The sequence below is a fragment of the Acinonyx jubatus genome, chromosome E4, assembly GCF_027475565.1.
Source record: "Acinonyx jubatus isolate Ajub_Pintada_27869175 chromosome E4, VMU_Ajub_asm_v1.0, whole genome shotgun sequence".
NCBI lineage: Eukaryota > Metazoa > Chordata > Mammalia > Carnivora > Felidae > Acinonyx > Acinonyx jubatus.
In genome coordinates, this window is record NC_069395.1 from 8,952,897 (window position 1) to 9,234,207 (window position 281,311).

Consider the following 281,311-nt stretch of genomic DNA (forward strand, 5'->3'; position numbering starts at 1 on the left):
TCTAGTCATCCCCGAAACCCGGGATGCCAGTTTTGACTACGGTCTCACCCTCCAGAAGGAAATTAATTGAAAGCTTTGCTTTACCCTTCTATGCCAGGTAATGTGATAAAAGCTTCACACGCGTTATCTTACACATGATCCTCACAAAAACCCCAGAGCAAATAGAATTGTCCCATTTTACGGATCAGCTCATTGAGGCTTAGTGAGATTTAAGTCCATCACGAAAGGCACAGACCCCGACCGTGTCTTGTGCCAAATCACGTGCTCTCACGCTGGACTCTGTGCGTCCGTTTATCTTTTTACCCTTATAAGGTGCGTATTATTACTGACGTTTACAAATAAAGGCAACAGGTGCCAGAGAGGTTGAGCAACTTCCCCGCAAACACAGGAGGACCAGCCCGTAGTTCCGGGAGCAGACTCCAGCTGGCTGCGTCCAGCATCCAACCTCTGCCCACCTTGGCCCTGTCTCTACGAAAACCCCGAGCAACACAAGGCTGAGTCCCTCGATTTTGTTACCTGTGTCAGCAGCCTGGGTTGTGGTGCTCAGGAAACACTAGTCAGCACCAATGGGACAACGTGCTGTCTCCACGGCCGACTCCTCCGGTGACCAGGGGAGTGGAAAGAGGAGAGGTTTCTCTCTGGGGAGGCTTCTCATGGCTGCTGCGGAGTTGAGCCTTAAAGAAGATCGAACATCCACTCAGTCGCTCGTCTTGGAGTGCGAGGGGGAAGGGGTCAGGAAGGAGGTGGCCTTTGGGGCCCCGGATGTCACGGAGCCAGCCCAGAAAGAGACACCTGCCCGTCTCTGGCCAAGCTCAGTGTCTGTGGTGGCAGCTCAGGGGACACCGCCTGGCGGGTGCACAGACACCCCCCCCGCTGGGCCCCCATCAGGCTGAACTCTGCTCCAGGCAACAGCCACGGTTCTTTGCGGGAGGGATCAAAGGTGAGGACGGGACTCGGCTTACCACGAATGTTACCATGAATGGCGGGCCATGTTGGGTTCCCCTGGAAGCCACGTGCAGCTGAACGTTTCCAGTGAGCTATGCTGGCCGAAGGGGGAGGTCAATTAAATCTGCAATTAAATCTTAGTCACCCCACAACCCCAGTCGCTTTCATCACGGTTCACAGAAAATGTAGATAAAAAAGAAAAGGAAAAAAAAGAGAGACAGCATAATTAAGATTTTAATTCCATTGCTTAATGTCCAAGGATAAAGGATCCCTACACTTTCCCCAGGAATAAAACAATTTTAATTTCTCAAAATTGTGTGCCCACTGACGGATGTGTTTGGACTGGAGAGTTAGCCCTAGGGTGTTCTGAGAGGACAAGGTGTTGATGGGGAATAAAGCAGCTGTCATCCACAATGCCCTTTAGGAAATTCTTTCCAGTTACATGGACCCCAATTCAACAACACACATTTGCTATGTGTCTGCTGTGTGCAAGACCCTGGGTCAGGTTCTGGTGTACAGAGAAGGTAAGTCGGCCTGACATGTGCAGTTGTTCGTGTTGTACACTACACAGCCCTAGCAGGTGTCATGTAAAGCACAGCACAGATTTGTGTATCCATTAAGTCCTGTTCCTGTAGATGGCAGGAAGGTGACTCAAAGAAGATGGGATATATATATATACGTGTGTGTGTGTGTGTGTGTGTATGTGTGTAGTCTAGCTGTGGTATCAGACATTGCCCTCAAGGAGCTCACTGTCCAGCAGACAGTAGGACTCTAGGACCACAAGGAAATCACTCAGAGGCTAAATGCTGGGAGAGGTTTCCTCTTTCCCTTTTAAGAATAGGCTATGTAGGGCCAGATAATGATGGAAAACAAATTAGATGTTCTCTGGTCTTTTTGCTAATGTTGCCAGTTAACAACAGAAAACTCCTTTCCTTTGTTACTACCCCCTATCAACTCTCCTGATCCCAGAATCTTCCTCCATCCAGATAGCATCTTCTCGTGGCCTTATGCTCTCAAACAGGACAAGGCTGTTCGTACTCGTTATTCTTAGGAGGAAGGAGGAAAGAAAAAACAAAGCGAGCTCATTCTGAAAGACAATGTGTTTTACCACTCTCGCCAGGGGCTAAGCTGGCTGGGGACAGCTTAGACTCAGGCTGCCTAACTGTGGGACTGATTTACCGTTTCAGGGCCACACCCCCATTCCCCAGCCCCCAACAACTTTCTTCCCACAGCTGAGAAAACTTCCCCCCATAACAATAACACACCCCGTGCTCCAGGCAATGTCAACATCATATATATTATTTTATTATTCGCTCGTTTGCTTTCCATGGCAAGTGAAAAAATAATTTAAACCAATTATATGTACAGAGGCTTGGTGAGTTTTTCCAAGAACTTCCAGAAAGATCCCCAGCCCCTCAGATTGCAAAGAAGGGTTTCCTTTAACATCTGTACAAAACCACCTATAAAAGTCGCACGTGTAGAAAGGTTTCTTTATTGTAAGCATCACATTATTGGAACGGGAAAGGGTCAGGGCAGGAGGCGGCGGGACGTGTGCAGGGTGGGGGGTCCACACACACCCGCCCAGGGGTAGTCCCAGGCTGGGGGGGCTGCGGCTGGGGGCGTTCAGGTGATTTGCAGCGGGGTCTCCAACATCTCCATGAGGAAGGTGTCAATCGGCGTGTCCCCGATGAGCTTGAAGAAAAACAGGTGCTCCAGGCACTTCAGGCCAATGGAGCGCAGGGCCGGGAGGCGCAGCAGCAGCTTGGCAAACCTGCAGGGGCGGAGGGTGGGGGGCGAAAGGGCGTCAGGAGCCCGGTGGCCGCTCCAGTTCGTCTGGTCTCCCCGACCAGCCTACGTGGGAGAGAGCCTGGAAGGGGACACTGGGGCAGCTAGACAAGCTCTACTCCTAGGAAGCTTCAGCAATGGACTTTTAATTTTTTTTTAATGTTTATTTATGTTTGAGAGAGAGAGAGAGGGAGGAAGAGAGAGCGCGAGCAGGGGAGGGGCAGAGAGAGAGGGGGACGCAGAATCTGAAGCAGGCTCCAGGCTCCGAGCTGTCAGCACAGAGCCCGACAGGGGGCCCGAACTCACCAACCGCGATATCATATCACGACCTAGAGCCCAGGTCGGAGGCTTACCCGACCGAGCCACCCAGGTGCCCCCGCAATGGAGTTTTTAAAGGGGAAGCCGAACCCTGTGGCCTCTTGAGAGTGTTCTGAAATCTGCGCCCACGTCCCGGGATCCCGGGCAGAAGCAAGAGCCAGGCCCTGGTTCATCTCCCACCAACCAGCTGGGGCTCCTCACGTCCCCACCCCGCCCCGGGGGCTGCCTGCAAAGGTCTGCGGGGATGCCGGAACGGAGCAGAAGACAAGGCTGTGCTGACCTGCGGTGGCCGTTGCCACTCATGTGCACGTGGGGGTACCTGCTGGGGCACCGCCAGGCCTCCCGGAGGTTCTGGAACGCGAGGTGAGCGAGGGCGGGGCCGCTGGCCCTTACCGCCCAGGCTGAGTCCGCCTTTCCTCTCACCACCCCTGCCCCAACAGACCACGGGGGGAGGGGGGGGGAGAGTCACCAAGGTTTGTTACCAGCTTGCAAGCAGTTGTTACCAACGCGAAGGAGGTGCTTCCTTTAAGCACGAGGAGAGTGGGGTGGAATGTACTAGTCTCGCCCCTGAGGGCAGTGTAGGGACACGACACACACATGTGCAAACACACACTCGCGCCTGACACACGTTAGGTAGACCCACTCACACATTCTCACGCACCCTTATACACACTCACTCACATCTGCCTCACACGTGTCACACATATACACGTGTGTGCACACACACTCACCCTCTTACACACCCTCACAGACATAAGCTTGTGCTCATGCCCACCTATGCACATTCACACATTCTCCTACACTCTCACGTGCCCGCACACGTGCACTCTCTCCCACACGCATGCACTCACGTGCGTGTGCTGCACACTCCTGTATAACCAAGGACCTTGGCTGTGAGGTTCACCGCAGGGAGAGAAGCCTGTGTGTGAACTAGCCTCACATCTGCACATCCTCCTGGGTCCCCTCGATTTGCTGTGTTTTCCAACCTGCCTCGGTGGCCCTTTTCCATCTCTCAGAATCCTTTTTTTGCCAATAAAGCTGATTTTTAATGTTATTAATAATAACTGGCAATCCAGTCACTCATAACTTCCAATGAAAGGACAAGGACTGAAATCCTATCGGTCACCCCGGCCTGAAATCAGAGACTCTGGTCAGGCTGGCTCTTCACGGAGCGTCACAACATGAGTTCACGGGGGGAGTTTCAAGTTGGAATTTTAATGCTCCTGGAAAACGTGTATGTTTCTATATTCAGGCCACATGAAGTTTCAAAGAAATGGGGCAATGTAAGAAAAATAAAATGGCACCATCTACAAAAAATCAGGATTACTTCTTTACCTAGAAACATTAAAGGTCTCAATCAGTTAAGCATCTGACTTTGGCTCAGGTCATGACCTTGTGATTCATGAGTTCGAGCCCCAGTTGGGCTCTGTGCTGATGGCTCAGAGCCTGGAGCCTGCTTCGGATTCTGTGTCTCCCTCTCTCTCTCTCTCTCTGCCCCTCCCCTGCCCACGCTCTGTCTCTGTCTTTCAAAAATAAATGTTAAAAAAAAATTTTTAAGAAAAATTAGTCTATCCCAAGGCCACACAACCCTTCAGAAAGTTCTGCAGGGCGTCCCCAAGCAGGAAGAGCCATTTAGGTAAAGGCTGAGCTCCTGGTCCTGACTCTACCACGAAAGACTTTTATGGAATTAGATGAAGGGAATGGCTTCTCTGCAAAGTACAAAGAGAGGCTGAGACAGAACTCTGAAAATGTATCGTTCGCTCTAAAGATGCCCGCGTTTTACAATCCACAAAATGCTAAATACACTAGGGGACTGCTGTCTCAGCTGACTGGCCCTGACTTAGGGGCTGAGATCGGGACTGGAAACCAACACGCCCGTGAAGGGCCATAGCCCTGGGGACAGACGCCGCGTGCCTCCCTCACGTGCTCGGCAGCCACAGCCTTTGAGGTGCCTGCCGCGCGAGAGAGACAATGTGCCTGCGTCCTCCTGAGTTCTGATCTCTGCTTCGCTGGAGCAAAGCGCACTTCCGAAGTGTTTCCAGGGAGTGGCAGCCCAGTACCACGGAGAGCACCCGGCCGTGCCTGGCCCTCCTTCCACCTGTTCCTGCCCAGCCGAGGTGACCAGCCTTCGGCACGCTTACCTACCTGCCTGAGCCAAGTGACATCCCCGATGCACCTGCTCATCCTCAGGGTGGTCCCCCTCTGTCCAGGCTGTGCCGGACACACCCCGGGGACATGAAGGGGCCCCGCCTCTACACCCCCTTCCCTGCCCTTCCAGGTCCCACCCCAGTCCGGCCAACAAGGAGGCAGCCGGGACCCCCTGGCAGGCCCGTTCCTAGGAAAACGGGTAAATTCCAAAGTTTTGAAAGTAACATTCAGCGGAAACAACCTAAATGTTCCACGGGCCAATGGCTAAATACATTAAGATCCGTCCACCCCATGAAACGTTACAGAATCACTGAAAATGATAATTTTGTACCTTTCGGCATCTGATAAAGTAGCTAAAAACGGCTAAGAGAAGGAAAATAATACAACAAACTGTACGATTTCATGTCTGTAAATGCACGTTTCTGTGCACACATGCACTGACACGCAAAAATACTGGAAAAATATATACCCCCAAAATGTAGGATTCGTCTTGTCCCGCGGGGGCAGAGCAGAAAGCCAGGCAGCGGCCCTGGAAAGCACAAGCTCTCTGAAGCCAGACAGACCTGAGTTCACCTCCCAGCCCCACTGCACACCAGCTCCACGATGCCGGGCAAGTGCCTTACCCTTTCCGGGCCCTGGTGCCTCGCTAGAAACTGGAGACACTGAGACCCGCCTTCATTTCTGCATTTGCTCGTCCGGGCAACATTTACAGCCCTATACTATGTGCCCGGCACTGCTTTAGGCTCTAACATTGGAGCAGGGAACGGCGAACAGGACAGGATCTCTGGTGTCATGGAGCCAATGCTTCGGCAGCTTTCAGCTCGTTAGAAAGATTAAAGAACACTTGAAAACCCTAGACGGCACCTGCTGCACGTTACCATGTATGCAGGGCAAGGAAGAGGCCTCACCTCGGCCATTCGATTCTTCCCGCACTCTCTCTCTCACCTGCCAGGTTGTTCCGGATACTTCTGCTTCGTGTACGCCTCGAGGGTGGCATAAACCTTCTCTCGCAGAGTCTCTACCTCCGAGGGGTTGGACAGACCCTTGGCATCTGAAAAAGACGACTGATTTAGCCTGTGGGGACACATCTCAGGTGGACACCCTTCCAGAGAGGCTGTCCCCGTTCACTCTGGCCTCTGCCCCAAGAGTTACTAGATAGAGACGCGCTGGGTGGGGAACAACAGTGAAAGACACCAAGCTGGTCCCCTGGGCCCCCCAGCTCTCCCTCTCTGTGCCCAGTCCACCCAATAGACTCCTGGAGCAAAGGCTGAAAACGCTGTTGATGGCCAAAGGCAGCCACTACCGACTCCAAGGAGGAGTTTTACTCTATCCGCTCATTCTGAACGATTGCATCCCCACATTTACTGAGTGCCTCCCATGTGCTAAGCCCGGACTGAATGACGAGATGGTACAAAAGCCAGATCCACTCACGTGTCGCATCAGCTAACGAGCCGCCTGATTCCTGGGCTGAAGCCTGTGCAGAAGTCACCATGAAATTCTGAACGGTCATCTTTTGACCCCCAGCGGCATGTGAGGGAGCCGATCCCTTCCTCCTCCTTGAATCGCTTCTTTTCCTGGGCCACCAGGACATCACTCCTCCACTTCTCTCCCTGCCCCTCACTGGCCTGTCTCGGGCTCCTTGGCTGGTTCTTCCTTTTCTCCCCAGCCCCTACGTGAGGGTGCACCCCTGGGCCCACCTCTGCCCAGCCCCCTTCTCTGCCCCACTTCACTGACCCCCTACGTGAGCTCACACCTGTCTCAGAGTCTAGTGTGCCCGGTAGAGGCTGACAGCTCTCGAAGGCACATCTCCGGTCCTGACTTCTCCTCTGAGTCCCAGACTCATGAACACTAGCTTCCTGGACAGCTACTCTTGGATGTCTACTATCCATCTGAAAAACTTTTTTTTTAAGTAATGGTTTTTTTTTTTTCAATGTTTATTTATTTTTGAGACAGAGAGAACCAGCATGGGAGGGGCAGAGAGAGAGGGAAATGGAATCTGAAGCAGGCTCCAGGCTCCCAGCTGTCCGCACAGAGCCTGACACGGGGCTGGAACCCACGAACCATGAGATCATGACCTGAGTCGAAGTTTGAAGCTTAACCAACGGAGCCATCCAGGCGCCCCAGAGATTGACTTTTTAATTTAAAAACACCCAGTGCTCATCCCAACAAGTGCCCTCCTTAATGCCCATCACCCATTTAGCCTATCCCCCCCCCCCACCACCCCTCCAGCAACCCTCCATTTGGTCTCTGTGTTTATGAGTCTCTTCTGGTTCACGTCCCTCTCTGTGTTTACTTATTTTTGCTTCCCTTCCTCTGTGTTCATCTGTTTTGTTTCTCAAGTTCCACATATGAGTGAAATCATACGGTATCTGTCTCTCTAACTGACTCATTTTGCTCAGCACAATACACTCTCGTTCCATCCACATTGTTACATATCCACCTGAGGTTTTCATGTCCAGAGACAAAGTCCTAATTCCTACCCCCCCTACCCACAGGATCCCCCACGTCAGCAAACAAAACTCCATTTTCACAATAACTCGGGAAAATAAACCCCAAACCCCTGAGAATTATATTTAACACCTCTCTTTTCACACTCTATCTCTAATCCCTCCGCAAACCCCACCAGCTTTGCCTAAAACTATCCGCCAAATCTGATCCTTCCGACCACCTGCTTCACCGTGACCCCGGGCCACTGTCGCCTTCCCCACTTGTCCCCAAATATGCACACTCCGTGCTCCTTCAAGATGCCCGCAAGACAGGCTCTAGGAGTCGGAACCACAAAGGATCGACTCCCGGCCCTGCCTGCTCCGCCTCAGCTGAGCTGGGGGACGTCAGAACGCGGGAGCGCCGCGGCCGAGCTCGGAGGAGGGCGAACCACTGCCCAGTTACCTGGGTTAAATAGCACGATGGCCCGCAGGCACCCCAGCTCCGCCTTGTCCATCTGCATGTCTTTCATTTTGGAGACCAGCTCAGTCAGGACTCTGTTCACAGGACACAATGACAGGCGATGAGAAAACCGTGAACACCAGGCCAGGGGCGGATGAGACGCACGCACCCCACACTCCTTATGTCCCCATCCCGTGTCCCAGATGATGCGGCAGGTGCTAGGGGCGCAGAGACGAAGAGGGTGCCATCCCCGAGCTCCAGGAGCTCAGAGTCTCACTGAGGAAACAGGGAAACAACGCGCAGCAACACAAAGCCGTGAGCAAAGTCCAAGGGAGCACCGAGGGGGAAGCAGTGAACTCTGGGGGTTGGGGGGGAGGGCGGCGCTGGAAAGGCAGCCTGGAGGACTGGAAATCAGTAGAAAGGTAGCAGGCTAAGCAGGGCGAGGGGTGGCCCGTCTAGAGGGACACAGCAGAGGGCAGCCTCCAGGGAGAGGGTGGAAATCTCCATGACGACGGCGGAGTCCATCAAAGACCGTGTTGGTCCCTGCATGGCCTCTGCGTGTTGTGGGAAAGGGCAGGGAGGGAGTAGAGACGCCTTGGGTGGACATTCACGTGGCCTGGAAATCCATTTACAACGGAGGGTGGGAAGGGGCCACAGGGCCCCGGCCCCTGGCCCAGAGGCTATTTTCAACCCTATCCTCGTCGTTACCGGCTGCCCGTCCCCTTGCCCCACATCATTCATCCCTACTCATTCCGTTCATCTCTCTGAATCTTAAATTTCCTTCAGCACCGCTTAAGGCGCAGAATGCCAGGCTGGGGCTCCTGCTGCCCGACCCAGGTGGGTCCGCTCCTGCTGCGGCCCTTCTCCAGAGACCCTGCGACCGAGTCCAGCAAAAACCTCAGCTCATCTTCCCCAACTCCCGAAGTCAGGTCCTGGCTGCTTACCTCCATCCCGGCCCCCTGGCAGTTCAACCTCCCCCCCCACCCCCCCCCGCCCGCCCCCCGCCCCCGGGTCATGTCAACGATCCAGTCTCTCCCTTGGAAACCCGCAGAGGTAACAGCTTCGCCCTCCTGCCCCAGCACCCGTGCTGGCCCCTGCCTGGCTCTACCTCCATCTCGTCATTTCAACCTTTCTTGTAATCCACGCACGCGCGCGCACACACACACACACACACACACACACACGCACGCCCTGGAAGCAAACGAGAGCCACCTGTCATTCCTTCCTGGGTCTATGTTCCGATGTGTTCCATGGTCTCCGCTTCTTGCCCCGTGCAGATGTGTGGGTGGACCATCCTACGTCCCAGCGCTGCCCACAGGTCCACACACCCACACGCCCACGGCACCTGACGCACGCGCACAGGCACGCGCGTGCACACGCACAGGCGCGCACACACGCACAGGCGCGCATGCGCACACGCACGCACAGGCACGCGCACACACAGGCACGCTCGCGCACACGCACGCACTGGAAGCAGACGAGAGCCACCTGTCAAAGATGGAGCCGACCCCAGCGCTGTGGGCGCTGCTGCGGTGGACATGTAAGCCGGTGGCCAGAAGGATGCCGTCCTGCACGGAGACGGAGCGGTGGGAGAAGGAGGCAATTAGCAGTTCGTTCCACCCTGCAAGGAGAAGGAGGAGGCCTTGAGGGAAAACTGACCGCATTCTCGCTTCACCAATCATCATCCGAGGCACGAATTGTCGCCCCCGTATAACAAAAGCAGAAACAGAAATCCAAGGAGGTTAAAAACCAGCTCCAGACGATACAGCTCATAAGTGAAGAAACAGGATAAGACAGGGGTCCCCTGACTCATGGCTCTGCACTCCCCCCCCGCCCCCAGGCTCCCCCAGGACAGCTCAGAATGGCAGCTTGAGGATCAGGACACTTCTCCTCCCCCATCCCAGTCAATCGACAAATACGGGTTGAACATTTCACAGGTAATCGTCAACATGTTAGCTGCCACGGTGGATAAAGTGAGGATACCTCTGCCCCCAGCACCTGACAACTCAGTTTTATTTCTTTGGTGCTCGCTGTCTGGCAGGACGCAGCACAGCGTGTAGCTTTCAGTCAACACTCAGAGACTCTTCATTATCTAACAGGGATGAAGTGAGGGGACTGGCTTCCAATGCTTAGCCAATCTTTATGAAATTTCCCTGCTGGCGCGGTGACAGAGGAGAGCGGTGGCACATGTCAGCTGCACAATGTTCCAGAAATGGAAGCCGAGAGAGAATATAGCACACAGAATCTGAAAATAGGAAGGGACCCTGGGGGCGCCTGGGTGGCTCAGTTAAGCGTCCCACCTCGGCTCAGGTCAGGATCTCACGGTTCGGAAGTTCGAGCCTTGAGTAGGGCTCTGTGCTGAAAGCTCAGAGCCTGGAGCCTGCTTCGGATTCTGTGTCTCCCTCTCACTCTCTCTGCCCCTCCCCTGCTCACACTCTGTCTCTCTCTCTCAAAATAAATAAATAAACTTAAAAAAAAAAAAAAAAAGGAAGGAACCCTGGATAAATAAGCTTGAGAAAAAAAAAAATCCTTGGCTTCTCTCATCTCACCTGTGAAATGGGAAAACCTCTATTTTCCAATTTTACAACACTGCTTTGGACTGTCGTCAATAAAACTGACTTCACTGTATTTGAAAATTAAATGCCAATTATAAAACCATGGTAAAATTTACACGGAAGAAGAGTCTCAACCTCCATTAACAATGTTTCATTTGGGAATAAAAGGTTTGGGGGAGGGCCACCCAAACTTAAGAGCCTATAATTAATATATAAAGACTAACCCTGGATGGGGTTATCCTGTCCTCAACACGGCACACAGCTTGGATCGTTACAGCCTCATTGGGTGACTTGCTTTAGGATCCCAAGGGTAATTTCAAAATGGCAGCCCAAGCGATTGGCCCAAGGAAACCCAAGCCCCGATGTCCTTTACCTGCCCGGAGCAGGATGACCTGGTCCTCCAAGGTGAGGTCAGAGAAGTGGGGGATGCGCTTGGCCCATTCGACAAGAGTGAAAAGCTGCTTATCAGCAGCATGGCATATGTTCGTGACAGGGTCGTTCGTCTAAAAACAAACCCAAAGCCCTGTGAGGGCCAGATTCCAGGACTCTGGTCCACCCCTCGCCCATCTCCAGCCCAAGAAAGAAGTGGGAGGCGGGTGGAAGTCTAAGACCACTGACCGAGTTCTCCATATTCATGTCACCATAGGATTCCGTCTTTGGTTCAACAGCAAGCTCAGCTTCTAGAATCCTCTCCACAGGCATATCTTCATGGCCACTACTGGCACATTCGGCCTCACTCTCGGCCCGCTCCCGGCTCCTCTGCCTTTCTTCTTGCACAGCTGGCACACGAGAGGACAGGCAGATGTTACCACGTGCCCAGGACAACTGTGGGAAAGCGAGTTACCTACCGGAGCCGAGCCTCAGTTTCCTCATCTGTCATGTGGGTATCCTTGCGGTCCCTGACCAGAGGGGTTGCGATGTTGACAGACAAAACAAAGAAAGGAAAGCGATTGGCTTATGCGTGGGCAGAACTGTGGGTTTTTTAGTTTGCATCCTTTCCCGTTCGTTATGGTGACCAGTCTAAAAAGTCTGCATTTAAAATTTTAATAACCTCTGATTCTGCCCTCTCTTTTAATGAACCACATTCTCCATGATCTCTCTTCAGTCTCCTGGACTTTACCTCTGGCTGCTACCTCTAATAAGCTGCGGGCATGCGATAGTTAAGTGGCAAGGACATTACTTGGAAAATCCCTCTGTCAGGTCCTATGCATCAGCCTTGGCATTCACGTCCCATTAGGTCTGCCCCTAATGCACCAGCCTGAACACAACATCACCTGATCCGACTTGTCAGGGAAGATCTTCAGGGAGCCATGAGGGTATTTAGTAAGTGAGGAGGTGGAGGAATGTCACCTAGATGACATTTCAGAATCAGCAGCTGGTTTGGGGGGTGGGGAAGGGTAGGCAGGCAGAGGTGTGGGCTGGAATCATCTCAGCCTCCCCAAACTTAGGGGTTTTTTTTACCGAAGTTCGTTCTAACCCCCAGAACCCTAAGCGTCCATGCATTAGGATGCCAGGCAGACCCCCTTGCCAATTCTGTCCTCTTCGCTGACAAACACTCTCTGTTGGGTTAGTTTCCATAATCTACAAAGCTGTGGTTTCCATCTTCCTTTCCCCAGCATTAAGGAGCAAAATTCAATATTGGTACGCTTTTTTTTTTAATCCCAAGAATCAATAAAATTATATTCAAAGCCGGTGGCTAATCTGGAATTCAGTGATAGCTACTTCACTGGCAACTTCTACCCTTCAGCTTCTGTCCTTTCCTCCCCCGGGGCCCACCCCCGATGGCACAAAGGCTGTAGAATGAGCTGGAATCAGACGCTGGACATCCAGTTTGTCATGCAAGTGATATCAGTGACCTTCCAAGGTAGGTCAGAGAAGGCTATGCCTACAAAAACACAACTCACACTCCAAAGTCTCCAGTAGAGACACATCAAAATGCCTCAAGATGAGAATGATATTCAGTGGTTGGGATGGAGGGAGGGAGGGAGAAATAGAAGAGAGAATAAAGGAGGGCAGTGACAAAAAGAAGAAACAGAAGAGAGAGAGAATGAAGAGAAATTAGGAAAGAAGAGAGCAAAAGTCATGCACTTTGGAATCCAAGGAGCCTTTAGATGTCTCCTCCAACTCCTAGTTTCTCTTTCTCCCTCATCCTTCCTTCCTGTCCACTCTGTCAGTCTTCATTCTCGGACAGCATACAGACACATATGTATTTATATTATCAGCTGGATTTGCTGGTTAAAGTTGAACACCTCTGGTATTAATTTCTTTAAGATAGGTTAATAGGCTTCTATTTGCCTCGATTTTAAAAGATGGGGAAAAAGCAAACTCAGTGAAGTTCCTTCCGCGGTCCTCAACTGATTTCTTCTGTGGATTTGTAACACGGAAGGAGAATAACCTTCAAGCTTCAAAGGAAATAACCTTGGCTTCTGGGAATTAGATTCTAATTCCAATCTTGCCATTAAGCGAGGGATCCTTTGCTCTTCCCCTCTCCACTCTGTGCCGTAAATCTTACTGTCACAGAAGAGGAGTCATATATCTGTTGCTGGAAGAAACCTTCGATGTGGCCGACATTCTGAGCCTGCCCTACAACATACTTCAGGATATATCCAGGGGACACTGGCTGATCTAACATGGTACCAAATTCCTGCCTTGGGACAGAACTTTATCCATTAGCCGAACATGTATTTATTGCACATGCTCTATAATAACCAAAATTTATTGAATTCTTTTCTCTGTCAGGAATTATGCTCAACACTTTATACAGATGATATTTCATTTAATCCCCATAATCACCCTCTCAAGGACTATGAGCCACAGAGTAGTTATGTAACCTGCCAGAGTTCACAGAGCTAAGAAAAAATGGCGCCAACATGTAGACCCAGGCTGATGGCCTTCTGAGCCCACCTCTCACCCCCCTGTACCACCTCTGAGGCTCTGGGCTAGTGGTACTAATAAAGACCACACAGGGCTCATGGGGATATCGAATACTACCCACTAATTGCCACAAAAGTAGTCCATTATCTATCCAAACTGTATTAAATGACCAGATATCATGGAAACGGACTTCCCCTAAGACCCCTGAGGATTGTGTGGTCGCCTGGAAGTCAGAGGGCCCCAGTCCTGTATCAGTTCTGCTACTAGCTCACCATGGAAGCTTAGGCAGTTCCCCAGACTCTTAGAATCTATGTTTCTTCTTTCAGGAAACAAAGGTGTCACATCCGAGAATATCAATGGCCACTCCGGCTTCCCCATTAGGTACCCTAAAAAGGCAATGGGTCCTGGCCCCTGGCTCCTGGCAGACACATTCCGAGCCCATTCCACTTCCATCTTTTTCTACCTGTTTTTGATAGTTTCTCTCAGCTAACTGTTCCAGAATTTTGTTATTCTTGTCTTCAAGGCAGTATCCAACCTGAGCCCCCAGTTCTGTACATTGAGGTCAGAAATGATAGGGGTGAAGGAAAGGCTGTCAGGCAGCCTTCTGGAAATGGCCCTTCATGCAGCCAGATGAGGAATTGATTCGCTCCTTTGTCTTCTCTTCATCAGGGTAAATAGTACCAATTCCTTTAGAAATTTCTCTAGGAGCCTCTGTCCCCTCCTACATTTTACTACTCAGCTCTTCATTACTCCTCATTTCTCCACATTCTTCTCAAAAATGCAGAAGCCAAAACTAGACACCTGTCCGTGAAAGAATCAGAACAGTGCCAAGTTTACAGGAAGGACTGCCCAGGCCCTTAGAATTCACAAGTCCCTGTCTGCCTTACTTTAACGAAAGAGCCACACTTCCCGCCATGTGACCTGTGCACCAACCACTCTGACTGTAATGGAGCTGAGGGCCGCTGAGGCTGAGTTTTGAGAGACAGATGGTGAAGCAATAGAAATGGCCGCTTCTCTAATGAAGGCTTTCACCTGCCTTTAACTCAGTCTCATCTGCACCAGGAAAACCATTATTTTTCCAAGTCAACCTGAAACTTATCTGTCCTGGGAGGCAAATGTGACCCTGGCAGCAAACAAGCTCTTGCTGATGCGAGACTTTCTTTGGGGTCATTGATCTTATGTTTGACCATCATGGTGGCAGAAGCTTAAGGAGCATCAATTCTATCTTGGTGAAGAGAAGACAGCCTCCACCAGCTGATTTTTTTCCTCATGTGTTCTGCTCTATAAGATCATTGATTCTTTGAAGGCAAGGATGACATGAGCATGAAGCAGGCACTCAGTTAATACTGGATGGATGGATGGATGGATGGATGGATGGATGGATGGAGGGATGGAGGGATGGATGGGTGGATGGAGGCATGGATGGAGGGATGGATGGGTGGAGGGACAGATGGATGGAGGGATGGATGGATGGAGGGATGAGTGGATGGATGGAGGGATGGATGGATGGAGGGATGGATAGAGGGATGGATGGGTGGATGGAGGGATGGATGGAGGGATGGATGGGTGGAGGGAGGGAGGGAGGAAGGGATGGAGGGATGAGTCCTTTTAGAAGCTCCTGCATTACTAAAACTTTTGGTTCCAATATTCAGTTTAAACTACTCATCCACTCATTCAACAATTATTTATGAAGTGCCTCCTTTGTGCTAATCACTGGTGATATAGCAGTGATGGGGGGAACAGAAAAAAAAATCTTGCCTTGGTGGAAACAGATAGTAGACTAAATAAGTAAGCATGTTAGACAGTGATACCACTGCAGGAAACAGACTAGGAAGTGTCCTGGGTGGCTGATGCAATTCTAGACAGTTGACAGTGGAGTAAAGGTCTGAAGGTGGAGAAGAAGGGAGCCATGCAGGTACCTGGGAAGAGGGCACTCTAAGCAGAGAGACTGCAAGTGCCACACTCCTTGAGAAGGAGCTTCCCTGGTGGCCCAGCAGAGACCAGCAAGGCTGGACCAGAGAGACATGGGGCAGTCAGATCATGTACAACCTTGAAGTCATAACCAAGGTTTTGCTTTTTTTTTTTTTTTTTTTCTGAGTAAGAAGGGAAGGCATTGGAGGGTTCTGGTGCAGAAAGGGCTTGACCTGACCCACTTGTTCAAAGCCTCACTGGTTGCTCTGAAGAGTGTAGGAAGACAAAGAGGGACACAGGGGGGAGTTCTTAGGAGTCCGGGTGGATTAATACAGAAGGTAACAATGGCTTGGGTTATGCTGGCTACATTAAAGTCATGAGATGTGGTGACGTTCTGGACATATTCTGGGGGAGAGACAAGGTTTCTTCACCCACATGGAAGAGGAGTCCAACGGTTTTTCATCTGAGCAACTGAAAAACTGGCTATTTCCTAAAATGGAGAGGACTGTGCAACAAACAGGCTAAGAGGGCAGATTATCAGGAGCCCAGGTTTGGGTCTGCCCCCTTGAGATTGCTGTCAGACAACGGAGTGAGGGCCATCTTCGTACCAGAACCCCTCTGCACCCCGGGAGGAGGGGAGACTCCAGATGGGCTCTGATCTGGGAGTACAAAGACCCACTCTGGGCTCGTCACCTACCTCTGGGACCTTGGAAAACTCACCTCCTCGGTCCATACTGGTTTCCTCCGCTGTAGAATGATGAGGGCTATTAATTACTCTAAAGGGCCCCCTCCGTCTACCTCAGACGTGTTAGGCCTGCCATTTCTTTCCTTCTTGGTGGCATTCTCTCCTAGAAGGGGCTCAAAGACCTTCTCTTTGTGGATCCTTTCAGTCAGCCTCCCCTCTCCTCAGAGAAAAGAAGTTCTTCAAGCATGAGGAGTCTCCCGGGACTGACTAAATGCCTTGTTCCTAGTTCCCAGACAGAGACAAGACTTCCTCACTCTGAATCTAGGAAGGCTCACCATGTACACTTGTACTTGCCTGAGTTCGTGCGTTAATTAACTGCCCAATTCGATTTAGTTGTGTTACTTAACAGAAAGCCTTTTCGATTTTCTAAATGAACAGAAAGCACTTTCAGATTTTTTTTTTTTTCATTCCATACAGCCCAGCTAAGCCACACTGTAAACTGGAAAGACATGGAAGTTACACATGCGGGTCTCTCTGCATGAGGAGGCCGAGTCTGATTGCCCGCAACACCACGGAATACACCAGTCTCAGAGGACCTGTGGCGGCCCCGGGTTATAAAAGCCCAGAGAGACGACTCCACCCAGCGGGCTTCCCCGGTGAGGATTAGAGGCGGGAGGCCCGCTCCTCCCAGAGAGGCACTGAGGCTCCGTTTGTGGGGCTGTGCTCCGGGACCCTGAAACCGACTCGACGACTTGCTTCCCGGGGCTCGGAAGAGCCCGGGAGAGGGTCCGGCCGGGGGACCGGGGGACCGTGCCCCGAGCTCCAGGGCAAGGATGCGTGAGTGGGGGAGGGGGAAGGCGACACTGCTCTCTGTGCTCTGGGGCGCTCGCTGCCCGGGCAGGGGGCGCCCGGCCGGGGTCCCGGAGGAATCGCAAAGCGGTCTCCCCCCGGGGAGTGGGGGCCTCACCTTCTCTCTTCATGCCCATCACCAGGCATTTCTGGTAGCGGCAGTACTGACAGCGATTCCGCTGACGCTTGTCAATGAGGCAGTCCTTGTTATCTCGGCACGTGTACATGAGGTCCTTGCGAATGGTTCTCTTGAAGAAGCCTTTGCAGCCTTCACAGCTATACACGCCATAGTGCTTTCCTGCTCCCAGGAAAAGGCAAGAGAAAGGAAAAGAAAGTGAACGCTGCGGAGACCGTCCTTGTGTTTGTCTGGCTCTTTCATTCAAAAGAGCCCCCGGGCTCTCCCCCCAGGGACACTGGCACATCACCTGGACCCGGGGAGGGGACCGAAAAGGGTAACCGGCAGAGAAGGCAGGCTTGATCCCAGGAAGGAGACTAAGCAGGATGAATGTGCCCTTCCTCGTGTCTTCCCTCTGGAAGGCACTCTCTGGAATGGCTAATTCCGGAGAGCATTATTAGAAAAGTCTTAAGAGACTCTTAAAAACTGAGAACAAACTGAGGGTTGATGGGGGGGGGAGGGGGGGCGACGGGCATTGAGGAGGGCACCTTTTGGGATGAGCACTGGGTGCTGTATGGAAACCAATCTGACAATAAATTTCATATTAAAAAAAAAGAAAAAAGAAAAAAAGGAAAAATCTTGACCCGAGGCTTTGTTTACATTTATTTTATTAAGGCAACTCCTGTGTTTAGTTAAGCTAAATGTTCTGTCTCCGTTCAAGACGTTAGTATACATAATAAATAAAAATATTTATGCTTGTGATGTATTATCTAATGGGGGAAAAAACCTCAGCCTTCCTAATATTTCCCCATAATTGAGGCCCAAGGACATGGGAGCCCCACCGAAAAGCAGACGAGGAACCTGAGTTATGGATTTTCTAGATGCTACTGCTTGTTGGAGGAATAAATTAGTGTATGAGCTCTATAGCATAATATGACATGCAGGCTTATGACATAAAGATCTTGGGGGGTGACTGGGTGGCTCAGGTGGTTAAGTGTCTGACTCTTGATGTTGGCTCAGGTCATATCTCATGGTTCGTGAGTTCGAGCCCCAAGTCTGGCTCTGTGTTGATAGGGAGGAGACTGCTGAGGATTTTCTCTCTCATCTCTCTCTGCCCCTACCCCTCCTTTCTCTAAAAATAAATAAATAAACATTTAAAAACAATTAAAGAGGGGCGCCTGGGTGGCTCAGTCAGTTAAGTGTCCGACTTCAGCCGAGGTCAGGATCTCACGGTTCATGAGTTCAAGCCCCGCGTCGGGCTCTGTGCTGACAGCTCGGAGCCTGGAGCCTGCTTCGGATGCTGTGTCTCCCTCTCTCTCTCTGCCCCTCCCCTGCTCGTGCTCTGTTGTTCTCTCTCTCTCAACAATAAACATAAACATTACAAAAATAAAAAATAAAATAAAATAAAAACAATTAAAGAGACACCTACTGATCAGAACAGCTTCTCTCTTCCAGATACACATGCAACACAGTAACTCCACGGAGGGGCTTCCTGCAAAGCCAATCCTTAAAACCGAAACCATACTTTAAATTCATCCGGATTTCCGGCTATGAGCGCAGCAGCAGAAACTTACAACCTGGGCCCCAAGCTGGACCATCCAAAAAGGCCCTTTTCCTTCCACTGGGTACAATATAGCCAGGTGGTTAGTGGACCAGGTGCCATCTCTGAGACCCTCACTGTGTGGGACACCCCAGAGTGACATCCGCTTCTACATGTACCTGAGGATCTGTCCCCGCAGATGGCACAGATGTGTTTAACCAGGGATCCGGGCCTGGTTGATGGGTAGTTCATGTTTCCAATCCCAGGAAGCCCTGGTAAGGGCTTGATGTCCTCTGAAATGCTGACACTGTTGACCACATTTAGCTGCGAGAGAAAACACACAATAAAACACAGAGCCAGGGCAGACCCAACGCCTGAGACCAAAAGTAACAGGGGTATCCTTGCAGGGAGAAAAAAAAAAACAAGTTCTATTTCAAGAAGAGGTTTCCAAGTACAGAGTATCCAAAACTGTCCGTGGGGGATATGAATTTAAGGGAGGGAGGGAGAAAAGGGGACATAGAGGAACCAAATCATTCCTAGACACCAAAACCTAAATCGAAAATCACAACACATCATCGGAGTGCTCTGCCTTCACTCATTTCACTCGTCTGTTTCATCAGAGCTAGAAATCCACCCGGGACACGCTTCAGACACACTTAGGACAAGCCAGCTGTGTGTTTTTAGATTCTGTAAAACTACTGTGTGTCTATTCAGCAGTGCTCCAAGAGGAGCTACGGCTCTTAGGCAAAAGATTTAGACTCCAAGAAAACCAAGCAAAAAATGCAAATCCATTCAGTCAGTCTATAGACACTCACTGAGTACTCACCATGGAGACACCGTGTGAGGCGCTGGGGTACAAAGGGAAGGTCTAAAAACGCACACTTTTAAAAAAATGAAAAATTTTTAAAAAATAAAAATGCACATTCTTAAAGAGTTCACAGTAAAATGGAAGAGAAGATACGTGTAGTCGTCACCTTAACGAACCCACAGAGGATGCCAAACCACATGCCCAAATTATTCCAGTAGCACCCAAAAAGTTGGACAGAAAGCCCCAGCTCGTGGTTTTGAACTTGAATGTAAGAAACAGACCATCTTCCTGTGAAACTGGAAAATCCGTACAGCCAGAGACTGGGTGCTTTGTCCTCCCTGTGTCTGACGTGGTCCCAGCACCCGGGGTGGGGAGTCGGTGTGTTTGGATGGCTGAAGAAATGAATTTTATGCGCCTCCTATCCCTCGTCTTTTACCACACGTTCACATTAGCTCCTCACCACCACCACCACCTCCAAGTCTCCCAGTGTCTGGGGAGATCACCGAGAAGCCGCTAAGTGTTCCATATTCATCAAAGAAATCTTAAGTGATCATGACTAGGTCATCCGATTAGCAGAAATTCTGAGTGCCCATGTGCACAGCTCAACATTCTAAGCACTGTGAAAGGAGATATAAAACCTAGAAGATCTCGGGGCATCTGGGTGGCTCAGTCGGTGAAGCGTCCGACTTCAGCTCAGGTCATGATCTCACGGTTCGTGGGTTCAAGCCCCACGTCAGACTCTGTGCTGACAGCTCAGAGCCTGGAGCCTGCTTTGGTTTCTGTGTGTGTGTCTCTCTCTCTGCCCCTCCTCCGTTCATGCTCTGTTTCTCACTCTCAAATATAAATAAACATTAAAAAAAATTTTTTTAACCTAGAAGATCTCTCCTTCCTCAAAACTGCACACTTGCACTGAAGAGTCACAACATGTGCCAAAAGGAAAAACGCTTAGTTAAGTAAACGCAAACAAAGGTGGTTAGGGAGTATGTTTAAATGTCCAGCAGAGGCACCTGGTAAGGATCTGGAAGTTTCAGAGAGGTTCCACAGACTACAGACTTCTGTATGGTCCATGTGAATTTCGAATCGTACTGCCTCACCAAAGTGACTGTAATTCCTAAACTAAACCAAAGGTAGGATTTGTTTCTCTATTCAAGGCCTTTGGGACAGAAGGAGTGATCAATAAAACATAAAGCACAACACAGCCTGAGTTAGGTTCCTTTTAAATTTACCAGCTTTTCAATTCACTAAGCAAATATTTATTGAGCACGGGAGATGGGCAGAGGCTTGGGTCAAGTGCTCTATGGGATGCAGAAAACACAAGACAGCCTTCAGCTCCTTGCTTCAAAGTCAAAGTCACCGGGAATTTTTAAAAATTAATTTGTGTGAAGGGTGAAAACACACATGGGATGGGAGGATTCTCTCTCTCTTCCTCTCCCCTCCCCCCTCTCTTTACAAGGCTAAGACAGGACATCTAGAACTTGTAGCCAGTATTTGGCTTTGTTTTGGTCTCATACTGTGGTTCTCAACCCTGGATGTACACCTGGGAGCTTAGAACAAAAACTGATGCCACGGATCCACACCTAGAAATTTTGAGTTAATGGGTCAGATGGCCATTGGTACTGACCTTTCTTCAGGTTTCCTGGGTAATGCTATGTGCATCAGAGCTCGGAATCACCGGTATGGTGGGAAAAACATGGCTTGGGAGTCCCAGGGAACTGGGACCAACTCCCAGGCTGCCCTTATTGGCTGCGTGACTTCAAAGAAGTTACTAATCTTGTTCGACCCTCGGTTTCTTTGTCTGGAAAATGAGCCTAGTAAGACCTAGTTTACGTAGTCACTGGGAGGATTCAATGAGATAATGATGTAAAATCCCCATCACAGTGCCTGGCACACATTAGGGGTCCCATAAATTGTGGCCTTTATCATTCCCATAAAATCTGGTTGATCAGGACAAGAATTCTAGTGTTTATTATAAGCCAACAGTCTATTAGGTGCTGGGAATCCTGTAGTAAATGAGGCCACATTCACCAATGGGGTTAAATGATTCCATTCTTGGTGAGCAGGGGGTGGTCAGAAAATTATTTAACGTTGTCATAATACATTATCATCACTTCAGATAAGGGACATATTTAGATGTGTCTATTTTTCAGAAATCAGGTGAGGGGGGTTTCCGTCGATGTAAATTCTAGGCAACAACTTTCCTTGAGTGCCTCAGTGACACAGATACTAACCACTTAGATCCACCCATGAAATGGAAGCATTTCAGGTCAGACGACCCCAGAGAGAGAACCCGCTAGCTGACTGAGGAGGCTCTGTCCCCAAATCCTCAGACGGAGGAGAACGGGCATGGGAATGAGGAGGAGCCCGCCATCCCCTGAGGCTCAAGAGACGCTCACTCGCCTCCTCCTCCTTCCACAGCCAGGACCGGTGGAACCAGCCTCACTGTCTCCAGCCCAAAGCGGTCACACAACAGTAGATACCGTTACTGCTGCTGTTAGCCCCGCCCACCACGAGCCCCGCCCACCGCTAGCCCCACCCACCATAGAAAGCTCCCCACGCTGCTCGCTGCTCTCCTAATCCTTGCAACAGTCCTATGAGGTCGTTCTATTTTCCAGATGAGGGAAGTAGGCCTTAGAGCGGTTTATTCATGTGTTTGTTCAGAAAAACCGTGGGGATACCGAAAGGAGGAGGATGTAGTACCGCCTCAAGGCCATTGACAAGATTAAAAGTCAGTTGGGATGGTTTAGGAAGGAAAGACCCCAAACAACGGAGAGGAGATTTGGGAAGGCTTCCTAAAGGTGGTGGCATTGGAGCTAGTCCTTGGCCGCCTTTAAAAGTGGGTCAGGTTTGGACGGGCCCCTCACGGGCTAAAGGCTCTGAGAGCAAAGGCCTGGGGGAAGCCCAGGGGTTCCTGTGGGCTGCAGGGGTGGGAGGCAAGGCCGGGAGCTGGGCTGTGACAGAGGCCTGAGGCCTGACCGCCTGGCTAAGGAGAGTGGATCTAATCTTGAGAAGCAATTAAGAGCAGCCACGGGAGGTTCTGGGCTGAGGAATCCCGCTCTCAAAACTCCGCCTCGGGGAGATAAATGGGGGGGCAGCTCGAGGAAAGCCTGGAGGAGAGAGACACGGGGGCTGTCAGAGCCGCCCGGGGAGACGCGGAGCCTCCCCAGGCTAACAGGCCAGAGCTCCAGCGCTGGGCTCCCAGACCAGTCCTTTACCACAAGGTCTGTCTTGCTGCGGCAGGAGACTCTGAGTCTCTGAGCCTCCTGGCCCACCTCCTTGGTGGGGAGCCCTCTCTCTCCCAGCTGGGAGCCGGCCACGCCCCCCCCCACCTTTCTCTTCCTGGGTCATGGGGGCGGGGGGGGGGGGGTGGGCAGGTGGCAGAAGGGAGGGGTTGGGACAGAAGCGCTGATACCCACTGGCCTCTTCGCTGGCTCGGGGTTTGTGTGGGCTCCGAGCGAGGGCAGACGGGCTAGAAGGCACCCGCCAGAGCGCAAACCCATTAGCTGCCTGGCCCCCCGAGTCCCCCGCCTGGCTGTCTGGTTCCATTAGAAGCAGCCCCGCAGAAGTGAGCACTTTTCAGAGCGGGGGTTCACCAGGCGGCTGGCTGCTCCCCGAGAACAGGGTGGAAACACACTTGACTGGTCTGGCTTCCATTTGCACACTCGGCCAGGGACCAAATGCTTCCTGGATGCCCCGGAGCCATCACGGAACATCAGCTCCCACATTTCTGAGCTGCTTTCAGCCAAAATTATCCCACTAAACGCAGAGACGTGGCCGGCCTGCCAGGCCACAGGCAGGCACTCTTTTTCCAGGGAGCGGACTGTATATGGGGCGCTGCTTTAATCTAGAAGAGGGCCTTGTCATGAGGAGTAAGGAGCCTGCGCCTTCTACCGGGGGGAGAGGAGCCCTGGGTTTGGTGGGGACCAGCCCCCTCCTCACTGCATGATCTTGACCAGGTCACTGCGTCAGAGTGTGCGTGGCAGGGCAGCGGGGAAGGTGAACAAGAAGGCTTCAGATCTCCTGCTCCTAGTTCACCCACACCTGTTTGTAACATGCACATTAGGGGGCACCTGGGGGGCTCAGTCGGTTCAGTAACGATCGGCTCAGGTCATGATCTCACAGTTTGTGAGTTTGAGCCCCGCATCAGGCTTTGCACTGACAGTGCGGAGCCTGCTTGGGATTCTCTCTTTCTCTCTCCTCTCTCTGCCCCGCCCCCATTCATGCTTTCTCTCTCTCAAAATAAATAAATAAACTTTAAAAAAAATTTTTTTAAAGAAAGAAAACGTACACATTAACCTTCCAAACATGCTTTCTCTTGGAGACAAGACTTCATGGCTTAATTTTTTTTAATCATTAAACAAGACGGCCTTTAAGGTCTGTTTCAACTCCAACATTCATAATTTTTATTATTTGAGTATTCTCTATAAAAATCTGAAAGGAAAGTACTACCTGGGCAGGAATTATCGGGGACAGAACCCAGGTCCAGCAGCAGGGTTCAGGAGGGGAGAAAGAGGTAGGGGCCTTCCAAGAACTTTCAGGGCTTGTTTCCAAGTGCAGGCAACAGATCTCTCTCTCTCTCTCTCTCTCTCTCTCTCTCTCTCTCTCTCTCTCTCACACACACACACACACACACACACACAGAGTCAGGAAAATGTGGCCTTGATCATTTTGTCTGAAAGCTGCATAAGTATGTTCCCAACCACATATTTGGTGTTTCTGGAAATTGCTCCCTCAACTTAAATACTCCCCAGAGCAGAGACTGACTCTTTTTCTTTTTTTAAGTTTTATTTATTTAAGTAATCTTTACACTCCACGTGGGGCTCAAACTCACAACCCAGAGATCAAGAGTCACACGCTCTGCTGACTGAGCCAGCCAGGCGCCCCACAGCAGAGACGGATCCTTATAATTTTTTTTTTTTTTTTTTTACTTCCAGGGCCTGGTTCAATGAATGCTTATTGAAATTAACTTTTCTAGAACCTCTCAGCAAGAGAATACCCTGGGAGCAAAGATCCCATAGGGGTAGAATGTAAATCACTGAGGTGCATATCACCTAGGTATAATAATAATAATTATAATGATAATAATAATAATAATAATGCCACCTTACTGCCACCAGAGAGCACTTAAGAAGTGACTTTATAAATCATAGCTCCTTTAATGTTCATAAAGCATGTTACCCTGAAAGAGAAAAGGAAACTGAGGACAGATATAAGCTTAAGTGGTTTGCAAAAGGTTACACAGTCCCCGTGTCCGGAGTATCTGTTCAGTTCTCTTTACTCCTCACGAATGAAAGTCCCACAAGAGCAGAAAGACTTAGTCAAGCACCGGAACGACAGGGCAGGGAACAGGAGACAGGGCCCTGCTGCTCCCACACCAGAGCACCCCCTCCCCTCCCCCCGCAAACTGCACTTACCCTAGACCCAGGTCACAGGAGGAGCACGCTTCCCGTGCGGGTCCCGCTCAGACCCATTCTGGGCGAGGAAGGCAGGATGCATAGACAGTCTATCCAGGTGGTTCAGAGTCCAACTCACCGCAGCTAACACCGAGGGTCCTAGATGTCCTGTGTCATCTGGTTAATTAGGCGAAACGTGTCTGGAGCCCGAGGCCACAACGCCGTTCAGTGTCCCGGGGCCGCTGAGCTCCCCCAGAGCTTGGCAAGCTTAATATAGCTCCCGGAGTGAAACTTGGCCTCGGCCTCTGCACACAGCCCAGTTGGCCAGGACCGAAGCTTTCAGCTGACCTTTCAACCCCAATCCCTCTGTACAGACATACGGTCCAGGAATAGCGAGCGTCCCTGCCACTCACACGGCTGTGAAGCCGAACGTGTCGGCTAGGTTTGGCTCAATCAGACCGGAGCCTGGTTGCTAAAAGCAGCCTTGAAGGATGGGGCCTTGCCCACTCCCCACCCACAGGCCCTGTCACTGTCTGTCACCTCACCCTGCCTCACTTCTTCGCAGATAGAACGATTGCTATGTGAAACCACCTCGCTCGCTTGTTTCGTCTCCGTCTCACCTGCTGCGGTCTAACTGCCGTGAACGTGAAGACATTAGCCACCTTGCTCCGCGCTTTTCCCCAGAACCTACGAGAGCATCAAGTACCGCCAGACGCAAAGTCGGACCCCATGAGTAGTTACGTGAAGGACCACGAACGCCCCAGCAAGACTTTCCTTGCAGCCCGGAGCCTCAACGTGTCCTTCTGTCTCTTGCCTACTGGCTATGACCTGCCTTCCTGGGGTCCGTTCACAAGGAAGAGCGTGAATAAACCAACCTCATCAGGGTCTCACGTTCTGAAGGCTACGTGTCACCAGTGCTGCTGGCATAAATACCTGCCCTTCCCCCGGCCGTCTGGACCCCGCTCCTCTCGTGGAACACACACCTGGGAAGGTCCAGAGTCCTTGGCTTCTGCTCCTTCGGTTCTGCTCTTAGCCTACCATAGGCCACAAGACACTGCCTTGCAATTTGCCCACATGACGTGCCACGTCCGCAAGAGACACCTTAGGAGCACTGATTAGTCATCTTTCATTTTTTTCAAGTTTGATTTATTTATTTTGAGACAGAGAGTGAGTGAGTGAGCAGAGGAGGGGCAGCCCCCATGTGGGGCTCGCACTCAAGAACCGCGAGACGGTTGGGGCGCCTGGGTGGCTCAGTCGGTGAAGCGTCCGACCTCGGCTCGGGTCATGCTCTCGCGGTTCATGAGTTCGAGCCCCGCATCAAGCTCTGTGCTGACAGCTCAGAGCCTGGAGCCTGCTGCAGATTCTGTGTCTCCCTCTCTCTCTGACCCTCCCCTGCTCATGCTCTATCGCTCTCTTTCTCAAAAATAAATAAAACGTTTTTAAAAATTTAAAAAGAAAAAAAAAAGAACCGCGAGATGGTGACCTGAGCTGAAATCAAGAGTCGGACACTTAACCAACTGGGCCACCCAGGTGCCCGGATTACTCATCTTTTAATCCTTGGTGGCCAACGGAAGATCTTGGGGTCACGGATTGAGTCAGCACAGACCACAGCAGCAGGTGAATGCAGCGTCATGAACACACAGCGGGGGTCAGGACACCTGGGCTTGAACCCATGCTCTGCTGCTGACTGGCTGGGAGATGCTGGATGTGTCGCTTGAGCTCACTGAGTCCTGTTACTTCATTTGTGGGATGAGGGCTTAGACAGAATTCGTGGTTCTCAGCTGGGCTTTTACCAGCTCCACAAGGGCCAAGATCTGGGATAGGGGAGAAATGTACACTCTGAAGAAGATCCTATAGGTGAAACCATCAGATGACAAGTCGGGGTGAAAAGGGCCAGCCAGATGTGACCCACAGGAGTACTTTGCTTGGCCTGTGCAAGCTTCACGTCTTTGAATTGCAACAGCTTCAAGGGAAGGGGGCAGCTCCCTGCAGACCCCACCAGCCCCGCTGATCTATGTGCACCTGGCCCTGGCTCCCGCACTCAAAGACCCCCAAGGTATTCCACAGATTCTCAAATCCCTGAATCGAGAGCCTTCTGGAGCCGTTACTGGCTCTAGAGTTCTGTGACTCCACACAGCTTTGCTTTCAGACCCTGAGCACACGAAGCCTCTTGAAAGGGATGGTCTGGGGATAGTCTCTGAAGCTCTCCCTGCGGTAGAAAGACTGACACAACGGGAGTCCTGCCTCTTCTCCCAAACTATTTATCCCAAGGAAGCTTCAGGACCTACTAATTCTGCCTCTAGATGTGCTGGCGTTTGGGGCAAGATGGCACCAGCCCCAAACTGAGACACCCATAAGTGGAGCACATGGTGGATGGGATTATTGCTCCTAATTCTTCACATCCTTTGCACTGTGTACCTCCCGCTAAAATAGTCACAGCCTATTTCCCTGCCCCACAATGTTGGGAGTCAGCCATGTAGTTTTCTCAGGCCGAGGGGATACCAGAGGGTATGATGCGAGCAGACACTCCACCTTACCTTTCTGGTTTGGTTTTGGCTTTGTGCTCCCGTGAGACACCACGAGAAAAGCATGCCCCAAGTAGCTCCTTCAGCCTGGGACATGAGGAGCAGACTTGTACCCAGCCTGCAGCCTAGCCCAGCTCGCCTACCACCTGAAACAGAGCCATCCCAGCCAACATAAATTTGTGAGTGAGGAACACACACACACACACACACACACACACACACAAAATGTGTGTGTTTGTGCACCATGACAACTTGAGGACTGTTTGTTACACAGCATCACTGCAGCAACAGCTGACCACTACAAGAAGGGAAGGTTGCCGACCTCACTGCGACACTACTAGAAGGAAGGAGAGGCGACTGGCCATGCTACAGCAGCATCTACTATGCACACACCCCCTCTCCTCTGTTGTAGCAGAAGCACTAGGAATTGGGTGAGGCTTCCTTCCTTCCTGAGTTTCCAGTCTTTTCCTCTATCTCAGAGACAACAGGTACATAACACAGTCTGCCATGTTCTGGATTGATCCGTGCGTCATCCCCACCTATTCGTCTCTCAACTATAAGCTCCTAGAGAGCAAAGACCATGTCCTGAGCGTTTCACGTCCACCACGGCATGTAAGAGAGCACCAGGCACTTCAGTGACTTGATAAGTACTCATTAGATTGAGAAGAACAGATGGGGTCCATCCCAAGGATGACAAACATCGCTCAGAAATGGTGAGATCAATGCCAGGGTTGAACCATTAAGCCACAGGGGTGACCTCTGAGCCACCGTCTCCTCCATCACGAGGCGTCATCAGTTCTCGGGGGCTCCCCCGCCTGAGGACACCCTTAAAGAAGGTCCGGCAGGAGACACGTCTGCAGAGATGACCCAGAAAGTACACAGGAGGCACCCACCGAGTGCTGGCCCGGCTCCAGGAGCGGCACGGGTGACACCATACAGGGTGGCTGGAAAGTCCCACGGGAGGACAGGCACCTACCTGAGAGCTGGGCGGGGCAACCAGATTGATTCCCGCAGGCGCAGCCAGTGCTCCTGAGGGTGGGCCCATGGCAGAGGCGATGACTCTATATGGAGAGCCCAGGGCATTGAGGGGCGTCCCCACCGCGCTCAGAGTCCGTGGGGCACTCACGGGGGTGTCCGTGTAGTTGGGGTGGCTGTCCATTGGCTTCCCTGTGGACAAGGCTGTCAGTGGGCTCATAGACGTGGAGCTGGAGTGGCCGGGGGAGCCTGGAAAGAGAAGAGCAAAGGTGATGGGAGACTGGGGGGCACAGAGGTGGCCCCTGTGAGGACAGAGACCACCCCCGGCTTGTTTCCCGTGCCCTTCCCCGCCTTCCAGCCCCACTGCATATCCGTGAACCCCAGGCGCTCACACCCCCACTGAGCGCGTAGAATAAAGGCAAATGAAGAAAAGAGAGGGAGAGGGCCTTCTCTAGGACGGAACACCCATCCACATTTTACTTCTCTGCTGCCCGCCTGGAATCTACCTCGGCCCGTGTCACATCAACAGCCGGAGCCACAAAGGGCGCAGCGCACGAGCCCCCAGGCCTCGGCCAGCCAGCCAGGGAAGGTGAGTCAACTCCAAACCCCCCACGTGGAGGGAAGGTGAGCAGGTGCCCAGGCCGTTTCCGAAGTCTCGGCATCACACGCCTGGTGCTCTGAGAGTCGGCGAGCCTGCCGGTCAGGAGACATCACTCACTCACGTGCGGTGAACGTTGACTGAGGTACAGGTACTAAGCCAGGTGCTGGGGTTTCAGAGCCCGGGAGAACCCCGTCCCTGCCATCAGGGGTCACGTTCCGCCATGACAACGGGGCAGCAGACGCTGTTGTCACGCCCTCAACTGCCCTTATCTTTCGCAGCTTTGTGCCTACAGAGTCCTTGCCCTGCCTGTCTCTACCGCACGGGGCTTTGTCAGCCCTCAGGGAAGAAGACGCAGGATGGCCGTGCGTGGCTTGATGGCCACAGGAGCCCAGGAAGGCAAGGGCGTACAGGCCTGCCCAGACCCTTTCTACCTCGAGGCCCAGGGAGCTGCAGTCCCAGGTGTCCACGGAACAGCCCCTGGGCATGTGGTTGTCTGGTACCATTTTTCCCAGGCTGAGCTGACTCCAAGCTCCCTTAGGGTCAGTCCCAGCTCAAGATGACAGACAAGGAGGGTGCCCCACTGTCATCCGAGGCGCCCAGCACGGAACACGCTCTCCCTAAGAGAGGAGCTCTACACCTCAGGATCTGAGCAGCAAAGAAGAGACTGGAAAAATGATAGGGCAGCCCACCCGTGTCATAGAGCTACTTCCTTGTGTGGTCTCTTGAGTACCTACTACGTGCAGGATGCTCTAAGTCTTGGGAGATATCAGGGACCACTAAGGGAAGTGTTAGGAGCAAGATATGTGGGGCGGGGGGGGGACATGCCCCCTTTGAATGCCGGGGGGCAGCAAAGCACGTCAGAAGTGCACCTGGAGAACTATTCTTTTTTTATTATTGAGATATCATTGACACGCAACATTGTATTCGTTTCAGGGGCAAAACCGAATGATTCGGTATTTGTTTATACTGCAAAATGATCACCCTTAATAAGACTAGTTAACATCCGTCACCACACACAGTTGGAAATGGTTTTTCTTGTTTTGTTTTTTTTTTTAATGTTTTATTTGTTTTTGAGAGACAGAGATGAGCGCGAGCAGAGGGAGACGCAGAAGAGGAAACAGGCTCCGGGCTCCAGGCTCCGCGCCGAGCCCGACGCGGGGCTCGAACCCACGAACCGCGAGATCACAATCTGAGCTGAAGTCAGACACTCAACCGACTGAGCCGCCCTGAATGGTTTTTCTTTTTTTCTTGTGATGAGAACTTTTAAGATCTACTCCCAGCAACTTTCAAATATACGGTACAGTACTATTAACTATAGTCGCCGTGCTGGACGTCACATCCCAAGAACTTACTTATTTTATGACCAGAAGTTTGTACCTTTTCACTCCCTTCACCCATTTCTCCCGCCCCTATCCCTACCTCTGGCGACCACCAATCTGATCTCTGGTGCTATGAGTTCAGTGTGTTTTCATTATTATTATTAGATTCCACATAAGTGAGATCATACAGGATCTGGCTTCCTCTGTCCGACTTACCTCACTTGGGCGTAGTCCCCCAAGGTCCGTCCGTGTTGTCACAGATGACAAGAGTTCACTCTTTCTGATGGCAGAATAATACTCCGTCACATATACAACTTTTATGCGCTCATGGATGACACCTAGGTTACTTCCACCTCTTGGGGATTGTAAATAATGCTGCAGTGAACACGGGGGTCGATACACTTCCTTGAGCTCATGTTTTCTCTGTGCAAAGACTCTTAAACATAAATATTCCACTGGAAAAAATGTCAGCCTAGAGTTTCTCTTGAGCTTCTGCTAACACGCCTAAGGTCCCTCTGGAGGGAGAACAGCCAGTCCCACGTCCAAGGAAGCGCTGACCCTCCTGTCATCCTACCCGGGGGGTCTCCATCGGGGACAAATGTCTCATTAACAGATAAATCCCAATCACCCTGTTCTAAGTAGCACAGCTGATGGGGGCGGGGGGTGCCTGGGCAGCCCAGTCGGTTAAGCATCCAGCTTCCACTCAGGTCATGATCTCACCGTTCGTGAGTTCGAGCCCCGCGTCGGGCTCTGCGCTGACAGCTCGGAGCCTGGAGCCCACTTCGGATTCTGGGTCTCCCTCTCTCTCTGCCCCTCTTCTGCTCCCACTCTGTCTCTCTCTCTCTCTCCTCAAAAATAAATAAACATTAAAAAAAATTAAGTAGCACGGCTGAGGATGAATCACATTCCAGGGGTCCACGGAGGAGTGGCAAAGGGGTTCAAATGAACAGGTCGGACACTTACCACCTATACTGAATAGCATTAGGCAAATTCCATGCGTTAACTCACTTCCTCCTGACGATAAGCCTGTGGGGACCATTTCAGGGGCTCAGCCTCCCCCCGCCCCCAAGCTGCTCTCTGTTCCAGGATGATTTGCTCTCCTCTCCATTTCCATGACGTTCTTATTCCTCCTTCAAGGTCTAAGTCAAGTGTCCCCTCCTCCAGGAAGACTTCACTGGTGTTCCCGGACTCGTCTGATGCCCTTTTCTGTTTTCTAATAATAGCCTGTGTTTACTCCTATCCTAGCACTGATTCCACTGTGTCGCCATATTTGTTTATTGCCCTGGCTTTTCCACTCAACCGAGAGAAGGGGAGAAGTGTCCATTTTTGCGTCCCCACCCCTAGCATGGCACCTGGCGCTACCCGGGGGGATAAGTGACAGAGCCTAGATTCGAACTGTCGGTCTGAAACCCACGCTGCCTCCGGTCTGTGTTGGCAAGGACAGCAAGGATGACTGGGAGAGCCACCATATCGCAAAGTGCAAGATGACTCAATTATGAAGTGATCTCAAGCTGCAAGTTTATCTGAAGGAGAGGGAGAAAAGGGCAGCTTCCAAGAACTCAAGCCGGAAAAACCAAAAATCTTCCCAGATGGCCACTGATTGGAAAGAACAATTTTAGACTCTTCTGAGGCCCAGGAAGGCTGTGACATTCACAGAGGCCAACGTATATCTTGAGCCTGTTACTAAGATAACATGTGACAGGTGAGTTGGAAGCCAGCCTGTCTTGACGGGCCAGGAGCCCTGCCCTCCACTGGGACAGCGGCCGTCCGACCCCCTGGCCGTTCCCTTCCGGCTTCGGCTTCAGACCAAAGGACCCCGCAACTCTCCTTTTTACTCTGCTTGCGTGGGTCCCAGAGAGTCTGTGCCTTGTCACTTCTGCACCCCGACAGCAGGCCCAGAGCCGTGGGACAGACAGGAACACCACTTAGCTTCACACCCGCATCAACCCAAGAGCTCCCGAGGTGTGCGGCCTGTAACGCGGTGGTGAGGGACACCTTCGGGGGTATTTTAAGTGGGTGTGGGTGTCACAAAATATTAAGAGTTTAAGAATTACTTTTACTGTGTCCTTCTATTTATAGCAGGTGACTGGGCTTCTATTTTTGTACAAGATTGCCTTTCTAAAAATAGCTATTTAAGTTTTCAAAAAGAGGGTGAACTGACCTAGGACAAAGGATACTCGGTCCGGAGAAGATCACGGGAAGAGTGTGCAGAGGGAATGACGGGTAAGGGAAACACTGACCTGCACAAAAAATACAGAAAACGTGGACTTTGGGGAACTCACAAGTTGTTCCAGGAATAAAAGGAGATGAGCTGAGAGCGATTGAAATTAAAAGTATATTGCTTTTGGGGCGCCTGGGTGGCTCAGTCGGTTAAGCGGCCAACTTCAGATCAGGTCATGATCTCGCAGTCCGTGAGTTCGAGCCCCGCGTCGGGCTCTATGCAGACAGCTCAGAGCCTGGAACCTGTTTCAGATTCTCTGTCTCCCTCTCTCTGACCCTCCCCTGTTCATGCTCTGTCTCTCCCTGTCTCAAAAATAAATAAAATAAAAAATTAAAAAAAAATTTTTTTTAAGTATATTGCTTTTATTGTTAATAATAATAATATTAGGACAATCGGAATATACCATGATGCTCTGAATGGTGTGTGGCTGGGACGCCTGGGGGGCTCAGTCGGGTAAGCGTCCAGCTTCGGCTCAGGTCACGATCTCATGGTTTGTGGGTTCAAGCCCCGTGTCGGGCTCTGTGCCGACAGCTCGGAACCCGGAGCCTGTTTCGGATTCTGTGTCTCCCTCTCTCTCTGCCCCTCCCCCGCTCATGCTCTGTCTCTGTCTCTCAAAAATAAATAATCATTGAAAAAAATTAAAAAAAAAAAAGAATGGTGCATGGCTGAGACAGAATGAAATAGAGTTAAAGCTTGGTTTGCAACGGCCTTAAATATGGCGTGTTTCTGCTGAGTCAGTGACCCAGAAGAGGTGGGCTATTTTAAAGCTACATTTAACAAAAAAGAAATTCGCCCAGCATCGGGCCCCAGGCTGCCAGCCTGACGGCACAGAGCCTGTTTGGGATTCCCTCTCTCTCTCTCTCTCTCTCTCTCTCAAAATAAAAACAAATAAACTTAAAAAAATTTTTTCAATAAAATTCACAAAGACAGATACATCTTACGCGATCCCATTTTGGCTCTTTGCCTCTCCCATGACTCTTAGACATGAATAGCTTTGTTTTTAGAAGAGGTGGAAAGAGGGGCGCCTGGGTGGCTCAGTCAGTTGAGCATCTGACTTCAGCTCAGGTCATGATCTCGCGGTTCACAGGTTTGAGCCCCGTGTTGGGTTCTGTGGTGACAGCTCCGAGCCTGGAGCCTGCTTGGGATTCTGTGTCTCCCTCTCTCTCTGCCCCTCGCCTGTTGATGCTCTGTCTCTCCCTCTCAAAAATGAACATTAATTTTTTTTTTTGAAAAAGAAAAAGAAGTAGAAAGCCTCTAATGACGAAGTGTTTCCCAATGGAAAATTAACCCGTTCTCACAGACAGACACCAGAGCATAGCTGTTGATGGCACTTTTACCGGCTTCCCTCCCTCTCTTTCCGTTTTCTCATAGCCACAGGGGAGCCACAGCCAAAAGGTACTAGACGGTTTCCAGAAACCTGGTTTCTCGTCCAGGTCCAAAGTCACGGTTTCCTCTAGTGTCTCCCTCTTGCCCCTTCAGCCCCGTCTGCCCTGGCCCCCGCCCCCCCCCCCCCCCACAGCCCTGCTTGCTTCCTGACCCTACACCCTCCTAATCTTCTTTAGCCACAGCCAGATTGTGCCCGCTGCCCGATGCTGGGGAAATGCACAAACCCTCTACTCCGCAGAGTTGATTCTCTTTGCTCCGGCAATGACTTTTTAAAATAAAATCTCACTCATCTGACGGGAAAGGGCTAGTGCGTTTTCCCAGGAAATTCTGTTCTCTGTTGGCCAGACACTTAAGAAAAATCTTTCATATTTCTGGGCCTCATTCTGCCCAGGGGTCTCCAAGACCCCTCCCAGCCCTGCTCCACGCACATGGGCGGTAGGAGACGGCCCACGGGCATCTCAAAGACAAAGTGTGGGTCCCAGCGATCTGACATGGTCTGGGTCTGGACCACTTTCCGAGGGGCCCCTGCTTCGGCAACTGGACAGCGTTAGACCTTCAGTCTGAGATGCTGAGTGTCACCAGCAATCAAAGCTGTTCGGGGCACATACGCTGTGATGATTGCAATGATTGCTGAAGTCGGTGTGTGCCTCGCGGCACGACGGCATCCGGAATGCAGCCCATGCACGATATAAGACTCCGAAGCCAAAAAGTCCTAGGCTGGATTGAAGGCTGCACCTCTGTCCGGTCCCATAAACTTGAGCAAGGAAGCTGACCTCTCTGGACCACAGTTTTCTCACCCGAAACGGAGGCACACAGGCCTACCTCATCGGACTGCGGACAGCACCTGGGAGTACGGCCCCTGGGGTAGCAGGTGCAACAATTCACCATCCAGTAGATGCTGTGAGGGAGGGCTGTGTCTGGCTCGAGGGCCATTATAGAAGATTATGTACATGGAGGGCTTAGCCCAAGCCAGGCCAACAGTTAATGCTCTATTAAGGATGGTCCTTGCCATACGCTGGTAAGGACATACCAGTTGTTTACAATATCGAATTTTCTGGATTGGCTAGTAAATAGCCACTGCTCTGAGCCCAGAGCACTCCTGTCCCCCCGGCCACTCCACCCTTCCCCCAGCATCCCCCAGATCACCCTGTAATCGAGCCTGGCACAAACAGGTCCTCCACATGACCTCCAATCTGACTGTCTGCTGCCCTACTGGATGTTACACACTTTTCATTTCTATCCCTTGCTGCTAACAACTGCCATTGTGGTGCCCAGCACTGTGCCTACACAGCAGACACTCAAAACATACTAGACAACGGGATGGGATTGGCGTTGGGATAATTTTTTGTTAGTGAGTAGAACTATATACAGTCCATCAATAGAAATTCCTTGCATAGGAGCGCCTGGATGGCTCAGTTGGCTAAGCGACTGACTCTTGATTTTGGCTCAGGTTATGCTCTCACAATTCCTGAGATCAAGCCCCGTGTAAGGTTCTGTGCTGACAGCACAGAGCCTGCTTGGGATTCCCTCTCTCCTCCTTCTCTAACTCTCCCCTCCCCCTCAAAATAAATACATAAAATTAAAAAAAGAAATTACTTGCATAAGAAATCTACATCCCTGGTGTTTACCAAACGTAAAATCTCTGAGTAAGGAATCGCACGTGTGTGTTGGGGGGAACAGGGGGGCCTTTGAGAAAGAGAAGTCCCGGGGACCCAGAAGGGCAGAATTCTTAGCAAGGTGAGGAAGTTGCTTAGCAACTCATCCTCAGCCAATGAAAGGAAAATGTCAAGCATGTGTCTTTCTGATTGGCCAGACAAGGGAGCGAATGGCTTGGTGTTTCCACCCCTTTGCTGCCGGCCCACTAACAAGCCTCTGCCGGATGGAATGAAAAGTTGTAATGAATCACTGGCACTGGTTAATACACACCCACAGGGAAGGGGACGGAGGTGAAGATGTGCTATTTCTGAGAGTCAGGACTCTCCATTTGAAATCAAAGGAGCATGGCAGGGCCCAGGCCCGTGTAACTCCCTCCCACTGGGTCGCAAGGGACCACGCACACACAAGCCCGGCGCCTTGTCTCTAGCGGAGGGACACAGTGCACGAGCCCCAGGATCGCAGACCGGTCAGACAGCCGGCTCATTCTTCCCAGCCTAAGGGAAACTTACTCACACATCCTTTCCCCTCTTGGCTCCTAACACACAGGCAGGCTGCTGAACGAGGTGGGCAGAGGCCTGCTACCGAGGCCACTTTAACGGACACTTTAATCACCACCTCCTTCGATGACTAACAGACAAACAACAACAACAGATCATATTCATTGAGCACGTGCCACAAGCCAGACATGATTCTCAACACGTTACTATATGGACACATTGCATACCTACAAACCCTGTTAAGGTTGGGATGATTCTTCCTACCGGACAAAGGCAAAAGCTAGGAGACAGAGAGATTAAATACAACGCCCGAGGGAATGGGACTAGGAAGTTAGACAAGTGGCACCTGAACGGATGAACGGAGAAGGGAAAGCAGAGGATCCGCAGCCCCACCACATGTCCCCTGCTCCGCAAGTCCCCCGACCAGCTGTACAGACAGCTCTCCCCGCCCTCCCCACCCCGACTTGAGGCCTCACTCTAGACTTTGACTTTGATCCTGGCACTTTTTTTTTTTTTAATTAAAGATTTTATTTTTTTTAAGTAACCTCAACACCCAACGTGAGGCTCGAACTCACAACCCCGGGATCAAGAGTCACATGCTCCACCAATCGAGCCAGCCAGGAGCCCCCTGACACTGGCACATTCTAAGATACTCGCCATACTGACTCTGGCCCCTCACGGCTCCAAGCTGGCCAGGGCTCCCTTCAGCAGGGCCCCAGCTCGGCCTGACCTTTTCCCCTCCCTTCTTCGGTAGAAGGGGTGCTCAATGCCACCGAGCTGGTACACATTTCTGACATTTGAGTCATGATCAGCGTGTTCAAAAGCACCTGCACGTAAACCTCATCAGCCCTTCACAGCCACCCTGACACTGGGCAGAAAGGTGTTTTACAGGCACAGAGCTCTACATTTTAGCAGGTGCCAACCCCAAGGTGGGAGACACTGAACTCCTAGGGAATGAAGAGCAGAAGCAGAAGGCACATCTTTCGAGGAGAAGCCTTCTCTGCTACCGAAGCATTTTCTGGGTTTCTCAACGGGGGAAAACAAGGGAACGTGATAGAAGTGGAGAGTGTGTGTGAGAAGGGGCTCAGCGCCCTGGCCGCAATGTGAGGACCCAAAGACCAGGGGCTGATCCCTCGCCTGCCCTCCACCCTCCCATCTTTCAGAGCCTCCTAGGACAGCTCCTCACGCTTCCTGCTGTCCCTGAAGGGGGGCTCCTGGCTGTTGGAGGGGGGAGAGGGGGAAAGGAGTTGCTTCCTCTGGTGCTTGGGGGAGGGGGAGGGCCCTGTGATATCCCTTCCTCCCTCTCCCTCCCCTCCGCTCCTTTCCCGCCGCCCCCCCCCCCCCCCCCCCGCCTTCTGCCCCACCTCCCCTAAAATCCGCAGAGATGGAGGTAGTGAAAAGCAGGCAAAGACCGATCATCAGCCTCATTATTACCAGCATTATATATAATTATAGCAAAACCTTACTCATTTTGATCAATTGAGAGAAAAAAATCAGTCTCAGTTCGTGACAAGTTGGCAGATTACTTTTAAATTACAATTTTCTCACTTCCAAGTAACACACGGGAAGAGTTTGTATTTCGAGTCCCACAAGCTAATGGTTATGAAGTGGAGATTTTATAAAATCTGCTTTAAAAAGGCTTTTGTAATTAACACCCCGTTAATATGCTAATGATGCTTCTTTAGGCTTTTTAAATTGCTTGAAAACAGATGTAACTTAAATGGGGCAACATTGCTACCACCTTATTTGCCCCACAAACCCTTCTTTGTTTTTTATTTATTTACTTTTTTTTTTTTTTTTTTTTTGGTGAATGAGCAAATAGAAACTAGTTCATACCAGGACCAATTTAATCACCTTTCCAAATTAATTGGGTCATAAATTAATAAGGCAATATTGTTTGGGCTCAGAAACCAGACTTTCAGGACTCAAAGAACCACCGCATTTTAGAGAGAAGAGACAATGATCCCTGAGAGGTTGCCCAACTCGCTCAAGGCCGAAACACTGGGTCTTCTGACTGCCAGGTTCAAGGTCATTCCCTGTACCAGGTACCATCTTGCACTCATTAACTGTGTACTACTTATTTCCACGTCAGTTATTGGCTCGGGCAGTCAAAAATATATTCGTTGAGTGCCTACTATGTGCCAGACCCCAGGCGAGGCGCTACGGATAGAGTGGTCCCTCCTGGGGCCCACTGCTTATTTCGTGTAAGCTTCAAATGGACTCAGAGTAGTCGCTAAGGCAGAAATCATCCCCATTCTACAGACTTAGAAAAACACGTTCAGAATGATAAAGTGACCTTTTCAAGCGCGTGTTGTGAATCATTAAAGACCTAGAATGTGAGTTTGGTCTAGCACAATTTCTGCCAACTTTTCTGCATGTAACTAATGGCATTTTGCTTGCATCCCACCTTTCCCACTCAGGACCAAGTTATGAACCTTGATGGTGCAGGTGGAGATCATGCTGTCTCTAACTCCTAAGAGGGACCTGGGGATCCCGGAGCAGGCGCTCCGCTAACAAGGAACATGGCCTGTCCCTTTAAACCAGTCCCACATACTGGTTCACAGCGCACCACTTTGGTCCACCAGGACACTGCCATGAGTGGTTCAGGCATTTGCTGAGGGCGCTCCCTCCTCACTCCTTGTTCCTAAAATCCTTGAACATCAATTTACTCCACCTCCAGCTCTCGAACCCACTCCCTGTTTCTGTCTCTCTGGACTTCTTTTTCAGATATGCTCTCCCTGATCTCTAAATATGGATGGACTTCTGAAGACTGCAGTCTTCTTGGGGCACCTGGGTGGCTCAGTCGGTTAAGATCCGACTTCAGCTCAGGTCATGATCTTACGGTTTGTGGGTTTAAGGCCCGCGTCAGGCTCTGTGCTGACAGCTCAGAGCCTGGAGCCTCCTTCGGATTCTGTGTCTCCCTCTCTCTCTGCCTCTCCCCCACTCATGCTCTCTCCCTCTCTCTCTCGCTCAAAAAGAAATAAACATCTCTCCCTCTCTCAAAAATAAATAAACATTAAAAAAATTCTTTTAAAAGACTGCAGTCATCTTAAAATATAGTGAATAACATCCCTGGTGCAATGTGGTCATTCATATCAATGTTATCATAGCATCATTTGTTCTCAGGTACTAAATACCTAAATTCCTTGGACCCATCCACTGAACCCCAGTCCCAAGAAACATGTCGAGAAATAATTCATCTCCAAACGTATGCAGACTTCAGAGCTTGTAACTAGTTTATCGTTCCTTCAGGACAGGAGATGAATTCTAGCTCTCCTCATCCGGCAAACCCTTGCACAAGCCAGATACTCAGCCAGTGTGCACTGAACAAGGGACTGGCATTCCCAGAACAGTCTAGAATATTCTCTCCCTGATGATGATCTCTAACCTTTGCTCTGCTCCCCTCATCGCTGGGACTGAGCAAACACAGGTACCTTGAGCCCCAAACTCTCCAAGAGACTGCTTCTCCACGACACTAATGACCAGCAAAGGAGGGACAAAGGAGATGCTGAGTCACAGAAATGAAACTCAGGCAAACCAGCCCGGAAGAAACATCCCGACATACGTGTTAAGCACTTTCCTGGACACTCCTCTGACTTGTTCTAAACGCTTTCTGAATTAAAGATCACAAGCTTTTCCATTTTTTTTAAGTTCAGATGCTGAATTCTGAAACGCCATCAAGAATTTGAGCTTGATTTCGAACCTAGAAACTTCCTGTCTCCCTTCCCCTCTCTCAGTCACAGCGTCTGATAAAGGCAGCAGGGCAGGCCAGGTTGTCTGATGACTCATCAGAGTCACTGGCCTGGGGCCAGGGTCTCCTGAAGACTGGAGGGGCTGGAGGTCCCCTGTCAGGGCTCTCTTCCTGCCAGATCTCAGAGCGCTTGCCCTAGAACGATTTGCTAAAACAGAACTTTTGGTAACAGGCACAGAATCCACGTACTTTGCTTTGTCAGCACCTCGTGGTTGTGCCGTCTGATGCTTTCAGAACAGGCACACCTCCCTGAAGAAAAAGCAACGTACTTTAGAACTACAGTGTCCAAATTTTCTGAAATGGAAAAGGGGACCTTTTACCAGGTGTCCACGACTTGTCCAGGCTTTATTTTATTAACCCCTTGCACTGCAGACAGTTAACACTGACCCTACGTGGTGAGTAGTACTGTGTTATTTTACCAAGGGGCGGGAGGGCTCTCTGTGGCTTCCCCGTCCCCCCACTTTCCTGCCACCCCAGGTGGCCCCCAGGGGGCTCAGCGGAACCCAGTCTGAAGACCACAAGAAGCTTCCTGGGGAAGCCACACCTGCTTCCCCAAGCGTCCTCACCTGTGACTAAGGGGCCACCCTCATGACCCACAGGCCTCTCTGTCTAGCTCTGAGGATGGCACTCTGTGGCAGGGAGGCTGGGGGAAGGGCTGTTCAGAGCTGACGATCGCAACCACTGCAAACCGGAGAACATTCAGAAATGGTAATAACACTTCTCCAGAAGGATCCCCTAGGGGTCAGCAAACATCCTGAGACACAGCACATCCCTGTGCCTTAGTTTATGCGACTTTAATTATGGCCGCTCTCCCACACACCCCCCCACAGGAGCAGCAAAGACCCAAAGGTTTAGAATCTGGCTCTTCAGAGAACAAGTTTGCTGAATCGCACCCTAGAATGTAAAACTGGGTTCCACATGTTAGAATAAAGTGGGGTCCACCTGGAACTTTCTTTTTTCTTTTTTTTCTTTCAAGGTTTATTTATTTTTGAAAGACTGAGAGAGAGTGCGCACGAGCGCAAGCAGGGGAGGAGGAGAGAGAGAGAGAGGGAGACACAGAATCCGAAGCAGGCTCCAGGCTCCGAGCTGTCAGCACAGAGCCTGACGCGGGGCTTGAACCCATGAATGGCAAGATCATGACCTGAGCCGAAGTCGGACGCTTCACCGACTGAGCCACCCAGGCGCCCCTCACCTGGAACATTTTTTGGATTTTTGTTTTCTTCGTCTCTTCACGTGCCCGGTCCCCCTGCCCCCACCCCATCATTTATTCATTGCTGCAATTATGCACGGTCCAAGAGATACATTGTGATCCCTAAGAAAGTTGTCAAGGGCAAAGAGTAAGATCTGAATACGGTAGTTGTTGTTCTCATATAGAATTCACCCATTGGTGGCAGATCTGGGACTCCCATCTCCCCACCCCACCCTCCCTCCATTCTACCCCTCCCCCACCCCCAGCAAGCGCAACACAGGGCTTGACTCCAGCAGCCCTGGCACCTGCCTGGATTTGGATCCTGGGTCCGCCCCTTATCAGCCGGCTGATCTTGAGCAGTTTCCTAAACCTCCCCGAGGCTCTACATTCCCATCCGTGAAATGGGGATGGCGATAATAGTGCCCTACCTCCAGGGATGCTTGACAATATTAAATGAGATGGTGCTTGTAATGCCCGGGGTAGGAGGGTCCGGCACATAGTAGGTGCCTAACAAACATGAGCTATTACTCTCACTCGTTTCTGAAGCTCACCGAGCCAGGACCCGGATCAGTCTCCTGAGAGCCACCCAAAGCCAGGCGCCCTAGAAAATAGGCGACTGCCCTCCCTGGGTCTGTGGGTCTTCTCCTTTCAGACAAGAAGGGAAAAGAGCAGCTTCCTCTGGGAGCCTCTGGCAACCCAGCCACCCAGTCGTGGTGGCAAAGTTCTCCGCAGATACAGAAGCTACATAATGAGGGGAAGGAAGAGGTGGAGAATTTAGATAACTCTTTGCACAATTTCTTTCCCCGGTTGCTATTCAGCTCTCTATCTCCTGGTAAGACTGTAAATGTTTCAGAAAATAGTTTACACTAAATATGTTCCTTCCTAAATCTCATAAACAGTTACTCCTTCCTACATAAACCCTAACCACTTACGTCCATGGTAAGGTCCCAATTAACCACCCACGCATTTGTGGAAGGGAAAAATATGTTCTGGCGCACGCATCCGTGCACGCACACTCACTCACACACACACACACACACACACACACACACACATCCTCTTATTGCCCCCCCCAAACATACACATAGGTGTGTGCACACCCGTCCGCCCAACTCACCCCCCTCCTCTATGGCTACTCTTGGGTAAGAAGCCAGTGTTCTACACAAAGGGTCAGGGCCAGCTGGGCGGGACTCTTGCAAATCAGCCGGCCTCCAGGAGAAGCACCAGTTAATACTCCAGAGGTCCCCTGCTCCTGAGTGACTGCTGAGCTATCCCGGGTTCTTATTCCTCAACGGCCAGGGCCTGTGTCTGCAACCACTGGGCAGTGCCGAGGCTGGACTGGGCTCCTCACCCCAGCAAGGGGGTGCTGTGCCCCATAACTTCCCGGAGCGAGTCCGTGGCCCGTGAGGGGCAGCTCAGCAGAGCAAGGATTCTGGAGCCAGACCACCTGGGTTCACATCCCTTGGCAGAGGGGGCGCCTGCGTGGCTCAGTCAGTGAAGCGTCCGACTCCGGCTCAGGTCATGATCTCGCCGTTCCCGAGTTCAAGCCCCGTGTCGGACTCTGTGCTGACAGCTCGGAGCCTGGAGCCTGCTTCGGATTCTGTGTCTCCCTCCCCAGCAGCCCCTCCTCCCTTCCCCCACTCGCTGTCTCTAGCTCTCAAAAATAAATAAACATTAAATCCCTGGCAGGGCTATTTTCTAGCTACAAGACCTTCAGCAATCTTACTGCGCCATGCAATGCCTCAGTTTCCTCGTCTGTAATGGGAGTATGATAATCATGATGGCTGCTCAGAAGGTTGTCGTGAGGACTGAACAAGCAGAGAGTACAAAAGCTTACAAGGGTAGCTGGCCCTCAGTAAGAGCCACAGCCAGCGTGCTTGGTAACTGAAATGCGAGCCTCCCCCCCGCCCCCCATCTCCTTGTCACCCCGAGGACTACTGCACAACTGGATGGGGGAATTACAGGCTTTGTTTTGCCATCTTCTTAGAGGCAGCGACCGTCCCATCCAGGCAAACGGATCTCTTACTGAACAGCTGATGAGGGCAGGGCGGGGAGCAGGGATGCTGGTACCTCTGTGAGGTCACAGCAGCCCAGGTAGTCGCCACCCTTCGGCCGGCTTGACCAGTCCCTTGTTCGCTGAGGGGCTGATGATCTCACATCTGGTGAGCATGGCCCCAGATGTCAACCCTCGTGCTGTTTCTCAAGGGTGACTTTGGGTCCCCAGAGAGCCTCACGCAAATCGCAGCAGCCGCCTGTGGTCCCATTTGCTCACACATGAAAAGGCAGGGGGTGTGCCAAATCACTGCATGTGTACAGGGTGGCTCTCCGTGTTGAGGGTGCAGGTGACAGCCACCGCAGTCCTCAGTTTCCCCCGTTCCTGGGGGGTGGGGGGGGTCTCCCTCACCACAGGCAAGTTCTGAGACAGACCTCCCCTGAGCGGGGGCTGAGCTTCCGCTCAGCGTTTTAGCAGCCTCTCCACGGGCGCGTGCAAACAAAACGGAAAACATCAACAGAACTAAACAAAATAACTCTTCTCCTCCCTCAGGAACGAGGAAAAGTCGCATCAGAGGGAGACAGTTCCGCAACCCGATTGCCCTCTTCCCTCCCACGCCCCCCATTACCGCATCCTATCAACCTCCACGGCTGCACTCTTGTGTTTCCTTTTATCTGAAACCTACTTACGCTCAATGAGCTCCCACCACGGTGAGAATCTGAACCTGCAAAGTGTGTGGGTCCTTGCGGTTTTAATTTTATTTGCCCAGATTCCTAATTCATTATTCGACAGGAAGGTTTGATCTTTAAGTGAGCTTGTATGTGACTACCTTGAGCAAAATGCAGGGGATGAAAATAATAATTTTTATTAAGTACCAAATACATAGACAACACTTTATGACTGCTTTGTCAAGCGTGAGCACATTTAATTCTCCAGACAATACTCGGAGGCTGGGCTGATCAACTCCATTTTAGTGATGAAGGCACTAAGGCTCAGAGAGGTTCAATATCTTGTGTAACATCACACAGCGAGTAAGTGAACCAAGTTCAGCTCGCTCACTCTCTCTCTCTCTCTCGTGCCTTTTTTTTTTTTTTTTTTTTTTACTATATCAGATTGAAGGAGTATTAGTGTAAGTCTGAGTCAGGGCTTTTGTCTCCCATTCAATCCCACATAACCTTAGACTGTTCCCTGCCTTTTGGAGACCTCAGTTTCCACCTTGTAAAATGAGAGGTCTCAGAGGCTTTCTCCAGGTTCCTTAGGAAGGCTACCATTCCAAGATTCCAGCGGGCAGCCCCTGTTGAAGTTGGGGATAGACCCTCTTTCTCCAGCCTTTCTCTTAGCTCACTCCCTAGACCTTTCCACCTTCCACCCTGTCATTCACTCCCACCGTCTCAGTGGCTTTCAGGAAGCCATGACCTCACAGACCTTGGGGCGCCCGAGAATCTCACAGACAAGCACCGAATTCAGAGGGAAAAGGAAAAAGTGTTTCTCAGCCGTGAATGGGACCAAGATGGGAGCTGAGAAGGCTCTTCACACCCAGGACCCAACTATAAACCGGAGATCAGATGTCCCGGCCGCAGCCTTGGCCACCACTCTGACTGGGTCATATCACAAGATTGGCCCCAATAAGTTAAACATCACCTCTTCCAGGAACATCTCCGTGGCCCCCCACCCCGTGCGTCCCAGCAACAGCTTCCTCCTGCCTCCAAAAGAGCACACAGCACGAAATATTATAATGTGCCTGTGTGACAAGCCTACCGTGTCTCCTTCGCATCTGTCTTCCTAGAGCCTAATACCATGCTTGGATCACAGAAACTACCCCCAGACACCCTGAATGAAGGAGCAAGCCCCCTGGCTCGGGCGCCGCCTGGGCAGGGACCCCGTCCACCTTGCAATGCCCCTCCACGCCTCATAGAGGGTTCTGCCCAGCAATGTAGGCAAGCTTTACTCCCTAGCCCTCAGATGATTTGCCCGTCTGTCCACACAGGGGGTCGGGAGAGCAGGGACTCTTCAGTTCTCAAGACCTAACAAGAATTTCTGCTTTGTCCTGTCTGCCAGCATCCGCAGGGCAAACGCTTCTCTTCGGCTCCCGAGAACACAAGCTACATGCCACCAGCTGACAAGTGACAGGCCAGCTGGTCAGCTGGTGGTTCCATTTATTCAAAGCTGGGGCGGCTGGGCAGTTTCTGCCACTGAATCAAGGGAGCCTCGGGACTCCCGTGAAGGCAGCCCCTGTGAAGTGTGACCGAGCTGCCCTGCCTGGCTGGCAACTCGGATCTTTGGCTCCCCCCACCCCCCACACACCCCCAGATCCCACCCTCAGAGTACAAGTCACAGCGGAGACCCTGGAAATGGCATTGGGGGCAGCAGCATGGAGGGGGCGCGAGGCTAGTAGCAAATCAAAAGGGAAGACCACAGAGGAAGGAAAACACAGCGGCAAATTAAAGTGCTACGTTTTCTTTGCAAAAATCCAATTACAGGGAGATCTGCTGTTCAATCACGCCCTTGTTACGAAGTATCCCAGGGACCCTTAATAGATGGGTGAAGCCTTTTGGCTCACGCTTTTCTCACAAGTTGGATAATAGGTCCATCATAGTAATTCCCTTTGACTCTTGCACTTTTCACACTGACACAAACACACCAGCTTCGAACAATGCTCTTATGCCGTCTGGGTCTCAGACAGATTCTCAAGCAGGTGGCTTAGAATATCCGCACACCCTCCCTTCGGCTCACTCATACTGCTCTGCCCAGATCCTCACCTCCGACCATCCCCTCTCCCTCCCTCCCTCCTGCACGCCCAGACACACTCACACGGGAAACACACCACGAATGCACATCAACATACGTGCCCTCCTCCTGATGCGCGACCCTGCGCTCGTCCGCAGGGCCCGATCCCCAGGGGTCTGTCCGGCCAGGTCCCCCCCGGGGGGGCAGCCCAAGTGCAGTACTCACCGCCAAAGCCTGCGGGAAACTTCATGAAGTGAGAATAATTCCCATACATGGTTACTCTTCAGTTCATGTTCCTCGCTCTCTCTCTCGCTCCCTCGCTCACTCTCTCTCTCTCCCGCCTCTTCTGGAGAGCACGGCCTCCGGGGCTCCCGAGCGCAGCCGGGCTGCCTTCAACTTGGGCTAACAGGAGTGGTCATCGCTTCCTCGCAGCCCGGGCAGCTCGGGCTGGGCCAGCCCTCCGGGATTAGTCTGGAATCCGCCTGTCGCTCCGAGCGGCCACATAGCGCGGCAGCTGGTGCCTGTCAGTAACCACGCACAACGCGCCGCCGCGCCCCGCCGCGCACGGGCTCCTGTTGCTGCCTGGATTCACACGGGGCTGGGCCGCGGAGCCTCCTATTATCCCCGGGAAGCAGATCGATGTGCGACCGCCCCCAGGGGGTCAGGGGAGGGAGGCGGCAGGGGCCGGGGCGGGGGGAACTCTTCAGGGGCCTCCTCCTTCACTTGCACCCACAAGAAAAAAAAAATCAATGGGGTTTTATTCAAATGCCTTTTCTCACTCCGGCTTCTGTCCCGTCCGTCTGGCGCACTTGGTATTTGATCCGGGGAGGGGGGGAGGGGTGGGGGCCAAGAGAGAACGGAGCCCCTTCCAAAACCACGAGATCGGAAAAGGGCGAGACTGCATCCCCAGCTGTGGAAAAGTCAGCTAAAGCATCCCTTCGGGGTGGCCAGAAACATTTGTCTGGGCTGCAGCGGGGGCAGCGTGACAGGTGCAGTTGGGAGCCTGAGTTGTTTCCCACGGAAAATGTGTAAGTAGGGAGGGCGCCTTGGCTGGACGTGGCGGTCATTCGCTGAAGCGACGCAATCACCTTATATACCACTGTCATCGAGCCACCTGTTCAAAAAGCACCACGGAGTCCTCACCGAACCAGAGACTCTCTTGGGAGGGACGCAGCCACAAATCAAAGAGCCTAAGTATCCCTTTGCTCTTTGGATCTGTTAGGCCACTTTCCTGACAAGCCACTGCTTGAACACCTCTGGTAACGGGGAGCTCACTACCATACCATTCCATTCCTGGACAGCTCTTACCGTAAGAAAGTTTTTTATTGAGCTGAAATCTGCCTTTTCTCTGCAGTTTCTGCCAACACGCTCAGGGGTGATCCCTGAGCCACAGCAGAGGAGCCCACGGGGTCTTTTGCAGCGGCATCTTCTGCAAATTCACAGCTAAATCTCCCGTGCCCATCATCGACTTCTCTAGACACTCTTGCCTCTTTCAACCCCTCCGTGTATCACCAAGCATTCCAGCCTATTCACAACCTATTCTTTTTCTAGGAACGTACTTCAATTTATGGAGGCCCTCATGGAGGGGAAGGGATTGGCCAGACTTGAATACAATACCTCAGATAGGATCCAGATCTTCTCCTCTGGGGTCTGTCGGCAAGGTAGCGGAGGGGCTATCGGCACACCGCCAGGGGCATGGGCTGGGCTCTGAGGCGCTGAGACACGATGAGAGGTTTGCCCCTGGCACCACGTGGCACACAGAGATGCGAGCCAACTCAAGCCCCCACAGGAAAAAATCAAGATTCAAGTGCTAAGAGAACCCAGAACAAAAACTTAAGAGTAAAGGCCCAGAGATGAGAAGAGCATCCAGATGACGAGGGAGGAGAAAGGCCAAGATGGGGATCAGAGCAAAAGTTGGTGGGGAAGGAAGAAGAGAGGTGAAGGCTATCACCGAAGGCTGGTGCGCCTGGGGCTCCCTCGGGTGGGTGCCGGACTCAGAGCATGGGTTGAGAACCAGCATAGACACGGGCAGTGCAGAATACAGGAGGACTCTGCCTATACCCGTATGAGCTTCTGGGCCGCCCTACATGTTAATTGACGTAGAACTAACTTCACAAGTTACCCATCCACCCAGTTGTATTCTCTCTCGTACACATTCCCCATCCTATTCTTGGGTGACTGGTTTGGGGACCCCCCTGTAATATCATCCCCCATATTCCCCTGAAATGAAAACATTTGGGTTCATTCATCACCCCAGATCTTCCGGCGTCCTGCTTCTTTCGTCCTGTGTATTTGTCATTCCTCCCCCACCCCCGCCCCGTTTCATGACTTCTGCAGATCTGATGAACTGTTCCCGTATTTTGTCTAACTCATGGGCAAGAAATGAAAAGGATATAGCAAGGACGCCTTACAGCATATCACCAGAAAGTCCGTCTGTTAGTACCACGACACTTTGCTCATACGACACTCGTTGTGTGGCCTGAAGAGGCTGTGTCTGCAGAGAAAACAGCAAGTCAGAAGCCAGCCTTGCTGGGTACAAATCTCAGTTCTGTCGTTCCCAGCCTCACAATATTGGCAAGTTACTGGCCCTCCCTGCACCTCGGTGACCACCTAGGTTTGTTATGAGGATTCCTGACTCCACACGTGTTAATCACTTAGAATATGCCAATATGCCGGGCACACAATTAACGCTCATGTATCCGCTTTGAGCGGATGTATCCGCTCGTGTGCCCGCAAGTTAAGCAGATCCCTTTACCCCTTGTTTCTTTTTACATCATTTGTAAAATGATGGAACAGGGCCAGATGAGTTCCAACATCCCCTTCAACTTTCAAATTAAAGGCAAATGAATCCACCACGCATCCCATAATGGTCCATTTTCTCCGCAGAGGCGTCTGAAGCAAACGTCTTACAAAAGTACAAACTACAAATAGGTGCGCCTGCCCGAGAAAGGAATGCGTTTTTCTGGCCCCAATCGGCTTTTTGGTGAAGACGCACTGGCAAGGGCTCTTCCGAGTACTCAAAAACCATCCTTTAAAAAGCTCTCAGAGCCTCGCTCAAGGTCAGCGTCAAGATGATCGGTCAGCAGTTTGAGGTAGACTCTGTTTTCTTCCCCTTTTGCTAAGCCAGGTTCCTGTCCACTTTTCCTCACAGAACAGAGACCAAAAGTCTTACCTTTTAAGCTCCACCAGGAGGAAAGTGGTCACAAGGCCCAGGGCCCGCCAGCCCCACCAGCCTCCAGCGGTGTGACCTTGGGCAAGCTCATTTCCTCTCCAGGGAAACGGCCACACCACTCACCTCGCTGAGGTGTCTGGGGTTTGTGTCTCGTGACCAAATGTGGCAAGAGGAGTACATGTGTTCTGCTTTGGTTTGGTTTGGGATTTTTGTGTGTTTGTTTCACACTCTAGAGATCTGTACAAATACGAGGAGGTAATATTTTGTTTGCTTGCTTGTTTTTTTTTTTTTTCTCGCCTTCCTCCAGGGGTCCCTTCTGGTCTGGCTGGTTTGCTCACCCTGGGAGCAGAGCATGTTCCTCCAACTACGGCCCCATTGCCCAGACCCACTTCCCTTCCCCCCCTCCCCCCCCCCCCCCCCCCCCCGCTTGCCACAACAATGGTTTTCCCACATAACTGCTAGAACACAGGAGGTGCTCAATATGTCCTTTTGCATTAAAAAATGCGAGATCTGCTTATACCAAAATATCCCGGCATGTTTTCCTTGTGACGCCTTCCATGTGATTTAACATTCCGTAACAAGCCATAAACTTTGCCTAAAGTACAAGAAATATGAATGTGGCTTTTCTTTCTAATCCGCATTTTTTGCTGGCACCGCTGTGTCTTGTCCGAGACCATTACTGACATAACAGCATTAGCCTAACCTAAGCCCTTCCCAGACAACGCCACTGACTTCAGCCTCTCCACTGCCTCCAGCTGTTACTGGATTCTCATTAGGATGTCAAATGAAAACGCAAATGCTCGATGTCCATAGTGGGAATTAGCTAATTCATTCATAAGAATTCTGAGCTCACTTCTTGTCAAGGCTAATTATCTATTCCTCTTAAGTGATATGTTCTGCGTTTATTAAAGCCATTAGTGCCTTTGAGTAAATGAAAAGGGCATGTGTTTTCACTAGTATGTTTGACATAGACTCAGCACATCTTATATTCACCCTTGTAATAAAAGGATATAGCTTTACCACTGGTCTCTTTGTGTGTGTGTGTGTGTGTGTGTGTGTGTACCCACATGCGTGCACACATTGTTGACCAATGGCAATGGAAAATAATATTTTGCAGTAAACACACATAAAAAAACCAAAGTCACTGATTAGATATAAAATTTAGATGCAAATAGCTCGACGCTGATGATATGGATTAATATTTTTACATTTATGTAGCACTTCACTTGCATAATAGCATATAAACTTTCAACGTGTTTCCCCAAATATTAGAGTTAAACAGGGCATAGTGTGCTACCCTATTACATAAAGGAGGCGTTGGAGTCCAAGGTTGTGAAGTCAGAGAAGGAAAGGTAGCTACTCCCACAAGTCAGATTTCAGATGTGGTCTCACAACCAGGAAGTGACAGAAATGGGTATAAAAAACCAGGCCCCCAATTCTGACGCCCAGCCAACGTGTCTTTCACTTGACCTTGATCCTTCTCTTATTAACAAGGTGTTTCTAGGGGCGCCTGGGTGGCTCAGGCAGTTGAGCAGCGACTTCGGCTCAGGTCATGATCTCAAAGTTCTTGGATTCGAGCCCCGTGTTGGGCTCTGTGCTGACAGCTCAGAGTCTGTAGCCTGCTTCCAATTCTGTGTCTCCCTCTCTCTCTGCCCCTCCTCCACTCACACTCTGCCTCTCTCTCTCTCTCTCTCTCTCAAAAATAAAATAAAAACATTAAAAAATAATAACAATGTGTTTCTTGTATTGTGTTATGTGTTGTGGGGTGGGAGTTTCTTACTTACATATTGGTTTTTTTCTCTTCACTGTCACTCATTCACTCAATTATCATCTAGTCAATACTTAATGAGAGCTTTGTACCTGTCAATCATCGGGGATACACTCCGAGACAAGATATATCAAGTCCCTGACCTCATGGAGCTTATGTAGGCTGATGGAGAATATGGACATCAAATAAATAGTCACAGACACAAATATATCATTATAAGCCATGATAAGTGCTTTGAAGGAAAATAACCGAATGAGAAGAGGGACTATAGCAGGGAAATCTAATTTAAATTGAAAGGTCAGGGAGACTTCTTTGAGGAAATGACAGTTATACTCAGATCTAAAGAATGAGTAAGGTTCAGTTGGGGGAAAAGGAAAAGGTAGAGGGAGGGTATACCAGTAGACCTAATAGCCTTGAGGAGGGGATGAGCTCAGTGTATTCAAGCAGCCAGGGAGTACAATGTTCAGGCCTCCCCTTTAGAGGATCTGGCCTCCAAGAGTTCCATGGGGGCAAAGTCTCGCCCCTGATTCTGTGTTCAACATGCCATGCCAACCGTGTACTGTGGGAAACCTCCCTTCCTGGCTTTGTCTCTCCTTCACATGCTGTTCGAATTCAGATAACTCGCTGTTTTCCAGTGGTGCCACCCCAGTAATCTATCTTTGTGGATGTGCTCATTCTGTCCCTCTGCTCAGAATAGCCTCCCCTCTTTCCGTTCTCTGTCTGAATACTACCATTCCCCAAGGCCATTCTCACGGGCAATTTTAGGTGGCCCTCCATTTGAACCACGTCTCCTAGAGTCCCACAGCCCTTGGTCGGAACCATTCTTGGGTCACTCAGCATGTTCCTTCTTGTGTGATTATCATGAATGCATCTGAAAACCCCACGTACTAGACAGGAAACCCTATAACTGGCATCAGAGCACGAGTCATTTTTGTAGCTCCAACAGCCTTTACAACACAGTCTCACACATAATAGAAGTCCAGTAACTGCACTATTGATGAATGGATAAATATTTGTTGAATTAGGCTGACCTCTCCCAGGGTACTAGGCATGAGGAGGTAAGTGTTCCTAGGCTCCAACAGTTTTTACAACCCAAATTTCATTTGCATGGGCTCCTTCTCCTAGAGCCATACACCGTGTGTGGACAGGCTTGATAGTGGCATTCGTACATCTGTCTTGGTGACTGAGAGTCCCTGAGGACAGAAATGAAGTGCCTGATTCAGAAGGAGGCCTGATCAGCTTGAAAACTGTCTCAGCTATCCCCCAAAAGTGAGCCATTTCCATAAGGTCTAAAATGTGTCCAAAGGCCCATGCTGGATCTGTAAGGTGTCATCCATACATAGCTTTGCAACCAGTCACGTTTGTATCGTAGCTAATTGTTCCAATCACTAGTGAGACAAGGGGAGTAAAATTTGCCCTAAGGGAGTTGTTCCCAAACTTGGCATTAGAATTACCCAGGAGGCTTAAAAAGATTACAGAAGCTTTTATCCACCTCCAGAGATTACTTCATTGGCTTGGGGCTGTGGTCTAGTTTTCCGAACTGCTTAAAGAAGCCCAAGTGATTCTGATGTGCAGCTAGATGAGTTTGGGAAGTACTTACTTAAAGAAAGAGAACTTTCCTTTAACCGGAAGCTAAGAAGGACCCACCAGCAAAAAAAATGAGAAAGCCCTTCCCAGGATAATTCCGAGAAACCAGGAAGATCCACTTTGCCCATTCGCTGGTACACACAGTTGGAACTTATGAACACAAGCTCTTGCTTAGCAGGATTTGTGGTGGCTGAGGATGTCTGCTGTGTAGACTTAGCATATACTGCCTTGAGGCTTACTGGTATTGTGCTCGCACCCTACCTCCTCTGTCATCAAAATCTTATTCATTAAAGGCACTACCTGGGGCGCCTGGGTGGCTCACTCAGTTGAGCATCTGGCTCTTGGTTTCCGCTCAGGTCATGATCCTGGGGTCATGGGATCGAGCCCCGCGTCCAGCTCCACACTGAGCATGGAGCCTGCTTGGGATTCTCTCTCCTCTCCCACCTCCCATCTCTCTCTCTCTCTCTCTCTCTCTCTCTCTCTCTCTCAAAATAAATAAATAAACTTTAAAAAATAATATAAAATAAAGGCTGCCTCCTCCATCAATCTGCCCATACAAATAGGTAATACTTCGACCATTCTCCAAAACACTTGCTTAAGTATTTATTACAGCACTAGTTTAATTTCCCTTTGTATCATAATTACTTATTGAACTGGAACCTTCTTCTTGAGGATAGCGACAACTCCTTCATCTTTATAATATCAAAGAATCTAGCATTTGGCTTTGTACACAATGAGTGCTTCATAAATGCTTGTTGAACGGATGCTAAGATTACCACTATGACCCGGACAGACTCCGTCCCCGCTCTCGTGGAGCTTTAAGCTACGAAGTTGAGGGCAACTTTTAACTACCCTTAAGTCCAAACTAAATAACATCGTCATAAAATTCTCAAGGTAGAAAGAATGGGTTACATAGATGCTTCCATCCCTTCAATGGTTCCCAGTCAAACTATGGTCATAAAACCCTCCCCTTGTCACATAAACAACTCGGCCACAGCTGCAAAGCACATGGGGGCTCTCAGGATATAGAACAACTGTGATCACACAGAGTGGAGACCAGAGGGAAACATCTGGTCCCTTCTAGAGAGAGGTCAGCAGTTCAAATGTGGGACACTCTAATCCAGACTGGGTCCGGATCCAAGGAGTCACAGCCAAAGAGGTGGATGTCAGCACTAGACCTCAGGAAGGTCTGCTCAAGTCCCGTGAGGGAAGAAGAAATACTGGAACAGAGCCCAGCCCCCAAGACCAGGCCACTGGCACTTGCATTCCGTTGAACAGACATGGATTGACCTGGTTACTGGCTACATACATTCAGGTGTCGATTTAGAGGCTGCAACCCAATCACACACAGGCCAAGCGATCTATTTTCAGATCCCGCTCACTCTTGGGGAAGAGGCTCTAAATATACCCTCCAGTGACTGCAGGAGGCAGATTATCATTGCCGGCAGCTGAGCAGGGCGGGGCAGACAGGGACTTCCAGAACCTCACCATTACCCTCGCACAGCCCAAAGGCCCCACCACTTGTAGAGCTATATTTACATAAGGGCAAGTGTCTGTTATATTTGACGGGGTTTTCATTTATGAGCCCCCAGCTGTGGGCTCTGTATGGCAACAAAACCGCTATTTTGTTCCCTCGTGAGATCCACTGAGTATGGCGATGCCACAAAGGAGGACTTAGGCAAAATGGACCTTGCTCTGTTCTCAGGCATTTATAGCATAGGAAGGTCTTGCAATTATACAGGCAATGGTAATGAAGTCTCCCATATGTGTAACACCCGATAGTCTACGACATGCTTTCATAGCTTATTTATAAGCAGGTATGATGTATCGTGGAGAGCAAATCCACAGGGGGCTGCAGTCAGAAAGGACGTTGGATATCAGGACACGAGAATTTATCTTGCTGTCATGACTTTCTCTGCAGCAGGGAAGGCCTTTTGAGTTAGTGTCCCACCAAGACCTAGTTCTCTTACTGCCAAAAGCCAAACGCTGTATAACCAATGCTATTTCCAGGCAGCTAATCCCAAAAGGCCGGAAAGCATTTAGTTTCCGAAGGAACTGAGTGAGAGCTGCACTAACCAGCAGCATTCAGGTAACCCTGCCTGACAGCAAAAATGAATAGAATTAGCTAAAGGCAGAGAAATAGTCGATTAGGGCAAAAGTGTGGCACAAGGAAGGTCTTAAAGTCAATGTTTAGCAGTAGCAGACAGAGTTGGAGAAAGCTCTGTATTTAGCGTATTATCCTAGTCTCCGGGGACATACCGGACCCAGTTTCGCCAGAATCGACCATGGGACACTGAAGAGAACCAGTAGAGGAAGTCGGCATCTGAGGCGTCTACCCCTGCAGCAGGGGTAGCTCAGAGGGTCGAGACACCATGTGCGTGAGACTCGTCTGGGGGGCTTGTTAAACCCAGAGATCTCTAGGCCCTGCCTGGACCTTCTGGATCAGAATCTCTGGAGCTACAGAGGCCCTGGGCATGAGCATCTCTAACAAGCTCGGCAGGTGATTCCTATAAGCAGTGAAATGTGCAGCCTACAGAATGGCACCTAAAGAAGGCTAAATCTCAACCGGGTGTTTGCACCATGTTGTGGTGTTAGAGATTACTCATCCGCGCCTCCCGGTTACGCTGTAAGGCCAACATTAATCTCTTTTTACAGCCTGAATTCCTAAAGCCACGGTTATTGTAAGTAGTGGGGTCAAGCTTAGGAAATTCTTTTGACTGTAAATATTGTGTTCTCTTGGGGCACCTGGGTGGCTCAGTTGGTTAAGCGTCCAACTCTTGATTTCGGCTCAGGTCATGATCCCACGGTTCATGAGGTCGAGCCCCGCGTTCGGCTCCGTGCTGAGAGCATGAATCCTGCTGGGGATTCTCTCTCCCTCTCTCTCTGCCCCTCCCTCACACACACACACACATACACACACACACACACACACACACACCTCACTCTCTCACTCTCTCTCAAAATAAATAAATACACATTGAAAAAAAAAAAAACGGGCACCTGCGTGGCTCAGTCGGTTAAGCACCCGACTTCGGCTCAGGTCACGATCTCACAGTTCGCGGGTATGAGCCCTGTGCTGGGCTCCTCTGCTGTCAGCGCGGAGCCTACTTTGGATCCTCTGTCCCTCTCTCTCTCTCTCTCTGCCCATCCCCTGCTTGTGTGTGCTCTCTATCTCTCAAAAATAAAACAAACATTTAAAAAATTTTTTAAAAGTTCATCTTCCTGGTAAAATGTGGTAGAGAGAACACAATATTTACTTTTTTTAAGTGTGTATTTGTCTATTTTGAGAGAGAGAGAGCACGATCTGGGGAGGGACAGAGACAGAGGGAGAGAGAGAATCCCAAGCAGGCTCTGAGTTGTCAGCACGGAGCCCGACGCGGGTCTGGATCTCACGCACCGCGAGATCATGACCCGGCCGAAATCAGGACTCTGATGCTTAACTGATCGAGCCACCCAGGGGCCCCCCACCTTTGTTTTTAATGTGCAAGATGCACTTCCCGAACTATCCAAACCTCTGTCCCTGACAAGCAGGTGGCCCAGACTCTGGTCGGACGAAGATTCTGGAAAAAGGGTTGAGTGCGAAGGTGAGGTAGGGGTGAAGTGGTGCTTGCTTGCAGCTACGGGTTTTGGGAAGATTTAGTTGGGAGAAAGTAGGCCCAAGAGACAAGAAATAGTTGAAAGCATTCAGCGCACACAGGACCGGGTGAAGAGGAAAAGCCTGGCGAAAAGCAGTCTCAGAATATGTCCAGTTAGAGATGCCGCTACAGAGTCTGATGGACAGCGGGGGAGAGCAGCTCTAGAAGCAGTTTCCTGGTACAGTGGCATGTGGGAAGAGGAAGGCTGTTCTGGCTGCCTGTGACGTCACCCATGGGCAGCTGTTAAGGGTACAGCGTTATTTCTGGAATTGCCCAAACATCAGTGACTCTTAAGGGGGAATTTCAGACACATCAGCAGGCTGGGCACAGATATTGAAGGATTGGAGCCTTTCTGACGCCTAATCAAAGCCTGCATCTGAGGCTGATGTTGCCCCCTCCTGCCATGACCCTGCACGGGTGCCAAGGCTTGGCCAGCCAAGACTGGAAGGACTCTATAATCAGAGGTGGAGAAGGCAGGGGCAGAGGAGAGGACTTCCCCTCGACATCCTGGCAGATGAAAACAGCTCCCAAGGACTTCAGGCCCCCAAAAGCTAAAGTAAGAAGAGAGGAAATTCAATTAATCCTATATGTAGTTCTCAAACATCCATTGTTTTATCAACTGTTTGAGGGGCAGGGATATACCCTCTCTATACTTCAGTGAAGGATCAGTCATGGCAGGTAATTTAAGAAAGCAATCATGATTAGGGCCAAAAATTAATCAGCCTTTTTCCATTGGAAAGTAGGCGGAGGACTGTGTTCAAACTTCCATTTAGGGGCACCTGGGTGGCTCAGTCAGTCAAACATCCGACTTCGGCTCAGGTCATGATCTCACGGTTCGTGGGTCTGAGCCCCACGTCAGGCTCTGTGCTCACAGCTAGCTCAGGGCCTGGAGCCTGTCTTCAGATTCTGTGTCTCCCTCTCTCTCTGTCCCTCCCCTGCCCGTGCTGTCTGTCTCTCTCTCTCTCTCTCTCTCTCTCTCTTTCTCTTTCTCTCTCTCAAACGTAAAATAAAACATTAAAAAAAATTTTTTAAACCAAAAAACTTCCATTTATCGATCAGTTTGCCAGGGGTCGACCAGGAAGACACTGGGAGTGGCATAGAAGGAGCAGCTACCATCCCTCCTCCCTCCCCGTCCATCCATCTTGTGCACTCCTGGCAGATTAATCCTCCTAATGCATAGGGCTCGGATGTGATTCCTCAGGCCAAATACTCTTAATGGCTCCCCCTCCACCCACAGAGGTATCTGCACTGGGTCCCCTTCCATCTCTCCAAACCTTTGGCCCTCGCCTTGACTCAGCACATTCTAGTCTCCAGAAAAGGGCACCGTGTTCTCTTCCCCAAACCCACCCTGCTCGCTCCTTCACCCTTGCTCCCTGCTTTTGCTCGAGCTGCTCCATCCCTTCTGGAACACCGCCTTCCCCACCGTTCGTCCCCATTGGCTGAATCCTAGCTGGCCCTTCTCTGGGCACCTAAATGCCACCTCCTCCTGGTTCCCCCAGTTAGGTATCTCTCTCTCTCTTTCTCTCTCTCACTCTCCCCCTCTCCCTCCTCTCCGCGTGGCTGTATCTCCTTCTCTCTCCCTGCTCTTGGCACTTCTACACCCACTGCCCAACTTTGAACACCTCTCTGTTGTGACCCACCACTAGCTCAGCCATGTGACCTTTGGGTTTTCTTCACATGAAGCCTCTGCACAGACTAATGTCACTGAACTTGCTGTTATTAAAACCCATCTCGCATGCCCTTTTTAATCCACGCTCTTTCCTCAGCGTCTACTGAGGGCTTGGCCTCATTGTGATGAGGCAGGGACCTCAGTTTCCTTGGGGCGGGGGGTAGAGGGACATTGGGATGTGTCATCCCACTCAGTGGATCAATGTGTTCTTCTTAGGAAGCTTCCCTTGCCACACCCCCATCCCCCCACCCTAGCAAATGTCGGACCTCTGCTTCTTTGCTCTCGCTGCACATCCACTCTTCGCCAGCACATATCCTAATTATAATCAACCAATTGTATAACTCTTTGCTTAATACCTGCCTCCCTCCACGGACAGAAAGCTTCATGAGAGCATATCTCTTCTACCCATCATTGAATCCTGGGACGTGGCTGGTAGGCAATGAGTAGCTGGCGAATGGATGACTATCATTTATCACACTCCATGCTAGATTATAGCATTGTGAGCATAGGGTGTGTCTAAGAATACAGGTGTCTAAGAATACAGGTGATGTAGGACATTCTTTGTATACCCCACCACTTCCCGTGGTGCCTTGTTCATAGCAGACGCTCAAAAGGAAAAAAAGCAGAAAAGAGAAAAGAAAAGAAAAGAAAAGAAAAGAGGAAAGGAGAGGAGAGGAGAGGAGAGGAGAGGAGAGGAGAGGAGAGGAGAGGAGAGGAGAGGAGAGGAGAGGAAAGGAAAGGAAAGGAAAGGAAAGGAAAGGAAAGGAAAGGAAAGGAAAGGAAAGGAAAGGAAAGGAAAGGAAAGGAAAGGAAAGGAAGAAAAAAGTCGTTGAAGCTATTCCTCTACTGGGAAGGCAGTCCAAAGTCAGTAATGGTGAGTCAGTAACATCACATTGGATTCAAAGCGGACACGTTGAGTCTATAAATCAACAAATTATTACTGAGCATGCAATTGGCATAGAATTTTTTGTCTATCTGTGTGCCTATCTGTCTGTCTAGGATAAGAAAAGGGGTTGTAGAGACAGCAGAGGGTCTGGTTTGAGCCCTAGCTTTGCCCCTGAGTGTCTGTATGACCTTGAACAGTCAGATTCTCTGAACGTCAGCTTCCAGTTTCCTCAGCCTTTAAAATGAGCACAATATTCTTAGTCAACAGGGATACTGTGAAGATGGAAAGTAGGGATGTATTTGAAAGCCTTTTGTAAAACGTGAAGTGTGATAACGTGTATAATTATTATGAGTGCATGATGAAAAGAAAAGGCAATGAAGGCAATGAAAGGGAAGGAGGCTGTGAGAGTCCCAGTCACCCTCTAAGCAGTCAGGTGCAGTCCAGGAGTGGGGCATGAGGCCCGAGCTCTCCGAGGCTGTCTGTCCTGACCCCCTGACAGTCCCGAAACCTCCAGAGACTCAGGTTCATCGTCTCGTCAAATGGGCTCCGAGGCGCCTGACTTCCTGGGAGGAGCAGGCTTACTAATAAAGAGATTGTCTTAATAATGTGAAGTACCGGGTGCCATGGTAACGGGCATTACATGATCTGGAGAACAGGAGCAGCTTTTGATAAGAATAGGGAGTCTGCAGCTGGGAGAAGGGGGGTAGGGATGCACATGGGATGGGGGTGGAGGAAAGGCAAACATGGGCAGACACAGAGTAGGCACCAAAGGGAATGGACAAGCAGGATCCGTGGTACCCACCAGTTGAGGCAGCCTCTCCTGTCTGAGCCCTGCTAGCTGGGGTGTGTCTGGAGCCTCTCCAGATTTTTCTGCTGCTAGTGAAGATTAGGATCCCCCTGTGTCCTTGACCTGGAAGCCCCCAGTGCTGTTTCAAGATATGAGCGGGTACAAATACTTGGGTAAAACCAGGTTGTGAATTTACAAAAGAAAAAAACAAAAACAAAAACCAGAAACACGGGTTTTATTTGTACTCACCGAAGAATGACTTCAAGAAGTTCTCTTGTAACTAAGTTTGGTGTGGCCTCTTGGTTGATGGTGTTCTGGGTGAGTCCTACCAAAGGGGAGAGTCAGAGTTCATACACTATGAATAGAAGGTCAAGGCCGATGCTGATTTCCATATCATCAAGCTTCATTACTCTATTAGAATACTGTCTGTCCATCCAGGGACACGCCGTAGAGCACAGGAGGCTGCCAGGCAGAGGGAAAGCACATGAGATGGGGCAAGGAAGGATGATCCACACCTAATGAGTCCTTGTATGTTCCAGATGCTAGACTGGGTGCTTTATCCACATCAACTTCTGCCGGGGAGTCTACCGTCTCGGGTTCAGGGCCCAGCTTCTCACCGGCCAGCTGTGAGATCTTTGGGCTGTTTTTTTTTTTTTAAAGACAAGAACCTCTGGGGGCGCCTGGGTGGCTCAGTCAGTCAAGCGTCCGACTTCGGCTCAGGTCATGATCTCACAGTTTATGAGTTCGAGCCCCGCGTCGGACTCTGTGCTGACAGCTTAGAGCCTGGAGCCTGCTTCAGGTTCTGTGTCTCCCTCTCTCTCTGCCCTTCCCTGCTCACACTCTGTCTCTCTCTCTCTCTCCCTCTCTCAAAAATAAATTATAAACATTTAAACATTTTTTTTTAAATAAAGGAAAGAAAACATCTGTTCTTATCTTAAGAGGGCCATTCGACTCTACAGACAGTACCTGGGGTTTACCAGCAGGCCTACTGGAACTTCAGCAGCTTGACCCCAAGAGGCCAGGCTGACAATGGCAATTTACACAAGTCGTGACTGTCCACAGTCTGTGGTTGTCTGGACCTGTGGGCAGCGTCAGCAACAGCCCTGCAGGCCAGGCTTTGAGCCAGCTCTACCTGCCATGGAACAGTAGAGCCATTCTCTTCCCAAGCCTTCGTATATTTCCGCAGATTCAATAAACACGGTTTGATCATCTCCCATATCCTAGCCACTGTGCTGGCCTAGGGGACAGAAAGAAGTGTCAGAAATGCTTCCTCCCCTTCTCAAGCTCACAATCTGATGAATAATTGTGATGTGGGAACCTATATTATGCTACACTTCCCTTTAGCTGCGGCTGTCTCTTCCCCTTCCCAGCCAATACCTCCAGAAGCTGCTGAGCACCCTCCCCCACCCTGCCCCACCCTTAGTCATTTGCTCACCCTCCACTTGCTTCTGAGTCCGCAAATCTGGCCTCCACGGCCCCCACTCTAATATGACCAGTCTCTCCAAGGTCATCAGAAACCCCTTTGTTTCAGATTTGAATTCATGTTTTAGCTGTTTATCTAACAATGGAACAGCGTTCAACACTACTGACTTCTTCTCTTCCCTTCTTGAAGCATGATCCTTTGGCCTCCTTGGCACAATCCTCACAGATCCAAGTATTCACAGCCCCTCTAGACATCTAGACGTGGATGTCTCACAAGCATCTCACACCTGACATAGCCTAACTAAACTCAGGATGTTGCCTCCAAATCTGCTTTTCTTCCAGAGTCTTCCACTCCTAGATGGCAGCTCCAGCCAATATGAAACCACTTTCCCCCTTGTTTCTTTTACTTCATCCGCCACCCAATGCTGTCAGTTCTTCTCATCTTCAATGCACCCAGCTTGGTCTCCATCTTGTTCTGCCTGGATTGCTGCAAACACCTCCTTTTCCCCTTGCTTCCACTGTTACCCTCTCCATCCCCTTAGTTACACAATAGCCAGATTTTTTTTAATGCAGAATTGATCATAGGACTCCTATGCTTAAGTCCTTTCATGAGTAGGGCACCTGGGTGGCTCAGTAGGTTAAGTATCCAACTCTTGATTTCCACTCAGGTCATGATCTCCTGGTTGTGAGATCAAGCCCCATGTCAGCTTCTGTGCTGGGCTGGTCATGGAGCCCATTTAAGGTTTTCTCTCCCTCTCCCTTTGACCACTGCTCATGTGCGCTCTCTCTCTCTCTGTCTCTCTCTCTCTCTCAAAAAAAAAAAAAAAAAAGTAACCTCCTTTACCGTAACTTGATCTTTAAGGTCCCCATGACCTGCCCCTGGCTACTTCTTTACCTAAACTCCTGGACTCTTGCCCTTGATCACTGTGTCATAGATGCACAGCTCTCCTTTCAGTGCCTACGACATGCCACACCCTTTCCTGCCCCAGGGCCTTTAGACATGCTATCCCTGCTACTTGGAATGCTCTGGTATTCTACCAACTCTACCAGGCAACTCCAACCAATATTTCAGGACCCAGTATAAATGTCACCTCCTCAGAAAAGCCCTTCCTAAAACTCCAATTTAAATTAGATCTTCCCGCTATATTCTCTTATAAAGCCCTGGTATTTGTCACCAAATCTCACCAAAATTTTCTATTTATCCCATTATGTATATGATGTTTGCATCTCTAAGACTTTAACTAGCATGAGTGCAGGCATTTTGTGTATCACCTTTACTTTGTCTTTCATTTAAGAAAGAGACCTGGTAAATAAATAGGTCTCTGCATCCATAAAGGAAATTCATGCTGACCTCAGAAGTTAGTAAACTTTCTCTTTCATTCAAAAAAATATGCGTGGGACTTCCAAGGACACCAAGCATTTGAGAAAATTCAACATCACTAAAGAATCTAGATGAACAAATAAAACACTCACTCCAGAGAAAACAAAACAGAAAAGACTTTTTAAATGATTCTAGGGGTATCTGGTGGCTCACTCAGTTAAGCATCTGACTCTTGGTTTTGGTTCAGGTCATGATCTCACAGTTCATGGGTTCGAGCCCAATGTGGAACCCAAGCAGAGCCTGCTTGGGATTCTCTCTCCCTCTCTCTCTGCCCCTCCCCTGCTTGTGCACTCTCTCTCACACACACAAAATAAATAAACTTAAAAAATAAATTAAAACAATGATTCTGATTCCTCTGCTCATAAAGATTCAGGGAGATAGTACATCCATAAAACAAAAAGAGTTACTGTAAAAAGAAAACATTCAGAGAGCAGGAAAGAGATACTGGAAATTACAAACATAGTGGCTGAATGGAAAAGGTCAATGGAGCAAGTGAAGAGCAAATTCAAAAAGACTTTCAGACCATGGATCATTAAGACAAAGACATAGAAAATTTCAGACAAAAAGTGAAGAGACTTAGAGGGTCAACCCAATAAGTGGACCATCAATTTAATGCATTCCAGAAAATGTGAACAGAGAAGATGGAAGGGAGAAAATGATAAAAGAAAGAAAGAAGGACAAGTGCCTGGAGCTTACAAAAAATACACACTAGGACCACAACCCAAGTATATCCAAGTAAAAGTTTAGAAATGCCAACTATAAATACTTGAAGATTTAGGAAAAAATAAAAGTGGTTATCTGTAAAGCAACATGTATCAGATTGCCATCACTAAAACTGTATGCTAAGTGTCGGAAATTTGACATCCACTGCACCTTTTTTAGTGTTTATTTATTTGAGAGAGAGTTAGATAGTGGGGGAGGGGCAGAGAGAGGGAGAGAGAGAATCCCAAGCAGGCTCCACAATGTCATGGCAGAGCCCAATGTGGGGCTTGAACTCACCAACTGTGAGATCGTGACCTGAGCCAAAACAAAGAGTCAGATACTTAAGCCACCCAGTGCCTCTGCACCTTTTCATAATGATCATTTGAAAGCATACTCCAGCCAAGTGAAACAGATATCTGAGCGACAGGAGAGCACGGGATCCAGAAAGAGTAAAAGTAACCCAGCAATGAAGTGAATTGAACCCCGTCAGTGACAGCTCCCCAGGGGACCTAGAAAATAACCAAGCATATTAGGAAAGGACACAGAGCACTCTGAGAAGGATATCTTTAAGAGTCAAGGGCCCTCCCTCAAAATTCACAGCTCCAAAGGTAGTTGCTATCGATACTTAGCAGAGTAAGTGCTCACAGAATCATTGGCATTTATTCAATGCAGAAAGGGAGCTGAGAAATTCTTTCACAGAAACAATACTGGATTTTGGAGTCAGGCCACCTGGGTTCAAGCCTTGCCTCTGCTACTCACCACCTTGAGAAATTGCTTAGTCTTGCTGAATCTCAGCCCCTTGTGTCTAAAATTGCAATGATGATTGGCCTTCGCTTATGGTTATTTTGGAGCTGGATCACGGTGATGTACATACGGTGCTTAGAATGCTATGCTCAGCACTTAATACATGCTCAATAAAATGGTAGCCACCATTGTTCTATGGAGACCAATCCTGAGGTGCAGAGAAACTAAGTGGTGTGTGGAAACAAGAACATGAACTCAGATCCAGTTCCTTCTCCAGGAGGCCACATTGCATTTCATGGTTCTTTTATGACTCAGGAAACCTAGAACAACGTTGGCTGACTTCCTGGATGTCCTCACCTAGGCTTGGGATGTTCATAACTTTCATGTTCAGTTATGTCTCAGCTCAGGTCCAGTGCTGAAGAAGAATTAAAATTAAATTAAAAATTGTTTAAATCAAGGTAATTTCCCGTAACAAGTAATTAGGATGAGAAGCTGGATGATCTAAAAAGAATAGCACTGTCTGTGAATGAAAAGGAAAGGTAGTTAGAAATACCAGGAAAAATAAAATTAGCAAAAGAGTTGTATTAAAAAGTCACAGTCAAAATACACACAAAAAAAATGTATTATGATTCTGAACATGAGTAGAATGTATGAAAACAGAATCCATCTGACATTGATTCTGGAAGCATTCTCCTTTGAGTGGAAAGTCTTAACAACGTAGTATGAAAAAAGATAAACCGAGGCACATTCAATTTTTGAAGAGTTTATTTGAGCAAACATTGGTTGGAATCCACCAGAACCAAGCCAAAAGTGGTTAGGGGCACCTGGCGGACAGGAGTTTGGGGAGAGACTTTTATAGAACAGACATAAAAGCAAAGCGAGGAAATTATTTCATTGTCTAAATCTCAAGCTGTTGCCTTATTTAGGAAAGCCTAGTTGGCTGTTGTGATTGGTTACTATTAAATTTTGCTTTCTTGGATACAAGTACATTTATAGGAATTGACTCTGGCTTAGGTAAGCTACCAGAACATTAGAGTCACCTCAGCCTAATGGCCTCCGTGTTTAATTACTTCAACAGTAGAATTACATCTTTTCTATGGGTCTAATCACACTGCTTGGTTCTGAGGAAAATAAATAAATAATCACAACATAAATACTCATTGACTTTTAATCTGTAAAAATCAGCATATAAGCCAAACACAGAGGATCTAATGGTAGTTACAGAACAGAGTGTAAATATTTTTTTCAATTTATTTTAGAGAGAGAGCACCCAAGTGGGGGAGGGGGCAGAGGGAGAAAGAGGGAGAATGGTAAGCAGGCTTCATACTTAGCGTGGAGCCCAACTTGGGGCTCAATCCCATGACCCTGGGATCATGACCTGAGCCAAAATCGGGAGTCAAACTCAACTGGCTCAACCAGCTGAGCCACCCAGGCACCCCCAGAGTGTGAATATTTTACACAAGCAATGGAAAAGTAGGAGAGCAGCTGGTAGAAATCAGAACACAGAGGGAGGTAAAGTCCTTATTTTGCAGTGCAAAAATCAGAAAAGTACTGTCTAGAGTTGAGATATCGAGAAACATAATCTTTTAAAAATATAAATTTAAATATATTATCTAAAATTACACAGGTGAAGAAGAAAAACAAGCAAAATTAGAAGGAGGATTACAGCAAATGAGTTATATCTTTCTTCTTTCATGGTAAGAAATCAATCAACACTGTTTAAAAATGAAAAACCAAGAGAAAGGCATAAAAGCATTTAGATGGTGAAAGGTTGGAAATAGGCACCAGAAGAACTAGAAACTGAAATAATTAAACAGAGGCACAGGCGAGGGAAGGGGAAGGAACATTTCTACTCTGCATTTTCTATTGTCCTTGATTGCCTGAGTATTTCTTATTCTGTGCATCCATTACTTTAATTAATTAGGGAGTGAAGAACATGGAAAGCTAAATAAATAGAACCTCTGGGAGAAAGGAGTCAACCACAGAGCTCTGAGGGGTTGAACTGCGTAGTCTTACGTAGTCTTACGAAGAATGAGTGACCTCAGGACTGGTTCCAGAGTTCAGCCAACGTGAGCACCGCTCAGGTGTGCCCTTCTTACGTCTGAAATACAAATGGCCTGCAAATCTGAGCTGATGGCTGGCATTACAGGAGATCAAGGCCTAAAGAGTTTTGTTGGCCACAGCTAAAGAGGGACCCATGCTTCAAGAGGCCATAAGCCAGAGATTCTAACGCAGTGGTGGGCTGGGTGTAGGTCATGACTTGGTGGTCAACACCGTAGGCTCTGGGACAAACAGCTTTATCTGGACTGTCACTAGCTGTGTGACTTCAGACAAATGATGGAAATCATTATACCCATTCCCTCGGGTTTTGTGGGGCTTAAGTGGGCTCATTTGTGTGGAGATGAGTGTTAGCTGTCGTTATTATAAACTCCGGCCTCAAGGAGAACGTAATGTCAGTAACGAATGTTTTGGAGATTCCACTAGGTGATGATCCTCTCTAGCTCTTCCCTTCCCTAGTAGAGACACCTTGATTTTAGCCTGGGGAAAGAGAATGCCGGTTGGGGGAACAAGAAATATCAATACTAATACTACTAATAAAAGTTAACATTTATCGAGCTGTGTGTTTGCCAGATGCCAGGAACTGTGCCTAGTACTTTACACACATCATCTCAGCCCACCTTCACCGTCAGGTGAGACCGACTTTATTACCTCCGGTTTTTTAATAGCGGTAAAGCCCACATAACAAAACTTACCACGTTAATTATTTTTAAGTACGCAGTCCAGTAGTGTTGAGTACTGTGGAAAACAAGATGGCGGGTCCAAAATGGAGTTGCCTGTGCTAAACCCCACCTCATCAAACACCATCAACTCAATTACAGTTTCCACTCTATCAGAGATGGAACTGTAAATGAGCCAATCAGGAACCTCCTAAGCAGCATTCAGTAGGAGATCTGCCTTATAAAATCCCCACCATCCCCTAAATGGAAAGTAACCATCTACTAACCTGGTATAAGTTGCTTGTTCCTGCTCCTTTCTGCCTATAAAAGTCTTTCATTTGTACAGCTCCTTGTAGCCCTTTTCTTTCTTTTTTTTTTTTTTTAAGTTTATTCATTTATTTTGAGAGAGAGAGGGAGAGAAAGAATCCTGAGCAGGTTCATCACTGGCAGCTAGAAGGGCAGGGCTCTATCCCACAAACCGTGAGGTTACGGCCTGAGCAGAAATCAAGAGTCAGGCTCTCAGTGGACTGAGCCACCCAGACGCCCAGGAGCCCCTTTCTATCTGCTGGATTGGGTGCCACCTGATTCACGAATCACTGAAACAATAAGACCTTTAAAATTTTCTCAGTTATATGTCCACATTGTACATTCACACTGTTGTGCAACCACTCTCCAGAACTGTCTTCACCTTGCAAAACTGAAACCCATTAAACAGCACTCCTTTATGATCTCCATTTTGCGGAAAAGGAAACTCAATGTTAAACCATGTGTAAATGCTGTTATTCAATCATTTCTAACTTATGAACAAATGGCAGTTTGGAATAATTCCATTTAAGAACCCAAACCAGTTACTAGAAGGGCCAGGTTTCAAGCCTGACTGCAAAGCCCCGACATAGACCCGGCTGGTGAGACCACCCCTGCAGGAACGCCTGACCACAGACGGCACCCAGGATGAGGGACTAAGCCACGCGGGCAAAGAGAACCTACAGGAAGAAGCACATAGAAAGTGACTTGGACTTTTTCACGTCATTAGAAAGAGGCATTAAAATTGTTCTAAATTATTCTAGGGCAGAGCTGTAGTGTGGATCCAGGTGTGGAGTACCTGACACTGATTCGATTGCCCAGGGGAGGGAGCTTTTTTTTTTTTTTTTTTTTTTAAATAATAAGTGGGGCACCTGAGTGGCTCAGTCAGTTAAGTCTCCAACTCTTGATCTTGGCTCAGGTCATGAACTCATGGTTTGTGAGTTCAAGCCCCACGTCGGGCTCTGGGCTGACAGCATGGAGCCTACTTGGGATTCTCTCTCTCCCTCCCTCCCTCTCTCTCTCTCTCTCTCTCTCTGCCCTTCCCCCACTCGCTCTCTTTCAAAAAAATAATAAAAAAACATTTTTAAAATTCTTTAAAAACATAATAAAATGCACAGAGTATTTTCTATTCCCTCTCTTCTTTGGACTCTTCGTATGACTTTACAGATCCTTAGTCGTCAAGGGCACCCTTCTCAGAAACTGTGAGGCTGCTGTCAGCCTTACAGGTGGATCTTCATGAGCATGAAATGCATCAGGAGGCAGGAGAGTTGGGGAATGAGCTGCACCCCAGAGCAGGGTTGCAGAGGTCATTCGTGCATTGCCCTGAGGCAGAGACAGGGGTGAAGTCACTGCACCCCATGGCCACTGTCCTCCCATGGCTCAGACAGTGGCCTCGGCGGGCACTCTATAGTTTTAATATTCATGCACACCTCCCCTTGAAGGGTCCACACCCTCTGGAAAGTCCCTTTACCCACTGGCATGTTCAATCAGTGGTTTTCCCCTCGACCCCTCATCTCTGTCATCACCTCTCAGCATATCTCTGCTCCCTGAACACTTCAGCACAGACTCAGGCTTCCTCTTCTTATTACTTTCAGAAAATTCTGTAGGTGGAAAGAAATTTAATCGGTAATAATAAGGCTTTCTATTTTTAGAGCTCCTGCCTTCTGAGCAACCCAGAGAATGCCACAGTTATAACAGAATCAGTAAAAGGGTTGAAAGGGTCTTCCAAAGGTCTTCTAGGGAAGTCCCCTGCCGAGAGGCAAGAGTTCCCTGAAAGCCATCTTGGGACAGGTGCTAGCCTCCTTTAGTCTGACCCTGGGCTCAAACTCAGCCGCATGTCTGGGAGTCTCAATCTCCAGAACCTACCCCCACCCCCAGCCAGAACTCTTCTTTCTATCCCCGGCCTTGGTTCCTCTCTCACTGAAAGGGTTGCAAAAGACTCCAAATGTTCTCCCAGCCCTTAGTGTTTCATCCAGTCAATGCCTACACCACCAATACAGTGATCTTTCTAAACCACAGCTCTGATCATACTTGCATTGCTAGGCCAGACATGCAGTGTTATGGGAAGACAGTGGGGATGGGGATTAGGGAGAGTGTCACAAGCTGGGACTCAGAAGATCATAGGAGGTCACCAAAAAGAGCGAGGAGAAGGAGACGTGTCAGCAGAAGGGCACGGCCACTGCAGAGTCTGGGAGTCAGAAGTGCATGGATGTCGGAGGCACAGCAAGTAAGGCAGAGTTGGGCAGGGGGAGTGGAGAGGGGACACCAGACTGGGAGCCAGGACTTTTTCCCCAACAGCAGTGGGTTGCTGGGTGGCAGGAGTCATGGCGGAGGCCTTGGGCAGAGTTAAGTTGAAAGGGCTTGATCCCAAGGAGAGAGGAGGATACAAGTACCAGGGATGATGGCACTAAGGAGATCACAAGACGTGGTGCCATCTCACCCCATTACCAGGGCTCCAAATTCCTCAAACCATCCACCCCGGCCCCCACCGCCCACACATGGATCTGCACAAGTCTTCCCTTCTGGAATGCAAATAATCCTAGTTACCTGTTGTGATTTCTAAGCCCCGGGATAGCCCGGGGCAGGGGGGCAGGGGGGAGTCTTGGATTTGGAGTCAAAGCCTGGTTTCAAATCTACCACCCAAGAGGTTGCCCTCACCACCGAGATTCACCTTCTTCAGCGCAAAATTACAACACAAACAGCTCCTTCCCGGAATGGATGGGAAATAATGTATGTGGCTTAGGACACATGGACAGGGCTCAGTCAGTGCAATTTTACCATAAATCGTGTTGCTTTCTCTGGGATTCCGTCCATATTCCCCCGAGAGCGTCCAGGAGTTCTATGTCCCCAAACTTTAGGCAGGTGTGTGCAAGCTCCAGCTAACAGCACCCCCAGGTTACCAAGGGGTTTTCCTGGGTTCTCTGGCCTGACTTGGATGAGGCTGGCACTCTCAGAGTGGGTTAATGGGGACTCTGTGTGTGTGTGTGTGTGTGTGTGTGTGTGTGTGTGTGTGTGTACAGGTATACATGCGTATCCCATTTCCGCAGGGGGTAAAGCTGGGGAGAGAGAGGCATCAAAAGGGCAAATGAATGTCAGATGTGGAGCCAAGCCCAGCAAGAATGGGGTTAAAGTAGATGAGCAGCAGGAGGTCTAAGGGGAGGGGCCAGGGTCCCCCTTGCTCAGTCCTGACAGCCAGCGGGTGCCATGGAGAGTGGGCATGGCAGATTGCCCACAGCTTCTCGCACGCTCCCACTTGGGCCAGGATCCAGGATGGAGTCCTTGCCCTGGTGCGTTACCTCTGAGCTGAAGAACTTCTGCAGGGCTCAGGGCTGGGGGCTAGATGGAAGGGAGTGGGTAAGTCCACTAGCTTTCAGGGACCCACCAACACTTCCCAGAGCTTCTTCGCAGGACAGGCTCTGTGACCCCATGCTTTTCCGTGACATCACTGTCAGTGACCTTTGGGGGCCAGTAGGGTGGAGTCCAAGGGGACGGGTACAGGCCATGATTCTCTGGTGGTCACAAAGGTTGGGATTGTCAGCCGCCCAGAGCTGGAGGGCAGCCTCAATGGGCACAATGTTTCTTGCTGGACTGGGAATGGCTTCCCTGCCCCGGGATATTGCAGAAATAGTGGACCTGTTGTCTTCACTCCTTCTTTATATTAAAAAGCACATTGTTGAGCACAGAGGCTGTGTGTGTGTGTGTGTGTGTGTGTGCGTGCACGCACACACACACACACACACAAGTGTAAAGAGTCGCGGAAAATGGCATTTTGCTTTTAGAACAAATGATGATGATGTGAAGTGGAAAACTTGCAACCCAGCCAGCAGAGAGAACTGTGTTTGTGCTTTTCAGAAGCCTTGGGAAGAAGAGAAGGAAAGAGGAGGGGGAGGCGGGGGTAAGACTTCCGCTGATGTTTCAAGAACACCAAACAGCGCTGGGAGAGATCAATATGCCCAATGAGTCCAAAGCTGATTAGAGCAAACACAGCCAACTGCCCTGTGTTCACTTAAAGTAATAGCCTTAAACACTCGACGGAAATAACTCAATTACCTTATTGATTTGGGATTTCAGCCACCTCCCCCTCCCCCAACATACAACACACATGAACCCTACTACAGACCCATACATAGCATTTTTTGTTGGCTTTGCCTCTTTTTAAAGAAAACTAATGTCATTGGCATGACCTGCACCACCAGCTTGGGAAATAAAGCCACCCCTGGTTTATGTGTGCGTGACTCACCCAGGTGCCCCCCTGCCCAGATTGAAGGATCGCATAACATCTCTCCCGGGACCTCCTCCCCACAAAACTGAAGAGCCCCAGGTGCTCGCTGAGCCCAAACTGGTTAGTGTAAAGAAATAATTGAGAAACCCGATCAGCTCACCAGCAGCCCCCTCCCCCATTTCCCACTGCTATTGCTTCCACCCAGGCCACAAGGTGCGGCTGCTGAAGTCACGCACGCCCCGCGCTCCCATGTCACCACTGCTGTGCGGCGCCTGGCTGACCCAGACCCCACACAGCCAGCAGAGTCTCCTGAGGGCGGACAAACCCGTACGCACCCACTCATCCCCAAGCCGTGTCCTCCAAAGCAGGACGGGGCAAGAGGCTTCAGGAAAGCCAGGAGCATCGCTACTCGAAGACTTTCCCCTGGAGACCCCTGATGCTGTGTCCTGAGAACAGACCCGGCCAGGGCCATCAAAGCCATCACAGGCAACTTAAACCGTTGACTCGCAACAGCTCAGCTGGAAAGAACCTCAGACATCATCCAACCAGCCCTCTGTCCTGGAGAACGAGGCCTGGCAAGATGAGGTGGCTTTCTAGTGTCCCATCTCCAGCCCGGGGAATGTGCTTTTGTGGGGGGTGGAGGGGAAGTGAGGTTCGATTGCCGGAAGGCCTCGGAAGGCATGTAATTGCACCCTTAGCTACCTGAGTGAGGACAGGACAAAGTCACGCCTGTGCCAATGCCTGGCCAGCTCAGCCACGGAGCTCGGCCACGGAGAAGTCCCTGGTGGGCCTCTTCCCACCTCCTAGGAAGCCCCTTCGTCCCAGGCAAGCCCTAGACTCTGTCTGCTTGTCAGCCTTCCCTCGCCGTGTTCCTGGATTTTCAAGCTCCTCCTGTCAGCTGGCTCCTTCCCACTCATTCAAACCTTTCTAAGATTTAAAAAAAAAAAAAAAAAAAAAAAAGTCCCTTTTCCAACATTTTTCTCTCCGCCCTCCTCACATCTCTGCCAGTCCCTTCTCTCCTGCTCTGTCCTTCATTTCTCTTCCCTCGGAAAAAGTTTACATGGACACCTCCCGTCCCCACGCACACACTCACGTCCATCTTCCTGGCATGTGTGTCGTGGGAGAAAGGTGACAGATTCCAGAGCGTCCTCAGAGGCCCCGTGGCCGCGTGTGGAAACGTCTGGTGCTCGCTAAGCACTGGGAAGGTGGGGGTGGGCACAGGAAGGAGGGCAAAACCAGGCTGCTGTCCCCAGAAATGCCCATGGCCCTGTGGCTCTGCAGGGGGCCGGGTGGGAGGGGTCTCCTGGAGGATACCCCACAGCCACTTCGTTAGGTACAAGGGGGGCATCTGTTCCACTGCTTCAGGCTGAAAGGTCACCAGCACCTGCCCCTCCCTACCCGCACTGGTCAAGCTTCCCGTGGCGGGTAGGAGTTTCTTTTTGACAAGGGCCGCTGGGACCTTTACGCCCTTGCAGGAACTTACTTGGAAGCCCAACGGGAAACTTTCTCTCCCTGACACTGATGTGTTATTTACTAGGGAAGGAAAAGAAAGGGAACCAGAGTGTACCGAACGCCTACTAAGTGCCAGCCGTTGTTCTAGGAGTTCGAGACACAACAGTAAGACCCATGTGTTCCCTGCCCTCGTGGGGCTTCCGTTCTAGTAGCAAAAACATACACAGGTGCACAAACATGATAATTACAGACCGTAAGAAGTGCCAGGAAGGATTGCCAGGGCGCGACACTCAGGACGGCACCAGGGACATCCCTAGGGTGGCGGGAACGTCTCTCTTAGAAGGTGACGTCTAACCTGAGACCTGAACAGTGGGGAGGCGGACAAAATTCGAGACGGAACTTAAAGCCATGCATTGTGGTGGCCATGCGATTGTCATCCGCAGTTTACACATCAGGACACTGGTGCCCCGGAAGATGAGCCAATGTGCCCAGGGGCAGGCTACCGGCCGATGTGAGTGACACCAACGCATGCTTTCTGTTACCTTTCCCCCCTTGGGGTCCTCGTACCTTCTCTCCCGAATCACAGAAGGCACCTGGAAAGCAAGCTTTGGAGTCTCCGTACGCAGGTGTTACGTGACCCTGCTTCGAGATCTGTGTCCAGCCCCGGTAAGGTGGACGTGCGAGGTCCTACCACTACATGCACGAGGAAGGTCGAGGCTGCTCTCTTTTCTCCAGGTTCTTGGAAGACAAGCCAGGGTGTAACACACCACCCGGGCATGACATTTGAGAGAAGTGCAGAGCAGGGAAGGGGGCTGAGGTCAGCGCCTTTGCTCCCAGAGCTCTGCGGTGAGCTGGCCCCGCAAGGACAGGGTGGTCTGGCCAGGCACGCAGGAGGGACCCAGTTCCCTCCAGGCACCGTGTGAGCTCAGGCCGGAAGCTGCCTCTTCCAGAAGAGACCGAGGGGCTGCAGGAGGCTGCCTGCAAAAGCTGCCAGAGCTCTCCGTGACCCCCACCACATGAGAAAGTGGAAGCATTGGTCCAGGACCCTGCGTTAGTCCACCGGTTGACATTTTCTGACCGTTTAAGTCGCGGGTCCCGAGTACTGGACGAGTCGCTGTGGGGGCATTCAAAGAGCACAGGACCATGATCTCAGTGGTACAGGACTGGCAAACCTCCTTGGGGAGAAGTTCTCAAGGTTCTGAGTCAGCTGGAGAGCACTTGTGCCCAGCCACCAGGCAGCACATTGAAAGCCACGTGACACAGGCAGGCGAGGCTGTGAGGGAGGGCTTCCTGGAGGAGGTGGGGCATATGTGTGTCAGGTTGGAAAGGTGGCGAGACAGCCACATTGGCAGAGAGGTGGCGGGAAGGACACTTCCAGTAATGGACATGCCATTTGCCAGACCACAGAGAAAGGCCAGGTGAGGGGCAGACAGGGAGAGCACAGGCACGGAACTAGGGATGCTAGGATCCAGCGGGTCAGGGAAGAGGGACTCACTGAAGGTTCTTGAGCAAGGCAGTCACAGGGTAAAATTCTAATAGCCATTCCTCACTTGCGTGCAACACTTTGCAATATTCGGGTTCCTCCACATACACGGTTTCTCTTGATTCTCACAACCACCCCATGAGGGACGAAGCTACCGCTGCCTCTGTCTCTGAAGAAATGGGTGAGAAACGTTGGAAAGACATGCCCATCATCACAGATCTGAGGGAAGGAGCCAAACCTGGAGCCCCACCCCTCGGCCTGTGTAGAAGGGGGAGCAGGGCAGCCTGGAAAGGGCATGGCTTCTGAAACCAGACAGATCTGAGTTCCAATGCTGACACTGCTGGTCACCACTAAGCTGTGTGGCCTGGGACCGACTATCAACCTCTCTGAGCCTCAGCTTTCTTCATCTTTAAGCTAAGAACAACACTACCTTAGAGAGACGCAGGTGCGTTGGGAGGCAGAAAGTCACGACGGCCTCTGGCACAGCACGGAGGTCCTACGGGTACAAGTCGCCCTCCTCTTTCTCCGCTGCTCCCCACTCAGGTCCTGAACAAGCCAGGTCATTACCCCAGCTTCCCTCTGTCCCTCAGCGGGACCAGCGAGGCTCTGGGGGCAGGTCGTTCTGGCCCCATGACCAAGCAGCACGGTTCTGCATCCCGCCTTCTACAAGGTCACGGCCGGCCCGAGACACACAGGGGCATCACAGCAGCTGGAGGGCACTGAGACCATCAGACAAGTGGGGAGGGGGGCGGGGGAGGAGGGGGAGGGCGCCAGGGCGGGAAACGGCTGGACCACAGGTCTGAGGAACCATATAGCACACTTTTTCCACTGCCCCTTGATACAACAGGCCCAGATTTGGTTTAATTTTTTTTTTTTAACAAAACAAACAGGATCTGAAATAACAGCCCACACAAACGACTTCTTAGAAACCTCACCCTTGACTTATCGTTGGGAATAAAAGCAATTTTTTATCCTGGCCAAGCTCTTTATTCTTTTTGGAACATTTTCATATACATTATTTCATTTGATCCTCAGGACGCTGAAAGGGAGACAGGCAGGCTTTACTGTTCCCTTTGAACAGATGAAAAATCCATGGCTTGGCGTGGGGGGGGGGCGGTGCGGGCAGAGCTCCCCACTCACTGCCCGCAGCGCCCTCTCCTCGCTCGCTCGGTGCGCAGCTCAGACTCCACATCCACCCCTTGATAAGCCCCGCTCTGATGCCTGAAGCCCTCCCCCGTCCCATTCAGCTACTGAGTCATCAGGCATGCTCACGGGAGCCTCGTACAACTGGAGGGCATGACGGAGCAGTTTTGAAAAGAGTCAGCCGCCCTGGACACCGCGGGCAGGTGCACTACACTCCCCAACGTACCGTCGAGGGTCCCTAACCCACCACCCTGCCCAGGAGCCCCTTCCTCACTGCTCCAACCACCCCTTCCTACCCTCTGTCAACCTGGGACCCTCAGAAACGCAGAAGACTGCTTTAGAGTCAGGTCGCCTGAGGGCCAAGCCTCTAGCTTCCGCTTGAGAATTTCGGTAAGTCCGTCCGCCCCTGGAGCCCCCGCTCAGCAAGCCTAAGGAGAGGCGAGGGCTGCCGACCCAGGCTGCCGATTGGCTCATACGTACATACGACCTGCTCCCCAGAGGCAGAGAGCAGCTCGGGATGAGAACAAATGAACACAGCTGAACCACTGTGGGCTCTAGGCACATAGGACGTCTCAGTGAATGCAACTGACAAAGTCCCCGGGCTTCGCTTGGCCTCTGTTCTAGGGAGGGGAGACGGCAAAGCAAAAATGAGTGCAACCAACCCATGAACGAAGAGGCAGGCTAGGTGCTGTGTGCTATTTGAGAAAAGAGTATTATAGGGTAATGGGGATGGAGGTGCCGGGAAAGACAGGGAGGCATGCAGGTTACTATTTTAAATAAGATTGCCATGAGTTTCGTTGAGAAGTTGACGTTTAAGCAAAGATCCGAAGGAAGAGGGGAGTTTGCATACGGATATCTGGAGAAAAGGCTTTCCAAGCAGAGGGGACAGCCAGAGCAAAGGCCCTTGGGAACAGGGAGGAGGCAAATGTAGCTGGAGCAGAGGACGCAGGGGGGGGAATAGTAATAGATGAAGTCAGAGAGGGAACAGGGCCAGGTTCTACAGTCACAGAGGGTTTTACAGGACATTGTAAGGATTCTAACCTTTACTCTGAATTTGGAGGCTTTTAAGCAGAGGAATGAAATGACCTAACTTTTAGCACTATCACTGCAGCCACTCTACTGGGGACAGAAGGTATGGGAGCGGGCCAGGGGGACACCTGGGACACCAGTGAGGGGGCTGCTGCAGAAATCCTGGTGAGAGGTAATGGAGTTTCAACATGGCGGCAGCAATGGAGATGGGAGGAAGAGGCCCATACCAGCCATGTTGGACAGGTAGAGCCGACAGGACTTCCTGATAGGTTAGGTGGAGGGTTAGGGCCGGGAGAAGAGAGGGTGTAAGGTACTCACCAGGGCCTGGGCCTGAGTAGCTGGGAGAGTGGGAATGCCATCACCTGAGGGGGCAGGACTGTGGGGAAGCAGGTGGGCATGAGGGATGCGGGGCTCGGGTCTAGATGTCCACTGGATGTCCAATGGAGGGAGATGTTGAGGTCACATGCCACTGAAGCCAGCTGCTGTGTCCTTGCTGATAACAGCCAGTCAGCATCCACTGCCCCGCCCCCAGAGCAGCTGGCCCTCGAGGACAGCTTACCCGGCAGCCTCATGCTGTGGTCACTGGGCACCCAGCTTTCCAGGCCGTGCCCCATGGACCAGTCTCTGTCACAAGGCAGCGCTGAAGGTTCCGAGGCTCGTGGCACAAAAAGCAGCCTCAGGGAAGCATTTTCAGACCAAAGCTGACGGCGTCCCAGAAGTTAGCACGCTGTCCTTTCTGCTCACAACAGCTTTGTCCAGTAGAACTTTCTGCAGTGATAGAAATGTTCTGTATCTTTCCTGTCCAATGTGAGAGCCACTAGCCAGGTGTGGCTTTTGAGTACTTGAAATGTTGGGACGTCTGGGTGGCTCAGTCGGTTAAGCGTCTGACTCTGGATTTCAGTTCAGGTCACGATCTCATGGCTCATGAGTTCGAAACCGGAGCTGGGCTTTGCACTGACAGTGCAGAGCCTGCTTGGGATTCTCGGTCTTCCTCGTTCTCTGCACCCCTCTCCCTCTCTCTCTCTCTCTCTATCTAAATAAATAAGTAAAGTCAGAACAACTGAGAAATTAACTTCTTTGTTTTAATTTTAAGTAACTTAAATCTAAATAGTCATATGTGGCTACTGGCTACCATGTGGGACACCACAGCCCTAGGTGGTCCTTCCCACTCCACACCATCTAGCAAAACTGGGCTCATCCTTCAAGGCTTCATTCCAAGGTCTCCAACCTTCCTTCTGTTCATACGAAGACACAGACCCCTCTTTGGTTCTCCTATAGTGCTTCGTACGTATTTCTCATGTGTCAGTATACAGGAATGATTTGGTTGCACGCCTACCCCCCAGTAGACTGCGGGCTTCCTGCAGGCAGGGATCTCTTTCTCGTCTCTGTAGTGCCTGGACTGGAAAATGTCTGGCACATAATAGGTGCTAAACAAATGACTGTTGAATGACCAGATGAGTGAACAGGTACATGCTTCACGCTTGTGCCCAATCTTTATTTCTTATTTCCACTAAGCGTAGAGGAGTGTGGGAAAGGTCAGAGATGGGAAACCAAAATCCGTTCGATTTTCTCATGAGCCCCATCTTCCTCCAACAGCAGAGTGAGGGACAGAAAGAGCAAATGAGGTCAAGACCGGGTTCAGAGTCCACGGCCCCCATCTGCTGAAGCAAACTTGAAGGCATTGACTTCAGCAGAACGTCAGGGACTTCAATATTAGACCAAGTACCTACAAGGGAATTTCTAACTTTGAAGCCAAAAGAGGGGAAAAAAGGTTTTGGTCTTTTTTTAAATATAATTTATCATCGAGTTGGCTGACATACAACACCCAGTGCTCATCCCAACAAGTGCCCTCCTCAGTGCCCATCACCCACTTTCCCCTCCCCCCCACCCCCCATCAATCCTCAGATTGTTCTCTGTATTTAAGAGAGAGCAATGGTTTGCCTCCCTCCCTCCCTATTTGTAACTGTTTTTCCCCTTCCCCTCCCCCATGGTCTTCTGCTAAGTTGCTCAAGATCCACATATGAATGAAAACATACGACACCTGTCCTTCTCTGACTGACATATGTCACTCAGCATAATACCTTCCAGTTCCATCCACGTTGCTGCAAATGGCAGGATTGCATTCTTTCTCCCTGCCAAGTAGTATTCCATTGTATAGACATACAAAAAAAGTTTTTTTTTTAAACAGATAATCATGACAAAATCATTTTGAGTTGATAAGGTGCTGCATTTGATGCAGGCGTTTTTGTCCATGAAAACTACATGATTTTCTGCTTTATAGTTTAGTGTCAAAAGCCATATTTGAGGCTTGTTCTTTAAATCAACTCTATCTATTGCTGAGCTCAGTGGCTCAAACTGAATCACCAGAAGTGATGAAGCCGGGCTTTGGCACGCTGGCACCTCCAGGTCTGGGTCCCGGAGGGGCTTACTAAGTGTCTTTAAAGCTAACTGCAGACCTGGGGCACGTGGGTGGCTCAGTTGGTTAAGCATCGGACTTCGGCTCTGGTCACGATCTCACACTTCATGAGTTCGAGCCCCGCGTCAGGCTCTCTGCTGTCAGCACAAAGCCCGCTTTGGATCCTCTGTGCCCCCCTCTGTCTCTCTGCCCCTCCCTGGCTTACTCTCTCTCAAAAATAACATTGGAAAAAAACTAACTGCAGGCCTGAGCTTTTCAGAGAGTATATTATTAAAAGTTTCATCTCTCTCTGCAAATAGTGTTTGTGTATTTCTGTGTGGAAGGCATGAGGGTTGTGGAGAGCACAACATGGCCCCTGTTCGTGAGAAGCTAACACTCTAGGTAAGAATTACAAGAAAAGTGATCTTGCGTCGGGAAGAAACATGGCTTAAGGGCTTTGCTGTAACTATTAGTTTGGTAAATACTAATTTTTCCATAGATCAGACATTGACTGGCAAAGACTCAGCGTCTCCAGATAATCAAATTAAGCCTTGAGAGGATGAGAATGAGAAGAGGGGGAAAAGGGAGAGTTGGAAAACCGAACAATGAGAAGGAGATAGAGATGACGGAGATGATGGAGATGATGCAGATGATGGAGATGGAGATGATGCAGATAATGCAGATGATGCAGATGATGGAGATGACAGAGATGGAGATGATGCAGATGATGCAGATGGAGATGGAGAGTGGGAGATGGAGGGGGGAGGGAGGAGAGGGAGAGTTTGGGCCCAAGATGCCTCTGACCGTGGTTGTTTCTTCTGTTCCAAACAGCTGGCTGGGTGTTTGGAGTTTGCGATGACTCACCATGTAGGCGGGGTGCCGAGGGAAGAAAAGAGAAAGCCACAGAAGATGGGAACCCCCTTCGGGCCCCTTGGGGTGTGGCTCTGGCGTTCTGTCTCATGGCCTCACACAGCCCAGCCTTTGGCGCTCGGGAGCCATTTTATGAGGTGGTTTCAGAGTCCCCCCAAGTTCCCTGGGGGTTTCCCCTAGGACACAGGGACTTCAGTGTCCTTGGTTGTAAACCTAAGTGACCACACATCAAGACTCTCTAAAAAGGGAGCAGTGTTCCCTTGTAAAAATAGGGGTGTTAGCTTGAGTCTTCCTCCCAGAAGAGGAAGGGAGGAGGGAGCAGAGAGGACTGACCTGAGCACAGACACTCATCTGGGAGCTGAACTGCAAAGCCCAACATGGCAGGGACTGTAAGGTCTTAGCTCCACGTGCAGGCTCAGTGGGTGCCTAGGCCTCGTGGACTGAATTCTGTCTCCCTCCCTGCAAACAAAGTCCTATCCCTAGTACCTCAGAACGTGACCATGGAAACAAGGCCTTTAAAGAGACGATGACGTGGGTGCCTGGGTGGCCCCGTCAGTTAAGCGTCTTACTCTCGGTTTGGGCTCAGGTCATGACCTCACTGTCTGTGGGTTCAAGCCCCACATCAGGCTCTGTGCTGACAGCTCAGAACCTGCTTGGGATTCTCTCCCTCCCTCTCTCTCTGCCCTCCCCCCCTTTGTCTCTTTTCAAAATAAATCAATAAACTTAAAAAACATTTAAAGAGACGATGATGTCAAAATTGAAATAAGAGTGTTAGGGTGGCCATAATCCAATCTGCCCCACGTCCTTATAAGAAGAGGAGATTAGGACACGCAGAGAGGCACCGGGGGGGGGTGTGCCCAGAGGGATGGCCATGTGAAGAGACAGCAAGAGAGCAGCCACCTGCAGGCCAGCCAAGTGGAGAGTCCTCTGAGAAACCAACCCTTGTCAGCACCTTGATCTCGGGCTCCAGATTTCAGAACTGGGAGAAAATCGGCTCCTGCTGTCTGAGCCACCCAGTCTGTGGCATTTTGCCACAGAAACTCCACAGACTCATGGAGAGGGGATCGGAGTGCATCATGTGGTCTGAGGGAGGGGCCCTGGGAGCTCCTCCAATGTGGCACATGTCCTCCACTGACCCTGACCCCAGACAGTCACTACAAGAAGCTGACGTTTGAGTTCTTCACATATGCCAGATTCTAGGCTAGGTTACTTTCTATTCTGTTACCTCACATAATTGTTAATACACACCTGAGGCTTAAAGCAGTGAAAGGGCTTGGTTTCCCCAAGGTCACCCGCCTGGGACCTGCTGGACCCAGTATGGAAGCCCAGGCCCTCTGATTCCAGGGGCAGCCACACCCTCAAGCTTTTATTTATGTTTTTGTTTATTTATTTTTGAGAGATAGAGAGACAAAGCGGGAGCAGGGGAGGGGCAGAGAGAGATTGGGGGATGCAGAATCCCAAGCAGGCCCCAGGCTCCATGCTGTCAGCACGGAGCCCGACACGGGGCTTGAACTCACAAACCACGAGATCGTGACCTGAGCCAAAGTCGGATGCTTAACCAACGAAGCCATCAAGGCGCCCCTCTCTGGAGACTTTAAAAGCCAGGAATGTTAGGGACTGCATGCCACTCTGTCTTTCCAAAGTCCCAGGAACACAGTCACCCCTAACCGTCCACTGGAGTTTCTGTGTACGTATTGTGACACAGAGAAATCTTTATTAAGTCCTACTTCTATTTTACTGGACGCTCTAAGCCAAACCCTTCTCTGACCACCTACGCTATTTAGTAGCTAGTTAAGAGCCATATACAACGCCAAAGATATTACTAAGGAATCATTTAAGAAAACGTTACATTGGACTCTTGCACAGTGGGATCTGACCTCCGGCACAGTCAGAAATCCACATAAAAGTTTTGATTCCCCAGAAACTTAACCACCAATAGCCTACTGTTGAGTGGAAGCCTTACCAATCATATAAACAGTCAACTAGTACATTGTTGTATGTTATACATATTATATGCTATATTCTTAGAAGACAGAAAAAAGAAAATATAATTAAGAAAATCATAACAAAAAGTACATTCACAGCACTGTGTTGTATTTATCAAGACAAATCCACATACTACGTGGACCCGCGCAGTTCAAAGCCATGTTGTTCAACAGACAACTGTATTGCTTTCTGGATATTAGCCTCCTTTTTTCTCCTTGGCTAAGTTTGCCAAGCCCAATGCTGTCTGGAGCTGCTTGTTAATATCTATTTTTAATGGGATATATTTATAATTGGATGTATTTATAACCTCTTCCTCATGGACACTTGCCTTCTTTCTGGAATCACAGAGGCATTTTAATGAATTGGCTATGACGGAGAAGAAGTGACTAGAAACAGGTTGTCTGTGGAGCTGGAGAGTCCTGACTACTCCTGTACCAGGCGCCCGATGCACCTTGTGAAGAAAGGTCTTCACCACTGCCATCTGGTTCCTACTTCCACACGAGATAGAGATAGATCACTCCCGGAAGGGACTGAGGACATCGGTTCCAAGGTTTGGCCAGCCAGTGCTGAAAGAAGCCTTCAGTGGAAATCCCTATGATTGAATTCTGCTTGACAAATATTTATTGTGTATCTATTACATGTTAAGCAGATTCGTTGTTTCAATACAGTGCTCTTAGCAAAATCCTACAAGCATCAAAACTGAAAGAAATCTTAGAGATGATGTGATTGGATTCCCTCACCTTAGAGCGGAGGGACACAATGCCTGGACAGGGAAAGCGACTTATCCAAGGTCAAGCAATAGGTTCTAGGCAGGCAGACGACCAGACTCCTCCTGAGTCCTGGGCCAACGGTCCTGACGCGCTGTGCGGCAGTCAGACCTCTGAGGGTATCGTGTCCAAGTTGGTTCACCACACTGTGGAAACCACGTGCACATCTGGAAAGGACCCATACAAAATAATAATAATAAGTAACTGAAATTGACAAGGGATGGAAAATTGATTTTTAAATTAAGTAGCGAAGATTCCAGCTGGACATAAGGAAGTACTTTTCAGCTGCCTGCATGATAAAATATCAAAATGAGCAACTCAAAGGAAAGCACGGGGAGAAATTCTCAGAAGGACAGGAGATAAGCATCTGTCTTTGATGGGTGAGGGGTCACCTGCTCCCAAACAGGGAGCGGCAGCAAATGTCTCCATTCCGGCCAGCTCCTAGGATTCCAAGTGCCTTCTATAGGACTCTGGCCAAGCCAACTACTGTTACTGAGCTCTGCATCATTGGCTCTACAATTTGTTTGAAGTTTCCTCTTAAAACCACTCCTTCACCCTCTTGGTTTTTTTTATTTCAAAAAAGTCTTCATTAAATGTATTTTTAAGGGGCCAGGGCAGAATCTGGAATATCTGAATCTCGGGCTTTTGGGATTTTTTTTTTTTTTTTTTTGCCAGAAGTGACAATGCTGAGGGATTAGAGTCTTGGCAGTAACTACAGGCCCAGGAAAGCAAAAGGTCAAGTGTGGGGCGAAGTTAGTTGACAGACACCATAGATCTCGACAGGCAGGGTCCTGGAGATCAAAGCGGCATTATCAAGCACAGCTGAACTCTGACCTTAGAGCAAAAAGGCCACTTGCTTTCCACCCTTTTTACATAATCTAAATATAGGTCACCTGAAGTTCAGGATACACCAGAAGCAAATGAGGGCAGAACCTTGACAGCAGCAGGGTTAGAGATGCAAGGGGCGGCCACTGCTCCCCCCACCCCGGCCTGTGGGGCCACATGAACACCCCAAAGTCACCCCGGGCACATCCATAAAGAAATTTAGTGCATCCAGGTGGCATCCACCCACAATGAGTTATCCTTGTGTCCTCCGGAACTGAGAAAGCACCAAACCCCTGGGTTATCAGGGGATCTATCCTTGCTCCTTTCCTGTTTCTGCAAAAGGCATCTCTGTGATGTCCCTAAATAAACCCCTCAGTCCTCTCCTGTACAAGTCCTCCTGGGACCCAGTTGGGTCTCGGGCTCTCAGCGAGGTCGAGCAGTGGTAAGTTACTCCATCCTGGTCTCCCTTGGTGCTATTCCTCACTCACAGACACTAGCACTGGACAACTAGCCTAACTGTTGCTCCATTTGGAACAAACCTCCATCGCTGCCAGACATGAGAAGGACAGACCCTCACATCTCAGCTAAAGGTCGCCTACTCAAAGTCAGGACAGAAGCACGTACATGATGACAGAGACACAGAGGAACACATTAACATAATGGGCTTCCTCCTGTTCTCGGACACGTGTCACCTTCTGGGCTTTGATTTCACCTTTGGTGTTCAAAGACGTTGGCAAAAGTCCCAGATATTAGCAAAGGGAGGCCAACCTAATAAGAAACCCTACATGCTAAGTCCATTTGTTTGAAGCACCACCCCCCCCACCCACCCTGCTCCACCTGCCAGCAAAGACATTGCAGAATTCACATGAAAACGGGCCCCTGTTCTAAGGGATCATAAAGTGGAGCCATTTCACTGGACCCTAGGACTGGTCCCGAAACCCCAACATCCTGCTGACATCACCTGGTTCTGAGTCAAAAGAGAGAAGATCGTGTAGACCAGAATTTTCCTACCTTCACAGCCTGTGCTGCATTAGGTTCCTGCTTACTTTCGCACCAGAAAAACATTAAGGAAAAATTTCGTGCTTCTCTGTCCTTCCTCCCCACTTCATCCCAGTAGAGAATTCTTTCTAGATGAAGGACGTATGTGCAGGCCAGCACATGTGTGCACACACAGAGCACACAAGTCACAAATACTCAGGCTAGAATTTGGCAGGTGGCCAAATCCTTTATCAAATGAACCATTTTCAAGAGATTCCTCAAGGATAACCCCACCAAACTCCAGGTAAACAGTGACGTACTCACTTGAATCACCAGGAAACCACCAGCGCCTTGAGGGCAAGGATTCTGTCATTATGTGGGGATCCCTGCCACCCAACCCTGTGTCCTCACATGACGGTCCTCCAACAAATGTGTCTGTGAATGAATGAATGAATGAATGAATGAATGAATGAAACTCTCTCCCTTATTATGGAGACCATCTCCAGCTACAAGGAAAGGCTTATTTTCCCTCCTAAATTTCTTCAGGGCCATTTCCCAGCCCCCACCCCACCCCCAGTGCCCATGTCACATCCCTACATCTAAGCAACTGAAAATAGAAATTTCCAGAACAACGGTAAGATGCTATGTGGCTAGTTCGTGCCAAAGCCAGCTTCTTATTTAGCAGTGCAATTCCACACCAAGTGTCTTCTCTTTATTGTGGTTTTACCATGAATTCAAAGCATAATGCCAAATGTAAGTTCAGAAAGCACCTTTTAAGAAATGAATTTTAGGGGCGCCTGGGTGGCTCAGTCGGTTAAGCATCCGACTCTTGGTTTCGGCTCAGGTCACGATCTCAGGTTTGTGAGTTCAAGCCCCACATCGGACTCTGTGCTGACGGCGTGGAGCCTGCTTGGGATCCTCTCTCTCCCTCTCTCTCTGCCTCTCCCCTGCTCACACACTCTATCTCTTTCAAACTAAATAAAAAAAACTTTAAAAAAAGAAATGGATTTAAGGCAGTGACTGCCGACGCTTTTCTACACGATCCCCTGACAGGTGTGAATGTTTTTGTTCGGAGCCAGCTGCGTCAGACGCGGGCTCCTCTGCTGCTTCTCTATCGACGCTCTAGCTCCTGTTGCGAGAACCGTGCCTGGCACTTGGGAGCCACTCAGGAAGTATTTCTCAATTTCACAGAATGAGTAAAGGTATAAATGAATGAATGGCAGGCTGACGTCTTCTGTGCTGCTGTGAGACTCTCCAGCCCTGGTGAGCCTCAAAGGCAGAGTCCCACGAGACGGGGCAGTGGTTGTTAAACTGCGGGATTACCAGTTTCCCAAGCCAGAATCAGGGGCTACCTACTCCTTCCCTCTCGTTTACCCACCTTCAAAAGATAGACTCTGTCACTTATGCCTGCTCACTTCCAGGACCAGTTGTGAATGACTTAGTTCTCTGGGCTGGGTGAGACAGGAACTCAACTAGAATGATCTTATACAGAAAGGGTCCCTGGGCAATGCTGTGTCCTTCTCAAGAAGCTTGTGGCTTCTGTCAGGTGCCCTCCTAACACAGCTAGTCTGCCTGGCCCCTCAGGCCTGGGGTTGCTCATGGCTCCCCCTGTGACTCGCCATTCCTACAAGCTGCACCCCTCCCTATCGGTTTCCCTAAACCCTGCTTGTATCATGATAAACAGTCCCTTTATTAAATCCTATATACTTATCAAGTACGAGCGTGCCTTGTCTTTCCTGCTGGGACCCAGACCCGTATATCCATGCTGGTCTCCTTCCTGACCCAAAGTAAACAAACCAAAAGTTCCCAGGTGTTTCTAATCACAGTTTCCTTGCATATACTAGTTATTCAATAAATATTTATGAAGGTAAATCATCAAGTCCTATCACCAATAACAAAACTAACCTCCATCTTTTCCAATTACAGGTCAGTAGATAATTTCCCTTAAATGTCAAAACTTCGGGTTCGAATACACAAGATTTTAAGAAATAAGAATCTCATTGTAGGGGCACCTGGGTGGCTCAGTCGGTTGAGCATCTGACTCTTGATTTCGCTCTTCTCTCTCTCCCTCTCTCTCTCTCTCTCCTTCTCCTGCTCTCCCCCACTCACTTTCTCTCTCTCTTCCTCTAAAATAATTTTTTAAACAACAGTGCTGAATAAATACCATTTAAAAAACAGAATTTCATTGTAAGTTGGTAAGCCATCCATTTCTTACTAGAATCATCGGTCTCCACCTTGGACACATAACAAAAAAGTATTATGCCTGGAGTACTTTTATAGTAATCCCTGGACCCATCCCCCACATTCTGATTTAATTAGTCTGGAGTGGATCCCAGGCACTGCCAATTTTTTAAAGCTTCCCAAGTGGCTCTAAAGGGCATCTAAGGTTGCAAATCACCTTTCTTCGCAGTACCTACCTTCTCCTTCCCAGGGGTGATAAATGTCTGCTTTAGCCATAATGAGGTTGCAAAGGTGAAGAAAAGACTGCATGTACGACTGGAGGAAAGGATACCTAGGGAAGTATTTCAAAAAAATTTCCCTCTTAAATGTAAATTCATTGAATAAATAAAATGAATGAAATTGCAAATAGCACCAAGGTCACAGTGAAGAATCCAGAGCTCGGAGCCCTGTTTTAGTGTCAGCCCAGACCGCAAGCTAGACTCAGTGAGGAGATTCAGAAGTGTTCACGCTTTGGTCCCACCCCCATGGCCCCACCCCAGACTGACTGCTTCAGAATCTATGAGGTGGGTCCCAGGTGACAGTAGTGTTTTTTAATGCCCCAGGTGAGTCTAAAGTGGCCAGAGTTAAAGACTATTAGTCTAGACCAAGCAATTCTTTTTAACGCCTTAGAAATTACATCATAGATCATGTCATTCTTTTAACACGAGAAGAAATTCAAATGTTTTCGTATAGAGACCAGCGACACCTTGAAATCTGGTCTAAATGTGATTAAATGGCATTGTTGGTAAGTCTAGCTAAGAATTTTTAGTTGCAATGGGCAAATATGGGGGGGGGGGGTGCTGGACAGGACAAGACCAAAGCAAACCAGTAAGCGTACCTGGCTGCCTGTCATTAGTTGGTAACCAGATGTCCCAGAGGGTAACGCTGGCACGTGGGTCTGGATGTGCCCTTTGCCAAAAACCGGTAACTCTCCTGGACACATGGTCCCCAGATGAGGTGAGTTCTGTGAAAAATGTCTCTCCAGAAGATGTATGGACCACCAGCTACAGGTTTTCCATTAACACCATGAATCAAAGGAGTGTGCAAGGTTTCCGGAGGAGAAACAGAAGGCCAGAAACAGAAGGAGAAACAAAGGCTTCTCCTTTGGAGAAGCCGCAAAGGAGCCCACGTTCAGCTCAGCTGGCCCCAGACACAATAAGCTCATGCCAGCCAGACGCTCCTGTAAAAAAGCATCAGTGTATTACCAGTGATTAAATCCCTGTTTGCCTTCAAAGGAACTCATTTCTTAAAGCTACTTCGTAAACTTACATCTTGAAGTGTGCTTTTAATTTATGGCCAAACTAGAGTAAAGAGAAGCAACGTAACGTGGCACAAGAAGGCTCAGTGAGAATCTTCTCTGGACAGTTCATTTCTTCACATGTCAGATTCGCCTAGCTTGGTGCTTCTCAACCTCGGCCGCACCACGGAATGCCATATCAGAACACGTGGATGTCTGGGCGGGGACCCCAGACATTCTGATTTGATTTGCTTGGAATGCAGCCCAGGCATCAGTATTTCTAGAATATTCACCAAGGGATTCCAGTGTGGGACCAGGTTGAGAAGCCCTGCAGTGGATGTCCCTGACGCTCCCCCTCCGGCCCCAGCCTTCTCCTGAGCAATTAGAAGAGGTGAGTAATCCACGATGGAGACATCCCAGAAGCCCGCTCAAGGCTAGCTACTTTGCCTCCTGCGAAGGCTACCATTTCTTTTTTTCCAAAATGAATAGAGCTCTCAATCGAGCAACAGCAACAACAAAAAATCTAAGACATCTTTGAAAATAGGTTCCCCCACATGCTGTGCCTCTGCCATTTTTCCCTGGCCTGAGATGTTCAGTGGCCCTTCCCATAGCCCGATCTCAGCACACACAAAGACCTGCCAGGTTGGGTAAGGGGTGTTTGCAGCACGTCACTAAAAGTGTTCTTGATTCCACCTCCGCCTTTCCCAGTGCCCCTTGGGCCTTCAGGCTGTGGGCCCACGTACATTTTCACAGTTGGCCTTAAAGGACTGATTCCCATTTTGGTTTGGATTTGTTGCCAGACGGCCCCACCCGAGTCCAATTTCCCATGTGCTGGCTGAACCACCAGCGTGGAAGAATATGCTAACATTCCAGAGCTGGAGCTTTGCCAGCCATGTTACATCAGGAGAACTGAGTCCACATCAGCCTTCCAGGGTCACTGCGCTCCCGCTGCCAGGAAGCCATCCTGGAAGCCCACAGTGGATGGCCCCAGCCCTTCATTTCACACTGTCCAGTCCTTGATTCCAGCCGTGGAGAACAAACCCAAGGAAGGGGGTGGGCTGGGGGGAGGAATCCAAGGAAGCACTCATTCAGGGCCAGATTCCAAAAGCAAGTCGTTAAGCAGAAGTTAACCAAATCAAACTTCTGGACACCGGTAAACTACAAAATTAAAACCAGGACAAATGTAGTTACGTCTAGACACTGGTCCGTCAAATCCAGGTTGTAGACTGAATTGTCCAGTTAACTGCTCTGATCTATACCTTTTTGCCCATGGAGACATAGCTTCCATATATTAAAACTCATCAAGCGTTGCTTTCCCACCTGAAGGCTGAAATGACAATGGAAAAACCACATCTGGCAAAAGTTTGATCTTTGGCTCAAGAAATTAGAGTGGTTTTAGTGGGGTAAATTTTACAGCCTGGAGAACTATTTTCAAGTTGCTACAGCTTTGCAAATTTGCAGTTTCCACCACCAAAATTTTCTCAGCGTGGGAAAGAATGAGGAGGGCCACCCAGGTCTTTATTTGGGAGTCGCCTGATGAGTTTGTACTTGCCCACAGATGCCCCGTTTTCAAGACAAAAATCCTACTTAATAAGAACATTTCTTGGGTTTTGGAATTATTCATCATTACGTTTCACCAGATCCTTCACACCAGAAGTAGAAACAAGATGGAGGCATGACGCCTGGGGAAAGGTCAGGGACAGATTTAAACGCGTCTCACTAAGCAAGTCAGCTCGTGTCCCTGCTATCAAGCTTCTATGCCAGCTGTCATCCACTATATCCTTACCCTGGCCCCACCCCTCCTCTGCCCGGGGAAAATGTCCAAAGGAATCTCCAACCCTACAGAAGAGTGAGCAAGGATTATTTCCAGCGTTGGCCGCTTGGGTGACACAGGATGTGTCGTGCCACCTAGAAATACTGAGGCCAGGAATGGGCACTAGGTCACATTTGGGGAACACAGGCTGGTGATGTCACACTCTAGATTAGAATGTGGGGTGTCTGCGGACACTGTGTTATTGGCATCACCTGACGGTGTAGCTCGCAGGTGAAGAGTGTGCGATCTGACGTAAGACTAACCTTGGCTCAGCTCCCAAATCCTCTGTTCTCTCAAGGGAGACCTTGAACAAGTTATGCAACTTTCTGGTCCTCAGTTTCTTCCTCTGTAAAATGGAAAAAGTCCACTTACTTTGTAGGACACATATGAAGATTAAGGCAGTGTAAAATGTTGAAACACAAAAAGGAGTCAAGAAATTATGGTTGCTTTTAGTATCCTTTATCGGCATCTAGAATGATGCGGCTATAATGAGGTCTCTCCACCTAACAGAAATGTTCTCAGGGCCTTATTCTGTGCATTGACTTAATTTTTTTTTCACCGAACAATTTTTGCCCTTCCAATTATACACCAAAGCGGGTACGTGGCACAAAGTGGAGGCATCCGCTAAAGCGAATGTGGAAATTACCTGGAAAGCAAGTGAGAGACATGGCCTCAAATGGCACATAGGCCTGACTCAGGCCAGCAAGGTCAAGGCCAATGTGGCTCTATTAAACATCCTAACTAAGGATTTTTTTTTTCTGAAATTTTAATTTTTTATACATATATATATATATATTTTATTCAAGTTCGTTGATATACAGTGTAGTATTGGTTTCAGGAGCAGAACCCAATGATTCATCACTTACATATGACACCCAGTGCTCATCCCAACAAGAGCCCTCCTGAATGCCCATCACCCATTTAGCCCGTCCCCCACCCACCTCCCCTCTGGCAACCCCCAGTTTGTTCTCTGTATTTAAGAGTCTCTTATGGTTTGCCTCCCTCTCTGTTTTTCTTTTATTTTTCCTTCCCTTCCCCTATGTTCATCTGTTGGGTTTCTTAAATTTCACATGAGTGAAATCATATGACATTTGTCTTTCTCTAATTTCACTTAGCATAATACACTCTAGTTCCTTCCACGTTGTTGCAAATGGCAAGATTTCATTCTTTTTGATCACCAAGTAATATTCCATTGTGTATATATACCACATCTCCTTTATCCATCCATTGGTTGATAGACATTTGGGCTCTTTCCATAATTTGGCTATTATTGATAGGGCTGCTATAAACAATATAGCACATGCACCTTCAAATCAGCATTTTTGTATCCTCTGGATAAATACCTAATAGTATAATTACTGGGTTGTAAGGTACTTCTATTTTTAATTTTTTGAGGAAACTCCATACTGTTCTCCAGAGTGGCTGCACCAGTTTGCATTCCCACCAACTAGCTAAGGATATTTTAAAAGAAAATCAGTCTTATAAGTTCCAGATACAAACTAAAAGTGACATCACGTCAAGGAAATGTCATATAATCATTTTTTGGAGGTTGCCTTAGGAGCCACATTGAACTTGTGATTAGCACATCAATTCTTAATACATGAGAGCTTTCAATATGTTAGAATGTCTTGAGAAAGGTTATATAGCATTTTAAAGCTTTTAAAAAACATTCTGTTGGGGACGCCTGTGTGTCTTAGTCAGTTAAGAGCCCTGATTAACTGATTTCGGCTCAGGTCATGAGCTTGCGGTTTGTGAGTTCAAGCCCCGCGTCGGGCTCTGCACTGACAGCGAAAAGTCTGCCTGGGATCCCGTCTCCCTCTCTCTCTGCCCCTCCCCCACTTGCTCTCTACCTGTCTCTCAAAATAAATAATAATAATGACAATAAAAAAAAGCATTCTGTTGATGACATATCTGAAGTTCCTTCTGTGTGGATGGAGCAAAGATGGGCTCCAGCTGCTAACCAAATTAGCAACGGCCTTCACGTCAAGTGGGGATAGCAACACCGCTTTCCTTCAAGGACCAAGATGGGACCTGCAAAGCACTGCACAGAGCACCGCAGCACCCAGGAAGTGCTCCCGGTCAAGGTTAACTGCTGCTGTCATGGCTACAGATTGGCTGGCACTCTCATCCAGTCGTTCGGTGACCGAACCACACCTGTGCTAGGCACCAGGTTTTCTGAGAAGAATACTCCAGAAGTGCAGTCCCTCAAGACTCTCTAAGACTCCAAGGAGCGACGGACATGTAAACGTGTTCTCGTACAAAGTGGCAACTTCTCTAAGCACTGGACAAAATGCTACAGGCACCCAGAGGGGAGCCAAGGCAGGCTTCAGAGGGAGTGGAAGCTCTTATGTGGGTTTTAAGAGATGATAGGAATCTGTCTGGCAAAGGGAAAGGGCATGAAAGACAGAGAAAATAGCATGTGCAGAAGCCGGAGTTAATTAAAAGGTGTCAGGGACTGAACTGTCTCCCCCCAAATTCAAACGTTGAAGCCCTACCTTCCATGTGGTAGTATTTGGAGGTGAGACTTTTTGGCGACAATTAGGCTTAGATGAGGTCATGCAGGTGGAGCCCTTGTGATGGGATTAGTGCCCTTCGAAGAAAGGAAGAGACACCAGTTCTCTCTCTCTCTCTCTCTCTCTCTCTGCCCTATGAGAACACAGCTTGAGAAGGCGGCTGTCACAGGCCAGGAAGAGCACCCTCCCCAGAAACCAAACTGGCTGGAATCTCAATCTTAGATTTCCAGGCTCCAGAAGTATGAGAAGTAAATGTTGCTTAAGCCACCCAGTCGATGGTATTTCATTACAGCAGCCTGAGTAGATTAATCCAAAGACATGGTGATCTTTGAGGAACAGTGGTGACCTCTGGATAATGAAAGCAGAAGTCAGCCAAGAAGGATTTGGAGAGATTGTTGGAGGCCAGACCGTGAAGGAGCCAAAGAGCAAGCCAAGGATTTGGCACCAATGCTATGGGCCTCCGGAACCAACAGATTTGGGCTGGGAAATGATGTGAATTGATTTCTTTTCTATGAAGATAAGTCTGGTGCCAATAGGGAAAGAGAGACTCTGCAATTTAGAAACAACAGGAGGAGAGGCCTCGGGAGTGAAGCAGAGGGAAGCTGCTTATTAGCTGGTAGGGAGCAGCAGCCACCTTCTCTGCAATGGCTGGGCTCACAGCTGGTCAGCTGCCACCAGGATCCTGCGGCCCTGCAGCCCGTGTGCAGAGAAGGCCTGGCGGATGAGAAAGGGGATCTCGGTTTGCTCGTCAGCACAGAGACTCAGCTAAAGAGAGCTGCAGTGTTTAAGGACAGAGCCAGAAATGAGAAGTCATTCTTCTCACCAGTAAAAAAAAAACAAAAAAAAAACAAAAAAAAAAACAGCCTTGGTTTGTCCCAGAAATTCCCAGAATGTGACATTTAGGTGGAGAAGAACAGAAGATGGCATGTGAGGGCTCCCGGATTATTTTCCCAATGTGATATGCAAGCCCGTCACCTTGACTTACGCATTTTGGTTTTGCCTCTGAAATATGCTTGGGGAAGCATGTTTAGAAGCTGAGCTTCAGAAGAGCTCAGGGTACTGAAGATAAAGGGCAAGATGACCAGCTGTCCTGGTTTGCCCAGGACTATCTTAGTTTTACACCAAAAGTCCCCCATCCTGGAAAACCTCTCATCCCAGGAAAACCAGGACAGCTGCTCACCCCAAAGAATGATTATAAAATGCGGCAAAAAAGACTGTGATTCAGTATTTATCAAGTCCACAGGAGACAGACATGATACTTGGTGAAAATGAGGTGATGATTTTTCCCCAACGTAATTTTAGGGTGCCACACATGAGAGCTCAGAGAACACACATTTCCTCTAACAGAGCCCAACATGTTGACTATGAAACCCAGGAAGCAGGAGACTAACAAAAATAATGACAGTAAGGACTGACATATTGGGCATTTATCATATGCTAGGCACTATTCTGAAAGCTTTACATAAATTAAATAATGTAATCCCAACAGCTGTATGATCATCATCTCATCTTACAGATGAAAAAAAATGGAGACACGGACATCGTGTATACGAGAAGTGAAAACAGGATGGAACCAGAGTCTGAAACCAGGCAGCCTGGGTCCAAGGTCCACACTTTCAAACAGCTCCTGTATATAACATATAACAACTCATGTTCCCTGAGCATCTACTGTGAGCCAATCATTGTGCTAAGGAGGCTTTTCGTAAAGCATCTCATATAACCCTCACAGCAGTCTGCCGAGGTCTAGAGAGGTTATCCATCCTTTCGACCAGTATTTGTTGAGCTTATGGTTGTTCAAGAATTATAATGTTATATGTTTACAGGGGAAGGAGGGTGAGGGTTTAGACCAAAGCAATAGCAGTAAATATGGAAAACAGAAATGAGAGGCAGGGCTCCAGAAAAATTTCTGAACTACAAACATCAGGACATGTGAGTGTTTGAACATGGGGGATGGGGGCGGGGGGAGTCAAGGAGCACTCATGATTTTTTTACTCGAGGGACTGGATGGATGGAAAACCATCTATCAAAAACAAGACTACAAGAAGTTTTCCTTGAGGGGGAAGAAAATGAGGTCATACTGGAATGTGTAAGTTTCAGCTACTACGGGTCATTGCAAGTCGATGTGGCCAGAAAGTTCTGGAAACACGCCTGGAGCTTAGTCTCCATGGTTGGGAACCAGTAGCCCAGACTTGGTGATTAAAGTCACAGGTGCAAATAAGGTTACTCAGAGAGGAGAAAATGACAAATGGTAGAGCCCTAAGGAATGTCAACGTTTCGGGGTGGGGGGTGGGGGGGAGCAGAGGAGAGCATGCCAAGGAGGCGGTGAACTTTCTGGGAGAAGTAGGAGAAGAACCAGGAAACGAGTGGTTGCCTGGAAACCAAGGGAGGGACAGGTGATGGCCAGAAGGGCCAGTGCCACAGAGGACAAACAGCAGGAAGGCTGGAACAGACCATGAGGACCAGGGCCCAGCTGGGGACTGAAGGCACCGGTCAGACAGCAGAGAGGGAAACTGACTTCCACCTCAGCCCACTCCTGCCCTGGGTCTCCTTACAACCCTCGGCCAGGAATAAAATCAACTTCAAAGCCTAAGGTTAAAGCTAGGTCTCTCCCTGGGAGTTAAGGATTCCAGCTGCTGAGTCTAAGACTCAAAGAAGCAGGGGTGGGGGCCGGGGCAGGGGTGGGTCAGGCAGATAGGCCATCACTGTTTACACAAGTATTTTCAGGTGCTTTGTCAGGCCAGAAGATTAGTTCTAAAGAGCCACCAAAACAGAGAAACAAAAAACAAAAACAAAAACCACAGAGCAAAAGCAAACTGTTTTTTCCAAAATCCTTTCCTTCCATAGCAAAAGAAGAGAGAAAGAAAAAGGAATTCTGCCCGGAAGAAATTCCACGGGCAGGTTTATGGCTGCCTGACCCCTGACCCGGGGCTGGAGAATGACCGAGTCTTACTAACATCAGCGAAGTATGAGTAAAGAGGCACGCTTTCCAAGGGTCTCATTTCATTTCCAAACCCAAATAGCTCGCAAGTGACCTGGAAGCTGTGGGGGACATTTCCCCCTTCAGGATGATAGAGAAAAACCGAGAGGCAAGGTTCCGAATGGGAACCATCACATTCACGTGAAGCAGCTCTGTTTTTAATACACCCTGGGGAGAAAACGAGGCAAGCCAAGAGCTGAGCTAGGGAGAGATGTGGATGCAGATCTGACCCTCATTCAACTCTCGGTAACTCGGCTCAGGAAGAAAAAGCATGTTATTTGAAGTCAGACGTTTGACCTTTTTTATGGGAGTTGCCCATTATTTATGTCCACACCCTTTCACTGGTATAGCCTGGGTATTTCTTATGCTCTGAAGCCAGGCTCTGTATCCAAGTCTGTGTGATCACCCGAGCTTTACGAGGTCTCCCCACTAGCCCACCACACTTCATTTTTCATGTAGTAAAGGGATCATGCAGAACATTCCTGTGGGGAGAGACACCGCCCAGGCCTCCCCACACTGCCTCTCTCTCTGGCTGATAAACCCCCATCATAAATCCTGCCACAACGTGAGGCTTCGACCTGTTGCTATCAGGATGCTTTTCTCTTGGCAAGACACCAGCTCTCTCCCATGAGATAAATCCATTATTTTCAGAGTCCTAGAGGCTTCCTGGGGGGGCAGGCGAAGGAATAAGAGAAGCCTCTCCAGCCCGGGGTAAATCATCCTGCGTTGCCAATGTTTGCAATCCTCGAGCTAACATCTCATTCTGTGCTCCTTCCTGGGTCTCATCAGCAGTTCTGCCACAGAGTGACGTGGAACTTTCCAGTCCTCCACTTCACCATCCCCCCCACCCCCCTTCCCAGCTGTTGTCAAAGCAACAGCCTAATTCACTGGGAAGTTTGATGAGGAGAGATGGTGAGGGGGAGGGGTGGGCTAGGAGAAGAATGTACTGAGATAAGAAAAGCACTTGGCTGTTGTCTACACAACCAGACCGTTGAGCTCTGCTTTCTGGCTCTTGGACCTAGGACTGGACCTCAGAATTCATTCTCTTTGGCCTCAACAGGTTCTCGGGTCTGGAACATGAGAAGGAGAGAATGAGAGAGAGAGAGAGAGAGAGAGAGAGAGAGAGAGAGAGAGAGAGATGGGGGGGCTAGAATCTCCAGGACACTCTAGGACTACCCGTGCACATTCATCCAAAGACCTTGACCCAGCTTGGCCCGTGTCCTCTCCTTCCATTTAGTGACTCCGCCGGGACTAGACAAAGAGGCCGCCGGAGCCCCTGGGCTGCTCAGGCACAGCATGGAACCTCTGAGCTCCTGCGTTTAATCCCAGCCCTTTCCAATTCCAACCATTTTTCCCCAACAAATCACTCTTTCTGGTCATGTCAGCAACTACTATTGCATGATTGAGTGGATCCGCCGTACAGATGAGCCGGCTTGGCTGTGGGGGCTGCCAAAAGAAAACCCCCAATTGATCTGGTGTATTTCATCTTATTGACAAGGATTTAATTCAGTCAAGCTGCACATCATCTTGGAAAAATTTCAAACCTTGGGAGAAGGGAAATCACAATGCCACCCTATCGCAACTGGAAAGTGGGTGTTTGAGGCCGTGTTGATGAGTGTGTCTACAGCAACTTTCGAAAATAATCCATTTAAACATTGCAACGGTGATCCCCAGGCTTTGGAGAGAGGTTACAACGTCCAATAGCCATTTGGTTCTTTCTAGATTCCCCCATTCCCCACCACCCCCTAAGGCACAGTTTTCGAAAATCTGGGCAAACTAGAACTTCTTTTAAGATATTTAAAGTTAATTTTAGGTGATATTACTTTCAGGCTTTTTTGGTGAATTCTGCAACACCTTTGTGATCCCTCAGACACTTGGGGTTTCGCCCAAAATCGAGGAATCAATTCCCTGTCCTACAGGTCAGAAACGGATCTTACCAATGCTGAGAAGGAAACTGAGTTTCTCACAACTCCGGGCTATCTCTAAGGCAACATACATGATATGCGCAGACGGGGCTTTGAGCATCTTGTGTTCTGCACTATCCTAGCAATTCCAGCCTGGAGCTGTTCCTCACAGAAGGCTGCACGAGCTTCGCGGGTTCTTACGGAGAGAGGCTAGAGCGAGAAACCCTCTCCCACTTTTCCATGACAAGAAGTCCGCGGATAATAATGGCTAACATTTACTGAGCTGCTATTATGTGCCAGGTACTACTCTTGAGTATATTCACAAATCTAATCCTTATTATAACTTTCTGAAGGTGGTACTATAACTCTCTCCAGATACTTACAGATGGGAAAACTAAAGCACAGAGAGATCTAGCAATGCTCCCAGAGTCGCACAGCTTAAATAAGGGATGGTGCCAGGATTCTAGCAAAGGAGGTCAGAGTCCAGAGCTCATGCTCTTGTCTTCTAAATGCCCGCAGCTCTCACACCCGAGCATGAAGAATCAGCTGGAGGGCTTGTTACAATACAGATTTCTAGGCCACACACTCAGAATTTCTGATTCAGTAGCTCTGGGTGAGGCCTGAAGACTTACATTTCTAGCACATTCCCCAGTGATGGCGATGATGCTGGACCACACATTGAGAACCACTGGTTATGTTTTTGGCCCCCAGAGAAAACTCTTGCTGGAACCCTTTCTTCTTCCCCATATACTCTTCCAGTACAGAAAAAAAGTTCAATGAAAGCATTATACTAAGTAATCCCATGAGATCAATCAACCAGCCAGTCTTCTGGGTGGCCCTGACAGTTTCTCAGATAGCACTGTGCTGTCCTGAAGGGCTTCCAGAAGCAAAGTCACACAGCCTTCTCGGTGGAGCCTCTCTGGGCCACTGACCGGACAGGCAGCCTGTAGAAAATGACCCGACAGCCTATGCCCTCTTATTTCTTCCGTCTCTACTCCCTCCTTTGCTGATAACACATTGTTTCTAAGCAATGAGTATTACTAAACCAAAATGAATCTCATCTGTTTGTTAAAACTTCCTCCAGGAGCACCTGGGTGGCTCAGGCTGGCTGGCTGGCTCTTGACTTCGGCTTAGGTCATGACCCCAGGGTCGTGGCATCGAGCCCTGGACTGGCTCTGTGCTGAGCGTGGAGCCTGCTTGAGATTTTCTCTCTCTCCCTCGCTGCCTTTCCCCCTCCCCCTCTCACACTCGTGCACGCGTACTTTCTCTCAAAATAAATAAATAAATAAATAAATAAATAAATAACCTTCCTCCACAGATGTTTGTAAAATTATTATATCTGTCCAAGTTAATGTAGACACGCATTCACATTCAGAATCACGTCAGGGCTATGCAGGACCACAGGATACTATGCATAAAAAGGGAGAAAAGTCACAGCGAAGATAAAACTGAGCAACGCTCAAAGATAACGCTGGGGCAAAGTTAGTACACAGAAACGCAAGCTAGAAGACAAACTCAAAGAAGGAAGTGCAGCAGGTTTTGAGACTTAGGGTTTCTGAGCAGCTCTTGCACATGCTGAGATCCAAAAGATCTCTCCATCATTACGAAGGAACACAGCATCATGTGGCCGACCAGGTTCTCCACAACATCCCCACGCAAGACACAAAAATGTCTCACAGAGAACTTATTAGAATAGCCCTCAAAGGATACTTCAAGTACTTCAGGTTATAATATTCCCCAAAATATGGACCCTACAGGGTCCCTCATATCAAGGTAAATGCCTTACCCCCAGTAGCTTTGCAGCAAGTACTTAAAAATTAAGAACATTTTTAGCAGGTGGGCTCTTCACTATCTATACCAAAGTGCAAAGATGAAGAACTACAAAGGCACTTCTTCCCAAACCCCCATCATTCTGACACTTTTGCCACTGCCCTTCTAACTTTTAGTTTGTGCTTTTTTTAAAGTAGGCTCCAGGGGTGCCTGGGTGGCTCGGTCGGTTAAGCATCCGACTTCAGCTCAGGTCATGATCTCACGGTTCATGGGTTTGAGCCCCGTGTCAGGCTCTGTGCTGACAGCTCAGAGCCTGGAGCCTGCTTCGGATTCTGTCTCTCTCTCTCTGCCCCTCCCTTGCTCATGCTCTGTCTCTGTCTCTCAAAAATAAATAAATGTAAAAAAAAAATTTTTGAATAAAAATAATATAGCCTCCATGTCCAACATGGGGCTTGAACTCACAACCCTGAGATCAAGTCTCATGCTCTCCTGACTGAGCCAGCCAGGTGCCCCTTGCCACTACCCTTCTATTCAACTTAACTAAGTTCAAATTAATTCTCTAATGCTGGGAGACAATTATTACATCAAATGGTGAAAATCACTGCACATTTTCTTTTAAAAACAAAGTCCAGGGGCACCTGGGTGGCTCAGTCCGTTAAGCGTCCAACTCTTGATTTCGGCTCAGGTCATAATCTCATGGTTCGTGAGATTGAGCCCCATGTGAGGCCCTGTGCTAACATTGTGGAGCCTGCTTGGTTTTCTCTTTCTCTCTCTCTCTCTCTCTCTCTCCCTCTCCCTCTCTCCCCGTCCCTCCCCCACTCCTGTGTGCTCTCTTTCACTCTCTCTTTCTCTTAAAATAAACAAACTTAAAAAAATCATTTTAGACCAAATATTGGAAGGCTGAGATTCTAATCCTCTCCCCATAACTTAGTGGCTATGTGGCTTACTTTTTCTCAACCTTGGTTTTCTCATGTGTTAACTGGAAGAAAACTCACCACATAAATACTCATTTATTAAGAAAGGAATAGAAAAGCCTTTCTAAGAACAAATGTCTGAATTTGAAGTGAACCGCAATAAATGAAAATTCATTTGATGAATTACAATGGTGGTAATAATCCTATCTGATGGTCATTGACTTGTTTGCCCCAGTGGGTAGTGATGCATTTGTGTAGAATAACAGGTGTGATCCCTACCGGTGGCCACTGGGGCTCAAAGGGAGTAGGGACAGACTCACACCATGGGATGGTGGCAGGGGTGAAGGGCTTCAGCATAGTGCAGCCAAGGTGGCTCAGATCCAGAGCGTGAATTCAACAAACACGTCTACACCCATCATTGGAGCACGGGGACCTGGTGGATATCAGAGCCAAGGTACAAAGAAAATAGGGTTGGAGAAAAAGGGAGATAAAGACAAAACCAGTGAGTTGACATGGGAAGACAGGAGTCAGTCTGAAAAACTTCTGGCCGTTTGAAGCCAATGTCCACGCCTCTCCTTTAAATACTTCTCAGGGCCCATTTGCTGGTGGAAGCGAAGTCTGTTTAAATGGGCAGGGACCAGTCACACAGACACGCTCGCTCAGTTTACCCTATAATTAGTGGCAGATGCTTCCCAGCCTACCAGGAAACATGGAAGAAGTAACAGGCCAGTCCGGGTTTCAGATTTGAACTCACCACGCCAGTGTCCTTACTGAGGCCCTCAATCTCAGGGTGAACACACTAATGTGTTAAGAGAGACTTGTTCCTAGTAATAGTCAATGTGCTAATGTTTGTAAGTGCCTTATGTGTTTATACACATGCTTTTCTGATTCATATAAATCAGAACAGGGTTGAGTTTATCCCTAGCATAACCCCCCCCCCCCCATTCACTGGTATTCTAATACGTTTCTTGAATTTAAAAGAAAACAAAATGGGCTAGCACCTAGTGGTCTGGGAGATGCATATAATCTGAGAGTTGCCCGTGAGAGTGTGCAATGTGAGGGAATGTCCTCAGTAGAGAGAGAAATGGTTGGAAGCCACCACCAGAACCAAGCCAGCTGAGTAGCTTCATGATGAAGATGACACAAGAGGTGGCATGAAATCACCACTGAAGAATCACCAAGGGCTCTGTACTCACAATGGCAAAGAGTAGAATCCAGCTAACTGTAGATGGTCTTCTATGACCCTGAGCTAATGACTTATCTTGATGTTGATCATAAACCTCTCATCCTGAAAGCGCTCAAATTCACAATTTGACTTCACCCACGTGGAATTTTTTTTATAGTAGTTGGATGCTAATTGCCAGAATAGGAAAGTAATTAATCCAATTCTCTTTTGGAGTGACTCATTTCCAATTATGTACTAACAGCTCGTGGTGGTCAGCCTCCAAGATGGCATCCAGTGATGCCTCCTGGTACCTCCAGTACCTCCTGGTATGCACACCCTTGTGCAGTCTTAGCCACACTGTATCAGGGAGTCTTGGTGTGGTCAATAAAATATGGCTCAAGTGATGACGTGTGACTTCCTACACTAGGTCATAAAAGACATTGCTATTTCTGCCTTGCCCCCTCAGATCTTGTTTTGGGAGAAGCTAGCTCTCATGCTGTGATAATACTCAAGCAGGCTTTGAGCAAGTTTCACTAGAAAGGGGACTGAGAAATCAGTTTTCCAACCATGTGGGTGCGCCATCTTGGAAGCAGGTCCTCCAGCCCCAAACCTCCAGATGACTGCAGACTCGGCTAACAGCTTGACTACAGTCTCATGACAATCCCTGAGCCAGAAACACTAGCTAATCCATTTCCAGAAACTACATAAGATAAGAAATGTTTATTGTTACTTTAAGTCATTAAGTTTTGGGATAATGTGCTACGTAGCAATAGATAGCAAATATATAACTGGTGTGCTAATTACAAATTACTTTTTATTATTAATTCAAACCAGATACTCAAGGATCTTTATTTTCCAATTTTTTTTTAATGCTTATTATTTTTGAGAGAGAGAGAGTGAGTGAGACAGAGAGCAAGCAGGGGAGGGGCAGAGAGAGAGGGAGACACAGAATTGGAAGCAGGCTCCAGGCTCTGAGCTGTCAGCACAGAGCCCAACACAGGCTTGAACTCATGAACCCACAAGACCATGAACTTACCCCCTGGCTAAGGTGCCCCTGGTGCCTAGATGGCCCAGTTGGTTAAGTGTCCAACTTCAGCTCAGGTCATGATCTCATGGTTTGTGGGTTCGAATCCACATCAGGCTCTGTGCTGACAGCTCAGAGCCTGGAGCCTGCTTCCAGTTCTGTGTCTCCCTCTCTTTGCCTTTCCCCTGCTCATGCTCTCTCTTTCTCAAAAATAAACTTAAAATTTTTTTTAAATAAAAAAAACTTTTTTAATTAAAAAAATTTTAAGAAAGACTTGTTGCTAATTCTTCATAAGTAGCCCAAATGAGTTTCAGGTTTTATTATACATATGTGAATCTATTTCTTACTTTGACCAATTGGCAATGTTATTTATTTGGGATTAGAGTCTGTTCTCCATTGGCGACCCTTCAGAAACAAGTCATCCAAAATCTGGTCCATTGTATATGTGTGTATATTTTATGGCAATGTCTAGGCCGCTACTTGGGACATGAATAAGTTACTTGTGTTTATTTAAAAAGCCACAGGGTGTCATCAAAAGAATTTGACCATATCAGAAGAATTTCTTTTCCTCCCCTGAATCTGGCAAAAAGGTTTTATTTATGGTACCAAGAAAGAATGGGCAGCACAGGTGATCTCCGAGGATTTTTTGCCACCTCTAAAATAGAGCAAACAATTTTGGAATTATTCCTCCTTTTTAGTATAAATCAGGAGACAGAAAACCTAAAGCCCAAACAATGAATTCTCACCGCAGGAAAGGTGTGCCCCATAAGCACTGTCTGAAGAAAATGTGTCTGCTTAGGCCAACGCATCATCCTGAAGCACTACAGAGCCCACTTCCTAGGGCATCATGCCGTAGTCGGGTCTGTGTGTTCTGAAAACATCCGACACAGCAACATCTGGGAATTTCAGAAAAAAACAAAAAACATATTCCAAAGTCAATATAAACCGTTTACGTTGTTGCCATCCTGAATTATACATTCCCTTTAATTAGTGCAAATAATCAAAAGCTAGCAATATTTACAAAAGTCTTAGTTATGATTTATTTTCCTCAAGAAAGAATTCTACCCACCAATTGCAGATTGGGAAATGAAAGTAATCAGGCTAATCAAGATTTTAGCTGAAAGGCAAAAAAAAAAAAAAAAAAAAAAAATAGGCCATCCGGAAGATAGTTCCCAAATGTTCCAGCATGAGTTCTTTCCCCCTAAAATACTTTCTAGTGTCCCTTATTTTCTGATGAGAATTTCTTTACTTTCCATCCCTCTGCCTCCAAGAAGCCTTCCTGATACCTAGACTGTGTGAAGGGCCCCTCCTCTGAGCACCCGCTCCATACAGTAAACATTCTAAAGGCTCTGTTCCTATTTAAGTTTTAAGCCCCAAGTGCCTAGCACAGAGACTGGCACACGGTAGGAACAAATAATATGTATTGATTGAAGTGTATATTGGACCCATGATTTTCATATAACGTTTTGCTCTTCCTCATATTGTGTTTATAGACCATCCCTTTTGATTCATTTTCTCTGCCAATTCCCCCTTTATACAAATCTCTCATTCTGAAAGTCTATGTTTTGCTAAGTTTCAATTGGCTGAAAGCAAAAAAACAGGACAAAAATGTCTACATTTTTCACCCAGCGTGTGAGACTATTATAATCCAAAAAACGACCATGTAACTTTCCACCCACCATGATGGCTATAAGCAAAAACAGAAAATTACAAATGTTAGTAAAGATGCAGAGAAATTAGAACCCTCATATATTGCTGGTGGGAACATAAAATAGCTAAGCCAGCGTGGGAAATCAATTTGGTGATTCCTTAAAAACTTCAACATAAAAGTACACATGACCCAACAATTCCGCTCCTACTTCCATACCCAAAAGCACCGAAAACAGGTTGTTCAAACAAAAACTTGTACACAAGTGTTCACAGTAGCACTGTTCACAATAGCTAAAAGGTGGGAACCATCCAGATGTCCATTAACTAAAGAACATGTGGTATCTCATGCAATGGAATGTCACTGGACCATGAAAAGGAAAGAAATAGTGATACATGCCACAGCACGGAGAAGCCTTGAAAATGGTATGCTAAGAGGTAGAAGCCAGTAACAAAAGACCACATATTACATAATTCCATTTATAGGAAATGTCCGGAACAGGCAAATCTATAGAGACAGAAAGCAGACTAGTGGTTGCCTGGGACAAGGATGGAAAGATAAGTGGATGGCTAAAGGGTAAGGGGCTTCTCTTGGAGGTGATGAAAATGTTCTAAAATTTGCTGGTGGAGGCTGCACATTATCTGTGAATATATTAAAAGCCATCACACTGCACACTTTAAATGGGTGGACTGTATGGTATGTGATTATAACTCAGGAAAGGTATTTTAAAAAACTACCAGGTAGCACAAGGAAATTCACGAGGTGTTGGGATTGTCCTGTGTTCTGTTAGTGGTGGTATTTGGCAAGACTCGGTGCATGAGTTAAAATCTACAGAACTTGGGGCACCTGGGTGGCTCAGTACTGACTGAGTGTCCAACTTTGGCTCAGGTCATGATCTCATGGTTTGTGAGTTTGAGCCCTGTGTCAGGCTCTGTGCTGACAGCTCAGAGCCCGGAGCCTGCTTCGGATTCTGTGTGTGTGTGTGTGTGTGTGTGTGTGTGTGTGTGTGTGTGTGTGTCTGCCCCTCCCCCACTCATGCTAGGTCTCTGTCTCTGTCTCTCTCTCACTCTCTCAAAAATAAGCATTACAAAAAATTACATATTGGAATTATGAGCTGGGATCCATGGTCAACTTCAGTTGCGATTGGTTTATCTAGTCAAAAATTCCTGAGCACACTCAAAGAGAACACTCAGATACAAGGAGCCAAGCCTGAACCTTGTTCGTCAGGCTGCATTCTGCAGCTGAAATCCAGACCATATGGAATCACTTCAGAGAGATCATCACCCATGTAGTCTCGTCTCCACTTCATGCTTCAAGCAGAGGTGTTGATTCGGTGGTCCAAGATTTCCTTCCAGGTCCCCAAACCCCTGGTGATTGAAATCTCCATCTCACACGTACCAGATAATGAACCTGGGCCCACAATGTAGAAGGGCAGGCGGTGACGTAGGAACTAAACCAGGTCATTGTTAACATCCTGTGACCCTCTCATGGGAGTTAGGGAAGCCTGGTACCCTAATCATGAAAATACCCCTGCCATCCCTTCATCCTTCACTCCAATCCTCGAAGACTCTGACCGAAGAGTGATACATTCCACAGTAGGGACCACAGGCGTGCACCTGAATGTGCCAGACTCCACAGCATCCACAAGCATGAAGTGAGAGCAGGGACCACCGGTATCAGCTGGGATTAGATGCGACCACATATAATGGAAAGCCCAAAATGACTGAGGTCTAAACACAAAAAAGTTACTCTGCCACATAAAAGAGGTCTTTGGGGAGGCAACCCATGATTGATACGAAGTCAACAGGGACTAATCCTTCCGCCTTTCTGCTCTGCCAACCTCAGTGCCTGGCTTCTACACTTACGGCCCAGCATGACCGCTGAGGCTCCAGATGCCATCTTTCAATTCCGGGCAGCAGCGAGGAGAAAGAGTAGAACAATAATAACACAGGCACACCTCCGGGCTGAATCGGCAGTCTTTAGAGAGCCTTCCTGGAGATCCACGTGAAGGCTCCGTTTGGATTTCAAGGAACAGAACACGGTCACAAGGCTACAGGTAAGGAGAAAAGGAAGCTGAAAAAGTGTCGCTTTTCAGTGGACACCTTGCTGCCCTCAATGATGCAGGAGTTCTGCTGGTCAAGAAGAAGCCAGAATGAATGCTGGGCAGAGAACCTGCGAGTAGACCCCGCCAGCCCTGTGTCTTCTGGGATACCCGGAGCTTGCCCTGCGAGGAGCCCATTCAGTGCTGCTGATCTGATCTGATCTGCAGCAGTCAGACAGCCTGATCTAGAAGTGTCTTTGTTTTCTGCTCGTGTAAACAGGCAACTGTCTTGTCTGGCCCACAGCGCCTGGGCTAAGCAGATAGGGCATGGTTTTTCCAGTCTTTGTGGAAGGAATTGGTCAAAAACATTGATATTTTTTCTTAGAAACCACAGCTCTCTGCGAAAATGAAAGGAAATTATTCCAATTTTCTAAACCATCTAGGCTTCTCAGATAGGTTAGAAATGAGAGCACACTGTGTCATTCTGTCTTCAAGGTCACCCCATAATTCTCCCACCCGCAGATCCATACAGACCAATGGAAAATAGTCACATCTGAAGGAATGGGGGTCAACGGTAGGTATCTGCTGTGTCCTAAAGGTGCCACTGAGAATGTGCCATTCTCTCTACGGGGAGGCCCTGCATACGTATCCCCTCAGGAGCAGAAGACAGATTCATGGACTAGCTCTTGTCCAACTCTTTTATTTGTAAAAACCCTTGCCTGTAGGGAAAAGAAATGGGATACAAAATGAGTGTAAGTGACTTTCCCAATTTCTCCAATGCAGAGCTTTTAACTTGGGTCCTAGCTCTCAGTCCCCTGTTCAAATCAACATAACCCAAACTATTATTGAAAAAGGAAAAAATCTACAATGGAGAACCAAATGTTTGAGATTCTTAAACATCTTACATTTCTGTCTACACTGATTTAGTTATCCAGATCAGTGTTTGATTCTTGATTTCATCTTGCCTTGCCTTGGTCTCTATAAAGTCACCCATTTAACTCAATCATTATTTATTGAAAGCTTACTCAGAGGCCAGAAAGAAGTATGTTATGAGAGGGTTACAAAAGGACTGCAAGATATGGCCTTATAGGGGCACCTGGGTGGCTCAGTCAGTTGAGTGCCCAACTCTTGATTTCGGCTCAGGCCATGGCATCACAGTTGTGAGACTGAGCTCTATGTCAGGCTCCATGTTGAGCGTGGAGCCTGCTTGGGATTCTTTCTCTCCCTCTCTCTCTGCCCCTGCCCTGCTCAAGCACTCTCTCATGCTCTTTCTCTCAAAATAAATGAAGAAGTAAGCATTAAAGATGATGGCCTTATAATGTTACTGTGTTAAGATGTATGACCATGAATTAATTAGGTCAATTTTTAAACAAACACACCAAAGACTACACACATCCATGTGAGTGGCACCTCACCTTAGGAAGCACACAACCCAATGATGGTGCCATCGCTTAAAATATTTTTAGAACTCATATTTGTGAATTCTTTTCAATAAATGAACCAAATTATATTGGGCACCTGTAATCGCCACTAGGTCTTTTTGCTTTGAGAATGGAATTTATTTTTCAGGGCAAGCCAAAATCATTCAGAACCAAGTCTGGTAAAACAGGTGGATGGTCAGTTTAGGTTCCCGGTGACATTCTATCAGCCCACGAGGTCATCCGCCAGACCTCTTTCTTCATAATAGAATAATCTTGGTATGTTTAGGCCAGCGGTTCTCAAACTTTAACATACATCAGAATCATGCGGAGGGCTCATTAGACCATAGATGGCTGGGCTCCAATTTCTGATTCTTCAGGTATGACTGAGGTCTAAGAATCTGCATTTCTAATAAGCTCTCAAATGATGCTGATGATGCTGGTTCAGGAACCATACTTTGAGAACCACTGCTTTAAAACAGTTATTTTAGGTTTTCCTTGAGACAGAGCCACACTTAATCTTACCGGATGTAAATCATCCCTGCTGTCAGAGAACTTCTTTATTACTTCTCGTACTGGGTTCTGGACACTTCATGGCCTCGTGCCTTCCAGGTATGAAACTGGACATGTGCCCATGGTCCCTACTGATAATGTGTCACTTTTCACCCAGAGCCACAGAGGATGGAGCTAATGTCTGCAGTGGAAGGGGCTCACAGGTGTTTCTGTGATTAGAACTTGAGCTTTGCCCAGTACCCAGGAAAGTCACAGAATATTTGAACTGGAAGGGATATTAATTATCATCTAGCCTAACTAAGGTCCAACCCCACTCCCCTCATTTGAGAGCTGAGGAAACCAGGTCACCTAGTAACTTCACCCAATGGAACCCAAGTTCAGAGTCACCCAGTAAGTTACAGGACAATTACATAGGATCCATGAGAAAGTATCCGAGTGACCTTCTATTTACAGAGGACAGGATCATGATCTCATCCAACCAGCACCAAATGCAATGTGAGGTAGGCCTAATACAGTGTGTGCCTCCCCCAAAGAAGAAATAGTGCAAATCAGACTACATATTTCTACCCCTTCCATCCCATAATAACTGCAATGGGAAACATCACTATTTACCCCCCTGTGGTGAAGTAGTCTTCATACTTGAGACATAACCCATTGACTCCATCTCCAACGATAAAGCCCTGTTTCTAGAAGATGACAGAGGGAGGTGAAGTGAAGGTCAGCTAGAATGCACATCCTTCCACTTCTTTGGTGTAAACATTCACTATTTGTGGTAAATGTCCACATGTCAGCAGAGAAACGGTCAAGAAACCACAACGAGTTGACTTGGCTGAGCCCCAATAGTGTTCTAAGCTTCAGTGCATGTCAACATCTGGTCTCAACCTCATTTCAATCTGGTACCAATTGATGGGATGGCACGGGTGCTTTGGAAGCCACATGCCAGGAAGAGGCTGCTGGGGAGGGTGAAATGGGGGAAGGGGGAGCATGGCGGGAAGAAAGGCTGGGAAACTCAGGGAGGACACAACCTGGGGAAGCCTGATTGTTTTAGTGTCTGCCCACCCTGGAACTGGCTACTTATGATGATGGATCCAGCCTATAAAACTCAGCCATATGGCCCCCAATGCCTTGTTCCATTTGTTCAGCCTCACAGGACCTGCCCCCCCACCTGTGCCCCTGAAACAATACACAGCCCCTATGGGGGAAATACTAACATCTCCTCCCGTTTTCACAGCCATGTTTTGCCCTTTTCTTCTCCTCCACCAATTCTACTGGAAACCCACCTTCTCTAGAAAACTACCTCCAACTCACCTACATACCTGCTACCCACCCCGCCCCCACCAGGAAACTTCTAAGCGCAATTCCTTACAGTGAGTTGATTGCATTCTCGAATGTGAGCATTTTATCTTCTGTTCTTAGTGATCAAAAGCAGGTGCTTTATTTCCTTGGTGAGATTCTGCTCATGTTGTTCTTCTCGCTTTCCCAATTTTTCTAGCTCCTCCTGTTCCCCATGGAGTGCTGACTGTTCAGGTACCTGGAAAAGGCAGTCAGGTTAATACTCCTGAAGTGCCCTGCACGTTAGGGCTGAGCCCGTCTAAGAATGCCACTAACAGTTTGGGGAAAGCTTGAAAAGATCTGTCTGGGAAAGGTCTGGAGAGGTGTCTTAAAGAACCCACAAGGTCAGGCGTGCATGGTTGCTATGGTTACCAGGTCCTGGAGGTCTAGCCACCTCTTTCTGACAAGGTAATCCTCCGTGAAGCAAAAAGGACATTCAGGTGCCCAAATCCAACTCCCCCCAAGAGCTGGGAGAGCACTGACGGTCACATTAGCCAGCTTGTCACAATGTCACAGCATAGTTAGAGATTACCAGGGCTGTGAGGGGAACACACATGGAAAGCCACTTTGTGAATATTTGTTAACATTAGAATGACATTCAGGGCACCTGGGTGGTTCAGTCGGTGGTTCAGCTGAGACTTTGGCTCGGGTCATGATGTGGGTTCAAGCCCCACTTCACGCTCTGTGCTGACAGCTCAGAGCCTGGAGCCTGCTTCAGATTCTGTGTCTCCCCCTCTCTCTGCCCCTCCTCCATTCACATCTCTCTCCCTCTCAAAAATAAATTAAAAAAAAACATTTTTAAAAATTAAAAAAAAAAGATGAGAATGAAATTAAACAATGAAGTCAAAGCCAAACGTTCCTTGTACTGAGTCTCATTCTGTTTTGCTTTGTTTCTGTTTCCTCTTGAACCACAACTAACATCACATCTGTCTGTATGGTTCTTCTGTGCCTGGCAGCCAAGCCCTTGTACGTGAACAAGGCTGGGGCAGTGGGGAAATGAGTGAGCCAGGACCCCATCAAGACCATTTCCCCTTCCTACCTGAGTCTCAAACGATGGTTTTCCAAGTTCCAGATGGTGATCATGATTGTTAAAAAGCAAGCATTATCCCTGTTAATGAGGATAATAAAACTGCACAATTCATAAGCACCAACAGCATATGGAGCACCCAACAAAACACAGATTTTCCCGGCATTATCAGGAAATGAAGTTTTCCACATCAGTGAATTTTCTAGAAAATTAGGGCTTACCTCTTTAGCGTCCATATTTTTTTCTGAAGATATTAACCATTTGGGATAGAAATATGCGTCAGATCTGTAGTACCCTTTCCTATCTTGCTAAACAGTTTGTCGAACATGACATTCACCATTTTTTTTTTCCTGGATGTCTCACTACGAACATGTGATGCCCATAGAAAGGGTGTGTCTCCCTTTACAACGATTCTGGGTCTTTACTGGGACAGCCCACTTCACGTTGGCCTAGAAGCAGCTGTCCACCGGGCTCCCCGCCCTAGACGGCAAGCACCCTAAGTGAGAGCCAGAGCTTTCTATCCTTAAGCGGGTATCCCCTACAACCTTGCCATTCAAAAGGTGGTCCCCAGATAGTGAATCAGGAGGTCGTCAGAACCAAAGACTCTCCGGCCCCTTCTCCGACCTGCTGAATGAATTAGATTCTGAATTTTAATAAGACCTTCAGATGATTCGCATGCACATTAAACGCGGAAAACTATTACCCTCCAGCTGTGCGTGCCAGCCTGGCCCTGGCCCCTCACTCGTCATCACCTGCAGAGGCCTGTTAGAATCACGGGACACGGGGCCCTGTTTAGACCCCAAAACCAGAATTTCCCCCAGTGAAGCCCAGAAATCTATTTTTATCACACCCCAGGGGCAATTCTGATGTGCATCCATATGGAGTATCCGGCCCCAGATTTTGCTCTCAGGAGGCACCCCAGTTTTCTCTCTCCACTCACATTCTTCATTTCAACTCTTCCTAACAAACCAAACCCACGAACTTTTTGCAAAGCGTTGTAGAGGCCGCCTCAAAACTGTACCATCATTCCTGTAGGTGGGGGGGAGGCGGGACGGTCCAGGGCGTCAGGCCCAAGCCTGAAGTTTGGCCGCGTCCTGTCATCAGTGCTCCAGCCTCATCAGGGAGGCTTGACCAAACCTCCTGACGAACGCATTTCTGCGGCTCCCCCAGCCTCTCTCGCGGCTCGGGGAGCTTGAGTTTGCGTGGGGAGCCGCCTTCGCAGCCCGGCCCAGAGCTGCGCACGGCAGCGGCGGGGCGCGCCAAGGTCACGGACATTGGGACTCCTGCAGAAGCTTCCGCGGGGACGTCGCCTCCTGCGCGCCCGCCGGGTTCCCCTCTGCTCCGGGCATCTGGAGCCCGCGGGGAATGCGGCCACCTGAAGCCGGAACCGCCCCGGACCCCAGACCCCACCACCCAGGTACCCCCCTCCCCGCGCGAAACCGCTCTCGCGCGTAACACACGTGGTCTTTATTAGTCTTCACTAAACTGAATGGAATTCTTGTCTTTGTGTCTCCTGGGTAGCCTGTCTCCTCCTGCACCAGCGAGCTGACAGGTGTTAGTTCTTTTTGTCTAAGCAGATACGATCCCGTTTCTAATTTTCTGACACGGTGGTTAAGATCTCCAGCTTTACTAAGTGAAAGAAGCCAGACACAAAAGGCCACGTATTGTACGATTGCATTTACATGAAATGTCCCGAAGAGACAAATCCTTAGAGATGGAAAGTGAGTTAGTGAGTGCCAGGAGCTGGAGGGGGGCGGGGGGGGGGGGGGGGTGCCTGCTAGCAGGTACCAAATTGCTTTTGGGGGGGGGGCGATTAAAGTAAAATGTGCCATTAGAGAGTGGTGATGATTGTATCATCTTGTAAATATAATAAAAACCACTGATGGTACGCTTTAAAAGATAGAAATGTGAATTATAGCTCAATGTTTAAAAAGATCTGGGGCTTCAGAATCAGACCATCTGAGTTCAAATTCCACCCCTGCTGTATCCCAGCTGTGTTACCTTGGATAAGCTAATTAACCTCTTTGAGACCCAGCTGCATAGTGTATAAGGAAGGACGATAGGGGCGCCTGGGTGGCTCAGCACCCGGCTTCGGCTCAGGTCATGATCTCACAGTCTACAAGTTCAAGCCCCCTGTCAGGCCCTGTGCTGACAGCTCAGAGCCTGGAGCCTGCTTTGGATTCTGTGTCTCCCTCTCTCTCTTCCCTTCCTCTACTCGCACGCGCCTCTCTCTCTCAAAAATAAACATTAAAAAATTTAGAAAAAAAAAGGATGATAAAAGTGCCTATATCATAGGTTTGTTGTGAGATTAAGTAAGATAATCTTTGTAATATGCCGGGTGCACTATAATAAGTGCCAATAAATGTTCACGGCTAATTGTGAATCCAACCATTTTCAAATTTCAAAATGCATGAGATGGGGCACCTGGGTGGCTCAGTGGGTTAAGCATCCGACTCTTGGTTTCAGTTCAGGTCATGATTTCACAGTTTCGTGGGTTCGAGCCCCACACAGCCTGCTTGGGATTCTCTGTTTCCCTCTCTCTCTACCCCTCCTCCTCTCTCTCTCTCTCTCTCTCAAAATAAATAAACTTTTTTAAAAAATGCATGAGAATCACCTGGGGAGCTTGGTAAAATGAATGCCCTTAGATTTTCAGATTTATAAGCCTGGAGTGTGGCTCCATAATCAGCATTTTTAATAAGCCTTAACACTCTGATACTGATGGTCTGGAAATGATACTATAATAAATACTGTTCTATACTCTTGAAAAATGGAAAAATTGATACACAAATGTTTTAAGAATTATTGGGGCGCCTGGGTGGCGCAGTCGGTTAAGCGTCCGACTTCAGCCAGGTCACGATCTCGCGGTCCGTGAGTTCAAGCCCCGCGTCAGGCTCTGGGCTGATGGCTCGGAGCCTGGAGCCTGTTTCCGATTCTGTGTCTGCCCCTCCCCTGTTCATGCTCTGTCTCTCTCTGTCCCAAAAATAAATAAAAAATGTTGAAAAAAAATTAAAAAAAAAAAAAAGAATTATGTGTTAGCTTCCCACTTAGGATGTAGAAAACTGGAAAGAACATCACTCCTACCATTACATCAAGAAAAAGAAAAGCTGAATAATCTGCAAATTCACCTTTCTTGACCCATCAGAGATCTGGGACTGAAAGACAGTCAGCTAACCCCAAACCCAAGGAAACTACAGGAACCTCCAGAGAGAGACAAATATAAGCACTTGATTATCTGGGGCCAGTGCCGCTGGACCCAGATAAGACTAATTCAGCTAAAAATTTCAACAAATTGGCACACCTGTGTGGGTTAGTCTGTTAAGCATCAGACTCTTGATTTTAGGTCAGGTCATGATTTCGTGGTTCATGTGATTGAGCCCCATGTCAGGCTCTGCACTGAGAACATGGAGCCTGCTTGGAATTCTCTCACTCCCTCTCTCTCTGTCCCTCTCCAGTTCATGTGTGCGCTCTCTCTCTCTCTCTCTCTCTCTCAAAAATAAATATATAAACAAAGAATAAAAATCAACAAAAATTTCAACAAATTGCTAAAGGCTGAGCTTAGACCAGCAAGAGGCTATAGAACCCCTTGGGACACAGACAAAGGCAAATTCACACCCTCTAACAGGTTTTCCTCCACAGACCTCATTAAGGATACACAAAAAAGATGGAGAATAGGACACGAGTCTTCAGGCAGCATCCTATGCGCTGCAGGCCTGGGAGAAAGAAGTAGCAGACACTGTGGGAAATGTCTGAAATTCCACTTAGATTCTTATCTCCTATCAAATCTAGCTTGGAAATATTGGCAGAAGGGCAACAAACCCTGTCAATCCTAGGACACTGGTGAAAAGCTATTGTAGCTGGGGAAAGGCAGGGGAGCAGCTCTATAGTCTTGGGAAGGAGCAGGAATATGTTCTGGACCCAGACCTATAGTTAAAGGTAAAGGAAAACCACTAAGAAAGCACCACCTCCAAGATGTAGAGACACAAGGCCTGGCTACAATGGAGACTTAATCAGAACATCAGAGAATGCTCCCCACCCCCCACCAGGCTAATAAGCATCTAGTAACTACTGATAGTACTCTACTGCTGAAAGAGGTGCAAAATCGTGGTGAGAAACCCCCATGGAAGCACAGGGCAAAAGGAAGATCTACACCCAAAGGTAGAGCAGACACCGTGGGGAGAAAACCTTCCAACAAACCAGCCACCACCCTAAACACCAGAGAAATTTAAAAATTTTTAATGTTTTTATTTATTTTTGAGACAGAGAGAGAGGCAGAGACATAGGGAGACACAGAATCTGAAGCAGGCTCCTGACTCTGAGCTGTCAGCACAGAGCCTGGCACAGGACTCGAACTCATGGACCACAAGATCATGACCTAAACTGGTCAGACACTTAACCGGCTGAGCCATCCAGGCGCCCAACACCAAAGGAGTTTAAAACTGTGTTATAATGAAAGTAACCATAGCAACGACAAATCCCAAACTGGTTTCCAACTCTTAATTAGGCTGATTCAACCCTCCACACTAAATGCTAAGAATAGGAAAAAATGTCCATTTCCAGGGGTAACAACTATTTAACTCAGTCTCTAATACCCTAGACAAGATGTCTGGCTTTCATCAAAAAATTACAAGGTATGCAAGGAAACAAGAACAACAAAAACATTGTCAAGAGGCAAAGCAATCCATAGAACCAGACTCAGATGTGACACACATGTCAGAACCACCAAACAGGGAATTTTTAAATACTTATGATTATTATGGTAAAAGGCTCTAGTGGAAAAAATGAAAAACATACATGATGAGATGGGTAACTTCCACTAAGAGAGAGAAACTGTAAAAAAGAATCAAATGAAAATGCTAGAAATGAAAACCATAGTCACAGAGATAAAGAATGTTTCCAATGGGCACATCATAGACTTGAAATGAATAAGGGAATTAATAAGTAAGTTTAAAGATAGGTCAATAGAAATTACCCAAAGGAAAACCCAAAGGAAAAAAGAGCCCAAAAAAAAAAAAAAAGGCACCCAAGAACTGTGGGACAATATTGAAGAGTCTAATATGCATATATTTGGGATCCCAGAAGAAGAAAACATGGCAGAAAAATATTTGAAGAAATAATGCATTTAAATTTATCTTCATTTATTCCATTTCCAGTGCTCTTCATTTCTTTGTGTAGATCCAAGAGTCTGTCTGGTATCATTTTTATTTTCTTGAGGAAATTCCTTTAACATTTATTGTACTTCTAAGTCTGCTAAAAGTAAATTAGTTCAGTTTTTATTTGTCCAATGAGATTTTTTTATTTCTTCCTAATCTTCAAAAGATATTTTTGCTGGGTATGGAATTCTGGGTTGACATTTTCTTCTTTCAGAAATGTAAGAATGCTACTCCATTGTCTTCTGGCTTGTATAGTTTGTGATGAGAAGCCTGCCATAACTGTTATCTAAGTGCAACGTGTCTTTTTTTTCTCAGGGGCCTTCAAGAATATCTCTTGGCTTGAGGTGCCTGAGTAGGTCAGTCAGTAAAGCATTCAACTCTTGGTTTCAGTTCATGTCATGATCTCACAGTTTGTGGGTTTGAGCCCTGTATCAGGCTCTGTGCTAAAGCATGGATCCTCCTTGGGATTCTGTCTCCCTCTCTCTGCTCCTCCCCTGCTTGCTCTCTCTCTCTCTCTCTCTCTCTCTCTCTCTCTCAAAAATAAATAAACATCTAAAAAAATAATATCTCTTGGCTTTTAACATTTTGAATGATGTGTATAGATGTGTTTGTGTTTTGGTATTTATGCTGTTTGGTGTTCTCTGTTGGTGTTCTCTCAGGTTCTTAGATCTGTGGTTTGGTGTTTTAATTTTGGACCTACCTTTGGTTGTTGGGAGGGTGTAATTTTTAAGCTGAGAACTGACAAACGAGTAGGTCTCAGCCAGAAAAAGAATGGTTGAGAAGGGGGTTTCAGAAAAGAAGATTCTGAACAGATGGAAGAAATAGCATGATTAATGGCCTATAGATGAGAGATCCTCACATTAAAAAAAAAGTGAATGGGAAGGTATAGCAGATAAGGCTGGAGAGACAGAGGATACATTTTGGAAGACTGTGTAACACACATCAACCGTCTATTCTTAGGGTAAACATTGAAGGCTTTTAAGCAGAGGAGTGACATAATCAGATTTAAATTCTTAAATTCCTAATTGTCATCCCACCTACTGACAAGAGAGTATATTTGTGCAAAATGTCTTAGATCCAATGGTCTACACATTTCCTTGGATAGAGTCTCAAGCTATGGGCTTTTCTGTCCCATCTTCCTTTGTTACGTCTTCCATCACCTACCACATACCTCCTAGTCTCCCTGCAAAACTTACCTATACTATGGTCCATTCCTTTGAGTCTTGCTAAGTATTTATCAATATCCTCTTTTCTCCATACAGTTATATTATATTTACCAGTCTTCTTTATTATTAGATGTGGCCATGTGCCAGAGTTCTGGCCAATATGAGCAAGAAATAAACTTTTTCCTACATCACTAAGATTTAGGGGTACTTAGTCACAGCATTTAGCCTACTCTGACAAATACAGGAAGTAACTATCTGGTTACAAAGAAACTAATGTTTAGATGACTAGTAAATTCCTTGGGTCCATATATTATTTTGTTAAAGCATCATATTTTACATAGAAGGATTAGAACAGATAAGTAAAAGTTTGTGTATTCTGCAACTCACGCAACATTGAGGGCCTCACACTTTACCAGTCTACCTCTAGGAAGTCCCTGACAACACTCCTGGGATTCATGCTTTTAATTAAGCATGGTGTAGAACAACAGAAAGTGCCTTGATTTTATAGCAGGAAAGCCAATATTCCAGTTCCTATGATCCATGTGGCCTCGTATAAGTTGCTGACCTCTTTGGTGTCCATGTTTTAATCTGTAAAAGCAGGAATAATACCAGGGTAAAGGATGACACCGACAGGATTAAGCAAGGCCACATCTGTGTGGTAGATTGCTACTTCACCTATATCTACAGCCTTTCCTAGGTGATTCTGCAGCCGCTCTAACAAAAAGAATGGAGCACAGTCCCCCACACCTTGACACCGAGTTCAGCCCTGTGACTTCCTCTGGCCAGTATAGGAATAAATGAGGCCTTGCAAGTTTCCGCTTGCTCTCTTTTGCCTCTTCTATCACCCTCTCTGCCACAGGAGGACATGTCTGGGTTAGCTTGTTGAAAGCTAGGAGACACCCAAGTCACCTCAGCTTGAGGCCATCCTAGATCAACCGACAGCCACCCAATGTCCAGCTATGTGAGCAAGCCTAGACAAGACCGCAAAGCTACAGACATGTGAGCAATAAACACTTGTTGTCGTATGGCACTGACATTGCAGAGCTCTTTGTTATGTGGCATCATTGTGGCAACAGATAACCAATAGAGTCTGTGAGATTAAATCCCCACAAACTGTAAAGTACTACACAAATGTAAAGTATTAAAGCTCATGAAAATTATATATATTATATAATTATGTTTATATAATTATATACTATTTAATTATATGTTTATATACTTTATATGTATATTTGTATGTTATATAGTGATATTATATATATTTATATATTATATATAAATATATATCTTTCTGAGCTTTAATAATTACATAATATATACATTTTATATATGAATCAAACATAATATATTTATATTTTTAATATATTTTAGTATATTATATAGTTACATTGTATATAATTTATATGTGTGTGTGTGTGTGTGTGTGTGTGTAGCTAAGGACTCCATTGGTCTATGAGATATTAGAGCCTATTGAAAAAACTCATTAAGTCCTTATTTAGAGAGTCATGGAATCAAAATTTGAGTTGGACAGAACCTTGGAGATTGTCTAATCTACCCTTCTACCTGTGTATGGAGACTCTTCTCCATATTGATTCCCTTTATGGGTACCAACAGATTTGTGTCCTCTAGCCCCTCTATGCTGGGACATCCTTACATCCTTCTCTGTCTCTAGCAATACCTGTGTGGACAACCCAGGAGGCTCTAGGTCCATCCTTCTCACTTGACCATTCCCCTGTCTTGATGTCTGTGGCTGATGCTCTGGTCATGCTGTGATTTACAATTTTTCCAGATGCCTTCAACATGCAGCCACTTGCCAAAGTAAAAGTTGCTAATGCCATATCATTGATCACATGTTCCTGCATATTGCATTAATCTTAAAGACCCAGCTTAATGCACACAAGGACACCCTCCCTGAGTATTGAAGGGCTGGTCCACAAAAGCTCATAAAATAGGCATCCTCCGGATTTCCAAAGGAATGGAAAGCCACAAGAATAAATTGGAAGAGAAATCGGGCAAGCTGTTTTTTATTTTCTAAAGGAAGGAAGAAATTATTTAGCCTGATTCAGGGCTCTTTCAGGCACCTCACACATTATTATTGCTGAACAAATGCTTATTTTTCTTCTTAGCAATGAGGTAAGCCGAGATGGACCTTTTCTTCCCTAAAAGGAATCAGGAGTACTTCCAAGTCCCATTTCTGCATCCTAAATGCTATCTTCACCTTAGCAGCCGAAGGATCTTTTTTTCCTCTAACCTAGAAGGCAGGAGGCAGAGTGCCTGTCTAGAAAAATGACAAATCAGACATGACACACATACAGACCTATTACTTCTGTCATATTTCTCCTCTTAACTTTTCTCAGCAATTAAGGTTTCCATGAGCTTCCCACTCCTTTTCAAATCCTGCTCGTGAGGCAGTTGTAATTAAATTCCCTTGATTTCCCAGTGCTGCTTCTTTGTAAAATAACTTGATCTTAGAAAAGTTCCCTTTCTAAATTTCCCCGCACACCCTTTCCTGACCTGGACTGTGATGGTGTTCGAAATCTTTTCCTTTCTTCTGTATCTAAACTTAGGTCAAGCACTGCATCCTCCAGGAAGTCTTCCCTGATGGCTTAACCCAGCTTCATTTGGATGCCCTCTCTCTGGACTCCCATAACCCTCTCTATATCCCTCTATCCAACTTACCATGCTGTCTTTTAGTCATCGGTATCCTTATTGTCTCCCATGCTTGGCCTGAGCACAGAGGACAGGGTCATGCCTCAGTTGCTTTTCATCCAGGAAGCCAGACTTTCCAGTAGAATTCAGAAAGAGAAAGACTGACCAGTAGCTGATGTACCCTCATGGCAACTATTTCGTTCCCCTTGACAGTATGCTCCACGTGCTGAGCCTAAATCAAACATTGCCTTTGTTCCTGCCTTGTTAGCATCACAAAGATAATTTACCTGGGGGTGAGCATCATGGAATCTTCTGAAATCATCAAACTATCAAATAACTTTTTGCTACCTGGTCTGGGGGCAGATTTATACTAAGCACTATGAGGGGGAGGGGGGTAGATAATAAGGAAATAGAAAACTAGGTCTCAGACAATAAGAAATATATTATCTAATTGAAGATTCAAATGTATGCATATAAAACACTAACTTTGCATCAGAGAATATGAGTGCAAATAAATTACATACACATTAACAGTGAGAGGAGAAATTCAGAAAGGGAAAGAGTGCGGGAAAAGGAGGAAAGTTGGAAGGGCTTTTGAGGCAGCTTTGCAAACGATGCTAGGGGCGCCTGGGTGGCTCAGTCAGTTAAACAACCCGGTCTTAATTTCAGCTCAGGTCATGATCTCATGGTTTGTGAGTTCAAGCACCGAGCGGGGCTCTGTGCTGACAGTGAGGAACCTGCTTGGGATTCTCTCTCTCTCAGCCCCTCCCCACGCACCCCCCCCCAAAATGAACAAACAAATATTAAAAAAAAAAAAAGAAGCTAGACTCAGGTCTTGAAGGAGAGTAGGATCTCAGGAGAGGGGAGAGGACAGGGTGCAGCCTTTGGAAGGAACAACATAAACAAAGGTTCAGAGGCAGGATCTGTGCACTCTGTTTAGATTTGGAGAATCACGAGTAGACGTGCGTGGCTTGGATGAAGGCCCTTGATGAGGAATAATGGGAAATTAGGTTCCAAAGCCAGACCATATTATCTTGATTTTCCCCCCAATAAAAAGAACCGCCTAAGTCACCTACTTTTAAAAGGCCCCATCAAATCCACGTCCTGAACAGGAAATGTGCACTTAGCAGGGAATGTGCAGTGTTACTATAACTCAGCCACCGCCAATTACTCTCTTCAAGAGAACCGTGTTAACTCTTGACTAACCAAAGGGTGTTTCTCTGGTCTGTTCTCTCCCTAATTCAACCAACCAGTACATCTTGTACACCCACTGCTTCCTGCTCTCTGTACGAAACTCCCTAAATCACTAAAAAATGAAGGAGACAGAACTCCTAACTTCGAAGAACGTATTTTCGTCTTATTTTCCTTCTTCCATACTTCTCTCTCTGCTACCATTTTTTAGGGACAGTATCCTTTTAGGGGCTCCATCAGACTCCAGACCTCCTGTAATTAAACACATTTGAAACATGCTAGTAGGTTTGAAAAGAGAGGAAAGAAGAAAGCAAGTCAATAAATAATTTGGAGGTGAAATGCTTACATCTGGAGAGCCTTCCTTAGGATGTTAGGTCTTCAGCTAGCCTCTCTCTCAGTGATTAAGAATTGGCTCTCTATCTGCCAGCAACCTTCTTTTGTATCTCCCTCCGATGAGAAATAAGAGATCTCTCTTCTTGTCTAAATGAGGAGAGGAAATCGTGGCCACGCCAAGATAACACAGTCCAACTCACCCTTCTGAGTCTGACTTCGACCAGCCCCCAGGCCAGCTCCAAAACAGCACAGCATGGCTGGAAAACCCTCCCTCTCAACATGCCAGGCCATGTGTCTCCTATCATTCAAATAATTCCTGAAATCCCAACCGCTCTGTGGTCCTTCAGGACTCCAGAGACAAATAACTGTTTCCCCTCATCAGACACTACTCATGAAAGGCTTTGGCCACTTTCCCTGATGGATCAGCACCCCCACCCCAATATAGAATGAATTCTCCTTTGCTCCGTACCCATAAACATATGGGCCCTTGAATCATACGTATTATAAACAGCCTACGTTTGAACTCCTCTGTGGCACCCTACAACCTCTCTGTGGGTCCAGTAGTCTTGGGTTTGTTGGATCTTCGGAGCCAGCCCTGTCAGTGTTGTTTTCATAAGTGGACTGGAACAAGACCAGACCAAACAAGCATTCACACATGATTTTCTCACTTAAAAACAACTGCAAAAACCAACACTCCTATGGCATTTATAAAATGCTTTCATATCCATGACCTGTTTTCTTCTTCAACCTAACCCTGTGAAGTAGGATTTCCTTTACCCTCTGTGAATAAAGAAATGGATGTTAAAACAGATTAAGTAACTTGCCTTTGGTCAATAAGTGGGGCCCAGAAAACTATTTTAAATGAGCTCCTTCTAGATTCTTCATCTGACACCATAAAACAAAATAAATATTGGACAGATTAAAGACTTAACAAATAAAACTATGAACAAAAGGGAAAAAAAATGAAGATTTTGCCTGATCTCTGGATGAAGAAAGATTTTTTTAGGCATAAAAACACTGGAAGAAATCAAAAAAAGGAAACATTAGATTAGTCTACATAAAAATGTAAAACTTTTGGGGCACCTGGGTGGTTCAGTCGGTTGAGCATCCCACTCTCGATTTCGGCTCAAGTCGTGATCCTGGGGTCCTGGGATTGAGCCCTGCATCAGGCTTTGCACTGGGTGTGGATCCTGCTTGAGATTCTCTCTTCCTCTCCCTTTGCCCCTCCCTCACTCACTCTCGCTCTCTAAAAAAAAGAATAGTAATAATAATAATAATAATAATAATAATAAATATTTTTTAAAAATGTAAAACTTTTATATGTCCCAAAGCCAAATAAAAAGCCAACAGCCATCTGAGGAGAAACTGTCTGAAAACTAGATAGGCTCCTATGAAGCAGCTTGCTCAGTCACCGTCTGGGGCCAGCTCTAGAAAACTAGGACTTTGGTTCAAAAGCTGAGGCCAATTCCGAAGCAGCTTACCAGCTCTCTAGCAAAGGGACATTTGAGTGGCACATATCACAATCTGCACAGAAAAAAAGCCTGGAAACTCATCAAAAGGCTAATAGTGCCTATGGAATTATGTATTACTTTTACTTTCTTCTTCATACTTTTCTGTACTTTCCATGTTTTTGCAAAACACATCATAATTGGGGGGAAAAAAGGTTTTATACTCAGAAAAAACAGAGTTTTATTTTAAAATGAGGATTATCAAAGGATTTCTGTTTTCCCTAATCGTTCTCAGTCTTATCACCACACATCTTCTGAGAGTGATGTCTCTAATATATTCGTAGTTTGCTTAGAAACATCTGAGGACATTATTTTCAGAACAAAATAAAGCTTGAAATTACATGTATCCACACAGAACACTGTTTTTGGTTTGCTCTCTGAAGCCTTTGCTTCCTTGAAGGTTTATGAAAAACTTTCTGGGGTGGGGGATGCTCCCGGGTGGCTCAGTTAGTTAAGCCCCCGACTCTTGATTTTGGCTCAGGTCATGATCTCACAGTTCATGAGTTCATCCCCTCATCGGACTCCGCACTGACCGCATGGAGCCTGCTTGGGACTCTTTCTCTCCCTCTGTGTCTCCCCAACTTGCACTCTCTCTCACACACACAAAATAAATAAGTGAGCTTAAAAAAATTTTTTGCCGATTTGCTTCTCCTAACAACTGCATTGGAAGGAAGAAGGAGAAGCAGGTGGGAGGAAGGGAGTTCCCACATAGCATCTGCACCAGGCAGGGTGGGGCAGGGGGGTTTACACCACCACGCCACCTGTGACAAGTGTTTTTTGTCATGTGGGGATATCAAGGTTCAGAGTCAAGTACTGTAAGAGCTGGAGACAGGATTCACTCCAGGTCAGCTTGGCCCCAAATCTTTGCTCATTCATTTACACCTCATGGCCTCCAATCAAGAGCTATGTTCACATCGTGCAGCTCAGCCAATTCGGGGGAGTTGACCACTGGAGCTCAGCCAATTTGGGGGAGTTGACCACTGGGAAGTGCCTGGGCACGCAACAGACAGTTCTGCCAAGCATGGACTGAGAGTCAAGAGATTGTGTCCTAACATCAGCTGTGTCCAAAGGGCCACGTGACCTTGGACAAGTTTGCTTTCTTGCCCACAGAAGCAGTGGCTGGGACTAGCGGTTTCAAAAGGGCTTTCCTTCTCTTAAACTCTGAGACTCTAATAGTCATTTATACGTGTGAAAATGGGGCTCTCCACAAGCCAGTGCTGTTCGTTCTGCTTCAAGGGCACAATTCTCTAAACAGGTCCCTATGATGGCCTTATCAAGGACCACTGCCAAGCTCGTTCACTATGGCACTGTTTACCCACAGAAAACTGGTAACAATCTAAACATCAATGGAGAGAGAACTAAAATAAGCTATGGCACGGGGGCACCTGCGTGGCTCAGTGGGTTAAGCGTCCAACTTCAACTCAGGTCCTGATCTCATGGTTCTTGAGTTTGAGCGTGCATCAGGCTCTGTGTTGTCAGCAAGGGGCCCAACTGTTCCCTTCTCTCTGCCCCTCCCCTACTCTCTCTCTCTCTTTCTCTCTCTCTCTCTCTCAAAAATAAACATTAAAACACGAACGCGCACACGCATGCACACACACACACACACTCTCTGGAGCTTTTATACAGGGCACCACAGAAAAGGCTGGGTCACATAATTCATTCCTTGAAAAAATCTCTATAACATCCTAACACACACTATTAACTGACCATGCAATGCCATCAACTTAATTTCCTCCAACAAGAGTAATGCAGGACCTACTATAAGCTAGATAGTATATGAATCTCCACATTCATATAAGGCATTCTACATATTCATATAATGAATTGGTCTCTGGGCCCCAAGGTGCTCTCAGTCTGGGAGGGGGGTGGGTGGGGTATGCATAACTATGGTACATTATAATGAGAATTGTCATACAGGTACAAAGTCCAAGAAAGCCTAGGGTAATTCTGTCTGGAGGAATCTAAAGAGGCCCAGCATTTAACCTGGATGTGGAATTTGAAGTGGGTACTTACAGAGTGAGCGGGACCTCGTAAAGTCACAAGAGGACAAGACAGAGGACCCAAAGGGTATATAATATAGAGAGAACTGGCACACTGCAGGGGCCAGCGGGGGCCAGCAGGCACCTATGAGGCTAGGGAGTAGCAAATGAGCTGGGGAAAGGAGGCTGGGTCAGGCCCTGAGGGTCGGGAACACCATCTGTACACAGGACAATGGTGAGCCATTAGAAGTTTCCGCACAGAGGAACAGAGCAATTAGAAGGCTTTCCTGACAAAGACAGATCACTCTGGAGGCTGTGTGGCCAGCAGATTAATAGGTATCTGGGTCTGGGTAGATTTAATGGCCCTGAATATTTAACTAAGTGAGTTTCCTAAACACGAAAAGTATGATACATTTTAATGCATTTCTGTCTATCTCTCTATGGCAACTAATCTTAATTATCTCAGAAATCTGAGTTCAAGAAGGTATCTCACCTGTTTATCTTCAAAGGAAACAAGTCAAGGGTTTACTCTGAGTATTAAATGTGCATCTTTATAGGTTTAAGTCTTAATTAAATAGCAGTGGGATCCATACGCAGGTTACTGAAAGTGTAAATACCTGGAAAGAAGGGGGGAAAAATATTTGAAATTTGTCATGTTGAAGTATTGTTATTAAAAGAACAGAAAACTGTTAAAAACCAACTCATTGTACCCTGCTGTCTGTTCAGGCTGCTGTAACAAAATGCCACAGCCCGGGCGTCTTGTAAACAACAGAAATTTATTTCTCACAGTTCTGGGAGCTGGAAGTCCAAGGTCAAGGTGCTGGCATGACTGAGCGAGGGCCCTTTTCTGGGTCTCCAACTTCTTGTATCCTCACAGGGCAGAAGGGGTTGGGAGCTCTCTGGGGTCCTCCGTTATGAGGCATTAATCACATTCATGAGGCTTTATCTTCACAACCTAACCTCCCCCCAGAAGCCTCACCTCCTAATACCATCACACTGGCCTTTAAGATTCAACCATAGCACCTGGGTTCCATTTACTGCATGTAAATTCATTCGTTCAATTACGAAAAAAGTCTGTGGAGGAAACAGGATCCAGTCTACACCCTTGTCCCTCCACACCTGCTACCTCCCACCCCCTCCCCATCCCCATCACATATATGGGCAACACCCAACACCAGCGCTGTAACCCAGTTCTGCCATTGTGGTTTAGCTGACTCCAAAACTTTAAAGAAAGTCAGCCCTAAAGCACTAAAATTGGGGTAACCACTCAGGACAGCAGGACAAGTAGAAAAGGAAGCAATCTCAGTAGAGTCAAAAACAGGGGTGGACCCTGCACCATACATATCAGCATAAGCAGTAAGTTGGGCATGTATTCGTTCAGAAACCAGAGAGCACCCAGTATATGCCCAGCGCTGGCCCAGGCACTGGGACTGGTGAGAAATCGGAAACAGCACTTTTCCTCAAGAAAACTCTGTCTCTTTTGATGCTTCCTGCAATTCTCTAACTGCTTAAGTTGTTCGGAGGAGGAAACTGAGGTTCAGAGATGCTAATGCACTTCTCAAGACCAGGATGCCATGTGGGGGGATTGAGAATGAGGCAGGAAGACTGGGTGAGAGTTGAGCACTGAGTCACTGACTGAGCACAAGCGCAGGAGAGCACCTGTTGTAAAAGAAGTCCCCAAGTCTAGGGGCCAAATTTACACACAGGGACCCCAGATGAGGGGGCAGACCGCTGCCTAGGCAGGAAGCATTGCAAACCATTATGCGCCCCCTAAGACCATGTTAGCTTTAAAAGTGTGTGCACATGGGTGCACACACGCACATGGACCGACTTCCTAACTCCAGTCAAGATATCCAGTCAAGGCAGCTTATAGAGTGCACTGCTGGAGGCACACAGACCTGGGTTCAAATCCCAGATCTTCTGCTCAACAACGTGTCAAGCTACTTAACCTTGCCCTGTGTTACTAAGCCTTATCTCAGGGGGCTGCAGTGGGGAGGGGGAATTCTAGAAGAAATGATGCATGGAATGTGCTTAGCAGAGTGCCTGGCATTCAGTGCCAATCAGGAAAAGTGAACTGTGACACTTTCCACTCAAGAAGACCCAAAGGAAAAATGTGATCTGTTCTTACAAACGGGTTCCTTCTGCACCTGGTCTCTCTACCTGCATGACTCCTACCCACTGGCCAAAACCGGGCACTGCTCTCTCTTCCACTTGTCACACGCCCGCCCTTCCCCCTTTCTCCACCATCTTGACCATCACAGCTAGCACTTCCGGTGTGATTCCATGTTCAAAGATACTAAGCCAAGTATTTTACAAGATCTTTAATTGGGCAGCGAAACCCTCACGAGGAAGGTACTATCATTATCTCTGCTTTGCATCTGGGGAAACTGAGACTTGAGTTAAGAAACTTGCCCAAGATCAGAGTGCTTGGGTGGCTCAATCGGTTAAGTGACCGACTTCGGCTCATGATCTGACGGTTTATGAGTTTGAGCCCTGGGTCGGGCTCTGTGCTAACAGCTCAGAGCCTGGAACCCACCTTGGATTCTGTGTCTCCCTCTCTCTCTGCTCCTCCCCTGCTCACACTCTGTCTCTCTCTCTCCTTCAAAAATAAACAAACATTCAAAAAAATTAAAAAAAAAAAAAAAGAAAGAAAGAAAGAAACTTGCCCAAGATCACATAGCTATTTTGTGAGAGAGATCACATTTTATAGACCGTTTATTCCAACGGCCAAACGCTGAACTATTACACTGTGTTGCCTCCCAACGAACCAGTCACTACCTTAGCCTGGTGCATTCTCCCTGTGGCTTCCTGTCACTGTACTGCAACCACATCCCACTCTACTCAAGACCAGAGGGCTCTGTGGGTTTTCGGAAAGTGGTATGGACCACTGAATTCCCCATCAGCCTCAGAATGCCAGGCTGATGGGGAATACGACCAACACAGTGTCTCTTGAGTCTGAGAAAGGGTATTGCTCAGCTGGGAGCCACCCTGGTGGGGAGGGTGGGCAGGCAGCATGGAGGCCAAGGAGGAAGGCAGTCCATGAGTCTAGGTGTGAGTTACAAAGGGCCTGAGGCGAGGAGTGGGGGTGGGAATGAAAAGGCTGCATGCGACAGACATTACCTCACCAGGCACAAATACTCCCAAGGCTGGAGCTTTAATAATTCTGTTACTAGGGCAACAGCAAAAGAATCTATCTCGGAGAGAACCCAGCGCGGCCCGTTTTTACACAGAAGCATGGCGGCTGTAAGCTGGGTTCTCTCTGAGATAGGGGTGAAGGCGAGTGGCCAAATGACACAGCAAGCCGCGTGCACCAGGATTTTCCCTGAGGTTTTTCTAACCTTTCCATCCTTCCTAGTTTGGGAAGTGGAGAGACATTTATCCGAAGCAAGCTCTCCAGGAAGGTAGACAGCGTGATCCATGAAGCAGGGGCTATTTGAGCCCCACGATAGGTTAGTGAGCCTGCCTCTGATACTTGGACACTTGGGGTCTTGTGGAGAAGGGCTCAGGTTGAGAGTCAGCCTGGAGACAAAAGCGAAAGCATTTATCACAATGTTAACCAGTCGCTCAGCTACCTGCCTTCCCCTTGCTTGGCACCACTGGGACTCTGGCCAGGCCTTAAGGGTGTCTTCTTCAGTCTGTCCAGGAAGTAAAGAGCTGGGAAGACCCTCCTGGGGGAGTGAGTTCATGGGCTCTGATCAGAAATACAGACGCTCCTTGTAAGACCCACGGTAGAGTAAGCTTTCTTCCCAGGAGCTCCGTGGCCTCCCCACATTGTCCTTCTGGGAGTATGGCAATGACACACCCACATGACTCCATTGACCTCTGACAGCAGCCCTTCCAAAAACCCAAGAGCCCAAGCACCTGGGTGGCTCAGTCAGTTGAGCGTCAGACTTCAGCTCAGGTCATGACCTCACAGTTCATAAGTTCAAGCCCCGCATTGGGTTCACCGCTGTCAGCACAGAGCCCACTTCAGATCCTCTGTCCCCTCTCTCTCTGCCCTTCCCCGGCGTGTGCTCTCTCAAAAATAAATAAAACATTAACAAAAAACAAAAAACAGCCTTTCAAAGATGCTGGGAAAACTCTGAGACCTTCTTACCTGCCTCCCTCAGGATTCATGCTCTCCTTTTCAATTTCTATGCCAAATGCCAACTTGGCCCCTCTATGTGACACCCTGTGGGGACACCCTTCACCTTGCCCATGGCATTTGTCTCTACCTCCCACATGACGTATTTTCTTGAAAATCTGTGTGCGAGGAATGCTGAAGGAGAGACAGGACTCAATTTCCCTCAGTCCTCCTCCTAACCGCCCAGAGCCTCTGTGAAGTACAGATTCCCCCCGAGAGACCCCAAAGGCTTCCACTGCTTTCGAATTTCAGTGTCAAAGGTTGTTCTGAAGGGCAGGAAGGAGGTGGGTAGCCATGCTGGATTATGGAGAGATTTCCATGATATTGGCTCTGCCCCTTCTGGGGCTTTGATAAAGTATGAAATGCCCAGTGGTCTGCCCAATGGATACAGCATGTTCCAAATGGCCTTGGAAGGAATTCCTCATTACAGGAATATGGGTCACCTCAGGCATCGACGAGTCAACGGTTGCTGGCTTTGCCATTCATTCTTTGAGCTTAGGAAAGTTGTTTTTCTATTCAGCTTCCTTGCCTGCAAAAGGAAGAAAATTATACAAAACAATCTCAAAGGTTAATGTAAGTCTTTAAAGCTGAAAAGGTTGTAAGCCTTCTGAAAGACAAGGAACCCCAAAGTGTAAATAGATCACATAACAATAGTGGTTTGAGCTGGTCTGGAGTTAATGTACCATTTAGTGCCTCGGAGGGGCACTTTTATAGTACATTTATTCCATGGAGCCTGTAAAAACAATAACGAGCATTTTGAGGCATTTGCATAAGTGGTGGTGGTCTGGCTTAGTAACTAAGAGCTTGCACTCAGGAATAAAACTTTTTGGACCCAATCCTGCCTTCATCACTCATCAGCTCTGTAGCCTTGGACAAATGGCCCCTCTTAGAGCTTCTTTTTCTTCATTTATAAGATAGGGTCATGCCACATGACTCGCTGCATTGCTGTGAGAATCACATACCTGACAGGGTGAATAGTAAAGGGTAGTTGGTAGGTTATATTAAATGATACTCAATCTTTATAGCAATCCTGGAGAAGCATTATTTGGCATCCCTATTTTATCAAAAAGAAACATGCCCATAGAAGCTGAAGTGTTTGCCTGAAGTCACTCGGCAAGGAGTTTCTCCTTCCGAAGCTCATACCACAACACAGGTGTCTCTCCCATGGTCTCCTCCCAAATCAATGGGCTCAGACAAAGTCGCAGTGCGGGTTTCAGGCATAATGACTACTACACCTATAAGCCTAGCCTTGGGCGTTAGTATATAAGTCTGTTATAAGCTGAGAAGGTGATCCAATCCCCCCAAAACGATATGCAATTCCAAGGCTTCCCTTAGATTCCTCTAGATAATAAATACTACAGAAATGTATAATGTAGGGGGAGTCTGAAAACAAAGACATCCCTGGGGAACACAGCAATTGGAGTGATTTCCTCTGGCCTACACTCTTGTAAAGGTCCAATCTCCTGAGCAGGGACTCAGGCAACCTGAAGGAGAAAGACAAAAATAGTTCACACCAGGTGGTACTAAAAACAGACCCAAGGCTCACAGCTAGCTAGCTAGATAGCTAATAGATAAATGATAGATAGATAGATAGATAGATAGACAGACAGACAACAGATAGATAAATAGATACGATAGATAGGTAGATAGGTAGGTAGGTAGATATATAGCTATGATAGATATAGATAACAGATAAATGATAGATGATAGGTATAGATAGATAACAAATCAATTATAGATAGATAACAGATAAATTATAGACAGATGACAGATAGATGAGAGATAGATAGATATGATAGGTAGATAGGTAGGTAGATACATAGATATGATAGATATAGATAAATAGATAAGATAGATGATAGATATAGATAACAGATAAATTATAGATAGATATAAATGATAGATGATATAGATAATAGATAGATAGATAGATAGATAGATTAGATAGATAGATAGATATAGATGATAGGTGGATGGATGGATGGATGGGTGCATGGATGGATGGATATAGAGATGATACATGAATAGATGACAGACAAAGATATAGATGATAGATATGATAGATGGATGGATAGGTAGAGATAAATCTATCTATAGGTAGACAGACAGACAGACATATTTGGCCCTTAGGCCCCACCTTCCTGGCATATATTACAACTTCTTTTCTCTTCCAGGCTGTCTTTCCTGTTCATCATCAATCTGTTTTCCGTGGGACTTGCCCCCAGCCCCATACCTGCCTCGACGGCCCTGCTGAATAGGACACAAGCATTGTCAGAAGTCTGGAGTGACCTGGATGCCATAAGCAGCTTTGACATCAAAGTCCTTAGCATTCTGCATTCGTTAGACCTGCACCCACTGAATTCCTGGCCCAGGAAGCAGAACAGAGAACTGACTTCTACACCGCTAGGTTGCTAACCCTGTGGAGAGTCCTGAGTTGAACACATGAGCAGTCTTAACTGAATAAAATGGCACCGGCATTTCTTTCTATTTTTCTCCTGAGCAAATACAAGTATGCCGAAATTATATTGCCCCCGGCCCTTGCTCCCAGGTGTCGGATGGAACAGGCACTGGCTAACATTTACAAACTGTTTGCCCTGTGCCGGGCACCATGCAGTCGCTGGAATCTGTCCTGGTGCTCGGGTCTTAAGGCTTCAAGCATCTGTCCTTGCCCTGCACAGACTGGCTCTTGATGGAACCTTACACTTGGGCGGGTGCTCAGAGAGCATCCCGCCTTGTTCTATAGAAAGGAAACCAAGGCCCTGGGAGGGGATGGAAATCAAGGGTCCTGGCTGTATCCACTTTGCTCTACCCTCCCCCCCCCTTGCCTTTTTATAACATCAAGGACTGTGCCCACCTGTCTTTTGGATCATGGGAGTCTGTTGGGAGGCACACTGGCACTCGAGAGGGATCGGTAAGCGGGAAGCTGTCTCTGTCAGATACAGCTAAAAATAGGAGCCGGCCCGAGAGCAGCCTCAGCTAGTGAGTGTGCACTGAGACCAGGTGCTCCTCACCGAGTTCACCTGATACCCACCAGTGCTACTGGAAGGACAGCCACCCCGGCCACCTCAGGGGCAGAGGTGGGCTCAGCAAACAGCTGTATACACTAAGGGCAACCCAGCTGCTTCTGAAGCTGGGGTGAGCAGACTCTATTTCTGCAGCCATCTGACCACGTGGGGCCACAGGGGGTCATCAGAAGGAACAGGAAGGCTCTTCTCTTGGCCCTCCCCTAGTGGCTCCCTGTGGGGCCTGAAATCTTCCCATGATGTAGGAATTCAGCAGTCCTAAGGAGGGTTGGAAATTCTCTCGTTCACCGCCCTCAATATACAGATGAGAAAAATAAAGCACAGAGACATTAAGCAACTCTGCCAAGGGCAAACAGCCTAGTCCAGAACTTCCCAGAGCAGGATCCCTGAAATAAGAGTCTCGTAGATGTTCCTTGAAGAGAAATTGTCTTAAAGGTTCTGAGATCAAGTAGTTGGGAAAGGCCTCATTCTCTATCTAACAAATATTTAGTCTCAAAACGAGGACCACGTTTGAGGGATCTGGTCTAACCTGGCAGAGCTGGAACCAGCCTATGGGCGTGCAGACTTCAGGACCACAAAGCACACAGCTACCCCAGGCCAAGGACTATTTCTCGATTTAACCATTCATGAGGCTTTGCTAAAATGGCAATGCTCTGGAGAGAGAGAGAGAGACATAACTGACTGGCGTCCCTGATAACTTTTAATGCACTTTGTTTGTCCGAGTCTTTTCCAAGTGAGAGCACTTGCAATCATATGGCCAAACAACAAAGCCTGAGCCAGAGGCTGCTGCCTTGAGAAAGTGCATCCACGTGCGGCGGCTAGAAATTAAACGCGTAAACCTGGACACGCTAGCTCCCCTGAAAGGAAGAGTCAGAAAGAAGGAGAGAGGCAGAAAAATCACTCCACAAGCTTTGGCAAACCGGTCGGCCATCATCTCTCCCCAAAAGGAAATGGATGGGGGCACCTGGGTGGCTCAGTCAGTTAAGCAGCCGACTCTGGATTTCAGCTCAGGTCATGATCTCATGGTTCATGAGTTCGAGCCCTGCTTTGGGCTCTGTGCTGACCCTGTGGAGCCTGCTTGGGATTCTGTGTCTCCCTCTCTCTCTGCCCCTCCCCCGCTCATGCCCTCTCTCTCCCTCTCTCTCTCTCTAAAAATAAATGAATAAGCTTAAAAAAAAAAAAAGCAAACCCAGCCCACTGGGAAGGAATGTGGCATTCCTACCACACCCCCTCCAAACCACGCCCTCAACTTGTCTTGGCCCCCAGGGGAAGCCATCGCCCCAGAAATTAATTCTTCCCCATATATAGCCTTCACAGGCGAAATTCCTCTCCCAGGCAATCATGTAAGGTCCAGCAAGGAACTTTTTTTTTTTTTTTAATTATAAGGAAAGGGTGGCTCCCCCATCAATAAAATCCTGCTTCAATTAGTTCTACCATCCTTTGGGTCATTATTTTAAGTGTTTGAAATTTCTACTTAAATAAGGTCACTTTCAATTTGGTAAACACTCCTAAGTCATCATCTTAATTCACGGCCAGTCACCCTAGGAATGCTGAGTAAGTAAACATAATCAAGCATTAGCTAACCAGCCACAAATCCACTTGAGTTTATTAATTTCTCTCTTGGCAGAGAAACACGAAAAGGGACCAAACCATCAGAGACATTCACGCATCATTCATTCAATAAATATTTATTACATACCAGGTGCCAGGCACTATGCTAAGCTAAATATAAGTGGCATTATTTTATGAATATTCACAGCTAGGTTACCTATGAAATCCTATTTTCCCCCAAAACATAAATTTTCATTCCTGAGGTGCTTTTTCTTCATTTCTGCCCAATATGCCTTCCTCCGTGGAGTAGATAATGCGTCCTAACTCTTCAGCTTCCAGATCCTCTATCCCTCCCTCCAAAAGACCCTCTTTCCCATCATCCCTCAAACAGTTAATGACTATAAACTCTCACGAGAAACTCTAGAGAGGCACTCGCTACTTTAAAAGTCCCAGGAGAATAGTAAGGGTAAGAAATAGTTCATATCCTCGCACTCAGATATTTTCTCATACATTTGAGTTTTGTGTTAAGGGGAGTAGCTTATACTTGCTCTAAAGGTTTTTGAAAATACTAGCGCACATATATTCCAAATGCAGAAAGGGTTGTACGCGCACTAGGAATGCAATCTTAAGAGCACCACCTCATCAGAGGAATTCCCTTCCCTCATTCGAAGGAGGCTCCCCTTTCCTCTCCCACCAAGAACTGGCGCCTGTCCGAATCCGTTCCCCAAGGAAAAGACCCACTCTGAGAACTGACCTTAAACAAGTCACTTTGCTCCTCAGTATAGAAGGGAGCTGGGCTGAACACCACCAAGGTCCCTCTTAGGTTGGATCCCTAACCTAATCCTCTACTACACCTCCCTGGGAACTGGTACACACACACACACACACACACACACACACACACACACACACACACTATGAACCGGCCCCCCACCCCCATGCTGCAGGGCCCTGATTCCCCCCGGGGAAAGCCAGCTTACCGAGACACACACAACACCCCCACACCACCCAGAAGGAGAGGCAGGACTCTCCCTCCCTCAGCCAGGCAGTCTCCTGAGGCTGCTGACATCACAAAGGTGTCAACTGGCAACCTCATTGTCATGTGGCTCTCCCCTGGCTCCCCTTCACTTGCAAACGCAGGGAAAGGGTGAGACCTTTCAAAGCCGCCAAGCGGGCAAGCTTCCAGCAGCAGCCTGGGAGTGAGCAAGCGGCAGAGCCACCCAGCCGGGCGGCGGGGCATTGGGCCTCGCGTTTCAACTTCTGTTCTGTTCTCCTGTAATGGAAAATTGCTTTGCACAAAGCTAGAGTGTTACAGTTCTTTCCAGCGCCCCTCCCCCCCACCACCCCGCCCCTCGGCAGCCTTCTGATCAGAGGGACAGCGCCCGCAGGAAGGTGGAAGGAGGGTAGTTGCGGTTTCTTACTATGTCCCTTGCTTCAGGCCCTGGGCCCGGGTGGTTACTCTTTTCCTTTGGAATGGGACTGGTATCGGGGTCAAAGTGTCCAAATTACTGTCAGTGTCAAGCCCAAGAAGTGATCTGCACAGGGATCCGGTTAACCGAATACCCCCCAGACATACCCCTGAACACCCGGAGGCTGTACCTGAATGATAACGGCATCACTTTTTTGCCAGCGATGACTCTGGGACTCCTCAGTGACCTTGTTTACTTGGACTGTCGGAATAACCTGATTCGCGAGGTGATGGATTATACCTTCATCGGGGTCTTCAAACTCATCTACCTTGATCTCAGCTCCAACAACCTAACCTTGATCTCCCCATACAGTTTCTCCGTGCTCAGCAACCTGGTGCAGCTGAACATTTCCAACAACCCTCACCTGTTATCTCTCAACAAGTACACCTTTGCCAACACCAGCTCTCTGAGGTACCTGGACCTCAGAAATACCGGCTTGCAGACCTTGGACCATGCTGCCTTTCATAGCCTCATAACACTACAGACCCTGTATCTGAGCGGAAACCCATGGAGGTGCAACTGTTCTTTCCTGGACTTCACCATCTACTTAATAGTGTCCCATCTGAACCATCCAGGTGAGGGTTTGATTGGGTGTGGGGACGCGGATGTGACGGAGTAGGAGGAATTAGTTACAGAAAAGGTAGTCAAAAGATGGTCAGGATGGGAGAAAAAGTCTGGGTTAATCTGATTGAAAACATTCTTATGGCTCTGCAAGATCCATCCTGGGGTTGACTGGAGAGGCAGTAGGGTCAGTAGAAAAAGTTCTGGAGTAGGAATCCAAAGAGCTGAGTTCTGGTCCCAAGCTGAGCACTTACTAGTTGGCTGCCCTTGGGAAAGCCAATTCCTCTGAGCCTCAGTTTCCTGATCCATCAAGTGGGGACAATAATATTTCCAAACAGAGCTGTCATGTCAACCTAAGATGGTATGTGTGGAAATGACTGACTTCTGTAACTGCACAGTAGCAAAGTAATACAGGGACACTTTATTCCATTGGTGGACTATTTTAATCTGTTTGATTCAGTGACTAAATTTTTCCAGGATCCGAAAGTAAATTCAGACATGCATAGGCAGTAGAAAATCCAACAGTATAATGTACGGAAGAGAAAGTTCAATAGAGAGAGGAGGAGGGGCACAGGAGCTCCCCAGACAATGAGAGAGGGAGTAGAGAGAAGGAAGAGGAGAAGGCATTTGATGGTTCATCTTCAAGATGCTAACCCAATAAGGAAGGAGAGAATGGCATGAATCCATGAAGAATGGGTCACCAGTACCCACTGTGTCCAGCAGGGAGATTCCAACCTCCCAGGCAGACTCTCGAGTCTTACCTGGTAGATTTCCAATCCAGATGCTGCCACTCTCTCCACTGTCCCCACCCCTCTGCCATGGTCCCTGGGGCCCTCCAGTGTCTCACCCCCTCTTCTGTTCAGTAACTTTATTGCCCAGTCCTCATCCTCCAATTATCCCACTCCACCAATACTACCTTCACTCAGGAAGTCAAAACTTCAGTTAAATGTGAGATAATTCCTCACAGAAAGCCAGGAGCCACTGATGTAATCTGGCAAGATTGGACTTTGGATTCAAACCCTATCAAAACCATGTCGTTTCTCCCTTCTCTGAGTGTTTGTTCTTGAAAATATTTCCATGCACCTGCACCTGCTGAAGCTTCCACCATGAAGTCTTGCCCAGGTGGCAATATCCCAGAAAGATCCCTAGCCAAAATGACAGCTTTCAAGGGGATCTGGGGGAGAGGGAGCTGAGTGGTGGCAGCACTCCTGGCCTCCCTTCCAGTGGGAGGGTCTTAACGTGTCTTCCGGGCAATGCCTGGACTCTGGCGAGGCAAGCGAGCCTCCTGGAATGCAAAATTGAGGGAGCCACTAAGAGTGGGTGGCTCCTCACATTTTGTGCCCTAGACTCCTGGCCCGGCTGACAGGCACTTCCATCTGAGTTAGAATAAATCGAAAGGAAAGAATTTCATCAGACCATCCCCTTAAGACCACCAATCATAAAAGAATAGAGGAGCAGTTATCTTGGGTGGGTTGCCTGATCTCTCCAAGAGAATGTCTTCTACTTTTCTCAATGACTGGTGCTGTGGTGCTTTCTAGAAAGCTCCCTGAAAGAGGGTCGTGATTGGTCATTCTCGCGCATTAAACGTGGCTTTTAAATGGGATTCTCCTGTCAGTGTTCACGTAACCAGCCTGTGAAGAAGCTTCATCTTCTCTTGCCCCCTCCCCATCACACATATATATTTTCCTTGAGCAGAGCCCACCACATAGCCAGGAGAACCTCCTACCCTAGTGGAAAAGGGAGATGTAGCTTGGCCTCATCCCCAGTCCCTAAACCTACCATTTCACCTGACCTCGAATCTCCCTTCATCAAAACTCTGCTTATAGAGTTATCTCATCGGAATTTTCAGGCTGACTACCTTGGACTCCTTGACTCACGTCATTCTGAGACTGAATAGGATTGTAGACTGGATCTGTTTCACTGCCTGTTCTCAAAAACATCAGAAGTGGGTATCTATCCTGTCAAACTCAAAAACTCTTTACGAACAACAGTCTGTCTTTTGTGAGCCCCGCCCCCCCAAGACACTCCTCCCAACAACTACTAATCTGCTCATCTCCCTCTGCTGTTTGGTGGCCTAGAGGAGCCCACCCAGGCCACTTCATGCAGAACTGTGGTCTCGTTGCCCTGGCTAACAATTATTATCTCTTAAAAACACTAATGAGCCCAAGGCCAGACAGAGAACAATTTATCTTTGTAGAGAGGTTTGCAGCTGTTAGAGCTTTTCACACATGCTTCTTTACTTTGAGTGTCAAACCAACCCTTAAATTTTGTGCCCTAGGCCTATGGAAGAGGCTAGGATTGGTAATTTTTTTTTTAAACTTTTTTAATGTTTATTTATTTTTGACAGAGACAGAGACAGAATGTGAGTGGGTTGGGGCAGAGAGAGAGGGAGGAACCTCCGAGATGTCAGCACAGAGCCTGACACAGGGCTCGAACTCACAAGCTGTGAGATCACGACCTGAGCCTAAGTCGGCCACTCAACCTACTGAGCCACCCAGGCGCCCCTAGGATTGGTAATTTTAACCCTATCATATGGATAAGAAAATAGACTGGCCCAAAATCACACAGCTACTAAATGGCCCCCCAAAAATGATTTGAACCTCCTGAGTCAGGTGTCTTTTCATGAGACTACTATATCTTAAATCCCCATATTACATAACTATGATCCATATGTTATATGCATCTGGCCACAGCATCTAAATTACAGCTTTATTTCCGATATGACCACACATGAATTCATCCAAGATCATTTCCACTGGATAGTGAGTTCTAGCCATGGTAAACTCATCATATGCCTGTGTTCTTGCAAACCCAAGTTCACCACAACCTACCCAAACTCCCAAAGAAGGAGCCTAACCTTGCTTACCTTTGCATCTCAGTCTGGTTCTCCCTTCCCACACATACACGTACATACACCCCGTGACAAACACATAAACCCATGTGCAAACACACACACATATACCCACATACATACAAGCACAAAGATGTGCCCACACACACATACCATACATGCAAACATAAATATACACCTACTCACTTACACAATCACCCACATATTACATATATACAACACACATACATATACCGATGTGCAGATACACAGCCACACTTGAGAAGGCACCCACATACACATGAAACTGAGCACACACACACGGTAGAATTCAGAAGATGCTTCTCTTGCCCTTTAGCCAGACCTCGACATAATGGAAGATAACTTATTTCAAGTGACTCTCGTACGATTCATGTCTCAAGTAGAAATATCTTCACTATTGACAAATACTCGTGGCGAATGCTCTTCCTATTATACCACATTTGCTATCAACAGGTGACCTTGGGCATGTTCTACAATGGAGTGTAATCATCTCTCCCCATGTACCCACACTGCAGGATATAAAAAGATTCTCTATGAAGTGAGCTGAGTAACTTGGTTATTTGTAGAAAAGAATCCAAACTAAAGATGGGTTTCATTTTAGACCCAGGAAGATACTGCACATTAGTATTGGGCGATTTTACCTATGGTACAGAATTAAGGTCAGCATGACAGAAGAATGACAAAATGTAGAACGCTTGAAAAGCAAGAAGTGAAGAAAGGAACTTCCATGCTACCACCACTCAGTCATCCATTCATCCATTTAAATATTTATTGGGTCCTACTAGGTGCCATAAAGTGTTCATGGAGGGAACACCCAAGAAGGCTGGAGCTGTGTGTGTAGACTCGTGTGACTGTGGTCATCTGCACCATATATGTCCCATGGTCCAGTCAGGTGCAGCAGAACTAACCCCACTGTGAGAGACAGGGCAGGACAAAAGAGAATACCATGTGCCTACTGGGCAGAGCAGGCACTTGGGAAAGCCTCAGTTGCAGATGGGGAAGGCCAGACACCATGCAGGCAGGGGAGCTCTTGTTAAAAACAGACATGGATTATAATTCTAGCCTTGCCACTTGCTATTTATAGGATATCAGAGAAGTTACTTAACCTCTCTGAACTTCAACTTCATCTTTCAGACAGGTATAAGAATAGAACCAACCTATGTGGGCTGTGGAGATGAGAACACTTACAAACTGCCATTAGCATTAAGTCTTGCACACAAAAAACATTCAATAAGTGAATGGTTGGCAGGCGTGGAAAAGGTATAGGGTACTTAAGAGAGTACAGACATCAGTTAGGTGACCCCAGGATAAGCAGTGGACTTCAGGAAGGCTCAGCACACATGGAACAAGAGGACAGTGTCCAGGAGACAGGACTATAGGGATGCATGTGGGGATATAGATAGGATGTGGGGAGGTGGGCAGCAGGTCCCAGGACTCTAACCCCTTGGAAAATGGGATAGCAGGGATCTTAGGGGGAGGTAGGTATTAGACAAGTTATGAACACAGGAGTTCAAACCCTGGGGAACAAAACCAGAAGCCTAAATCAAGGCTTGTTCTCAGCCTGGACCATAAGACTCAGCGCTGGGCCAGTAGTAGCCAAGTGGTTCTTTCTGAGACACCTGAGTCTGGAACTGAACTTCTATCTAAGACAAGCCCCACTTCCAGAAACAGGTGTGGATATGCAGAGATCTTTCAAGAGCTGAGGGCAAGGAGGTCCAACTGTGGGGTAGACATGGCCTTGAAAGCAAGAAGTCACCCACATGGTATGATTTTGTTATCGGAAGAGGACTAAATGATACCTTGGCTCCCATCCAGTGCCTACCATTGAGTTAAAATTAACCATTAGAGATTTACCCTTTTAGATCCCCAAAAGTACCCCAATCTTGAAGAGGACCCTGCAAAAATATATGAACTTTAGGGCTGAATAATACTGGTGTCCCCAAGCCTTTATCAGCTCTTAGAGGCAGAAGTGAATTCTTGAGAAATACAATTAGCCAAGATTCGTTCTGCAGCAGTGGGGAACCATGAAGGAAGCCAAGGTCCAGCAAAGAAATGAGGAGATCTTAAAACAAAAAATATAAAGGCAGTAATATGTCCTTTCCCTATGGCCCATCTTGGCTAAACCCACCCCCACAAAGGAGCTGTAGAGAAGGTTAAATGTTTGATTCACCTATTTCATCATCAATCAAAAGTTTCCCATATTGGCAAGAGGTTGTATTCTATTATCAAAAGGTCTTCATCAAAAGAAGCCCTCTAATGATATACTCACCAGATGTACTAAAGACTATTAAGTCCTCAAAGAGTTCACATACTCACTTTACAAACATGAAAGTCACAGCAGAAATGGAGGTGGGTTGTAATGTGCTGGTTTCCAGGATGCTCTGATCAATGCAGAGGTAAACAGACCCACAGATTCCATTTTCTTTTTGGCCCAGGTCAGTAGAGAGGAGGACTAATTCCTGGCTGGAACTGTAATTTTCCAGTCATTAATACCATTTGAAGGTGAGACTGACAATTGAGCTCTTCCCAGGATAGAGCTGCCTACTAGGACAGGGTTGAATGCCTCTGAAGATGCTCTCAAAAACTCATGCAATTCTAAGCTCCCGGACATAAGGAACCTGACCTCCATCCCCTCTTCTCCCAAAGCTTGGTCTGGCACTGTCCAATAAAAGTCCCTGCAGCAGTAGAAATGGTCCAATACTGTGTTGGATTGGACAATACTGTGTTGTCCAATACAGTAGCCACTAGCCACATGTGGCTATTGAGTTCTTGAAATTAGGCTATTGCAATGGAGGAACTGAATTTTTAATTTTACATCATTTTACATCTTGTAAGTAGCCACATGAATGGCCGTTGGCCACCATATTGGTCAGAGCAGCCTTTTAATAAAAGATGCCAAACCTGGAACTTTAGAATCTAGCTTCCTCACAGGTAAGTGACTGTACAGCCAAGCCTGGCATGGAGATCTCCTGACAACCAGATTCAGTGTTTTCCCCCATGCCATGATACCTCCTTACTCTGAGACACATCACAGTCCACTCCACTCTGAAACATTCGCTGTATGTTCAGTATATGTCCAACATTGTATTGTAATGACGGCTTTCATCACAGAGAATGACGCCATAATTCCTGTCTGTAATAAGACAACCTTGGGATATAAGAGAGCGAAGATGCAATTGAAAGCCAGAAAGTCCTGACCTGGTCCCTGTGATGCCACTGTGTGATTTGGGGCAAGTCACTTTCCCTCTGAGACTCACTTGTCTTTGAAATAAAAAGAGAGTAGGATTAGATACTCTCTAAAGCCCCTTCGAATGGGTAGTCGACGGAGCTAAATAGAAAGATAAGGTGCACTTGAATGCAGGAAAGCGGTGATGAGCAGACAGGGTGCCAGATGGGCAATGTGATGGTTCAGTGCTGAGGTGGAGCCATTCCTGGAGATGTAGGCTACAGTCACATAATTAGGACGTGCATGTAAGTAGTAAGCAGGCAGCCTTGAACTCCTGCGCTGTCCCACCTCCTGTCTTAAGCAGCGTCTACTTGACTAAAACAATGCCTTGCCCTCGACTGTCCTCCCAGGCGTGGCCTGCTCAACCAGTGGTTCTCAAACTCCAGTGAACATAAGAACCTCAGGCCCCACATACAGAGATTCTAGTTTTGCACAGTACAAATCCTTAGGCCATATTTTGAGAAACCCTATGACAATGGCTTGTGTTCTAGGTCTACAGCGGTTACCCCCACTGGTGAATAAATTGATTTGCACTGAGATGCTAATGGCTAATAATGTTTTGACATGTTTCCCTCAAGGGGCATTTGCAGTGTGACAGAAAACAACCAGAAACAGTGAGAATTCAGAAAGCAACAGACTACCAGGGGTAGAAGTGGGAGTAGTTTGGGGACAGAGTGTCCCTCTGTGTCAGCTCTTAAGTTGTAGTCCTTAAGCAGTCCTGGGTGACCCGGTGGTGGGGCCTACAAATCAAAGAGGAGTCTGGGCAAGAGTGCTGTAGAGGAAGGGGGACCAAGCCACTCAGAGACATCTGCAGGGAACAGATGGGCTGGGTCATGTGCTATTTCAAGTCCACATCATCTCGAGGGCGTTTTGAGCAGAGAACATCTTAGTTTCATTCCAAGGCTACTTCATCTTGTATTCAAGGCTGCTGTAATAGGATAATGGCCCCATTTCAAGCCACCAAGTACAAAGTCATCTACAGCTGTGCCAAGACTTAGATTTCCAGAATGAATTCAGGTCCTCACACTCTTCCACCATTAATGCTAACCCATCTCCTCCATCAGAGAAATTGCTGCAAAGACCAGACACCCAAAAAGGGAACAGCTGGGCAGCAGACATTTCCAAGGCCATCAACTTCTCCTCCAGCCCGTCTCTCCTCCCTTCTCACCCTGCTGAGAGCCAGAGGTGCAGCCTCATGAGGGCAATGAGGGGGCTGGGAGAGGGGCATCTGGGTCAGTGATCCCTAAACCACCCAAAAAGGCCAAGAAGAGATGGGGTGGCAAGCACGTGTGGTCTAGGAAGGAGGCTGAATGATTCTCACACACTCTTGAATTCGGCTCACTCGAGGCCCCTGAAAGGAGATGACCCAAAGTCCCTTCATGCTCAGCAATGCCAGACCTCTGGTCACCCAACACCAGCCAGGCCTCTGGAAGGCCGTAGTGCAAGGCTAGCCAAAGCAGCCAACCTCAGTTTCCTTATCTCTAGAAGAGAAGAGCTCTCCAGCCTGGAGGTAATCTGCAGAATGTGGATGTGGCTAGAAAGAGAAACAGGGTTCCAGTCATGAAGGGCCTTTAAAGGAATTTCCAGGGAACAGGCCATGCATCCTGAGAAGCCCTAGGAGGCAGGCGAGCCTGGGTGCAGGGCTAGGAGGCTCCTGTAGGCACCCAGGTAAGAGGAAGGTGGTCTATGGCAGCAATGGGGATGAAGAAGTCTAAATAGGTCAGAAGGAACCATTTAGAAGATAGAAGCAATAGGACACAGGACTGAACTTGACCCTCCCAAGGTTCCTTGTACGCCCTTCATGACTTCTGGCACAGTTCTACGTAATTAATAGATTTGTATATTTAACATGTGTCTTCTCTGGCAGTAAGGTCTATGAGAGCAAGGAACATGTCTGAATCTTCAGAAACTAGCTCAAGGCCTGACACAGAGAAGGGCTCAATAAATATTCATTGAGAAAAATCAATGAATAAGCGAGATGTGGAAAATAACAGACAAGAATTGGCTCAGCCCGCTTTGGGGGCTTCCCTGAGACGGACACTCTTAGAGGAGGGGCAGTGAGGAGCCTAGGGCAGAACCATATCCCACCGTGAGTATGTTGAGTGGGAGGGCCCCTGTCAACCAGTAGGTCTTTGGATGTTCTGACCTGAAATCCAGAATAGAGAATAGAGCATATATTTGAGAATCATCAGCTCCCTGGTGACCAATGAAACTAAATGAAGGATGAGATGAGCCAGCAAAAAAGTAAGGGGTAATAGAGCAAGGACAGAAACTTTGGGGAATCCCAACAGAGAGAAGGGTGAAGAAGAGGCACCCATGAAGTACCCCAGGTGGGAGAAGCCAGGGAAGAGAAAGGAAATCAGAGAAGGGTATACTCATGGACGCCAAGAGAAGAAGAGTTTCAGAGAGTGGAAGCAGGTCAAGTAAGGGTTGAGAAAGGTCCGTCAGATTTAGCTACCAAGAGGTCCCTGACATCTTGGACCTTCCAGTGGCATCGTGGGTGTGGACACCAGAGCACAGTGGGATACAAATGAACAGCAAGGAAGAAAAAGGGTGCAGAAAAAAGGTAAGCTTGGGGCGCCTGGCTGGCTCAGCTGGCGGAGCATGCAACTCTTAATCTCGGGGTCACATGTTCAAGTCCCACGTTGGGCGTAGAGCTTTCTTGAACAAAAAAAATTGTAAACCCTTCTAGGAAGCTTGGCTATGGACTAAAGGAGACAGACGGCCGAGAATGATGTAAAGGGGGTATTTCTTTCGTAGGAGCAAAGAGGTCCATGCATGTGTTTTATCTGCTGCTGAGGAGTCAATGCAGGGCAAAGACATGGGATGGGGGAATAAGCAATGGGGTAAAGCCCCAAGGAGGCAGGAGTGGACGGACTCCAGAGCCAAATGGAGGGTAAGCCTTGAACAGGGAAACTCCCCTCCCCTGGGTCCGCAGAGAAGGAAGCGAGGGTAAGCACCCATGGGTAAGTGTCAAGATGTGCAGCAAATGGAATCGAGGGGCCCACCCAAGTGTCCCTACTTTTCTTTCAGTGAAATAAAAGACAAAGGACAACTTTGTATCTAGAAAAGTGCACAGGTTCCCGTGATGTGTTCTGTGATGCTTCTGTACCATCAACCCAATTAGGTGATCCCAAAATGGCCCTTTGTTCTTGAGATGATCATGCTCCCGTTGAACAAGCAAAACCAAGGTGGGCTCTGGATTCAAACGACCTGGTTTTTAATCCTGCCTCTGGCACTTACTGGCTAGGCCACAGCCTCCAGGAGAAGCAGGCTCCTCATCTGAAAACTGGAGATCAATTAGTTCCTAGTTCTGGGGTCGTTGTGCTAATTCAATGAAATCACCCACGGGAAGATTTTAGAAGTGCACACAGTAAGTGCTCAACTAACGTTAGCTATTGTCGTTGCTGTTACAATCCCTGGTGGCGACTGCGAATACCACAGGGGACATGGAGAGGGGGGAAAGCAGTGTGGGTTTACTGAGACAGGTAAGTACTGCTGTGATTTGGCACTCTTCCTGCTGGGGTGCGCTGTCCACGGGGAGTCCCACTCAGGGGGGGCCCCAGGGCTTTTGGGGTGGAGGAGGGTGTTTTAAAGCTTTCAAAATGGCAGCATTATGTGAAAAAAGAGAGAAAGAAACCTAATGCTTAGCCTATATACAGGGATTTTCTCTTTTATCAGAACAGTGGTAGATTTGGCCTTCCCCTCAACCCAAATAAAGGAATAGCTAATGCATCCGATTAAAATATAGTTCAGACAAGAATTAAAATCATGTTAACAGAGTCTTGCAATTTTCAATATTTTCTTCCAACAGCTACGATGCTTGGCCAGAGCGTGTGGCTGAGGTGAGGTGCAGGCCTTGTTGACTCTATTTGACATTCACACAGGGGTAAGGAGCCCAGCCTGGCACCTGAGTGCACTCATTCCACTATTAGTTTCTGGGCACCTATTAGGTGCCAGGTCCTGGGCCAGGCACTGGCCACACAGCTCTGAACAGAAACAGACACACTCGCATGAAGTTTCCACTCTATCAGGAGGGGAGTAAATAAGCAAATAAATATACGACCTAATGCCAAGTGATGGTAAGTGCTACAGAAGCACATGCAGGGAGGGAAGGGAGAAAGCGTGCCTGGGATTGAGGACAAGGCAGATACTTTACACTGGGTGGTTACTAACGAGGTGACATTTGAGCCGAGAATTGAAGGAAGTAAGGGGACAAGCTGTGGGCATAAGACGTGGTGGAGGGTGGCTTTCTAGACAGAGGGCAGAGAGCAAATGCAAAGGCCTTGGGGTAGAATGAGCTCAATGTATTAGAAGGCGAGTATGGTAGAGGCAGGTGGAGGAAGGAGACAGAAAAATAGAGGCCAGACCAGGTAGGACCGCTAGGCCAATGACAGGCTTCTGATTTTGTCCTAAGTGTGGCAGGATATCAGGGGCGCCTGGGCGGCTCAGCTCATGATCTCACAGCTCGTGAGTTCGAGCCCCGTGTCGGGCTCTGTGCGGACAGCTCGGAGCCTACAGCCTGCTTCGGATTCTGTGCCTCCCTCTCTCTCTGCCCCAACCCACCCGCATTCCGTCTCTGTCTCTCTCAAAAATAAATAAACATAAAAAAAAATTAAGTGTGACAGGATATCACGAAAGGGTTTCGAACCCTGACAGGAATGGCTCGTGGTTTGAGATGCGGCTCGTGATGCGAGGGAGGAAGCAAGGAGGGGTCCCAAGTTTCTGCCTGGGCAACTGGTGATCAGTGATGCCCTTCTGCTACTGAACTTTTCTAAACTGCCTCTCTCCATCAGGATAGCCGTCCGCTACCTGGATTTTTCTGGGCAGATGGGTAGTTATTAAGCAGGCCCAGCTCTAGAGCAAACTAAGAAGAAACTAGAATTTGCCTTTAGCCTCCAAGAACCAACTGTTACCATCCCCCAGCCTGGCCATGCAGCTGGCTCCCCTCTCCCATCAAAACCTTACTCAGAAAGGTGGCCGGTTTCTCCCAGCGTAGGGCGTTAAGTCGTTACCTTCTTTTTCAGAAGACGATACCCTTCAAGCTTTATTCTGTCAGCAGAATGGAAGGTTGTACCTCCTGCTGACGGAATCCCATGTACTCACAAGTACATAAGATGGTATTTTGAGGCAAGGGGGTCTTTCTACCCCTAACACATGTCCATATACAACCCCTTATGCAAAAGACTAGTCCTGTAGCCTAGAGCACCTCTAAAGCACAGGAATAATCCAGTTGAACTTGCTGGACTTGAAGGTCTTTTCTGTAATGTTCCAAGAGTCTATGATTCACTTTTAACCTTTACCAAAGTATGGACTCTTTATCCAAGGGGGAGAAAATATATCAGATAAGAACTGTAGTGCCCAAGCCCAAATCCTCCAAATCTTTAAGGTTTCACAATGCCAGGGATGGTTTAGACCAGGAGTCAGCACTGCTTTCTATAAACAGCCAGAGAGGAAATGTTTTAGGCTCTGTGGACTTCTGCTGCAACTACTCGATTTTGCCATCTGTTACCTGAAAGCCATCACAGAAAATACGTAAATGAGTGGGCATGGCTGTGTTCCGATAAAAATGTACTTACAAAACTAGGCAGCAGGTTGAATTTGGCCCACGGGTTGGAGTTTGCCGAGCCCGGGCTAGAGAAGACGGCTAGGTGATGAGAAAAAAAGAGCTCTAGGGAGCCAATGCCCCTAGGTGAAGCCAATGCCCAAAGGACCGCACATGTGAGTCTGAGAAGGGGGCCTGGCTGCCTGGCTGGCTCTGGTGTTGTTGGGCTGCTAGACGGTCCAATCTAGGCTCCCCTCTAGGGAGTCATTTCCTCTGGGCACCCATAGTACAGCAGAATGTAACAGCGGTCCTTTCAAATTCCAGTAAGGAACTGGTCCTAAAGAGTGAGGCCAAAGACAGGAGCAATTAAGGACTGTTGTGTGAGATCAGACCAAGAGCCCACCATTCTCTCCTGTACACATCCAACAGACATTTATTGAGCAGGTACCAGGGACCCAAAGGTGAACAAAGAGGGCCTCTGCCCTCAGTTCTCTAACGCTAATGAGGGAGTAGTGAGAAGCACCTTTTGATGGCACGCCCATGACACCTGCACCCTCACTTGTCTCCATCTGCACTTGCCCTCACTTCCTTCTATGCAGTCACTGCGGACAGAAGAGTGTCGCTTCCCAGTTCAAGGCTTACCCCTCCATTTGGTCCCGGAGACCACCTGTTCCTGACTCCCCCAGGACTTCACGCCCCATGGCTCACTGAATCCTCCCCAAATTCTCGCAAGGGAAGCAGGGATTTGTATTCGTCTAGTGTCGAGTAATCCAAGGTGGCAAGGATTAGCTGACCCGCGTTTGGTGTTCTTTCTCCCCAGGCTCCCTTTCCTCTGGCTGAGCATTATGTCAATGACCCTGGCCCCGAGGGGTATTAATAACAAATAGTATTTTGTTCATTCAACAATCCTGCTTTGAGCTCTAGCGTGGGTTAAGCACGGTTCTAGGTGTTGAGGGAACAACAGTGAACCACACAGACAAAACTCCCATGTCTTCATGGAGTTCATAATCTGGCGGGTGGAGGCAGACGAAGGAGTAGGAGGTAAATCCACTTCCTTGACAAATGCATAATTAGCTGGAGAAAAAAATAAGGCCAACTATACATCTAGTGATGATCGGGCAAGCTAGGGCCTAATAAGGAGAAATGGGGGAAGCAGGTCTTTTCTCGGGGTTCAATGTGGAAGTCTTACGACCAAAATGCTAAAGCTGTTGGAAACCGGTGCTGCACCCTGAGGGTGATAGCAAACACAGTTTAGTAGAAGAGGGAGTCTCCAAATTCCATCCTTCATCGTACGTTGCCACCGCGTGGAGGCTCCACTCAGCCCAGATGGTTCCCGAACACGCACACCAGCACAGGGTCGGGGGTGGGGGCGGGGGGGGGCGCTCCGAGCCTGCACTTGGCTCCTCTGGAGACTCAGGCCTGGGAACCTGCAGCAGCACTGTGGTCAGAACTGTGGTCCCTGCAGGCCAAGAAAGGAACAGTTTGCCTTACAACCACTGGGTTCAAACCAGTTTTCTGAGACAGAGGCTTCCTGGGCTCCTACGCCAACAGGTGTGGTTCTGAGCCACAGAAGCTCTTGCTCCTCCAGACACGTGATTCTGGCAGACGGGTTTTCTGCCTGTGAGTAACACGCTATGTGTGGCAATAAACAAGGGGGGGAGTTTACATTTCCTTAGGAACTATTTGCAGGAAGAGTTTAAACATCAATGACGCCTGTAATTGTACCTGGGTGCTCTAACTGAAACAAATGCCCTGCGCCCATGAAGTGGGGCTGACAGAAGGATGACGTGGGGTCTAGTAACCTGTTTCCAATATGAATGAAGGCCCCAGAATTGTGCAGTGCACAGCATATACAACAGTACTTGGTAGCTCTTTGTCAGAGGAAAGGAAATCAAGAAAGCCAGAGAGGGAATAATTGACAAACAATTTATTCATTCTGTAGCATGGGAATGATTAAAACTACCTGGTGGAGTGGTCAGAGTAGAATTTAACTTTGAGAAGCACATTCTATGGTGCCCAGCATATATCAGGCACTCCAAGACCAGTAGATGGGCCTATAATCTCTAATGTCATTAGGCCAGAATAGAAAAACAATGTATGACTATCAAGCTAGCAAAAAGGACACGAAGTAATAAAATAAAAAGCAACAAGGTAGAGAGAAAGAGAGAAAGTATGTGGGACAAATTGAAAACAAATATATCAGTCCAACATTAAATGTTAACGGAATAATTACAATACAAAGTTTGTTAGATTGGATAGAAAACAAAACTCAGTTATATGCTGCTTACAAAAATGTATCTTAAACATAGGAATGTAGATAAAAGTAAATGGATGGAAAAAGATAATGCAAACACTAACCAAAAGAAATTCAATAGAGCCATACTAATGTCAAAGACAGTAGACTTTAAGACAAGAAGCGTTGCTAGGAATAAGGAGAGATAATGTTCAGTGAGGCAAGAAAGAGGTAACAGAAGTTTCTACACATCTAAAAACATATCTTCAATATACGTAAAGCAAATCATGACAGAACGATATGAAGAAGTGGGTAAATACCCAGCCAAAACCGATGACTTTAACATCCTTCTTGCGGTAACTAATAGACAATTAATGAACTCATAGTAACCAAGAGACAATCGTTTTTATCGATAAAAAGCCAGTAAAGATATAAATGACAAGCCAATACAGATACAGAAGACCTGTACAAAATCACATCCTAGTTGGTATTCACAGAACGACGTACTCAGCAAAGACAGAATACACATCTTTTGGGGGGCACGTGCAAAATTTACTAAAATTGGCTTTATCGAGCAAATTCTCAATAAATTTCAAAGGACTGAAATCATACAGAGTATGTCTCTGCCCACAGAATTCAAGTAGGATTCAACAATGAAAATACAAACTAGAAAATCCCCCCAAAATAAGTGTTTCTTTCAATAAATGATAATGTCTTCTGAACAAGAACAAGAATGAGAAGATATGGATTATGCCTTCAAGAGTTTTGTCTGCCTGGTGGGGGAGAAAAGATACACTCCTCCTCTGGCAAGTACCCCACCACCACCCCCGGCAAGAGGCAATGCGATAGGCACAGTGAGAATGCTATGGATGGTTCAGGAAGAGGGACAATCACATGTAGTCTGAGCTATGAGGACGAGGGGGCTGTGGGAGCACCCTGAGAGCAGATGCATTCACACCAGACTTTGAAGGACAGGAAGGACTTGATCATGCAAAACTTGCAGGAGGAGGCATTTGATACAGAAAGAGTGGTGGAACAAAGCTCACTACAACAGGGGTAAGATGTAATCAAGGAATTAATAGTTTAATTTGACTGGAGCAAGTGGAGGGGCACTGGAGTGCTAAAGGAGGGCGAGGTAGAAGGGGGCAGATGCTGAGGGCTCTGAACGCCACGCCAGGTGGTCTGGATGTTATTCCCAGGCCCACGGGGGAGTTAGAGGAGGGTTCGAGCCAGTGTGCCACGACAGAGCTGTGCTTGAGGAAGGGAAGTCTGGCAGGTGTGTGTGACACGGCCCAGAGCTGGGAAATGGGGAAAATGGGGGAAAGTGGATTTAGGGGGACCTGCTGGGAGGTAGGAAGGCTCCCACCTTGGCAGTGACTGGGGAGCAGGGAGGGGGAGAGAATACAGCAGCAGAAAAACCCAGACCTCCCTCCCCACAGAGCCACCCACATCCCGCACTTAAGAGCAACCTAACAAAGCCTTAAAATCACTGCTAATTGCCCCTTTCAAGGTAACGCTCCAAAATGGGGAAACGGTGTTTCGTGTTTAGTCTCCTCTCTGCCATCCAAGCCCCAATTTGAAAGCCGAATCTTCTTAAAATAGAATGAGATAACCCCCCCTCCCCAGACACACCCGGACCCACAGAATCTCACATTTTCCTTCCTCCAATACATCTTTCTCTGTATAGTCCCATGTCGGGTCTCTGGCAGTTTGGAGAGATGCCCCAAGCCCTCTCTTGATAGAATTCCCGAAGCCTGGCCAGAAGCCCCCAGCTGCCCACCGCCCCCACTCTGGGGCCTCCTGGGCAAATCGCTAAGCCAGGCTGACTGGAGAGAGGCCTCCAGGCATGATTGTGGTCCTGCCCCTTGACAGCAGTTGTCACGGATCCCAGGGCCCCAGCCCATTTTCCTCTCCTGAGAGCTCTTCCCCGGGCAGGGCAGGGTCGCCCAAAGGGCCTCTTCCTCTCCTTCCCTCCGTAATCTTTGCACATAGCGGAGGTGACAGCCCATGGCTTCCCTTCCTGTGTCTACAGGTTCCACCAAGAGCCAGTCCTCGACCACATCACAGCTTTCAGGCCATCTTCCTGAAAGTAACAACCCTCACTGCAGGTGCACTGGGGCAGAAGCAAGGCGCAGGGGATGGGTGTTCGGTGGACTTTGAGGGCGCCCAGCCTGGTCAGCTCTTTCCGGCCACCCAGGCCCAACAGCCTCCTTGCCACTTGGCTCACTTCTGTAACCCCTTTCTCTAATTCCTCTGCTGCTATAGCTCCAGTCCAAACTCGATTTCCCTAACTTCCTTGGTCACCCAAGGATCGGAATGCCTTCACCCATCCGGGAGCTTCTGCCCTGAAGTTTAGGAGAAGCAGCTCTCCACACGAGCAGGCTTGTGTCTCCCACGTCTACAAATGAGCTTAGAGAGCTCGGTCTGTGTTTTCTGTGTCTTGTCTCCTGCCTGGATCCTTCAGGTTATCTAGAAACGTCTCTGAGTCTCGGTTTCCTTATGTGCAAAACAAGAATGATAGCACTGTGTGCGTCAAAGCTGCTGTAAGAATTAAACAAGACCTTTGTATACCACTTAGCATGTAGTCTGAGCGTGGCACATAGTAGCTGCTATTATAATTGGGGGCATGATTATCTCAAGCCCTGGTCTCACCCTGCATTGGAGGGCATTTATGTGATGCCTGCTGGATATAGTCCCCTGGCACGCATACATACACACACACACACACCTTTGCCTCAGCACGGAGGAGCATGTAGAGCTGGGAAAATGCAGGGCTGAGGGCAGAGCTCTGAGTTTTCTGTGCAACTACTGAGCACCAGGCCTGCCTTCCCGCCCGCGGCAATGAAATCCTCTCGACTACCCTGAGAGCAGGTAGCATTCATGGCCCGGCCCGTGTAAGGTGAGGAAATGGGACTCAGAGAGGGAAATGGACATCCTGCCGAAGTTCACAAACTTAGTGACAGTCTGGGTCTGAACCCTGGTCTGGTCTGTCTGGATCCAGGGCCCAGTTTGCTTTCTGTCATATACTCAAGTCCACGACGCTTGACACGGGGAGGGGCTCAGAGAAGTAGCCAGGCAGCTGAGTCAGCTGCTAAAAAGGACCGAAGATTCATGTGGATCACGTGATGAGCCAGTGATGTCGACCTCACCATGGAGAAGCAGAGCCGCTCCTCCTCCTGGCTATCCTCTCCCCTGAGCTCCCCGCACCCCGACGTCTTGCGCAGAGGACACACGGGAGGCATTTCTGGGGAATCTTGTCCCTCCGGAGAGTTGAGCCGGGTGTGATGCCTCAGTGGTCCCTGGCAGGACTCAGTCAGGCCTGGGGAAAAGGGACAAGGTGGCTGGAAAGGTGGGAGGTGGGAGGGAGGTGATGGATGTCGGTGGGGGGTCAACACTCCAGGGGGATCTTTCAGCCCCTGTTGTGGTTTCTTGTCCCTTGAGCATCCTGAAGGAGCCAAGCGCATTCCCAGGAGGCCACTGAACACAGAGGAGCCGGAAGCGGGGGGTGGGGACAAGAAGCAGGGCTGGTGCGGTACTTGTCAAACCTTGCTGTGCCCACATACCACCTGGGGGTCTCGTTCACACCCGCATCCTGCCTTGGGAGGTTTGTTGTGGTGCCTGAGGTCCTGCGTTTCTAACGAGGTCCAGCCGGTGCTGCTGGCCCGCAGACCACGCTTTGAGTAGCCCGGGTCCGCGAGGCCTCTCCGGGTCCCCTTTGCACTTAGGACCCTGGAGGTTCTGCGGTTTCAGCTCTGTGCCTGCTGTGTTTTTCCTCGTAGATGATCAAAATGCCACGTGCACGGAGCCCACGGAGCTGGCAGGGTGGCCCATCACGCAGGTGGGGAACCCGCTCCGCTACATGTGTATCACGCACCTGGACCGCCAGGACTACCTCTTCCTGCTGCTCATCGGCTTCTGCATCTTCTCGGCGGGCACGGTGGCCGCCTGGCTCACAGGCATGTGTGCTGTGCTCTACCAGAACGCCCGGCGCAAGTCGAGCGAAGACGAGACCGACGACGAACACGGCCAGCGGGGGAACGTCAGCGGGCGGATCTTCAGAAGCAGGGTCGACTCGGCCCAGGACGGGCTCCCTCAGCTGATTTAGAGGCCCGAGACGGCTCTCGGACATGCCTTTCCCAAGGCTCCCCGCCTTCTCTCCGCCCTCCCCTCCCACTCCCTCACAGCTGTCTGAGACACTGACGCCTATTAGTAAAGCAAATAAAATGTTTGGTGGCCATTTCACAAGTTGGTCCCTTCCTGCTCCACCAGCCCAAGGACACCTCCGTGAGCTCCACAGGATGGCATAGAACAAGGCTGCTGCACCCTCTTCAATGCAGAGGAAGCCTGCCCCGGATGCAGGCCGACTCATTTAATGAGCAACTACTATGCCTTGGCTGGCGGGAGGGATATGAGAAACACAAGACTGAAGACCAGTCCCCAAAGAGCAAACAGTTTGGGGCAAGTCAAGACTAATATGAATGAAATGGAGAAAAACGCAAGACCCAGTGATCAGAGCTGACATCAGTGAAACACGCCCACAGGCCAACTTCACACCCCGTCTCAAGACCGTCACCACCATCCCATGGTACGGATACTAGTTGACAGTGAAAAGTTGAGGCCTAGAAAGGTTAAACAAGGGACTGAGGTCACCCAACAAGTCAGTAGCACAGCCCCCAAAGTCCATGTTCTTTCCTTTCCATGAGGTTGCCTACCCAAGAAATGTTTGGCAATGCAGCCAAGGACTCACCACGTAAGCCTTGTATGAGACAAAGGAGTGAAACCCAGAGGCGACCACCACTTACCGAGCCCTTCCCCGGCACCCAGCCTCACCCCCAGCATTGTATGCATTTTCTCTCCAGGTCAGCCCTCACAACCGCAGGTCAGGTGGTCGCTGTTACCCTCGTTTTCCTGAAGCTCGGAGAGGCTAAGGAATCAGCTCAGGATCAAACAGTTGACGAGAAGCCAAAGGAATTCTGATTCCCAGGCCGCTTGACCCCGAAGCCTGTGCCCTGCGTACTATGAGCTCCCGTCTTTCATGAAGCGCTAAACAGAAGAGCCAAGTGTATACAAGTACGATCCGCCTCTCAGGACTGGCCAGAGGAAGGGAAAGGGAGGCGCTGACAGGCGTGGCTGAACCCCAAGACCCATTCAAGACTCTGATCAAAGGCCCTACCCATGAAGCCAGCTGTCCCTAAACTCCCAACCAGATCTTCCTTACCTCTGCACTTCCTCTGTGAATCCCACATGATTTCCCCCAGATTTGTCCCGTGTAATGGTTAAGAGTAGGAGCTCCTGAATCGGGGGCTAGGTTCCTGTCCCCCGATTCTGCCCTTACCCCCTGCTTGTAATGAGCTTTAGGACCGAGACCTCCTGGTATTCTCTGTTGACACAGTGTGTAGGGAGGTGCCTTACACAAAAGGAGGGGTTCCATAAGAGTTCATTATCACATCCTATTGAAATCACAACCCACTGATCATTCCTACTCTGTTATGCAGATTGTGAGAGGTGACCATGGGCAAACTATTTCACTTCTCTCTGCCTCAGTTTCTTCATCTGTAAATGGCCATCATTATAGTGCCCACATCATAAAGGGATATTATAAGAATAATGTGAATATATAAATAATAATGCAACATCCTGGGAGAATTTGAGGCTTATAGAGAAGTTACATACAGAGAAGGACAGATTCCATATGTTTTCACTCCTAGGTGTATCCTGAGAAACTTAACAGAAGACCATGGGTGAAGGGAAGAAAAAAAAAATGGTTAGAGAGGGAGGGAGCCAAAACATAAGAGACTCCTAAAAACTGAGAACAAACTGAGGGTTTATGGGGGGTGGGAGCGAGGGGAAAGTGGGTGATGGGCATTAAGGAGGGCACCTGTTGGGATGAGCACTGGGGGTTGTATGGAAACCAATTTGACAATAAATTTCATAATAAAAAATAAATAAATATAAAAAATAAATAAATAAATAAATAAAAATAAAAACTATTAAAGGATTAAAAAAAAAAAAAAAAGAAAAGTTACAAAGGTAGAACACAGTTTCCACATACCCCCTCACCGGGTTTCCCCTAAAGTTATTCCCCATAAAGTTACCCCCACGACCGTGGTTTATCTATCAAAATAAGAAATCCCAAAGCTGGAATTTAACTTCAGACTTCATTCGGATGCCCCTGGCTGTTCCCGTGTTTCTGTTCCAGGGTCTAATCCCACATTTGTACTTGGGACATTCTTCACAAAATATCTAACATGTATGGGGCAAGGGTTCTTCTAAGTGCTTCTATATACCAGCTCATTTCGTTGTGACACTAACCCTATCGCAATGACTCTGTGAGATGGTTACTATTATTATCCCCCTTAGATAATGACATTGGGGCTTCAGAGGTTAAGTAACTTGCTCAACATTACACAGCTAGAAATACCGAAATGAGACCAGCTGTGTCTGACTGCAAACTCTTTCTCCCAATGAGCAACAAGTACCATCTCTCAGGATTTTTTTTTTTTAATGTTTATCTATTTTTGAGAGAGAGAGACAGAGCGCAAGCAGGGGAGGTGCAGAGAGAGGGAGACACAGAACCCAAAGCAGGCTCCAGGCTCTGAGCTGTCAGCACAGAGCCCAAAGCGGGGCTCAAACTCACAAACCATGAGACGATGACCTGAGCCGAAGTCGGAGGCTCAGCCGACTGAGCCACCCAGGCGCCCCAGGAATATAAATTACCAAGAAGATCTTGGCAAAAGAAATCTGAATTGCAGTTTTTCACGATAACCTCTAAGATCCCCTGGATCTTCCCACAACAAAATGGACTGAGCACCTACCCTGACCGGCCCTAAGAAACCACAAAGAACAGGCAGGGTTAAGACACTCAGGGAGCATCTGGATTGGCAGGGACACAAGTAATCAGGCCACCTCAGGACAGAGTGGAAAGTGAAGGGTGGACGGGGGATGCTAAGGGACACAGAGGAAGGGCACCTCACCCAGGGGGTGGTGCAGAATCCTGTAAGGTCCCTGTAAGAGGAGACGTGCGAGCTGAGGCTCGAAGGCTGGTTGGGATTGGCCAGGCCACGCGGCGAAGAGGGGGTGAGTAACGAGAAGACATTCTTAGCGACAAGAACTGCACATGTGAAGCCTGGAAGCAGGAGAGAGCCTGGCCTGTCAAAGCTGGAAAACAGAGCCCACGGCAAGGAGAAGAGAAATAATGTCGGGGAGAAGCAAGGCCAGGCCCCAGAGGGCCTTCTTCATTCCTGGTGTCGCTCCAGGTTACGACAGGCTATACCGCAGCCACACACAACCCCAAAGCTCCGTGGGCTTCAGTGTAACCAAGACTTATTTCTCACTTGTGTAAAGTCCGATGGGGGGAGGGAAGCCCCCCCACCAACTCTGTAACTACAGCTTCTGGAACATGGGCCTGGGAGGCCCCTTGCAGAAGAGAGAAGAGGCATCCTAAGCGTGTTGCTCTCAACTCCCTGGGCCTGGAAAGGACATGTTGCTTCCCCTCACATTTCACGCGACCCCCACCTTCACGGCGAGCAAAGGTGGTCTGTGTGCCAGCAAGACGCGATGCCACGGGAAACAAAGTACTGTGTCCACCCCACCACGATAAGGAATTCGAAACTTCCCCTGTGCGCTCAAAGTTTTAAGCACCAGAATCGCATGGTCCAGTTGGCATTTTGGGGAAGCTCGCTCTGGCTGTAGGGTCAAGAAGACAGAAGAGGGAGGGATGACAGGAAGCAAGGGGACTAGGACACCTGCTGTATCCTGAGCAAGCCGGGAGGGTGACAGGGCAGGGACTGTGGCAATACACACAGAACTGGATGGGTTTAAGAGCTTTGTCAGAGGTAGAGTTGACAGAATTCCAGGAGTGGGAGGTGGCGGAAAAATGGGTAGAGGATTAAGAGAAAAGGGAGTTAAGGAGGGGCCCAAATTTCTGACCTGGACAGCTGGTGGCCATGGCCGGAAGAGCCCCGGGCACTGAGGCAGGGAGAACGAGTCCGTAAAAACGGGCAAAGATAGAACCTGGGGGGTGGGGAGGGGCACGTGTGGAGCCACAGGGGCAGGATGGGAGGGTAAAGCCTGATTCTCGGCAAAGGGAAGTCAGGCAAAGTGCCTAAAACTGAAAAAATCAAAGACAGGATCAATATAACCATATTCTTTGGTGATATCAAAAACACAAACGAAAAAAATCAGCCAAAAGCGTTTCATGCGTCTGCCTCTAGCGAGTAAAAAAAAGAACAACACAAGGAAATGATGGAAGACTGCCACTTTCCATAACAAATTTTGTAGAACTACAACTCTTTAAATAAACTATGTACATATATATTTGATTACAAAAAATGAGTGTTTCTTTTTAAAAAAGACAAGACTGGGGCGCCTGGGTGGCTTAGTTGGTTGAGCATCCAACTTCGGCTCAGGTCATGATCTCACGGTCTGTGAGTTCGAGCCCCGCATCAGGCTCTGTGCTGACCGCTTGCTCAGAGCCTGGAGCCTGCTTCAGATTCTGTGTCTCCTCTCTCTCTGCCCCTCCCCCACTCATTCTCTCCCTCTCTCTCTCTCTCCCTCCCTCCCTCTCTCTCTCTGTCTCTCTCTCAAAAATAAACATTAAAAATTAAAAAAAAAAAAAAAAGACTGGCTGCTGCAGGGTGTTGCTACCTTCAAGAGGTGTCCTTCACCACTTTGCACAAAGGGGTGTCCACCAGGATTTCAAAATTTTAAAAAAAATTTTTAACATTTATTTATTTTTGAGAGACAGAAAGAGCCAGAGCACAAACGGGGGAGACGCAGAAAGAGAGAGGGAGACAGAAGCCGAAGCAGGCTCCAGGCTCTGAGCTGTCAGCACAGAGCCCAACGAACCATGAGATCATGACCTGAGCCGAAGTCAGACACTTAATCGACTGAGGCACCCAGGTGCCCCTGTCCACCAGGATTTCAAAGGGCAACATGCCGGGGAGGGGGCTCTTCCTACTTCCTGCCATATGTCATCATTCATACTGTGACCCTGAACTTGATTCTCAGAAAAATCAGAGAGGGCTTTCTAAGGAAGACCATGTTTGACCCAGCTCCTGAGAATCACAGAATTTCCGAAAGGAAGGAGAACTTCAGGTGGGTGTTAAAGGTGAAAGCCTGGAAGACAGAGAGAGAGACGTTCTGGAATGACAGTAGCTCTGTTTGGCGGCGCAGAAGGCAGATGCAGTGCTCTGGGATGGAGACAGAAGAACAATTAGGTGGCTAATGGCACTGTTTGGGGCAGGGTACTCGCAAAATGAGGTCCGTGGGCCACCTGCATCAGGGTCTTAAGTATCACTCAGTGCTTCCATCTTCAGGAGGGGGAATCTGCATTATAGTATGTTTTCTGGGTGAATCCTGCACACCACTAAAATTTGAGAAACACTGGTCGAGCGGGAGGAGATAACATCTTGAAATAAAATAGTAACAGTTTGAATGGAAAGGAGGAAACAGTCATCAGACCGAGGGCCTCTTGGATCCAGAACTGGCCTCTGCCAGCAGTCAGGGCACATGGCCCCACTGCCTAAAGAAGTGTCGATGATAGGGAGCCAGCAACACCCCACACTTCCTGCCCACCACCTCCCGCCATCGCTGCCTCGTAAAAGGACCTCCACTCCATACGATACGGCGTGAAAAGTACTGACCTCCAGTCTCAGCTTTTCCACTATGTGTGTGTTTTAACAAGTCATTTCATTGCTTGCGTCTCAGTTTCCTCAACCGTAAAATGGGGTGGTTAGACTAGATTACCTCAAAGGCCACCTCAAATCTAACCTCCTGAAAACAACTATGGATGATATTCAGAATCTAAGAGAACTCCTGAAAAAAAAACAAAAAATAAGAACCCCAATAGAAAAATTGGCCAAGAATATGAACAGGCAACTTATAAAAGAAGAAACTCAAAAAACTAACAAGCATATAAAGAGGTGTTCACGCTCGTTAATAATCAGAAAAATGCAAATTAGAACAATGGACTTCCTACTTATTAGATTGGCAAAAAATGGAAAGCTGGATCATGTCTCGTTTGGCAGGGATGTGGGGCTACGGGGACCCTGGTGCGCGGCTGAAGGAGCACAGTCGGGTAGAGACAGCCTGGAGAGCAATCTGGAGCTACTTAAGCCAAATTAAGCGTATGCCTCCCTGTGACCTAGCAAGTCTGCCCAGGCCCCTGTGTGTCGCCCACAGAAACGATCACACAGGCCTGTGATGGAACCCACATGAGGACATCAAGTGCAGGAGGCTGGATGAGTGAGCAGGTAAAATTTATAGAGTGCTACAGAATGGCACAAGCAACTGACTAGCTGTCCGTTTGGCAACACGGCTGGATCTTGAAAACAATGCTGAGTGGAGAAATAAGGCGGGGGGGGGCCCTAACAATACTCTATAACCCTGAGAGCACACAAGTCCTTACAATGTCCCACAAGGCCCTAGATGATCTTCCTCCCCCACCCCCCACACTCCCTCTACCTCCCTGACAGCATCCCTGTCCCCAGTGTTCACTCTGGCCCAGCCTCACCAGCCACCCTGCTGTAGTCAACACATGCAGGGTGGTGATGCTCCTACAGGACCTTTGCACTGGCTACTCCCTCCATCTAGAATCATAACCATTCAAAATCCTCTGCGCGCACGCACCCTCGCACGCGCGTGCGCGCGCACGCGCACACACACACACACACACACACACACCCCCTTGGTCCCCCTCACTCAGCTCTATTTCTACCTCAGACAACAATCAAATGTAATAAGTGAAAGGTAGTAAGTACTATCTCCCCACTCCCACCTTTTACTATGTGAGTGAGAATTTTTGCCTGTTTTGTTCACTGATGTCCCCCAAGGCCTAGAACAGAGCCTACCATAAAAGAGGCACTTAATACATTTTGTTGACTAATTGAATGATTACAACACCATACCACTCACACACCTGTCAAATGCAATTTTAAACACATTCATTGGGGCCCCTGGGTGGCTCAGTCGGTTAAGCATCCAATTCTTGATTTTGGCTCACGTCGTGATCTCACGGGGCATTATTTGAGCCCCGCATCCCTGCTTGAGATTCTCTCTCTCCCTCTCTCTCTCTCTGCCTCTCCCCAACTTGCACTCTCTCTCAGAATAAATAACATTTAAAAACAAAATAAATAAATAAACACATTCAATGAATATCACTCAATGAATGGTGAGTGAGAATGAGGGTTAAAGGATATTAAATTTATTTTTTTTAATGTTTGTTTTTGAGAGAGAGAGAGAGAGAGAGAGAGAGAGCATGAGCAGGGGAGGGGCAGAGAGAGAGGGAGACACAGAATCTGAAGCAGGTTCCAGGCTCCGAGCTGTTAGCACAGAACCCGACACGGGGCTCAAACTCACAAACTATGAGATCGTGACCTGAACCCAAATTGGACACTTAACCGACTGAGCCACCCAGGCGCCCCAAGGATATTAAATTTAAAGAGGGAAGGGCTTAACATGGAAAGACGATGAGAAGGTGCCATTTAGTGAGGAGTATGGGTAATTTAGGCTTGTGTAATTGAGATTAACACAGGAAGGTGACATCACTGTCCACTCACCCTCCCCTCTGCCCATCAGCACATCTGTTGAGAGTTCCCCTTCCTGCCAGATCTTTGCCTGAAAAAACCAAGCCCTGGCTGTGGGGAAGGGCCCTCTGTTCCATCTACACAGCTGCCATCTCTGGGATTTTAAGGTCACAACAGAGCTGAGGATACCTCGTGGGCAACAGTGCACACAACCCCACGCCCCCCCACCCCCGGTTCCTCAGTTTCCCCAAACAAAAGCTCCGCCCGAGGAGGAGGGGACTGGGCTCCACCCAGAATGGTACCTCAGACTGTAGAGCGAGTTCCAACTCACAAAGCCTTTCTGCAGCCTTGAAAGATCTCACTGTCCCATTGTATGAATACGAAAACTAAGGTTTAAAAAGGTTAGCAGTCATCCCATGTCACCTTGTTAGTGCCCGGCAGGACCCACATGTGAAGCGACCAGTGTTTCTTGACTCCGTGTTTTGTGTTTTCACTACCAATATCATCTGTTGCTCGGTGCAAAGAAGACGGCCCTGTTAGGGAAATCGACAAAATTAATTCTTCCAGATTTGATTTTGCATGATTCTGCCATCAGCTCTTTCCTGTTGCTAACCGCTCTTTGTCTCTAGGATTCAAATTCAAAACCTGTGGATTTGATACAGGCAGTCTGAAAGCTAATGTTAGAAAATAAGGCCAAACAGATCATCTATTACTATTAAGAATAAAGGATTTAAAAGGATTATCTGCTCTTTGCAAGCCGCCAGACGGGTGGAGACAGCACACTGGCAATCCACTCCGGCAATAAGTTCTGATATTGCTGCGGGGGGCGGATTGAGGGAGGACCCAGTGGGAATCTGGGGCGATCTGAAGGCAGTGCTGGGTGATTGACAAGGATCAGATTAGGAAAGGGTGCAGCTAACTGGTTTCTTAAGCAGACCAATTATTTAGGCCAAGAGATTAATACTTAAGAACAATACAGTCTGGGGGCACCTGCATGGCTCAGTCGGTTGAGCGCCTGACTTCAGCTCAGGTCTTGATCTCATGGTTCTTGGGTTCGAGCCCTGCATCAGTCTCTGTACTGACAGCTCAGAACCTGGAACCTACTTTGGATTCTTTGTCTCCCTCTCTCTCTGCCCCTCCCCCTTCATCCTCACTAACGTGTGCTCTGTCTCTCTCAAAAATAAATGAACATTAAAAACATTTTGGGGGGGGGGGCACCTGGGTGGCTCAGTCGGTTAAGCGTCTGACTCCAGCTCAGGTCATGATCTCGTGGTCTGTGAGTTCGAGCCCCGAGTTGGGCTCTGTGCTGACAGCTCAGAGCCTGGAACCCACTTCAAATTCTGTGTCTCCCTGTCTCTCTGCCCCTCCCCCACTCATGCTCTGTCTCTCTCTCCCTCTCTCTCTCTCTCTCTCTCTCTCTCTGTCAAAAATAAATAAACATTAAAAAATTTTTTTAGTTAAAAAAAAAACACAGTCTGGGGGCATCTGGGTGGTTCAGTTGGTTGAGCGTCCAACTTCAGCTCAGGTCATGATCTCATGGCTCATGAGTTCGAGCCCCAAATCAGGGCTCACTGCTACCAGCGCAAAGCCTGCTTTGGATCCTGTGTCCCTCTCTCCCTCTCTGCCCCTTCTCCTGCTCACGTGCTTTCTCTCTCAAAAATAAATAAAACATTTTTTTTAAAAAAAGAACAATACAGTCTGGTGTATGACTTGGGGTCTACTTGGATGCCCACTCACTGAAGTGACCATAGGCGCGTTCCCAGTCAGCAAGGTGGATAAGAATAGGCCTGATCCTTTGATCTGGTCTCCCTCAGAAGCAGTTCATGGCTTATAGTTCTTCACCTCACTGAACTTGGCCCGTACACGTGGGTACACTTGGTGGGAGCTCTATAAACCTCTCACCGAAGGCCATGTGATTACGGCTTTACACTGAAGCCCTGAAACCTTGCAAGTCTCCTACTAGGAAGCCTCTTTGGGATTACCAGTTGTCAGTGAAAATCCGTTTAGGCTGATCTCGTCTCAAGCCCTCATCCCCACCCAACAAACAACACGTAAAAAGAAATCAGCGTTAAGGATCACTGTTATCGAGGCATTGAGATATTTCCTCATGAGCTTCGTGGACCTTGAACACATTGTAATCTCTGTCACTCTCATTTTCCCTCAAGTTAAAATGGGGATTAAACTCGTGTGTGGTCCTAAAATTTAGAGATTATTTCTATGAGGAGCTAATACCCAATCCCTGGCACAAAATAAGCCTTTGAAAAATGGTACCTTCAGGGAAAGATAAGCCATCTTAGCCACCACCCCTCCCCTCCACTTTCATCCCAACCCCCCCATCCCCCCCACCCGACCCCTTATGGAAACCTTCCCTTTCAGATGGTACTCGGACAATCTAATGTTACCTGACACCTACCAGCTGCATAACCTTAAACAAGTCATTTGCTCTCTCCAGGCTTCAGTTTTGTCATTAATAAAAATAAAGGCCATGGACCAGAGGTATCCCTGCCACCTCCCAATTTTGATGTTTGTGATTATGAGTTTTAGTACAAAAGAGCTCCACAAGCAGCGAATTTTGATTTCTCTAAACCTTACAGATGGCTTGTGCATAGTTTTATTTAAGCTCAAAAGAGAAACAAACAAACAAAACAGTGTCTGGAGAATGAGACAGAACTTGGCCCTCAGACCTTGAAACCCAGGCAGAGATTCACGTAAGCAAACAAGAACACAAGATGCATTCAATTCGCATGAACTGTGGTCATAGAAGAGAAAACAAACCTCTCAGCCTGGAGATGCTAGGGAGTGCTTCAGCAAGCAAGAGACTTCTGAGCTGGGATTTCAAGGATGGAGGTCAGGGTAAAAACATTTCAAACAGAGGGAAGCATGTGCAAAGTCCCCGAGAGAGGTGAGGGCATGACACATGGAAGGATTCAAAAGGGGAGAACACCATAGCTACCGTATAGACAAGAGTGCTGCAAAACAAAGTGCGAGAGACAGAAAAAAAGCCAGATCATGCAGGACCTTGAGGGCTATGGAAAGACAGGAAGTCACTGAAGGGCTGTAAGCCCAAGGCAGATATGACCAAGTGTGAATCTTTGAATTTTTTTAAATGTTTATTTATTTCTGAGACAGAGAGAGACAAAGCATGAGCAGGGGAGGGGCAGGGAGAGAGGGAGACACAGACTCCGTATCAGGCTCCAGGCTCCAGGCTCCTAGCCGTCAGCACGGATCCCGACGTGGGGCTCGAACCCACGAACTGCGAGATCATGAGCTGAGCCGAAGTCCGGCGCTTAATTGACTGAGCCACCCAGGCACCCCAAATGTAAATCCTTTAAAAAATGACTCTGGCTATGGCTGTCGTGAAGAAATCAAATTAGAAGCAGAAAGCAAGGATACAGGGAGACAACTGGGGGATACTGCAAGAGTCCGGATGAAGGAGGATCGTGGTTTCCTGGTGGCAGTGGGGATGGAGAGAAGTAGATGACCAGAGAGGCCCTTAGGAGGTAAAGACAGGGAATTGGCAAAGGACTGGATAAGACAGCGAGGGAGAGGGAGGTATCAAGGATGAATTGCAGGGCTCGATGTCCACAACTGGCTGGACGGTCCGGTCCTAGAAGGGACACTTAGAGTCACCGGAGCTGGGTTTTATTACCTTGAGATTCATACGGCAGCACAGGAGAGACGCCAGGCTGGCGATATGAGTGGACAGTTCCATGGCATCTCAGTTGCAAATGTTGACACAGGATGCCTCGGTGAGCAGTCTGCTGAAGCCAGAGTGCCATATGAGATTACCTGGAGAAAAGAGTGTCCAGGGAGAAGAGAGGCCGAAGCAAGCCCACGTTTGGATGAGTAAAAAGGGATGAATGGCAAGTGACTGAGAAGAATGAGAAGGAGGAAGAAAAACACAAAAGTCTTTTCTCAGACTCTGACAAATTGTTTTTCGTTGGCTCTGCTTTTACAAAGAAAACCTGAAAAAGCAAGCAAACAAACCGCCACAGCCAAAGGGAAAGATTAAAAATAAAGAAGCCCGGCTATTCCATGTATATAATGATTATTCCTCAGATTACCAAGAATTGCCAAAATTCTCACTTCTTAAGGAAGATTGTTTATTTATTTAGAAAGCCCATGCCATGCTTCCCTTTAGGCAGATTATACTTACCCATCAATTGACTTTGGCCTTGGCCGTATGACAATGGATGTAGGCAGATGTGATACACACGATGTCCAAGCAGAAACTTTAAATATGCTTTACAGATTGGCTCCGGCTCTCTGGAGTTTCTGTCCTTCACCATGAGAACAGCATGTTTCTTCAACTGGGATCCTGAGGTGAGAGGACACAAAGAGCAGAACATAACCCAGGGAAGCCCAGGAAAGGCAGCATTAATTCAGCCCTCAGATAACATGAGCCAGAAATTAAGTGTACATGATTTTCAGCCACTGAGCTTTGGGGGCTATTTGTTACTGCAGCAAAAGAAGACTAATGCACTTGTCCACAGCGAGATTTCTTTACAATTAAATCTAATCATGTGTAACTCCAGTAGAAAGAGCAAAAGGACTCTCTTTGTCTAGAACATATTACATATCTGCCACTAATAAGCAAAGTACAGACTTTGTCTCATTGTAATCATCATGGCAATTATTTGCACCATGTTACATGAACAAACTGAGGCTCAGATCATTTAAGTCCATTTCGCACGATCGCAAAACTAGCGCATGGTGGAAATGGAACAAAAATTCGTCTGATTCCAAAAGCCTGTGCACTCTCCATGTTGCCATATTAAAGGATTTGCTAGAAAGCAGACCCAGATCTCCTGCGTGGGAAGCGAGAAAAAAGTGGGTGACCCATCCGTGTAGACTCAGGTCTACTCGCATCTGTGGGTATGTATGCTGCTGTTGAGCAAGCCCAGAGGAGCCAGCTAGAGGACATCTGTAACCCTGAATCTGAAATCTCACATTGCCACAAACTCCACCTTCCTCTCACCAGTGCTATCACCGCTGAGAAAATGGAAGCTATAAGGTGCAACTCAGAGCTCAAGTCAGATCACAATAAGCATTGGGAAAAAAGGTTGCCTTTCATCTCGATCTATATAGCCACGTAACCCAAGTGACTTTTTTTAAAAGCTCACTATGATCTGGGGCGTCTGGGTGGCTCAGTCGGTTAAGCATCCAACTCTTGGTTTCAGTTCGGGTCAGGATCTCACGGTTTCATGGGTTCGAACCCCATGTTGGGCTCTGCACTGACAGTGTGGGGCCTGCTTGGCATTCTCTCTCTCTCTCTCTCTCTCTCTCTCTCAATCTCTCTCTCTCCACACCTCCCCCACTGGTGCTGCCTCTATCTCTCTCAAAATAAATAAGCTTTTAAAAAATATAAATAAAAGCTCACTATGATCAACCCTTACAAATTCAGCTTGGTTTTCCCACCTAATCCTTGGTGATGGAAATCACATCTGCCTTCCTGAATCTTGAGACAAAACTAAACCTTTAACATGTGAAGAACGAAAGATAAGCAAGATACATTAACCACTTATCAGTGTTCATTTATCCTTTGAGGAGTTTTGTGCTGTGCCTGAGATTTAACGTTGCCTTGTAGATTCCCTGATGGGAGCTGGTGGTGATAGCGAGGGTGGTGATGTGCCGTGGAAAGGCAGAAGCACTGAGGTTACACAAGGCTGGGTTTAAATCCTGCACTGCGTCTTACTAGCTCTGTGACCTTGGAAACTTGACTTTACCTCTCTGAACATCAGTTTCCATTTTGCAAAATGTGGATGAAAATAGCTAATTCAATGAGCTGTCTGGCGATCAAGTGAGATGGTATGTTCACTTCGCTGCGGATCACTGGCCTCTGCCTCGAGCTGCAAAGAGACTCAGTGGCCAAGATGAGGTCTCTCAGAGCATCTTCTTCTGTTAGTTCTTCGTGTCCCCTTTAATGGCCGTATCAGCCTCATCATAGGACAGACAACATTTTTCCAAGCTCCTTCCCCACATTACCTCTAACCTTACAACCTTGAAGCAGAACAAACTACATTACACTCATTTTAGGGATCAGCAAACTGAGAGGTGAAATGGCTTGCCCCAGATTAGAGCCGGTCCTCCCGTCGCCCAAGCTGGTGCCTTTTCCAGTCTCCACCCCACCTCCCGCTCCTGGCTGCTAAGCTGTGACCCCCTCCATTGTTTCCAATGAGATCTCTGAAGGGAAGAAAAAGAAATTTCCTATCAGGACCCCTCCAAAAATATTGATTGAAGTCTTGTTCACCAAAAACTACAAATTATTGTTGAGAGAAATTAAAGATCTAAATAAATGGAGATCTGTATTCATGGATCAGACAGCTCAATATCACTGAGGTAGTGATTGATCAGTAAATTCAACAATCCAAAAAAAAAAAAAAAAATCCCAGCAGGCTTTTTGCAGACAATGACAAGCTGGTCCTAATATTTGCAGAGAAATGCCAAGAACCTAGAGCACCCAAAACACAATTTGGAACACAGTCGGAGGACTTATACTTCCTAATTGCAGAACTTATCATAAAGCTACAGTAATCAAGACCGTGTGGTACTGACCATAAAGAGAAACATGTAAATCAATGCAATAAAACTGAGAGTCCAGAAATAATCCCTTACATTTTCAGCCAATTGATTTTCAACACACGCACCAAGGCAACTCAAAGGAGAAAAGATCATCTTTTTGAAATAGGGTACTGGAACATGTGGATATCCACCTGAAAAAAAAAAAAAATTATATCCCTACTCACACCATACTTAGAAATTAACTCAAAGTTAATCAAAGCCTCATGTAAAAGCTAAAACTATAAAAGATTAAGAAGAAAATCTAAAATATCCTAAAATCTAGGGAAAAATCTGTATGACCTTGAATAGGCAAAGATTTCTTAGATAAGACAACAAAAGCACAATTCAAAAAAGGAAAAAAAAAAATGATTCAGTGGACTTAAACCCACATTACACCTCCTGGAATGAAAAAGACAGGTAATAACAAAGGTTAGTGAGGATGGAGAGAAACTGGAACCTTCATGAATTTCTGATGGAATTGCAAAATTTGCAGTTTCTCAAAAAGCTTAACATAAATTTACCATGCAAGCCAGGAAGTTCACTCCAAGAGCAATGGGAACATACATCCATACAACAGCTTGAACTTGAGTGCTCACAGCAGCATTGTTTATAAAAGTCCCAAAGTGGAAACAATCCAAACCTCAGTCAACTGAGTATGGATAAATAAAATGTAGCATATCCATACAATGTAACACTATTTAGTAATAAAAAGGAACAAAATACCAGGGTGCCTGGGTGGTTCCCACCTTGAGTGTCCAACTCTTTCTCGATTTCTGCCCAGGTCATTATTCATGGGCTCTGGCTCTACGCTGAGTGTGGAGCCTGCTTAAGATTCTCTCCCTCTGCCCCTCTCCCCTACTCGCATTCTCTCTCCCTCTAAAATAAACGTTTTTAATGTTTATTTATTTTTGAGAGAGAGAGAGAGAGCACGAGCAGGAGAGGGGCAGAGAGAGAGGGAGACACAGAATCCGAAGTGGGTTCCAGGCTCTGAGCCGTCAGCACAGAGTCTGACGCGGGGCTCGAACCCATGAACCGTGAGATCATCACCTGAGCCGAAGTCGGACACAACCGACTGAGCCACCCAGGTGCCCCTATTTAAAAAAATAAAATTTCTTTAAAAAAGGAAAAAAATACTGACACAGGCCACAACTTGGATGAACCTCGGAATTGCTATGCTAAAGTAAAAAAAAGCCAGACACAAAAGACTACGTATTGTATGACTCCATTCACGTGAAATGTCCAGAAAAGGCAAAGCTATAGAGGTAGAATGCAACTTTGCGGTTGCCTGGATGTGAACTGGGCACAGGAACTGACTGCAAACAGGCACCAAGGATCTTTCTGGGGTGATGGAAATATTCTAAAACTGGATTGTGGGAATGGCTGCACAGCCCTGTGAATTTACTACAACTCACTGAACTGTAGATTTAAAACAGATAAAGTTCATGGTAAGTAAATTATACTTCAAAACCTCTAGTTTTTAAGAGGTCTTAATCAATTCCTGTGCAAAATATCTCACACAAGGTGAAGGAGGAATCCCGGATGGGTCTGCTCCACGGCTTCCCCCGCGTTCTGTTCTCGGCCAAGGACACCTGAGCCCCTCTCTCCACACTAAGAGCTATTTCCTGCAGCAGCTGGGTTCAACTCCTGCACCTTAGTGACTCTGAGCAGCCCCGACTCAGGCCTCCGCGGCAAAGCTCACCTTGCGGAAATACTGTAAGAGCTATAAATACTTTAGGTCCTACGGGAGCCCTGTCACTTGTCTGCCACGGCACCAGTGACCTAGGGCAAGGAAAATTCTATTCCTAGGCACACTGAGTGTCCGTGAGCAGCCTGGTTGCAAGGCATTCTCAGATAATAAACGCTCTTTTGCGGCATGGTTTGGACCCTTAAGACATCCAGGCTCTCTTAAAAGCTAATTCCTGCAAGCTAATTGTAGCCAGTATCCCGGAAAACCAGGATGAAGGCATGTAACTAAAACCGAAGCCCGTTCACCAGGCGGAGGGGCTGGAGAACCTGGTCTTAGAGCAATTCCACCATTCTCAACCTGGACAGCATCATAAAGCCACCTGGTAAGCTTTTTTTTTTTTTTTAATGTTTATTTATTTTTGAGAGAGAGATCGAGCAAGCAAGGGAGGGGCAGAGAGAGGGAGACAGAGAATCCCAGGCAGGCTCCACACTGTCAGGTGCAGAGCCCGGCACAGGGCTTGAACTCACCAACCATGAGATCATGACCTGAGCCAAAATCAAGAGTTGGATGCTCAACCGACTGAGCCACCCAGGCGCCCCTGCTGGTAAGCTTTTTAAAAATACTATATACCTGGGCACCTCCGCCATCTCGCTCCTGCCCCGCCCCTGTTCTCCCCCTCCCCCACCCCCCCTCACCCCCCCAGATTCTGCATCTGACTGGCCCAGAATGTGGCCGGGGCATCAGTATTTTTTTTTAAGCTCTGCAGTGATTCTCCGGTGCATCCAGGGCTCAGAGTTATCAACTTCAGAAGGAAATGGTGTCAAAACAAGGTCTTCCTTCCATCCATAACACTCGAGCCTTAAAATACTTCTCCCTGATGCCTGGGTGGCTCTGTCAGCTGAGCGTGTCCGACTTCGGCTCAGGTCATGATCTCACAGCTCATGAGTTCCAGCCCCGCGTCGGGCTCCGTGCGGACAGCTCGGAGCCTGGAGCCGGCTTCGGATTCTGTGTCTCCCTCTCTCTCTGCTGCTCCCCCTCTCATGCTCTGTCTCAGAAATAAATAAACATTAAAAAAAAAATTTTAAAACACTTCTCCCCGAACCAGGGCCTTCTCCTTATCTAGTAAGAGAAGCAGCACAAAGCCAGCCGACATGGGACCCCCCACGCGGCATCCCCCAGCAAATGGGATGCTGTCATTTGCAGTGTAGATGCTGCAGTGTATATGAGTTTATCCCAAATGGGTTCGTGTTAAGGGAATTGACCCATACATCCTTCAACATAACACCTGAAAGAAGAGGTAATGTAATTACGTAACCAGAAGTGGAGAGGCTAAAAGAAAAAGGCAGTCTTTATTAGCCACATTTAAGAACTTCTCAAGACCAAGAATAAAACCAATTAGGACCCAGTGCAATAGGAACACAGTATTAAATATTAAAGGCAATCAAACATTAATCTTAGACCTGAGTGATCATGAGAATGTAGGACAGCGCTGTCTGCGGACCTGAGTGGACAAAAAAGCTTTGCGGATGAGGCACAGCTCTAGCTGGGCTTTGCAAGACTGACAGAATTTCAACTGAGGACATAAAAGGACAATAAAAAATTATCACCAATAACAATAATTGCAATAGTGCTTACCCTAAAGCAGGCACTCCCAAGCATCATTTGGTTCTGAACCTCACAACCACCTTATTTTACAGATGAGGATATGGGGGCTTGAAGGAGTTTTAAAACATGCCCACACTCCCAGTCCACAAGCAAAGCTGGACCCCATGTAACCTGACTTCAGAATCTGGGCACCCAGGCCACAGCAGAGAAACAGACAGGAATCTATCACTTGTGTGATACCGCGCAAGGAATCCACTATGCCAGGAATGCCGGGCCTTTGTCACCAGGGCGCAGAGGAGAAAACTGCCCAAATAGGACAAGGTCAGACCATCCACGTGGCTCTGACATGCCATGGCCCAGAAAGAGGGGGTACCCCAGATATTAAGCCAGCTGCAAACGGGATTTCCCGTTTCAGAAATGCAACACAAGACAGGCATCCGAAGAAGCGAGTATGAGGAGGGAAGCACAGGTCTGGAGACTTCCAGGGGGTGGGGTTTGGCTGGGGGCTGTGGGAAATAGCGAGGGCTGGACCAGCAAGGAATCACTGCTAAGCATCAGTCTGTGTCCTTCCCATCAGGGACCCTCCAGAATTGTGTGAGGAGCAGGAAAGACAGAGACCGTGAGAGGTAAGTACACAGGCAGTTCACAGAGACGACATGAAAAACTGCTGAGCGTGCCTTCCTTGGCTTAACCACGTGTTTCAAAATGCCTCGTTGTAAAGTGACCAACTGTGTCACCGGGTGCCCAGTGTATGTTTTCATCCCTGGGAGCACACCCAGGTGAGTGTCTGCAAAAGGCATACGGACGTGGGATCTCTGCCTGCAAGGAACAGACGATCTTGCTGGAAAAAGAGGGAATAGTACTTATGAGTGATCTCCTTGCGTCATTGGAACCCAATTAAGAGAAGCCTCAGAAGAAAGGGGAAACAAGGAAGGAAGCAAGCAAGGAAAAGAGGGAGGAGCGGGGGAGAAGGAAGGAAAGGCAGAATGAAAGAGAGGAAGGAAGGGAAGGAGAGAAGGGAGAGAGAGAAGGAGGGAGAGGGAGAGAAAGGAAGAAGAGAGGGAGAGAGACACCCACGTTCACAGAAGACATTCATTCAGGGGGATGGCCATCAAAGCGTGAATCACATACCATCTGCATCAGAATCGCCCGAGACGCTTCGCAACAGGACAGACTCTCTGAAGTGGGACTTCAGAACTGAAGCCATCAGAGGAATTCCCCGGAAGGAATCTGGGGCACTCTGAAGTCCGAAAACTACTAGTGTGAGCATTGCCTGTGGTCAGTCCACACGCTCAGCACCTGGACCTGCCCCTTTGTCTCCAGCTACAGACCATACACACAATCTCATGTTCGGGTTGGTGGGCCCGAAGCTGCGCGAAATCTTATGCCATCAGATAAAGATGAGACGACACTCCTAGTAAAGTACGGTTCTCGGAGCGAGGCAGACTCCAATTCAAATCCCATTCCCACTTCTTCGCAGCCACAAGACTTGAGGCAAATTACTTAAACCCACGAAGCGTCAGGCGACTCATCTTAAAACGCTCAAGAGACTGTTGACAGTGATCATCGGGCAGGACCCACTGCTGCCTCGCAGCTCACTGCCTTTCGTTGGCTGACTTTGAAGACCGGACTTCTTAGAAGTATTCTTTGAGTGCTAACCCTAGTTAGACATCAAAACTGCAATGCCCTTAAGCATTTCATCTGTTTGATCTTACTCATTCCTTAGAACATTCTCCTGACATCATGGCCTCCAAGCTATCCCACATGCATTTCTATCAGAAGCACACACACACACGCACACGCACCTGTATACCCTCTTTATTCTTGTATGCCCATATACATCCTTCAACATCTCATTCAAACATCACCTCTACTTTAAAAACTTCCCAGACCCCAGACCCTTGCCCCACTTCAACCATACCCACCGCCTGTGACTGCTCACAGAAACTGAATGAGCTCCACAGGTCTGATCTCACCACATTCTGATGACTGATCTGCTGTCTCTCCCCACTGGACAATGGTTTCCCCAAGGGCTAATACTTACTGATCTCTGTAACCCCAGCACTGAATATCATGCCTAGAATGCAGAAGCATTCCATAATTTGTTAATATATTCCATATGTAAAATGTGAAATTATGAAACTGATTTCTTACAGTGTTACAACTTTCTCCTCATACCATTGTTTTCAAAAGCCAGTGTCAGGGGTGCTTGGGTGGTTCCCCTGGTTGAGCGTCCAACTTCAGCTCAGGTCATGATCTCACAGTTCATGAGTTTGAGGCCCACGTCGGGCTCACTGCTGTCAATGCAGAGCCTGCTTCAGACCCCCTGTCCCCCTCTCTCTCTGCCCCTCTCCTGCCCATGCTCTCTCTCTCAAAAATAAATCAAAACACTTTTTTAAAAAGCCAGTTTAAGTCAGAGAAAAAAAAATAATCACTCTGGTTCAGTTTATTGGGGTTTTGAACAATCTGAATCAGAGCCACTCAGCTTGATCCCCCCACCTTATTCATTAGATTTGGCTCTGAATTACAGAATCCGCTCTGATAAAAGGAAGATTTTCCACCATCAAACGTGTTAACAAGACAGTCTCTGACTCTGAAGGCAATTCAAGTCAATGCAACAAATACTGATCAAGTATAAAGCACTAAGATAGACTCTAATTTGTAATTCTATAAAAAGAATACTTCCCAGGGTGCCTGGGCGGCTGAGTCAGTTAGGCATCATGAGTTCAAGCCCTGCATCAGGCTCAGTGCTAACAGCTCAGAACCTGGAGCCTGCTTCCTATTCTGTGTCTCCCTCTCTCTGTGCCCCTCCCCTGCTTATTAAAAAAGAAAAGAGAGAGAGAGAGAACACTCTGGGGCGCCTGGGTGGCTCAGTTGGTTAAGTGTCCGACTTCAGCTCAGGTCATAATCTCGCGGTGCATGGGTTCAAGCCCCACATCGGGCTCTGTGCGGACAGCTCAGAGCCTGGAGCCTGCTTCAGATTCTGTGTCTCCCTCCCTCTGCCCCTTCCCTACCTCACACTCTGTCTCTGTCTCTCTCTCTCTCTCAAAACTAAATAAACATTAAAAAAATAAAAAAAATTAAAGCATACTTCTAAAGTCATAGCATTCCAGACAGAACTTCCCAAGGTGCTGACCTCCTGGTTGACTGACAGGCTCTTCCCCAGACCATCTGTGGGTGTCTGCCTTGCTGTGCAAACCCAAATTGCCCCCATTGTGAATCGCTGTCCATGACGTTTTCTTCCCATTTCCTATGACTGAGCTCACCTTTTCCATTCAAACCATCAATGGTCACGTTTCAAAAGTCTACTTAAATAACAGCTACCATTTCTTGAGTGGATCTATGTGCCAGGCACCCTAGTAGAGGTTTTACGTACACACAATCACTTTAAATCCCAGCAACACTATGACACAGGTACTAAAAGCATCCTCATTTCACACATGGAACGTAATACGTGGTGGAACCAGATGTGACTTCAGAACCCACGCTCTCAGCCACAGAGGTACACACCTGCCCAAGCTCGTTAAATATTCGCACACTACCCTGCAGATGAGGTATTATTCTGCCTTCCAATGAGGAAACCGAGGCTCCGGCAGATGAATTCCAAATTACTTAAGCCGCTCCAGTGACTCGCACGTCTTCAGCTCTGTGCTGGCTGCTGTGTTGCCAACACAGAAAAAACCGCAGCCCACCAGGAGGATGGCAGGGCTCAGAGGTGCCTGGAGACGGGCCCCTGACATACCATCAAGGCTTGCCAGTGTATCCATTGTCCTCAGTCACAGGAGGTATTAAACTGCAAGTTTTACTTTAGCTAGTTCGACTTCTCTTTTTAACTGCTGCTTGCAATTCAAACAGTCCTCTCTGATGCAAAAATGAACAGCACAGGTGAGACCATAAGGCAATGTGGTTGACTTTTTAAAAACTCCCGTACTGGGGCGCCTGGGTGGCTTACTCGGTTGAGCGTCTTGACTCTTGATTTCAGCTCAGGTCATGATCCCAGGGCTGTGTGATCGAGCCCTGCGTCGAGCTGTGTGCTGACAGCATGGAGCCTGCTTGAGATTCTCTCTCTCCCTCTACTTGCCCCTCCCCTGATCCTGTCTCCCTCTCTCTCAAAAGTAAACAAATAAACTTAAAAAAATAAGGTAAAAAATAAAAACTCACGTACCGAAGTTTATTTAGCCAAATGAAAACAATTCCTTTTGAAAGAGTCATTTTAGGGGAAAGGAAGTTGCCACTAAATACGCAACCAAAGGGCAGAAGGTTTACGTCCTTACCAGTTACAAATATCTGTAATTACAGTATTAATCAAGCACTGAGCAGTATCTTGGAACAAGCAATGTACATCATTGGCAAGCACACTTGCCTCATGCCGCAGAAAGAAGTCACTCAAGGGACAGGAAAGAAAAGTATTTGCTCCCATGGGGCGCCTGGGTGGCTCAATCGGTTAAGCGTCTGACTTCGGCCCAGGTCATGATCTCACCGTTCGTGAGTTCGAGCCCCGCGTCGGGCTCAGTGCTGGCAGCTCAGAGCCTGGAGCCTGCTTGGGATTCAGGGTCTGTCTCTCTCTGCCCCTCCCTCACTCATGCACTGTCTCCTCCATCAAAAATAAACATTTAAAAAGAGAAAAAAGTATTTGCTCCCACTCGCATTCAAACTACAGGGTGTTGCTCTCTCAGTCAGCATGTGGATGGATGCCCCATTCTGGACATTAGTGAAAAATCGATGTCCTGTCCGTGAACCAACAGCCTTGAAACCAGCAGATAAAATACCAATTCTCAGCAAAATTAGACCCAAAGTGCCCAGACAAGTCATATGCCAGAGTCTACCTTTGGCCTCAGATTTTCCTATTCCCAACCCTGACTGGGCTGAGATGCACTATATCCTCTCCTGGGACAAGGTCAGCAGTTCAGCTAAGGCAGCACTTTTCCAGCACATTTCCATCCCTGGCTCCCGACCCATGGCCGGCACTGCCGCCCAGGCTATTACACCAGTGGAATTGAGTCATAAGACCACGCTTACTCACCACGAGCGATGAAATGGGGGGAAACTGCAAAAAAATAATTCTCCCTTTAGAGCTTTGCTACTTCTCTTCCTGTGAATAAAGTGATATTTGTGATCATTATGTAATCAGGGAAGGATCATATTAACACCAAGAAGAATTTCCTGGGTTTAAGAAGAAAATAAGGACTTCCGAAGTAAAGACCCTCAGAATTCAACTCTGAGGTTCTTGCCTCAAGCCTGTCTGTGACCTCCATCAACGGAGATGAGGAAGTGAGGGGGATGCTTCCCCTGGCCCATTTCTCTACAAGTTCTGGTTGCTGCTGTTGAGCTGGGACTAAGCACACTGTTGGCCCCTTTTCCCCTGCACAGGAGAGAGTGAAAACCCGGACTCATGTCTTGGGCTTTTAGCTCTTATAACACCCATAAAGCTGTGGAGAGATGCTGAGTCCAAAGAAAGAACAAACCGGCCTTCAAAGAAATCTTAAAAGCAATTAAAATCTTAGCTGGAATTTTCTTTAAAGGACACCCAGTGAGCATTCCATTCGTAATAATAATAATAATAATAATAATAATAATAATAATAATAAAACTTCTCAGGACTGTCTTTCCCTATCCGTTTCCTACTCTCTCTCTCAGAGAGCACAGACGTGCCATCCCACACTCCTCCTCTGCCCAAACACACTCTCTCAGACCTCGGCTGGCATTTGCTGTCATCCCCCTTCTGGCTTTGCTTTCTGGAATGCTCTTCTTTCCCTCGAGGACTGCTGTGCCCTTGCCAGGGGGCCCATCCCTCAGCCCCACTGCCTCCTTAAGATGTGATCCCACACATCGTGAGCAAAAGCAGCCACACATCCAAGAAGCCTACTTCCTCTTGCAAGGCAGGGGGAAAAGGAAAGCTTCTGAATGTGAACACGTTGTAGGTTTTTTTCATCTTTATCTCACTTGCCCACCAAAATATAGACTTAAATGTATGGAAGGTGGATGATACCCGAAGTCAGATGACCTGGATTGTCTTAGTCACTGTGTGTGAGACCTTGGGGCAACGAACCTAAACTTTCTGGCCTCAGTCTATAAAATAAAGTAATAAAGTAAAGTAATAAAGTACTTTATCTATAAAATAAAGTAACAGTGGGGCGCCTGACTGGCTCAGTTGGTTAAGCATCCAACTCTTGATTTTGGCCCAGGTCATGATCCCCAGGTTTTGAGATCGAATCCCATACTGTTCAGGGCAGAGCCTGCTTGGGATTCTCTCTCTCCCTCTCTCTCTCTGCCCCTGCCCCACTCCCAGTCGCACTCTCTCACACATGTTCTCTCTCACCCTCTCAGAATAAATAAATGAACACTAAAAATATATATATATGGTGGGGCACCTGGGCGGCTCAGTTGGTTGAGTGCCTGACTCTTGATTTCAGCTCAGGTCATGATCCCAGGGTCATGGGATCAAGTCCTGCATCAGGATCTGTGCTGACAGCATGGAGCCTCCTTGAGATCCCCTCTCTCTCTCTCTCTCTCTCTCTCTCCCTCTGCCCCTCTCTCCCACCCATGTGCTCTCGCTCTCTCTCTCTTTCTCTCCAAAAGAAAATAAATAAAAATAAAATAAAATAAGAAAATGAATTTTAAGAAACTTGGGAAGGGGCACCTGGGTGGCTCAGTCGGTTAAGCATCCAACTTCAGTTCAGATCACCATCTCATGGTTTGTGGGTTTAGGCCCCGCACTGGGCTCTGTGCTGACAGCTCAGAGCCTGAAGCCTGTTTTGGATTCTGTGTCTCCCTCTCCCTCTCTCCCCATCCCCTGCTTGTACTCTCTCTCTCAAAAATAAATAAACATTAAAAAATTTTTAAAAAAATTTCGATAACAATGTTTTCATCACAAGGACATGATGATGATGATAAAGTGAGAAAATATGCTTTGTCATAAGAAATAACAAGAAAACTCTGAAGTACATACTCCTCAAACTCATGAACCCTGAGATTATGACCCGAGCCTAAGTCTGATGTTTAACCGACTGAGCCACCCAGGTGCCTCTGCTGGCTTCAATATTTTGCACTGCTTTGGATATTATATATGGATCATTCTCAATCATTATAGAAGGTTTAAGAAGATACTTAGAGATATAAAATGGCCTGTTTTCCAGATTGTCCACTTTTCTGAAATAGACTTTTTTTGGTTATTTGCTTTTTTTAACTGAAGTTGAGTTGACCTACAATGTTATGTTAGTGTCAGGTGTACAATATAGTGATTTGACAATTCTGTACACTACTCAGTGCTCACCACAATAAATGTAGTCACCATCTGCCAAGTTTGTCACTCTTCACAATCTTGGCTAGGATATTAAAGATTAGCTACCTTCACCTATGTCGTGAGTCACCTGATTCTACCAACCTGTTTGGGTGAATTCCATAAAGCAGAAGCCAAAATCTTTAGACTACCAATTCTAAATCTAAATTCCTAATTCTCAGACTCACACTCCACATAAAATTTCCAAACTATAGCTTATCCATAGCACAAGAGGTATTTCTGATCTGATCCCCTTTTAAAAAGAGACTCCTATTCATTCTGAATTCTAGAAATCAAGATTCTCCTGTCCTCAAGTTTCTAATGAATAGCAGGCAAAGGCATCAGACACAGATTATAACAGGGCTAAGTTAGAAGGGACAAAAGCGTGGAACCCAGGACCAAAGGAACAAAGAATTAAGGAAAAGTCACTAGAGTGCTTACACAAAAATACCAAATCTACTCCTTCTAAAATAGATGAAAAAGATGGTGAGCCTCTGTGGATCCAATGCCTTCTGGTGAAAAAGATTCCAAAGTGATCCCTTCAGGTTCTATGTGGAAAGGTGCCGGTGTGGATAAGTCAGAGCTTGGGTGAAAGGGGACCCAAAGAAAGGGAGGACGCAACCACAAAGTGATATGCAAGCTAACGGAGGGTGTAGCACATAGGACCTTCTTTATTTTTGAGCTTCACATTTGGTATATAGGTACCTATGGACCAGGTCAAAGAAGAACCAGGCTGCTCCTGGTCTGGAGCTCCTACTCCAGAAAGGCAGCTGGTGGTGGGTATCTTTTCCCACCCCCAACCCCTGGATTGGAGGAGCCCTGCCTTTTAATGGAGATGTAGCATTCACCTTGATTCACAACTGCCTGTTGGCTAGCTCGTCACTGGACTGAGGGAAGAAGATGTATAAGAAAGATGAGGAGAGGCAGCTGGGAAGAGATTTTTAATAAGACTATTACTGAATTGCTCTCTGCCAGATTCCATGCCCAGCAGATAATCAGCAACAAATTTAATTTCCCTGGGTCTTCTATAATGAAGATATGCTATCTTCTGTAGGACATTCAAGTTTAAATAGGTGGATTGTCTGAAGCACTCCCAAATTCTGGATAACCCCAGGATCTCCTTACGTGAGAGTTTTCCCTTAGATTATCCACACCATCATCAACAACAGTAGCTAAAAAGGATATAAGAAAACCTGGATTCCATTCCCAAAGAGGCATTTAACTCTGCTCAAGCTGGTAAGAAACCAAGAGCTCCAACTGATCACGTGCTCAAATTATAAGACTTAAACTTGACAACAAAACCCAAATAAACATAACACCAGGGGCGCCTGGGTGGCGCAGTCGGTTAAGCGTCCAACTTCAGCCAGGTCATGATCTCGCGGTCCGTGAGTTCGAGCCCCGCGTCGGGCTCTGGGCTGATGGCTCAGAGCCTGGAGCCTGTTTCCGATTCTGTGTCTCCCTCTCTCTCTGCCCCTCCCCCGTTCATGCTCTGTCTCTCTCTGTCCCAAAAATAAATAAACATTGGAAAAAAAAAATTTTTTAACATAACACCATAAGACACTTTCCATTGATCCCTCCTTTGAGTTCCCTGCATTTTGCTTAACATGATGCTCACCATGTGTGGCTAAGAAAAGACAATACCCTCAAAGGCAGAGAAAGCTCAAGAGACCTGTCCATGGGATAATAGGCTCAGCTGTGGAAACTCCACACTCCAGATTGAATTTCACAAGCAGGACAGGCAGGCACCACCAAACTGGGTCCAGCGTCATGGCTATGGCTTCTGCTTCTCTAATCCGGTTTCGTCTATGAGTCAAGGGAAAACCTGGAAATGTTATACTAAGCATGAAGGCGTTTCCAAGAGACCCAGGACGCCATCCCCAAAGAAGTACCTTTTCTTTTTCCTTTATCTACCCACCTTCAAAGAGCGATCACATAATGGGGCACCTGAGTGGCTTAGTCGGTTAAGCATCTGACTCTTGGTTTCAGCTCAGGTCATCATCCCACGGCTCATGAGATCAAGCCCCAAGTTGGGCTCTGTGCTGACAGCACAGAGCCTGCTTAGGATTCTCTCCCTCTCTGCCCCTCTCCAACTTGCGCTCTTGCTCGCTCTCTCTCTCTCTCTCTCTCTCACACACACACACACACACACACACAAAATAAATAAACAAGCTTTAAAAAAAGGTGATCACATTAAATGACTCAAGAATAACCTAATAGGATGCTGAGATGCTCCAGACAAAAGTCCAGTAGATTTTTCCCCAATAGGAAAATTTAGTTCTTTAGAGCATACCTCAAGAATCATACATACTTAATATATGATTAATAATTAAGCCTTCTATTGTAGACATTGACATTAAAAAATAAAATATACAGAGATTGCACAAATCTTGACAGTAATGTCAGTTATCCATCCATCCATTCAATAAATATTCAACTAAACCAAACATCTTTATTATAAAACACCCATGTGACAAGCAAAATGAGGAATAGAAAAATAGGTAAGAAATAGACTTTGCCTTCAAAAACTAAGTCAAGACACATACACAAAAACAAAAATAAAATCAAAACCAAAAAAATAAAGAAAAGAAAAATATAATAGAAAGTAGAAAAAAAAAAAAAACAACACAGAAAGCTATTGCCCTGAGAGCGGTAAAGTGCCATACTCATCTGAGCTCAGAGAAACCTGAAATCGTTCCTGGTGGAAGGGGTCAAGAAAAGCTTCACAGAGAAAAGAGTATTTCAGATGACCTTTGAAGGATGGGTAAGATTTCAACCTGAAAGATGAAAGAAAAGTGCATCCAGCTGGAAAGATCGGCCTAACCAATGGATCTGAGGAGGCCAACACAGAAAACAAACATTTTTCAGTCTGGCTGGAAAATAGGTTGCGAGGCATATAAAGCAGAGGGGGGAAAGTAGGAAAGTAAGCTATAACTATTTCACAGATGGCCTTCAATAAGAATTTGGAATTTGTATTGTAAATAATGAAAAGCCACTGAAGGTTCTCAGCTCAGGAGTGGCGCGGTGAGACTTCAGAACATAGATTAGAGGAAAATGCAACCAGAGGCAAACAGACAAGTCAGGATAGAAATGTGAAATATGACGGTGTAGATTAAAAAAAAAAAAAAATCCGGGGTTTCAGAGAGGGTGTGAAGAGGAAGAGGTAGACAAGAGAAAGGTTGAGTCAGGGTCAACGGGATTTGCCATCGGTGGTCATGTGGGACCAGAACATCAAAGACCATCCTGACGTATGCATTCTGGATGTCTGAGAAGATAGTCATATTATCAACAGAAACACAACTTAGGGGGTGACAAAGCCTGTGGAGCCCCTAAATGTTTATGTTTGGCCATCAGATGGCATTGTGGAGCTGGTGCCAGGAAGACACTCAGGGGAAAATACAAAGGTCTCATTCAGGTGGCTCAGTCGGTTGAGCATCCAACTTTGGCTCAGGTCATGATCTCATAGTTCATGGGTTTGAGCCCCATGTCGGGCTCTGTGCTGACAGCTCAGAGCCTGGAGCCTGCTTCCGATTGTCTCCCTCTCTCTCTGCCCCTCTCCTGCTCGCTCTCTCTCTCTCTCTCTCTCTCTCTCAAAAATAAACATTAAAAAAGCAACGGTTTCATTCAGTCCGGTTACTTCACCCCCCTGTGATATTTGCCACCATGGACCCCTCTCCCCTTGAAATTCTCCTCTTGGCTTTCTGGACGATACGCTTTCCTTGTTTTCCTCCTCCCTCCAGGCAACTCCAGTCTGGACTCTGTGAGCTCATCTGCTGCTACCTGTCCCACGAGCATCTTCCACAGAGCTCCCGCCTTAGTCCTTCTCTCATGTTCCATCCTGTCCCTGAAAGGCCTCTGTGCTGTTGTCTAACTTCACCTCTGTGCAGGCAGCTGCTGTAGAAGGCCGTGGTGGGGCGTTCAGGCTCTGAAATCAGAATGGGCTCAAATTCCAGCTCCACCCGCTGCTGGGCAAGCCAATGTTGGACAAGTCACTATATCTTGATCTTCCTCACATGCCAAATGTGTTTATAGGGTTGTTAAAAGGATTTAAGGTGAGAGTTTGTACAGAATCTGGCACATCCTAAGTCTTCAGTAAATGGTAATTATTATTAACCAAAATGTGTAACTGGAAATCTAATCTCTCTCCTGATGGGCAGGTCCATACAGTCAGGCGTCCCTGGGCCAGATCCCCCGAAGTCAAAGCGACTACACCATTTTCTCACCTCCCACAACCCTTTGTTACAAACATTCATCCAGTCGTCCGAATCCATAACCTAATGGGACTCAACCCATATCGCTCCCACCTACCTCCCCCCCAACATCCGTTTCTCATCAAATCCTATAAAATTCCAAAGGATTCAACATGGCATAGAGCGCCCATTGTTATCTCACCTCCACTTCCCCGTCCAAGCTCATCTCCCACCCCTCCCTCTCCTGCCCCATATATTTACACATTCTGCCCCTGCTTCATACGAAGGTACTTACCATTCCTTGCAAACATCAAGTAATCTAATATAAATGTCTTTACACGTTTCTTTCCTCTGCCTGAAATGTCCTTCTTCCCAATTCCCACGCCCAATCTATTTGCCTTTAAAGACTTGGTTTGTGGCATCTCCCTGTAAAGCCTTTCCTGGCCACCAGTGGGCAGTTCAATGCCTTTCTCTCTGCTTCTGTAACAAAGTGTGTGCCCCTATTGTGGTACTCACCACACTGGGATTTTGACTTGCTTGTCTCTCTTCTCCAGGAAACTGTAAGGAGCTTACAGGCAAAAAAACATCTTATTCAGTGCTTAACTCCCCTCTCCCTGATCAGCACGCAGAAGGTCCTTAAATGATTTCATATATTAGTGAATAACTGAACAATCCAACAAAACAAGATAATCCTAGATGCTTCATGTTCCCCCCCTCTTTTGTCAGCAGGGTTAATCATAAAATGCATGTAGCTTGACTTCAATTCAGAAGTTTTTTCTGGTGTAGTCCTTGCCTCTATAACAACCAATAGTTTTCTATCCTATTACCCAACACACGTATCTTTTAAAGCTAATGGTTGGATTTTATTTTCTTCTTCGTGATTTTCCGCATTTCCCAAATGTTGTTCTCTTGATCCATGCCAAATCAGTCACCTGACAAAAATCAGGAAATGTAAAGGAAAGTCTGAAAGAAGTCTAAGTCTGCAAGTGTGATCAGACTCCCTTTAATTCAAATAGTCGAGTAACGAGGAGCCTAAAGATTAGTATTCAGAAAGCCAAACCGGCATTGTAGTGGGTGTTGGGGGGCAGGGGCGTGTATGGCAAATTTCAGGTGATGAGATACTAAAAGAAAAAAATAAAAAGCAGAATATTTTTAAAGCACATCCTCCTAATTCAAAGATGATCCCCTAATAAGGGGATGAAAGTGATAAAGTCACTTCCCAGTGCTCACAGTGAACCTACAGGACCAGCATTGGATGCCCATCAGCCTCCCAGACTCCTGCCCTGGACCCACCCCGACAGACACGTTGACTCTGGACCTGAGCAGTCTCCCCCAGTGTCTGAATGAACAGCAGCTCTGTGTCCTGGCCTTCCTCTCACATTCTGGAAGCTGCCATTGTACTCCAGAATCCTAGACTTTTTGATGAAAAGCTCCCTCTCTTCCAGGTTGAGGGAATGAACCGCAGATAATTGGCAAAGCACAAAAAAAAGGAAAACTAACCCTGAAGACCCAGCAGCTCAGAGATCAGTGGCTTAGACAATGCTACCACCCATTGGCCAAAAACAGAAGTACTGCTGCTCTTTGTGGGGAGTCTGGAGTGACTTAATGGAACATTTCACGTGGATTTGGAACGGACAGTAGCCGAATTGTTGTTGCCATCATTACTGGTGCCTCAGCAATAAGTTTCTGATATTTATACCATAATCACAACAGCAGCAGGCCTATGATTCAGCGCTGCATCAGAAATTGAGGTTCTGGGAATGCAGAGCAGGAAATCCGTTCAGACTTTAAAAGAAGGAGCGAAGGGAGATGAGCAAAGTGCCCTAATGGGAAAAATAGATGGAGTCAGAGGCAGACAACACCCGGAGACTTCCACATACTGCACACTGACCGCACGAAGTACAGTCCTATAAGGAATCTAATTTAATCCCCACTAAAATTCTGCAAGACTAGCGCTTTTGTGCCCATTATTAAAGTGGGTAAGGGCCAAAGAAGCTACAGACGTGCATAAGCTCACAGCTCAGACACAGCAGGGCTGGTCTGAACTCCATTCTACCTGTTCTGTTCCCAAAGCCCATTCGGATTCCATCAGACCACAACGACCTACTCTCACTTCTCAACTTATTTAGGGCAGACACTGAGTCTACAAGATTGTTTTCTTCTTGTAATCACAATCTCCTGCTGGGGTGTTAAAGAGGCAATGTTTTCGGTTTAAAGGTTAGATGTTGAACAGAGGAATGCACACTCTTGGAAATCTGGTGCCAAGGAATCTCTGTATCCAGAGGAACTCTTTTTTTTCTTCCCTCTCTCTCTTTCCTGCCCATTTCTCTCTCCCCTATAAAATCCTCCGCCTAACTACAGATACAATCTCAGTTTAAAGCTGCACTGTCCAGTCCAACAGCCACTAGCTACATGCGGTGACTGAGCATTTGAAATGTGGCCAGTCCAAATTAATATGTACTCTACATGGACAAATACATACTGGATTTCTAAGATTTCATACAAAAATAAAAATACAAAATATCTCGTTAATGATTTTTATAGTGATTACATGGTAACATGATATTTTTGATATAGTAAGTTAAATAGTTATCACTAAAATAAATTTCACCTGTTTCCTCTTTACTTTTCAATGGGACTACTAGAAAATGTTAAACCACAGATGCAGAAAGCCCTCCATTTCTACTGGCTAGCACCTATTTAAAGACACGCAGGGGCACCTGGGTGGCTCAGCTGCTTGGGTGTCTGACTTCGGCTCAGGTCATGATCTCACGGTCTGTGAGTTCGAGCCCCAGGTCAGGCTCTATGCTGACAGCTCAGAGCCTGGAGCCTGCTTCGGATTCTGTGTCCCCCTCTCTCTCTGCCCCTCCCCTGCTCATGCTCTGTCTCTCTTTATCTCAAAAATAAATAAAAACATTAAAAAAAAATTAAAGACACGCAAACATGCTTTTGTAAATAAAGACATTTCATACCTTAATTAGTACAAGGTAAGAGCATGAAACCAAAATCTATTTCTTCCTCAGCTGATAGAAAACTACCACCTGATGTTCAATTAAGACAGCTATAATTATTAACCAGGAGTTTCACGTTGTGAAGAAACTAATGAAGCCAGATTTGCTCTGATTGTGTGTCTTACGGGTGACTGACTTGTTCACTAATTATCCCAAAGTTTTTATCCTGCAAACTGCATTAATAATAGTGTAATTTATATTCTAGGAGCATGTGCCCAATAGGGCTCAACAAAGAACTTCACATCTTATGTCAAGGAAAGTAGGGCTGTTACCAGTGTTCCTAAAGCTGTGGAATCATCTCATCCCTGTTGAGCTCAACACCTTCAAAGTAGAGGGAAATCTCATCGTGAGCAAGACCAGTCATACCTTAAAAGGAAAGCAATTCAGCTTCCAAGGTTCCCTCCAGGCTAACTGACTAAGGGTTCTTGGCAGCTTTTCCTTATCTCATCAAAAAAAAGCAACAACAACAACAACAACAACAACAACAACAAAAACCCTGGAGGGATGCCTGGGTGGTTCAGTCAATTAAGCATCTGACTTCGGCTTGGGTCATGATCTCACCATTCATGGGTTCAAGCCCTGCATGGGGCTCTGTGCTGATGGCTCAGAGTCCGGAGCCTGTTTCAGATTCTGTGTCTGCCCCTCTGCTACTCGCACTCTGTCTCTGTCTCTCAAAAATAAATAAATAAATGTTAAAATTAAAAAAAAAAAAAAAAAAACCTGGAGAAAAATGGCCTTAGAGAAATCGACAAGCCAATGAACTCCTAAAAACAAGATATATTCAAAGTTCCAACCAAAGATTTATAGGACAGGTCTAGTCAATGGCTCTCCAGGATGAGAAACTACTGGTGCAAACCACTAGGAGTTCCCTCCTGCACAGGGCCCTCAGAACAATGGTGACTTGGGGGGCACCGAGGTGGCTCAGTCGGTTAAATGACTGACTTCGGCTCAGGTCACGATCTTGCAGTTTGTGGGTTTGAGCCCCACATCAAGGCTCTGCACTGACAATATGGAGCCTGCTTGGAATTCTCTCTCCCTCTCTCTCTCAAGATAAATAAATAAACATAAAAAAAAAAAAAATAGTGACCTGGGACTAGAACATCAGCAAGGGTGAGGGCCAACAAGAATGCCCCCTGCCTGCCCAACAATTTTGAAGAGCCTCCTCTTGCCTTGGACCAGGCTCTGTGTCCATCGTGATGCTGAGTTTCCAGACAGGGGAGGCTGGGCTAATTGATTTCTCAAGTTCACCTTCAAAACCAGACTCTGATCCTCTGGTCTCCACAGAAAGGAACACACCCAACAAGTTAAATTGAAGTAAAAAGAAATACCCTTGGCCTGAGGTCTCCTAGGAGTCCATTTGAACAGTGCACAAAGCAAACTCAACAGAGATCTTCTGCCAGCTCTTCTCAATTTTCTCTGCTATGTGTGATATTTTCCATGGATCAGACCAGAGATGTTGGTTGTAAATGATAGTCAGATGTTTAAACAATTTTGTTGCTGAAACATGATAATTTCCAGAAGCCCCCTTTCTATACATGGTATCTCTGGGTGAGACCCACCACAAAGAAAATGACTTGTACAAGAAGAATGGCAGAAGATCTGGAAATTAACCAGGAAACTGGACCACAGCATGCCTCAAACAAAACAAAAAATCATATTAATAGGAAACAGGCCAGTTTTTAAGGGTCATGGAAAGAATACACACTGGGTTCTCGGCAACTGGCTATGTTTCAAAGTCAGTAACCTCCAACTTGTCAGGGAGGATTGTGGCTAATGCTGCGAAAGACATGTGCTGAAAGGTTTCTAGTTGCCCCTAAATTCCTGAATTTCTAGTCAGGATATCATACCACACATGTGCAAAACAGAAAAGTCTGGTAAATTTTAAATGGTTCCTGCTGTAAGTAAACTCAATATATAAAATTTTAACTTATAAAATCAATACATTAGGAGGTAATCATCCATATCAAAAAAGAATTAACTTCAACCTCTTTTTAAGTAAATTTTTTCCTATTCAGATATTAGGTTGAATCACACAAAATTGCCAGTTTTTGACTATTTTGACCAAATAAAACCAAAATCCTGGCAATCCCGTGTGGTTCAATCTATACATTTCATTACTAGAAAAATTTTAAGGGAGAACAAGGAATCCCTACAATTTCAAAATAGAGATTTTTAAAGCACTTCCCAAATAACAATTCAGTCAACAGGAAAACATTTTGTCCAACGATTTCAATTTTGATCTACATAATTTTTCAGTAACATACCTATACCCTGTTTTAATCTGAGTATTACAGGATGTAGTCAGTGATCACCAAGAATCTGGGGAATAAATTTGGCAATGCCTAAAATCATAGTAATAAACTCCACATTTGTATATTTCTACATTTCAAAGTAGCTTTAATTGAAATCAGTCATTAAGCTACATCCCTAAATCTTTTGTGAAACTGAAACAAAGATGGAAGAAGGAGGGGGGGGGGGGGGGAGAAGGAAAGATGGACTAATTTTGATTATCAGAAATTTACACATCCAAATGAGGCTTGCGTTCCAAGGCGTCCCCATGGAACACTATGTATCCCTTCCCAGGTGGCACTATCATATTGCTCGGAATGTTTCCGGAATTACTCTGGGAACTGCCTTCAAATCTGCATAAGAAAACCAGTATATTACTCAATAGTCCTATTTCTCCTTTTCCTTCTTGCTTTCAAATTCCAAACTGGGGTCGACCACTACTAACCTTATTTCACAAGCGTGGATCCAATTGGTTTTGGGTTATTTGCTAAATAATACATCACCTGTCCAAACCCGTAGAACGTACAACACCAAGAGTGAGCCCTAATGTAAATTATGGACTTTGGATGATGATGATGTTCAATACAGGCTTATCAACCATGACAAACGTACCCCCTGGCGAAGAATGTTGCAAATGGCGGAGGCTGTGCACGTGTGAAGGCAGTGGGTATATGGGAAATCTCCACACCTCAACTGCGCCGTGAACCTAAAGGTGCTCTAAAAATGACAAAATCTTAATTTTAAAAAAATGACATAGGAATAAAATTAAAAACCGCTCTTAGGAATGGGACATTTGTGTACACTGAGGATACCCATGTGCCCACATTCCCTGGTTGTCCCCTTATCCCTCTTCTCCACCATCAGTACCCTCCACCCTCCGAGGAGAAAAAACAGGTGTGTTGTCTTTAAACCAAGGCGATTAGGAATGAGCCACTGGGGAATGTCCCTAGGGTGGCCAGCCCCAGTCCCACCTAGTGACTTTGGTGTCTTCCTTCACTTTCTGCCTCTACTGACGCATGGGCACACTGCACAGCGTGATGGATTCGTGAGGGAGCCTCTCCACGTGAGAATAACTGCCAACGTTTTCAGAGTTTACTTGAACAATTACAATGACCCATAAGCGAAAAATATTTCTTACGTCCAAGTCAAAGCAAGTGGATGTTCTCTTTGGGGATAAAGGCCAAGAGGTAGAGCTCCTCTCGCGGACAGAGAGAGGCGAAGGAGGCCATCCCATCCCCGCGTGCGAAGGGCGTGAGGGACCTGGGGTCTAGGGGACCCTGGCAGGCCCGGCCCGGGGCTCTGAGGCGCGAGGCTTAGCGTTCTCGCCCGCCGCCAGGATCCCTCCAGCGCGCTCACCCGCGCGGTGGCCGCGACCCTTTTATAGACGCGCGAAGAAGCTGTCCAATGAGCTCAGCCCTCTCTGGGGCGCCCTCCGTGTTCCACCAATCAGACGCTGCTACGCAAGCCCGAAGCTGATTGGTCAGATTCCAGGGGGCGGGGTTGAGGAAACACCCGGGCGGGCCCCAGGTGGGAGCGCTCTCGCGGCGCCTAGAGGAGGGAGACTGGTGGTGAATGGGCGCTGTTCCAGTTAGCGTAGGGGCCCTCAATCAGGAGGTCCTGTGCGGCGAGAGCGGTTTCAGGGGAACCCGAGGAAGAGAGAGCCCCCTGGCGGGGTGCTGGGATGTGGGAAGGGCCCGCGGGCCCCACTCCTGGCTGAGATGGCCTACACCAAGTCTCCGGCTTGCTCCCTGAGGCAGGGAAACGGAACAACCCAATAGTTAATTCTGATAATAATAACAATCGTCCCTGGGAGGGGACAGTTGCAGCAGGTCATGTGAAAGTCTGTGATTGTGTGGGCTCGGAGTTTTCCGAGTTGAAGAAGGAAATGCTTGGTTGTTTGTTTGTTTGTTTGTTTGTTTTTCAAAGGAGGAAAATACTGTCAGCAAAACAGTGAAGGCAGTCAGCTGATTGATGTTCTGCAGGCCATTGAGACCTCCTAAAAGGAACGAGGGCTTCAGGAAGAAAGGTTGGACAAAGATAACGGGGGATAACAAAGTGGAAAGAAGAGGGAAGTATTTGAAAACTCTAGAAGAAGAAAGGGAACAGGTGAGTCAGAAAAAAAAAAATAGAAGAAAATGAAAAGTCTCTAAGGCTATGCTCGGTGGGTACCTCACCGTGTTTTCTGGCCCGTCCTCAGGATACCTGAAAAAAGAAAAAAGAAAAGAAAAAAAAAAGCTGCTTACTTATGGAGAGAGCTGAGGCTGATCTAAGTTAGTGCTGCCCCTGAAAATCCAGGAGGTGTGTTTGTCAGGCTCAGGGTTGAGTCAGGAGGACCCAAGCATGCCTGGGTGACCCGGCAAGAATTCTCATCCATCAACATTCAGAGTGTGTACCGTACTGTCCTCAAGAAGCTTCAGAACAATCTCAGAACACGGTCAATCCTTTATTAGATTCACTTGAGTTTCTTCCATCAAAGGTACCTGCCAAGTGGCACTGTGCTTCTAAGCCCTGCAGACCTTGTCCTTCTTCTGAAAGCATCCTGTTCTGGGAAGAATAACAATGGCGGGTTTTTTTTTAAGCTCCGCATGTGTGACATTTTTGTACTTTGCAAAGTACACTCACCCACTCCCTTCTCTTCTGACACTGTGTCTCCCCAGATGTCCCGTTCCTGCGGAGGCTTTGTGTCCATTCCCCCAAAGTCACATCCCCTGGCTCACATCCTTATATTGTTTTTACTGCTTCTCCAAGCTTGTTTCTGATTTCCACAGAGGCTGCTGTGATTCTGAGCTTGCTATATATAAAATTACTTTTCCAGGAACATTATTAGTGAAAGGAAAGATCCCTCTTTTCCATTATGGAGATACACCAGTGCTACTTACCTCTTAGTCCTCTCTTATGAAACCAGCTTTGCTATAATTAACTTTCACTTCCTTGAGCAGCTCTGCCCAGTCACTTCTTCATTTGTTCCTCAGGAATTTCTTGTTTCATTTCTGAATTTCAAGAGGCTGGGACCTGTCTTCATTAGGAGTCTAGCATCTCGTTCTTTACAGAGCTCTCAAATTGGATATCAGAGCACAGAGCGCTAGAAACAGCAGGCTGGCTCTCTTTAATTTTCTAACAACTAATGTGACAGCTGTCTAGCTTCTAGTGTTTCCTGACTCTTCCTTTCCCCTCTTCGTGCAGCTGACCCACCTTACTGATGTCATTCTGTTAGTATTTAGATGAATTATGCCGCAGGTTTTCAAGCCAGTTGAGGATACAAGGAAGACCGTTAATGTCTAGACCTCAGGTCTATTGGCCTTAGATCCTAGTATCATTTCCCCACATGGACAGGTTGGTGGCGCTGTTCTTTGATTTCACCTCGTATCCATGTAAATGGCTCTCTGCCTGCTAAGCCTTCGGGAGGAAAGAATCGAATAGGAATTACCTTCCCCAACTCCAGCTCTTCCGTCCTTTTTTTAAATGTCCAATATTCTGGACTCCCCCCCCCCACACACACACACACACACTTATTCCTGAATCAGTATATTCTGAGTGTTTGGAAGTGAAAGCCTTCCCTTAAAAGCACCTGGTCAGGAGACACAGCTGCGTAGGGCAGACTACTCTAGAAACAATATGGTACCCAGAGGAAGCCCCCGAAGTTCACAGGCAGGTCTGTACCCCATGTCCTAAGCCGAGTGCAGGTTTGAGGGAGACTGTGCACACAAGGGGTCATCAGCACAGGTCCCACCTGTGGCACCTGCTGTCTGGGAGACTCTAAGGGACTTACTCAGCCTCCACCTCTTTGTCTGTAAAAGGGGCAGAATGGAACCAACTTCATAGTGTTGCTGTGAAACTTAAATAGGCCAGTCATATAAAGTGCTTAAAACAGGACCTGGAATTAGAAGTGCTCCATATGTATTAAGTGTCATTATCATAAAGCCATGATCCCACACCCACAATGGTGTGCCGCCCCCCGTGAGCGTCTCTGACAGAATCGTTCTCTGGGTTCGGACAGTGAGGCGTGGGACTTCTCACACGTCTTCTTTTTGTCGACACCAAATGAACAAACCTTTTAGAATCTCTGAAAGTAAGAAAGAGAGTTTTATTTCAGCCCAAGTTAGGACCGCTGCCCGGAAAACACATTCTTCACAAGAAGGAAAGTGCTCTGGAGCATCAAGAGTTTTGAGGGGGTTATAGCCTTTTCACATCTTGGAGAAGCTCAAAAGACTAGAGATTAGCATCTAGGCAGGAGTCATGGGTTTTATCATCAAGGAAAGCAGGGAGCGGGAGCCGTGATCGCTATTTCAAGGACAAGATGGTTTTCCTCTGGGCTACTTTTCACAAAGCAGATGTACAATGCATGCGTGGTGGGGCCGGAAATCAGGCTTTGGGTTTGAACGAAGTTTACATACAGTCATGTTGACTTAGAAAGACATCTAAAACGGCTTCCCTTGTATAGATCAGGCCTCTAAAGAGGTTTTTTTTTTTCTCTCACTACTTTCTTGCCATAGGAGGTACTTGGTGTCCAGAAAGCTTTTGCTTAAACTGTAGGGAAAGCATCGGAATCCGTTTTCCTTTCTACTACAGTACAAGGGTGCATATGAATCGTCACCACTGATGCTGGAAATTCCCCCACACAAGTTCCTCTGTGACCTATCAGCAGCAGCAGCAAAGACATGCACGCGTCCCCCATTTGCTCCCCCGTAGCTGTCAGTGTTCCACGACCAGATGCTCCAGTGCAGCCAAGGGCGCGGTGGACGCAAAAAAAATCAGTGCCCTGAGAGCCACCACTGAAATTAAGTGTTGCTTGTGGGCACAAGTCAAGTGACTTTCTAAGGGGCGGGGTAACAGGAACTACCAAGCGAATGAGGTGGAGCGTTTGACGGGAAGTGACACAGTGGCCACACGGTGGCGCAGGATGATGAGCGACTGACTCCGTTCTGCACGAGGGCCCATCATTGATGCCCTTGAAAGCTCTCTTTGCAGACACTCGTGTCTTCTTCTGCATTCCACAATCTGCGGCCTTTTCCCCGCAGTCCCTCTTTGCTTTCGTAATGTCCCAGCTCCCATGGTTACGATGGTGGATTCCTTTTCTCCGGGTTGACCCTGATTGCTGGCTGTACTCGGCAACCCCCTGCTTCTGGAAAGCGGTTCCTCCAGTGAAATCTGCAAGACCAGTGGAAGCTGAGCAAGGCAGGGGGCAGCCCGCCCCCCTCCTCCCCCTCCCCCCTCATTTCACCCATCAGGTTAGGGTCTGGGAGTGCCACTTAAAGCTGCTGGCATGTTTTATGTCACCTTCACAAATTTCCTGAGTGGCGTCACCCTGAGTTTTTCAGATGATATGATCTTTTACAGAGGACAGAGATGTGGGCATTGAAATTGGGAAAGAACCACCAAACCACCAGGGGCCTTCTCTGCAAAGCCCTGGGTACTGTCCCACTCTGGAAGGAGGCAACCCTACATGGCACCCCGAACTCTGCCTTGATTGTCCCCACATCTGGGTGGATGAGGAGCCCCCCGGGAGGCTCGGACATCTCGAATGGAGAGTTATCTTCTTCCCCGTCTTCCTGAAGCCTGTTGTAGAAAGTCCCTGCTGGCTCCAGGAACACGTCAGCCACCACACCTTTGCCGTCTACCCTCTTCAAAACTCAGTTTGCGTCAGGGCTTATCCCAAACGTAGATTCATTTAGAAAATACAGCTCACTGATGTGTAACTAAAAATACATAAATATGCCCCCAAAGCAAAATCTAAACAGATGTCCCACTCTGTCCCCCTTCAGATAAAAAGTGACCCATCTCTTTCAAAGAGGGGGGAGAAGCTGGGCTAAGTAAGAATAAAACATTGGGAAGTGGGGAGAGGAAGGGCGTGTTTTGTTTTCTCCTTGAGAGACAGGAGCAAACCCTAGGAGTGGAATGCAGCCGCCTCCAAGGCCCTGGGGGAGTGTCCCTGAGACCCTGCACGTTGCTCCCAGCCACTCCCCAGAAGACAGAACAGTGAGCCTGTGCCCTCTACACCATCTGAGAACCCCCTCTCTCCAGGCAGCTGCTGCTTGCATGCACACCCACCCCCGAGGAAAGGGGCAGGGAGCCCCCCCCCCAACCCCGTGCAGAGATTCGGGGACTGAATAGGAGCTCAGACGTGGAAATAGGACAGGAAAAGAGATTTTCTTCAAGGAAACCAGACAAGCAGAGACATGGAAATATGAAAGCAGATTTTACGTCCAGAGAAATAAATATGCTAAATTGATTTCATCATAACCTCGTGTTATTCCCGTGATGGAACGTGACCCCGGAATGAGAGAATAGAAGTCAAAAGTGCTTTGTGCGGATCAAGCGGCAGAGACGCAGCGAACCTCAATCCCATTCGGGTATCAGGGCTCAGCGAGATACCGTGTCTGTGGTTGTTCAGCAGACACTGAGAGCCTTGGTCAAATACTTGGCGGTAACTGTAATAAAATGTCTCCTGGCTCAGGGCTATATAGGCCCTCACCTATATAATATAAAGTTTCTGTAGAGTAGAATTGGGAAGAAGTTTTGTCTCATTTCCTGTGTCACCCAATTCCAGGCCAACCATACATTCCTTCATGGGCTGTCCCAGCCTTGCCACCGGCCACTTTCTATGGTTCCAAACCATTTCCCTGAATCCCAGGACACGGCCAACATACTGGCCTCAGGGAGGCAGGAATGTCTCTTTCTAGTGTGTCAGTAGCATCAATAAAGACCCCTCCCTTAATCCCATACAGCATCTTTGAGACCAGGCTGAAATATTTGATAGAACTTTACTGACAGCGAGACTGTTGTGTATGAAGCATATGAAAGACAAATGAGGGTATGTCACATGATCCTATTATCCCCCACCCCCACCCCCATTCTTGAGAACCGAGGTTCTTGGTCACAAAGAAAGGTGACACAAATATAAAAGACAAAGTTAAAACGCTGTGATGCTGAGTTTGAAATAGAGAAGTATCAGGGCACCTGAGTAGCTCAGTCGGTTAAGCTTCTGACTCTGGATTTCAGCTCAGGTCATGATCTCGCAGTTTGGTTTGTAAGTTCGAGCCCTGCGTTGGGCTCTGCGGTGATAGTGCAGAGCCTGCTTGGGATTCTGTCTCTCCCTCTCTCTCTGCCTCTCCCCTGCTGGTGCGCTCTGTCTCAAAATAAATAAACCTTAAAAAAAAGAAATAGAGAAGTGTCAGTATTAACTTGTGAGCTATTTTATCTAAAATATTCCCTTGCTCTGTCCACTGAAAAGTCCACAATAAAAATGGTCAACTCAGTATCAGTGAACATTCCTAGTGCCAATATTGTGGTCCTGAAATATATTTACCACTAAAACAACAACAAAAAAAAAACATGGCTTCTGGAAAAAATGGCTGATTCCAGGTCTGAGGCAGGAAAGATAAAGAGGAGTCTGGAACACCTCATAGAAAATGAGGAAGTTACAGGGTGCCTGGGGGGCTCAGTCGGTTGGGTGTCCAACTTCGGCTCTAGCCACGATCCCTCGGTTCCTGAGTTCAGGCCCCGCATCAGGCTCTGTGCTGATGGCTCAGAGCCTTGAGCCTGCTTTGGATTCTGGGTCTCTTTCTTTCTCTCTCTCAAAAATAAACATTTAAAAAGTTTAAAAAAGAAAAAAGAAAATGAGGAAGTTATAGGGGCACCTGGGTGGCTCAGTCTGTTGAGCATCCCACTTCCGCTCAGGTCAAAATGTCATGTTCGTGGGTTTGAGCCCCGCATCAGGCTCTGTGCTGACAGCTCAGAACCTGGAGCCTGCTTCGGATTCTGTGTCTCCCTCTCTCTCTGCCCCTCCCCTGCTCGCGCTCTCTCTGTCTCTCCAAAAAATAAAAAACTTTTAAAAAGTTAAAAAAAGAAGAAAAGAATGAAGCTATGAATGCCCATTAGAGTGGTATAAACAGGATTCAGGAGCCACTCATTGGTAAAGAAGGAATAATTGGTGCATCAAGAAAAAAATAATTGCAATCAACTGAAATGCATCAGATGTGTTTAGATCCATGGGTTTAAATTACTTTTTAAAAAACCCTATGTGATGGAGCGCCTGGGCTCCATAGGTTAAACATCTGACTCTTGATTTCAGCTCAGGTCATGATCTCACGGTTTGTGAGATCGAGCCCTGTGCCCGGCTCTGCGGTGACAGCACAGAGCCTGTTCAGGATTCTCTCTCTCTCCTCTCTCTCTACCCCTCCTCTGCTCACTCTCTCTCTCAAAATAAATGGATAAACTTTAAAAATAAATAAATAAAAATTCCCTTATTTGATCATCTTTGATGGATGATAAGGGAGCAACATATTATTGAGAAATGGTTAATAAAGGGAAAGAAACGGATGTTTGTTCTGCCTTTCCTGTGTGAACTGAATTATTAGGTAACCAAATAGTAGAAGGAAGTTCTTTTAATAGATGTATTTGTACTAATAAGTGAAGAAGTGATTAGATTAGAATAACCTTTTGTGACTCCTGACGTACACTGAGCATCAGTGGTAGTTAACCTCACACACACACACACACACACACACACACACACACACCCCTACACACGTACACATGTACACCCGTGCACACACATGCACGCACTTCACACATGCGCACAAACAGTAAACATTTTATGTGCTGGCTGATGGAAGAACAGTATAGCATCTACAAAGTGCTCTAACCAAAAAGATAATAATAATAAAACCTGAACCCGATCAAAACTCTGAATCTAACTACCAATTTACAGGAAAGACAGATGACAAGAGAGCATGCTAAAGTGTACCATGGGATGGAAGGAGCAAAATCTAGACTATAAGAATCTCTATCAGTCAAGCAATCCAATTTATTCAATAAATAAAATGCAAGGTGGGAGAAAAAGGTGGGGGAAAAGTTATAGATTAAAAGAGATTTAAAAGACATCATTATTTTAAACTGAAACAACTAAACTCTAGTGTTCAGGGATGCACACATGGGTCATAAAACTTTTTCTAAAAAAGCAAAGTTGTAGTATCCATAAAACTCAGGATGAAACAAATTTTTATAAAGCACTGGAAGAGTCTGCATTTTTTGTAATATTTCTAAGACTGAGTCCCTTTATTTATTTTTTATTAAAAAAATTTTTTTAATGTTTATTTATTTTGGAGAGAGAGAGACAGAGCGTGAGAAGAGGAGGGACAGAGAGAGACAGAGCGTGAGAAGAAGAGGGGCAGAGAGAGAGGGAGACACAGAATCCGAAGCAGGCTCCAGGCTCCGAGCTGTCAGCACAGAGCCTGACACGGGGCTCGAACCCACAAACCATGAGATCATGACCTGAGCCAAAGTCAGATGCTCAACCTACTGAGCCACCCAGGTGCCCTAAGACTGAGTCCCTTGAATGCAAACAAACAAACAAACAAAATGGAAGAGATCTTGACAAGATCAAATTTAAATATTAGGGACATGACTTAGTGATGTTTTTCAAACTTTTATTGACAGTGACCTAACAGAAAATATATCTCTTATATCATGAATCAGTATACATGTACCTGTCCCAGCTCAGGATTTTCCAAACTTTTCGAATGGACCATGAAGTCAGTTTAGGGGGCTGTGACCAGCTTTTAAAAATATCAAACAGGAGGGGCACCTGGGTGGCTCAGTTACTTGAGCATCTGACTCTTGATTTTGACTCAGTCATGATCCCAAGGTCATGGGATCGAGCTCTGTGTCAGGATCATGCTGAATGTAGAGCCTGCTTAAGATTCTCTCTCTCTCTACCTGCCCCTCTCTCCCACTCATGCTCTCTCTCTTTCTAAAATAAAAAAGTAAAAAAAAACAAAACAAAACATAAAAATATCAAATAGGAAAGAATAGAACAGAAAATTTAGTCCATCCGACATAATTAAATGAAGTATGATTTTATGAAAATTTATTTCATATCTATCTGTGTATGAACATGTATATTGAGTTGCAATGTAAAATCTATTTCTTCTCATGAGAAAGTGGTCCAAAAAGATTGGATGTATAACCCCAGCTGTTTTCACAGATTGGGTTTCATTAGTCTCGATCAAGTATGCGATTGCTACGTTGAGATCAGCAGATACCCGAGCCCCGACGGCCTTCAGAGCGGTGTGGACCTGCAATGCTGCAATCAGACCCTTCCCATCCTGTCTACATTGGTGTGGAAAATTTAGTATGACACCAACTTTAGGACCCGTCGCTGGGTGAGAAGAGCTTCCGGTTTTAAAGGCCAATCCCAGGGACTTGCCACATCTATGTGAAAACAGCACAAGTTTCTGCAATCTGGTTTGGTTTTCGCCCTGGGACGTGCATGTGCCTGCAGGTACTGGTCTCCCTGATAATCTTGCAACGTGTCCAGACCCTGAATCGATTCACTCAGCTCCTCCTTTTTGCAACCCTGCCTCCCCTTTTGAGGTCCCCTACCTGGCACTTTCAAAGGGGTTTTTGGTAATTTGTGGCTGTATTTTTAAGTAAATTTACACTTAGGGGTAAGCAATAGAAACTTCCAGTTCAAAACCTTCACAGGTAGAAAGCCTCTCCTTGCACCCCTGCCTTCCAGCCACCAGGTCCTCCGGGAGGCAATAGATGTCACTAGTCTTTTCACCGCGCACCAACCACTCCCACATCTTGATGCTGGCCCAGAAAAGAGGTTCCTGAAAACTGGTTTTGCAACCCGTGGGCTTTCAACACCTGAGGGATGAGAAAGTGGAGAGAGAGAGCTGGCAGGGTGCCTTGAGTTCCATGCCTACACTCTCAAGGCATCGTTCCAGAACATTTACTACCTGTGTTGTCATTACCTATTTATGAGTCTCTCTTCCCTCCTGAATGGTAAGTCTCTTGGGGGACCGCATGGGCTCCCCTTGGCCCCGTGACAGCATCACCTTCTTCTGATCCGTCCATATCTCTGGGAGTGGCTCACCATGGCCTTCAGAGCCCGCATGCTGGCCCCTAGAAAGGAGGTGTGCCCTGGGAGCTCCCCTTGAAAACCCTGCCTGGTGCCCCTCCTACTTCTAACTTAGGACCCCGCACCACTAAGCTGCAGCTTAGTATAATCGGTCAATAATCCGCCCATCAGTCCGTTTTCTCACAGCGATCCACCTCCCTCCCTCTCACAGGTGTTCCCACAAGACTGATGGATGGTCCAGTGTCACCAGGGTCACCTGGGGTGCTGCTCCAGCAGCTCACACCTCACACACCTGGGCATGATGCTAAGTGAGCAGAGCAGACACCTCCTGGGATGAGATCACTTCCCAGGCTGTGGGCACTGGAAGGGTCTAGGCATGTTCAAAATGGATCTTATTAAGGCCAACCACAGAGCCTTGGGGACAAAGGTTAGGAGAATATCTCTGGCCCAGAGCCTGAGTAAGTGGCTGCTGTGAAAAGAGGGTCACTGATGAAGTAAGGGCACCAGCAATGAGGGAGAGAGAGAAGTCGGAGCAGGTCAGGCCCCAGCGCCATGGAGCACTCAGCAGGGTAGGGGAGAGGCACAGAGGACTTGCAGATGGACCATGGCTGAACTTCCATGAATGTCCTAGGACCATCAAGGCTAAGCCCTGGGAAAGAATGTCATGGAAAGCCGGGATTCCGAAGAGGGGCATGTAACAAAGGGCACAAGGCATCCCAGCAAAGAGGGTTGGAGCACACAGCACACAGGCTTCTTCATGGAAGAAGGAGGAAGGTTATTTAACTGTACAGTGTGGAGAGGGCCTGGGTTCAGGGTGATGAAGGTCAACTGTCATACCATACAGTCAAGAAGCAATGTCCAGGGGCACCTGGGTGGCTCAGTCGGTTAAGCATCTGACTCTTGATTTCAGCTCAGGTCATGACCTCACGGTTTGTGAGATCGAGCCCCCACACTGACCTCAGCACTGAGCATGGAGCCTGCTTAAGATTCTCTCGGGGCACCTGGGTGGCTCAGTCAGTTAAACCTTCAGCTCTTGATTTCAGCTCAGGTCATGGTCTCATGGTTCATGGGATAGAGCCCGCATTGGGGTTCCACTAGTGCATAGTCTGCTTGGGATTCTCTCTCTCCCTCTCTCTCTGCCTCTCCCCTGCTCACACTCTCTGTCTCTAAATAAATAAATAAACATTGGAAGAAAAAAAAAAAGATTCTCTTCCTTGCCCTCTGCCCCTTTCCCTCTCTTAAAAAATATAAAAAATAATAATTAAAATTGATGTATCAAGGAGCAGCACACATATAATACACAGAGGTAAGGGCAACCATGAGAAAAATCAAATATAAAAAGAGTCCAAGAGTGGCTGCTCCAAGACAGGCCAGAAGGATCAGGTGGCCCTGGGACTGTGGCTTGCCTGTACTACCTCATTTATTTAACAACTGTGCCTGAACTACGGTCATGAACATTTTACACATAAGAGAAGGATGGCTGCCGTGCCTGTGAGAGAGCTAACCATCCAAAATAGTAAAATTAAAGCATATTGGGTTATTTAAAGGTCTTGTTCTTTCCAGAAAACAGAGCCACTTCTCCTAGGTGGAAGGCAGCCAGATTCACGACATCAGTTCCCATTTCTGCGAAGCAGGTCGCTGCTCACCTCCTTCCCGCAGCCACGGGAAACCAGATGCCTGCAGCTTGGTTGCACTGTTAACCACTTAAATTAAGAATAATTAATCAGCGAGTCACTAGGTACACGACTTCTTTCAAATGAAATCAGACTTTGCCCCAAGATACTGGGCCGATTATGTATTATTTGCCTAACGTGCAGTTTTATGTGTGCACAGAGCATTCCTTCCCAATCAAGAATCTACAAGAACATTACACCTTTGTACGCCTGGCACCTACAACCCACTACCCTTTGCCAGTGGCCACACATTCACCTTCCTTCCACACAGCCCTGCTCGGATGCACTCCACTGCCTGTATGCTTTGTGCCTGAGTTTAGCTTTGACTCTTTGGTTGAGGAAAAAGAATGCTTCTGCTTAGTAAAACTCAGGCAGTGAACAAAATGTAAAACTGTTTTAATGCTGGGGGGAAAAAAAACAGACATCCGTGAAACAAAATAGAGAATCCAAAAATAGACCCAAATACATATGGCATTTTAGTTTCTGGTAAAGGTGACATTTTAAACAAGGAGGGGGAAAAACACGGATCCACTGACAAATTGTTAGCAAGGAAAAGCTGGATTCCTGCCGCATCCTTCCCTTTCTGGTGCCTCAAAGATTTAAATCCAAATTATCAAAGATGTAGCATGTGTCAAGGAGCTGAACATAAAATAAACCACAAAATTTCAAAAAGAAAGCACGAGTGCATGTTCGGAAAGGTCTTCCTAAGAAGGATATAAAAACAGAGAGGCCATAAGGTAAACAATTGGTTAAATTTAAATACACAATGTTTTTTATGGACTAAAAGCAGCCCAAACAAAGTCCAAAGACCAGTGTTAAACGAGAAAAGACAGCTACAACAATATCTGGCAGCAAAGGGCTTATGTCCTCAACTGATAAAAAGTATGTATGAGCTGGTAAGACAAAAATGACAAAACGGTATGAAAATGGGCAAAAGATAAGAACCGGCAGCTTTTAAAGAAAAGGAGTTTCAGCCATGAAATCCAAATGAATAGATATTAAAACTTACTAATAACTAGACAGGTGCAAATCAACACAAAACGAAAGAGCTGTAAAATTGGCAGACACTTAATGTTTAAGGACAGCCAATGTTGTTGAAGATGTGGGGGAACTAGGCTCTCGTGTCCTATTGTGGGAACATAAGGTGAGGGATATAAACATGGGGAGGAATATTTGACCATAGCTATCAATATTTACAGCACCTTGACTTAGCATTTCCACCAAGAAAGAGATATACTCTAGGCATATTTACAAAAGCTTGCCAGGAGAGTCTATGAGATTGGGTTCCTTATACTGTTTGTAATAGCAAAAAAAAAAAAAAAAAAAAAAAGGAGAAGGAGAGGAAGAGCAGGAGGAGGAGGAGGAAGAGGAGGAGGAGGAAGAAGAAGAAGGAGGAGGAGGAGAAGAAGAAAAGAAAAATTTTAAGGGGGAGAAAAGGAGAGAGAGAGACTAGACTGTCCATCAGCAAGAAACTTGTAAGAATAATTAAATGTCTGACGATGCCAAATGTTGGCAAGGTTGTTGAGCAAATGGGAAGTGTCCTCTTCTTGGGGGTGTGGGGAGAATGGGTGCTAATGTTTAGAAACAGTCTGGTACTACCTAGTGAAGTTGATGCACCCCTTACCCAGAAATTCAAGTCCTAGAGATATATCTTTAAAAACTGGTACACGAGCATCAAAATACTTCAATAAACATGTTCATAAAAGCATTTTCCACAATAGGCCCAAAAGCGGAAACAATCCAAATGTCCACCATCATTAGATTGGTTTTTTTTTAAGTGGGATTAAGTTACACAATGGAATTCTACTATAGAATAATGAAAACGAATACATTCAGCTACCTGCCACAACATGCATCAATCTCATAAATATAACATTGAGCAAAAGAAGCAAGAAACAACAAAACTCATGAAGTACGGTTCCATCCAACTAAAGCTCATAAACAGAAAAGTAAACCACCTTCTATGGAAATGCATCCGTAACAGTAATTTTTTTTTAAATGCAAGAAAATTATTATCACAATAATCAAGATAGAGTGACTTCTACTAGGTAAGGATAAGGCTGTAATTGAGTAGAAGTCTACTGGGGGCCTTTGGGTGGTAGCAATGTTCTATTTTTTGACCTGAGCAGGATCTAAGTCGTGTGTGTGTGTGTGTGTGTGTACACCATATAGCACAATAAAATAAGGATAAAAGAAATTCTAAATGTATTATTGGAACATCCTTATGATGAATACAATGGCATCATCAAAGAAGAGATGAAGATAGCTCTTGAAGTGCTCGCGCAGAAGATCTCTAAGATGCACTAAGTGAAAGAAGCAAGGTGCCAAAGCATGCATGGCAGAAAGAAAGTCCTGTAAATAAAACTGAAAGAATGGCACAGAGATAAGCAACAGATAACGGATATGTGCATATATATATATATATATATATATATACACACATACACACACACACACACACACGTTTATGTATAAACAAACAGGTATGATATATAGTGATATCATATATCACTATATATCATATATCACTATCATATATCATATATAGTGATAGATACAAAGATAGATAACAGATTGATAAATTATAGATAACTGGTTGATTCATGAAAGCACTGATATATGATAGACACATAAATAGAAAGATAGATAGATACTTTGATACCCAGATACCTACATGGATACCTAGGGAGATAAATGCATAGAGAAAGACCCATACATAGATAGATGATAGATAGACAGAAAGACGAGTACATCGATATAAGGATAACATAGAATGATAAAAACATAAAACATACAAAGGTAACAAATAACAGATATATTAACTCATAGATACGTAGATGCAGTGATAGATAAGTGGATAGACCCACAGATAACAGTTAGGATTCATGTGTGCAGGTTTTGTTTGTTGGGACTGGGGAGGGAATTAGAAGACAATTAACAGGGGTCGCCATCATACATTACAATATACATCCATAAAATATGACATGACATTACTTGGGAGTATACGCCATTTTGATAAATTGTTTAATATATCATTTAAAAATATTTTTTCTTCTATATTCATAGGATAAAAAAGATGGCAATAGTGTACATCAAATGTTAAAATAATAATGCCTGGTAACAGAATTGGGGACAATCTTACTCCATTGTGCTTCTCGTTTAGGTTTCCCAAAACAGCAACAATATTTTTTATTTTAAAATATGCCTGTATCGAATTAAAATATAAACAAAACAGACATACTTGACTTAAAAAATAAATAAATAAAAGGACACAGGTGGTCATTACTCCCTTTTCATTCACAACTTTTCACTTGGGTCTTTAAACAGGGAGGGGTGACTACAGCTAAGGTCCTAACTAGCTTTTTATCTGAAAAGCTGTGTGAAATGGGCGGCCTGGTCTTTCTATTCCCCTGCATGGCTGTCTTTTGCTCCAGGGCCAGGGAATTTGACAGCAGAGAACAAGTCAGAGAGGGGGCAGGCCCAGAGCCTGTCTCCGGGCAGGGCTGAGACTCCACTCACTCACAGATCAGAAGCCAAATCGAATAGCTCAGCAAACCACAACAGCATTGCTCAAATATTCATTCATTCACTTACTAGCTAAATATCTATTGGACACCTACCAAATGCTGAGATAGCCCTAGACCCTGGGAACATACAGATCAAGTGTCTTCCTATTGGGCTATTACATCATAATGGAGAAGAGACACAGTAAGTGGATACGTTATCATAAAAGGTTAGGGATTAAGAATTAAGCAAACACAGGAGACATTAACCAGAGATTTGCCTGTTTCAGGTAGACTGTTCAAGAAAGGCCTCTCTGAGATGGGGACTTGTGCACAGAGACTCAAAGAGAGGAAACAATGATGCAAAAATGGGGGGGGGGGGTGGTGAGGAGCATGCTACGTGGTAAGGAAAGCAAGCCTAAAGGCCCTGAGGTCAGAGCAGGCCCAGTGCGTTTGAGGAAAGGCCTGAAGTCCACCGTGGTTCAAAATAATAAGAGAAAATGAAATTAGGGAGGTCAGCAGGGGCCAAATCAAATAGGGTCTTTCTTGTGAGCTCTGCATTTTACTTTCTGTGTGCCATCGCAGTGACAGCCAAACTTTTATGTGACACTTGCTGGGCTTTCCAGGGGTTTGAGCCAAACGCATGCTCTCCTGAAGCACTTTGGGAGGTGTTTCAAAGACAACCACACACCACATCTCCCCTCTCCCCATCCCAACTGGATGTATCTCCCCCGTGGCTCCCTTGGCACAGGTTAGTACTTATGACGGCTTCCTCCCTCCATAGCCCCGGCTGAGCTCACTCTTCCCTCCACGTAGCAGTTCTGCTCTGCCATCACAGTCCTTATCTCATTCCACAAGAACCCCTGACGCTCCCTCTTATCAAACGTGCCGGGAGCACAGGCTGCCCTCTCCACTCAGCAGCCTCACTTCACCTCTGCACCAGGAACACAGCAAGGCAGCCTCAGCACCTCCGCATGTGGGCCAAACAGTGGTTCCCTGTGTTCACCAACTGCAAGAGACATCTCCCCGCTCCTCAAGTGGTCCCAAAGCAGCCCCTCTCCTTGGGCCAGTGTTCCTCAACCTCGACACCAGTGACATCTGAGGCTGTGTACTTGGTGTTCCTTGTGGGGACTGTCCTGTGCCCTGCAGGATATTTAGCATCATCTCTGGCCTCTCTCCAATGGATACCTGTAGCCTCTCTCCAGTCAGGACAACTCCAAATGTCTCCAGACATGGCCATCGCCCCCTGTGTGTGGAAGCCACTCCCCTCCATTGAAGAACCACCTTCAGGGAAAAGCGTGCTTCCCTGTGGGAATAGGCGTGACTCACCTCGGACTCAAAGTCCAAGGCTAAAGCTCTTAATCAATCTTGACTCCACCTTGACCTTTCCAGATTCTCTTATAGCCTAAATGGTGAAGGTTCCAAGTTTGCAAAACCAGTTTTTAGGACTCTTTTCCAAGGACTGCAAAGGCCCCCTGCCATCTTGCTGAGAAACAAGGAGTATTTAAAACCAGAGTCTTGGAGCCTCAATCAAAATGGAGACAGACAGAAATGGCCCCGTTCTCATACGCTATTCTCGAACCATTTCATGAAAAATGAAGGCAGCATACCTACACATCACACTAGCATTTATCAGTACAGTGTCTGCATAGAATATCTCTGGGAGGATTCACAGGGGGCTTGAAAGATAATTGGTTTTTTCCAAGGAAGGGATCGGACAAGGTGACTGGACAAACAAGGACAGAAGGCTTTTCACTTTCATAACTTGTGAATTCCAAACCATAGTATTATCAGTAACACTACTTTTCAAAGGGAAAAAGAGCGAAGGATTCAAAACAATGGCAACTTTAGAACCTTAAAAGGAGAGGCAGAAGTGCTTAGGACAAAGCTTGTGTGGAGAGCCTGAATTCTAGAAGGCAAGATGGCCCAGCTGTTCTGTGGTCCCAGCATGTCCTGGGGTAAAAAAAAGGAAGTAAATGGAAGCAACTTGTGTTATTTTTATACAAATATTGCAAGTCCACAGAATTTTCCCTCTAAAGGACGGATTTCAAAGCTTGGCTTTTTCTACCAGAGGACTGCAAAATCAATGTATTCATTCGTTCATTCTTTTTTTTTTTTTCTTAATTTACTTATTTTGAGAGGGAGAGTACGTGAGTGGGGGGAGGGGCAGAGAGAGAGGGAGAATCCCACGCAGGGTCTGCAATGTGAGCCCAGACCCTGATGCAGGGCTCAATCTCACAATCTGTTGAGATCATGACCTGAGCTGAAATCAAGAGTCAGAGGCTTAACTGACTGAGTCACCCAGGCGCCCCCATTCTTTCTTTCTTTCAGGCGCTGTTCTAGGTGCAGGGGAAACAGCTTTGACCAAGACAAAACCCCGGGTCTCATCTATTCTAATCCAGGGAGAGGTCAGAAAAAATGCAAAAGAAGTGAGTAAACTATAGTGTGTTAGAGGGTAAGAAACACCCAAGAGGAAGAGGACATCATGGAGGGTATATAAGGAGTTTTAGGTGCAGAGGTAGGTACTAAGGTTTTAAACAGGGTGATCAGGGCGAGAGGCTTCAATAAGAAGATGAGTTTTGGGAGCATCTGGGTGGCTCAGTTGGTCAAGCGTCTGACTCTTGACTTCAACTCAGGTCATGATTTCACGGTGCATGGGATCAAACCCCACATCGGGCTTTGTGCTGACAGTGTGGAGCCTGCTTAGGATTCTCTCTCTCCCTCTCTCTCTGCCCCTCCCCTGCTCGGGCTTGCTCTCTCTCAAAATAAATAAATAAACATTAAAAAAATAGCTTAAAAAAAAAAGATGATGATGATGATGATGGTTTTTGAACAAAGTCCTGAAGCTGCTGAAGGAGGGAAACTTCCAGACTCTGCCCAGAAGGGCCCTGTGCCTGGGCTTGGGCTCTGCTGTCACAGTCGTGAAAATCTTAATGAAGTTCGAATAAGAAGCCCCACGTTTGCATTTTGTACTGGGCACTGCAGTGTATGTAGCTAGGCCTGCTTCCAGATAATCTGGGGAGTACCTATCCATGCAAAGAGAATGGCAAACACCATACCTGGAGTTTCAAGGAGTAAGGACGCCAGGTGACTGGAGATGGGAGTCAGGACAGCGACAGGCTGATGCACCACATAACACGAGACCATCCTGAGTGCTGGGCTCACCCTCTGGGTGAGACAGAGAGCGATCTGTGGGCTTTGGGCAGGGGGTGACAAAACACGTGTTTTAAAAGGATTACTCTGGGGGTGCCCGGCTGGAGCCTGGTTGGAGCATGCGACTCTTGATCTCAGGGTTGTGAGTTCGAGCCCCAAGTGGGGTATAGAGATGACTTAAATAAAAACTTTGGGGGCACCTGGGTGGTTTAGTTGGTTAAGCATCCGACTTCAGCTCAGGTCAAGATCTATCTCACAGTTCAGGAGTTCAAGCCCTGCGTTGGGCTCTGTGCTGACAACACAGAGCCTGGAGCCTGCTTTAGATTGTGTCTCCCTCTCTCTCTCTGCCCCTCCCCTGCTCATGCTCTGTCTCTGTCTCTCTCTCGCTCTCAAAAGTAAACATTAAAAAAAATTAATAAATAAATAAAACTTTAAAAAATAAAATAATATAAAAAATAAAAATAAGAAAATGATTACTCTGGACTTTTACTGAGACTACGTAAGACAGATGGGCAGGAGTGGGATTAAGGTGACCAGTTCAGAGGCTGTTATTGCCCTAAATGACATTGGACATGGCTTGGACCAGAGTGCTCTTAGTGCAAAGGTAGTGAGAAGTAGTCAGATTCTGGGTGCATTTTGGAGCATTTGCTAGATTTTACACAGTGTGAGAGTTGAAAAGAAGAGTCAATGATGCTCTAAAGTTGGCCTGAACAACTGGAAGGATTTGGGAATGCACAAGACTGTGAGAGAAGCAAATTTTCCAGGGAATGTGAGGAATCCACTTAGAGATTTTTTTTTAAGTTTCTTTATTTTTTGAGAGAGAAGGAGAGAGAGAGAGAGAGAGAGAGAGAGAGAGAGAGCATGAGGAGGGGAGGGGCAGGAAAAGAGGAAGAGAGAAGATCCCAAGCAGGCTCCCCACTGCCAGTGCAGAGCCCAATGCAGGACTCGAACTCACAGACCGTGAGATCATGACCTGAAATCAAGAGTCAGACACTTGATTCTGACTGAGCCACCCAGGCGCCCGTCACTTAGAGATGTTTTAACTTTAAGGTGACTATTCCATCTTTAAGAAGAGATGTCCAATAGGTCATCTGTGTCAGGAGTTCAGGGGAGAACCCAACTGACAATGTATATTTAGGATTCATAGGCTCAAATGGACGAGATTTAAAGTCATGGGAGTAGATGAGACACCATACAAGCGTGCAGACAGAAAAGCAGTTCGAGGGGTGAATTCTGAGGTGCTCCTATAGTAGAGGTATGAACGTGAGGGGGAAGCAGCAAAGGGAGCCCCTAAAGCATGCTCCAAACAGAAAAATTACCATCCTAATAGAGCCTGACAGAGAAGAATACCTTTCAATATGTTGAAAAATAAGTGGCATGCAGCCCTGCAGATGCTTCCAGTCTTGACATCAATCCAGGCTTTGGTAACAACTCCCAGTTCAGACAAGCCATTAGCAGAAGAGCCGTGAACCCCAAGCCATGGAAATGACTGATTACTAATATTGTTGTGGTGGTGGTGGTGGTGAATAATTTCAAAAGAAGAAAGAGAAAGAGTGTCTGGATTTGTAGGATGACCAATGATCCCAGGTGCCCTGAGCCCGAGGCGATCCCCAGGGCACAGGATTTTGAATGCTAACACTGGAAAGTCCCAGGCAAACAGGGATGAGTTGGTCAACCCAACCTGGTATCAGTCTGTCATTCAAATTCAGTCCTCCCAGCTACTTACCTCGTGTTTTCTCATCTGTAAAAATAGGAGTAATACAGGATTGTTATTAAGATAAAACAAGAATATTGCACATCAGAATGCCTGATAGTAGGTACTCAATAAATAGTAGTTATTATTTATACTGGAAGAAAGACATCACTAGATTATGGCAAGCAAAGTATTTGGGGTTCACAATTATTTCTTAATTTTTTTAATGTGTATTCATTTTTGAGACAGAGATAGAGTGTGAGCAGGGGAGGGGCACAGAGAGAGGGAGACACGGAATCCAAAGCAGGCTCCAAGCTCTAAGCTGTCAGCATAGAGCCCGACATGGGGTTCGAACTCACAAACCGTGAGATCATGACCTGAGCCGAAGTCAGACACTCAGCCGACTGAGCCACCCAGGCACCCCTGGGTTCACAATTATGATGCTGACTTACGAAGGAACGCTAACACACGTTCATTATATTCCAGTTTAACACCATTATCGTTAAGAGGTAGAGAGGTCATGACGTGAAATAAAGAGAGGAAGCCCAACACAGTATTTGCTTCTGTCATAAACAGAATTTACACCATCATAATATTAACACCAGTTATTGACTTTCAACTTGTAGAACTGAACAACAGATAAATTATGGGAGGGGCGCCTGGGTGGCTCTGTCGGTTGAGCGTCCAACTTCAGCTCAGGTCATGATCTCACGGTTTGTGAGTTCGAGCCCCACATCGGGCTCTGTGCTGACAGCTCGGAGCCTGGAGCCTGCTTCAGATTCTCTGTCTCCCTCTCTCTGTCCCTTCCCTGCTCACACTCTCTCAAAAATGAATAAACGTAATAAAAATCTTTAAGTTGTAAAAAAAAAATTATGAGAAAGCCAGAGTTTCAAAACAAGTTATAAAGAAGCCCAACACAATATTTGCTTTTGTCATAAACAGGATTTACACCATCATAATTTTAACACCAGTTATTGACTTTCGACTTGTAGAACTGAACTATAGATAAATTATGGGAAAATCATAGTTTCAAAACAAAGTAAGAATGTTATTAATCTGGATTTTGTCAAATAAATCTATAGCTGTCAAAAGCGGGGAATGGGGGCGCCTGGGTGGCTCAGTCGGTTGGGCGTCCAACTTCAGCTCAAGTCACGATCTCGCGGTCCATGAGTTCGAGCCCCGCGTCGGGCTCTGGGATGATGGCTCAGAGCCTGGAGCCTGCTTCCGATTCTGTGTCTCCCTCTCTCTCTGCCCCTCCCCCGTTCATGCTCTCTCTCTGTCTCAAAAATAAATAAACGTTAAAAAAAAAAAAGCGGGGGGATGAAAATGGGGTAAAGAGGGGCAGAAGGCAGTAGAGGCATCAAGGTTCACAATGGGAAATTAAACACTGTCTCGTTTGTGCACCAAGAGGTCGAGATTCCAATGTTTCGCTTAAAGACGCCCGATTACAGTGGAGGAACTGAGACGGGAGTTAGAGCCATTTTGGAAGGTGGGTAAGTGGTGAACACATTTTAAAGGTGATGGAGGTGAACTAACTCCTCTCCTACTAGGATGGCAAGGCGTAAAGTGGATACAGTTAAAAAATGGTGTAAGGTTCTTGTTGGGAAATATGGAGATACCACCACAGGGGAAAAAAAATAGAAAGGTTTAAAGTTGTATCTGGGGACCGGATGAGTTGAGGCAGGAGACAACCTCATAGGTGAATCAGCACTTTCATGATAATCCTTTCTCCATCCCTCTCTCCCCTCTCCCCATTTGACTTTAATAACGTGCATTGACTCTGTTTACGAAAGCTTAAAAGTAAAAAGAAAACAAAGACTGTAAAAATAACTGCCCATTCAAAATAATTTTTTTAAAGGATATTAAGTGCTTTTATGGATTCAGCTTTTCAGAAAACTGAGCTGTTTGGAGTGACTCATTCCTTGGATGTGTTAAAAAAAAATTTTTTTTCCCTACTCCACCCAGTCCCTCCTTCCTTCTGAAGCCAGGCCACTGTCTATACACTCACTGAAAACTAGATTCTCACACTTTGATCGCACTTGAAGTATTTAGAGAAGACTGACCAGTCAACTCGTCACTGGGTACACCACTGTATTAATCTGCTTGAGCTGCCATAACAGAACATCACAGCCCGGTGGCTTAAACAACGGAAATTTCTTTTCCCACGAGGCTAAAGCAAGGTGTTGACCAGGCTGCAGACCCATCTGGAGCTTGGGGTCCTCTTCCAAGTTCATCCAGGTTGGGGCAGAATTCAGCTCCTTTCCATTGCAGGACCAAGGTCCCTGTTTTCTTGCTGGCTGCCAGCTGGGCATCACTCGGGGCTCCTGCAGCCCACCCTCAGGGGTCAGCCAGGTGGGCCCTCCATAAGCCATCTACCACAGGCTCGGCTGTTGGCTTTGGTCCAGGCTAACAGGAAAGTGCCTCTAGAAACAGAGCTCGCCTGATTTGATCTAATCCACAGATCCCACTCAAATTTTGTCAATCATCCTAATAGTATCTACTATAGGTCTAGGATCTCATTCAAGATCACACCTAACACTTAGTTGTCATGTGTCTTTAGCCTCTAGTTCCTCAGTGTTTCCTTATCTTTTGTGGCCTTGACCATTTTTAATGAGAACAGGCCAGTTACTTTGTAGAAAATCCCTGTTAACAGATCGGATGTTTGTGTGCTCCCTAAATACGTATGTCGAAACCCTAACCCACATTGTGATGGTATTGGGAGATGGGGCTTTTGGGAGGTAATTAGGTTTAGATGAGGTCACGAGGGGGGGACCTCATTATGGGATTAGTACCTTTATAAGAAGAGGGGGAGGGGCACCTGGGTGGCGCAGTCGGTTAAGCGTCCGGCTTCAGCCAGGTCACGATCTCGCGGTCCGTGGGTTCGAGCCCCGCGTCAGGCTCTGGGCTGATGGCTCAGAGCCTGGAGCCTGTTTCCGATTCTGTGTCTCCCTCTCTCTCTGCCCCTCCCCCGTTCATGCTCTGTCTCTCTCTGTCCCAAAAATAAATAAACGTTGAAAAAAAAAATTAAAAAAAAAAAAAAGAAGAGGGGGGAAATCCCTCTCTCCTGCCTGTCTCTGTCTCGATCTTGTCTCTCTGTCACGTGAGGACAAAGTGACAAGATGGGCGTCTACGAGTCAGGAAGTCTTCACTGTGATCTCAGCCTCCAGAACCGTGAAATAAGTATCTGTTGCTTCAGCCACTCAGTCTTATGGTATTTTGTTATGGTAGCCTAGCTGAGTAAGATAGTCCCACAGTTTGGATTTATCTGATATTGCCTTCTAATTACATGCAAACTCTATATTCTTGGTAGAAATACCCCAAAAGTGATGCTATGTTCTTCTAACGGCAGCCTATCAGCAAGTCCACACTGTCTATTTATCCCAATAGTGGTGGTATTTCAACATTTATAAGATAGTGTCTGTCAGAATTCTCTATGGTAAAATTAACTGGGAAGTATGTGCCATTAATTAATAAACATTTAACGCGTCGTCTGTGTGGAGACAACTTTGAAATTAGGCAAATATTCGGTCCCTCATCAAACATTCACCCACTGGATTTAGCATCCATTAATGAATCTGACCTGAATCAATTATTACTATAACGATTGCAAAATGCTTCTAGTTCCATCATTCCCTCTGCACTTATTAATTAGTATCATACTGTGCATTTTCCCTTCTTATTGATTGACTGATTCAGTATGGACTCATGGGTTTCTACTTTATTGAGCGGATTATATTTGTTACTATTGCTATTTGTTTGTTGCTCGAATTTTCCCAGACTTAGCCAGTGGAAGCTCCCTTAAGCTGATTCTTACGTCCTTATGACATACCCCGTATTACTCTTTGAACAATTTTTACTTTCTGGCACAAATATATCTTTGAGGCTCAAACTGTACTTGTTTTTTCCATATCTGGAATCAGCCATTTACCCAAAGATCCCTGGTTCCTTTTAGTGGAAAATGGTATTTAGAAACCAAGATCTGGGGGGCACCTGAGTGGCTCAGTCAGTTAAGTATCCCACTCTTGATTTCAGCTCAGGTCATGATCTCAAGGTTTGTGAGTTTGAGCCCCACATTTGGTTCTGCACTGACAGCGTGGAGCCTGCTTGGGATTCATTCATTCTCTCTCTCTCTCTCTCTCTCTCTCTCTCTCTCTCTCTCTCTGCCACTTCCCCACCCATAACCCCTCTCTCAAAATAAATAAATAAACATTAAAGAAAATAGAAACCAAGATCTGGGCACTGGTTATGCTCATTGCTACTGGGATATTATTGCTTCTACACCCTCGCAGGAGACAGAACTAAAAATACGTGAACACACATACACATTGCCTATAAATGTGTGTTTATGTCAGTCTATCTACACATACTGACAACCATGGGTTCACAAACATTTCCAACTCCAAACCATCACCACAGGGGTTTCTCCAGCCTCTGCTTTTCCACGTTTTGTAATTTCCTTCTCAGATCGTGAGAAACTGGATTCCACTGTTCTCAATCTTTACTTTTTTGGCCAACTCCCCAGTGGTAACCAATCTCCTGACCACTCGCACAGTCTCCTTTGGCCATAGCCCTGGAAGCCCCAGCCACGTTGGCTGAGCCATTGGCCCTGGTCTCACCAAACACACCAACCACAAAGGTCGAATCCTCAACCCTAGCTGTCCTGACTGGCTAATTCTTTGGCATGGGCACCACCAGTCTTGCCAGCCAATTCCCCATCCCCAATTCTACAGATCTTGTTGAGGGCGCCAGAGATGACTTTTTTAAAAACCCAGAGAGTGCTGCCATGATTAAAATTGTTTATTGCTGGTGGGGCACCTGGATGGCTCAGTCAGTTAAGCGTCCAACTCTTGATTTCAGCTCAGGTCATGATCTCATGCTTTGTGGGTTCAAGCCCAGCAGAGGACTCTCTGCTCTCAACCCAGAGGTCACTTCGGATCCTCTGTCTCCCTCTCTCTCTGTCCCTCCCCCTCCTCTCTCTCAAAAATAAACATTTAAAAAATTGATTATTACTAGAGAAGAAAAAGACCTCAGTGGAACAGAATAAATAATCCAGAAATAGACCTAAACATGCATGCATTTTATTTCATACTAAAGGTGTCATTTCTGATGAGTGGATTTACAGGTAATCCAGTCAGTGGCATAAATAAAATAGTGTTGGGGAAATTGAAGAACTGTTAGAAAAAATATGAGGCTGGGCTTATAATTTATTGTTTATACCAACATTAATTACAGATGGATCAAAGATGTTGAATAAAATATATCCACATAATTTGTGAATAAAGCGTGAATAATTTATATATCCGATCTTGGAGTGGAAAAGGCTTTTCCCAGAAGGAAAGCAAAGCCAAGGGGCTGTAAGGCAGAAGTCTGATAAATGTAACCACACAAGATTATAAATTTATGAAATTTCTCTTCGATCAATCAATACGGCCTAAAATTCACTGGGGCTGACAAAATAATTTCAAATAACAAGTGCAAAATAGAAGAATAAGCAAAAGATATGCCGGCAGCTTAAAGAAAATAGAAAGGTGGATGGGTAATCCTTCCCAGGCTTGCACCAAAGTAAGAAAAATGAGAACCAAGACAAAGCGATGCAATGCTTCTCCCATGAGAACGGAAGGCAGGGCTGCTGATCGGAGCCACAGAGGCTGGGACACTCTCCACACCACTGCCCCACACCTCACCCGTCTGGTTGAGCATGCGCATTCTTGCCTGCTGTCGTGGACTCAAAGTGCAAATTCATGAATTCTTTCTGCAAGAAAATTTGGCAATTGATTTCAATATTTAAAATGTACCGACCTGGGGCGCCCGGGTGGCTCAGTCTGTTAAGTGTCTGACTCTGGATTTCAGCTCAGGTCCTGATCTCTCGGTTCGTGGGTTCGAGCCCCACGTCACTCTGTGCTGTCAGCACAGAGCCTGCTTGGATTCTCTCTCTCTCTCTCTCTCTGCCCCTCCCCTGCTCGCACGCTCTCTCGCAAAATAAATATATTTTTTTAATTTTTTTAAATAAATAAAATGTACAGACCTATTAACCCAACCATCCCAACACTAGGAATTTACCCTAAGAATATACTTGCAAAAGTCGCCAGGTGTCTCTTCAACTCTTCTAAGATGTTGACTGCAGCCTTTTTCATAATAATGAGAGAGAAAAAAAAATGGAACCAACTACACAAGGAGCTGGCTAAACAAAGTATAGGTACATCCATCCTCTGAAGTAAAATGCCACCTTTAAAGAGAATGAGCTAGTGCTCTAAGTGCTGATATGAAAAGGTTTATGAAGACTTTATATTGTTTTTTTTTTAAAGCTAACTACTGTGAGTATAGGAGAAACCCCTTTGTATTAACAAAATTTTATATAAAGAGATCAACACAGGGGCACCTGGGAGGCTCAGTCAGTTAAGTGTCTGACTTCGGCTCAGGTCATGATCTCACGGTTTGTGGGTTTGAGCCCCACGTCAGGCTCTGCACTGACAGTATGGAGCCTGCTTGGGATTCTCGCTCTCCCTTTCTCTCTGAATCTCCCTCCCTCCCTCCACTTCTCTCTCAAAATAAATTAATAAACTTAAAAAAGAGAGAGAGAAATACAGATTTGCAGCTACTCATAGACTTTTTTTTTTTTTTTTTTCTAATTTATGGAGGCTACTTCAAGACCATCTGAAACAAACATAGGAGGAAGGCGATACCCGTATTCTGATCTTTCCCTCAGAGCTGGGTTCCTTCGGACTGAAAAGCTTTAATGCGGTGGCCTTTGAGGAAGGACAGTTTTGTCTCTTGCAGTTTGAGGTATAATCCAGAGATGCCTCCAATTCTGGACTTTTCCTACCCCATCTGGTCCTTTTCTGCTTGAAAATGAGTCAGCTCCTGCCTGGACACATCTCATAATTCAGGTCCACAGGGGAGCCTGGGTGGCTCAGTCGGTTAAGTGTCTGACTTCGGCTCAGGTCATGATCTCACAGCTCGTGAGTTCAAGCCCCACATGGGGCTCTGTGCTGACAGCTCAGAGCCTGGAGCCTGCTTCAGGATCTGCCTCCGTCTTTCTCTGCTCCTCCCCTGCTCACACTCTGTCTCTCTCTCCCTCTCAAAAATAAACATTTAAAAAAAGAATTCAGATCTACAACCCCTTATCCACAAATGTGAAACCCAAAAAGCTCTGAAAAATAAGTTTTACTGTAGCTCATTCCTGTAACTCCATGGCGGTGAAACTCGACCTAAATTGGTGTGGGTTATTTTTAATCTCTATTTATCCTTGCTCGTGTGAATAACCATGCATTCCACTGCAGAAATAAGAATATGCTTGATTATGGGTTGCTATCCCAGACTCTGCTGGGGAGTTTTGTGCTACACTCTATAGTATCTGCCCTCTTAACTTCCTAAATTTAGAAAAATTTTGAATTCTCCACAGCATCTGGCTCCAAAGGGTTTGGACCTGTACCTTGCTAAAAGCAGCAACGTGCTGCTAACTCACCCTAAAATTCTGGTTCTTTCCAACTTCCATTCCCATTATTATAGGCTCAAGAGGAATCTGTATCTGCCTTCCTGGCTCTCTCGGGCAGTGTTTTACCAACTCTATTTCCCCAGCATGACAAGGATCTGCCTCACTGGCTGGTGCCCAGATACCAAGTTGATGATACATTATTTTGGACCTTTATTATGGCAGCCCTCCACTCCTGGTTCTAATCTCTATGTATTTAGAATAGTCTAAAGTGCTATCATCAATACGACACCAAATGAAACGGCTCAAGCAAAGTAAACCTTTATGTTCACATGACGTTTGGGGGAAGCGATTCCCCGTCGGTGAGAAGCTCTCTTCTGCGTGGTCATCCAGGGACCCAGGCTGACAGCTCTGGCCCCCGAGGTTACTCTGGCCTCCACCTGCTCACCACCAGCTTGAGAGAACTCACCTAAAACATTCCTCGAGGGAGAACTGTCACCTAGAGATAGCCACACCTAACTACAAGAGAATTTAAGGAATGTAGGGTAGCCCGAGAATCCTTACCAGCTACCATTAATGAAGAGCCAAACATTCCTGAGCACGCTCATTCTAGCCACGAACAAGTCTGGCTAGATTGTTCTTTGGGATTTTTAGGGATATAAACTATGGCAGAAATGGAAGAGGGGGGACCAGTGATCATCTGTTAAGGGCAGGGCACGATTTTTGGGTAAATCTGGAGGACGGTGAAATGAGAGCCAGTGTGGTGCGTGAGGAATATGAACAGAAGAGGAAGCCATTAGATATATTACTTGCTGTTCCTCCTTTACCAACCTCTAAATGTTGAAAAACCCAATAGTAGGGACCTCTGATCTGTCCTGAACTTCATTCTATTCTGTCTACATGTGACTATAAAACCCATGCATAGATCTTTGATTTCCAAAAGCTCAGACCTGACAGCTAAACTCTTCTAGCAACTCTTTATCTTCTGAATAAGTATCTAATAAATAAATATCTGAATAAATATCTAAGAGGCATCTCAGGATAAAATGCAGTTAGAGAGACTGGCTAATTGTTCCCTAAATCCTCATCTTATGCACCCAACTAAGCATTTCCTGGCTTCCCATGATGCTAGATGAAGGCATAGAGCCTAGCAGATCACAAGATAGAAAGGGCTTAGATTCATGAATAAATGCATAAAACATTACTCTCTGAATACCCGCATTGAACTGCTTTGTGAACGAGAAAAGAAAAATCTATTGTGTTCAGCCATTCCTATTTTAAAGCTATTTGTCCAGCAGCCGTTAGCCTACCCAGGCTACAGACGTCCAAAACTGAACCTGACTCTCCTACCCAAATTCCTGCCCCCACCCATCTCCTCTACCTACTGTGGTAATTCCTTGGTAAGTGATGCCTTTCTCCATTCTATTGCTCAGAACAGAAGCCTTGACTTCTCTCCTTTCCTTACCCACACATTGAGTCCACAAGCAAGGGCTCTTGGTTCTCTCTGTATTATTTCAGTTTGACTACAATAACAAACCCAAGCTCGCAGTGATTCACAATAAATATTTATGGCTCACACACGTCTGTGACTGAGCTGGGCTTCGCTAACTTTGGTTGAGTTCAGCCCAGTTTGGCTCCAGACTGCAACGCAGGTTTGGGTCTGCAAGCCATGCTTCTCATTCTGAGACTCAGAGGGAAGAAACAAGGGATTCCTGGAACATGCTCTGTTTTCATGGTGGGAGGGGCAGCAGCACAAAAGAGAGGAGAGCAACTTCCCATGCCTCATTGAAATTGCAGTCATCATCTGTAATTATACTGGTTTTATTGACAGTTTCCCCTATTAAGATGTAAGTTCTATTAGTGCCTGGCCTCTACTAGGCACTTATAGGTTAAATTCATGTTAAATGAGAGCATTCTGGGAAAGCAGTTTGCGTCTAGGCTGTTAAGGATCTTGAAATGCCCTGTTTGAGAGTCTGCACTTTCATTCTACAGGCACTGGTCAGTCATCAAAGGTTACTGTAATTGTCCAGATCAGAGGATACTTAAGGCCCAAATTGAGGCAGAGGGACTAGTAAGAAGACGGTTTGGGGTGCCTGCATCAAGAATCAGTAGTAGTAACAACATTTATTAAGCGCCTACAGTACTCCCAGACTCTGTGCTATCTTCCTAACAAGCCAAGCAAAATAGGTGTTACTATACCAGTTTTGTATCTATCTACAAGGGCAAAACGAATTTCGGAGAACTTGTATAATTTCCCCCAGAATCACACAGCCATTAAATAAATGGCTATTCTGGGATTCTAGCCAATCCCCAAGTGCAAGAAATGAAGCCACGTTTCTAGTTAAGGTCATTATTTAGATGATGTCCTTTGCTGAAATGCATAAAGGTTTGACCGCAGCTTTGGAGACCCTGTGAGAAGCCCATAGTGCAGTTAAGTGGTTCTTCATGAAAACAGAAACGGCCGCTGGCTAACTTGCTGAATAGGATAGTTCTTAGAAGGCTGTGGGGGCTCACAGTCAGTGACGGCCTGCAGATACAGGCTTCATAAAAAGGTCAGGAACCCAGGGGACTTCCAGAGAGCTGGGCCACAGGAATGAGTCATTCATGCATTCTTCTGACACTCCTCTCCCCTCCCTTTTTGTTCTGTTTTGATACAGTCCCCACTCCTGTTTGTACTCTTTGGTTCCACTGGTTTTCTGTTTTCGACAAAGTCTGGTTAAGCCAGCTCTACCTCCTCCCCCTACCAAAGCCTCACCTGTCATGAGATTTTTTTTTTAATATTTTAAAATGCTTATTTATTTTTTGAGAGAGAGAACAAGAGGAAGGGCAGAGAGAGAGAGAGAGAGCGCGCGCGCAGAGGATCCAAAGCGGTCTCTGCACTGACAGCAGAAAGCCTGATGTGGGGCTTGAACCCATGAACCCTGAGATCAGGACCTGAGTTGGATGCTTAACCCACTGAGCCACCCAGGCACCACTATAATGAGATTTTTTAAAACAAGGTCCTCAGCAGTGAAGTACTTGTCTGTGGTCAGAGGTAAGTGAGAAAGGAAGGGGCCAGAATGAATGCTTCTAGTTCTTCACTCCTTTTACCACCTCAGGCTGCCTCTGCTTATAGAACAATCAACAGTAACTCACTGAGTTTCAGCTGCTGTAACAAAAATACCATAGGCTGGATGGCTTACATAGAAAACTTATTTTTCTAAGTTCTCCAGGCGGAGAAGGTCAAGACTAAGGTGCCAACAGATTGTCTCATGAAAGCCTGCTTCCTGGTTCACAGACTTCACTCTCTCCTATGTGAGGACTGCTCTGTCCTCACATACAGCAGAAGGGCCAAGGGAGCTCTCTAGGGTCTTCTATGAAGGCACTAATCCCATTCACCAGGACCCCACCCTCATGGCCTAATCACCTCCCAAAGGTTCTATTTCCAAACACTCACTGTAGGGACTAGGTTTCGATACAGAAATTGGGAAAAACACAGTCTATACCAGCAAGGGGGGAATTTTTCCCTTACTAACCCACCACTGCTTTCCGACTTTCTTCTTTTCAAAGTTCAACCAAAACAAGCCCTTTACACCCAACATGCCAGAAACTTTTAAAACATAAGGCCTTCTTGTACCTAAGACGTTGAAAGCATGAGAATGGAAATCGCTGAAACACCAATGAAGATTTTAGGAGCCCTCAGAAGACTTCGAGCTCTAAGGACAGGACAACACAATAAAAAGGAAAAACAAAGAAAAAAAAAAAAAAAAACTAGATTCCAGCCTTTCCATACCTTGGCTTGGAATCCTTCGGCTCCAAGCACACTCTCCTAAAGGGGAGACGCAGAGGTGGTGGCCATTGGTGATATGTGGGGCATCTAGAGGAAAGGGGAGAGGGACGCACTTAAAACACGCGAGAACTGGAGACCCTGGTGCCTCGTGGGGTTGGCTCTTCCGGCTGAGTTCACAACACTCAGAAGCAAGTTCTACCCCCTAGGGCCGACCCCGCCTGCAGGCCTGTCGGGGTCTCACCGCCTCGAGCCCGCTCCAGGGCTGCGCACGAGAGCGTAACAGGGGCTCGTGCACACTCCCGAAGGGCTGTGGGTCCCCGAGGCGGTGCAAAGTCGCTCCCAGAGGCGGACCTACGAGGCGGGCCCAGGCGAGCCGGCTGGCGGGAGCCGCGGGCGAGGGCGGATGAGGCCGCCACGCGGACTGGGCTCCGTTCCGCCCTCCGCAAAGTTGACTACAGCAGTACTTATTAGCGAGGGAAACGTACAGGCCCCGACATCCCTAAATCCTCTCACTCGGCGAGTGTAGCAACTGAGCGCCTGTCGCGTCCCAGAACTGTGGCCGGACACCGCCAACCCACCTCGGGACCCCGGCGCGGGGGCGATACCACTTGCCGCGTACTCGCCGCACAGGCCGCGCACGCGCCTAGAAGCAAGCTACGGTGGCTCTGCTGGGGACAAATTATTCACGTGCTACTGTTCTGCAACCCCAATCCGAAGAGTGTACATTGGCTGGGACAGTTTGGGAACGCGGCCACGGAGCCATTTGCGGAAGGGGACTAATAAATGGCTTGGGGAGTAGGTGGGGTAAATGCGTGGACAGGCGTGAGGAGACAGAAAATTCAGTCTCCGCGGCCTAAGCACTGAACTGGGGCTGGGAGCCCACACTCAGAAGGTGCGCCGGATGCCCCGCCCTGGGGGCGTGGTTTCGCGGGGGCTCTGGCGGGGGGCGGGGGCGGGGCCTGGTCCCGGCCACGCCCCTCCTTGCCAGTGGCCAAGGGCGCGGCACTTTCACTTCGCTGCAAAGCTGCGGTCTGCACCAGGTCTGCACCAGCCGAGCGAAGGTGATCCAGGTGAGCGCCGGCCCCCTCTGCCATCCCGAGCTGACTAGGGACGCCCTCCTTTTCCCCCTTCTGGTCTGTACACCTCTGTCTACCTTTCCATTCCCCTTGCCTTCCACCATCCCTGCATCCTCCCCCCTGATGGAATAGGTTTGGAGCGTCGAAATGGGGCCCACCTCAATGTCTGTCAGGCAGGGAGATTCTCAAGGTTAGCCCTTCAGTTCCTTCCTTTCCTCTCCTCCTCTCCCGGGGCTGTGCAGACCCGGCGCTCCTTGTTTCTGCCTCCCAGGGCCCACCTGACCTTGCCAAGTGCCCCTCTGGTGCAGAGGTTGGGCGGACAGGACACTGCAGGGGCGGTGGGCGGTGCAGGCCCGATCAGTAACAAGTGCCCCGGGAGCCCTGCGCCTGCTGCGGATGCGTTGCTAGGAACCCTCGGGGAGAGCCTCCCAGGGAATTGAGTTTGTTTTCGCTCTGCCTCATCGAAACGTTTGTCCATTAGTACTGGAACCCTTAAGTGGGTCATTTCCTACCGCTGCCTGAGAGCAGGAGACTCCGCAGGGGAAGAGGACTCTTTATGGACGGTTCTGCACTGGGTTTCAGAGCATTTTACTCCTTATCTGTGTCACTGCAGGGAGCCCCAGAGCCACTGCGGTGGGGCAGCTACAGGGCGGTGAAAAGGGGGCTGGAGAATTCACTAGTGAGTCATTCCCCGAAGTTGTGGCTTGTGCTATCCCTTTTTTCGGGCCACGAGTTTACAAGCTACTTTGTAGCTTAGGAGACAAGTGGGTGTGGGGACAGGAGGTAAAGGAAAAGCTGAGACCAGAGGGTATGTAGGAAAGGAGTTGGGGCTTTAATCCCTCGACTGGAGAAAAGGAGTCCTAGAGGGAAGGACACAACTGCTGTGCAGACGTATGGCTCTTTGAGGGTGCTGTGGTCCTAGGCCTGGTCGTGTGGGAATGCGGCAGGTTTGAGATTTCCTCTGTGCGTGGGAGCTGCAGCGAGGGCTTCTCTTGGGAAATCTGTAGATCACAGGGAGCCTGCAGTTTCACCCAAGGTTACTGGTCAGAGTTCCAAGGCTGTTTTAGTTTAATGAATTCAGTAATTAAGAGCACAGTATCCTAGTTAGGGATTCAAGAATGTTTATTCTCACCGCAGTTAAATGTAACTAAATTAACTAAAACTAACACCTGAAATCCAAAGAAGTACTTTTACCCCTGGAGGACGTTCTGTTAAGCTTCCAAAGTGACACAGTGTTACAGAAATAGAACATTGTCGAGCAATTTTTTTTTTTCCCTGAACCGATGTTACTATATATAAAACAGATCTGCTAGAGGGATACTGTGGCCAGCTATAAGAAAGTGCACGCCAGGGGCTGCTTTAGATGAGGGAACAAAATTGGAGAATGGCAGTCTTCCCCCTAATTTAGATTTCCTCCTGCTGGCCTAGAGTCCTGAAGAGACACAGTCATGAAAGGGAATTTCCTAACCTGGAGGACAGCAAAGGGACTGCATCCATGAAAGAAAGGGCTTTACCCCATTATCCAGAGACATGCTGAAAAGCCCCTGGAACAATCTGGAATGAAGTGGATGACCAAGCTGTCAAAATGCAGTTAGTGCCTACTGCATGCACAGGTAGCTGTATTTAAACATATTCTTCCCTATATTTATATTTAAATATTCTGAATCTGTATACAGAATACCGCTGTGAACCACAATCGACCACGAACCATTTTTAAGCAATGTTTAAAAGAATCTCCATATTGCTGAAGTTACGCAGCCGAATTCATTAATATTACTTATGAGTATACCATCCTCCTGAAAGAGAAGAGTTCAGCAGTAAGGCTAGGATACTACTGTGGAAGGAGAATTCCTTCCCTCACTGTCTCTTGCAGCGTCTACCTACCTATCCGTCTTGGTGAGGAGAAAAACAGCAACGAGGAGACAGGAAAATTACATGACCTTCCAAATAACATTTGCAGATACCTTTCAGGGATTTCTGCATTTGCGATTTTAAGTCCCCGTTTACCCTCTGAGCTCTTTCCAGAGCTGAGCTGTTCATTAACGGGAACTCGGGTTCTAATACGTCGGTGCCTTAGCTCACTCTTTTTTTGATAAGTGGTATTTTACTTCTCCAGCCGGAGCAACGTGGATGATTTGGGCACAAGCTTCATTCTAAGTACTGTCAGGTACAAAGAGTTAGACTCCCGTTTGAGGCAGGAGCCAGCAGCCCAGGTGGGTCCCTTCATCCAGAACGTCTGGTACCCTAGCAAGGGCCCAGCAGCTGCTAGGAATTAACTACAGTCTGCCCAGTTTTTTTGTGATGGAAAATCCAACTGGTGTCACAGTGACTCATTGGAGATTTTTGTTTTCCTCTTGTGGAAGTCAGGGCTTAGTTTCCCCATGACCTCCATTCAGTTCCTATGTAATGCCGGTTAAGGCACAGGTTACGTAGAAATCATGATACGAAAAGTGCCAATCGCTGTTGATTTGCTCCTTTGCAAACCTGTGCACCTGAAAGCGGAAGAAGTTTTCCCTTCCTGTAATCTCTTGTCATCCGGCAGTGCCTGCATTCATTAAAAGAAATTTAAAAACAAGTAACTTTTTGGATCTTTTCCAAGTTTTTTTTTTTTTCCTTCCAATTAGAAAGTTCTGAGGCTTTAATCAGTCAAAGACTTGGAGTTAATTATTAGCTCTCTATTCCTATGAACATATTTTATGCTCCGGAGACAGTTTGGGGGAGATAGAAAAATTGCAAAAGAGATCAGGTGTGGTCAAACTTGCTCTCCATTCTCATTAAGAGGCAGTATAGGCAAGGGTTGAGAGCACAGACTCAGGAGCCAGGCTGTCTGGCTGTGTATGAGGTCAGGCTTCCTCTGCGATGGCTGTGTGACCTTGGGCAAGATTACTTAACCTCTCTGATGCTCAGCTTCCCCTTCCTGTCTGTTGTGTACTTGCTGTTTTCCTTCCCTGTGTTCTCTCTCTCGCACATCACAGTTTATGTCCTCAGAGCCTTGCTCTCAATCTGTTACCCTCCTGCTTCATGGTCCTTTCTATGTGGCCTCCATCCATTCACTGTGTCTTCTAGAAGGTCAAGCCCTTCTCTCTGAGTCTCGATCGCCCTCGTAGCCCTGCGCACCTCACGCATTGTCAGTATGTAGTGGGGGATAATTCAGGGAAGGAATCATTCCAAAGCAATACTGAAGAAGGTGGTAGGTGTGGGCTTAAGGCAAGCGTTCCATTTAGGTGAAATGGTTTGTCCTACGTTGACTTCAATCAAATCAGCTCCACAATGAGTTGCTACGAGATTTTTATTTTCTTGCGCGTCCCATGGCTTCTCCTCATTCTTTCCCTTGTCCTCTGAGGTCGGCGCCTTCAGACCATGGGAAATGTCCCGCAGCCTGTCGCTGGGATGACGTCTCCCAGGGGGCTCTGCTCCAGATGGGCCAGCATGACCCAGGGCTTCTGGGTGAGGTGCCGACACATCAAGGAACGCTCGCCCCATAGAGCCTTTTGTGTCAAGAATCTGAGAAGGTTTGCCATCACACCAGCAGGCTTACCTAGAATTTGCCCTGTCTTGTTACAGTCTACTCTTCGTAGATTCCTGAGGAGTTGAATTAACAGTTTTTTCTTCCAGGGGAGATTCAGTTCCATTCAGGCATGTGTCTTTAGTGTCTTTTCGTACAGAAGTCAGACTCCAGAGAAGATAGCGGATAATTAGCCCACTTGGCCTTACTGGGGTTTATTTGTGTCCGTGCAGACTCGCCCCACACAGAACTCTTCCCGGGAACTTGGCCATCACGCTGATCCCGCCCTCCCCCACTCCCGGTCGGCGCAGTTAGGTATTAATTATTTTCAGCACCGACAGTGGCCGTTTAACTATAAAGCTGAATATATTTGGATTATAACACATTTTTTTTTAAATTTTTTTTTTCAACATTTGTTTATTTTTGGGACAGAGAGAGACAGAGCATGAACGGGGGAGGGGCAGAGAGAGAGGGAGACACAGAATCGGAAACAGGCTCCAGGCTCCGAGCCGTCAGCCCAGAGCCTGACGCGGGGCTCGAACTCATGGATGGCGAGATCGTGACCTGGCTGAAGTCGGACGCTTAACCGACTGCGCCACCCAGGCGCCCCGTATAACACATTTATCTCTTAAAGGGCACAGATCTTCTACCCTGCTCACTGATAGCTAGCTTCCACTTTCCAAATGTTCACCCAGGAACATTGACGAGAATCGAAGAACATGAGATGCTGGGGAAGTACCACTCTGACCTGCCTCTGCTGTTCCCCTCACTGAGTTAATGACTGAGTGCTGGATACGTAATGGTATGCCCGTTCAGCTAACTTCACGTTTAGCCCTCGGAGACCTATCTACCAAATGTGCAATGCAGCCGTGGGCAGTATTTTTCCTCACCTGGGTTATTATTCCTTCTCTTAAACGTCCATGCACTTTAAAAAAAAAATCTAGCCATCTTGTGAAACTTAGACACTCACACAGACCTTATCATCTGTTTAACGTAGAAGCGTCCAGAACTGGCACTTTGAAAGTGTAGGATGGACGAAAAGAAATCCTGTGACTCTTTTCTCTCCCATCATGGAAACAGGAGATGCCTTTTGTGTTGTTTCCCTCCAGGTTCTTGAGCTTTATATGGGTTCAGGAGGGGTCAGCTGCCCTGCCTGAGATGATTTGGAGAACCGTTCATTGGTAGAAACACCTAGAGGCAGAGGGGAGGCTGGGCAGCTACCCGGGGGAGCTTGAAGCAGGCTAAGCAGACACCCAGCACGGCCTCAGAGGTTTCTGAACCACCTTCCGGCATCGGGGACTTACGGAAGTCCATTTGGGACGATCAGACCAGCCCTTAAAGTCACCGGCTTCGGGGTTAGCCTTGTGAAAATGGTGGCCTTTGCCACATAAGATAAGGGGCCATATGTAAGGAAGATTGGATTAATAGCACAGGGAGCCAAATGAGAATTTTAAGGAAAGACTGGGGAACAGCTCCAAGTCCGTCTGGGAGTGCTTTATCTTCGTCCCATTCGTGCGTGTAGAAGAAAGGACACCACTGAGAAGTTACAGTACAATTTGAGGAGAAGGGTCTTGCGAATGGAAGTAGGGGCTACCATGGTCCAGGCTGGCTTTTGTCTGCTCGTTTGAGGGCAAAGAGAAAGCTGAAAGGTGAAATCCTTTCTCCCTTAAAAAAGACAGTTAGGGGCACCTGGGTGGCCCAGTTGGTTAAGCGTCCGGCTCTTGATTTCGGCTCAGGTCATGATCTCACGGTTCGGGAGATCGAGCTCCGCATCGGGCTCTGGGCTGACAGCGTGGAGCCTGCTTGGGATTCTCACTCCACGCTGCTCTCTCTCTTTCTCTCTCAGTCTCTCTCTCTCATAAATAAATAAACATTAAAAAAAACCTTTTTTTAATCTAATTAATTTCATTTAGCTAAAGATCATGTGGCTCAGTTGGTTGAGCGTCCGACTCTTGATTTCAGCTCAGGTCATGATCCCAGGGTTGTGGGATGGAGCCCCGTGTCAGGCTCCACATCCAGATTTTCTTTCTCTCTCTCCCCCCCCCCCCCCGCCCTTCTCCCCCTCTCGCTCCCTCCCTCTGCCCCCTCCCTTCTTACACTCACTCTCTCTCTCTCTCAAATTAAAAAAAAAAAAAATTAAGAGCCGCAATTAAGGGTGGTTCAATTAGTTAAGCCTCCGACTTTGGCACAGGTCACGATCTCATGGTTTGTGAGTTCGAGCCCCAAGTCGGGCTCTGTGCTGACAGAGCCTACAGCCTACTTCAGATTCTGTATTTTCCCCCTCCCCCGCTCAAGCTCTATCTCTCCCTCTCTAAAAAATAAATAAACATTAAAAAACATTTTTTTTTAATTTAAGCAAAGATAAGTTAATGTAACTTCTTGGCTCAGAAGCAATAATTTGAGGCAGGTTCCCAAATCTGTAAAGCCTGCCTTTTGCCCCATTTGTACCGTGTTGATTGCGCCCTGGGGGATTTTCGCTGGCCGCCCAGAGGGACTTGAGTAAGTAGTGAAAGAGAGCTCTACCCCAGGAGCCTTCTGATGAATGTGGTCCAGGACGTGTTCTGGGTAATCCTTGTAACTGGAGGAACCCCTGCCCCAGTGAGATAAGGCAGGAAGGGTGGCGGCAGTCCCTGGAAGGAAGGTCGAACCGTGTGTAAGCACTGGGGTGGTGAGGTTTCCAGCGAGTCTGTTGGGAAATTCCTCAAGGGACCACCTCGGGCAGATGTCCTAATGAAAATCCGTGTTGCTTAACTCAGGCACTAGCATGGAGTGCGTCTTCTCCTCTAAACCCAAGCTTGATCCCCTTCCCAGGGGAGCCTTTGCAGGGGTGCCTTGTGGCTTTCTTAAAGTCGCCTGGGTGCCCGCTCACTGGCTGCACTGAACGTTGTTGCCCCAGTGCTGCCCCTGCTCCTGCCCCCCACTGTCCCGTGGCCCCACCAGTTACCAGGGCACTGGGCACCCTTGTTCTCTAATCTCCCCCTGGGCTTTTCTGCTGCCTCATGGCCCGTACCCCACCTGCTTAAAATACTGTTCCCAGTTTTCTTTCCTCTCCTTGATATGTCCTCAAAAAACCATGTTCACCTATTAAATACTCTGATAGATTAAAAAAGCTACAAATACAAGTGTTGCCGTTTTAAAAATATATGTATTCTAGGGACGCCTGGGTGGCTCAGTCGGTTGAGCGTCCAACTTCGGCTCAGGTTGTGATCTCACGGTTCATGGGTTCGAGCCCCACGTTCGGGCTCTGCGCTGACAGCTCAGAGCCTGGAGCCTGCTTTGGATTCCGTGTCTCCCGTCTCCCTGTGCTCCTCCCCTGCTCACATACACTCTCTCTCTGTCTCTCTCAAAAATAAATAAACATTAAAATTTTTTTTAATATATTCTAGAAATAATTAGGTTGCTGCAGTATTCTCAAAAAGGGCATCTATGGAAAACTCACAGCTAACATATTTAATGATGAAGGGCTGGAATGCTTCCCCCTCTAAGACAGGGATCAAGATAAAGATGTCACTTGTGTTCAACACTGTCCTGGTTCCAGGGCGTCTGGGTGGCTCAGTCGGTTGTGTCTGACTCAGGACTTGGGCTCAGGTCATGATCGCACGGTTCATGGGTTCGAGCCCCATGCTGGCAGGGTGGGGCCTGCCTGGGATTCTCTCTCTCTCCCCTCTCTCCACCCCTCTCAGTTTGCTTTCTCTCTCTTAAAGTAAATAAATAAACTTAAAAAAAAAAAGAAAAAGCCACTGTGTTAGTTCTAATTAGAGCAAGCAAGCAAAAGAAAGAAAGAGGCTTCCATCATGGAAAGAGAAGAAGTAAAACTGTTTTTGCAGGTAACACCATCCTGTTTGTTAAGGATGACAAAGACCGTGGATCTACCTGTCCCTTCTCCTGGGCTCTCGCACCCTGGCTCGGTTCCCCAGCTCTGCCCCTGAGCGGGAGCTCTGCAGAAGTGACCCTCCTCATTGCTCCCTGGCTGGGGGAGAAAACAGTCGAACTCCTCGGTAAGGAGCAAACCCAGCAGAGGGATGGATGTAGTAGCAAAGAGCTAGACCTCGCTGTCCATCTGCTTATGTTCAGACCTCAGCTCCGTACTCACTGGCTCTGGGACCTTGGACAAGTTGCTGAACTCTTCTTTGCCTCAGTCTCCCCATCTGTAAAACGGGGATGATAACAGTAACGACCACGTAGGATCATTATGGACATTGTTAATTTATGTTAACTCTATTACGGGCCTGACAGAGGAGAAGCAGTAGGTCTTAAAGTAGATGTGTTCAGGATGTAGTGATAATATTATTCCCCATTTTGCTATTTCGGCCATATGGGACGAAGAATTCCATGGGGAGTTAGATGGAGGTCCCACTGGATCCTTAAATAGGCCTTTCATCTGAAGTCATGTTGCCGATTGTTTAGAATTTGAGGGACACTTGGCCCGTGACATTGGAAGCAATCATCTGAAGAGCTCATCCTGGACCATAATGACCACCACTCTCGAAAGATGAAGAGTATTCAACTCTGATTCGTTTGCCTGGTGGGAAAATCTGGTCTGACAAGTGACCATGACCATGAAAGAGAGATCTGGGAATCTACGAGCTGTCCCAGGTTAGGCTCACAAGAGAAGTCTCAGAAGAGACTGAGCTGTCTTACCTACCTGTGTTGGTTTGGTCTGAGCCCTCTGTTCAAGCTGAAAGAAGAAAGCAGTCTCCTGACAGGCACATCCTCCGTGTGTGATTGTGAACATCCTCTGATCTCATCAGCCCGTCGGGTTCTTAAGGATGCTGTAGAGAAGGGGGCCCCTCACGAGCCTCCAAGGATGTTGGTAGAATGTGGACCGCCAAGACAGGATCGCCAAGACAGAACTCTACCAGTGGTTTTAGGATTGGATAAAATCAACACCTCCCGAAAACTGTATCTTTGCCTAGAACAGTGGTTCATAAAATGTGGTCCCTGACCAACATGATCATCTAGGAACTTGTTGGAAATGTAGATCCCCAGGCCCCATTAAGCCCCGAGGGATCTGAGACCCCACCTGCGGGTGGGGCGTGTTTTAACAAACGCTTCAGGTGACGTTGATGCTGCTAAAGTTTGAGAACCACTGACCTGGAACATAAGACAGCACTGTATCGAGTTTCCGTCTTCATGGAAGTAACTATAGCAGACGTCAGCAGGAGACAGATTCTGTGCCCTCAAGGAGCATATTTGGAAATGTATACTATTTTCATTGGTCAGTATGCAAGGTACATGTTATAATAGCTCACTGATGAGCGCGCAACAAATGTGCAAACATTCAAAGGCAAGCCTGCAGCCCATGCGGGTCGGTCGGGAGTGCAGGTGTCATGGAGGAAGGGGGAGTACTTAACACTGGACCAGGATCGGGCAGCGGGAACAAATTTAGGAGCAGGGCTGCTGGAGATGTATTGCCTCACAGACTGCTTCTTAACCCTCGACACATGGGCTTCCACTTTCTACCATTGCCCTGAAACCTGGCTGTCGGGGCACCTGAGGGGCTCAGCTGGGTGTCTGACTGGACCTCAGCTCAGGTCATGATGTCGCAATTCATGAGATCGAGCCCCATGTCGGGCTCTGTGCTGACAGCACGGGAATCCTGCGCTGGAATTCTCTCTCCCTCTCTGTCTGCCCCTTGCCCACTCACACTCTCTTTCATCCTCAAAATAAATAAGTAAACTTAAAAAACAAAAACAAAAACCTGGCTGTCAAGGGGTCCCACTCACCAAAGCCAAGAGCATTTGGGAGGCGACACTTCCTCTGTTAACACATAACAGGCTCCCTCACACCTTTCCTCCTGTCTGCCTCTCAGCTTAGTCCCTGGAGGGAGAGCCAGCAGGTGATGGCTGTCAACTCTGCTCGTAGAGTCCGTCTCATAATCCAGACGTGTCTGTCCTCTCTAACCCCATCTCCTACTGCTCGCGTCAGCTCCTGGGGCCCGGCCGCACCGGCTGCCTTCCTGGCCCACCAGTGTGCCGGGCTTTCCCTCATCTAGGGCCTTTGCACTTGCCGCTTTTTCTTGTTGTTAATAAATTTATTTAGTTTTTTAAGACTTATTTGTGAGAGACAGTGCGCAAGTAGGGAGGAGCAGTGGGGGGGCGGGGCGGGGACAGAGGATCCGAAGCGGGCTCTGTGCTGACAGCAGAGAGCCTGTTGCAGGGCTCCAACTCACGAACCTTGAGATCATGACCCGAGCCAAAGTCGGACACTTAACGGACTGAGCCATCCAGGCACCCACTGGCTGCTTTCTCTGATTTGAATATTCTCCCTGCCCCCTCCCCCCCCCCCAAAATGTCCTGTTGGTGTTTCTTCCTCATTCCTGCATCACTGCAAATGTTGCCCTAGCAAGGAGGTCTTCCTGGTCTCAACTGAGATATAATTGACATATGAGATTGTGTAAGTTTAAATGTCTCAAATATTTATTGATCCCTTGGCATGTTTCCGGTCAGTCTTCTGTCCTCCTTAGAATGTCGGTTCCTTAAAGGAGAGGGGGACCCCATCTTGTCCACTGCTGTGTCCCCCACACTTCTGCAGTGCTGGCATATAGTGAGTGCTTTCCATGTTGTGACTGAGTAAGTGAATTAAGTGTTCTTAGACACATTATGCTGTCCACACTGGGAATCTACAGAGAACAATTCGAATCTATTTCAAATGGTCTCAGAACTAATTTTTTTTTTAATTTTTTTTAAGGTTTATTTTTATTTCTGAGAGAGAGAGAGACAGAGAGAGAGAGGCAGAGCATGAGTGGGGGGCAGCAGAGAGAGAGGGAGACACAGAATCCAAAGCAAGCTCGAGGCTCTGAGCTGTCAGCACAGAGCCCGACGCGGGGCTCAAACTCACACACGGTGAGATCATGACCTGAGCCCAGGTCGGACGCTTTACCGACTGAGCCCCCCAGGCGACCCAGCACTAGTTTCTAAGTCGGAGTACCTTAACTGATTTGTAGAAAAATCAGTATCTCCTTATTTAGGAAGTATTACTTATGTGGGCAGACATGCACAGTTATCAGTGTTTACAAGATGCCTCCGTATTTGGACCCACGTTTATTAAATGCTCATACCAGATGCTTACCTAGTTCATTTCAGTTAATTCCTCAAACCATCCTGTGAAGTACGTAGTTAGTATTCCGTTTTGTAGAGAAATTAGATAACATTCCCAAGCTCGCAGAGCCAGTGTCTGAACACACATCCATCTGACTCCAGAATTCCTGCTGTCTCTGCTCCTGTGGATTTTCCCATAGGAACAGACAAATCAGAAAACAGTCTGTTAGGAGTAAAGTTCCGAAAGGATCTCTGCTTTTACATGAGTGATAAGTAATTACATTAAAAATAAAATCTGGTTTCTTTTAAGCCTTCAGGTTAATATTCTTTCAAAAACTCTTTTGACTGACTCATCTCCAGAACTCTCCGGAAACAGTTAACTGAAAGCTTACACCTCTGAAACACTCATAAGGGAGGGAAGAACAGAAACGCTTCTGTCCTATTTCTGCCTTTCTCCAAGACATTCACTTTCATTTTGAAGGGTATTTTTGTACCCGGTTTCTTTTTTTTGTTTTAATTTTTTTTAATGTTTATTTTTGAGACAGAGACAGAGCGCGAGTGGGGGAGGGGCAGAGAGCGAGGGAGACAGACTCGGAAGCAGGCTCCAGGCTCCGAGCTGTCAGCACAGAGCCCGACAAGGGGCTCGGACTCACGAGCGGTGTTGATCATGACCTGAGCCGAAGTCAGCCGCTTAACTGACTGAGCCACCCAGGAGCCCCTTCGTCCCCAGTTTCCGATCACTGCTAGGAAGGGGGGAATCTGGAATTGGGTACGTGTTATATTTGCCTTTTCCCCCAGTAGAACAGGAGCCTCATGAGGGCAGGGACCAAAGTCTGGTGTGTTCATCTCTTCATCGCCAGCACTGGACCTGTGAGTGGTAAACTTGAATAAGTGAGTGCCCGCTCACACCCACACAGGGATGAGCCTCTCCTGCTGCTGCGGTGAGGGTTTCCATGACTACGGTTTGCTGATTTCCACGGTCGGTCAGCGCTGCAAACCTGCTTCCTCCTGAATACCTCCTGCTTTTCCGAGATTTTAACACAGCTGTCTAAGAGCTCAGAACAAGAAGTGAACGTATATCGTTTTAAGTGTAGTTTGCTGTTTTAAAATAGCAGCCCTAAATTATAAACTCTTAAACATATATTGCCACTTAGTTAAGCATCCCCTTTCATAACTGAATCAGGGCAAAATTAACATTAACACATGTGATATAACCCGATGCCCGAACACTTCTTGAGAGTTTACCACGTGTCAGGCATCCTGCTGAGCGTTAATGGCTTCCCCATTTCCTCCTGGAGACACCCACGAGGGTGGGTGGGCACCACCCTTGTCTCCCTCTAAGGAAGAAGGAAGCCCAGGTTGCTGAAGTGCAGGGAGGAATGTTCCCAAGGACACAACAGCTAGGAAGGTGAGAATCAGGTTGAGTTCAGTGTCCCTCCACAACTGCAGCCCTGTCCCGTGCATTGCACAGAGCAGGTAAGTGACAAGGGTCAGCCTAGAAGTCACATAGGACGGTATGACGGGATTCGTAACATATTGCCTGTTCCTCTGCTTTCTCAATTCCTAATTGTCAGGCCACTTTCTGTAGAATTTTTTTGGTACATGTCTGCTCATTTTGGAAATGATAGAAAAGTACAAAGGGAAATCTGTAATTTACGCATCTAGAAATAATTATGCTTATGATTTGGATATTTTCTGTTATTGAGAAAACTAAGATTATATACTACATACACTTCTTTTTAATAATTTTTTTTAAGTTTACCCCTTTATTTTGAGACCGAGAGAGAGAGACTCCCAGGGGGGCTCCGTACTGCCAGCGCAGAGCCCAATGCGGGGCTCAAACTCACAAACCCTGAGATTATGACCTGAGCCAAAATCAGACACATAACCAACTGAGCCACCCAGGCGCTCCTGTATACACTTTCTGAGGTTTTTTTTTTTTTTTTTTTTAAACGTAACATGCTGTATGTTAAGCCTGTTTCAACATCTTTACTTGTATGTGCACCGTTTTTAATGGTTCTACAATATTCTATATTATGGGTGCATTAATTAGTCCTCTCTGCTTGGTCATTGCGCCATTTCTGTCGCTGCTGTTATAAATACTGTTCAAGTGAATGCCTTTGAACCAAATCTGTCTGAGTTTCTGATTGTCACCTCCAGCTACGTTCCCAGTGGAGTTCATGAATCAAAAGGCACAAACGATGTCAAGAACATCCCCGTTGTTAGGCTGCTCTCCAGATGGTTCTATTTTACACTTCCCCCTCTGTGTAATAGTGCAAACTAGGTACCTTTAAATACGTACCTAAGTAAATTTCTTTTTATACAAATCATAACTTCTAATGTATTCAGCTGGAGGGTGACAATTAACAAATGCCATTACACAGCTAAGTGGGTTGCAAAGGAACCCATACCTGCTTTGGTGGTTGGGCACCACGTGCCGTGTATCTGGTGCCACAAAGACCCAAATCTAGGGCAGAACTCCCACCCCCAAGACAACCTCATCTTCTTGCCTCAATAGAAGGGTTGCTGGTGACACAGAGCAGGCATGTAATCAACAAAATGTTGAGTGTTCGAACGAACGAAAGCCACTGCCCTGGGGCTATCTGCTGGCTCCAGGCTGGGACAGCCTCGGGCGTGGCTGCCGCTGCCTGGGGTGTGGCCACTGTGAACTGAGCTGCCTCCACTTCACCAGTGCGCACACCTGCACCTGAGCCCACAGAGGCCAATCTTTAAGGGGTGGGAACGTCCGTCTCTGCCCTCGAGTCCTCCGAATAGAACGATTCAGCAAAAGATCGGGGTTGGTTTTTTTTTTTTTTTTTTGAACCCTATGTGAATTAAGCTGATTCTCTCCTTAAAGGACAAGCCTTACCCATTTTCCAGTCCCTACTGGATTTCTGTTTTCAAACCGCAGTGGGGACAGAGCCTTTTTCTGTGTTCTGACCTCCTCTTTCTCTGCTTCAGAGGTTTCAGTAGATACTTGTGAGGGGAACAGAAGGAAACTTGAATTGCTTAAGCGCCTTCTTGATGCCTGGCTCTGTGCTAGGTGACGAGCCTTATGTGAGTTGGAGGCATGATTCCCGAAAGCCACCTGGAGTTGCGGCTTGCTTTGTTGATTCTGCAGGTGTCAATAGTCACAGGCTGTGCCCGGCGTGGAGAGGCCAGACAAACACAGTCGCCCCGCGTGGGAGCTTGTAACTGGCCGCTGTCTGGTCTAGCCCCGATCGCACCAGCTAGTGCTGGAAGTGCTGACTGCCAGGCTGTATGAAGCGGGGGTCCTCACTCGGTGGGAGCGTGAGGGGGTGTCAGGAGGGCCCGTCCGACAGGCGGCTTCCTGGACTTTGCTCTTGCACCTTTGCAGGTGTGTCCAGGGCTCCTGCAGGGAGAGGCTCAGGGAGGGGAGGCACTTTCCTCCCGTCTGACACACTCACTGTCCCACAGCTGATCATGTGGTCTTTTGCGAGCCTCCCACTCTAGCATTGGACTCTGGGTCCCCCTTCCTGTACGTTCTCTGCCCTTCAGAGGTACTTTGTGTTCCCGGCTCTGCCTGCCCCCTTTTCCCTAATACCACAGTCAGCGTAGCAAGGTGGGGGGAAGGTAACTTTCACTAGAGTGTGAAAGCCTATGAGGTTTAAACTCCCAGATTGCATGTATCCTTTGCAAGAGGAGCTCAGTAGTAAATATTAATTCCTAATTGTGAATTTTTGAGCATTCGCCTGAGTGTTCATTGCTTTGCCACAGAAACATTCAGCCAAGAGGTGCTTATCTGTCCTGCCACTCAGCCGCTTGTATCCCAAGCCCTTGCAAACCAGAAACTCCAAGGTCAGTGACTAAGCCATGAAATTCTACTGTTTGGCCTGTGCCTGAGCATTCGGAGAAGAATTCTAAAACCTGCTCTGGTCTTCGTTCTCTTCTCATCCACCTGAACCTCGATTTCCTTTTCTGCCAAGTGAAAAGGCAAGGCTCCGGAGATGGGGTTCTCGGTCCAGGCCTCTCAACTCGCAAACTGTGACCTAAGCCAAGTGTGCTTCCTTCATTGTCCTTAAACAGGTGGCTTCTGACCGAGCGAGTGACAGCTTCATTTTCAGTGACCTGTTTGGCCCAGTGTGTTGAACTCAACGGACATCAGATAGATTGGAAGGCTCGGTCATTTTTATCTTCAAAGAGGCGTTCGGAATTCGCCCTGTGTTTTTATTTTAATAACTAGTACAGAAGCTTCCTCCGCAAGCTGACTCTGAATTTCGGAAGCAACTAATTTACAAGAGAATGAGAGCAGGGAAGTGGAGGGCAGCCTGACTGCTTGCTGTTGCCATACCTGATGGTGGGGACATGGTGGCCAGCAGGCCCTTCCTATGCTGAGTCATGCAGACGGCTTTTGGGGGTGTGGCCCCCACCCGGGTGAGGTGGGGTGGGCGCCCCTCCGGAGCAGCTCCGTGAAGAACGTAGGAGGGGGACACTGGTAAGAACCGTGGATCGTGGCAGGTGGGGCACAGACTTTTGGGGACTTCAGCCCCAAATGTCAATTTTCAGACCTAAGCAAAACGGGTTTTTTTCTTAATGTTTGTTTATTTTTGAGAGAGAGAGGGATAGAGACAGATAGCATGTAAGCAGGGGAGGGGCAGAGAGAGAGCCACACACACACAGAATCCGAAGCAGGCTCCAGGCTCTGAGCTGTCAGCACCGAGCCCCACATGGGGCTCGAACCCACGAACTGCGAGATCGTGACCTGAGCTAAAGCTGGACTTTTAACCGACTGAGCCACTGAGGCGCCCCCAAATCCCACACTGAGGAAAGTGCTGGGACACTTCTCAGTTTGCAAATGGGCTTAAAAGGGGACATTGGAACCAAATTGGAATCTAAATTTGAAACCCAGCTCTGATGCTTTCCATTTCAGACCTTGGGCACATGATTTCACCTCTGGGTACTCTCTGGACACAGGGGTAACTCACCGTATGGTCAGGGTGACTGGAAACACCTTGGGGCTCGGTAGCCCCTCCCGGGCTTACAGGCGAGATTGCAGCGAGCCTGTCATCGAGATGGACGTTGTAAACTGAGTGCAGAACACACAGGAGCTGCTTGCCTGGGACAGCCTCGTGCACGGTGGGTGGGCAGTAAGGGTCCCAGGAAGCCCTGCCTCTTCCCTGTGTCCTGCCTGTCCTCGCCCGTCTCCATCCCGTGACCAAAGCTCAGAGAGGTTGGGGGGCAGCACGAGTTTACCTTGAGATGATGAGGGTTTCCTCCCAGCTGCCAAGTTTTCTTCTCCTTGACGTCCAGTCTGTTTCTTCTCTCTTCTTCTGGGGCAAAACAGTGGCTAACACAGCTAAGATTGCAGAACACTGAAAATGCTGAGATTCACTTTTTCTCCAAGCATTCCATGGGGGGATTTTCCAAATATGCAGAAACGTTGGAAGAATTATACACTGAACATCCTTAGAGCCACCACCTGGGTTCCATAGTTAACATTTGGCTCTGTTGGTTTATATTGTCATTTCTTGATGCATTTCAAGAGGAGTTGCAGGCAGCAGAACATGTCACGGGCTAGTCTTGGAGTGAGGATTCGATGAACAGCCTGGGCTCCCCTGAGCCTCCCAGAGCTGGGTCTCTTTGCAGCGTGACAGGCTCCAAAGCCATGCTCTGCTTTCAACGCACTAGATCTGGGTCTCCTACCTGTGATGCCTCCGCTGCTATACCAGAGTGTGCCCCAGGATCAAAGGGAGTCCGACCCCTTGCCCTCACAGTGTCCCCCATGCCAACAGACATACAAACAAAGAACTTGGAATCATGGTAAACTTACTGCTTCATATCCTGCTTCCGTCTCCCTCCTTCCCCCTCTCTCCCCCTCTGCTCCTCCCTCCCTCCATACCCCCTCTCTACAGTTGAATATATCCTTTAGGATTTTGCCATGTTAAGCTTTTTTTTCAAAAACATAATTTTTAGCAGCTATATCTTTCTATAGCAATGACTACTGCAGAGGTATAGCTACATCTCGTAAATGTAACGTTCATCAGAAGAGAACATGTTATGATAATATTGTATACTTTTTAAGTCTGTTTATTTATCTTGGGGTGGAGGGGCAGAGAGAGAGAGAGAGAGAGAGAGAGAGAGAGAGAGAGAGAATCCCAAGAAGGCTCCCAGCTATCAGCACGGAGCCCCGTGGCAGAGGGGGGTGGCCGGACTTTCAGGAATCGTGAGATCGTGGCCTGAGCTGAAATCAAGAGCCGGACGCTTAATTGACTGAGCCACCCAGACACCCCAGACCTGAATAACTTGTAAATTCTGTTGTGTGATACACAGGAATGTCTCCATCTGCCTCTTAGAAACATCTTGTTTACTCACACCTTTGTGGTCTAGGTATACCTTTGCAGGTAATGACGCGCACGGCTCCAGGCCTCCCTCTGTGGGGGTCTACCGTGCCGGCTGGTATCCTAATGTCTTCTTCCTTCCACAGAGCCAACATGGCCGTCCTCTCTAAGGAGTATGGTTTTGTGGTTCTAACCGGTGCCGCCAGCTTTATCATGGTAGCTCATCTAGCCATCAACGTTTCCAAGGCCCGAAAGAAGTACAAAGTGGAGGTGAGTGGGAACGTAGACTTGTCTGGGGCTAGAGCTTGTTTTCAGTTGTGGAGGGAGAGGGGCGACGCCAGCGGTCAGCAGTGGCAGTTGAACTACACCCCTTGGAAACGCTGCCCCTTTCCGGCAGGAGAAAGGCAGGGAACTGAGGGGCCCTGCTGGGGAGCAATTTCCATCTTGTTTGTCCTTTGTCTTTCCTGTTGGAAGACCAGGTGTGCTGGGACAAGAACAGGATGCTTTTGGCTGGAGCTAGGTGCCGGGAAGAGTTATTTTCTAAAGAGGGTTCAACAAGGGGGACTTCATCAAAACAAAAAGCTTCGGTGCAGGAAAGGAAACCGCCAACAAACTGAAAAGGCGACCTACTAAATGAGAGGAACTATTTGCAAATCATACATCCCATAAGGGGTTAATTTCCAAGATACATAATTCACACAAGTCAATAGCGAAAAAACCAAGCAACACAATTTAAAATCGGGCAGCAGACCTGAACAAACATTTGTCTAAAGAAAATACGCCAATGGCCAATAGGTACATCAAAGGGTACCCGACATCATCACTAATCATCAGGGAGATGCAAATCAAAACCACAAGGAGCTGTCACCTCACACCTGTTGGAATGGCTGTGTTCAAAAAGACAAGAAATGACCAAAGCTGGTGAAGATGGGGAGAAAAGGGAACGCACCGTTGGTGAGAACGTAAATTGGCTCAGCCACTATGGAAAACAGTATGGGGGGTCCACAAAAAAATTAAAAATAGAACTGCCATATGATCCAGCTATTCCATTCTGGGTATTTATCCAGAGAAAGTGAAAACATGAACTCGAAAAGATATGTGCACCCCCATGCTCGTTGCAGCACTATCTCTAATAGCCAAGATACAGAAGTAACCCAGGTGTCCATCGGTGGATGTGTGGGTAAAGACGATGTGGTATATATACACAGTGGACCACTCAGGCGTAAAAAAGAATGAGATCTTGCCATTTGTGACATGGATGGACGTTGAGAGCATTATGCTAAGTGAAATAAATGAAAGATAAACACTGTATGATCTCACATATGGAACCTAAAAAAAGCTAAAATGTACAGCATGGTGGCTATAATTAATTTTTCTATACCGCATGTTTGAAAGTCGCAAAGAAAGCGACTCTTAAGTGTTCTCATCAAAAGAAAAACAAATCTGCAACTCTGTGGGGTGACAGTAACTAGACTTACTATGGTGATCGTTTCACAATACATACATACATCAAATCGTTACATTATATACCTGAAACTAATATAAGGTATGTCCATTATACCTGGGGTTTTTTTTTTTACATAAATAATAAAATAAGCTAGAGAGGGCTGAATGGCAACAGTATTTCCTGGTGTGCCACTTTAAAAGTGATGTCTTGGGGCGCCTGGGTGGCTCAGTTGGTTAAGCGTCTGACTTCAGCTCAGGTCATGATCTCACGGTTTGTAGGTTTGAGCCCCGCGTCAGGCTCTGTGCTGACAGCTCAGAGCCTGGAGCCTGCTTCGGATTCTGTGTCTCCCCTTCTCTCTCCCCCTCCCATGGCTCATGCTCTGTCTCTGTTTCTCAATAATAAATACACATTAAAAAAAATTTTTTTTTTTAATAAAATAAATAAAAGTGATGTCTTAAGGTGATTTTGTTTCCCAAATAGTGAAGAAGCCTGTGTTGCTGAGGTTAGCCTGAGCTCAGACACTGGACATAAAAAGGAGCTCTATTAAATGCTCCCTTTATGTAGTTCCAGATGATCTAAAAGGGATAATTACCGAGGTTGTCCCTGGTGAGCACATTTAAACGTCTATTTCTGTTTAGCAACTTATAATTAGACTCTCTGACTAGAGCTTCTTTTAAAGTTTTCATATATTGATTTTCGTTTGTTTTTTTAATGGACATGTCCATGAAAATTCTCACACACTTACTGTTCCCCCATTAAGGAAACTCTTAAAAGCTTGTGGCGTTGGATCACTCTGGGGAAGGAGCTATTTCCCTGTGGTGTCTTTGTGAGGTACTGGAAACTCACCCGTGATGGCACCATGTCAAGAGCACGGAGTTTGCAACACGCGCTGCCTCCGTCCCTTGTGCAACTACGGCACAGACCTACATTCCTCGCACCGGGTATTAACAGAAATGCATCGGATCTGCTTCTGGGAGTTGAGACCCTTCTCCCTGCAGATATTTAAGCAGAAAGCGATCAGCTGTCAAGGGCATAATAGAAGCTGCTTGAGGATAGGTTATCTTTTAGGGTGGATTGTAACTCAACACCGAGTGCTACTCTTGACCATTTGATCCACACGGACTTTGTCTTCACAGTATCCGACCATGTACAGCACGGACCCTGAAAACGGGCACCTTTTCAACTGCATTCAGCGCGCCCACCAGAACACGTGAGTGCTGGCCCTGCCGGGTGCTGGGGGGGTGTCTGTAGAGTACGTGCTTTCCGCCCAGCACCTCGGCCTTTACCACTGTGTGCTGAGTAGCAGCTGTGAGAACGATCATAGTAAGGCACCTCGCCGAAAGTGTCGTAAAAGGGGGCACCTGGGTGGTTTAGTTAAGCATCCGACCCTCGATCTCAGCTCTGGTCATGATCTCACAGTTTGTGAGTTTGAGCCCTCCCATGGGGCTCCAAGCTGACACCGTGGAGAATCCCTGCTTGGGATTCTCTCTCTCTGCCCCCGCCCCCCCAAAATATCTAAATTAAAAAAATAAAAACTATTAAAGAGTCGTAAAAATATGTATGTGAGCAGATTAAATATTGTGAGTTGTTAGCATAGCGAGGTTCTGGATGATCTTTTCAAAAATGTCTTTTGCATCGCATCGTCCATCTAGAGCATTTGGAAGCTGTCCTATCTGAGATGAGCTTGAATCTCCCAGCCCTGGGGAGGGGGCAGCTGTGGGCTTGGGAAGGAAATCTACTGAAATTCTCCAAGACCTTCCTCGTGGGCGTGTTAGAGCCAGGGCTTTGGCCCAGTGTGTTCTGAGTTACCCTTACTCCCACGCAGAGAAGAGAGGGTAGATCCTGGTGGTGGGGCTGCTCTCTCTCCTGCATGTTCAGTTTTACTCTCAGGTTTCTAACTTGGCAAGTTAGTAAGGGGCTCTTCGTTTTACAGGACGTAAGTCGGTGGGGCCCTTTCTAAAAAAGTTCTCTGTCTATTCCAGGTTGGAAGTGTATCCTCCTTTCTTATTTTTCCTAGCTGTTGGAGGTGTTTACCACCCGGTAAGTTTTTCCGGGGGGGGGGGGGTTTCATCTGTTTGGATTTAGTTCGCTGCGCTATTTAAGGAAGAGACAGCAGGAAAGGAACACGTACTGAACACCACCGACATCTATTTAAAAGAATTGCATTCAGCTGCTTCTTACAAAGCTAATCTTTAAAGTAGGGCGAATTTTCCCCACTTTTGACAGGTGAGGAGAAACCTCTTGGGGACTGTGTAACTGTCACGGGGCAAAGAGCTACCTGCAGAATAGAAGAATAAGAATTTGAACCCAGGTCTGTCTGATTCTGGAGGGTTCGTGTCCGTAGTTGTTATTGGCCACAAGCATTTACTGGTCCCCTGGGGTTACAACAGTGAACAAAACAGGCAAAGGTCCCTGGTTTACTCTTAGTTGGGGTCACAGACAGAAGTCAAATGGGTACAGCATGTGATTAGGCTAGAAGGTGATGCTGACGGGAGACACCTGTCAGCGGGGTGGTCACGTGAGGATCGTGCTGCTTGCGGAGGTGACATTTAAGCAAAGGAAGTGAGAGTCAAGCAAAACGTTAAGGTGAGGGAGTAGGTGCTGCAGGTGTTTAGATACCTTCCAGACAAAGAGCGAGGGCGAGGCCCTGAGGCAGGAGCCCACCTGGTCTGTCTGGTGAACAGGGAGAAGGGCAGGTGGCCTGAGGGGCGAGCGGAGCCTTCTCGGCCAGAGAAATGCTCTGCACTTCACCTTAACCTAAATAAAGCAGGTGTGTCTATGCCCAATTAAGTGCCAGTGGGTCTTGCCCTGGACAGAACGAGGTTCCCTTTCAGGGACCAATTTCCACTGAATTCTTTTTTTTTTTTTTTAATGTTTATTTTTGAGAGAGAGAGCATGCAAGTGAGCAGGGGAGGGGCAGAGAGAGAGGGAGACCCAGAATCTGAAGCAGGCTCCAGGCTCTGAGCTGTCAGCACAGAGCCCAAGGCGGGGCTCGAACCCACGAGCCGTGAGATCGTGACCTGAGCTGAAGTCAGACACTCAACAGACTGAGCCACCCAGGCGTCCCTAGTTTCCCCTTAATTCTGACCAGAGTGCTGACACTTTGCATTTCTGGTCCTCAGCCTTCCGTGGGCCTCTGGTCGGTACCTGAAGGGCCTTGTGCTTTTGTTAGAAGCTCCCAGAATGGCACACCTGTAGCCCATGGCCTTGAAGTTCATATGGTTTTCAGAGTCACGTCTGCTGTCTTAGAGAAGACACTTCTTCCTGTGCCTCTAAGGGGCCCCAATCCGTGCACGTGGCTGGACGAGCCCGTCTAAACAGTCTCTCCAGCTAGGTGTCACCGGCTGTCACCCGCATCCCCTTTTCTGTCCCTCTTCCCTAGACGCCATTCCCTGTGCTTCGGTCTTTAAAATACTCTAAGAACTGCTAGACGACGAGTACGTGGGTCCGAGGTTGATGGTAACTCTGCAGCCTTAGTCTGGCACGGCCTGGCAGAGACCAGCTTGCACGTGGTGACTTACGGGCCTGGGGTTTGTGTTTTTAGTGGTTTCACGCACCTGATCGCGAACTTTACCCCCAAATCAACTAAACAAAGTCCTGAGCTACTGACCTTGCCCCCAGTGATGCACTTGGAGACCGTGACGAGCGATGTTGCACGTTCCCGCACAGCCTCCCTTTTTCTCCAGACTCCTCCTGACCTAATGGTCACCCCAGGATGGTGCCCAGTAGGACTGTTCATCTTGCAGGAGTTGTACTCTCTCGGGCGTAATGGGAAGGGGAAGACCTCCCCCTCCCAGCACCTCCTGTGCTGGGGTGACAGTACCACACGTCACGTCCACCTTTTCTAGCAGAGCCCCTCGCCCCTGTGCGGCCGCAGCACAGCCCCCTACCAACCCCCCGACCCTGGCGGGGAGCCTCACGGAGCGATGAGGGGGCAGGGGTCCCAGGCTGCCTCCTGTTCACAGCCCCATGGGAGACGACCGGGCTTGGGGTTCACCCTTCGAGCCCCAGGCCTGCCTCTCCCTCTCTTGTGCTCCAGCACGTGTGTGCCCCAGGGCAAGCCAGGGCCGGGGGGGGGGGGGGGCTCCTTCCATCGAGGCCGGCACTCCTCTCCCGTCTGTGTGGGGTTCGGAGAGGGATCACAAATCTCTGATGTTCCCGAAACAAATAACATCCCTCTCATGCGAAGTTTGGTATCTTCCCATAACCGGGAAAGTACTATTTTCTTAACACACTGTGCCATCAAAACCCGAGATGTTAAAGAACATGTGGCTGTTTCTTGTTAAAGAACATGTGCCGATCCTAACACAGCCCTTCTATTTTAGCGCGTAGCTTCCGGCTTGGGCTTGGCCTGGATCGTGGGACGAGTTCTCTACGCGTATGGTTATTACACAGGAGGTAAGTGCGCACGGACGTCTGCCAGGGAAACAAATTTCAAATCTTATGCGACTCTAGTTTTCTTCTTAGCAGGGCTTTAAGAAAAGGGGAAGTAACTTGACATTTAGGTGAAAGGTCTGGTATCTTCTTTCTGCTAAGTTTTCAAGAGTAACAAAACTTGTTTTTACTGAGCGTTTTCTGTGTCACTTGCTGCTCTAAGACCTTTGCGTATGGTGTCGAACCTTATGGCAATTCTAGGATATAGATGATATTATCCTGTTGTATAGATGGGGAAACTGAGGCTCAGCGCTTACCAGTGTCCACTAGTTAGCCAGATTCACACCCAGGCAGCCTGACTCCAGAGCCCCCGCTCCTAATTCCCTACTGTCAGTAGTGTGCCCGAGAGAGAAGGGGGGGGGGGGAGATTCCTTTGGCTGTGCTTCTGAAAGAGGGGGAACACTCCCAAAGGTCCTGGAGCAAAGTTGCTCTGATTATTATCCCATCGTTTTTTTAAGGTCCAAACAATACTACCGTGACATTTTTTTAAATGTTTCTGTTTATTTTTGAGAGAGCGCGCGAGTGGGGGGAGGAGGAGGGGCAGAGAGAGAGGGAGACACAGAATCTGAAGCAGCTCCAGGCTCCGAGCTGTCAGCACAGAGCCTGACGCGGGGCTCGAACCCACGAACCGTGAGATCATGACCTGAGCCGAAGTCGGAGGCTTCACCGACCGAGCCACCCAGGGGCCCCAGTCGTGGCATGTTTCTTTGCGTGTAGTATCTGACATCCTGACAGCTTTCGGCCAGAGGTTGGTTGACCTCGTGAGACCAGACAGTTGAGGTACAACCCGAGAGGCCTCAGGTAGGGTGGCGTGTGGATATTGGAAGCACTGTCCTTTCGGGGACACCCCCAGTCACTTCCCTTTCTTCTGTTACAGAACCCAGCAAGCGGAGTCGGGGCGCCATCGGCTCCATAGCCCTCCTTGGCCTGCTGGGCACAACCGTGTGTTCTGCCTTCCAGCATCTTGGTTGGGTTAAAACCGGCTTGGGCGGGGGGTCCAAATGCTGCCATTGAAGAATCGTAGCCTGTTTAAAAACTCCCGTTCATTTTGAGTGACTTTTATTTTCAGTTACTTTTTTTTTTTCTAAATATAATAAAAACCTACCTGGCATTAGCCTCATACCTAAACCTGACTCCATCGCTTCCTTTTGAGTCTTTATCTAAAAGAAGTAGCCCGTTCCTACCAGACAAGAGGTGACGGATAGTAAGCGCCCCTCCTCACGCCCCCAGAGGGGGTTTGTTTATGTGAAGTTGGGAAAACGTCTGCTTGTGGTAATACGTTCATAATCCTGCCACAGCCGTGAAAAGCTGGGGCTCAAGGAAGGGAAGTCTTCTAGCCTAAGGATGTAAGATTATCTTATCACTTGCTAATACGTATGGGAACAAGGATTTTTTAAAATTTCTATTAAATATTGCTTCTATTGCTGAGAAGCTATTTACGACTAAGAGTATGAAACTTAATATAAGATCTGATTGTATAGGTCCAAAGGCAGAAAGACACCTTACAACAAAATGGGGAAAATTCGAAGGTTTAGTTGACTTGGAGAGGGATGCCGGGTGGTAGAATGAGAGGGTTTCCCCTGAGTGAACATGGCCGTGAACGCCACTAACAGAAGGACAGTGTCTCCACCTGTGCTCTTCAGTATAGTAGCTGTGAGCGACATGGCTACTTACATTCAACTTAATACTTTTTTTAAAAACGTTTGAGAGAGAGCCAGAGCGAGGGGCAGAGAGAGAGAATCCCAAGCATGCTCCGTACGGTCTGTGCAGAGCCTGATGTGGGGCTCGAACCCACGAACCGTGAGCTATCGCCTGAGCCAAGATCAAGAGTTGGATGCCCAGCTGAGCCACCCAGGCGCCCCTCAAATTAACAAACTTTAAATACAACAAAACTCAGTTCTGTAGTTGCTCTCGCCACATTTCAAGCGCTCCATAGCCCACGAGGATCAGAGATGGGATCTGAACCCAGGCCCGGCTCTAAGATCCATGCTTCTTCCATTGCACTCCTGCGTCCCTTCAGGCTGGAATGCTCTGGTCAGCCATGGCCACATGCCCCGCCCCGGGGCCATCTGGCCATCTGGTGAGGAGACTGGGCCATCACGGCATATAGCCCACCATAGTTCATGAAACGACTGCCCCAGCATGGAGCAAAATAAGGAAAATGAGGGCTGTTTTCATAAAGCTGAAACTTGTGTTTTTACATTAAAACGCCATTTAGAAAATGATGATGACGATGATGAGCGGCAGAGTTTCTTTTTCGGTCCTGACTTGGAAAAAAATAACGCATTAAGAATTTAGAATAGGCTACTCTGGTTTTTTGTTTGGTTTTGTTTTCTGGTTTTTAAGTAAGATGCACCTCAGCTTGGAGAACTCGTGGTGGTTTCCTTTCTCGTCACCGAGTCCAGGTGCCAGGGAAGCAGCGCAGGGGGGACCCGGGGGCGACGTGGCATTTTCACCTTTGTTTGATGTCTGCACAGGGGAGGCTTTTCAAATCATGTGGTCCACCTCAGTCATTTTGCTGCCTTTGAATGGGCTCAATGAAGTTTTAGAAGGAACCCACCACGTAAAATGGTGCTGTGATTGAGTAGGGGGCCCACAGCTCTGCCTTTCCCTTTCCCCAGGCCCCCCACCAACAGCACCTAGGGTTTGGCAGAATCCAGCCTATAGATCACTGCCCTGGAGAATGACCATGTCTCATCAGATAAAGGGTTAGTATCCAAAATCTGTAACTTACCAAACTCAACACCCGAAAAACAAATACTCAGGTGAAGAAATGGGCAGAAGACATGAATAGGCACTTTTCCAAAGAAGACATCCAAATGGCTACCAGACACATGGAAAGATGCTCAACATCACTCATCATCAGGGAAATCCAAACCAAAACCACACTCAGATACCACCTCACGCCAGTCAGAGTGGCTAAAGTGAACAAATCAGGAGACCACAGATGCTGGAGAGGATGCGGAGAAATGGGAACCTTCATGCCCTGTTGGTGGGAATGCAAACTGGTTGAGCCACTCTGGAAAACAGTGTGGAGGTTCCCCAAAAAATTAAAGATAGACCTATCCTATGACCCGTTAATAGCACTACTAGGAATTTATCCAAAGGATACAGGGGTGCGGATTCATAGGGGCACATGTACCCCAACGTTTATAGCAGCACTTTCAACAATAGCCAAAGTATGGAAAGAGCCTCAATGTCCATCAACCGATGAATGGATAAAGAAGATGTGGTTTATATATACGATGGAATACTACTTGGCAATGAGAATGAAATCCTGCCATTTGCAGCAACGTGGATGGAACTGGAAGGTATTATGCTGAGTGACATATGTCAGTCGGAGAAGGATATCATGTTTTCACTCATCTGTGGATCTTGAGAAACGTAACAGGTGGCCATGGAGGAGGGGAAGGGGAAAAAATAGTTACAAACAGAGAGGGAGGAAGGCAAACCATTGTTCTCTCACAGAGAACAATCTGAGGATTGATGGGGGGGGAAGGGAAGGGGAAAATGGGTGATGGGCATTGAGAAGGGCACTTGTTGGGATGAGCACTGGGTGTTGTAAGTGATGAACCACAGGAATCTACCTCGAAAACCAAGAGCACACTTTACACACTGTATGTTAGCCAATTAGACAATAAATTATATTTTAAAAGAGAGCGAGTGAATGACCGTGTCTGGCAAGCTACTTTCTGTAAAATTCCTTTGTCTTGTGGAGAAAAGAAAATCTGGTCTGAGTACTGCCACTCACTGCTGCAAAGTCTGTTTTTGTTTGTTTGTTTTTTGAAGTAGCCTGTACTCCTACTCTACAGAGCCCAACATGGGGCTTGAACTCACAACCCTCGGATCAAGACCTGAGCTGCGATCAAGAGTCCAACACTCAACCGACTGAGCCCCCCAGGGCCCCAAGAGTTGGTGTATTTCTGCAGACAACACATTCTGGGCTCCGTGGTAGATGGAAACTAGACAGCCACGCCTGATTCTCCACGCTGCATCTCAGTGTCCCCGCCGCGGGTGGCCGTGTGCCCTTGGGCAGGTTTATTGGCCTCCCTGAGCCTCAGCTCTCCCAGCTCTAAGTTGGGGATAAGAACACTTAACCACATAAAGTCCTTGAGGGTCTAAGGACAGTTAGGAGCCGGTGCCCCGCACGCTGCTGCACAAGGTGTGGGAAGCGAGGGAGCCACCTGCTGGTGAAGCTTCATTCATCAGGGCAGCAACCAGGTTACCTGCCCCGAGTTCTAGGGAGTGGGTCTGAGGAGTCCCCGCTCTGGTGTTTGCCCTGTTTCTCTCTTCATCCCTCACGGCACCTGCCCCCACAGGTGGTCTCCTAACTCACTCGAACACTGAACGGTGTCTCGGTTCCTTCCCTCGTAAGCAGCGCCGTCCGACAGAACTTTCTGACACCAAGGAGAGACCCCACACCTGCATCGCGTCGGGTACGGCATCCACTACCGTGCGTGGCATTAAGTCCTCGCGATGTGGCTAAAGCAGCTAACAAACTGAATTTTTATTTAGTGAAACTTAAGTAGGGGCACTGGGTGGCTCAGTTGGTTAAGCGTCTCTGACTCTTGGTTCAAGCTCAGATCATGGTCTCACGGTGAGTTCAAGCCCCACGTCGGGCTCTGTGCTGACAGTTTGGAGCCTGCTCGGGATTCTCTCTCTCCTTCTCGCTCTGCCCGTCCCCTGCTCACTCTCTCTCGCTCTCAAAATAAATAAAGTTAAAAAAATTCTTTAATTAAAACAAACATGTTAAGTCACCACACGTGGCCAGGGGCTACTGTACTCACACCGCACAACAGCAAAGCAGTGCTTCTCAAGCCGTCTGCTGAATTCACCTTGGCAGGGACCTCGGAGAATCTAGATGGCCAGGCCGCACCCCAGATGGCTTCAAGCTTTCTCAGGGCGCTTCTAACGTGCAGAAGTAGAGAACCTCTGCTCTCAGAGCAGCAGCTGGCCAACCACTGTGCGTAAGGAACCCCCGGGGGCCTCGTTCAAATGCAGATTCTGATGCTTAGGTCTGAGAGGGGGACAGAGATTCTCGGGTCTAAGGAGCAGACCCTGCTGGTCCCTGGGCCGCACTAAGCAGCAAAGGTGAACCCGGCCCTGCTGATCTGGTCACTTACGCAAACAGTCCCTCCCAAGAGCTCGGTGGTGTGACAGTTCGGGCTCTGAGAGTTCGCGTCTATGGAATTGTAGACAACTTCTGGATAGGAGAGGTCGCGTTTTGGGAAAAGCGCCACTCTCCATTGTAAAACCAGTGGCTGACGAGCTCCTGGACTGGGCAGGACCCCTGCACTGGGCGAGAAGCTGCAGCCGTGTCGAAAGCAGCAGACAGCTCAGAGGGTCGTGCGGACGCAGGATTAGTCTGCTGTTACCCCCTTTAAGAAAATCCTAGGAGAGGGGCGCCTGGGTGGCTCAGTCAGTAAAGCATCCGACTTCAGCTCAGGTCATGATCTCGCGGTTTGTGGGTTCGAGCCCCACATAGAGCTCTGTGCTGACAGCTCAGAGCCTACAGCCTGTTTTGGATTCTGTGTCTCCCTCTCTCTCTGCCCCTCCCCTGTTCACGCTGTCTCAAGAATAAATAAACATTAAAAAAAAAAAAAAGAAAGAAAATCGTAGGATACACACACCCAGATGTTAACAGTAGTTCCCCCCCCCCGCCCCCCCGGGAGAGAAGAGCAGATGGGGAAGGAGAAAGAAGGGTGCTTTCTGCAGAACTTTCAAAAGTGAATCAAAATAATAGAGAAAACAGACGAGTCCAGGGGACTTTAACTAGAGGAAGGGACTTCTTCCAAATCAGAGGAAGGCCTGGCCTCCTGGTTTCATGTTGCCTGAAGTGTGTTCTGTACGTATGGTTACCGTTCTGGCAACTGTGGCAACTACCGTAGCTGGGGAACATCCTGGAACACGCCTGGGACGGTGCAGGGTGTGCAGCAGCTGAGTAAGGCTCCCCCCGGTCCTAATTCCTGAAACCTGTGAACATTCCCTTCTGAGGCCGGAAGACTCTGCAGAGGTGACTGAGGGAAGGAGCCTGAGCTGAGTGAGGACCCCGGACGCTCCATGGGCTCTGAAGGCCGTCGCACGTGACCTTGTAAGAAGCAAGCAGAGGGAGGTAGAGGGTTGCTAAGCTGTTGGCCCGGGAGGGAGGAAGGGACTAGGGCCATGCCAAGCAAGGAACGCCGTGGAAGAGGCGAGGCGAAGGATTCTCTCCTGCGGCCCCCGGAGGGAGGTGCGGCCCCTGCCAACACCTTGGTTCCTCAGCAACACCACGTGGGACTCCAAGTCTTGAAGTCAGTGGTGATCTGTCACGGGATGTATGTCCCACGACTCGGGGAAGGTTAGCGGGAACCCCAAGAATCGAACTCCCACCCACCTGGCTCAGAGTCCTGCTCCTCAACCTGGTGGTGACCACCAAGGCTTCTCCAGTTCGGTTTCTTCATCGGAACATCAGGGCTGGTAGCTAGGTGAGAAGGGCGTGGCAGCAGGAACACAGCGAGGATTCAGATACCGGTTCCCCCCCTTCCCCGCTGTTTTCGCTGTCGAGGAACAGAGGAAACCGTCTTCGCCCGGGCAGCTCCTACTGCGGAAAGGCCGTCAGGACATGAGCTCACGTGGCCTGGCCCGTATCCCGGACATGCCGTCTGTGCAAATAACCACCGAGAGGCGGATCAGTTGTCCTCACCCTGCAAGACGACGACGGCACTTCCCCATCACAACACATAGTCGGACGCGGGTTTGGCGAGGAACACCACCCCTTCACTCCGCCAAAGTGGCCACCGCGATGGCTCCTTTACGCGGCAGCGTGACTGGGCTGAGGGACTCCCAGACGGCTGGCAGAACATTATTTCCAGGTGTCCCTGGGAGGATCTGTCCCGAAGTTTCTGACAACTGGTCAAAAACTGGTGAACTGAGCAAAGCAGATGGCTCTCCCCAACGCGGGTGGGCAACACCCAATCCGTTCAGGGCCCGAACGGAACAAAAAGATGGAGAGAGAAGGTGAATCCCGTCTCTGCTCGAGCTGAGACGTCCGTCTCCTCCTGCCCTCGGACACGAGCCGTCCTGGTTCTCGGGCCTTGGGACTCAGACGGACACCCTCTGCTCCCTGGTTCTCAGGCCCTCAGACTCGGACCGGATCACATCACCGGCGTCCCTGGGTCTCCACCTTGCCGACGGCAGACCGCGCACCTTCTCAGCCTCCACAGTCACATGAGCCGATTCTCAGACTGAATCTTCCCTTCCATACGCCTATCTGTCCCGTTATTCTATTCTACGGTGCTCTTTTCCCAGACAACCCTGACTAATGCAGCTATCAGACTTCAACTATTTCCCTCAAAGGAAGAGAAAGGGGCAGGGGGAGAAGTCACCGTGGTCAGAAGCTCTGCAAGCCTCTGCTCGTCAGGGTGCAAAGAACATGGAGCCTAAAAGCTCCCACAGGCCGCCAACCTTCATTACAGCAAGTACAGCCCAGCCTTGCGAACTCAGTGCAAAGGACAAAGCCCCTGCCTTACACACTGAACCTTGGCCCCTATCCTGTGAACTACTATCACCCTGAGATGTGCTTAGTTTTAAAACATGAAGCTGAAAGGGGTTTTTTCAATGTTTATTTTTGAGAAAGAGACAGAGTGCGAGCAGGGGGTGGGGGTGGAGGGCACAGAGAAACAGGGAGATACAGAATCCAAACCAGACTCCAGGCTCTGAGCTGTGGGCACAGAGCCCTAGGTGGGACCCAAACCCAGGAACTGCAAGATCATGACCTGAGCCTGAGTCAGATACTTAACCGACTGAGCCACCCAGGCGCCCCAAAGCTGAAAGGATTCGCAGTGTGATTTATTTAACTGCAGCGTGCCCCAGGAGCCTCCAGCTATTTTGTATTTATCAAGGGAGAAAGCTGTAGTTCAAGGACTGGACACCAGCACTGAGTGGAAACAAAGGGCTTATTTTGGCAAGTGAACCATCACAGAACGAGACCCTGGCTATTATCTCCATCCCGACTGTCAGCTCTCGCAATGCAATCCATGACGGGGCCAGAGCTCAAAACAGTCAGGGAGCAAGAAACGAGCTCTACTTTGAAGCAAGCCGGAGGAGGAGCACTGTCGGGTCAAACCCGTGGACGAAGTATAATCCTGGTCCCTCTCCCTGTTCTCCAGAAGCGTGTTAAAGATTTTGCAGAAATCTGCTTTGAGAAAATCGCCACTCTCTTGATTGTCTTAAAGGCGCTTGGGCAAATTTTCCATCAGGAAGGGAACTGAGAGGTGAGGAAGGAAGAACACCGAGCCGTTCTCTTATCCCGAGGGACACAATTCTGGGTGTGAAACCGAGGCAGCCGTGTGGCCCCCTGGAGATCCAGCGGCCGTTCCACGCGTGGCCACGCGGACGGGGCTCGCCGCGTATGTTCAAAAGGCAGATTCCACGTCACCCATTTCCACACACACGGTCTTCAGCTGTGAATAGTACTCAACTGTCACACGGCCATTCTCCCTGCCGAACCCTGGAAGGAAGAGAAGGCTGAGGAAGAGCCACCACCGTGGTGGCCTGAAAAGTCACGGGGACCTCCAAAGTCAGTCACCCCCTCAGGGGAAGAACACAGAACTGACAAGGTTTGGGACAAAGTCCCCAAGTGCACGTCATCAGCTGTACAGCTACGCACGGGAGAAGTGACCCACTGGCCTTCGGGGATGGGGACGGGGACAGGGAAATACCCGCATCTTGGTCCTACAACAGAACTTTATTTTAGGCACCGACTACTCTGGGTTGGGATGCGAAAGCGCTCGGACCTTCCTATCGAGTGTGAAAGTCTCTACGACAACTGACAACCGACAGTTGGTGCTCGCTGAGAACCGAACTCTACACAACAGGCCTTTTAACCCCTCCTTTTGTTTTGTGAAATCTGTTAAGAGCAGCTTGCTGTTTACACCCTGCCGACTCACGGGGGCGGGGGCCTCTTCAGGCGGCTCGGCAGCTCAGAGCCCCAGTCCTGCCCTGTTATGAGGTCACCCGTTCAAAGGACGGCATCCTGTGCTTGGCCTTCCCCTGCCTCTGACTTCGGGAGGCTCTGCCTCCAAAGGGAAAGGCCCGGTCCCCCAGAATACACGTCTCCAGGGCGGGGGGGGGGGGGGGCACTCTTCAAAAGAAAAGGTGCTTGGCCCCGGCAAGGCCTCACTCTGTCTCTGGCTCCCTCCCTTATCCTCTGAGCACAGAGCTAGGTGGGTGTGTGTGCCCCCTTTGCTTCTCACCTCACCCCAGGGAGACAAGCTGGAGGGCACCGACCCAGAGGTTCCGATCCGAGGGGGAAGCCGGCCGAGAGCACATACTGGCAGAGCAGCGGCCGGACTCCTAGGCCGCAGTGGCGCCCGTGCAGGGATGAGGCCGGTCGGCGGGCAGGCCCTGGGCATGCCGGGGCACTTCCAAGCCAGGTGCCAAATAGACGGTTGAGTGAACACCCACCGTCTCACGAGCGCCCATCGGGGTTCACGTTGTCTGCTGGGACGGCCACACACACACCTGCCCAGGGGCTGGGGGCGGGCGCCCAGACTGGTGCCCCCGCAACGTCCACACCACTTTCCAGAGAAAGGGAAGGGCAGCCCGCGAATATTTACAGGCGACAAGCTCCAGAGAGCCTGTCCTGGCCCCCCATACCCCCTCCACACACCGGACTTGCACGGTCACCGTGTCACCGTCAGGGGGGCGAGACTGACTGCGTCACCAGGAACACTGGGCAAGTGGCAGCGGGGGCGGGGGGGAGGGGGGACGTCCCTGTGCAGCGTCCGGGACAACCAGGATAGCCACAACGGACTGTTCAGTGTTAGACTGAGGGCTCTTTAGTGATTTGGCAGAATAAAGAAAACAAATTAACGTATGCTTTCTGAGGTGCTCAGAGACACTTTCCGCCTAAAACCCCCCCACAGTGGACGACAACAAATGTCCCAAGTCTGGAGCCTCCAGGAACGGTTTTATGCCACCAGCAACCAGAGCCCGTGAAGAAAGAGTAATTCCACCCACAAGAGAAACCCTTCTGAGATGCCTACTAGGAGTTCACAAGCCAGGCTACATACACATTAGAACCTTCTGGAGAGCTTTGGGGGAAAGAAAAGGAAAATAAGAAGACGCCTGGTTCCCATTCCCAGAGATCACTGCAGCAGGCCGGGGGAGGACCAGAATCTGTATACTTTCCCAGGTGATTCTGAGACACGAATGTCCAGAAACCTGGTCAGTGCGGTCTGAATTACAACCCGTATCCCTACAGGCCGGGTTTGCATCCACACTTTCCGGCTCCTCACCTGACTTCTTGTATCCGCCGAAGGGCAGCTCCACCGGGCTGACGTTGTAGTTGTTAATGAAGCACATCCCTGCCTGCAGCCCGGCCACCACCCTGTGGGCACGCTGGATGTCCCTGTGAAGACACAGTGTATTATATTATTGCGAAGCAGTTTATTCTGCGACTTCCACGGAAAAGGTAGACTGCCAGGTCTGAAGGTTTTGAGATCCTGCCGGATTCTTGTTTCTTCAAGATGTGTTTTAAATCTTGCGTCATCCAGGCAAAAATAGATACAAGGATTTGAGTTTCACGGTCTCATCCAAAAGCATCTATAAAACACGTAGCAGCAGCAAGTTCAAATGGGGAGAAGGGACATTGTCACAAACAGGGCTAGAACAACAGGCTACCCACATTTCCACAAAGAATGAAGGGAGATCCCTTTCTTACACTATATATAGAAATTAACTCAGATGGATCACAGGCCTGAAACATCAGAGCAAAAACCATAAAACTTTTCAAAGAAAACAGGAGTAAATCTTCATAATCTTGGGTCTGACAAAGCCCTCTCAGACAGGATACCAAAAGTAACAGACAAAAAGATAAAAGCATCAGGCTTTGTCAAAATTTAAAATTTTTGTGCTGTAAAGGAGAGTATCAAGAAAGTGGAAAACCCAACTGCCAGAAACCCATATCAAAACCACAGTGAGGCACCGTTTCCCACCCACCAGGACGGCTGAAGTCAAAAGGACAGACAGTGGGGTGCCTGGGTGGCTCAGTGGTTTAAGTATCCGGACTTCGGCTCAGGTCACGATCTCTCGGTTCGTGAGTTCGAGCCCGGCGTCGGGCTCTGTGCTGACAGCTCGGAGCCTGGAGCCTGCTTCGGATTCTGGGTCTCCGTCTCTCTCTCTCTGTCCCTCCCCCGCTCATGCTTTCTCTCTCTCTCTCTCTATGTTTCTCAATAATAAACACTTAAAAAAAAAAAAAAAAAAAAGGACAGACAGTCCCAGGACATCCCTGCCCAGGATGTGGAGAAACTGGAACCTTCCCGCGTGGCCAGTGGGCACGCCAGATGGTGCCCCCACATAGGAAAACAGTGTAGCGGTGCCTCGGAGTTGAGCAGAATCACCCAGCCATCCCTCCTCTAGGTATACACCCGGCACAAATCACACATTTCCACACAAAGATAGGAGTGTTTGTTCGCGGAGACATTATTCATAGTAGGAGAAAAGTAGAAACAATCCCAATGTCCATCAACAGGTGAACGGATGAACAAAATGAATCCACACCATGGACCATTCGTCACCAAGTACTGACAGCTGCCACGACATAAAGGAACCTTGAAAACATTATTCCAAGTCAAAGAAGCCAGTCACAGAAGGTCACATGCTGTATGATGCCATATTTATAGAAAATATTCAAAGTAAGGAAATGTACACAGATAAGAAGGAGGTTGATTAGTGGTTGCCGGGGGCCGGGGGCGCGGGGAGGGGCAGGGAACGTTCCCCGTGTTCCTGGGAGGTTCATAGTTCTAAAATCAGATTACGGCGACGGTTGTGCGACTCTACAAATACACTAAAAACCACTGAATCGTACGCTTTAGGCGGATATGCTGCATGGTGCGTGAACTGACCTGCAAGGCTGTGAGGGAAGTGGCAGCACACTGGAGTCGCCCCCCTCGTGACTGCCTCGCTCTGTGCTGGGGTGACTTAACCCACTCACTCCTCACACCACGAAAAGCAGGTCCGCAGAGGGGGTTTACAGGGCAGTGAAACTACTCCGTGTGATGCTGTAACAGTGGATCCATCGTCCAAACCCACAGAATGCACCGCTCCAACCGTGAACCCTAGGGTGACTGTGGTCTTTGGGTGATCACGACCTATCCAAGTAGGTTTACCAGTTACAACCAGCGGGCTGCTCTGGAGGGGGGGACGCTGATAGGGGAGGCGGCTGGGGGGAGGGGGTGCATGGGAAACCTCTGTGCCTTCCACTCAGCTTTGCAGTGACCCTAAAATTACTCTAAAAAATAAAGCCTACCCAAAACCAGGCACACGAGAAAGCAGCAGCCCCTCGATCTTTTCTTCAGAGCTCACAGAGAAGCTATCCCATCAGGTCCTCAAGGGGGGACCTCGGTCTTCCTCCCCAGGTTGCTCGCCACGAAGCAACAAAGAACACTTAACCTCGACTGTCACCAAAGAAACAGCATAATTCCAAGTGTAAAAGTAGTCTTAGAAAACTTCCTACCGCTACCAAAGACTAATCAAAGTTTGTATGTAATCGAGCAACCTGCCATCATTTTGAAGGAGATTCTGCTCCCAAATCACTTCTTACTTTTGTTATCGTGGTTACAGTTTATGTACAGAGAGATTAATCACAATTTTACTTACAACAGCGACAACTGGAAACAATATCCTAAATACGCAACAACCAAAAAAATGCCTACCTATTTTACAATGCATTCCGATTACGAACTACTATAAAGCGGCTAAAAATCACGTTTTTGAAGACTCCTGCCCAACGTTTAAATGCTTATGGGTTTCTACATTCCCTGACGTGTACATTTTCAACAGGCACCTAACCCGATGCTTTACACAGACACATAGACACATAGACCGGAACCTTAAATATCTGTCCGACGAAATGAATGACATGGGATAGAATTTTCATCAACAATGTTTGTACCTCACTTTCAACTCAACGACAGCAGTTCTTTGGCCATTCAGGACCAACTACAAAATGCTACTCTGGCACCTTCTGACTCCACCTGAAGCAAACAGAAAATGCTGACGACAACGTGAACTCCAGGGAGGAAATGAGAGTAATGGTCTCTGGGCAGACCGAGCGGGCCCCTGTTCCTGCAATGCTGCCAGAGGTGGCTTCCCCACATACCTGGTAAAGACACCAGCCGCCAGGCCAAAAGTCGTATTGTTGGCTCTTTCCAGAACCTCAGCTTCGGTGTCAAATGATAAAATGGACATAACTGGTCCAAAGATCTCTTCTCTCACACAGGTCATATCGTCTCTGCAATCGGCTGCAAACAGGGTGATAAAGCCAATGTCAGTGGTCTGTGGCTGGGGGGGGGGGGGGGGGGGTGATTATGCTCGAATACACGGCAGTAAGGACAGCTCGAGAACCCTACTGTGAACATCAGCTTTGTATTAGCCGAAGTGTGAAAACCAGCTCCTCACACATGTGCAAAGAGGACAAGTCTACAATCTCTTAAGAGCTGGTTTAGAGCTTGTGTATAACAAAGGAGGGAAAGTACTCTGGACACACGGTACTTTGGGGACACCCGAACTATCTTCAAGGATATATTAAATAATTCTTAGTACCGTGTGTAAGGATGGTTCACTACGTCCTAATTCCTTGAAGACTAGTAATCCGCGTACAATTTTTAGGGAAACCGTTAGCCAGAAAAGGACTCAGGGCAATGCATCACCCAGCAGTCCCAGAAAATATTTTCTTATCTCCTGCAAGTTGAGAACCCCATAGGTCTCTGTTTGCAGTGAATTCTATGTTGGAAAGTCAAAGGAGATGCAAAGATGAAGTGATAACTGACATACAGGAAAGGCAAGGTTCCTGCCTGAAACACAACACTTACCAGATTTTAACTCCCAAACCTTAAGTTAATCTAGACTCTGGACTCACTCTCAAACTTTAATGTGAGTAAAAATGAATCGGGGGCTCATTGAAAAGCAGATCACGAGGCCCCATCCCTGAGAGTTGCATTCAGCGGTCTAGAGCAGGAGCCAGGAAATCTGCCTCTTTAACAAGTTTTCCAAGTGGCACTGACATCATGGACCACAAACCAGGCTTTTGGCAATCACTAGAATAAAATTCAGTATGGTCAGCTCCCTGTTCTTTGCCTAGGTTCACAGCCTGTTTAAGAATAATTTTGTCCCTGGGGCCCCTGGGTGGCTCAGTGGGTTGAGCGTCCGACTTAGGCTCAGGTCACAATCTTGCAGTTGGTGAGTTTGGGCCCCGTGTCGGGCTCTGTGCTGACAGCTCAGAGCCTGGAGCCTGCTTCGGATTCTGTGTCTCCCTCGCTCTCTGCCCCTCCCCCACTCATGCTCGGTCTCTCTCTCTCTCTCTCTAAAATAAATAAACATAAAAAAATTTTAAAAAAAAGAAAAAGAGTAATTCTGTCCCAAGGGCACCTGGGCGGTTAAGTCACTTAAGTGCCGGACTCTTGATTTTGGCTCACAGTTTGTGAGATCAAACCCCGTGTCAGGCTCCGTGCTGTCAGCACGGGATTGTCTCTCTGGCCCTCCCCCCTTCACACTCTTTCTCTCTCTCTTAAAATAACCTTTAAACCAATTATTTTTTGCCTAATTGTCAAATACATGTTCTCTGTGGAAAAGTCCGTAGTATTCAGAAATGTACAAACTATAATGAAAATCATCTTTAATCCCAGCAACCAGAGAAATACTTATACTATTTATTTATATTATCTTATACTATCTTATACTACACTATTTGTACTACTTTTAGTTTGATGCATACTCTGTTCCTTCTTTTTCTGAAGTGCATACTTAATACATTTGGGTTAATCCCACACATAGTATCGTTTAACAGTTTTACTTACAACAGCTACAACTGGAAACAATATCCTAAACCTTGACAGTTAAAAACATATTGTAAGCTTTTCCCGTTCACTTAATAACTACCAGCTAATCCATGTTATAGATGTTAGGTTCACAGCTTTCAAACCTCAGTGGTTCTTTTTTTAGCAAGGGCTCAAGGTTTAAAATCCATCAGATGACTGAGTGCTGAAAAATGACCCCACTGTCTACCTTAGGGCAATAGTAAGCTGAATCTATCTTCTAGATAAGATGTAAGAAATCACACAATGTAATTCAACCTGAATATAGTTGTTTTTTTTTTTTTTTAATTTTTTTTTAACGTTTTATTTATTTTTGAGACAGAGAGAGACAGAGCATGAACGGGGCAGGGGCAGAGAGAGAGGGAGACACAGAATCAGAAGCAGGCTCCAGGCTCTGAGCCATCAGGCCAGAGCCTGACGCGGGGCTCGAACTCACGGACCGCGAGATCGTGACCTGAGCTGAAGTCGGACGCTTAACCGACTGAGCCACCCAGGCGCCCCTGAATATAGTTTTTTAAAGCCTATTATACTACCACTGTTTTTACATACTGGCATTTATTCGTGGATCCTAACGTGTACTGTAAAAGGACAGAAGAAGGTATGAGAACAGCGGTACCCAGGGCAGTGGTCACCTCTGAGGTGGGAAGAAATAAGTGGATTTGAGGACAGCGGGATGACCCTGCAATCGACTGTCCACGCCACGAGATGTTTAAGACTGAAAGGAGATGCTAAAAATTATTAAATCGCATTAATTTTAAAATATTGCCATACTGACAAACTGGGCTTGTTAATGACACATATAGTTAAAGAAAAACCTATTCTTCAACTTTCTTGAGAAAACGAAACTCATTAGTTTTTTATCAAACATGCACTTCCATTTTTTTTTTTTTTTTTTTTTTTTTTTGAGCTTCTTGCTTCCAGAACAACAGGTTCAGACCCAGTTGAGTCTCAGGTAAAGCAACGCACATGACTGTCCAAGAGGGAGGGCACACGGGAGGTAACGGAGAACTTCTACTCCTTAAATCTGAGCAGCGGGGACACGGTTTGCCAACGCCTGCTTTACACCACACACGTATTTTATAAATCTCCTTTTCTAGCTGGTATTTAACTCAAACTGTTTAAAAGCCAACAAGAAAAGGACATACTCAACACGCAAGGTCTCATGTAATAACCATCCTTCAACTTGGGATCTTCAGGTACGTAGACGTCTCCACCGCACAGCACTTTAGCACCCTGCCGGAGAAGAAAAAAGAATGCACATTTCATGGTGGTTTTTTTTTAACATTTATTTATTATTGAAAGACAGAGAAACAGAGAATGAGCAGGGGAGGGGCAGAGAGAGAGGGAGACCCAGAATCCGAAGCAGGCTCCAGGCTCCGAGATGTCAGCACAGAGCCAACGCGGGGCTCGGACTCACGAACCGTGAGATCATGACCTGAGCTGAAGTCGGACGCTAACCGACTGAGCCCCCCAGGCGCCCCACATTTCATGTCAAACTTACAACCCTGACACGCAGTCCTGAAGTGGTACGTGTGTCCTGAACAGACGCACGGTCACGCCACTGCAGGTACTGAGCACAGCACTGCTGAGGCCTCGCGAGCCAGCAGGAAAGCGACACACATAACGTGCAGCTCGGACTAATTCCCCTCCCCCTGCCCCATGCCATCTCCGTTTGTTCCTCACCTGCTCTTTTGCCAGCTTAATAAACCCAAGGACTCGCTCCAGGTGTGGGCGGTTGATGAGGGGGCCCATCCTTGTACCTTCCAGAAGGGGATCTCCAATTTTTATCCCCTGCGTCCGTTTCACCACTTCCTTTGTAAATTTCTCGAGAATTTCCTTTTGCACAAATACTCTTGTGCCATTACAACAAACCTAAAAGACAGACATGAATTTGTATGTGTGTTAAGGAAAGAAAAAGAAAAAGGGGGAAGAATCCGGCAGTTTTAAACTTAAAAGGAGACAGTAGACCTTTTCAAAAGGTTAGTTCCATCTCTAAAAATTATCCCCATACTGAACAGGACCACACATACCACCCTATCAGCAAAAAACCTGCCTGCGCTTTGAGGTGAAAGTCAGGTCTCTTTGTCTGTCTACATTTCCTTAATGCCATTCATAGTGCCATGAGCCACGTAACTTCTCCTACGGCCTCCTGTCAGTGGCTGAATGGGGCCACGTATTTTAAGAGCAGAAGGGGAGGAAGGGTGAAAACAGACCAAGAACTAAAGGCATGAGCCTAATAAAAACCTGAAGCATTTCACAGTCAATGTCTGGCTCTAAAATCACAAATCAATTCTGACTATTTAGGCCCTCCTGTAGACATGAGCATGAATACTCTTCCAATGCCATCAGAACCGTAGATCCTGAGGTCCAAAAATACACCAAGCACTCATGCTCACGGAATAATGAAGAAAGGTCACAGAAATGGGCTGCCACAAGCCAGATCTACAGTCATTTGAGCATCAAAATAAATAATGACAGGAATGGACTATAATCCACAGAAGAAAGAATCCATGGTCCATAATGATAAATGAGTGGGAAAGAAAAAAAGAAAAACACAGGAGAAGGAAAAGTTCCCTCTTACAGTAGAGACTTGGAACTAATAAATGTAGAAAGAACAACAGAATTGGAAAATCACCATTTGGGGACCACCATAATAGAAACTGCTTCCAGGAAAAATCACCAAAGGGTGCTAAGATGAGTGGGGGACAGCTTGGGAAGGCACAGAGGCCTCTGCCACCGTCTCCTGTGTGATTCGACTGAACCACAGAGGACGACACGGCAACTTCCCAGGAAGACACGCCTTCGGCAAAGTCAACCGCCCTTCGAAGAGGACCCAACATCACTTTTTGTGGTGGCTTCTGCCCAAAATGCATAACCTAAATCTACTCAAAAGGAAACACCAGACGGACTCCCCACCATCATGAGGGACATTCTACACAATAAACAGCTCATACTCCCCAAAAATGTTAAGGTCCTGGAAAGAGGAGAATAACCAAAGAGCTAACTGTTCCAGACTAAAGATTATGGAAACACAACAACTAAATGCAACACACCTTCCTGAATTAGGTCTTGGACCAGAGAAGAGGTTGTGTGGGGTCTGTTTCTTCGCTAAAAGGACTCCCGGCAAACAAATGACAACATCTGACGAGGGGCTGTGGACTGAAGACCGTCTACGTGAGGTTACTGATTTTACTGAGTGCACTGTGCTTGCGGAAGAGAGCACACTTGTTTCTAGGAAATGCACAGAGGCCCACAGAAGTTATGAGTCTTGCGTGTGCAAACTTTCAAACCGTTCAGGAAACAGGAAAAAATAACAAGCCTACGGGTGTACAGAGGTAAACACGATGATAAAGAAAATGTGATAAAATGTTAACATCTGAGAAACGTGGGTCAGGGATGCCTGGGAATTCTTTGCACTCTGTGCAAGGTGTCTGTCAATCTGCAATTATTTCGAAACAGACAGCTTCAAAACATGCTGCTAGACAAAGGAAAGAGATTCCTTTCACCCCTCGGCTGGGGACAAGTGCTCACCTCGCCTTGCGTGAGGAAGTTGGCCATCAGCGCTCCCTTCACGGCGTTCTCCAGGTCACAATCGGAGAAGATGATCAGGGGAGATTTGCCTCCCAGCTCCAAGGTAATGGGTTTGATTCCTTTAGCTGCCATCTCCATGATCTTAACAAGAACAAACACATTCAGAAGCTCAGCACAGATAAAACTGCAGGCTAAGCCCACCAGAAGCTGAGCCTCTGGGACAACTAACTACACGGGACCTGCAGCCTTGTTCCGGTCGATGACTCTGACCTTCACCCGTTTAGAACAGTCTTTTCCAGAACACCTGAAAAGAACCATAGGACTGCAGCTGACATTCTGAAGAGGGAATTCATTTTAAAAATACTGTTCATTCGGGGGGGCCTGGGTGGCTCAGTCTGTTGGGCGTCCAACTTCAGCTCAGGTCATGATCTCATGGTTTGTGGGTTCGGGTCCCACATGCGGCTCTGTGCTGACAGCTCAGCCTGGAGCCTGCTTCGGATTCTGTGTCTCCCTCTCTCTCTGCCCCTCCCCTGCTCACGCTCTGTCTCTCTTTCAAAGATAAAATAAACATAAACATTTTTTTTAAAAAATACTGTTCATTTGCATGCCATGGGTAGAAACTCCTAATGCTGTTACTATGTTCAAGGCTAACACTCAATTAAGGTCAAAACAACACATCTGAAATAAACTGAGCAGCTACCCCTCCTTCTGAGGTGGCTGCTACTGATGAGTTAAGACACCAAAGACACAGCGGCGGCCCAAACCCTGCGCTCTCAGACGCGGGCGGGAGGTGAGGCTTCCGTCCCCGCGGGGCCCCCTCTGGTCGGCGGTCCTCATCGTCCCACTGTACTTCCCTCCCTGCTTCACACCTTCGGAACACACTTCAGATCTCTGCCCCCAATCTCTGCGGCAGCCCTCTCCCAGTTCAAGCCAGGTCAGATCAGAAGACAAGCCTCTGACATCTACTCCACGCCGGCTGGGCACTGCCGTGTGTGTGTGTGTGTGTGTGTGAACCGATGCTGGTTTTATCTTCACCTTCGAGCCAGTGGGCACACTCCCAGTGAAGGAGACTTTGGCCACATCACGATGCAGACACAGAAACTGGCCCGTGGCGGCCCCTCCTTGCACCACGTTGAAGAGCCCAGGGGGCACGCCGGCCTCCGTGTAGATTTCAGCCAGCAGCAGCACAGACACCGGCGTGAAGGGAGAGGGTTTGAAGATCATGGCGTTACCTGCACAAACCCAAGACACAAGAACAAAAGGTTTTTTAATACTGGTGATCCTCCGAGGACAGGATGGGACAGGAAGACGCGTCCAGAACAACTCCACAGGTGCCTAGTGGCGCAGCTGGTTGAGCGCCCGGCTCTTGGTTTCAGCTCAGGTCATGATCTCACGGTTCGTGAGTTTGAGCCCGGAGTCAGGCTCTGCACAGACAGCACAGAGCCTCCTTGATATTCTCCCTCCCTCTCTCGATATTCTCCCTCCCTCTCTCTCTGCCTCTCCCCTGCTCACGTGCGCGCACTTTCTCAAAAACAAACTGAAAGAAAAATCTTTACAATAGAAACTGAAGACCAGAAAGGGTTAATTTGTTGAGAGTCTCCAAACCAGTGGCTTAGCTGTAGTCGTCCCGGGAAACGGAAGCTCCAGCTCACAAGAGAACATGCAAAAAGCAGAAGAACACGAGGCAGCAACACGAGAAAAACTGCGACTTCAACACAATGTCCTAATAGTAACATTTTTTTTTCAGTAATGCTTTTTTTACACCTTGTATTTTTCTAAGATACCATAAATCCTCTTTTCCCATCAATTCCTCTTTAAACAGTATGAAAAACTTTCTAAGTCAGCCCGCCAGTCACTCAGAAGGAAGTCTTACCATTTCTCTTAAGACACAAAGGAAGGAGCAAGTATTATCTTCTGCTTAAGTCAGACTCCCAAGTGCCTCTTCCTTTTTTTTTCTTTGTTTAATGTTTTATTTATTTTTGAGACAGAGAGAGACAGAGTATGAGCAGGGGAGGGGCAGAGAGAGAGGGAGACACAGAATCTGAAACAGGCTCTAGGCTCTGAGCTGTCAGCACAGAGCCCGACACGGGGCTCGAACTCACAGACCGTGAGATCATGACCTGAGCCGAAGTCGGACGCTTAACCGACTGAGCCACCCAGGCGCCCCCCGAGTGCCTCTTCCTACACAAAGGTTCATTTCACAATCCTTGTCCAGAAAGGAAGAGAGCTTACAAGTAGCACAAATCGAAATCAATTCCACAGTAAAATAGAAGACTTCCAGGACCAAAATGAACACCCTTCCTTTCCATAACAAAAATAAGATAAATAAAAGTGGGAATAGGGGCGCCAGGGTGGCTCAGTCAATTGAGCATCCAACTTTGGCTCAGGTCATGATCTCATGGTTTGTGGGTTCGAGCCCCGCGTCGGGCTCTGTGCTGGCTGCTCGGAGCCTGGAGCCTGCTTCCGATTCTGTGTGTGTCTCTCTCTCTGTCCTCCCCTGCTCGCACTCTGTCTCTCTCTCTCTCTCAAAAATAAATAAAGATTAAAAAAAATTTTAAAAACAAAATAAAAACAAAAGTGGGAATAATATGGATGTAATCCACACGCATTAACATACGCTAGAAGCCCCGACGAGGCCAGGCGGGAGCAGACACAGGTCCTTGGGGCCTCGGGTGCCCCAATGCAGGCCCCTTATGATGTGGAGCGTGAGTGTGCAAAGGAGTGTGTGTGCACGCGCACACGAAAAGGTGAGGGACAGAACGGACAGCTCATGGGTGGAAGAACTATTCGCTCTTACCACACGCTAACGCGGGAGCAGACTTCCAGCAGGCGATCTGGAAGGGGTAGTTCCAGGCGCCTATTCCCACGCATACGCCAAGTGGTTCTCTTCTGGTATAACCAAAGGATCCGCCTGGGAGCTGGATGTGTTCACCTGAGGGGAAAACAGAGGCGTCACGGAGAATGCAGGACCGCTTTTCCCAAGACTCCGCCAACAGTCGTGCTCAGCCATGCTCCACTGCGCCGGCCTCCTCCCCATCTCCGCTCTTCTGTTCATTCTCGCCGGGCGGATGCTGCCTCTGCATAGTCACTCCAGTGAAGAATCCTTTCCATCCTCCAAACCCGTGTTCACTCAACTTCATATAATTCTCTAAAACCGCAGAGGACCTAACAGATAGTAACTTGAAGAAGTGAGATGGGGGGGCGCCTGGGTGGCTCAGTCGGTTGAGCGTCCGACTTCGGCTCAGGTCATGATCTCACTGTTCATGGGTTCCAGCCCCACGTCAGGCTCTGTGCTGACAGCTCAGAGCCTGGAGCCCACTTCCGATTCTGTGTCTCCCTCTCTCTCAGCCTCTCCCTCCCCCACTCGCACTCGTCTCTCTCAAAAATAAATAAACATTAAAAAAACACTTTTTTTTTTAATGATGGAAATAAGAGGAGCCTCCAGAGCAGGACCCACATGTCAGACTTCTGGCTCCCCACAGCCCTCCTGGGTCCTGTGAAGCCATCCAACACCCACTACTGTAAACTTCACAGAGAATCGAGAGAATCTTTTTTGCTAAGTAGGTAGAACTAGTAAATGTTGAGAACACTGACTGACTCTTGGTTTTTCAACAACTTGGCCGGAAGCTCAGACACCATGCTCAGTGCCTTCCATATATTTTCTCATTTAACCCTTGTGATAACCCAAGAAAACAGGGATTATCATCTCCAGTTTCAACGAGGAAAGGTAAAGTAATTCTCGGGGTCACCCATGCAGAGAGTGGCTAAACCCAGGATTTTAAGCCAGGTCTGTCTCAAGCCCCAAATGTCTCCCCTTCGCCACTAGGACCTATTTCTGCCTCCCGGTCAGTGGCTCCCGAAAGGCCCAGCTGGGGCTTACCAGCCATGGATCCAGCCAAGCCCGCGTAGTACTCCAGGCACTGCCAGGAGGTGTCGACGTCCCAGCGGGCCTCGAAGATGGACTTTCCGTTGTTGATGGTCTCCACGGTGGCGATTTCATCCCTCCGTTCCTTTGGGTAAAATGGAAGACTAAAGACTTCTTATCATACGCCCCAACAGATTCAACACTCAGAACATGCTGCCCAATTTCCGAAAACAGAAACAGCTGGCGCTTTAGAAGGAGTGGCACAGCAACATCTGGGAGAGAAAGCTTACCACTCAACAGCAGCCCTGTGCCACCCTCAAGTTAATCGTCACAGATTTGAGACCAATACCCCCTTTCCAGATCAATTAGAAAAGGTATGGTTTGAGAAGCGAGCATCATATGTGTAAACATGTATAAGTACGTATGTGTGCACACATATGCGTCTGCACGTATAGAGTGAGACAGCCAATGACACACGATGGCTACACACACAACTGGCAGGTGAGAAGTTATATTACACGCACAGCTTTAATTCACCCCAAGACATGCAGCAGGTGAAAATCACAAGATAATTTTTTTTCAACGTTTATTTATTTTTGAGAGGGAGTGAGTGAAGGAGGGGCACAGAGCACTGGAGACACAGAATCTGAAGCAGGCTCCAGGCTCTGAGCTGTTGGCACAGAGCCCGATGCGGGACTCGAACCCACAAACCATGATATCATGACCTGGGCCGAACTCGGACGCTTAACCGCCTGAGCCACCCAGGCGCCCCAAGATAATTATTTTCTAATGGTCAGTACTCATCAATTCTCTTACGAAATACTGTTCCAGTTGTAGCCTGTGTGGCTGAGAGATGCTGGAGATGGTCCAGGGATGGGAAAGGTTTGGGAAACTGACCTCAAGAGAAAAGCTAATTTCCCCTTTCTTTGTCCCAAAGGTGAGAGAACCGAATGAATGGAGCATGTAAGAAATACACATTTGCTCTCATGGACCGGATGTAAAATACATGAGAGGGTGATATGTGAACACACATAAAAGGTGAATCAAACAAATGACAAGATGTAGCACTGTCTTATTAAAATGGGTAAGCGGTGAGCCAGACCAGAAGCAAATGAAATGGCAACTGAAATTAATCCCAAGCCATGTGTCAACAGTACAAATATCAGAGAAGAGGGAGCAGGAATATCAAAATCAAGAGGAAACACAGGAAAGGGAAGTCCTGACAGTGAGATCTGAACGTGTCATATTTCTATAAAGACATGAGAAATAAAGACTTTTGACTGAGTCCTTCTACCTTCATTACTAAGAAAAAATACAGAGATCCATTCTCTGCCTTCACAAAACCTATTTCTAAAACAGGAAGCTGGTAAGTTCTAAATAAATTAGCCCAGACCCTGTGCTGTCGGACACAGACGACGTCTGTCTCCACGGGGCCTAACACCAGCAGGCTGCGGTCATCCCTCTGAGTGTTTTCCCTCCTCCGCACACTTTCAAAGTATACTGCAGACCTCTATGCCACTACCTATGGTGTCCCGCCCAGTGCATGCTAGTAAGATCAGAAAATACTCTGGGCAGGCCTGACATTGCAATTTGTGGGCACCGAGACAGGTTTTCTGCAGTTAGTATTTTTTTTTTATGTTTATTTTTGAGACAGAGACAGAGCATGAGTGGGGGAGGGGCAGAGAGAGAGAAAGAGGGAGACACAGAATCGGAAGCAGACTCCAGGCTCTGAGCTGTCTGCACAGAGCCCGACGCGCGGCTTGAACTCATGAACCGCGAGATCATGACCTGAGCCGAAGTCAGTGGCTCAACCGACTGAGCCACCCAGGTGCCCTTGCAGTTAGTAAGTTTTAAATTAAAGTACTGGTAACACTGGAAAATAATCCAAACTAAAACACACAGAGAGAAAAAAACAGGAAAAACCCCAACAGCATCAGTAACGAGGAGAGAGCTTCAAGCCACTGAGGCTATGTGTAATTGGAGGCCCCGAGGAGAAGAGATGGGCAGAAATTTAGTTAGAACTTCCTAATTTAAAGAACTAAAACAACAAGGGCTCCTGGGTGGCTGAGTTGGTTGAGCATCCGGCTTCGGCTCAGGTCATGATCTCACGGTTCATGAGTTCGAGCCCCGCGTCGGGCTCTGTGCTGACAGCTCGGAGCCTGGAGCCTGCTTCGGATTCTGTGTCTCCCTCATAAATAAAACGTTAAAAAAAAATTAAAAAAAAAAAGAACTAAAACAAAAAAAAACCTGTCAACCTAGAATTAGATACCTATAATTCTTTCAAAAGTGAAAGCAAAATGAAGACTTTCAGACTCACAAGAGCTGAAAGAACATCACAAGCAAAACTGTGCTACAAGGAATGCTAAAGAAATTTCTTCAAGCAGAAAAAATATGACACCAGATGGAAATCTGGGCCTACACAAAGGAATGAAATGAAGAGCACTGGAAATGGTAAAAATGTGGGTAAATATAAAATATTTTTACCTTGGGGCACCTGCGTGGCTCTGTTGGTTAAGCGTCTGACTCGATTTCGGCTGAGGGCAAGATCTGACAGTTAGCGAGTTTGAGCCCCACGTCGGCGGCTGACAGTGTGGGGCCTGCTTGGGATTCTCTCGCCCGCCTCTCCCCCCGACCCCCCAGTCATGCTCTCCATCTCTCAAAATAAATAAACTTTAAAAAAGTAAAAAGTAAAATCTTAAAAATTTTTTTAATGTTTATTTATTTTTGAGAGACATAGAGACAGAATGTGAGTGGGTTGGGCCAGAGAGAGAGGGAGGCACAGAATCTGAAGCAGGTTCCAGGTTCCGAGCTGTCAGCACAGAGCCTGACATGGGGCTCGAACCCACGTGCTGTGAGATCATGACCTGAGCCGAAGTCAGACACTCAACCGACTGAGCCACCTAGGCGCCCCAAAAGTAAAATCTTAAAAAAAAAGAAAGGGAAGAACTAATAAACAATGGAAGGTTATGATTATAGGTTATGATTAGAGGGTGGAATCTGTTCAGTTACGGGATAATTTTGGGTAAAGGCAGGTATAGGACATGAGCATCAGACAGGAGCATTACAAAAAGATAGCAATATATTTTTGACTAACACAGTAACACAGATATTAATGGAAAGGGGGAGAGGTTAAAAGGAAAAGAAAACTAATATCAAACAGAGTCCATTTCAGAGCAAAAGAATATTATTAGATATTATTCAGGATAAAAAAAAAGAGTCACTTAATAATGATAAAGGGGCCAATTTTTTTTTTTAACGTTTGTTTATTTTTGAGAGAAAGGGAGAGATAGAGCATGAGCAGGGGAGGGCTGAGAGAGAGGGAGACACAGAATCCGAAGCAGGCTCCAGGCTCTGGGCTGTCCACACAGAGCCCAACGTGGGGCTCGAACCCACAAATCACGGTATCATGACCCGAGCCAAAGTCGAATGCTTAACCTGAGCCACCCAAGCACCCCAGGGGTCAATTCTTGAGAGGACACAACAACCCTAAATGCTTATGTGCTAAGAAAAGGTGAAAAACTAAAATAATAAATCATCTGCTTTATTGCTTTTGGTCTAATTTAAAATACTTATGTTTTTATTTATTTATTTTGAGAGAAGTGGGGGGAGGGGAAAGACAGGGGAGAAGGGGCAGACAGAATCCCAAGCAGGCTCCGCACCGTCAGCACAGAGCCCAACGCAGGCTTGAACCTCACAAACTAGGAGATCATGACTTGAGCCAAGATCAAGAGTCAGATGTTCAACTGACTGAGCCACCCAGGCACCCCAAAATTAATTTTTTAATAATAGGGGAAAATACTTAGTTGGGAGAAAATGCTCCATGAACATTTTGACATCTCTGTGGCCCCGGCTTTCTGAGCAAACGACCCTGGCAAGCTGACTGAGAAGCAAAGGCCTTTGAAAAACAGACACAGTGTTTCCCTAAAGATAGAGGTGTCTGGAGGGGTGAGGAGATAGAAGGCTCTCTGCTTCCCCTTTTTGGAGACATCTGCTTACTTTCCAGGGAAATAAACCCAGTAACCCCTTCCCCCTTAACCCTGGAGATCTGTTTAACAAAGAGTAATCTCTCTCCCTGCAGAGAAGAACACGCACTGATGTGAGAGCAGCTCCTGTATCAACGGAATCTCATAACTTAAGGGTTCCCGTCCTATGGGGCAACCCACTGCATGCAAGAGAGAGATGTTTGGCTCAATGCATTTCCCTGTGGGGACTGTGGCTCAGAAAACTAGTGCTAAGGCACCGCTCTGGCTACTGCATTTTGTGAGTGATAACCTGTATCGTTCTCTGACCCAGCAACTCTCAAGTCTTCCATCACTACACACACACACACACACACACACACACACGCACACGCACACACACACACTTTTCTTCTTAATTTCCTAAAACAAATTAAAGCTTCGGATCGTGAATAACTTATTCTGTGAGTGTTCCGCAAGACAAGTAAACGCCTCCAAAGATTTCAACTTGATAAACCAGCGATGTCTTGCAATTCGAGTAGTACATGACACATGATCACAACTGAGCCCACGGTTCTTGAAATTCACCTTGATGTACAAGCGCTTTGGATTACAGTCATGTTTCCGGAACAAATTATGCTTACAAACCAAAATTTTACTGTATCCCTATATGCAACATATCTTTGCAAGTAGGGGAATTCTCAGACACATCACAGCTTTTGACTTAACACACTCATGAGAATAAAAATCACCCAAGTTCTACAGCTCAGAGATAACCACAATTCATACTTTGGTGTACATCCTTCTGAATTTTCTAATTTTCTGTAATAAGCACCTAGTCCTTTTGCTTTTAAAGACTGAAAAGTTTAGGGGCTCAAACAGTGGAGCATGCAATGCTTGATCTCGGGGTCATGAGTTCGAGCCCAATGTTGAGCCTAAAGATAACTTAAATAAATAAAATTATTTTAAAAAGACTGTAAAACGTTTAACTTTGTTTTTTAAGAACAGAATATCTAGGGGTGCCTGGGACGCTCACTCGGTTGAGTGTTCACCTCTTGATTTTGGCTCAGGTCGTGATCCCAGGGTCATGCGATTGAGCCGCACATCGGGCTCTGAGTGTGGAGCCTGCTTAAGATATTTTCTCTCTCTCCCACCCACCCCCACCCCTCTCCCCTTCCCATGCTCTAAAATTGGAAAAAAAAAAAAGGGGGGGGATATCTATAAATCTATGAAATCTTCCCAGGCAATTAAGGTAGAAAATGCATCTGAAAAAGAAAACTTAAGCGTCATCAGAGGAAAAAGTAAACAGGAAACCAGTACACAGAGTTAAAAAGAAAAGGAGCCAAGCTGCAAAGGATACATTATAACAAAGATGGAGAAAACAACCTGACATGGGAGAGGTCACAGAGAGCCAAGGTCCAGAAAGCAATTAATCAAAGAAAGCATGTCCTATATATACCCAGGTGATCAAATGAAAATGTTTTTTCCGGGCTCCTCCAGTGGCTCAATTGATTAAGCATCTGGCTTCGGCTCAGGTCATGGTCTCACCGTTCATGAGTTCAAGCCACTTCCAGGGAGTAGGAGCCCCGCTTCGGGTGAGCCCCACTGCTCTCTCACCTGCGCCCTCTCTTTCCACGGGGAAAAAAAAAAGGGAAAGAAAAGAGAAAAGAAAGAGAAAGAAAAGGTGTTTCCATTTTGTAAAAAAGGCCTAACCTAACGGAGCATCAAAGTCTAAGTGCAAAGCATCACAAAGAACCCTCAGAGCAACACAAGGGGACATTTCTGAAAGAGAAAAAAACTAATGAAACATACCCTTATTATCCTCGCAGCCTCCAAAAGAACTCGACAACGCTCCATGCCAGATTTCTGACTCCATATTTTAAAGGCAGCCTTTGCATCCTGGACAGCCAAGTTTACTTCCTTCTCTCCTGAGCACGCGAAGGTAGCGATCACTCGGCCTAGGAGGACAGGACAGTAACGCCAACGTGGCCTCACATTCAAAGTACTGTGTATCCAAATTCCCTGTAAGTGACCCTTCTTGCTGGTAAGTGTGGTTGGATTTAATGACCTCCCCCCAACCCCCCAGGCAGTTCTTTCCTTTATTTTGAGGTGACTGAATCCTTTAGGAATCTAACAAAAGTTGCAAACTACGGTCCGGGAAAAAGTACTTGACCACACCACAGAATTCCAGAGAGACCAGGCGCCTTGCCCTAAGCACAGCATGGCCTCCGGGTTGAGAACCTCTGTCCTCTATTTTGCAGCTGGGTTTTGCCACCTCTCTTTAACAGTACTTGAGAATCTCCGAGGTCTTGTGAAATCGAGGCTGCAAGTACTCGGTTTCTGGGGTTATGAACTCTCATTTAAAAGCTCTGTTCTGTAGAAATCCTATCATCCTGCTGATGCTTGATGAATACGATCAACAAACAGTTATCAGGAAGACATAACCCTAAACGCCAGAAAAAGCTTCCCCCAAATATAGCAAAGTCCGGTCTCTCCTTTTCTCACTCCAAGGTCATTCCCTATTTCCATGCAACATGACCCCACAGGCCAAGGGTTGTGACGGACTCTCCCACTGAATTCTTGAAGTACACCAATCAGCAGTTCCTTCTCCTTCCCCCTCTAAGAACCTCTGGGACTCTGTCCAGAGACCTTTGGCAAGCCTGCAATTTCTGTTAAAATGTGAATAGCTAGTTGGTAAAGGCAGTGGCTAAAGTTCACATACGCTGTAGGCAATTAAAATACAGAGCAAATTTTCTTTTCCCTTCGTTAAGTATGGGGATGGGGGTGGAGAGGTGGTCTCCCCCAGGAGAGTCTGAGGACCCCCGTGGCTCCTTCCTGCTCAGGCTAACTGCTGCTCTGTGGTTTAGTGCCTTAGTTGATCTTAAATTCTCCAGTCCTTTGCAACCCGGTTTTGTCTCTGGCTACCCGCCATTCTGGTTTGCACAAAACATTCACATTTTTCTCCCCACAAATATCCCACACAGCCCAGCAGAACAAACAAACCAAAACCAAAACCTCTTCCTCGATAGCTGTGTTACCTTCAGAATTCTCAGAGCAAATCCAGGGCCCAGCACTGTGCTTGGCAACTTGAAGCACTGGATAAAAGCAGGGCTTTTGCCCCCTTTCCCAATTCTCTTTTGTTTGAATATTTATTTTTGAGAGAGAGAGACAGAGACCAAGTGTGATCGGGGGAGGGGTGGAGACAGAGACAGAATCTGAACCAGGCTCCAGGCTCTGAGCTGTCAGCACAGAGCCCAAAGCAAACTCACCAACAACCAGATCGTAACCTGAGCCGAAGTCAGATGCTTAACCAATTGAGCCACCCAGACACCCCTCCCTTTCCCAAGTCTGATGCACCCACAGGAGTATTTTAACGCTGAGATGGCAACAGAGTTCTCATTCACACTCATTAGAGCCATCTGTGCAAGCTCCTCTGTTCTCAGCACTCATGTTTTCACCAATGTCCTTCAAGAAATCCCAATCCTCTTCTGTGCACGTGGTTGAAGACATTACTGTAGTTCTAACTTAAAAAAAACAAAAAACAAAAAACAGGGGCACCTGGGTGACTCAGTTGGTTAAACCACCAACTCTTGGGTTTCAGCTCAGGGCATAATCTCACGGTTTGTGAGTTCAAACCCCATGTCGGGCTCCAGGCTGACACCAGGGAGCCTGCTTGGGATTCTCTCTCCTTCTCTCTCTGCTCCTTCCCCATTTGCTGTCTCTCAAAATATATAAAGTAAAATAAAAATGTAGTCTTCAGGGCGCCCGGGTGGCTCAGGTGGTTAAGCGCCAACTTGGGCTCAGGTCATGATCTCACGGTCTGTGAGTTCGAGCCCCGCGTCGGTCTCTGTGCTGACGGCTCAGAGCCTGGAGCCGGCTTTGGATTCTGTGCCTCCCTCTCTCTCTGCCCCTCCCTCGCTCATGCCCTGTCTCTGTCTCTCAAAAATGACTAAACATTTTAAAACACGTTTTAATAAAAGTTAATAATAAACAGGGGCACAACCTCACACACCTATCCCCACCCCCACCCCGGGTCCCTATGCAGATGCATTCGTGTTTGCACGGAGTCCTTAGCTGCCTGCACAGACAACTCTATTTTCCACACCGTCACTCATCTGTCACAGCAAACGTTTGCAGAAAGCACTAAATGAAGATTCAGGACAGAACACGTCCGTCCACGAGTGGGACGAGGAGGCTCCAACCCGCACCGGGACCCCACCGCTTCCCCCCAGCCTCCCCCCGCCACGATCCCCCGGGCCCGCCGCCGCGTCCCCCCACCGGTCCCCTCCCACGACCCCCGCGGGCCCCCCGCCGCAACACCCCCGACCCCGCCGCCCGGTCTCCATTCCGTTACCGGTTGCAGGCTCGAACGCCTTCTCGGTGCCGGAGGCGTCCACCGGTTCCACGCGGGCCCCGCCACGGTAATTGAGCGGCTGCGACACAACGAAACTGCCAGTGTTCATGGCCGCGACAGGACCAGGCCGAAGGGCGCGGACACAAGGCGAGAAGGCGACCAGGCCCCCTCGGAAAAACATACGGGACTGGCGGGGCGCGGGAACCAAAGCTCAGGGCCGCGCCGGGGCGGAGAGGCAGGACGAGGGGCGGGGTCTCGGGGAAGGCGTGAGAGCGGCAGGGAGGGGCGGGGCCGCCTGCGGGGGCAGGGCCGCGGGAGGACTGTCGAGCGGCGGGGCCCTCGGGGAAGTGGAGGGGCGGGGTCGGACCGCCGGGGAAGCAGGACGAGGGGCGGGGAGGGGCGGGGTCTCGGGGAAGGCGGGAGAGCGACAGGGAGGGGCGGGGCCGCCTGCGGGGGCAGGGCCGCGGGAGGACTGTCGAGCGGCGGGGCCCTCGGGGAGGTGGAGGGGCGGGGTCGGACCGCCGGGAGGCAGGGCGAAAAGCGGGTCGGCCGAGGAGGGGCGGGGCCGCGGGCAGGCGGGGCGAGCTGCAGCTGGTGGCCTTCCGGCGGAACCCCAGGTGAGGAGCGGGATCTGGGAGACTTGCTGGGGGTCAGCAGGCTCCTGGGCGGACCAGGTCAGGCCCTTGCTTAGCCAGAAGGGCCACACACCAGTGTCCTGCACACACAGACACAGAAAATGTTAACTATGTGAGATGCACATGTGAATTAGCTTGCTTGTGATTATGTCACAGTGTATATGTACATACATAAAACATCAAGGGATATGTGAAAACCCCTTAAATGTATACAATTTTTATTTGTCAATTTTACCTCAATAAAGATAAGAAGGGGGGAAAAAAAGAAGGTCGGCAGAGCCCGGAGAACGTTAAGTTCCTGACTGTGGTACTTTCTTACCCGCTGTCTTCCAGGTCCTCATCTGAAGTGGGTGTTGAGACTCCTGTTTCCAGTGATGACGGAATAACGGAGCCAGATTTATCTTCCTGCCTTAAACAACTAGAAAACTGGGCAAAATACAGGAAACAACAACTTACAGATAGGGGAGGACAGGCAACGGAGAATAATGGTCTGCAGCGAGCCCTTCAAGTTTCCCAGCTCTCTGCCTAAAAAGAGTTTCCAGGCCACAGTGCAGGGAGAGGGAACCCACACGGGGCCCAGCCACCTTCCTGAACTGAGGAGACAGAATGCAGAGTTCAAGAGGGTGAAGGCGGCTAAAAAGGACCGAGCTATACAAAGGGAGAGCTTCGGAGATCCGCAGGGAGTGCCCTGGATTTGAAGGCTGAATAATGATGTGTATAGTAATCACTCAGTAGTGAGGAGACTACTCAGGACCAAGGGAACCCCCCCAAAAAATAATAAGCAGAAAAATCCCTTGAGCTCTTACAGGACTGAGGATTGTTTGTGTTCCAGCCAGACCTTATAATATAGTGCATCGTGGGAGCGCCTGGGTGGCTAAATCGGTACAGCATCCGACTCTCCATTTCGGTCAGGTCATGATCGCAGGATTTGTGAGTTCGAGCCCCACATCTGAGCTGACAGCACGCAGCCTGCTTGGGATTCTGTCTCCGTCTCTCTCTGCCCCTCTCCCACTCTCTCTCTCTCAAATAAATAAACATTTAAAATATATAATACAGGGCGTTGTGCGGCGTCCTCAGAAGCATATTGCCTCAATAGTGGGGTCACATTAGCCTTAGGCTTGTGGCTGCTCTGGGCCTGCCATAACAATGCTAAACAGCCAACCTCAGAAGGATCTAATCAATTCCAAGTAAATCACCTGTGCCCCAGAACACCCCCCCCCCCTAAATATTTAAAGGAATACAACAAAGTCTAGCATCTAAAAAAGTATAATCCAGAATGTCCAGAGCCAATAAAAAATTATCATGCATGCCAACCCCCAGGAGAAAAATCGATCAAAAGAAAGATCCACAGGGGTACCTGGGTGACCCAGTTAAGCGTCAGACTGTTGATTTTGGCTGAGGCCATGATCTCGCAGCTTTTGAGTTGGAGCCCAGAGTCGGGTTCTCTACTGTCAGCTCAGAGGCCGCTTCAGATCTTCTGTCTCCCTCTCTCTTTGCCCCTCCTTCCCTAACATGCTCTCTCTCTCAAAAATAAATAAAACATTAAAAAAAAGAGGGGTGCCTGGGTGACTCAGTCGGTTGGGCGTCCGGTTTCAGCTCAGGTCACGATCTCGCGGTCTGTGAGTTCGAGCCCCGCGTCAGGCTCTGGGCTGACGGCTCGGTGCCTGGAGCCTGCTTCCAATTCTGTGTCTCCCTCTCTCTCTGCCCCTCCCCCGTTCATGCTCTGTCTCTCTCTGTCTCAAAAATAAATTTAAAAAAACACTTTAAAAAAAAACATTAAAAAAAGATACAAGAAAAACATCCGAACATTTTAATCTACCATATGGAGTTAACAGATTAATAGATGCTTCAAAAGAAAAGATTAGTGGATTTGGAGACATAGCAGTAGAAACTCTCTAAAATGAAAAACACACAGGACCACCTGGGTATCTCAGCATCTGACTTCGGCTCAGGTCATGATCTCACGGTTCGTGGGTTCAAGCCCCATGTTGGGCTCTGTGCTGACAGCTCAGAACCTGGAACCTGCTTGGGATTCTAGGTCTCCCTCTCTGTCTGCCCCTCCCCCGCCTGCACTCTTTCAAAAATAAATAAACATTAAAAAAACTTTTTTTTGTAAATAAAATGAAACAGAGGAAAAGGACCAGAAAACACAATAAACAGAGCATTGCTGGGCTGTGGGACAATGTCTAGTGACCTAACATATATGTAACTGAAGTCTCAGAAGTTGGTGAGGGGGGGAGGTGGAAAGAAAAATATTCGAAGAAATAATGGTCAACATTTTTCCAAATTTCATGAAAAGTATAAATTTATCAATCCAAGAAGTTCAATGAGCTCCAAGCAGAAGAAACCCTAAGAAAACTACACCAAAACACATCTTAATCAAAATACTAAAAACCTGTGATGGGCAGAAATCTAAAGTAGGTGGTCAAGAGTAGCCCTCTTGGAGGACTATTCAGCTTTCACAGCCTGATGTCTGCAAGTTTGGGAGCGCAAGACTTGTTTTATTTTAACAAAGACTTTTTTTAGGCCAAGGTCCCTGTGGGTTTTTCAGGAATACCCTTACTTCGGAAACTTACAAGGCATTACTTTGCTTCGGTCCAGTCCACGTGTCAGGAGCCACGCCCAGGGTTCCTTTCCAGATGGAGTCCTTTAACCTGTTTCATAACTTAGGGAATTCCTGGCCCCTGAGCTCCTCTGTTGTCAATTTAGTGGCAGCTGCCTTGAAAACCCCTGGAACAATTGGGTAAGACTGAAACGAGATCTTTGTTGGCCTGAGATGGCTTAATGAGACGCCTCTGAGACCAGGCCAGCAAGTCTTGCCTCTTGCCATTTATGCTACTGAAGCAGTTGGCTTTCCAATATCTACAGGGTCCCCAACTTTCGGGACTCTTCACTCCCTTCTTCTGCTTCAAAACCAGTAGATTCTGGTCTGAGCTCCTCTCCTTCTGGTAGTACCCAGCTAAACACAGCAAGAGGCAGCCACTTCACACATTCTGGCTCATTCCGACCACCTGCTCTAGAAAGTCCTGGCGCCATAGGAACTGTATCTGCTCAAGTCACCACAGCAACGGTCCGGAGACACGTAGGTGAGAACATTCAAGATCTGTGGGGCCGGGGTGGGAAGGAGGGGGCTCTGCTCCACACAGTTATTAAAGGATGCAGGATGCCATCTTCAACACATGGGTGCCAAGGATGCTTTCAGTGTCACCCGGTCAGTCATCCAGAAAAGAGGAAGAGCGAGGAGGTGTAATGATGGATCAGGCACGGAAATGGTTCATATCATTTCTCTTTCCATACCGGTGGGGAGAGCTTAGCTGCATGGCCACAGCGAACTGCAGCTCATAGTTACCTGGGAGAGCAAAGTGTGGATTTGGGGAGACAGCGATCCATCCCCACCACAGGTGTTCTATTAGTCAGGGTTCCCAGAGAAGCAGAATCAATAGGAGAGAGAGAGAGAAAGAGGGAGGGGGGGTGGTTTTAAGGAATTGGCTTATGCAGTTCTGGAAGCTGGCAAGTCTGAAAGTCACAGGTCAGGCTGACAGGCTGGAAATTCAGGCAAGAGTTGATGTTGCAGGGCACCTGGGCCGAGCAATTGGTTGAGCATCTGACTTTGGCTCAGGTCTGTGATCTCATGGCTCCTGAGTTCGAGTCCCTCATCGGGGGAGCTCAAGCCCCACTTCAGGTGAACATGAGCCCCACTTCTCTCTCTTTCTCCCGTCTCTCTCTGCTCCTCGTGGGGTTCTCTCTCTCTCTCTCTCTCTCTCTCTGTGCCCCTCACTCACTTGCCCTCTCTCAAAGACAAAAACAAAAGAGTTGATGTTGCAAGTCTCGAATCCAAATTCTGCAGGGCAGCAAGCTGAAAGCTTGGGAAAGAATTTCTATGTTGTGCCCTTGAGGAATATTCCGTCTTATTTGGGAAACCTGAGTCTGCTTTTAAGGCCTTCACCTGCTTTGATGAGGTGCTCACCTGCTCCCTTTATACTATGAAGGATCATCTGCTTTACTCAAAGTCTACTGATCGCACGTGTTTATCACATCTAAGAAATATCTGCACGGCAACTTCTAGACTGGTGTTTGACCCAACCCCCGGGCACCGTAGCCTCACCAAGCTGACACACAAAATAAACCATCACAGATACACAAGTATTAACAGCGGTTATTTCGGAATAGGCAGTAAAGGAAGGGATAGGAAGACAGCATCAGGGGGAGCATAGATTTTTGCTATCTTTATATCTTTATAAACATTTGATTTGGGGGCTGCCAAGTGCAGCAACCATCCGTCACCACACAATGCTCTCACAATACCATTGACTGTATTCCCTGTGCTGTGCCTTTCATCCCAGTCGACTTCTTCATTCCATAACTGGAAGCCTGTACCTCCCGTTCCCCTTCACCCATTTTGCCCAGCCCCCACCCCTCTCCCCTCTGACAACCAGCCACAGCCTTCTCTACACTTAACGGATCTGTTTCCGCTGGTGTTCGTTTTGTTCTTTAGATTCCGTATTCAAGTGAAATCATGAGACACTTGTCTTTTACAAAAATACATTTTATTTTTTATAAATGTTTATCCACGTTCTACGTTTTGAATTGGTATTTCTCCGAAAGGAGATAAAATGTTGTAGACGGATATGTAAGGCTGGAAAGAAGGTAGACGTTTTGGGAAAAGAAGGATGGGGCCATGCGTAGCTAAGGGCTTGTCAACCCGGCCTCCTGGTCCCCGGGTAGGAGAGTCAGGGAAACGGCAGCCTCTGCTCGAGAGGGGTGTGCGTCACCACGTGTTATCAGAGAAATGTATGCAATTATATTTATATTTGTCACGCAGAAGTATTTAGTTAAAGTGGCATCCTATTATAAAATTGAGGATGTAGTCGAGCGTCGGGAAAGAACAGCCTTTGTCGGATGCACCAAAGGCTGCAGAGGACCCGGCGGAGACAATCGTGCAGCAGAAAGAGGGTGACAGAGAGAAGGCAGAGCTAGGCTGGATGGAGACATGTAAACAGGAAGAAAGACACCGAGGTGACCAGCAGGGTGAGGGGGACCCTCCTGGGTCCACTGCTCTCTTTCTCTCCTATTTTGAAGGCTGGTTGTCATGTCAAGGGAGGAACAAACCTGTTTATAGTTTTCGGGTTTTCTTTTCTCATGGAAGGATATTGAAAGGCTTGAGGGGAGGTTCTAGAATTGGAAAATATACCTGCCGTGCATCTATGAGGCCTCTGTCTTATGCTCCACCGATCCTCTCAGTGTGTGTGGTCCATTCCCACGGCCTCCCTTGCCCCAGACATCGGGCAGGTGGCTCCAAGAGCAAAGCAGTCCTTCCCCTAACGAGCTCGCAGAGCGCGTTATCGTCACAAGGTGGCGCACGCACACAAGCAGGAGGTTGAGTGGCCCGGGCATAAAAGTTAGAAAAGTAGAAAGAGCAAACACACATAACAAAGAAGGAATTCAAGAATGTGGTTAACGGATTCAAATAGCTGTTGCCTTTTTGAAATCTTGACCACCAAGCTGCTTTTATCCTGTGCCCCAAAACTTGAAGGCTGGGTGGATATTTGTCATGATAGAAATATCCCTGTGCCAGGTGGCAGCAACCAGCAAGATACAAAGAGGCTGACAGCCCAGCGAGGACCTGATTGCCCCGCACAGGCAGCCCATTTCTACCTTGAATGGCCTCTCCACATCAGCATCCATACTGCCTAATATTCGCAACCTAGGCACAGGCCATTTCTCCCTTTTTCCAGACTTGCAGAGCCCCAATTTTGCTCCAGTCTAGCTCACATAACTAGGGCAAATGATGAGTAGACTGAGCCAGCCAGGGTTGTCTTATCCCCCTTGGCATTGGTGGGTCTGGGGATGGGCATGTGACCCAGGTCCAGCCGGTGAGCACCGGAGAGGCATCTCCTAGGAAAAGATTTCCGACTCTTAAAAACGTTAATTGCTGTTGGTTAAGCCATTCAGTTTGCGGTACTTTATTACAGGAGCTCTAGTAAACGACCACAGGGAGCCAGTGGAGAGTTTTGAGCAGAAGAGTTACACAATCTGGCTGACTTTTAAAGGAATCTCGCATTGTTGCCATGTTACAAAGAGTGCAATCAAATGAACCAGTTAGGATGCAAATGTAATAACCTGGGGGGGAGGTGATGGGGAGCAAGGTGGTAGTCCGGGGAGAGGAAATGAGAAAAGCAAAGCCAAGAGAATACGCTGATTTGATTGGATGTGGGGAGTGTGTGTAAGAACCAAGGGTGCCCGCATCCTGTAAAATTTTTTTAATGTTTATTTATTTTTGAGAGACAGAGAGACACAGCGTGAGCACGGGAGGGGCATTGAGAGAGGGAGACACAGAATCCGCAGCGGGCTCCAGGCTCCAAGCGGTCAGCGCAGAGCCCGACGCGGGGCTTGAACTCACGAACCGTGAGATCGTGACCTGAGCCGAAGTCAGAAGCTTAACAGACTGAGCCACCCGGGTGCCCCAAGGTGCCCACATCTTAATGTTCCTCATCTTCAGCTTGTGGAGCCTCTCTTTCTCCTGACTATTCTTATTTTTTTTGTCGACATCTCTGTGCCTGTTTTTCCTTTAAATGATAATGTTCCCCAGAATTTGGTCTTCTTCCTCCACAATCTATAGATTCTCCTTATAGATCACACCCAAACCAATGACTTCAACGTTCACTGGCATTTTGATGACTCCCAGGTCCCTGATTCCATCTTTGATTTCCCTCCTGAGTGCCAGAAACCTAGATCCAGACACATTAGGCATTCCCACCTAGCTATCCCACAAGCTTCTGTTTCTCCCCAAATTGGACTCATTGTTTTCCCCTAGGTGTGCTGCTGTTCCTCCTATATTCCTTTCAGTGTACGTCGGACGTTCAGATGTGGCTTCAGCTTTAGGTGGTTAGACCTAAACAATTGAGTTAGGGCTCAAACAATGTTGTCAGGGTCCCCCTTTCCCCCCACCTCTGCTCTTCTATATGTCTATTGGCTTCTATATGCCTAATAGACTTCTATATGTCTATTGGATTCATTCTCTGCTTCTCTACATTCATCAGAAATGATGGGGAATGGGTCAAGCGTGTACCCTTACAGCTCGCGATCCAAAAGAGTGAGAGGCCTTCTCTCTTCTTTGATCCACCCGTCAAATATCGGAGTAGTTCCTGATTGGTTTTGTTTGGCCCATATGCCCAGTCTGGAGCCCAATCACCGGGGCCAGGAGGATCGGGTACTCTACTTGGCTGGCCTTGGTTCTATGCCCATCTTCAAGGGACGCCGTTTCTGACATGGCACACTACATGGAGTAGGGGAGCTATGGCTCCCTACAGGAAACTTATCAGAAGAAGGAATACCGGGCAATGACCGCAGACATATACTCCAGTCACACTGCCAGATTCACAGCGATTCACAGTGATCACTTAGAATAATTAATTTTGGTAACTTGTCTGACAATTCGCTGGACATGTACTTCCCTCACCAGACTGGAACTCATGAAAGTGTGACTGTGTGTTTTCAGTGACCCCAGTATCCCGTGCTTAGTAAATATTTGTAGGTGCTTAGTAAATATTTGACGAGTGGTTGGCTTCCTAACCCGTCCAAAGGCTTGCCTTTTCTGATCTATGCCCACCCTGCCACCAGAGTGATCGTATAATGTAAATCTGCTTATGTTACTTCTCTGCTTGTAATCACAGGCTTCTTGGAGATTTCAAACTAAATCCCTTAGCTTACCACGAAGAGGCCTCATCGCTTGTCATTTCTCCACTTGCCCCTAATGCTCGTCTTTTCCTGCTTACTGTTCCTCGCCTGCTTACTGTCTTGTTCATTATTCTGTCTCCAGTGCTTTTCTTGCAATCTTTTCTCCGCCAACGCCAAGAAATCCTTCACAATTTGGCTCCTGTCACCTCTTTCAGAAACGTTTCTTGGATCTGTCGGCCAGCCTCCTCTAAGCTCCTAAAACATGTAATGTTCCTAATACTTACCATACTTTGCTGCCCTGTCTATATTCCAAGCTCCTTAAAGGCAAGGGTTTTTATTTGACTAATTTTTTGCTGACCAGTACCCCAAATCCTCCCCCAAAACAACCAGTGGTTTCTTTATCTCTGAGTTGCTACCTCCATTGCAATATACAACACAATCATTAGTGTCGCTCATCCTTCTAGAGGATACTATGTATTATTAATCCCTGCACCCAGTATGGTGCTGTTGAGTTGCTCTGACTTGACTAAAATGTCAAATATGGAGTGGAATCACAAAAGAAAGTATTATATATACTTAAGGCACTTTTTAACTCGAAATATACAAATAAATACCCATTTGTTTCTTTAACAATTTTTGTTTGTTTGTTTGGGGCGGGGGTGGGGGGTGGGGGAGAGACAGAGCACAAGCTGGGGAGGGGCAGAAAGAGAGGGAGACCCAGAATCCAAAGCAGGAT

At 47.7% G+C, this 281,311-nt stretch overlaps 4 protein-coding genes and 5 long non-coding RNA genes across 23 annotated transcripts; 3 read left to right on the forward strand and 6 right to left on the reverse strand.

The window, feature by feature from the left end:
* Window positions 1-2,228: 2,228 nt before the first annotated feature.
* RXRG (retinoid X receptor gamma) lies at window positions 2,229-46,269 on the reverse strand. 4 transcript variants are annotated; one of them, XM_015061631.3, is made up of 10 exons: window positions 45,875-46,269; window positions 28,311-28,558; window positions 18,791-18,935; window positions 17,075-17,254; window positions 11,256-11,416; window positions 11,011-11,140; window positions 9,571-9,703; window positions 8,086-8,177; window positions 6,142-6,247; window positions 2,229-2,716 (listed from the first exon to the last, which is right to left on the reverse strand). In XM_015061631.3, exons 1-10 carry the CDS (start codon window positions 45,921-45,923, stop codon window positions 2,569-2,571), a joined length of 1,392 nt encoding a protein of 463 aa, XP_014917117.1. In that variant the 5' UTR covers window positions 45,924-46,269; the 3' UTR covers window positions 2,229-2,568. The 4 variants fall into 4 exon arrangements, with proteins under 4 accessions (XP_014917117.1, XP_014917120.1, XP_014917118.1 ...); XM_015061634.3 differs by lacking the exons at window positions 28,311-28,558; window positions 45,875-46,269 and adding an exon at window positions 24,949-25,304; XM_015061632.3 differs by lacking the exons at window positions 28,311-28,558; window positions 45,875-46,269 and adding an exon at window positions 24,831-25,298.
* Window positions 22,815-28,263, forward strand: LOC113603948 (uncharacterized). The gene is made up of 3 exons (XR_003425757.2): window positions 22,815-23,285; window positions 24,351-24,456; window positions 25,375-28,263. It is a non-coding gene; the product is annotated as an uncharacterized LOC113603948 (long non-coding RNA).
* An 11,877-nt stretch (window positions 46,270-58,146) lies between the features above and the next one.
* On the reverse strand, window positions 58,147-86,861 carry LOC113603947 (uncharacterized). 2 transcript variants are annotated; one of them, XR_008293014.1, is made up of 5 exons: window positions 86,631-86,861; window positions 85,990-86,084; window positions 81,743-81,936; window positions 60,120-60,390; window positions 58,147-59,478 (listed from the first exon to the last, which is right to left on the reverse strand). It is a non-coding gene; the product is annotated as an uncharacterized LOC113603947 (long non-coding RNA). The 2 variants fall into 2 exon arrangements; XR_008293013.1 differs by having other exon boundaries at window positions 58,147-59,615.
* Window positions 86,862-86,897: 36 nt separating this feature from the next.
* LOC106965595 (uncharacterized) lies at window positions 86,898-132,986 on the reverse strand. Of its 3 annotated transcripts, XR_008293257.1 has the most exons (9): window positions 132,742-132,986; window positions 127,631-127,716; window positions 126,403-126,583; window positions 123,558-123,681; window positions 120,661-120,823; window positions 108,096-108,260; window positions 101,856-102,005; window positions 89,106-89,188; window positions 86,898-86,972 (listed from the first exon to the last, which is right to left on the reverse strand). It is a non-coding gene; the product is annotated as an uncharacterized LOC106965595 (long non-coding RNA). The 3 variants fall into 3 exon arrangements; XR_008293256.1 differs by lacking the exons at window positions 86,898-86,972; window positions 89,106-89,188; window positions 101,856-102,005; window positions 108,096-108,260 and adding exons at window positions 112,109-117,682; window positions 119,591-119,724 and having other exon boundaries at window positions 132,742-132,843; XR_001428651.3 differs by lacking the exons at window positions 86,898-86,972; window positions 89,106-89,188; window positions 101,856-102,005; window positions 108,096-108,260 and adding exons at window positions 119,362-119,496; window positions 119,591-119,724 and having other exon boundaries at window positions 132,742-132,825.
* Window positions 132,884-152,935, forward strand: LRRC52 (leucine rich repeat containing 52). Its single transcript, XM_015061658.3, has 2 exons — window positions 132,884-133,805; window positions 151,447-152,935. Exons 1-2 carry the CDS (start codon window positions 133,184-133,186, stop codon window positions 151,770-151,772), a joined length of 948 nt encoding a protein of 315 aa, XP_014917144.3. The 5' UTR covers window positions 132,884-133,183; the 3' UTR covers window positions 151,773-152,935.
* LOC106965573 (uncharacterized) lies at window positions 145,207-190,332 on the reverse strand. 5 transcript variants are annotated; one of them, XR_008293260.1, is made up of 8 exons: window positions 186,950-190,332; window positions 186,424-186,528; window positions 174,069-174,137; window positions 164,919-165,905; window positions 163,349-163,502; window positions 162,842-162,981; window positions 159,616-159,725; window positions 145,207-145,771 (listed from the first exon to the last, which is right to left on the reverse strand). It is a non-coding gene; the product is annotated as an uncharacterized LOC106965573 (long non-coding RNA). The 5 variants fall into 5 exon arrangements; XR_008293258.1 differs by having other exon boundaries at window positions 186,783-190,332; XR_008293259.1 differs by lacking the exon at window positions 174,069-174,137 and having other exon boundaries at window positions 186,783-190,332.
* A 2,221-nt stretch (window positions 190,333-192,553) lies between these two features.
* LOC106965572 (uncharacterized) lies at window positions 192,554-218,698 on the reverse strand. 4 transcript variants are annotated; one of them, XR_008293262.1, is made up of 4 exons: window positions 217,902-218,698; window positions 206,731-206,745; window positions 204,911-205,047; window positions 192,554-192,957 (listed from the first exon to the last, which is right to left on the reverse strand). It is a non-coding gene; the product is annotated as an uncharacterized LOC106965572 (long non-coding RNA). The 4 variants fall into 4 exon arrangements; XR_008293263.1 differs by lacking the exon at window positions 192,554-192,957 and adding an exon at window positions 202,453-203,804; XR_008293265.1 differs by lacking the exon at window positions 206,731-206,745 and having other exon boundaries at window positions 204,911-205,019.
* Window positions 218,699-218,821: 123 nt separating this feature from the next.
* MGST3 (microsomal glutathione S-transferase 3) lies at window positions 218,822-242,827 on the forward strand. 2 transcript variants are annotated; one of them, XM_015061636.3, is made up of 6 exons: window positions 218,822-218,968; window positions 235,965-236,088; window positions 238,402-238,475; window positions 239,248-239,305; window positions 241,591-241,663; window positions 242,577-242,827. In XM_015061636.3, exons 2-6 carry the CDS (start codon window positions 235,972-235,974, stop codon window positions 242,711-242,713), a joined length of 459 nt encoding a protein of 152 aa, XP_014917122.1. In that variant the 5' UTR covers window positions 218,822-218,968; window positions 235,965-235,971; the 3' UTR covers window positions 242,714-242,827. The 2 variants fall into 2 exon arrangements, with proteins under 2 accessions (XP_014917122.1, XP_026930834.1); XM_027075033.2 differs by lacking the exon at window positions 218,822-218,968 and adding an exon at window positions 233,276-233,837.
* Window positions 242,828-249,283: 6,456 nt separating this feature from the next.
* Window positions 249,284-272,502, reverse strand: ALDH9A1 (aldehyde dehydrogenase 9 family member A1). The gene is made up of 11 exons (XM_027075029.2): window positions 272,264-272,502; window positions 269,722-269,867; window positions 263,966-264,095; window positions 262,883-263,017; window positions 261,121-261,317; window positions 260,086-260,226; window positions 258,238-258,426; window positions 257,700-257,787; window positions 254,841-254,982; window positions 251,977-252,089; window positions 249,284-250,187 (listed from the first exon to the last, which is right to left on the reverse strand). The coding sequence occupies exons 1-11, from the start codon at window positions 272,442-272,444 to the stop codon at window positions 250,093-250,095; spliced, it is 1,557 nt and encodes a 518-aa protein (XP_026930830.1). The 5' UTR covers window positions 272,445-272,502; the 3' UTR covers window positions 249,284-250,092.
* Between the last annotated feature and the right edge of the window lie 8,809 nt (window positions 272,503-281,311).

Bases quoted from the DNA above. Each gene is read 5' to 3' on its own strand.
- RXRG (XM_015061631.3), bottom strand. From the start codon at position 45,923: ATGTATGGGAATTATTCTCACTTCATGAAGTTTCCCGCAGGCTTTGGC. The intron at 18,936-28,310 runs GTAGGTGCCTGT...TTTCTCTCGCAG, and splicing joins TTGCCCCGCCCAGCTCTCAG to CTAAATGTGGTCAACAGTGT. The intron at 2,717-6,141 runs GTGAGAGAGAGA...CCGCCCCTGCAG, and splicing joins TATCCGGAACAACCTGGCAG to GTTTGCCAAGCTGCTGCTGC.
- LRRC52 (XM_015061658.3), top strand. From the start codon at position 133,184: ATGTCCCTTGCTTCAGGCCCTGGGCCCGGGTGGTTACTCTTTTCCTTT. The intron at 133,806-151,446 runs GTGAGGGTTTGA...TTTTCCTCGTAG, and splicing joins GTCCCATCTGAACCATCCAG to ATGATCAAAATGCCACGTGC.
- MGST3 (XM_015061636.3), top strand. From the start codon at position 235,972: ATGGCCGTCCTCTCTAAGGAGTATGGTTTTGTGGTTCTAACCGGTGCC. The intron at 236,089-238,401 runs GTGAGTGGGAAC...TTGTCTTCACAG, and splicing joins GAAAGAAGTACAAAGTGGAG to TATCCGACCATGTACAGCAC. The intron at 239,306-241,590 runs GTAAGTTTTTCC...CTTCTATTTTAG, and splicing joins TTGGAGGTGTTTACCACCCG to CGCGTAGCTTCCGGCTTGGG.
- ALDH9A1 (XM_027075029.2), bottom strand. From the start codon at position 272,444: ATGTTTTTCCGAGGGGGCCTGGTCGCCTTCTCGCCTTGTGTCCGCGCC. The intron at 254,983-257,699 runs GTATGTCCTTTT...CCCTGTTTGCAG, and splicing joins CATGAGACCTTGCGTGTTGA to CCGATTGCAGAGACGATATG. The intron at 252,090-254,840 runs GTATGTGGGGAA...GTGTCTTCACAG, and splicing joins GCGGCTGGTGTCTTTACCAG to GGACATCCAGCGTGCCCACA.